The sequence below is a fragment of the Scyliorhinus canicula genome, chromosome 9 (assembly GCF_902713615.1).
Source record: "Scyliorhinus canicula chromosome 9, sScyCan1.1, whole genome shotgun sequence".
Classification (NCBI taxonomy): Eukaryota; Metazoa; Chordata; class Chondrichthyes; order Carcharhiniformes; family Scyliorhinidae; genus Scyliorhinus; species Scyliorhinus canicula.
This window is the reverse complement of record NC_052154.1, coordinates 81,974,139-82,258,554: the sequence shown is the minus strand read 5'-3', so window position 1 is coordinate 82,258,554 and position 284,416 is coordinate 81,974,139. Positions and strand designations below refer to the sequence as shown.

The 284,416-nt window shown below is 48.1% G+C and overlaps 2 protein-coding genes and 2 long non-coding RNA genes across 5 annotated transcripts; 2 read left to right on the top strand and 2 right to left on the bottom strand.

The window, feature by feature from the left end:
• Positions 1 to 43,927: 43,927 nt before the first annotated feature.
• Positions 43,928 to 63,381, bottom strand: tmem208 (transmembrane protein 208). Its single transcript, XM_038807065.1, has 6 exons — positions 63,195 to 63,381; positions 60,266 to 60,364; positions 58,205 to 58,264; positions 56,616 to 56,749; positions 50,033 to 50,117; positions 43,928 to 46,348 (listed from the first exon to the last, which is right to left on the bottom strand). Exons 1-6 carry the CDS (start codon positions 63,198 to 63,200, stop codon positions 46,211 to 46,213), a joined length of 522 nt encoding a protein of 173 aa, XP_038662993.1. The 5' UTR covers positions 63,201 to 63,381; the 3' UTR covers positions 43,928 to 46,210.
• A 52,994-nt stretch (positions 63,382 to 116,375) lies between these two features.
• On the bottom strand, positions 116,376 to 263,666 carry exoc3l1 (exocyst complex component 3-like 1). Its single transcript, XM_038807064.1, has 13 exons — positions 263,421 to 263,666; positions 210,840 to 211,000; positions 206,177 to 206,396; positions 182,924 to 183,596; positions 165,746 to 165,863; positions 157,068 to 157,193; positions 154,062 to 154,162; positions 148,444 to 148,551; positions 143,235 to 143,385; positions 141,403 to 141,525; positions 132,176 to 132,331; positions 129,954 to 130,078; positions 116,376 to 117,491 (listed from the first exon to the last, which is right to left on the bottom strand). Exons 1-13 carry the CDS (start codon positions 263,452 to 263,454, stop codon positions 117,305 to 117,307), a joined length of 2,283 nt encoding a protein of 760 aa, XP_038662992.1. The 5' UTR covers positions 263,455 to 263,666; the 3' UTR covers positions 116,376 to 117,304.
• Positions 165,858 to 183,315, top strand: LOC119971484. The gene is made up of 3 exons (XR_005461846.1): positions 165,858 to 166,034; positions 177,888 to 178,013; positions 183,232 to 183,315. It is a non-coding gene; the product is annotated as an uncharacterized LOC119971484 (long non-coding RNA).
• Positions 183,530 to 188,927, top strand: LOC119971483. Of its 2 annotated transcripts, XR_005461845.1 has the most exons (4): positions 183,532 to 183,615; positions 184,193 to 184,407; positions 184,878 to 185,021; positions 188,581 to 188,927. It is a non-coding gene; the product is annotated as an uncharacterized LOC119971483 (long non-coding RNA). The 2 variants fall into 2 exon arrangements; XR_005461844.1 differs by lacking the exon at positions 184,193 to 184,407 and having other exon boundaries at positions 183,530 to 183,615.
• Positions 263,667 to 284,416: the final 20,750 nt, after the last annotated feature.

Below are 284,416 nucleotides of genomic sequence, written 5' to 3'. Positions count from 1 at the left end.
GCCGTCTTCGGGGCAGCGGAGGGAAAAGAGTGCGTCATTTACAGACGCCGGCCCGACGATCGGTGGGCACCGATCGTGGGCCAGACATCTGATGAGCACGCCCGTGGTGCTCGATCCTCTCTCTGCCCCCCACAGGCCCCACACTTACCAGTCGCACGATGTTCAGGCCGGCAGCGACCAGGTGTGGTTGGCGCCGGCATGAACCAGTTGGGTTCGTCAGGCCGCTTGGCCCATCCGGGCCGGAGAATCGCCAGTCGGCGTGAGAAACGGCGAGCAGCAATTCTCCGAGCGGCGTGTCGCAAAACGCGACACGCCATTTTGGGGGGGGGGGGGGGGGAGAATCGAGGGGGGGTGCCAGGGCGGTGTGTCATGATTCGCCCGGCCCTCCCGCGATTCTCCCACCCGGCATGGGGAGCTGAGAATCGCGCCCAATGTTTCATGTAAATCTTTTCATGAAAGTTAACTGATTTCCATAAGAGATTTAGGGATCCATGTACACAGATCAATTTAGTAGTCATATTTTTTTCTTTTTTATAAATTTAAAGTACCCAATTCATTTTTTTCCAATTATGGGGCAATTTAGCGTGTTCAATCAACCTACCCTGCACATCTTTGGGTTGTGGGGGTGAAACCCACGCAGACACAGGGAGAATGTGCAAACTCCACATGGACAGTGACCCAGAGCCGGGATCGAAACTGGGACGTCAACGCCGTGAGGCAACAGGGCTAACCCACTGAGCCACTGTAGTCAAATTTTAAGTAAATGGAATTTAGCCTCAATTGATTCTGACATAATAGGCAGCACGGTGGCACAGTGGTTAGTATGGCGCTGGTTGCCAACACCGCACACAGGGCATAATACCGGAGGAGGGGGAACTTCACAAAATTTCTTCTCCCACTAGAGGGAGGGGTGACCATTTATCTTTCAGCCCAGGGTGGTGGTAGGGGGCACTGCAACTTGGCTTCAGTTTGTTCCTTATATCATTAAACATAAACTTTACTCATCATATCTTATGTAATTCGGGTTAAGAGTAACTTATTTTGAGGCAGTAATATCAAGGAAGCTCACATATTGTGGACATATTTTCTGATGTGAATAAAAGGAGAGTATTTGTAAAAAGAAGTGAAGCAAGGTAAGGGCGGCACGGTGGGCACAGTGGTTAACACTGCTGCCTTACAGCGCCAGAGACCCGGGATCCATTCCTGCCTTGGGTGACAGTGTGTGTGGAGTCTGCACATTCTCCCCGTGTCTGAGTGTTTTCTCCGAATGCTCCGGTTTCCTCCCACAGTCCAAAGATGTGCAGGTTTGGTGGGGTTATAGGGATAGGGTGCTCTTTTGGAGGGTTGGTGCAGACTCAATGGGCTGAATGGCCTCCTTCTGCACTGTAGGGATTCTACGGATCTGGAAAACATGTCCAAGGAAGATCTTGGATGGTAACGTGGACTGGCCTCTCTATGGGACAGGTAGTGGAGAATAGAAATCAATGGAGAAAAATTATTCTTAGTGCATCCAAAGCTTGGAACTTGTCCCAGCCCTCAGTGTTAATCCTTCAGTCTCTGGAATTTCCTCCGCAATCTCCACTGATTCTCCACCTCTCTCTGTTCAAATGTTCTTTGGCAGTAACAAAAAAAGCTTCAAATCAAAGAGCTTGTACCAGTCAGAGTCCTTCTTCAGTTCTCTGCCTACAGGTAGGCCTGACGCATAGTGCTGGGACCTCCACTATGAGCAATGAGGCAGGTAGTAAATCCAGACCACCCAAAATAATTTCACAAGTATTTAAGGGCGGCTGCAACATTAATCTAGCTTCGACTTGAGGGGAGGAATCTCGTGTAACCCTTCCAATGAAATTTAATGCTGGGATTAGATATTACCCCACTCTGAAAGCCTAAAGGGGAAGGCCAATACAAGTGGATAATATAGAAAATAAAAGCAGGTGGAGGCCATTCGGCCCGTCGAGCCTGCTCCGCCATTCATTATGATCATGGCTGATCAAAGTTCAATACCCTGATCCCTGATCCCCCCCCCCCCCCCCCCCCCCCCCCCCACATCTCTTGATCCCTTCCGCCACAAGAGCTATATCTAATTCCTTCTTGAAATTACACAATGTTTTGGCCACAACTACTTTCTGTGGTAGCAACTCCCACAGATTCACCACTCTCTGGGTGACAAAATTTCTCCTCACCTCTGTCCTGGAAAGTTTATCCCTTATCTTCAAAGTTTTTTGTTTCTTTATAAATTTAGAGTACTCAATTCTTTTTTTCCAACTAAGGGGCAATTCAGCGTGGCCAATTCACCTACCCTGTACATAATTGGATTGAGGGGGTGAGACCCACACAGGCATGGGAAGAATGTGAAAATCCACATGGACAGTGACCCAGGGCCGTGATCGAACCCAGGTCCTCAGGGCCGTGAGGCAGCTGTGCTACCACTGCCCAACATATGTCCTCAAACTATGATCCCTAGCTCTGGACTCCCTCACCGTCGGGAACATTCTTTCTGAATCTACCCTGTCTAATATTAGAATTTTATAAGTTTCTATGCGATCTTCTCTCACTCTTCTAAACTCCAATGAATATAATTCTAACCAATTTAGTCTCTCCTCAATATGGCAGACCTGCCATCCCAGGAATCAGCCTGATCAACCCCCCATAGCAAGAACATCCGACCTCAGATAAGGACACCAAAACTGCAGGCGTGGTCTCACCAATGCCGTATACATTTTCAATAAAATATTTCTATTCCTGCACTCAAATCCTCTCGCTGTGAAGGCCAACATATCATCTGCCTTGTTTACTACCTGCACGCTTACTTTCAGCGACTGATGCACAAGGACACCAAGGTATCGCTGAGTATCCACCTCTCTCAATTTACACCCATTCAAATATTTTTTTTAATAAATTTAGAGTACTCAATTCATTTTTTTCCAATTAAGGGGCAATTTAGCGTGGCCAATCCACCTACCCTGCAATTCTTTTGGGTTGTGGGGGTGAAACCCACGCAAACATATTTTACATAGAATTTACAGTGCAGAAGGAGGCCATTCGGCCCATCGCGTCTGCACCGGCTCTTGGAAAGAGCATCCTACTCAAGGTCAACACCTCCACCCTATCCCCATAAACCAGTAACCCCACCCAACACTAAGGGCAATTTTGGACACTAAGGGCAATTTAGCATAGCCAATCCACCTAACCTGCACATCTTTGGACTGTGGGAGGAAACCGGAGTACCCGGAGGAAACCCATGCACACATGAGGAGAATGTGCAAACTCCACACAGTGACCCAGAGCGGGGATCGAACCTGGGACCTCAGCGACATGAGGCAACCGTGCTAACCACTTGTGCCACCGTGCTGCCCTACACCCGTTCAAATAATAATCTGTCTTCCTATTTTTGCTACTGAAGCAGATAACCTCACATTTAACCACCTTATACTGCATCTGCCGTGCATGTGCACACTCACTCAGCCTGTCCAAATCCCACTGAAGCATCTCTGCATCCTCCTCACAGCTCACCCTCCCACCCAACTTTGTATCATCTGCAAACTTGGATATAATAGATATAGTTCCCTCATCCAAGTCATTAATATATAATGTGAACAGTTGGGGTCCCAGCACAGATCCCTGCGGTACCCCACTAGTCATTACTTGCCAATCAGAAAAAGACCCATTTATTCCAAATTTTTGCTTCCTGTCTGCTAACTAGCTTTCTCTCCATCTCAAGACACCACTGTAATCCCACGCGCTTTAAAATTACATATTAATCTGCTATGTGAGACCTTGTCGAAAGCCTTCTGAAAGTCGAAATAAACCATATCCACCTATTCTCCCTGGTCAACTCTACTAGTTACATCTTCAAAGAATTCTAGTACATTTGTCAAGCATGATTTTGTAACTCCATGCTGACTCTGTCTGATTACACCATTGCTTTCCAAATGCTGTGCTAGAAAACCCTTGATATTGGACTCCAGGGGCAGCATGGCGGCACAGTGGTTAGCACTGCTGCCTCATGGCGCCGAGGATCCAGGTTTGTTTCTGGCCCCGGGTCACTGTCTGTGTGGAGTTTGCACATTCTCCCTGTGTCGGCGTGTGTTTAGCCTCCACAACTCAAAAAGATGTGCAGGGTAGGTGGATTGGCCACACTAAATTGCACCTTAATTGGAAAAGATGAATTGGGTATGCTAAATTTATACTAAAAAAAAATGTTAAATTGCTGATTAATTGGAAAAGAAAGAATTGGGTACTCTTAATTTAAAAAATATATAGTTGCCTGTTTTCTTTCTACCTCCCCTTATGCATAGCGGGGTTACATTCGCTACTCTCCAATCTGTAGGAACCATTCCAGAGTCCAAATAATTTTGGAAAATGACCAGCTTTAGATTGGCGGCACAGTGGTTAGCACTGTAACTTCACAGCTCCAGGGCCCCAGGTTCGATACCTGGCTTGGGTCACTGTTAGTGTGGAGTCAACACGTTATCTCCGTATCTACGTGGGGTTCCTCCGGGTGCTCATGTTTCCTCCCACAGTCCAAAGATGTGCGGGTTAGGTGAATTGGCCATGATAAATTGCCCTTAGTGTGCAAAAAAGTACTGAGTTACGGGGATAGTCGGCTTAAGTATGGTGCTTGTTCCAAGGGCTGTTGCAGATACGATGGGCCGAATGGCCTTTTCTGCAGTGTAAATTCTACGATTCTATGGTTCCAGGAGAATGAAGTTAAGGGACAGTCTAAAGTATCACCCTGGCAAGAGATCTTGGTAGTGCTAAAAGTTAAATTGCCTACAAAACAGTGCGTGATCAATGTCACAGTAAAAGTCTCAGAGTTTGAAATCTTGTCATGTGAGTCAGTGATTGGAATTTTTTTAACTATCAGTCTTTTCAGAGATCATAATATTTTGGCCAAGCTTTTGGTCATCCGATACCTACTTATGTGGCTCAATATCATATTTCCTTTTTAATACTGTGAAGGTCCTTGGGATGTCATTGAAGATGTTTTTGGAGCTTGGTGCATTTTGGCTGGTTTCCATAGCGAGGGTTTCCAATTTTCAATCTGTAACTTTCCTGGATGGGGGCAATGAACTCCAGAATGACCAGCAGACTCAAGCCTGAGTCAATCCTGAAATCAGTTACAACATAATTTATGATGTGGAGATGCCGGTGTTAGACTGGGGTGGGCACAGTAAGAAGCCTTACAACACCAGGTTAAAGTCCAACAGGTCTGTTTCGAATCACTAGCTTTCGGAGCGCAGCTCCTTCCTCAGGTTAATCAATTTATCAATTTTCTCACCATCCATCCTTTAGTTCAGTTCCCTCTGGATAAACATAGTCTTCTAGTCTTCCCGTACCAGCCTCCCCGGACAGGCGCCGGAATGTGGCGACTAGGGGCTTTTCACAATAACTTCATTGAAGCCTACTCGTGACAATAAGCGATTTTCATTTCATTTTTCATTTCATAGCGCAGTGCAGTGGTTAACACTGCTGTCTCACAGCGCCAAGGTCCCAGGTTCAATCCCGATGTTCCGTGCGGGCTCTGCCATATTGCCCGGGGGCCGGCGCGAAGATGGCAACCCACGCGCATGTGCGGATCCTCGTCGGCTGTGGTGCGCATGCGCAGACCTGTGCTGGCCGTGACATGCCGGCTTTCGAGCACCGGAGCAGCTGACACCAGTCCGGTGGCGTCTAGCCCCTAGGAAGGGGTGAATGCCAGGGCCTGGAGGCACTTTGATGACGGTGTCGCTCGCGCCGGTTTTGATGCCGGTGTCAACACTTTGCCGGGATTTCGGAGAATTCAGGCCATAGTCTTCTTCGTTGTCAGCTTGGCTGTGAATTAGGAGGCAGTCGGTTGTAGGTCAGCTCAAGGGCTTGAACATGTTATTGACACTGGTGCTCCATATTGGAAGCAGAGCAGTGTCCCACAGCACTGTTTACACACTAGAGCAGAGGATTTCTCCCGAGTGCCCTGGCAGTCCCTGCATACCTGGGATCGTCCTAGTAAACCTCTTCTGTACTGCTGCCAGTAATAATGTTTCCTTCGTTAAGTAAGGAGACCAAAACAGTCCACAATGTTCAGAGCATGATGCAGACTCGATGGGCCGAACAGCTTCTCTCTGCACTGTAGGGACACTGTGATTCTATGATGTGGCCTCACTAGTACCTTGGAGAGTTGCAGCAACACCTCTTTCCTTTTATACTCCAGCCAACTTGAAATAAACAAAAACAGAATATATTGGACAATTGCAACAGGTCTGGCAGCATCTGTAGAGCTAACATTTCGAGCAGCTGCTTTGACATAGAGTCATCCAGTCATGAAGCATTAGCTCCCTTCTCTCTCCACAGATGCTGTCAGACCTTTTTTGTAAAAATAAGATTTAGAGTACCCAATTAATTTTTTCCAATTAAGGGGCAATTTAGCATGGCCAATCCACCTACCCTGCACACCTTTGGGTTGTAGGGGCGAAACCCATGCAAACACGGGGAGAACGAGCAAACTCCACACGGACAGTGACCCAGAGCCGGGATTGAACCTGGAACCTTGGCGCCATTAGGCAACAGGGCTAACCCACTGCGCCACCCTGCTGCTCTCGATGCTGTCAGACCTGCTGAGATTATCCAGTACGTTCTGTTTTTGTTTGCGATTCCAGCGTCCTCCTTGAAATAAAAGCTGTGGTGGATTCAAGATTGCTTGTGAGGAAACATTAAAACACCGTGAATACACAACATTTCCTCCCCCTTTAAATCAAAGGTCCCTGCCACAATAAACAGTATAACATTACCAATCAATTAGCAACATGAGCAATCAATCAACAGATACAGTCGATACGTCAGATGTTTCGAAGGTCATCGTTCTCTGTGTGATTGTCGGCGAATCTCAGGCATCTGAATTTTAGTACTTGCTGCAACCTCTGGTGTCTGTGACTTGGTGTGAATGTCATCAGAGATTACCTTAACGGGAGCCGATGCTGTGATCTGAGGTTGACTCAGGCTGGATTCGCAATTGAGGTGTTGTTTTCTCCAATTGGCTCGATTAGTGCCAGGTCCTTGGGCGGCATGGTAGCACAGTGGATAGAGCGGCTGTCTCATGACTTACGGAGGCGACCATGGGGTGAGGTGTCACACATTTGGTACTTGCCGCTCAAGGTGGAACATTTTGGTCTTTTCCCTGTCTGAAGGGTGGAATTTTTAGATGGAAAGAGGAGGAGAGTTCTGGGAGATGGTGTAACTCCTCTGGTGTGGCTGGTGGATGGATCCACGAACTAGGAGTGGGTCAAGAAGAAGGGAGCTGTTCGAGCAGGAAAGTCTTTGTGGTGTGCCACAGAATAAAATGGCAGCGGGTACAGGGTAAAGGGCCTGTTCTGCCTGCTGAGTGGTCAACAAAGCAGCTGGTGGACTTTTTATTGATTTATCTTTTATAAATTTAGAGTACCCAATTCATTTTTTCCAATTAAGGGGTAATTTAGCGTGGCCAATCCACCTCCCCTGCACATCTTTGGGTGGTGGGAGCGAAACCCATGCAAACACAGGGGGAATGTGCAAACTCCACACGGACAGTGACCCAGAGCCGGGATTGAACCTGAGACCTCGGCGCCGTGAGCAATGTTAACCACTGCTCCAACGTGCGGCCCGAGCAGCTGGGGGACTTTTTAAATGCTAAGTTCAGTCAGCAGAGGAGGGAGACCCTGGAGGACCTGGCCAAGGTGGTGGAGCCGCTCAAAGCAGGTATTAAGAGAGTATTGAGAGAGCGGAGCAGAGGCTGGAGTCCCAGTGCCGGGCGATCCAGAGAGTGGAGGCAGTGGTAGGGGAGCACGAGGAGCAACTGGCCTCGTTGGTGGCCAAGGTGGGGGTGATGCGGGAGACCCAACAGAGGCTGAAGGAGAAGGTGGAGGACCTGGAGAATAGCTCCAGAAGGCAAAATTTGAAGATTGTGGGGATGCCCAAAGGCATTGAAGCAGCGGACGCCGGCACGTGTGTGGCCAAAATGTTGGAGAAGCTGATGGGGGAGAAGCCTTCGACCAGCCTCTGAAGGTTGACTGAGCGCACAGGGCGCTGATGAGGAGGCCGCAGGCAGGCGAATCACCAAGGCTTCTTGGACAAGGAGAAGACTCTTCGGAGGACGAGTCAGGCGAGGAAGGGCTCCTGGGAAGGGAATGAGCTGCCAAGACCTGGGCGCAGATCTGGCGAAAAGGAGGGCCAGGTTTAATCGGGTCAAGGCTGCCCTCTTCATGAAGGGGGTGAAGTTTGGAGTGATCTACCCGCCCACCCCTGGGTGACTTTCCAGAATCAAGAATATTATGTTGGTGCACCAGAGGAGGCGATGGAAACTTTGAGGGACAATGGACTGGCCGGGGAAGGAGGAAATTGAATGAGTCGCGCCTCTTTGGCTTACACGAGTGCTCTCTCACATTGATCAACCCATTTTCACTTTTTATTTTGACACAGTAGATAGTGCAAGGGTTTTGGAATCGTTGCCAGCTCAGGGACAAACTTTCCGCTTTAATTTAGTAAGCCGAAGAAACAACCTCTGGAGTGTGGCATCTGTCTTGCAGAGATAGTCTTCTCATTCTTCCCAGTAACCAAGATGTCATCCAGGTAACACTGAACTCTGTCTACTCCGCTTAAGAATTGGTCCATGACCCCACAGCCCCACAAGGGGGGCGGGGGGGGGGGGGGGGGGGGGGGGGGGGGGGGGAATAGTTACATGGAAAGTGAGGGGCCTCAACAGGCCAGTGAATGGATCCAGAATACTCGCCCATTTCAAGAGTCTGAGAGTGGATATGCCTTCCTACAAGAAACACACCTAAGGGAGAGGGACCGTCAGTGGATAAGGTAGGGCTGGGGGGGACAATCGATTCACTCATGTTTCAGCACTAGTACAAGGATGGTGGCCATATTAATTAAGAGGACAGTCTAATTTACGGCAACAAGCACAGAGACAGACCCGGATGGGCAGTACATAATGGTCAGCGGGATCCTGGAAGGGGCCCCAATGTTTTTGGGAAATATATTCACCCCGACCTTAGACGATGCAGTTTGTCAGGAGAACGATGGCCTAAATTCCAGACATGTACACCCATTGACTGATCAGGGGGGTAGACTTGAACTATGTACCGGACCTGATATTCGACAGATTGAACCCCGGGACAGGTAAGGTTTCAGGCATGGCACGAGAATTGAACATCTTTATGGTGCAGATGGGGTGGTGTGTGGGGGGGGGGGGGGGGGGGGGGGCATTGGAACTGTGGAGGTTTCAGCACCCAAGTGAAAAATAATTTTCCATCTTCTCCCAAGTGCATAAGGCCTACTCACGGATAGACTTTTTTGTGGTAGGGAAAAGGGTGTTTCCAGGGGTAACAAAGGTGGAATATGCCATGATTGTAATCTCCAACCATGCGCCACAAACATGTAGCTGGAGAAGGGACAGGCCCAATACCCCACTTGGAGGCTGGATGCTGCTCTCCTCACCAATAAGGAATTCAGTACGAAAATTTCCCAAGCCATCCATGATTATAAATCCTGCAACCAGAACAGGGAGGTCTCACCTTCCATGTTCTGAGAGGCACTGAAGGCGAAATCATTGCTCATACTGTGCTTAGGGCCAGGATGGAAAGAGAAGCCAAGCAGCGGCTGATCAACTCCAGACTGATCGGCGGTACTCCACGACCCTAACCGTGGAACTGCTGGTGGAAAGGAAAAAGCTGCAGATGGAATTTGACCTGGTCGCCACATGGAAGGCAGACCACCAGCTGCGCCAGGCACGGGGGACCTTTTATGAACATGGAGACAAGGCCAGCCACATACTGGCACACCAGGTGAGAAAACAGGCAACCGTGAAAGAGATAACTCAAGTTAGAGACAGCAACGGTAGGATGGTAGCGGACCTAAATTAGATCAATAAGTCCGTTACAAACTTTTACCGGAGACTATACACCTCCAAGCCCCAGGAGGAAATCTTGGGGATGGAACAGTTCCTCGACAGGCTGGACATACCGGTTGTGGGGGAGGACAGGAGACAGGTGCTGGAAGTACTGCTTAATCGTGGAGTGCATCACCTCCATGCAATCAGGGAAAGCGTCAGGACCGGATGGCTTTCTGGTAGACTTTTACAAAGCATTATCAGCAGCGCTAGCCCCGCACCTACAGGTGATGTTCATTGACTCACTGTTGAAGGGGACCCTGCCGCCCACGCTGGCCTAGGCCTTTTTGATTCCCGAAAAGGACAAAGACCCGACAGAGTGTGGATTATACAGACCAATGTCGCTCTTAAATACGGATGGGAAAGTCTTATCGAAAGTGCTAGCGAGACTACGGGAGCGTTAACTGCCAGAAATAATTGCAGAACAGCACTGCTGCTTCATGGCACTGAGGACCTGGGTTTGATCCCGGTCCCGGATCACTGTCTGTATGAAGTTGGCACATTCTCCCCGTGTCTGTGTAGGTCTCACTCCCACAACTCTAAGATGTGCAGGGTAGGTGGATTGGCCACACTAAATTGCCCCTTAATCAGAAAAAAAATAGAAAATAATAATAATCTTTTATTGTCACAAGTATGAACTTACTGTGAAAAGCCTCTAGTTGCTACATTCCAGCGCCTGTTTGGGTAAGCTGGTATGGGAATTGAACCCGCACTGCTGGCCTTGTTCTGCATCACAATCCAGCTGTCTAGCCCACTGAGCTAAACCAAGCCCTGGTAAACCTGCCTTCTATCAAGTAGAATGGAGGTACTTCATGGCGTGCCTGAACGATTTGGATTTGGAGCGGGGTTGACCACATGGGTGGAACTCCTGTGCAGCCCCTATGGTGAGCCTATGGCAAATGCAACCAGCTCCAAATACTTGCGGCTGGACGGGGGAACAAGGCAGGTGTGCTAGCTATCCCCGCTCCAGTTTGTGCTGGCAATCGAGATGCTGGCTATCTCCCTGAGATCGGCAGATTGGTGGACGGGCATTCGGAGAGGGGACAGACAGCATAGTGTCTCAATCTGTGCAGATAACCTATGTGTCAAACCCAGTGGCGTCTAAAAATATTGGTTGCCAGGAGACAAAGGGGGCCCATTCACAACTACAATGCTATCATTTAATTTTCATAACGAATAAATAAAATTTTCAAAAAATACATATGGAAAAAAGGGTACAATTAAAATTTTGGGGGAAAAAATGTGTATTTCTTAGTAATTACAGTGTACATGTACTGTACATATTACTGGCAGTAGATACCAAATGTAAATACAGAATGTTATAATTGAAACTTTTCTTAATTTTTTTAAATTTTAAGTAATTGGTTGATATTTTTAAATAGTTTACTGCACAATTTACACATTAACAGATAGTTCAAAAGCACAATAGAGCATTGCATGCAGTCCACTATATTAAGAGCAATCGTTTGTGTTCGCTAGATGATTGTGCGAATCTGCCAATAATTGCTTCTGCACCCAATTCATCTAACAATTCCTTTTCAATGGATAGCAACATGTATGATTCCAAATTCTCCTCAGACAGCGAATTTCTTAACCTTGTCTTTATGATCTTTAGCTTTGAAAATGTCCTCTCACATTGGACTTGAGTAACTGATAGTGTGCAGATGACTTTATAAAGTTCATAAAGGTTATCATATGCCTTGTCATGAAGTCTGTTGGATGCCAGAATTTTTAGTACACACGGTGGACAAGTGCTGCAAATTTTACAATTGTTGCAACTGGAATCCATATTCTCATCATCATTAAGCAATAGCTTTAATACATCAAAGTTTGAAGCAAAAGAAAACAATTCCAATATTACTTGATCTTTGCTGATTTGTGGAAACAGCTTAATAATACCTTCCAATGCTTCATCTTCAAGGCCCTTCTCTGCAATAGTTTTAAACTTTGCTGGGTCCAAGCAGGACAAATCTTTATACAACTGTTTGTGTTGTACAATGCGATCCATTATTAGGTTAAACACATTTACTCGAAAATCAGCTAGAGAATCTGAGGAATTTCTTTCATCATCAATAAGTTCATCTGCCATTCGTTTCTTCTTCCTCTGCTTCTTAACTGGCAATGCTGTTTCCAACGCATCAATTTCCAATGTTTGATTTTCATCCATATTCCTCTGTGAAATCCTGTCATTACATTTATTTACAAATTCCAAAGCCTTGCTGTGAACGTTATCAAATGTTCTTGTCTGTTCCTTCAACTTTGTTGTAGCTGAATCTACCAAACTCCATGCAGTAAACATATCTAAACCACTTGTCTGTAGATAACTTGATAACGGGGTTGTAGTTTCAAATATATACAAGTAAATGCTGTCAATATGGTTTCAAACTTTAGAAGACTTTGAAGTAAAACATTTGCTTCATGTTTTGTTTTTGCATCAAACTTTTCTGAATCTTGTATCATTGATAAGCATGTCAATAGATTTACGAAAGTACTGGCAGCGGCATCATCAAAACGTCCAAATATAGTTGTTGCTGCATTGGATTTTCCTGACCATACTTACATGACAATACTTCTCTGCTTCAGTACTTCTTCTTTTCTTTTAATTAGTGATGCTGCAAAAATTTTATCTAAGGTGCCATCATTAGCCACAGTGATATATTGCTGAGCATTTCTGACATGTGTTGTTGTCGATTCATGTAAAGTCAAGCTCTGGCTAATACGCCTGTAGTCACTAAAGCCACGTACAAAGGGTGATGGATTACAAGTGTTGGGAAACTCAAAGGCTAAGCAATATGAACAATATAAGCATCTATTTTCTTGTTATATGTTAGCCATTTTCTTGGGACTGAGTCATTCATAATTTTCCTCTCATACAAACGAGCATCAAATGGCAGATCATCAAGTGGCTGAAGTGCATGTTCACCAAAAATCTGTTTTAGCTTTGCTCGTGATGGATATTGGAAGATTCCAGTAATTCATCTTTCATTTTCTTGCGTAGGTTCATTTACAGGATGTGCTTCAGAAACCAAGTCATTTATGCTTGAAGGAATATCTGATTCCCTGTCACTAGTTGAAGCTATGTGTTCAGATGTTGCAACTACAGGCAGTACAGATACCGGAACAAGGAAGCCAGAAGAAATATTGGGCCTGGGTTGATTAGTAATGGATGCACTTGTATTTGTCTCCACATTCAAAGTAGCTCTTCTCTGTTCTTGTAACTCACATGTCATTGCATCATCACTATGAGCATTGTTTCTTGCTTCTTGATTATTTGTTGCAGAACTGGATATTGATGTGGATTGTGCTTGTGGTATTATAAACTCTGTAATAGGCCTGCATCGCTTGGCTGATTCCTTCCTTTCTGCTTCTTTTTGTTCTTTGCGTTTTAGTGACCCAGATTTATGCTTTTTCTTTTCCGTGCTGGTAGGGGTAATATTCCTGAAATAAAAAATTAATTAAAAATAGCCCACATTGGGAAAAATGAATATTGATGATTGCAAGAATAACTTGAAGGAACGCCAGATAAACCCCTACTTGATAAAAAATATAAAATAACTTACTTACACTTCAATAGGCTATGTTCATTAGTCAGTACTACTGTGGCCTATGCAGCTTCAGAAGAGGAGACAATCCACTGTCCAGTGTTCACACCAGCAAGCAACTGAGACAACTGTTGAAACTTAGAAGTTTGGTCCGACTATAGTAAGACATTAAGAATGGTCCCACGACCAAAGTTAACATGTCCAGTTTGATACCAGTGTAGTGTTACAAGTCGCAACCCTTTGAGTTTACCGATCATGGCTTATCACTTCAATATCTTTGACCTCATGATTCACGGTCAAAGGTACCGCTTCTCCTTTTCGGTGACCTCACGACCCTATGTACTGCTTGATATCCTTTCAAGTTGCCGACCATCTCAAATCACGAACTGTAACTTTATCTTTAAATTCACACACTCTTGCTGAAAACGTGGATTTCCAACTATGTCCGACCCGGGTGAACCAGCCCTCCTCCCCCCTCCACTCCTTTTCACATCCGTTTAACACTGCTTCGTTCCTTCATACACTGAGTGATTATTTGTTTGTTTCTTTATTGCATTTTTATTTGGTATTGCTCTTTTTAAAAACAATTATATTTTATTAAGTTAGAATACAAATCTCAGGAAAGAAGTTGGAGATTTATTTATCTAATTAATTATAATTTTTAAGGGCCCGTCAGAGATTCACGGGCCCCTTCTTGGCTCTCCGGGCCCCGGACCGATGTACCGGCTGAACCAAGACTACTGCTTGATATCCTTTGAAGTTGCCGACCATCTCAAATCACGAATTGTAACTTTATCTTTAAATTCACACACTCTTGCTGAAAACATGGAATTTCCTTAATTATGCCCGACCCGGGCCCCCCTATTCCACATCCTTCCACTACCTCCCCTGCTTCATGCACTGCTTATTTGTGTCCTGTTCGCTTTTTTTCTTATTCCTTTTTATTGCTAAAACAGTTGTCTGTGTTTGTTTCTTTATTGCATTTTTATTTGCTATAGGGGGCCCACTTCATCAGGGGCCCACTTGCCATCGGGCAAGCTGACACCCTGGCCAGTCCGCCATTGGTCAAACCCCTAGCCAGTATGGGAAAGATAACTGGATTCATTAGGGAGTTCGATGCTTTCTCAGGTTACAACCTCAACCTGGGAAAGAGCAAAATCTTCCTCTTAAACCCTCGAGAGGGAGGAGTGGAGCTTAAAGAACTACTGTTTAAAGTAACCCAAACCAAGTTCTGGGACCTGGGGATCCAGGTGGCCCACACCTGGACAAGGGTCTACAAATGGAACTCTCCAGCCTGGTGGAGGAGTGAAGAGGGACCTGCAAAGATGGATCTCACTCCCTCTTTCGCTGGCCGGAAAGATACAGATGGTCAAAATGAACGTGTTGCCGAGGTTCCTCTTGCATTCAGATAATAATAATAATCTTTATTGTCACAAGTAGACTTATATTAACACTGTAATGAAGTTACTGTGAAAAGCCCTTGGTCGCCACATTACGGCACCTGTTCAGGTACACGGAAGGACAATTCAGAATGTCCAAATTACCTAACAACACGTCTTTCGGAACTTGTGGAAGGAAACTGGAGCACCCGGAGTAAACCCACTCAGACTCGGGGAGAACGTGCAGACTACGCACAGACAGTGACCCAAGCTGGGAATCAAACCTGGGATCCTGGCGCTGTGAAGCAACCGTGCTAATCACTGTACTACCGTGCCGCCCACTCCTCCTGAAGATCACCCCTCATCTTCATCCCAAAATCCTTATTCCCCAGGGTCAACAAGTTAATCATGGCTTCATCTGGGAGGGGTGGGGTGGGAAGAGTTCCTAGAGTACGTCTGTTCTACAGCGAGGGTAGTTTGTGGGATGCTTACCCGACTGAACCTTCTATTCTACCACTGGGTGGCCAATGCAGAGAGGGTGAGGGGGTGGCTAAGCGAGCCAGAGGCATACTGGGTCCGAATGAAGGAGGCCTCGTGCATAGGGACTTCGCTCTGAGCGCTGACCACCACACCACTCCCAGCCCCCCCACACACGCACTCCAGGAGATCAGCGGTAGTAGCCACACAAAGGACATAGAACCAGTTTAGGCTCCACTTTGAACTTGATGAGATGTCCATGGGGGCCCCATCTGCAACAACCACAGGTCTGTACCAGCGAGGATAGACCCTACATTTGGGACATGGAAGCAGGACAGGGGTACGCTGACAGTAGAGGATATGTATGTGGACAACAGACTGGCGACCCTGGGGGAGCTCTCAGAAAGGCTTCAGCTCCTGAAATGGAACAAGCTGAGATACCTGCGGCTGTGTGATTTTCTTCGCAAGGAGACAGAAATGTTCTCCCAGAGACCTGGACACACGTTTCTGGACACAATAATAGGGCTGGACTGTTTCGGAGATGTCAAATGTGACAACATTTACAGACAACTTATAGAAAAGGTCTGGATTCCATTGGACGAGACCAGATGGAAATGGGGGGAGGAGCTGGGCTTGGAGATAGGAGGAGGGCTCTGGATCGAGGCTCTGTACAGCATCAACTTTACCTCCTCCTGCACCGGGCTAAGCCTGATGCAGCTCAAGGTAGCGCACAGAGCACACCTTATTACTACATGCATGAGGGGCAGCACGGTCACGCAGTGGTTAGCACTGCAGTCTCACGGCGCCGAGGTGCCAGGGTCGATCCCGGCTCTGGGTCACTGTACGTGTGGAGTTTGTACATTCTCCCCATGTTTGCGTGGGTTTCGCCCCCACAACCCAAAGATGTGCAAGGTAGGTGGATTGAACACGCTAAACTGTCCCTTAATTGAAAAAAAATGAATTGGGTACTGTAAATTTATATTTTAAGAAAATTAATACATGCATCAGCAGGTTCTTCCCAGAGGTGGAAGACAAGTGCGAGCGGTCTCAGGGGGGGCCCAGCCAACCACACCCACATGCTGTGATCCTGCCCCAGACTCAGGGACCTCTGGATGGCCTTCTTCGAGGCTATGTCCAGGATGGTGGTCGTCGAGATGGAGCTGTGCCCATCTGTGGCAGTCTTTTGGGGTGGGGGTGGGGAATCCAATCTCCCGTGAGAATCCAAATTCAAGAGGGGAACAGAACCTCCCCCCATCGGCAAACAGAGACAACTGACAAGTGAGGGGAAGGATCCCAACAACATCTGTGCATATGTGGGTAAAGCTGGGTGCAACTCTTATTCGGAACCCGTCAAAACACTGTATACCCTGTTATGGCAATTGCTCGGCACAAGACCGTAAGAAACTTCAGAGAGTCATGAACACTGCCCAGTCCAACACGCAAACCCGTCTCCCATCCATTGACTCTGTCTACAGCTCCTGCTGCCTTGGGAAACCAGGCAGCATAATCAAAGACCCCTCCACGTTCATTTGTGACTGAGGCCGGTTTTACTGAAGTGTTGGTCTGCAGCCAACTCAGTGAATAGATCATCAAACAGGGACAGAGGGTACTGCTCTGCACACAGTATAGGATTAATAATGACTTTAAAATTATCACAAATGCGTATGATCAGCCCAATCACTTACTTTAATGGGTTCAAGGATTCCCATTCTAACCAGCTGTTCTAATCCTGACTCCACCTTAGGTCTGATTGTGTACGGCACTTACCCAGCCATTAAGCGTCCTCTATCTTCAGCTTTACCGAGAGTACTTTCTTTCCTCCAGGCTCACCGTTGATGACAATGGCATGTTTCTTCGAGATTTGTGTCAGCCTGATTTGGAATCTGGCATGAGATTTACCTTGGCCCAATTTAATCTGACCTTTTCCTGCCAAGTTCTTCACATTAGTGCTGGATAATTTCCTTTGACTCTGTGCAAGGACAAATCTGCTGCCCGTCCATTTAATTGCACTGTGACATCAATACAGCCCCTCCACACACCTCCAGTGTCGGTTTTTAACACTATCTTCGAGAGTTGCAAAGGAATATGTCAGAGCTTTTTTTGATAAACAGCTTCTGGCACCAGTGAGACAGCTGCCCCAGTGTCCACCTCCATCTTCATCGATGACCGTCTGGTAATGGAGTGACCTAATATCGGTTTGTTGCACCAACAATAGCCAGTACATTTCATGACAAGTTCATCTTCAGAATGTGAATTGTTCCTTCATTTAGCTTGCCATTTGGTTTATTCAGCTCTTGCTTCCTGCAACCTTTGCCTGAAGTTTGCTTCTTTTTCCAGCAAGCGTGTGCAATGTGGTCCTTTGCACGACAATTTCTGCACATGATGTCTTTCCACCAACAATCATTTCCAGCTGTACCAGACTCCTGAGGAGGTTAAATATCCCCCCCGCCCCCTCCATCCCCCAATTATGCTCAAGAATGTTGGGAGAGAAGGGCAGCACGGTGGCCTAGTGGTTAGCACAACCGCCTCACGGCGCTGAGGTCCCAGGTTCGATTCCGGCTCTGGGTCACTGTCCGCGTGGAGTTTGCACATTCTCCCCGTGTCTGCGTGGGTTTCGCCCCTACAACCCAAAAATGTGCAGAGTAGGTGGATTGGCCACGCTAAATTGCCCCTTAATTGGAAAAAATAATTGGGTAACCTAAATTTAAAAAAAAAAAATGTTGGGAGACGGGTAGCACGGTGGCACAGTGGGTTAGCCCTGCTGCCTCAGGGCGCCAATGGTCCCAGGTTTGATCCCGGCTCTGGGTCAATGTTCGTGTGGAGTTTGCACATTCTCCCCGTGTTTGCGTGGGTTCCGCCCCCGCAACCCAAAAAATGTGCAGGGTAGGTGGATTGGCCACGCTAATTGCCCCATAATTGGAAAAAACGAATTGGGTACTTTCAATTTATAATTTTTAAAAAAGAATGTTGGGAGGCTTATATCTGTCGCTATCTTGTTCGCTTGAAGGGCAGCACGGTGGTGCAGTGGGTTAGCCCTGCTGCCTCACGGCGCCAAGGCCCCAGGTTTGATCTCGGCTCTGGGTCACTGTCCGTGTGGAGTTTACACATTCTCCCCGTGTCTACATGGGTTTCCTCCGGGTGCTCCAGTTTCCTCCCACAGTCCAAAGATGTGCAGGTTAGTTGGTGAGTGGGCCTAGGCACCGTGTTCTTTCAGAGGGTTGGCGCAGACCTGATGGGCCAAATGGCCTCCTTCTGCACTTTAGGGATTCTATGGAGTCTATTCTATTCTATTGGTATTGGAGGCGATGCCTTTAAGACAATGGTCAACCAAGGCCCGGCATGCCTGTTGTGGTAGAGGAATCTGCAGCACAATTTACAACAGAGGGTTTCTGGTCAAGAGCCATCCCTCCACTCCAACCAATAAAAACAGATGAACTGAGTGCTGTTCATTTGTGGCACCTTGCTGTGTGCAGCTTGTATTGTAACATTCACCGAGCAGTTTCTATCAAACTCTCAACTGCCTGGAAGGGCAATAGGTGCATGCAAATGTTGTCACTTCAAAGTTGCGCTCAAAGTCACCCAACAACTGGATTTGGACATTTATTACCATCCTTTCATTGTCACTGGGTCAAAATCTGAAACGCACAATGGGCGTACCCTCTCTGTACAGACTGCAGGCGTTTGAGAAGATGACTCATGACCACTTTCTTAAGTACAACTAAATATAGGCATTAAATATCAGACTTGGCAGCCTCACCCTTATCCTGAGAATGACACCAGTGGCCTGCTTTGCCATCCATATTACCCTGACACACGTAGCATTTCATGTCTCTAGCTTGGCAACATCCTTAATATATAGAATCGGGGATATCCACTTCACTCAGGATTTTGGGAGATTGGTGGGCTTTTCTCTCATTTTTTTGATTATATTTCAAAGGCTACCTTGGTCGGAATACTTGCGAAGGCTGTTAAATGTTTCTGAGCTAGTCCACACTTACATTCCCATCTGGCTGTTCTTAGGACCTATTGCTTTTTAATAGCTTTGCTTTTGTTGCCTGCTATATTATCCTCTGAAATGTGAGGTCAGGGTCGAGCTGAATCCTACCCCATGGCCATTAATCTTCAAGGCCAGCTAAAATGTAGTCGTGAATCTTTTCATTTTGCCGTGTGTCGTTTTATTGAAGGTTACATTTCTGTGCACTAGAGCAAGTCTCTAATTCTTTACAAAACTGTCTAATAACTGTCTTCCAGTTTAAACGAGCAGGCTTATAAAAGCTTCCTCCTCTTCCCATGGGTCAATGACTCTCACCACCTTTTAATATATAATGGGAGCTTCCTAGTATCATTTAGGTCTCCTGAAAAAAACTTATGTCAGCTTTTGATGTATATGTGCCTTGTTTTTCTCTCACTCTTGCCATCTCTTGGAAGGTGTACTCTGGTATGCAGACCTGGATGTGCCTCAGTTGTTAGAGCTCTCACTTCATAGTCAGGAGGTGGCAGATTGAAGCCCCACGACAGAGACTTGGTCACAAACTGCTAGTTGGCACTGAAGATCTGAGGGAGAGCTGCACTGTTGACACGCCATTTCTTTGGTGAGATTAAACCGGCATCAGGTGAATGCAAAAGAATACCAAGTTGAATATGAGCAGGGGCGTTATCATGGTCGCTTGGCCACCTTTCACCCTTCAACCAACATTGCTTCAAAACATGTCCAATTATTTATCTGTTTGGGGAATTGTACTGTGAACCGTTTTGCTCCCCTTATCTAAGGGAAAATATGCTGGCATTGCCCTTAGTGTTGGGTGGGGTTACTGGGTTATGGGGATAGGGTGGAGGTGTTGACCTCAGGTAGGGTGCTCTTTCCAAGAACTGGTGCAGACTCGATGGGCCGAGTGGCCTCCTTCTGCACTGTAAATTCTATGATAATCTATGATTAATCTTGGACAAAGGTTCGGCACAACATCGTGGGCCGAAGGGCCTGTTCTTTGCTGTATTTTTCTATGTTCTATTGGAAGCAGTCCAGAGAAAGTTCACTCGGTTGATCCCGGGGATGGAGGGATTTTCTTATGAGGAGAGGTTGAGTGGGTTGGGCGTGTACTCAGTGGCGTTTAGAAGAATGGGGTGAACTTATTGCGACAAATTGGATTCTCAATGAATTTCATAGGGTAGATGCTGAGAGATTGGCTCCCTTTGTGGGAGAGCCTAGGACCAGAGGACATAATCTCAAAGTAAGGGGTCGCCCATTTAATGTGGGCAGCACGGTAGCACAGTGGTTTGCACTATGGCTTCACAGCGCCAGGGTCACCAGGTTCGATTCCCGGCTTGGGTCACTGTTTGTGCGGAGTCTGCACGTTCTCCCCGTGTCTGCATGGGCTTCCTCCGGGTGCTCCGGTTTCCTCCCACAAGTCCTGAAAGATGTGCTATTAGGTAATTTGGACATTCTGAATTCTCCCTCTGTTTGAAAACCCCCTAATCGCCACACTCCGCTGCCTGTTCGGGTACACAGGGGGAGAATACAGAATGTCTAATTCACCTAACAGCATGTCTTTTGGGACCTGTGGGAGGAAACCCACACAGACACGGGGAGAACGTGCAGACTCCGCACAGACAGTGACCCAAGTCAGGAATCGAACTGGGGTCCCTGGTGCGGTGAAGCAAAGTGCCATTTGGCCCATCATGCCTAATGCTGGCCCCTTGAAAGAGCTATTTGACTTATTCCACTCCTCTTGCTTTTCCATGTTGTCCAGGAATATTTCTATTATAGATATTTATCTAATTATCTATTGAAAGTTATTATTGACACTGCTCACACTATTCCATTTCACAACAACCCGTTCTGATGAAAAATTATTTTCATCCATCCTCAGGTTCTTTTGCTGCAAGGAACCTGTTGTTGGGCAATGCCAAACAACAGTGACATAATCTGTTGGCTGAGGGTTAAATATTAGCCAAGACACTCCTGCGCAGAACTCCCAGCTCTGCTTCAGACATTGTCTCAGGATCTTTTACATCCCATTGAGAAGAGAGAAGGGGCCTCATCCAAAAACAGCACATCCAACAGTGCAGCGCTCCTTCAGCACTGTCACAGAGAATCCGCCTGTACTTAGCACTTGTCTTTGAAGTAGAGCTTGAACATTCTGACTCAAGGCTGATACATCAAACTGAGTTAACATCTTGTAAATAATGAAACAAGGGAAATTAATTAACAACACCATGTCCAGGGGCTGGGTTAGCACACTGGGGTAAATTGCTGGCTTTTAAAGCAGACCAAGGCAGGCCAGCAGCATGGTTCAATTTCCGTACCAGCCTCCCCAAACAGGCGCTGGAATGTGGCGACTAGGGGCTTTTCACAGTAACTTCATTGAAGTCTACTCGTGACAATAAGCGATTTTCATTTTTCATTTTTTTCCCCTGCCAACACAAGATGGCCACGCAAGATGGCTGCCAAGACCCCTCTGCGTGTGAAACTGGTCCACGTAGAAAAACAATTTTGTGCAGTAAACCGATTTTTATATTTTATTAAGCCTTCTGAAATTAAATGAAAAATGAAAATCACTTATTGTCACAAGTAGACTTCAAATAAAGTTATTGTGAAAAGCCCCTAGTCATCACATTCCGGCACCTGTTCGAGGAGGCTTGTACGCGAATTGAACCCACTCTGCTGGCCTGCCTGGGTCTGCTTTAAAAGCCAGCTATTTAGCCCTGTGCTAAACCAGCCCCTTCTTCTGAAAAGGTGGTAAAAGAACACACTTGAAGAAAACATCATCACAGCAAGGAGGGGTGCCATGAGAATCAGCAAACAACAGTTGTTATTTAAACTGAGAAGGAGGTCAGTGTGCCCAATTGTCTGTTCTGTTGGAAAAGCTGCCAGGAGCAGTCTTGTTGTTTTGGAGCAATGTCGTTGAGATTATCACACACGTTTTCCAGTGATACATGATAAGAGAATAGAAATTTGTTTCTCCCCTCACTTAATTCTCTCCCCATTTTCATCCTCCTCTGCTGAAGATGCAGCCACTCATCAGACTTTTAAAGAAGGGTGGCACAGTGCTGCAGTAGTTAGCACTGCTGCCTCATGGCTCTGAGAACCCGGGTTTGATCCCGACCCCGGGTCACAGTCCGTGTGAAGTTTGCACATTCTCCCCGTGTCTGCGTGGGTCTCACCCCCACTTGTCTCAGCAAAGCTCCTGACAAGGTTCCACATGGGAAACTGATAAAGAATAACATGGGATCCACTGTAACTTGGCAAGTTAGATATAAAATTAGCTTAGGTGACAGCGGGTGGTGGTACTAGGTAGTTTGTGCGACTGGAGGCCAGTATCCAGTGGGATCAGTACTAGGTCCCTTGTTTATAAATATATAAGTAATATAGATGAGAATGTGGGGGAGAGGGGATGATAAGTAAGTTTGTACATAACACAAAGATTGGCAGAGTGGTTAATAGTGAAGAAGAAGGTCTTAGGATGGCACTGTAGCACAGTGGTTAGCACTGCTGCCTCACAGTGCCAGGGACCTGGGTTCAATTCCGGCCTTGGGTCACCATCTACGTGGAGTTTGTATGCCCTGTAATTGTGGGTTTCCTCCGGGTGCTCCAGTTTCCTCCCACAGTCCAAAGATGTGCGAGTTACATGGATTGGCCATGCTAAATTACCCCTTAGTGTCCAGGGATTTGCAGGTTAGGTTATGGGGTTACAGGGATTGGACGGGGTGGACGGGGAGTGGACATGGGTAGAGTACTCGTTTGAAGGGCTGGTGCAATGGGCTGAATGGCCTCGTTCTGCACTGTAGTGATTCTATGATTCTTAGGCTGCATGAAAATATAGATGGATTGGTCAAATGGGCAGATCAGTGGCAAATGGAGTTTAACCCTGAAAAAGGCAAGATGATGCACTTTGGAAGGAGGAACAAGACAAGGGATTACTAAATGAATAGGAGGACACTAGGAACAGAGGGATCTTAAGGTGCTCATCCACAGATCCCTGAAGGTGGCAGGAAAGTTTAATAGGGTAGTTAAGAAGGCATATAGAACACTTGCCTTTATCAGGCGTGGCATGGATTATAAGATCAGGGAGGTTATCTTAGAGCTGTACAAAACTTTGGTTAGGTCACATCTGGCACACTGTGTGCAGTTCTGGTGTCCTCATTATAAGACGGATGTGACTGCACTGGAGAGGGTGCAGCGGAGATACATTGGAAAGTTGCCTGGGATGGAGTATTTGAGCCATGAAGAGAGGCTGGATAGGCTCAGGCTTTCCTTATAGTAGAGAATCATAGAATTTACAATGCAGAAGGCGGCCATTCGGCCCACTGAGTCTGCACCGGCCTTGGAAAGAGCACCCAACTTAAACCCATGCCTTCACCCTATCCCCATAACCCAATAACCGGACCCAACCTTTCGGACACTAAGGGGCAATTTAGCATGACTAATCCACCTACCCTGCACATCTTTGAACTGTGAGAGGAAACCGGAGCACCTGGAGGAAACCCACGCAGACACGGGGAGAATGTGCAGACTCCACACAGACAGTCACCCGAGACCGGAATTGAACCCGGGACCCTGGAGCTGTGAGGCAGCAGTGCTAACCACTGAGCTACCGTGCCACTCTAGGGGGGACCTGATTGAGGTGTATATGATTATGAGGGGCACTGTCCGTGTGGGGTTTGCACATTCTCCCCGTGTCTGCGTGGGTCTCACCCACAGGACCCAAAGATGTGCAGTGTAGGTGGATTGGCCACGCTAAATTGCCCTGTAATTGGAAAACAAAAAATTGGGATCTCTAAATTAAAAAAAAGATTATGAGGGGTATGGACAGGGTGGATAGAATGCAGCTGTTCCCCTTCGTTGAAGGGTCAATAATGAGGGGGCATAATTATACGGTGAGGGGCTGGAGGTTCAGAGGTGGTTTGAGGAAAAATGTTTTCACCCTGCGGATGGTGGGAATTTGGAAAGCACCGCCTTTAGGGTAATAGAGGCAGCGAACCTCACAACTTTAAAAAAGAGCATGGATGAGCACTTGAAATGGCATAACATTCAAGGCTATGGGCTGGAAAGTGGGATTAGTGCAGATTTAGTGCGGTTTTGTCTATGCAGACTCGATGGGCTGAAGTACTGTGTGATTCTATGACTCTAAAATAATTCACAAGTACGTCACTGATTACAAATGGCATGATTTCAACTCGCGAGTGTTAATCACATGAAGATATCAGTGCCTGTAATGCAGGACTGTGTTTCTTGGTCTCCAAGCTCCTTAACATGCATAATGTATTAGCATCATCAGTAATCTGAATAACTCTATAGCAGTCAGTACAGGAGGGCATGAGCCATACTGCACAATTCAGATAAATTGGCTCCATTCTGCGTTCAGGACTACTGAAATAAGTACTTCTGTTTCATATAGAGAAACATCTCAGGTGATGAGTCGCTAATCTATTTGTTACTTAGTTACACACCAGTGAATACAGCAATGATACTTCAACTGATACAATCTGCTTTTGTGTGAGATGTTGTAGGAGGAAGGTGAGAGACAGCAGGGAAACAAAGGAAATAAAGAAAGGCTCATTAGCTCTTCCAAGAGTGGATCAAACTATGTCAGAACAGTTTCCCCTCCCCCCACCCGCACCTACTTTGTCCAAAAGTATATTGCCACAATGATTAAGATACAGAGCAATCCTGTTGTGCGTTGTTTAATCACACACTCAGCAGGCCATTTATCTACACTTAATAAAAGCAAATTACTGCGGACACTGGAATCTGAAACAAAAACAGAAAATACTGGACAATCTCAGCAGCTGTGACAGCATCTGTGGAGAGAGAACGGAGCTAACGTTTCGAGTCTGGATGATTGTCAAAGCTTTGACTCCTGGGCTTTGACAAAGAGTCACCCAGACTCAAAACGTTAGCTCCGTTCTCTCTCCACAGATGCTGTCAGAGCTGCTGGGATTGTCCAGTATTTTCTGTTTTTGTTTCAGATTCCAGTATCCGCAGTAATTTGCTTTTATTAAATGTAGCTAAATGTAGATAAATGGCCTGCTGAGATTGTCCAGTGTTACTTACTTACTTAGAATTTACAGTGTAGAAGGAGGCCATTCGGCCCATCGAGTCTGCACCGGCTCTTGGAAAGAGCATCCTACCCAAGGTCAACACCTCCACCCTATCCCCATAACCCAGTAACCCCACCCAACACTAAGGGCAATTTTGGACACTAAGGGCAATTTAGTGTGGCCAGTCCACCTAACCTGCACATCTTTGGACTGTGGGAGGAAACCGGAGCACCCGGAGGAAACCCACGCAGACACGGGGAGAACGTGCAGACTCCACACAGACAGTGACCCAACGAGGAATCGAACCTGGGACCCTGGAGCTGTGAAGCGATTGTGCTATCCACAATGCTACCGTGCTGCCCCTGTTTTCTGTTTGTTACACTTAATGTTGCACTTGATGCCTGAATCTCAAGCTTTCTGAGAATTAACTAACTTAAGTATCATTGCACTTACTGCAATGACCATTTTGAAATGTTTGTAATGTTCTTTTGATTGTATTGAAGCACCTCAGGGTGCAGCAAGATCTATGTACTTCTTGTGATGTCCATTTTGAAATGTTTTGTTGTATTCTTTTAGATATTTAATGAATAAAGTCCATATTTGGAATGCTACATTTCCTTGCTTTGTTAACTGGATGTCAGTTTGACCCAGTGCTCATATTCTCAGCTCTAAATGAGCCCTCTCCTGGGCCTTGAGGACTTAATGCAGGCTGGCACTTCAATGTGACACTGAGGGAATGCAGCACGGTTGGAGGCGCCATCTATTGCAGAAGATATTCAATCGAACGTACATCTGTTGTAAGGTGAACACATAAATGCCCCAGGCACCATTTTTAAGAGAGCATGAGATGCTTCCCTTATTGTTCTAACCTGTAAGTAGCCTGCGGGGTGGGAACAATTAACTTCTCTGTGGCTGTTGCAGAATACGAGCTCCCCTGTAAAGAGCGCAGGGTAACTCTAAACACTGTACAGTTGTACCATCTATAAAGCTGGCCAGTTGGGCACCAGCTAGGGAAAGATCCAGTTGGGATCTATCGTGTGTTGTATATGATAGTCATTGTAAATAAAGTTGTTCGGAACTACTCGGTGTGGACTCCTTTATGGCCGTATAAAACTTATTTTGCCTCCCTCGATCAACAAACTAAGAATGAATATAATCGGAAATATTGGAACTACTAAGCCAATCTGACAATATCTGTGGAGAAAGAAAGCAAATTTACGTTTCAGGGCTATGATCTTCCATCAAAATCGGAATAAACTGAGGAGTAATGAGCTTTTAAACAAATACAGAGCTTGTGAGAGTAGGGGAGGGAGATCAAAAGGGAGCATCTGTGAGAGGGTGGAAGACAGGAAAGATTAAATGACAAAAAGGGGGTAGAATGCAGCAAGTAAAGAAACAAAAGATGTGTCTAGAAGAGGTGTAAATGGGAAAGAACTATCATTACTAACAGATACCATCTAAAAAACAAAGGTTAAAAAAAACCAAAATGGGGTCAGAGGTTATGATCTGAAATTGTTGACCCTCCATCAATTAATTCAGCCTATCTGCTACGGGTGAGCACATTTCCTACGGCATTTGCCTGCATAACAGTCGTGCACGTCAAAGAGTAATTTGAGTTTTAACATTTTGGGGTGTCCTGTGTTTGTGATTAGATGCCATCACCTATCACCCCTGTGTTCACTGACTTCCATTGGCACCAGGTCAACCAGACCACCAAATTTAAGTTTCTCATTTTTAAAATTCATTCATGGATGTGTGTGTCACTGGCTAGGTCAGCATTTATTGCCCATCCCTAATTGTCTTTGAGAAGGTTGTGGGTGTGGGGTGCTGCCTTCTTGAACTGCTACAGTCCATGTGGTGTAGGAACACCCACAGTGCTGCTATGTTCCATTCCCTCTATGGCCTCATCCCTACCTGACTCTGTACCCTCCTGCAGCCAAACAGCATAGGGGCTATGATTCTGGTCATGTTTGAGCTGCCCTTGGCAACACTATCACCCTCTGATCATAATAATCTTTATTATTGTCACAAGTAGGCTTCCACTGACATTGCAATGAAGTTACTGTGAAAAGCCCCGAGTCGCCACACGCCGGTGCCTGTTCGCGTACACTGAGGGAGAATTCAGAATGTCCAAATTACCTAACAGCACGTCTTTCAGGACATGTAGGAGGAAACCGGAGCACCCGGAGGAAACCCGTGCAGACACGCGGAGAATGTGCAGACTCCGCACAGACAGTGACCCAAGCCAGGAATCGAACCTGGAACCCTGGCGCTGTGAAGCACAGTGCTAACCACTTTGCTAACATGCCACCCGGACCCTAGGCTCTGGAATTCACAACTTAAACCTCTCTAGCTTTCTACTCTCTCTCTCTCTTTCTTCAAGGTGCTCATTAAAACCTACCATTTTGATCTGTCCTAATGTCCTTCTATCTGGTATTGTGTCAATGTTCTTTATCTGATTATGAGCCTGTGAAGCACTGTGGCTGTTTTGTGATGTTAAAGATGGTTTACAAATGAAAGTTTCTTTAATTTTCTCCCCATGCTGATGAATGCGAATGTTGTTCCCCCATAGAGCTGTCATGGCACCCAGGTGGCCATTCTCCAGATGTGCGTGGGTAGGGTGAGCTAGCAGGGTTGGAATTTTGGAAAGTAGCAGAGTGCCACAGAAGGCTGGCAGCCCAGGAACTGCAGATCATGGATATGTTCCAATGGTTATTCGTTCATTGACACATTGCTTTATTTGGGATCTTGCTGTGCACCACATGACTGGCTCATTTCCTGTATTACAACAGTGGCTATACTTCAAAAGTTGTCAGGTGTTTTGGGGTGTCTTGCAGTCATGAAAGGTGCTATATAAATCCACATTATTTTGATATCATAGAATCCCTACAGATGGAAGCCATTCAGCCCATTGGATCTGCACCAACCCTACGAAAGAACACTCTACCTAAGCCCAATCCCCATAGCCCTTCCTAACCTTTGGACTAAGGGGCAATTTAGCATGGCCAATCCATCTAGCCTGCACATCTTTGAACTGTGGCAGGAAGCCGAAGCAGCTGGTAGAAACCCGCGCAGACCTGGGGAGAAAGCGCAAACTCCACACAGTCATCCAATGCCGGAATCGAACCAGGGTCCCTGACGCTGTGAGACAGAAGTGCTAACCACTGTGCCGCTCGACCCTGGAGTGATGGCAACCCCCTCACTTTCGAATCCCAACACTTCTATAAGCACTCAGTTTAAATTCATTTAGCACAGCAGCGCGGTCGAGATTGAGGGGTAAGTGCCCTTTATCAGCTCGCCCTCCCCTTGGCACTGTGGGCCAGGGAGACCCTTACAGCCAAGGTATATCCATCAGCAGACCTCTCACTCTTGCAAAGAAAAGTTTTACAATGGGATAACATAAATTGCTGTGGGCAACACAGTCATTATTCCCACACACACGCAATACTAGAGACATATTTTCTCTCTTTTTTCCGGTCATAAAATCATCTTGGATCCAGTCCAACTCTATAACACTGGTTGTGGCTGCATGAACTACAGTATCACATTTTGTTTCTGAGTGGGTGCGAGAGAGTTTTGAACCCAGTCAGTTCTGGCTCGCAAAGTAGGTGGCGCAATCTTAATTACAAATTAGATCACAGTTGAGAGCTGTGGTGGGGACATTCAGTCTGCTGCACATCCCTGGAATGAAAGGCCTGACTGACGGATTCTCAGAGGCTCAGGAAGTTTGTGGTCAGGCAGATTTGAACATTCATCTGAAGCAATTTGTTGAAACTATTACTTGAATTTTGGGAATGAACAGGAATGATTGCCCTGGGCCACCATTTGGAAATGCAACCAGTGAAAGGATAATAAAACACTTGAAGATGCTACAGTTCAAGCATGTTTAACTGATGAATTGGTTGGTTTATTTAACGTCTCTTTCATAACTCTTCAGGCTACTGCTTCATTATTTTGTTGGCTTCATCCTTGTGAGAGGGGATGGGGTATCCTCTGTCCTCAAACCCCTCCACCAGCCCAAGTAACGTGGCGGGTGAAGCGTGTAGCGGTTGCTTCAGCTGTGGCTCGTCTGTAGCATTCTCACCTTTGCATCTGAAAGTTGTGGGTTCAAGTCCTGCTCCAGAACCTGAGTACAAAATGGTCAGTGTGGTCCTGTTGTGCTGCTTCTGCCATGATATGTAAAACTGATACACTGCCTGGTCTCTTGGTTGGATGTGAAAGATCAGGTATCATTTTTCCTAAAGAGCAGTGGTATTTTCCTTAGTTTCCTGGCCACTTTTACTGCTTCAACCAACACCATCAAAACAGATAATCTAGTCGTTATCACCTTGCTGTTTGTGGGAACATTTATTCCACTGCAACGTACACTTCAAAAGTACTAATTGAACCATAGAATTATGGAATTCCTACAATGCAGGTCATTCAGCCCATTGAGTCTGCACCATCCCTATTTAGGCCAAATCCCCCAGCCTGTCCCCAACCTAACCTGCACATCCCTAGGCACTAAGGGGCAATTTTTCATGGCCAATCCACCTAACCTTCACGTCTTTGGACTGTGAGAGGAAATTGGATGACATGTAGGAACTCCACACAGACACGGGGAGAAAGTGCAAACTCCACACAGTCACTCAAGGCCTGAATTGAACCTGGGCCCCTGGTGCTGTGAGGCAGCAGTGCTAACCATTGTGCCTCCGTGCCGCCCCAACACACTTCCTTTCTAGTGATGTCATGATGCAATCCCTTAAAGACACATTACACCTTTTATTTTTATTCTTTTGTAGTATTTTTTCGGATTCAATCTGCCCTGTCTGCCTTCCAGAATGTAAAATATCCTTATTCGATTAAGAACCGTGGTCCCTGGTGCCTCAATCCACACCTAAAACAGATTGTCTGGACATGATCACATTGCTACTTGTGGGAGCTTGCTGTGCCCAAACTGGCTGCCACAGTGACTGTAGTTGATAAATGCAAGTCTTTCTTTCAGTGTGGGTTTGTGGGTGGTGATTTGAGAGGAGGCGAAAGGACAGGTCCCCTGCAGTTTGGCATACGTAGGATGGCTGGAAGAGCAAACATAGCCCTTCGGGGAAAACAGAGTTCAGAATATAGAGACTCAGTGGCGGCTGTTAACATATCCTGCTATTTAACCTATATTCTGCTATTAACACCCGTCTTTAAACTATCATTGCCATTCCCTTTGGCTTGTGGTTGTGATATCTTTGTCCTTTAATCATTCCTGAGCTCCACAAATTGTCCCTGACCTTCTAGTTTGCTCCATATGCTCTACCCTTCTCTTAATCACCAGAAAACCCATCATATTTCTACCTCTCTTCAGCACAGAAGGGTCTCATGGACTCAAGACGTTAACTTGTGCTGCCCAATGCATTTTCTTGAATTTTGTTTAATTCCCTTTTCTTCCCATGTACTGAATAATCTGTTGAGCTGCTTGCAGAAAAATACTTTTCACTGTACCTTGGTACACGTGACAATAAACAAATCCAATCCAATCCAATCCAACTCTGTTTCTCCAGCCAACATTTCCTATTTTTATCTCAGTATTGGTATTGTCTTGTGGGAGTTGACAAGGGTGGAGTGAGGATGGTGGAATGGGGTAAGAGCAGAGAAGAGTCCTAAAAACAGGCAAGACCCTGTTCAAGCAACTAGTTGATCACTGTTTAGGGCAAGCTTCAACTGAGGCGAAAGTATCCATCTGGAATTTCTAGTGTGGTATGAGGTATTGGGTGGCACAGTGGTTTGCACTGTTGCATCACAGCACCAAGAACCTGGGTTCTTGGGTGACTGTGCGGAGTTTGCACGTTCTCCCCGTGTCTGTGTGGGTTCCCTCTGGGTACTCCGGTTTCCTCCCACAGTCCAAAGATGTGCAGGTTAAATGGATTGGCCTTTCTAAATTGGTCCTTAGCGTCCAAAGTTTAGGTGGGTTTACGAGGAGAGAGGGCAACAGGAGTGGGCCGAGGCTGGGTGCTTTTTTGGATGGTCGGTACAGAGTCGATGGGCCAAATGGCCTCCTTCTACACTGTAGGGATTCCATGTTTAAGGAAGGCTTTGCATTTCTATAGTATCTTTCATGACCTCAGGACATCCCAAAGCAGTTTACAGCCAATTAAGTACATTTGTAGTGTAGTCACTGTTGTAATGTAACAAATGTAGAGAACAATTTGTGGATAGAAAGGTGTTAATGAACAGATATTCCACTTTAGAGATAGTTGGGTCAAATATCAGCCAGAAAGGGCAGCACGGTAGCACAGTGGTTAGCATTGCTACCTCACGGCACTGAGGTCCCAGGTTCGATCCTGGCTCTGGGTCACTTTCCATGTGGAGTTTGCACATTCTCCCCGTGTTTGCGTGGGTTTCACCCCCAGAACCCAAAGATGTGCAGGGTAGGTGGATTGGCCACGCTAAATTGCCCCTTAATTGGAAAGAATGAATTTATTTTTTAAAATATCGGTCAGGAAACCAGGGAGAACTTCCCTGCTCTTCCTTGAAACGTACCATTCAAAAGAACTGACATAGCCACAGGTTAACGTCTCATCTGATAGACGGCACCTCCAACTGTGCAGGACTCTCTCAGTACAACCCGGGACCATCAGCCTAAACTATGTGTCAATGTCCCTAGCATGGCTTTTGAACTCAATCACCTAATAATAATAATCTTTATTATTGTCACAAGTAGGCTTACATTAAAACTGCAATGAAGTTACTGTGACTCAGAGACTGGCTTGTTATTGATTAGGCTGAAACATTTGCACTGCTGCCTCACAGCACCAGGGACCCTGGTTCAATTCCATCCTTGGATGACTGTGTGGGGTTTGCATGCTCTACCCGTGTTTGCGTGGGTTTCCTCCGGGTGCATTGGTTTCCTCCCACAGTCCAAAGATGTGCAAGTTAGGCGGATTGGCCGTACTGTGTAGGTTAGGTTAAGGGGTTATTGGGATAGGGTGGGAAAGGGGCCTAGGTAGGGTACTCTTTTAAGTGGTTGGTGCGGACTTGATGGGCCGAATGGACTCCTTTTGCACTGTAGGGATTCTATGATTTGGAACAGAGAGGGAGAAATTGATTGTGGGGGAGCGGTAGCAGAGTATTTGGATTCCTTAAAGGGGCCAGGACAGGTAAAGATACACAGTAATTATGGGCAGCACGGTAGCGCAGTGGTTAGCACAGCTGGCTCGGCTTCGATCCCGGCCCCAGGTTACTGTCCGTGTGGAGTTTGCACATTCTCCCCGTGTCTGCGTGAGTGTCACGCCCACAACCCATCTTTGTGCAGGTTAGGTGGATTGGACACGCAAAATTGCCCCTTAATTGGAAAAATCAAAATCAATAAAGGAGTGTGTAGGCTTATAACAGGTATCTGTGGAAAACCCATTACCGGGATTGGAAAAAATCAGATGTTATGGGCTAGATCCTCCTTTGCCAGGCGCTGATTACGTAATTGGCGATCGGGCAGGGAATTGACCGCGACGCCCAAATCATGGCTGGCGGCGGTCAGCCATTCTCCGCCCCCTCGGTAATGGAGTCATTGGCCCACCCTCCCGCAATGCTCTGCCCCCGATGGGCCGAGTTCCCAGCGGCATTGGACATGAGTGGGAACCCGGCGTGGCAGCTGCGGACAGTGTCCAGCGCCGCCACATTCGGCTGGGATCCATGCTGCTGGCCAGGGGCTGGGTGGATGCTGTGGGGTCGCGGATGGCGGGTCAGGTCCACGCACGGCCGGCGCCATGTTGTCAGGCACGACCGCTGCAGGTCGTCAGCCGTGTGCAGCCGTGTACATGCGCGGCCATGGACCCGGCCATTCTCCAGCCGTTTTCGGCGCAGGAGCCGGGAGTTTCAACAGGCGCCGCTGCTAGCCCCTCACTGGTCCCGGAATCGGTGAGGGTTTCACAAAGACATTTTGGCCGTGAAAGACCACACATGCTGTGTTGACGTTAAAACCTGATCTCTGAAATGGAGAATCCATCCCGATATTCTTCACACCTCACCCTGGAGCACAATATGATGTATTTCCACATCAAGGGGCTTGGCTGCTTCATAATCACAAGAAAGAAAGTTAACCAACTTGTATCAACTTCATCTCAACCCCAGAATATCAGCGAACTGGCTGGTAATATTTCTGTTTGTAACCAGTATAAATATCAGTTTAAAAAAAAACTTTCAATTCTTTCATGAACTTCCAGAAGGGTAAATCAGTTAAAACATTTCAAATCCCAGTAGCACTGTCAGTAAAACCGGCCCCAGTCGTACTGGAGTTCCATTCGGAGATGTGCAAGACCAGTTCTGACAAGTTTGAGGGTACCACCCTTCATTTCCAGATTTTGCTGTTTCTTCCTCATGCGACTGTTCATATGTGGCAAGAACAAAGCTCAGAGTGATGACAGTCCAGCCCTATCCTGTTCTCACTCAACGCTGGTCACCAGATTGAGATCAGGAGCAGAGAATCTGGCTGATTATTTCACATCATGTCCCAGGGGGTGCGGTGGTTAGCCAGTAATTCTCCCTCCCAGCAAAAATAGATTGTACAAAATGTTGCTGGGGCTAAAGCATTGCTAACCACACGGAAACTGCAGAATAGAGAACCTAGTGGAGTGGTGCAGCGACAACAATCTATCCCTCAATGCCAGCAAAACTAAAGAGCTGGTCATTGACATCAGGAAGCAAAGTACTGTACACACCCCTGTCAGCATCACGGGGCTGGGGTGGAGATGGTTAACAGCTTCAAATTCCTAGGGGTACGCATCACCAAAAATCTGTCCTGCTCCACCCACATCGACGCTATCACCAAGAAAGCACATCAGCTCCTATACTTCCTCAGGAAACTAAGGAAATTCGGTATGTCCACATTAACCCATACCAACTTTTACAGATGCATCACAGAAAGCATCCTATCTGGCTGCATCACAGCCTGGTATGGCAACTGCTCGGCCCAGGACTGCAAGAAACTTCAGAGAGTCGTGAGCACAGCCCAGTCCATCACACGACCCTGCCTCCCATCCATTGACTCCATCTGGACCTCACTGCCTGGGAAAGCAGGCAGCATAATTAAAGACCCATCCCACCCAGCTTGCTCATTCTTCCAACTTCTTCCATCGGGCAGGAGATACAAAAGTCTGAGAACACGCACAAACAGACTCAAAAACAGCTTCTTCCCCGCTATTACCAGACTCCTAAACGACCCTCCTATGGACTTACCTGATTAACACTACACCTGGTATGCTTCATCCGATGCCGGAGTTATGTAGTTACATTGTGTACCTTGTGTTGCCCTATTATGTATTTGCTTTTATTTCCTTTTCTTTTCATGTACTGAATGATCTGTTGAACTGCTCGCAGAAAAATACTTTTCACTGTACCTCGGTACACATGACAATAAACAAATCCAATCTAAAGAACAGATCTGTACATGCGTAGTAAATGGTGTTTTGGGTTTGCCAACCTCGCACCCTCAGGATTACCTTGAATTTCCAGGAATTGAAGATCAATCTCCAGGACATTGCTGTGTGTGACCCTCATCAAAATCATCAGATCATTAAAAAATATATTTTAAAACCATTTCCTTTGGATATTTCTCTTTATTAGTTTTGTGAGGGCCATGAAGAATCCAGCAGGAGTTGAAGGATAGAAAGAAATAACACTTATTTACAATAATATATATATATACACAACAACAGCAACTTCCCTTGCTGCTCACTCTCCTCTAGCCGGTTCCAAACTGGCCAGCTTTATTTATGCAGGGAATCTGCTAAATGATTTCTCCGCCCCCCTCATTGGAGAAGCTCACACTCCCAAAGGATTGTGGGATTGCCATTAGTCCCCTGCGCAGGCTTTGAGTGCGGCACCAGAGGAAGATTGTGAGGAATACTTTCCACTGCGTCTGGTCTCTCTGGCTGTAGAAATGAACTCTGGGGGCAGGGAATCTTTGGAAGGGATGGTCTTCTGGACCGTGCTTGGTCTACATGCTTGCGCTGGAGACGACCTTGGGCTTGCACCTGGTAAGAGATATGGCCCATTTGGCGAAAGATTACGCCAGGGCCCCACTGGGCACCACCAGCAAAATTCCGAACGAACACTGGGTCACCGGGCACAAACTGCCGAATCGGTCATGCCGAGAAAAACCATGTCCCTGCCGTTCTTGTGTGCGCCGTACTTTTGCGCCAATGTCCGGGAAAACCATGCTAAGGTGGGTGCAAAGTCTCCGGCCCATTAGGAGTTCCGCGGGAGCTACCCCAGTCACCGAATGTGGGGTGGTCCTATATGAAAAAAAAAATGAGCCAGTCTTGTGTCCATCGACCCGGAAGACTGCTTCTTTAGGCCTTGCTTGAATGTCTGCACTGCGCGCTCCGCCAGCCCATTTGAAGCCGGGTGGTGGGGGGCGGTGCGGATATGGCATATGCCGTTCATCTTCATGAACCTCACAAACTCCTCGCTTGTTAACGGAGTGCTGTTGTCCGTGACCAGCACCTCGGGGAGGCCATGCGTATTGAAAGACAAACGCATCTTCTCGATTGTTGCGCAGGACGTTGTGCTTCCCATCTTATGCACCTCTAACCATTTAGACTGGGCGTCGATTAATAGAAGGAACATGGATCCTCGAAAAGGGCCGGCGAAATCCGCATGTAAGTGCGCCCAAGGCTGCCCTGGCCATTCCCAGTGATGTAGAGGCGTGGCCAGCGGACGCTTCTGATGCTCCTGGCAAATGGAGCAGTTTTGGGCCACCTTCTCAATGTTGGTGTTGAGGCCTGGCCACCAAACATAACTCTGGGCCAACATTTTCATTTTGGTCACACCCGGATGCCCATTGTGCAAGTCCCTTAGTATCAGCTCCTGTCCTTTTTCCAGGACAATCACAGGCGTCCCCCACACGAGGATACCATCTTCCACGCTAAATTCTGACAGCTTGGAGGAAAATGCCCGCAACTCGCCTGGGAGCTGTTTATGCTGCCCACCATACAGGACTATGTGCCAAACCTTTGACAGGACTGGCTCCGTCTGGGTCCACTCACGGATCTGTAATGCCGTGACAGGCAAGGTGTCCATAAAATTTAGGGTTGTAACCACCTCACCAGTCGTGAGCATCGACATGGGTCTGGTCGATAAAGGCTCAGTGCGTTGGCATTCCCTATCTGGGTTCCTGGTTTGTGCTCCAGAGAATACTCGTAGACAGCGAGCAACAAAGCCCAGCGCTGGATCCGTGCGGAAGCAATGGGCAGTATTGGCTTATCCTCTCGGAAAAGTCCCAGCAGAGGCTCATGATCAGTCACAATAGTGAAGTGGCAGCTATACACGTATTGGTGGAAGCGTTTCACCGCAAAAACCACCGCCAGGCCCTCTTTCCCGAACTGCACGTAATTAATTTTCCACTGCAGTCAGTCAATGTGCGGGAGGTGAAAGCTATCGGCCGCTCGGCCCTGTTCTCCATCTTGTGAGACAGGACGGCCCCAATACCATATAGGGATGCATCATATGTAATGAGCAAAGGCTTTCCAGGATCATAGTGGGTTAGTAATACCGACGACGACAATTGTTGTTTTACCCGCCGGAAAGCGGTTTCTTGCTGCTGACCCCAAACCCAGGTGTGATTGTTCTTTAGCAGAATGTGTAACGGGGTCAGCAAAGTTGCCAGATTGGGCAGGAACTTCCCGTAATAATTTACGAGGCCGAGAAAAGAATGAAGATGCGAAGTGCCAGTCGGAGCGGGTGCCGGTTGAATCGCGCGCACCTTCTCTGCGACGGGGTGTAAACCTTCGTGGTCCACCTGATAACCCAAGTAGACTACTTCCTTCGCCTGAAAGACGCACTTTGTGCGACATAAACGGACTCCGGCCTCCGAAAAGCGTCTAAGGACAGCCTCCAAATTTTCCAAATGTTCCTGCTCCGACGTCCCTGTAATCAAAACGTCGTCTAAGTAGACAGCGACATGTGGTAAACCTCTCAAAATGCCCTCCATGACGCGTTGCAAAATAGCGCAGGCAGAGGATACCCCAAAGGGCAAACGTGTATATTCATACAGGCCCCGGTGTGTATTAATCGTTACATATGGCCGGGAGGCAGGGTCCAGCTCTAACTGTAGGTAGGCATGACTCATATCTAATTTCGTAAACGAGAGTCCGCCTGTAAGCTTCGTTTAGAGATCCTCTATGCGAGGCACTGAATATTGGTCGAGCCGGGAAGCCGTATTCACGGGAAGTTAATAGTCGCCGCACAAGCGAACTGTGGCATCTGGCTTCATTACAGGTTCAATTGGTGGTGCTGCCCAGTCAGCAAAACTGACGGGCCTGATAATACCCAAAGTCTCCAAACGAGTGAGCTCCCCTTCTACCTTCTCGAGCAAGGCGTAAAGCACCGGGTGCACCCGGAAATAGCGCGGCGTGGCTCCTGGTTCGATTTGGAAACGGGCTACAGCCCCTTTTATTTTGCACAAACCAGGCTGGAATACATCTGTGTATCGTCCTAGCACCTCAGTCAACCCTCCAGAACCTGTTTGGAGGATGTGCTACCACTGCAGCCGCAAATGGCGCAACAAGTCCCGACCCAACAGGCTAGGCCCATGGCCGCGCACCACGATAAGTGGGAAACGCCCCTCCTGGCGTCCATAAACAACAGGGGTCATTGTAGTTCCTGCAGTGTCCAATGGTTCCCCCGTATAGGTGTGTCGGTTAAAGTAAGGATCTGAATACCCTGCTTGATGGCATTGAATGTCCTCTGGACGATCACAGAGACTGCTGCGCCAGTGTCCAACTCCATCTCCAGCGGGTGGCCATTGACCCGTACTGTCGCTTTAATGGGGGCCACACGGGGAGCTGCCACACAATGCAGCTGCAGGCAGTCATCCTCCGTCTCCACGTCCTCGGGAGTAGTCGCCGCAGGTTCATCCAAATGGAAGGTACAGCCCCTGGGCTGGCCCCAGTTTCTGTCGGAATGACGGCGCCTCTGGTGCCCCCAGGACAAGCGGCCGCAGTGGTGACGGCGCCTACAAGTCTGATACGGACATGGCTCCTCATCCATTGGTTCTGGAGAAGGCTCCCTTCGGGCAGGAATGTCCGACGGCCACTAGCGTCGATCCGGACGTCGCCTTGCCCAAGGTACCGCAGGGGTGCGGGGGGATGCTTTCGGACGGGGTTGCGCCCCAAGGCATGCACCTCCATTCCCTGTAGCTCCTGCACTCCTCATTCTGCGCTCTCTCGGGACAATACTATTTCAATGGCCTGCTGAAAAGTCAATGTTGGTTCAGCTAACAACTTTCTCTGGGTGGCCACATTGTTAATACCGCAAATCAAACAGTCGCATAACATTTCTGAGACGGTCTCACCACAGTCACAGTACTCCGCAATCCTGCGTAGCCTGGATAGAAAATCATCAAGGGATTCTCCTGGGGTCCTCTCAGCGGTATTAAGCCGGTAACGTTGGACTATCGTGGACGGGGTTGGGTTAAAATGTTGCCCCACTAAGTTCACAAGTTCATCAACGTTTTGGTGTCCGGCGCAGGTGGGTATATAAGGCTCCTAATCACCCCAAACATATGCGGGCCGCAGGCGGTGAGCAATATGACGTTAATACTGCTCGTTTTCGGTGATATTGTTTGCCCGGAAATAGTAACACATCCGTTGTGTGTACTGGTTCCAGCTTTCCAGCGCAGTGTCAAAAACACCCAAACGTCCATACAGAGGCATTGTGTAATAGGAAACAACTTCCAAACTGTATCCAACAAAAATCCAGGAAGGTGGCTTCAGCAGTGTAAACAGCTATTCACTTTAACCCTCATCGCCAGTTTTGTGAGGGCCACGAAGAATCCAGCACGAGTTGAAGGGTAGAAAGAAATAACATTTATTTACAATAATATATATATGTTACACACACACACACACAACAGCAGCAACTTCCTTGCTGCTCACTCTCCTCTAGCCGGTTCCAAACTGGCCAGCCTTATTGATGCAGGGAATCTGCTAATGATTTCTCCGCCCCCCCCCCTCATTGGGGAAGCTCATACTCCCAAAGGATTGTGGGATTGCCATTAGTCACCAGCCAGTGGTAAGCAGGCAGGTTATAACAATCAGCTATAAAAATACTGATGATGGGAAAATAAAGGCTGCTTCGCTGACAGTCAAGCATCAGAGTAATGACTTTTCTGTTTCCTAATGTCATAAGGATGGATGTGTTGGCCAACAAATGGTTGGAGCGGGGAGGCGGAGGGGCAAGTCATGTGATGAAACCTCCAGGAATATATTTTAAAAATAAATTTAGAGCACCCAATTATTTTTTTCCAATTAAGGGGCAATTTACCGTGGTCAATTCACCTATCCTGCACATCTTTTTGGGTTGTCAGTGAGACCCATACAAACACGGAGAGAATGTGCAAACTCCACACAGACAGTGACCCGGGGCCGGGATCGAATCTGGGTCCTCGGCGCCGTGAGGCAGTAGTGTTACCCACTACGCCACTGTGCTGCCCTCGGAATACATTTAATCCCAGTTGGCAACCGTACTGATGCTGTCAGGGCTTATGAATGATGACAGGTCATCAATCTGAAAAGATAGCACTGTCTGCCAATGCAATATGGCTATACAAGATGGCCACTGATACCCATCTGCGTGCGTGTACAGGTCTGCGCATGTGCAGATATTCAGTGCAGAGATTGTCCCTTTAAGGGCAACACAGTAGAGTCAGGGTCATCTGATCTGGGTGACCAATCAGGACTCACCACCCCAGAGGGAGGAGTTTCTCATCGGCAGAGGTATTCCAGAACTAGCTGCAAACATGTTGCTGCTCCACGACTTGTTGATAAATCCCTTGTTGTTCACTATGTAGTCGATTAAAGCACCTCATTACATCGAGGAGCGGGTTTAGAGAATAGAACATAGAACATACAGTTCAGAAGGAGGCCATTCGGCCCATTCTGCACCAACCCACTTAAGTCCGCACTTAACCCACTAACCCCTCCTAACCTTTTTGGTCACGAAGGGCAATTTTTCTTGGCCAATCCACCTAACCTGCACGTCTTTGGACTGTGGGAGGAAACCGGAGCACCTGGAGGAAATGCACGCAGACACGGGATGAATATGCAAACTCCGTAGTCAGTGACGCAGCGGGGAATCGAACCTGGGACCCTGACTCTGTGAAACCACAGTGCTAATCACTCGTGCTACCATGCTGCCCATTAAGAGGTTGAACGGTTTACTTTAAAAATGGCCTATGTGGAGTCAGTTGGCTCACATTGATTATCATTAGTAAAATATGGATGTATGTGTTGATGAGCAATCAGTGGATTGTGTAGCTTGAACCGCCAATCCACGTGCCTTGGCATTCCACTGAAAGCAATTGAAATAAAAATAGAGAGTAAAACAGGCTTCAGATTCACCATGCCTCGACTGACTCTTTCCCTTCGACCTATAGAATTTGTGGGGGACTGAGGGGCAATTTAGCATGGCCAATCCACCTAACCTGCACATCTTTGGACTGTGGGAGGAAACTGAAGCACCCGGAGGAAACCCATGCAGATATAGGGATGAAACTCCACACAATCACCTGAAACCGAAACCTGGGACCCTGGATCTGTGAGGAAGGAGTGCTAACCACTGTGCCACCCAAAAACTATCCCACAATCTTTGAGAACCAGCTTGAAACAGCGTCCAAGTCAGTCGCTTTTACATTGCGATGGTTGTTAGTTATGCCTCAACTCTGATGCTTGCAATGAAGTGATGGATTAATACACCAGAACTCTCTGTACTGCACTGGCAGCAATCACAGCCATAAGCTAACTGTTCCGCTCCACAGATGCTGCCGGACTTGCTCCATTTTCCCAGCACTGTTCTTTGTACAGCAAACCATAAACAGTTATGAGCAAACCATAAACATTTAGGGCTTGGGGCAACGATTTGTGTTTAGGAAAAACTCTGATGTGAATTCTAATACTTTTTCTAAATATAAATTTAGCGTACCCAATTCATGTTTTTTCCAATTAAGGGGCAATTTAGCGTGTTCAATCCACCTACCTTGCATGTCTTTTTAGGTTGTGGGGGCGAAACCCACGCAAACACAGAACGTGCAAACTCCACAAGGACAGTGACTCAGAGCCGGGTCGAACATGGGACCTCAGCACGGTGAGGCAACAGGGCTAACCCACTGCGCCACCGTGCTGCCCATGAATTCTTATACTTACCAATTAATGGACATGGAACATGGTATTGGATTGGCTTTCTGTTTACACCTTATTGATGGAAATAAAATTCAGGTGGGGTGGATGACAGATTCACACCTCTGATGACCTAGGCTCACGCTGAGTAAAGCTTCCTTTTTGTTCTGTTTTCAAGTTTCTCTCCTGACCCACTCGGTTACAGGAATATGGTAACCACTTCTCCAGATTGGACCCAAGCTTTATATGTCGGGGTGGGGGGGGACCCCAGATAAATAAGTGATTGCTATTGGTGGTCTTTTTCGATCACCCACTGAGGTTCCCATAAGAGGGAACCTCTGCTGCATCTCAAGGCCGTGAGGACTATTTGCTACTGCATTGATATGATGCTGGGGAGGGGAAGGTTCATATGAGGGAGACAGGAAATGAGAGGCTGGTCTTGAGGGAAAGACTTGCAGGTCTATAGCACCATGCCAACAAGAAATGTTTGAAGTGCATTCACTGCAGCTGCCAGTTGAAACATGGGATCTTTTAATCTTACTGCAAGGAGACAAACAGGACTTTGATTTTAAAGTCTCTTACAAAAGATGGCATCTCCAATAGTGCAGTACTCTATTCGTACGCCCCAGAATGTCAGCCCAGATTATGTGACCAAGTCTCTGGAGTTAAGTAAGCCAATGAATGGGGAAAGGTCAAGATGGGCAGGAGTCCAGGATCAGGGACCCTAAAACGACAGGACCATTTTGCCCCAAGTAGAATTCTGCGGAAAGTTGTTTCCAGCTGGCAACCAGATGTGAACAATGCAAGACCTACCCTTTTGACCTCACTTTATGTGCATATATCTGTGATCTGGCTCTCTGGTTAGGGAATTGATACAGAGAATGGTCCAAAGAGAGCAGTCACCACCCAAACAGCCAGTGTTCTGCCAATTGGTGAACTGGAGAATTCCTGCTTCCGCTTGAGGTGTCACCTCTGACAAAGAGTTAAAGGAAACGGTACAGCTGGATTGAACTAGGAAAGCTGAAAAAACAGTTGCAGTATGGTGAGCTGGGTCAGAGGAAGGTCTTTAATGAATGCTGTTTTTAATTTTTTTTCCAATTAAGGGGGAATTTAGCGTGGCCAATCTATCTACCCTGCACATCTTTGGGTTGTGGAGGTGAGACCCACGCAAACACAGGGACAATGTCCAAACTCCACAAAGCCAGTGACCCAGGGTCGGGATTGGACCTTGGTCCTCGGTGCTGTGAGGCAGCAGTGCGAACTGCACCACCCCGAACGCTGCTGTCTGATCCATGAAGATCAACATTTAAAAAGCCCAATTTTATTTTTCCAATTAAGGGGTAGCTTAGCGTGGCCAAACCACCTACCCTGCATGTCTTTTGGGTTGTCGGGGGTGAGACCCACGTAGTCAGAGGGATAATGTGCAAACTCCACACGGACAGTGACCCAGGGCCGGGATCGAACCTGGGTCCTTCGCACCGTGAAATGCTAACCACTGCTCCACCGTGCCACCCTCGGAAGATCAACATATTTACAGGGAGGAGCAGATATTGTAAAATATTCAGGCAGTAGGTGGTTACAATCCACCATCCATCAGTTAGACAGATTTTCGAGCTACATGGGAGCCAAGGGTTAATTTGGGGGGCGGGGGTGCAGCAGTTACTTCAGTGGAGTTAGGGGCTGTAACCGGATGAGCCAGGATCTTATTGAATGGTGAAGCATGCTTGATGGGCCAAATGGCTACTCTTGCTACTAATTCTTATGATCTGAGCCATCTCCCTTGCAATGATCTGCCTTTTCCGGATGAATTAGACAATGAACAGCCAACAGCAGTCCTGGATCTGCCCTCTCCCAAGTGGCCATTTGTTTTGTCTTTATTCTTCCATGGGGTGTGAGCATCACCGGCATGGGCAGCATTTGTGGCCTAACTGCTCTTGAACTGAGTGGCTTGCAGTTGAGTCAGCCACGTTGCTGGGGGGCTGTAGTCATGTGAAGGCCAGACCAGGTAAAGATGGCAGATTTCCGTAGTGAGCAGATGGAATTTGTTTTGCAAGAATCGATGATTGTTGCCATAGTCACCATAACGGAGTTGAGCTTTATATTCCAGATTTAAGAATTGAATTTAAATTTCACCAGCCGTCATGGTAGGATTTCAACACATTAGCCTGGGCCTCTGGATTACGGGCCAATGAGATAACCGCTGTACTGACGTCTTCCTGTAGCGTTAGGCAATTTCTGTGAGGACGTGGGAGTGAGGCAAGTTGATGCCACCCTCCTATGTGTGCTAAACAGTCAGAATCACTTCCCCAGCTTAGTAGGATATTCAAGTAGTTGCTGAGCTATCGGGAAGGGGAAACAGGACAGAAGATTTAAGTATACCTGTGAAGGTCCCTACCCCAGGAGTGACTGCCTGTTGCCATCACCCAAGATATTAAAGCCGGAGGCAGTTACTAGCAGAGTAGCATATCGTACAATATTTATTCAATATCCATTTGATTTGATGTAAACAATTATTGTTTTGTATAGTTCAATAAAACTTTAAATACAATTACTTGTCACTGATGGAATACAGTAAGTCAAGATTGACGTCTTTCAACTGTGACTGCTGATGTATGTGGGCCATCATGCATTTACTGCTTGTTCCCACCCACACCAACCCTCACCTCCTGCAGGCAATGAATTAAGATACTGATACGTTAAGCTGTGAAATTGTTTGGTCCTTCGGGTTAGCCTGGCACCACGAGTGTCCTCTCTTGTGCAAAATCTCGGTACGTGTAAAACGACGCAGGCCCCTGTGCAGCTGCATTGAGAGGATCTTTCCTGGCACTATGCCGTGCAGATTAGCATTTCGCTTCTGGTTCTCTTTACGCCGCGGAGATGGTAAGACTCAACTCACTGGATCGGAGCTCAAATGAATGTCCAATTCATTTAGTACCTTTCATCACCTCCGGACACCCCAACGTGTTGTACTGCCAGTGAAGTACTATTTGAGCTGTAGTCACTGTTGCAATGTAGTCAAATACAGCAGCTAATTCGTATACAATAAGATCTCACAAACAGCAACAATCCGGTAATTGTTTTTTAGTGATATTCGTCATGGTATCAACATGGACCGGGTAACTTTGCACTTCTTCAGTGTTACAGGATACTCTTGCATTCAACCAAAAGGGCAGACAGAGCCTTGGTTTAACGGCTCAAGAAAAACAATGCAGGATTCCCTGGATACTGAGCTGGAGTGGCAGCTTCACTTTTGTGGTCAAGGCTCTGTAATGGGAATGAACTCATGGCCTCCGAACGCGGTGTGTCTACTACTGACGGATCCACGGAATGAGAAACGATCTGAAGACTCTGTTCGGGTACACTTGGCACTGCAGCTCTTCTACACTTCATTTGAATATTACGGTTAGGTTATGAGGAGAGTTAACACAAGTGGAGCAGGAGGGGGGGGAGGGGGGGGAGAATTTTTCCACTGGTTAGGGAGTCTAGGATAAAGGGAGATAACAGTATAAATCTGAACATGACCATTCAGAAGAGAAAACGTGGAATTTTCTCCCACAAAAAGCAGATGCTAGCTTAGTTCATCATTTAAATCCGAGCTCAATAGATTTTCCCTCACCAAGGGATATGGAATCGAGGTGAGTAGGTGGTCTCACTGAATGGTGGGACAGGTGAGGGGATGAATGGCCTCCTCCTGCACACGTGTTCCATTCATCTCCTGATTCAAACACTTTAGAAACTGGAACTGTGAAGTCTCACAGCAGGAGGGAGAACCAGGCCCTGGGCAAACAAAGTAAGGACCCCCTCCCATCGGCCAAATGGGTTTTGTCAACTCTCAGCTGGGATCCTTGGGATGTTCACATTCTCCAGTTTCTTTTGGGACAGGTGCATTCAGACATTGGAGCACCACAGAATGATGGCCCATCACCAACTGGCGTCAACAAAAGTATCGGCGATATCGGCAAACACGCTGAATCACATGCACACATGGGCTCCTCAAACAGTTCCCAAGTCCCAGTCACTGACGTGCACCATCTGTGTTTGATCCCTGATCTATGCCAAATTACTGGAGCTCAGAGAGGACATCCTGAGAAGTGCTCCAAAATGGCTGCCCTGATCCTGTGCTCGGGTTCCTGTGATGGAAAGTGGATGCTAGTGGACACCGGAGAGGACAGGATCCAGCTCAGCCATTGCACTCTTATTTGGTTGAGAATCCCACATCAGCAGTATGGCAGAGGTAACAAAAGATGTCTGATGTTAGAAGAACTATATCCAAGGAAGGGAGACGATGTTTTGAGGAGCGGGTGAGAACAAGCATAGGGAGGGGTCAATTTACACAACATGAGGTAGTGATTCATTGCTAAGCAAGTTTGATTCCTAAAGATTTGAGCAGTTTGGCCCACCCACTGGTTGAGTGGTACCTTGTGTGTGTTGGTAACGGTGATGGGGGAGTGGTGCCTGAAGCCTGAAACATCCAAGCATGGATCTACCTGAGGTGCACACAGACAGCAGAGGATCCACAACAGCTCACTTTAGCCTCGGAATAACGGCAGCATGGGGGTGATGGTTAAGAAGTAGTGAGTGACTTCCCCCAGCGCAGGCAAGGCTCTAACAGGAGGACATTGGTCTAAAGTGCCTGGGAAATCTTGGCGAGGGAGGTGGGGCGACGGCTAAGCAGTCAGCTGATGGCTCTTAGTAATCGATCGGCAAACAAAGATTTGGCACCAGCAGCTCCTGCTACAGCTGTTTTCTCATCTGTCGCCGCTCCTGACGTCTCTGTTTCTTTTCAGATATCTCCGGGTTGGTGGGGGGTTCCGCAGTAAACCAGGGCCCCAGGATGTTCACCCACAGCAGGTAAAGAGCCCTCCCCGGTGCCTGAGGAACAGAACAGCCAGTCAAATAATCAGCACAGACATCGAGTTAAACTGAAATGCTCAAGAGCAATTTTATTGTGAAAAGCACTGTGGGAATGAAGTGCATATTTTTTAATGCAAGAAGTATAACAGGTAAGGCAAATGAACTTAGAGCTTGGATTAGCACTTGGAACTATGATGTTGTTGCCATTACAGAGACCTGGTTGAGGGACGGACAGGATTGGCAGCTAAACATTCCAGGATTTAGATGTTTCAGGGGGGATAGAGGGGGATGTAAAAGGTGTGGCGGAGTTGCGCTACTGGTTAGGGAGAATATCTCAGCTGTACTGCAGGAGGACACCTCAGAGGGCAGCGAGGCTATATGGGTAGAGATCAGGAATAAGAAGGGTGCAGTCACAATGTTGGGGGTATACTACAGGCCTCCCAACAGCCAGTGGGAGATAGAGGAGCAGGAAGGTAGACAGATTTTGGAAAGGAGTAAAAGCAACAGGGTTGTTGTGATGGGAGACTTTAACTTCCCCAATATTGACTGGGACTCACTTAGTGCTGGGGGCTTGGACGGGGCAGAGTTTGTAAGGATCATCCAGGAGGGCTTTTTAAAATAATATGTAGATAGACCAACTAGGGAAAGGGCTGTACTGGACCTGGTATTGGTGAATGAGCCTGGCCAGGTGGTAGAAGTTTCAGTAGGGGAGCATTTCGGGAACAGTGACTATAATTCAGTGTTTTAAAGTGCTGCTGGACAAGGGTAAGAGTGGTCCTTGGGTGAATGTGCTAAATTGGGGGAAGGCTAATTATAACAATATTAGGCGGGAACTGAAGAACCGAGATTGGGGGCAGATGTTTGAGGGTAAATCAACATCTGACATGTGGGAGGCTTTCAAATGTCAGTTGAAAGGAATTCAGGACCGGCATGTTCCTGTGAGGAAGAAGGATAAATATGGCAAATTTCGGGAACCTTGGATAACGAGAGATATTGTAGGCCTCGTCAAAAAGAAAAAGGAGGCATTTGTCAGGGCTAGAAGGCTGGGAACAGACGAAGCCTGTGTGGAATATAAGGCAAGTAGGAAGGAACTTAAGCAAGGAGTCAGGAGGGCTAAAAGGAGTCACGAAAAGTCATTGGCAAACAGGGTTAAGGAAAATTCCAAGGCGTACACGTACATAAAAAGCAAGGGGGTAGCCAGGGAAAGGGTTGGCCCAATGAAGGACCGGCAAGGGAATATATGTGTGGAGCCAGAGGAAATGGGCGAGGTACTAAATGAATACTTTGCATCAGTATTCACCAAAGAGAAGGAATTGGTGGATGTCGAGTCTGGAGAAGGGTGTGTAGATAGCCTGGGTCACATTGATATCCAAAAAGACGAGGTGTTGGGCGTCTTGAAAAATATTAAGGTAGACAAGTCCCCAGGGCCTGATGGGATCTACCCCAGAATACTGAAGGAGGCAAGAGAGGAAATTGCTGAGGCCTTGACAGAAATCTTTGGATCCACACAGTCTTCAGGTGATGTCCCAGAGGACTGGAGAATAGCCAATGTTGTTCCTTTGTTTAAGAAGGGTAGCAAGGATAATTCAGGGAACTACAGGCCGGTGAGCCTTACGTCAGTGGTAGGAAAATTACTGGAGAGAATTCTTCGAGACAGGATTTACTCCCATTTGGAAGCAAGTGGTTGTATTAGCGCGATGCAGTACGGTTTTGTGAAGGGGAGGTTGTGTTTCACTAACTTGATAGAGTTTTTCAAGGAGGTCACAAAGATGATTGATGCAGGTAGTCCTAGTAGGACTTCAGTAAGGCCTTTGACAAGGCCCCTCATGGCAGACTGGTACAAAAGGTGAAGTCACACGAGATCAGAGGTGAGCTGGCAAGATAGATACAGAACTGGTCTGATTAGTAAGTTTGCGAATGACACAAAGGTTGGTGGAATTTCGGATAACGGTGAGAACTGGCAGAGAATACAGCAGGATTTAGATCGTTTGGAGACTTGGGCGGCGAGATGGCAGATGGGAGTTTAATCCGGACAAATGTGAGGTAATGCATTTTGGAAGGTCTAATACAGGTAGGGAATATATAGTGAATGATAGAATCCACAAACGTATTGACAGTCAGAGAGATCTTGGCGTACAAGGTCCACAGGTCACTGAAAGGGGCAACACAGGTGGAGAAGGTAGTCAAGAAGGCATACGGCATGCTTGCCTTCATTGGCCGGGGCATTGAGTATAAAAATTGCAAGTCATGTTGCAGTTGTTTCGAACCTTAATTAGGCCACATTTGGAGTATAGTGTTCAATTCTGGTTACCACTACCAGAAGGATGTGGAGGCTTTAGAGAGGGTGCAGAAGAGATTTACCAGGATGTTGCCTGGTATGGAGGGCATTAGCTTTGAGGAGAGGTTGAATAAACTTGGTTTGTGCTCACTGGAACGAAGGAGGTTGAGGGGCAACCTGATAGAGGTCTAGAAAATTATGAAGGGCATAGAATGAGTGGATAGTCAGAGACTTTTTCCCCAGGGTAGAGGGGTCAATTACTAGGGGGCACAGGTTTAAGGTGCATGGTTTAGAGGAGATGTACGAGTTAAGTTTATTTTACACAAGAGGGTAGTGGGTGCCTGGAACTCGCTGCCGGAGGAGGTGGTGGAAGCAGGGACGATAGTAACGTTTAAGGGTCATCTTGACAAATACATGAATAAGATGGGAATAGAGGGATACGGACCCCGGAAGATTTTAGTTTAGACAGGCAGCATGGTCAGTGCAGGTTTGGAGGGTCGGAGGGCCTGTTCCTGTGCTTTTCTTTGTTCTTTGAATGCGCAATCGCCTTCTTTCCTTTGTGCGGGAGCTGAATTTGTTCGTTGTTCTGGCCGACTGCACAGTTCCACGGATTGCCTCCCCAGCCAGATTAGAAGGTCAAGTCCCACTTTCGAGGCCTGAGCACACAACCCAGGTGATACCGAGGGAGTACCACCTGCTGGAGGTGCTGCCTTTCAGAGGAGACAAACTGAGACCCAGGTGGGCACAGAAGACCTCCACAACACGATTTTGAAGAGTCAGATATCGGTCTCCAGCAGCCTGGCCAATACTTATTCTGCAACCAATATCGAAAACATATTTGCCTTTGCATTTAGCACCACAAGCACACAATCACGACAGTGTATTTGAGAAGCAGACGACAACCATACACTGAGGGATCCCTGGGTAATAACCCGCCCCACAACGGAGGCACAGAGACCAATTTCACTGAATGAGATCACCTCATTCAGAATGAATCCCTGCTTGAATTAGAGACTCATTAATCAGAGCTACACACCAGGGAAAGTGAAACACTGAACATTTAGGTGTGGACTTCAATGACAGAAGCACAAGTTGGCAAGGTTCACGCTGCACTTCCCATGTCTAATTTGGGGGCTATGTAGAGAAGGGAGTAGGCACTTGTGAATCAGTGCAACCCGGTTTTGGCTAACCATGTGCAGAGTCTTCAAACCAAAGTGCCTCTCTGTTGTAATTGAGCAAAAGCTAAACACCTCACCTCATGACAGGAGGGGGATCGGAGTAATTTTCTTTCTGCCCGTGGCTCCCATTACTTGTCTAACTGCCCCGCACTCCTCCTTTTAATCAGTAATTAATATGCAATTAGCAACTCCCTCAGCTAAAGACCCCTTCAGGTTGAAGAGCTGCGTGACGCAGTGAGAACTTACCAGGAGCCACAAGTACCAAAAGTACATGGATATACAACTGATGACCTGTAGAATGGCAGTCAGCAATATCACGTCCTTTAGATGCCTGGAAATAAACAACAGCGGGTTGACGCCAACGGATCGGAATGCTTCCGAATTACACTGAATTTACCAGATGAAATAAAAATAGCACTGTTAAAGTGAAACATCCTGAGAGACTTCACCAGAGTGTTATCAAATCAAATAACAGTAAGCCATATCAGAAGATAGTAGGGTAGAGTGCACAGAGGTTTGAAGAAACATCCTCCCTTAGTTGCCAGAGCACACTCTGTTGGACAGGTTATCGCCAGACGTGTTGGGGGATGGGAAGATTGCTGATATTTATAGGTGGTTGGTGGGCACAGGGAAAGCGGCAATTGAGGAGGTAAAGCAAAGTGGGAGGAGTTGGGAGTCGGAATGGAATTGAGTTGTGTGCGATTATGCACCGGGTCAATGCAACACCACCCTGTGCTAGGATGGCCTTGGTTCAAAGTGGCGCACAGGACTCATATGAGTGGGTTCTCGCCAGAGATAGAGGATAAGTGTGAAAGATATGGAGATGAGTCGGCAAATCATGTCCATTTGGTCATGTCCAAGATTGGCGGGATTTTGGGGACCAACATTTGAAGCATTATCAAAAATCGTAGGGGGTAGAGATGTCGCCGGGCCCTCTGGTGGTGATTTTGGGGTGTGGAGCTGTCCGAGGGGAAGGGGCCCGATGTTGTGGCCTTCACCACACTGACTGCCCGGTGGTAAATTCTACTGGAGTGGAGGTCAGTGGAACCACCAAAGATGCTGGCTGGACTGGGGTATATAGCAGAATTCCTTAAGTTGGAAAATATTACATTCACCTTCAGGGGGTCAGGGTGGTTCTTGGTGAGATGGAGGGCGTTCTTGTACCTGTTTTAGGACTTGTTGTTGCCAGTGGGTAGGAGTGAGGTTGAGGGGAATAAAAGGAAATAAAATGTCAAACTGAGGGGATTGTGTTTTTGAAAGATATGTTTATGTACACTCTGGTTTGAATAAACATACTGCGGGAAAAAAAAAGTCCTAATGGACAAGGGAGAGGTAGAGTGGGTGCAATTCCAGACTTCGGCTACTGAAGGTATGGCCTACAATGGTGCAGCAACGTACGAGACCAGAATTGGAGGAGCAGAGTTATTTTGGAGCATTGTGGGAGGTTAAAAGTGTATTCACAGTCTCAGTTACTATTCCTGTGCAAAGTTATAAATGGGGAAAGAAATAACGTTGAAGCCAGCATGCTTTAACACTATGAGCAGGTAGAGGGGGTGAATATTTGGTACTGGGCCACTCGTTACTTATTTTCTCCCTGGCTTCTCAAAGTGGCTGTGCCTTTAAACACACCTGGTTTACAACAGCTAGCATGATAATAAAGGGGCTGGGTCTTCCTTACCTCTGACTCCCAAGCCCTCGGCCTTGGGAGCCTGCTGCCCTGCACCTTTCCCACCCAGCCCGAGTCGGAAGGCCAGGTGAGAAAGGAGTGGCTTCATTTCAGACAAAGTAACTGGGAGCAGAGTGACAATCTGACTCTGATTAACACTGCCCCATGTCTTCTTTGTTCCTCAATTGCCTTTCCTGCTTCTCGCTGGTTTAAACATCACCTCAGCTGTATTGACAACTTGCTCACATGCCGCCTGATGCTCAAATTCACAACAGAACCGGAACTCAGGCTCACCTCAAAGACACAGCAGCAAACAGCGGTGCTCTTATGGAGCAGGCTTTGGCTGGACAGGAGGCAGGTGGTTGGCAGTGAAGGAAAACAGTTCTACTTTGCCGGATTGCTACTAATATTCACTGCTCCTGCTGTCACTCACTTCTGGGACAAGTCTCTGTTCATTCCCCTTGCAGTGTCCTGTCCTATTGCAGTTCCAGCAAATATCTCCCCTTTCTCCAGGCGATGATGCCTGTCACCTGCTTCTTCTGATAAGCTATCAAGCAGACAGTGATCAGGAGGTTGAAATGTTAGCTGATGAGCCATCACCCCATACTCCCTACACTCCAGAAACGCACAGACTAAGTGAGAGCAATTAGCTCACACAGAAAAGAAAGGAGATTTTACCCTAGTTTATGCAGTGATTTGAATCCAGGGAAAATTAACGTAACAGAAAATTCTGAAAATACTCAGCAGGTCAGGCAGCATCCGTGGAGAAACTTTTATAAGTCTGGTAAACATTGTAAGGTGCTTCTTGCCAATGAAGTACTTTGTGAATCTCCCAGGCTCAGCAATGATTAGGACCAGATAATCTATTTATTTGAGATGTCAACTGAGGGCTAAATATTGAACATAACGACGAGGAGCAGGATTGGACAATTTGGCCCCTCGAGCCTGTTCCACCATTCAATACGATCATGGCTGATTTCATCTCGGCTTCAAATCTACTTTCCCGGGGCGGCTCAGTGGTTAGTACTGCTGCCCAATGCGCCAAGTTCGATCCCACCCCGGGTCACTGTCTATCTGGAGTTTGCACCTTCTCTTCCTGTCTGTGTGCGTGTTTCACCCGCATAATCCAAAGATGTGCAGGGTAGGTGGATTGGCCATGCTAAATTGCCCATTAATTGGAAAAAAATAATTGGATACTCTTAAAAAAAACTCCACTTTCGGGGCAGCACGGTGGCGCAGTGGTTAGCATTGCTGCCTACGGCGCTGAGGACCCGGGTTCAAATACCGGCCCTGGGTCACTATCCGTGTGGAGTTTGTACATTCTCCCCGTTTCTGCGTGGGTTTCGCCCCCACAACCCAAAGATGTGGTTAGGTGGATTGGCCACGCTAAATTGCCCCTTCATTGGAAAAAATAATTGGGTACTCTAAATTTTTTTTTTTTTAAAAATCAATTTTCCTGTTCCTTTCCCATTACCCTTCAACCCATTACTAATTAAAAATCTGTCTATCTCCTCAAATTTACTCAATGACCCGGCATCCTCCGCACTCTCGGGTAGTGAATTCCAGATTCACGACCCTTTGAGAAAAGTAATTTCTTCTCATCTGTTTTAAAATGCAGCTCCTTCTCCTGAGACAACAACATCTTATTCTCGGGCAGCACGGTAGCTTGGTGGTTAGCACTGTGGCTTCACAGCACCAGGGTCCCAGGTTCGATTCCCTGCTGGGTCACTGTCTGTGCGGAGTCTGCACGTTCTCCCCGTGGGTTTCCTCTGGGCGCTCCAGTTTCCTCCCACAGTCCAAAGATGTGCAGGTTAGGTGGATTGGCCATGCTAAATTGCCCTTAGTGTCCAAAAAAGATTCGGAGGGGTTATTGGGATAGGTGGAAGTGAGGGCTTCAGTGGGTTGGTGCAGACATGATGGGCCAAATGGCCTCCTTCTGCACTGTATGTTCTAATTTCCCCTGTTATGGGCCAGGTTGATTCCAGAGATGAGGTTGGTCTTATGAAGAAAGATTGAGCAATTTAGGCCTATGCTCTTTTGCGTTTAGAAGAATGAGAGGCAATATAATTGAGGGATAGAAGATGATAAAAGGTATCAACAAAGTAGATGTAAAAGTGGATGCTTCCTCATGTGGGTGTACTTCCCAAAGTGTATCATGGAGTTCACCTGACCCACAACTTTGGTTATGGGGAGCACACGGGCCTACTTTACCGGTGTGGTGCAACAGAGCTTTACAGTACTTTTAAATTAAAACAATGTTTATTTATGAAACCCATTAACACTTTATAAACCCACAATAAACATCTTAACAACTATCAACACCAATAATTCCCCAAAGATACAATATTCTATAAGTAAACCATCATCTTTCCTTATCATCCATAAGACAAAAGACCCTTTTTAACACAGAGATCAGGTTTAAATTCACTGTTGAGAGCAGTCAGCACTTTGAAATCACCCAACTGATCTGGAGACAGCCTTTAGTTTGCAGAGAGATCCCTATACAGCTCTTTGCTTTGCCTGCAGCTATCCGGCTCTCAAAATGAAACTAACCACACCATGTAGCAAACAGCCTAAAATGAAAGTGAAGCAGACAGATAGCCCAGCTCCACACACACACTCTGACATCACTGATAAAGACCCATTTCTTAAAGATACTTTCATATGACACCCACATGAGGAAGCATCCACATTTACGTCTACTTTGTTGATACCTTTTATCATCTTCTATCCCTCAATTAGATTGCCTCTCATTCTTCTAAACGCAAAAGAGTATAGGCCTAAATTGCTCAATCTTTCTTCATAAGACAAACCTCATTTCTGGAATCAACCTAGTGAACCTCCTCTGAACTGCCTCCAATGCCCCGACATCCCTCTTCAAATAAGGGGGCAAACTGTACACAGTACTCCAGTTTCACCAATGCCATGTACGGATGCAGCAACATTACTTTTATACTCTATTCCTTTAGCAAAAAAGGCTAAAGTTCCACTTGCCTTCTTATTACCTGCTGTACCTGCATACTAGTTTCTCTGACTCATGCATGAGGACACCCAGATCCCTCCACACCAAAGCACTCTGAAGTCTCTCCCCAGTTAGATAATAAGTTGCCTTTCCATTTTTTCGACCAAAATGGATAACCTCACACTTTAAAAAAAAAAAATTCAGTGTCCAATTAATTTTTTCCAATTAAGGGACAATTTAGCGTGCCCAATACACCTAGCCTGCACATCTTTGGGTTGTGGGGGCAAAACCCACACAAACACGGGGAGAATGTGCAAACTCCACACGGACAGTGACCCAGAGCCGGGATCGAACCTGGGACCTCGGTGCCGTGAGGCAGCAGGGCTGACCCACTGTGCCACCGTGCTACCCTGATAACCTCACACTTTTCCACGTTAAACTCCACCTGCCAAATTTGGTCCACTCTTCTAAGCTACCTATATCGATTTGTAAATTTTGTATCTCCTCATTGTAACTTGCGATCACACCTACAATAGAGTCACCTGAAAACTTGGCTGTAGAACCTTCTATTCTTGCATCCAAAGTCCTTAATATAGATTTCAAATAGTTGCAGTCACAGGACAGTACCCTTAGGCACTAGTTACATCTTGCCAACCAGAAAAAGACCATTTATCCCGACTCTCTGCCTTCTGTCGGTTAGCCTGTGTTCTATCCAAGCTAATAAATTACTCCTAACCCCAGATGAAGCTACCTTGTGTATTGACCTTTTGTGGGGCACTTTATGGAAGTCTAGATATACTGCATCCACAAGATCCACATTATCCAGTTGGCTTGTTACATCTTCAAAGAACTCTATCCTTATTAATTTACAATGCCAGATGTTAAACAAACTGGTCCATAGTTTTCTACTTTCTGCCTTCCTTTTTTGAATAAAGGTAGATCAGCATTTTTCCAATCCACTGGAACCTTTTCCACATCCAGGGAATTTTGGAATATTATAACCAATAGATCCACTATCTCCGCTGCCACTTCCTTTAAGATCCTCTGCCTTCAATCCCAATAGTTTGTTTCGTACTTTTCCTTATCAATGATGATTGTTTTAAGTTTTTTCTATTACCTCTGCATTATCTGTTACTATTGGGATGGTACTAGTGTCCTCCACCATGAAAACTGAGACAAAATATTGATTAAAAAAAAAAAATTAGCATACCCAATTATTTTTTTTTCCAATTAAAGGGGAATTTAGCGTGGCCAATCCACCCAACCTGCACACCTTTGGGTTGTGGGGGAGAAACCCACACAGACATGAGGAAAATGTGTCAGCTCCACACAGACAGTGACCCGGGGCCAGGATCGAACTTGGGTCCTCAGCGCCGTAGGCAACAGTGCTAACCACTGTGCCACCGTGCAAAATAATGATTTAACATCTCTGCCATTTCTGTGTTCCCCACTATGAACTCACTGGTCTGATCCTCCAAGGGACCAACATTCGCTTTTACTCTTTTTCCTTTTATTTGCTTATACAAGCTTTTGCTATCAGTTTTAATATTTTGCGCTACTTTTCTTTCATAAATTCCCTTTGCTCTTTTTATTACTTTTTTAGTAACCCTTTTTTGACCTTTAAAAGTTTCCCAATCTTCAAGCCTGCCACTGGCCTTTGCAATGTTGTATACCTTAGTTTTTGTCTTATGTTATCTTTCACCTTCTTGCTTAGCCATGGATGTTTTTCCTCCCTCGTACAATCTCTTTTCCTCTCTTGAATATATTTTAGTTGGGATAAAGTGAATATCTCCACAACAATTGCCACTGCTCATCTTATAGTCTTCCTTCCCAGTCCACTCGGGCCAAATTTGTCCTCATGCCTACGTAATTATCTTTGTTTAACTCCAAAACACTAGTGTGGGACTCCAGTTTCAGAACATTCGGGATAGCTCCCCTGCTCTTCTTCAAAGTGACCCAGAGGTGAGAGTGCTCACAGCGGAGACATGGGTGGGTCACATGTCTGAAACTTTATCTATTTTTCTCTCCACAAATCCTGCTTAACCAGTAGAAATCAGTACCTTCTGTTTACAGACATCTAAACAACTGCATAGCGATTCACCTTTGGCTAAAAACCACAGTACAATCCGAGGAACATGCAGCGGTGACTCAAGATGGCCAGACAGTTCATTGGAACAAGACAGCGACATGTGGACACTCACTCTGCCATACCCTGCTCCATGTTGAGGTCAATGCCTCCATCGAGTAGGGTTCCATCCGAGAATACGGGCTGTGCCATTCCTTGCATCCATCGGTAGCTGAAGCTGTAGACCACAAAGGCAAAAGCTAGCAATCCCTGTCAGCGAGAGAAAAAAGGCTCCATTAAAAAGACAGAAACAAGCCTGGTTCATTTTGTTTCCCATCACTCATTATAAATCCGCCACTGCATCTCACCCAGGTTTCTCACCAAGACACTGTTACTGTTTTCCACCCTCAGCTTCTGCAACGAACATCTTTGCACCCACAATGATTTTAGCCCCATCTCAAGTCTCACTGTTCTTACTGGCCTGTTTTGCTCCCAAAATATTTCTTTCCGTCCATGTGAACTCTCTTACCTACATATGGCCACCCCTTGATCATGGAATCTCAGGTCTTGCTACTCCCATCGTACCTCCCTAAAAAATTTTTTTTTAAATTTGTTCAGGGGAGGTGGGCATCGCTAGCTGTGCCAGGATTTACTGCCCATACCTAATTGCCCTCGAGCGGGAAGTTAAGAGTCAACCACATTGCTGTGGATCTGGAGCAGCCACATGTAGGCCAGACCAGGTAAGGATAACAGATTACCTTCCCTAAAGGACATTAGTGAACCAGATGGGTTTTTATGACAATCAACAATGGTTTCATGGTCAGCATTAGACTTTTCATTCCAGATTTTTATTGAATTCAAATTACACCATCTGCAGGCGGGTACTTACTGCCAGGAAGGCAATCTCCCATCATTTTCCGTATAGCTCTCCAAAACCCTTCCAACTTCACTGTCTGGCTGGAGGGGAGGGGGGGTTTACCACCACCCACTAATCACTTACCTCTGCACTAATTGCCAACTACCTATCCTTTAGTATAACATTTTAGCAACAGCCAATTTAATAAATCACAACTTACCCTGAACCTATATTTAAACTGGTGAATATCCATTTACTGAATTAGGCTGGAAACATTCTGATGGTTCACAATTGTTTGTTGTGATACTATAGTTCAGTAAAAACACTGGCTTCCACTCTACCTGCTAGATCCTCTACCTACCCAGAAACATTCCAACCGTGGGATAAATCTTACTCTGAAGTACGGTCAGGCTTACTCTTAAAGGAACCTGCATTTCTTCTTTAAATTTTTTTTTTAACAATACCCAATTCATTTTTTCCAATTAAGGGGCAATTTAGCGTGGCCAATCCACCTATCCTGCACATTTTGTGGGTTGCGGGGGCGGAACCCACGCAGACACGGGGAGAATGTGCAAACTCCACACGGACAGTGACCCAGAGCCGGGATCGAACCTGGGACCTCGGCGCCGTGAGGCAGCAGCACTAACCACTGTGCCACCGTGCTGCCGGAACCTGCATTTCTAACACTGTCCCCATTAGGACTATGACTCTTCCCCACCTCCCCAACCCTGCCCCTTGGGCTTAAGTAGGTGCTCTGTTTAAGGGCCGGTGCAGACTCAACGGGCCGAATGGCCTCCTCCTGCACTGTAAATTCTATGATTCTATGATCCACAGTGATGAATATAAAGGAAACAACCTTTCAGGCTTACCCAGGTCCAAAACGTGACTGAACTGTAGAAGAAGAAGAGGTTCACAGTCCCGTAAATAGCCTGTAGAAGAGAGAATGCAGCCATTAGAAACAGAATAACAAAACACACAATAAACACCTTATCTCTTGTCAAAGGGGCAGTTTGAGGGTCTATTTTTTTTTATAAATGTTTTTATTCAGTTTTCATATTTTATATTGAACAAATTACAAATTGTTAGGAGAGAAAAAAAAAACACGCAAAAATTAACATACATATTTACAGGTAAGCATCTTCGTAGTAGTAACTGCGCCCCCCCCCCCCCCCCCCCTCAACATGTTTATTTAGTTTGGTTTTGGGCCTTAGCTAGCCATCGAACCCCCGTACCGAACCTGTAGCCCCCCCCCTCCCGCTACCTTCCCCCGACTATTCTTCCTCTTGTACATTGGCCATAAATAGGTCCCGGAACAGTTGCATGAATGGCTCCCACGTTCTGTGGAAGCCGTCGTCCGACCCTCGGATGGCAAATTTGATTTTCTCCATTTGGAGAGATTCCGAGAGGTCGGACAGCCAGTCCGCAGCTCTGGGCGGTGCTGCTGACCGCCAGCCAAACAGGATTCTACGGCGGGCGATCAGGGAGGCAAAGGCAAGGGCGTCCGCCCTCCTCCCCAGGAATAGATCTGGCTGTTCTGAAACCCCGAAGACCGCCACTATCGGGCATGGCTCCACCCTCACTCCCACCACTTTGGACATAGCCTCGAAGAAGGCTGTCCAGTACTCCACAAGTCTGGGGCAAGACCAGAACATGTGGGCGTGGTTGGCCGGGCCTCTCTGGCACCGCTCACATTTGTCCTCCACCTCCGGGAAGAACCTACTCATACGGTTTCTCGTTAAGTGGGCTCTATGTACCACTTTTAGTTGCGTCAGGCTGAGCCTTGCGCACGTGGAGGTGGAGTTGACCCTATGCAGTGCTTCGCTCCAGAGTCCCCACCCTATCTCCATCCCCAGGTCGTCCTCCCATTTCCTTCTTGTTGCGTCCAGTACGGTGTCGTCCCTATCTACCAGTCGGTCATACATGTCACTACAGTTCCCTTTCTGTAGGATACTTGCGTCCAGTAGGTCTTCCAGTAGTGTCCGTCGTGGCGGTTGTGGGTATGTCCTTGTCTCCTTTCGTAGGAAGTTTTTGAGCTGCAGGTACTGTAGCTCGTTCCCCCCAGCTAGCTGAAATTTCTCTGTCAGTTCGTCCAGTGTTGCGATCCTGTCGTCCGTGTATAGGTCCTTGACTGTCAGTGTCCCCCCGTCCTGCCTCCACCTTTTGAAGGTGGCGTCAGTCAGTGCTGGTGTGAACCTATGGTTGTTGCAGATGGGAGCCCTGTTCGACATTTTGGTCAGGCCAAGTTGCTGCCGCAGTTGGTTCCAGGATTGGAGGGTGGCTGTCACCACTGGGCTGCTGGAGTGTTTTTTGGGTGGGGATGGGAGTGCTGCCTTGGCGAGGGCCCGGAGGGAGGTTCCCATGCAGGAGGCCTCCTCCGCACGCACCCACTCAGCTTCTGGCTCCTGGATCCATCCCCTTACTCGCTCAGCTGTTGCTGCCCAGTGGTAGAATTGTAGATTCGGGAGGGCTAGCCCTCCCCTGGTTTTTGTTTTTTGTAAGACCTTCTTTGGGATCCTAGCATTTTTACCCCCCCATACGAACGCCATGATGAGTTTGTCCAGCGCTTTGAAAAAGGCCTTGGGGATGTAGATCGGAATGGATCTAAACAGGAAGAGGAACCTGGGCAGTACGTTCATTTTGATCGTCTGAACTCTCCCCGCGAGGGAGAGCGGGAGTGTTTGAGGGTCTATTAAAGGAAAGATAAATGAGATTATTCAAGGAGGTGGTGGGGTAGAGAGAGAACAGAGGGCGAGCGAAACTGCAAAGGGCAGAGAACATGCAAACCTCATCCAATGAGAAAAGAATGTGTACAAAATTTAACCCGACAGCCGCTGCCTGGGACAGGTAAGTCCCTGCGTACAGTGTTTGCAGTGATGCAGATCTGACTTAAGACACCATTCTCCCAGACATGTGAACACCATTAAACTTACATTAGCTCCCAGAATAATTCTCAGGTAGAAGGTCAACGTCTCCTTGTTCTCCTCAAAAATCTGCTTCTTCCCTTTCGTTCCAACCTTGCCTCCCTTTGGCTGCTCCAACAAGAAAAGAAACCATTTTAGCAGCTTCGGGGACATAAGATGGGATGTTGACTCTGCATTATAAACACAATCAGCATCGGAACTCTTCAGCTCAAACAGCATTAACACAGAAATATGCAACACCCATTGAGAGGCACAATTCAGACTTCCAGTCCATGTCCTTTCACAGAACTTGGGTACTGACTGACTTTATTATGCTCTATTTAACAAATTACCTCCAATTTGCTCCCTGTCACCTTGAGTCATGACTACATGGAGAATGACAAGACTAATTCCAGTGCTCCCTCAGTGACCTCTGTTCCAAGGAAACTCAATGCAAGGTTCAGCAACAGGCATCATCTTATTCTTCTGGCTGGGAAATGCCCTGAACACTGACAGATAAGTTTAGACCACAGCTAAGGCTAAGTGGGAGGTGGAGCTGGGGGAGCAGATTGAGGAGGGGACATGGGCGGACGCCCTGGAGAGGGTGAACTCCTCCTCTTAATATGCGAGGCTTAGCCTCGTCCAGTTCAAGGTGCTGCACCGGGCCCACATGTCCGGGTCTAGGATGAATAGGTTCTTTGGGGGCGAAGACAGGTGTGTCAGGTGTTCGGGGAGTCCAGCGAACCATGCCCATATGTTCTGGGCATGCCCGGCACCGGAGGAGTTCTGGAAGGGGGTGGTGAGGACGGTGTCGAGGGTGGTAGGATCCAGGGTCAAGCCAGGATGGGGACTCGCGATTTTTGGGGTTGGGGTGGAGCCAGGAGTGCAGGAGGCGAAAGAGGCCGATGTTTTGGCCTTTGCGTCCCTAGTAGCCCGGCGGAGGATCTTGCTGCAGTGGAAAGATGCGAGACCTCCGAGCGTGGAGACCTGGATCAATGACATGGCAGGATTCATTAAGCTGGAGAGGATCAAATTCGCCCTGAGGGGGTCGGTACAAGGGTTCTTTAGGAGGTGGCAGCCTTTCCTCGACTTTCTGGCTCAACGATAAGGAACTAGGTCAGCAGCAGCAGCAATTGGGGGGGGGGGGGGGGGTCTTAGGGGGATAGTGTTTAAGTTAATTTGCTTATTGTTAATTTATTTTGTTGTTTATTGGGTTGGGGGGGGGGGGTTTGTTATATGCGTTGTTACGGGTGCCGGGGGGTGTTTACTATTGTTATTATTGTTCTGTTGATATATATTTTTCAACAAATTCCAATAAAAATTATTTTTAAAAAAAAGTTCAGACCACAGCTATACCACTCCCAACCACACAGCAATGGGCATTTGATCATGGGGTGGGACTGTTGGAAGGATGAAATTGGCAGGGGCTATGATGCACCAGGAAAGAGCTTAAGGCCGAGATGCCAACTGTAATGTGGACTGCCCTCTTTTCCTAAGTGGTGGATTCACAGTCTGCTGCTTGCATTTTCTTGGCAGTGAAGAGATGTGCTGTAACTACAGCTCGAGTTCATCCCTCTCTCTATAGTTCCTCGCTTTCTCTGGTGCAGTTTTGTGCACCCTCGGTTTTCTCCCCATTGTTCCATTTACAGCTCTAGTACCTCACAGATGGTCATTCGTATCACCCAATTATATTCTCTTCAGCAGTTACAGGCCTATTGATCAGAGGTGATTGTACAACTACTGATTTTTTCTCCAACCCTTATTGAGGATACCTCAGGCCTGTGTTCTGATTAAGGATCACACTGTAATGACCAGAAACGGAATCCATTTTCTGCTTCAATACTGCCTTGGCAGCATATTGGATACAGCATGTGTAAACATCTGTTGAGGACAATGGTGCAGTCAATCCCACTCACCTATGGTTAACTGAATGACATAATCAAACGACAATCCCCCAAAGCCTGACTGGAAGGTGAGCAGGTGAAAGGGAGAAAACAGGAAACCAAATCGACAGTATAGTAACCCAGTCTGCAATTGAATCACAGGCTAGCAGTTTACCAGCTTCAGTTTCGGGCTGATGCTGTACTACCAGCTCGCTTCCCTGCCAGTGCCACTCCCTTTACCTGTAGCCCTGAAATTTCTCTCCACACAGAAATAGCCCCAGCTTTCTTTTGAAAGCCACGTTTCAATCTTTCCACAATCCATTCTTAGGCAGAGGGATGGGATGTAGGGGGACGGGAAAGTACAAGCACACTCATGTCCTACAGTGTAGTTAGAGCTAGTATCAGCTAACAACCGAGAGAATGGTGAATGAGCCTGGGACGAGGGTGTTTCTCGTGTGAGCCTTATGCCCATCCCCCAGCTCTGTATGGGGAGGGGTTACAACACCCCCACTGACCAACCTCAGGCCTGTGTGAGGGGTACAACAAACCACACCACAACCCCAGATCTTTTGTACAAACCCCCCCCCCCAAACCGTGCCACAGTATGGGAGTACTCCAGCCCCAGCCCGTGTGAGAGTGGGGGGGGGGGGGGGGGGGAGGAGATTCCACAGCCCTAGTGTGGGAGTTAGGTACACCAGCCCCTGCCCCAGTGTGTGTGTGGGGGGGGGGGGGGGGGGGGGGGGGGGAGAGGGGTTGACAAGCCCCTGCCCCAGTGTGGGAGGGGGAGTACGCTAGCTCTGCCCCAGTGTGGGAGGGGGAATACGCCAGCCCCTGCCCCAGTGTGGGAGGGGGAATACGCCAGCCCCTGCCCCACTGTGGGGGGAAGTACGACAACCGCTCCGAGCCCTGTGTTTGGGATACATACATACACACGCCCCCCCCCCCTCCCCTCCCTCCCTCTCTGGGCCAGTGTGTGGGGGGCACAACGTCACCTCCCTCCCGGCCCTGTGTGGGAGGACACCCCGCTCTCTCACCCGGTCCTGGTCCCTATCTGGGATCCACAGCCCAACACTTACCGCCATATCCCCGGGCACATCAATACAAGGCAAGACCCGCTCCCTCTTCCTCTCTCTGGAACTCGCCTGTTAGCCGGCCAGGGGAGGCTGGGTTGGAAATCCGCACCAGGACCACTTCAAACCATCCGGCAGACACTCCAGATGAACAGCTCAGCACTTCCGGCCCACTCCGGCGCATGGTGATGACGCGTAGCAGGTCAGCGGGACGAGCTGACGTCCAGCAACGTGTTGCGCTGACGCATTCGGGCCGGGGCAGGAACGCAGTGACGCACCCTGCGTCCTGTGAGGAATCCGGAGCTCAGGAGGGCAGTGGTTACCTGGGCTCAGGACACAGTGTTTACCTGGGGCTCAGGGGTGGGTGTCTACCTGCGGCTCAGAGGGCAATGTTTACCCTGGGGCACACAAACCTCAACCCTGTATCCCCACCTAATCTTTTTGGACACTAAGGGTCAATCCACCTAACCTGAACATATTTGGGTTGTGGGAGGAATCCGGAGCACCCGGACAAACCTACGCAGACATGTAAAGCAACAGTGCTAACCATTGTGCTGCCATGTCACCCATAGTGGCAGTGGGATGTCACCAGTGCTCTCAGAATGGCTCCCCTACAGGACTCCTCCTCCATCTTGACCCACTCCGCACCCCTAGGTGCCGGAGCACCAACCCCCCTTTCTGCCTCTGCTGGTGTAGCAGGGCTCTCTTTACACTCAGTACCTTCCCCGCCCATATAGACTCCAAAATCAATGTCTCCAATTTCTGGAAGAAAGCCTTTGGGAAAACAATTAGGAGGGTCTGGAAAACAACCTTGGCAGAACATTTATTTATTTATTTATTCAGAGTACCCAATTATTTTTTTTTCCAATTAAGGGATAATTTAGCATGGCCAATCCATTTAACCCAACATTTAACTTTTATCCAGAGAAGGCCCCGAACCGTTCCAATATTCCTTTGATCCTACCCATACTCTCCAATGGGTCCAACATGAATAACAATAGGACGTGGGCAGCATGGTAGCACAGTTGCTTCACAGCTCCAGGGTCTCGGGTTCGATTCCCGGCTTGAGTCACTGTCTATGCGGATCCGGTCTGCACGTTCTCCCTGTGTCTGCGTGGGTTTCCGCCGGGTGCTCCGGTTTCCTCCCACAGTCCAAAGATGTGCAGATTAGGCGGATTGGCTAAACTGCCCATAGTGTCCAAAAGGTTGGGTGGGGTTAAGGGGATAGGATGGAGGCATGGGCTTAAGTAGAGTGCTCTTTCCAAGAGCTGGTGCAGACTTGATAGGGCGAATGGCCTCCTGCACTGTAGATTCTATGATAACAGGTTGTCAATATACAACGTCATCCAGTGGTCTCTGCTCCCCCTCACAATCACTTGCCCCTCCACAGACCCCAGAAGGGCCATCACCAAGAGTTCAGCTGCCAGGGCGAACAACAACGGTGACAGCGGCAACCCCTCTCATTCCCCTGTGCAGCCCAAACTCCGGGACTCATCCCATTTGTTCAAACACTCGCTACCAAGGCTACAGAGAGCAAGCAAACCCATTCCACAAACTTTGGGCCAAACGCAGAACTAGCTAAAGGGGGCAGTGAATACCTGGGGCTCAGGGGGCAATGCTTACCTGGAGCTCAGGGACAGTGGTTACTGGGAGCTCAGGAGGCAGTGTTCACCTGGGCCTCAGGGACAGTGTTTACCTGGAACTCGGGACAGTGCTTACCTGGAGCTCAGGGACAGTGTTTACCTGGAGCTCAGGGGGCAGTGTTCACCTGGGTCTCGGGGACAGTGTTTACCTGGAACTCAGGGGGCAGTGTTTACCTGGAGCTCAGGGACAGTGTTTACCTGGAGCTCAGGGACAGTGTTTACCTGGAGCTCAGGGACAGTGTTCACCTGGGTCTCAGGGACAGTGTTTACCTGGAGCTCAGGGATAGTGTTTACCTGGAGCTCAGGGACAGTGTTTACTGGGTGCTCAGGGGGCAGTGTTTACCTGGAGCTCAGGGGGCAGTGTTTACCTGGGTCTCAGGGGCAGTGTTTACCTGGAACTCTGGGGACAGTGTTTACCTGGCACTCAGGGGGCAGTGTTTACCTGGAGCTCAGGGGGCAGTGTTCATCTGGGTCTCAGGGACAGTGTTTACCTGGAACTCAGGACAGTGCTTACCTGGAGCTCAGGGACAGTGTTCACCTGGGTCCCAGGGACAGTGTTTACCTGGAGCTCAGGGATAGTGTTTACCTGGAGCTCAGGGACAGTGTTTATCTGGAGCTCAGGGATAGTGCTTACCTGGAGCTCAGGGACAGTGTTTACCTGGAGCTCAGGGATAGTGCTGACCTGGAGCTCAGGGAGCAGTATTTACCTGGAGCTCAGGGGGCAGTGTTTACCTGGAGCTCAGGGACAGTGTTTACCTGGTGCTCAGGGATAGTGCTTACCTGGAGCTCAGGGACAGTGTTTAGCTGGGGCTCAGGGGGCAGTGTTTACCTGGAGCTCAGGGGGCAGTGTTTAGCTGGAGCTCAGGGGGCAGTGTTTACCTGGAGCTCAGGGGACCAGTGTTTACCTGGAGCTCAGGGGACCAGTGTTTACCTGGATCTCAGGGGGCAGTGTTTACCTGGATCTCAGGGACAGTGTTCACCTGGGTCCCAGGGACAGTGTTTACCTGGAGCTCAGGGATAGTGTTTACCTGGAGCTCAGGGACAGTGTTTCTCTGGAGCTCAGGGACAGTGTTTATCTGGAGCTCAGGGATAGTGCTTACCTGGAGCTCAGGGACAGTGTTTACCTGGAGCTCAGGGATAGTGCTTACCTGGAGCTCAGGGAGCAGTATTTACCTGGAGCTCAGAGGGTAGTGTTTACCTGGAGCTCAGGGACAGTGTTTACCTGGTGCTCAGGGATAGTGCTTACCTGGAGCTCAGGGACAGTGTTTACCTGGAGCTCAGGGGACCAGTGTTTACCTGGAGCTCAGGGGACCAGTGTTTACCTGGAGCTCAGGGGACCAGTGTTTACCTGGAGCTCAGGGGACCAGTGTTTACCTGGATCCAGGGGCAGTGTTTAGCTGGAGCTCAGGGGGCAGTGTTTACCTGGAGCTCATAGACAGTGTTTACCTGGAGCTCAGGGATAGTGCTTACCTGGAGCTCAGGGATAGTGCTTACCTGGAGCTCAGGGAGCAGTATTTACCTGGAGCTCAGGGGGTAGTGTTTACCTGGAGCTCAGGGACAGTGTTTACCTGGTGCTCAGGGATAGTGCTTACCTGGAGCTCAGGGACAGTGTTTACCTGGAGCTCAGGGGACCAGTGTTTACCTGGAGCTCAGGGGACCAGTGTTTACCTGGAGCTCAGGGGACCAGTGTTTACCTGGAGCTCAGGGGACCAGTGTTTACCTGGATCCAGGGGGCAGTGTTTAGCTGGAGCTCAGGGGGCAGTGTTTACCTGGAGCTCATAGACAGTGTTTACCTGGAGCTCAGGGATGGTGCTTACCTGGAGCTCAGGGATAGTGCTTACCTGGAGCTCAGGGAGCAGTATTTACCTGGAGCTCAGGGGGTAGTGTTTACCTGGAGCTCAGGGACAGTGTTTACCTGGTGCTCAGGGATAGTGCTTACCTGGAGCTCAGGGACAGTGTTTACCTGGTGCTCAGGGCCAGTGTTTACCTGGAGCTCAGGGGACCAGTGTTTACCTGGAGCTCAGGGGACCAGTGTTTACCTGGATCCAGGGGGCAGTGTTTAGCTGGAGCTCAGGGGGCAGTGTTTACCTGGAGCTCATAGACAGTGTTTACCTGGAGCTCAGGGATGGTGCTTACCTGGAGCTCAGGGATAGTGCTTACCTGGAGCTCAGGGAGCAGTATTTACCTGGAGCTCAGGGGATAGTGTTTACCTGGAGCTCAGGGACAGTGTTTACTGGGTGCTCAGGGGGCAGTGTTTACCTGGAGCTCAGGGGGCAGTGTTTACCTGGGTCTCAGGGGCAGTGTTTACCTGGAACTCTGGGGACAGTGTTTACCTGGCACTCAGGGGGCAGTGTTTACCTGGAGCTCAGGGGGCAGTGTTCATCTGGGTCTCAGGGACAGTGTTTACCTGGAACTCAGGACAGTGCTTACCTGGAGCTCAGGGACAGTGTTCACCTGGGTCCCAGGGACAGTGTTTACCTGGAGCTCAGGGATAGTGTTTACCTGGAGCTCAGGGACAGTGTTTATCTGGAGCTCAGGGATAGTGCTTACCTGGAGCTCAGGGACAGTGTTACCTGGAGCTCAGGGATAGTGCTGACCTGGAGCTCAGGGAGCAGTATTTACCTGGAGCTCAGGGGGCAGTGTTTACCTGGAGCTCAGGGACAGTGTTTACCTGGTGCTCAGGGATAGTGCTTACCTGGAGCTCAGGGACAGTGTTTAGCTGGGGCTCAGGGGGCAGTGTTTACCTGGAGCTCAGGGGGCAGTGTTTAGCTGGAGCTCAGGGGGCAGTGTTTACCTGGAGCTCAGGGGACCAGTGTTTACCTGGAGCTCAGGGGACCAGTGTTTACCTGGATCTCAGGGGGCAGTGTTTACCTGGATCTCAGGGACAGTGTTCACCTGGGTCCCAGGGACAGTGTTTACCTGGAGCTCAGGGATAGTGTTTACCTGGAGCTCAGGGACAGTGTTTCTCTGGAGCTCAGGGACAGTGTTTATCTGGAGCTCAGGGATAGTGCTTACCTGGAGCTCAGGGACAGTGTTTACCTGGAGCTCAGGGATAGTGCTTACCTGGAGCTCAGGGAGCAGTATTTACCTGGAGCTCAGAGGGTAGTGTTTACCTGGAGCTCAGGGACAGTGTTTACCTGGTGCTCAGGGATAGTGCTTACCTGGAGCTCAGGGACAGTGTTTACCTGGAGCTCAGGGGACCAGTGTTTACCTGGAGCTCAGGGGACCAGTGTTTACCTGGAGCTCAGGGGACCAGTGTTTACCTGGAGCTCAGGGGACCAGTGTTTTACCTGGATCCAGGGGGCAGTGTTTAGCTGGAGCTCAGGGGGCAGTGTTTACCTGGAGCTCATAGACAGTGTTTACCTGGAGCTCAGGGATAGTGCTTACCTGGAGCTCAGGGATAGTGCTTACCTGGAGCTCAGGGAGCAGTATTTACCTGGAGCTCAGGGGGTAGTGTTTACCTGGAGCTCAGGGACAGTGTTTACCTGGTGCTCAGGGATAGTGCTTACCTGGAGCTCAGGGACAGTGTTTACCTGGAGCTCAGGGGACCAGTGTTTACCTGGAGCTCAGGGGACCAGTGTTTACCTGGAGCTCAGGGGACCAGTGTTTACCTGGAGCTCAGGGGACCAGTGTTTACCTGGATCCAGGGGGCAGTGTTTAGCTGGAGCTCAGGGGGCAGTGTTTACCTGGAGCTCATAGACAGTGTTTACCTGGAGCTCAGGGATGGTGCTTACCTGGAGCTCAGGGATAGTGCTTACCTGGAGCTCAGGGAGCAGTATTTACCTGGAGCTCAGGGGGTAGTGTTTACCTGGAGCTCAGGGACAGTGTTTACCTGGTGCTCAGGGATAGTGCTTACCTGGAGCTCAGGGACAGTGTTTACCTGGTGCTCAGGGCCAGTGTTTACCTGGAGCTCAGGGACAGTGTTTACCCGGTGCTCAGGGGACCAGTGTTTACCTGGAGCTCAGGGGACCAGTGTTTACCTGGAGCTCAGGGGACCAGTGTTTACATGGATCCAGGGGGCAGCCTTTACCTGGAGCTCAGGGACAGTGTTTAGCTGGAGCTCAGGGGGCAGTGTTTACCTGGAGCTCAGGGAGCGGTGTTTACCTGGAGCTCATGGACAGTGTTTACCTGGAGCTCAGGGGACAGTGTTTACCTGGAGCTCAGGGAGCGGTGTTTACCTGGAGCTCAGGGGGCAGTGTTTACCTGGGTCTCAGGGGGCAGTGTTTACCTGGGTCTCAGGGGCAGTGTTTACCTCACACTCAGGGGGCAGCCTTTACCTGGAGCTCAGGGGGCAGTATTTACCTGGAGCTCAGGGGGCAGTGTTTACCTGGAGCTCAGGGGGCAGTGTTTACCTGGAGCTCAGGGGGCAGTGTTTACCTGGAGCTCAGGGGGCAGTGTTTACCTGGGACTCAGGGGCAGTGTTTACCTGGAGCTCAGGGACAGTGTTTACCTGGGTCACAGGGACAGTGTTTACCTGGTGCTCAGGGTTAGTGCTTACCTGGAGTTCAGGGACAGTGGTTACCTGGAGCTCATGGACAGTGTTTACCTGGAGCTCAGGGGACAGTGTTTACCTGGGTCTCAGGGGCAGTGTTTACCTGGAGCTCAGGGGGCAGTGTTTACCTGGGACTCAGGGGCAGTGTTTACCTCGCACTTAGGCGGCAGCCTTTACCTGGAGCTCAGGGGGCAGTGTTTACCTGGAGCTCAGGGGGCAGTGTTTACCTGGGTCTCAGGGGGCAGTGTTTACCTGGGTCTCAGGGGCAGTGTTTACCTCGCACTTAGGCGGCAGCCTTTACCTGGAGCTCAGGGGCGGTGTTTACCTGGGGCTCAGGGGGCAGTGTTTACCTGGAGCTCAGGGGGCAGTATTTACCTGGAGCTCAGGGGGCAGTGTTTACCTGGAGCTCAGGGGGCAGTGTTTACCTGGAGCTCAGGGACAGTGTTTACCTGGGTCTCAGGGAAAGTGTTTACCTGGGGCTCAGGGATAGTGCATACCTGGAGCTCAGGGACAGTGTTTACCTGGAGCTCAGGGATAGTGCATACCTGGAGCTCAGGGACAGTGTTTACCTGGAGCTCAGGGGGCAGTGTTTACCTTGGTCTCAGGGGCAGTGTTTACCTGGAACTTGGGACAGTGCTTACCTGGAGCTCAGGGACAGTGCTTACCTGGAGCTCAGGGGGCAGTGTTCACCTGGAGCTCAGGGGGCAGTGTTTACCTGGAGCTCAGGGACAGTGTTTACCTGGAACTCAGGGGACAGTGTTTACCTGGAGCTCAGGGACAGTTTTCACCTGGTTCCCAGGGACAGTGTTTAGCTGGAGCTCAGGGATAGTGTTTACCTGGAGCTCAGGGACAGTGTTTCTCTGGAGCTCAGGGACAGTGTTTACCTGGAGCTCAGGGATAGTGCTTACCTGGAGCTCAGGGAGCAGTATTTACCTGGAGCTCAGGGGGCAGTGTTTATCTGGAGCTCAGGGACACTGTTTACCTGGGTCACAGGGACAGTGTTTACCTGGTGCTCAGGGATAGTGCATACCTGGAGCTAAGGGGGCAGTGTTTACCTGGAGCTCAGGGGGCAGTGTTTACCTGGTGCTCAGGGGGCAGTGTTTACCTGGAGCTTAGGGGCAGTGTTTAACTGGGGCTCAGGGGGCAGTGTATTACCTGGAGCTCAGGGGGCAGTGTTTACCTGGACCTCTGGGGGCAGTGTTTACCTGGAGCTCAGGGACAGTGTTTACCTGGTGCTCAGGGTCAGTGTTTACCTGGAGCTCAGGGGGCAGTGTTTACCTAGAGCTCAGGGGGCAGTGTTTAGCTAGAGCTCAGGGGGCAGTGTTTACCTGGAGCTCAGGGGACCAGTGTTTACCTGGAGCTCAGGGGACCAGTGTTTACCTGGATTTCAGGGGGCAGTGTTTAGCTGGAGCTCAGGGGGCAGTGTTTACCTGGAGCTCATGGACAGTGTTTACCTGGAGCTCAGGGGACAGTGTTTACCTGGAGCTCAGGGGACCAGTGTTTACCTGGAGCTCAGGGGACCAGTGTTTACCTGGAGCTCAGGGGACCAGTGTTTACCTGGAGCTCAGGGGACCAGTGTTTACCTGGAGCTCAGGGGACCAGTGTTTACCTGGATCCAGGGGGCAGTGTTTAGCTGGAGCTCAGGGGGCAGTGTTTACCTGGAGCTCATAGACAGTGTTTACCTGGAGCTCAGGGATAGTGCTTACCTGGAGCTCAGGGATAGTGCTTACCTGGAGCTCAGGGAGCAGTATTTACCTGGAGCTCAGGGGGTAGTGTTTACCTGGAGCTCAGGGACAGTGTTTACCTGGTGCTCAGGGATAGTGCTTAGCTGGAGCTCAGGGACAGTGTTTACCTGGAGCTCAGGGGACCAGTGTTTACCTGGAGCTCAGGGGACCAGTGTTTACCTGGAGCTCAGGGGACCAGTGTTTACCTGGAGCTCAGGGGACCAGTGTTTACCTGGATCCAGGGGGCAGTGTTTAGCTGGAGCTCAGGGGGCAGTGTTTACCTGGAGCTCATAGACAGTGTTTACCTGGAGCTCAGGGATGGTGCTTACCTGGAGCTCAGGGATAGTGCTTACCTGGAGCTCAGGGAGCAGTATTTACCTGGAGCTCAGGGGGTAGTGTTTACCTGGAGCTCAGGGACAGTGTTTACCTGGTGCTCAGGGATAGTGCTTACCTGGAGCTCAGGGACAGTGTTTACCTGGTGCTCAGGGCCAGTGTTTACCTGGAGCTCAGGGACAGTGTTTACCCGGTGCTCAGGGGACCAGTGTTTACCTGGAGCTCAGGGGACCAGTGTTTACCTGGAGCTCAGGGGACCAGTGTTTACATGGATCCAGGGGGCAGCCTTTACCTGGAGCTCAGGGACAGTGTTTAGCTGGAGCTCAGGGGGCAGTGTTTACCTGGAGCTCAGGGAGCGGTGTTTACCTGGAGCTCATGGACAGTGTTTACCTGGAGCTCAGGGGACAGTGTTTACCTGGAGCTCAGGGAGCGGTGTTTACCTGGAGCTCAGGGGGCAGTGTTTACCTGGGTCTCAGGGGGCAGTGTTTACCTGGGTCTCAGGGGCAGTGTTTACCTCACACTCAGGGGGCAGCCTTTACCTGGAGCTCAGGGGGCAGTATTTACCTGGAGCTCAGGGGGCAGTGTTTACCTGGAGCTCAGGGGGCAGTGTTTACCTGGAGCTCAGGGGGCAGTGTTTACCTGGAGCTCAGGGGGCAGTGTTTACCTGGGACTCAGGGGCAGTGTTTACCTGGAGCTCAGGGACAGTGTTTACCTGGGTCACAGGGACAGTGTTTACCTGGTGCTCAGGGATAGTGCTTACCTGGAGTTCAGGGACAGTGTTTACCTGGAGCTCATGGACAGTGTTTACCTGGAGCTCAGGGGACAGTGTTTACCTGGGTCTCAGGGGCAGTGTTTACCTGGAGCTCAGGGGGCAGTGTTTACCTGGGACTCAGGGGCAGTGTTTACCTCGCACTTAGGCGGCAGCCTTTACCTGGAGCTCAGGGGGCAGTGTTTACCTGGAGCTCAGGGGGCAGTGTTTACCTGGGTCTCAGGGGGCAGTGTTTACCTGGGTCTCAGGGGCAGTGTTTACCTCGCACTTAGGCGGCAGCCTTTACCTGGAGCTCAGGGGCGGTGTTTACCTGGGGCTCAGGGGGCAGTGTTTACCTGGAGCTCAGGGGGCAGTATTTACCTGGAGCTCAGGGGGCAGTGTTTACCTGGAGCTCAGGGGGCAGTGTTTACCTGGAGCTCAGGGACAGTGTTTACCTGGGTCTCAGGGAAAGTGTTTACCTGGGGCTCAGGGATAGTGCATACCTGGAGCTCAGGGACAGTGTTTACCTGGAGCTCAGGGATAGTGCATACCTGGAGCTCAGGGACAGTGTTTACCTGGAGCTCAGGGGGCAGTGTTTACCTTGGTCTCAGGGGCAGTGTTTACCTGGAACTTGGGACAGTGCTTACCTGGAGCTCAGGGACAGTGCTTACCTGGAGCTCAGGGGGCAGTGTTCACCTGGAGCTCAGGGGGCAGTGTTTACCTGGAGCTCAGGGACAGTGTTTACCTGGAACTCAGGGGACAGTGTTTACCTGGAGCTCAGGGACAGTTTTCACCTGGTTCCCAGGGACAGTGTTTAGCTGGAGCTCAGGGATAGTGTTTACCTGGAGCTCAGGGACAGTGTTTCTCTGGAGCTCAGGGACAGTGTTTACCTGGAGCTCAGGGATAGTGCTTACCTGGAGCTCAGGGAGCAGTATTTACCTGGAGCTCAGGGGGCAGTGTTTATCTGGAGCTCAGGGACAGTGTTTACCTGGGTCACAGGGACAGTGTTACCTGGTGCTCAGGGATAGTGCATACCTGGAGCTAAGGGGGCAGTGTTTACCTGGAGCTCAGGGGGCAGTGTTTACCTGGTGCTCAGGGGGCAGTGTTTACCTGGAGCTTAGGGGCAGTGTTTAACTGGGGCTCAGGGGGCAGTGTATTACCTGGAGCTCAGGGGGCAGTGTTTACCTGGACCTCTGGGGGCAGTGTTTACCTGGAGCTCAGGGACAGTGTTTACCTGGTGCTCAGGGTCAGTGTTTACCTGGAGCTCAGGGGGCAGTGTTTACCTAGAGCTCAGGGGGCAGTGTTTAGCTAGAGCTCAGGGGGCAGTGTTTACCTGGAGCTCAGGGGACCAGTGTTTACCTGGAGCTCAGGGGACCAGTGTTTACCTGGATTTCAGGGGGCAGTGTTTAGCTGGAGCTCAGGGGGCAGTGTTTACCTGGAGCTCATGGACAGTGTTTACCTGGAGCTCAGGGGACAGTGTTTACCTGGGTCTCAGGGGCAGTGTTTACCTGGAGCTCAGGGGGCAGTGTTTACCTGGGACTCGGGGGCAGTGTTTACCTTGCACTCAGGGGGCAGCCTTTACCTGGAGCCCAGGGGGCGGTGTTTACCTGGAGCTCAGGGGGCAGTGTTTACCTGGGTCTCAGGGGCACTGTTTACCTGGGTCTCAGGGGGCAGTGTTTACCTGGGTCTCAGGGGCACTGTTTACCTGGAGCTCAGGGGGCAGTGTTTACCGAGAGCTCAGGGGGCAGTCTTTACCTGGGGCTCAGAGGGCAGTGTTTACCTCGCACTCAGGGGGCAGCCTTTACCTGGAGCTCAGGGGGCAGTGTTTACCTGGGACTCAGGGGCAGTTTTTACCTGGAGCTCAGGGACAGTGTTTACCTGGTGCTCAGGGATAGTGCTTACCTGGAGCTCAGGGACAGTGTTTACCTGGAGCTCAGGGGGCAGTGTTTACCTGGAGCTTAGGGGCAGTGTTTACCCGGGGCTCAGGGGGCAGTGTTTACCTGGAGCTCAGGGGGCAGTGTTTACCTGGCGCTCAGGGGGCAGTGTTTACCTGGAGCTCAGGGACAGTGTTTACCTGGTGCTCAGGGTCCGTGTTTACCTGGAGCTCAGGGGGCAGTGTTTACCCGGAGCTCAGGGGGCAGTGTTTAGCTGGAGCTCAGGGGGCAGTGTTTACCTGGAGCTCAGGGACAGTGTTTACCTGGAGCTCAGGGGACAGTGTTTACCTGGAGCTCAGGGGGCAGTGTTTACCTGGAGCTCAGGGGGCAGTGTTTACCTGGGTCTCGGGGGCAGTGTTTACCTCACACTCAGGGGGCAGCCTTTACTTGGAGCTCAGGGGGCGGTGTTTACCTGGAGCTCAGGGGGCAGTGTTTACCTCGCACTCAGGGGGCCGCCTTTACCTGGAGCTCAGGGGGCGGTGTTTACCTGGAGCTCAGGGGGCAGTGTTTACCTGGGTTTCAGGGGCAGTGTTTACCTCGCACTCAAGGGGCAGCCTCTACCTGGAGCTCAGGGGGCAGTGTTTACCTGGAGCTCAGGGGGCAGTGTTTACCTGGAGCTCAGGGACAGTGTTTACCTGGGTCTCAGGGAAAGTGTTTACCTGGTGCTCAGGGATAGTGCATACCTGGAGCTCAGGGACAGTGTTTACCTGGAGCTCAGGGGGCAGTGTTTACCTTGGTCTCAGGGGCAGTGTTTACCTGGAACTTGGGACAGTGCTTACCTGGAGCTCAGGGACAGTGCTTACCTGGAGCTCAGGGGGCAGTGTTTACCTAGAGCTCAGGGGGCAGTGTTTAGCTAGAGCTCAGGGGGCAGTGTTTACCTGGAGCTCAGGGGACCAGTGTTTACCTGGATTTCAGGGGGCAGTGTTTAGCTGGAGCTCAGGGGGCTGTGTTTACCTGGAGCTCAGGGGACAGTGTTTACCTGGGTCTCAGGGGCAGTGTTTACCTGGAGCTCAGGGGGCAGTGTTTACCTGGGACTCGGGGGCAGTGTTTACCTTGCACTCAGGGGGCAGCCTTTACCTGGAGCCCAGGGGGCGGTGTTTACCTGGAGCTCAGGGGGCAGTGTTTACCTGGGTCTCAGGGGCACTGTTTACCTGGGTCTCAGGGGGCAGTGTTTACCTGGAGCTCAGGGGGCAGTGTTTACCGAGAGCTCAGGGGGCAGTCTTTACCTGGGGCTCAGAGGGCAGTGTTTACCTCGCACTCAGGGGGCAGCCTTTACCTGGAGCTCAGGGGGCAGTGTTTACCTGGGACTCAGGGGCAGTTTTTACCTGGAGCTCAGGGACAGTGTTTACCTGGTGCTCAGGGATAGTGCTTACCTGGAGCTCAGGGACAGTGTTTACCTGGAGCTCAGGGGGCAGTGTTTACCTGGAGCTTAGGGGCAGTGTTTACCCGGGGCTCAGGGGGCAGTGTTTACCTGGAGCTCAGGGGGCAGTGTTTACCTGGAGCTCAGGGGGCAGTGTTTACCTGGAGCTCAGGGACAGTGTTTACCTGGTGCTCAGGGTCCGTGTTTACCTGGAGCTCAGGGGGCAGTGTTTACCTGGAGCTCAGGGGGCAGTGTTTAGCTGGAGCTCAGGAGGCAGTGTTTACCTGGAGCTCAGGGACAGTGTTTACCTGGAGCTCAGGGGACAGTGTTTACCTGGAGCTCAGGGGGCAGTGTTTACCTGGAGCTCAGGGGGCAGTGTTTACCTGGGTCTCGGGGGCAGTGTTTACCTCACACTCAGGGGGCAGCCTTTACCTGGAGCTCAGGGGGCGGTGTTTACCTGGAGCTCAGGGGGCAGTGTTTACCTCGCACTCAGGGGGCCGCCTTTACCTGGAGCTCAGGGGGCGGTGTTTACCTGGAGCTCAGGGGGCAGTGTTTACCTGGGTCTCAGGGGCAGTGTTTACCTCGCACTCAAGGGGCAGCCTCTACCTGGAGCTCAGGGGGCAGTGTTTACCTGGAGCTCAGGGGGCAGTGTTTACCTGGAGCTCAGGGGGCAGTGTTTACCTGGAGCTCAGGGGGCATTGTTTACCGAGAGCTCAGGGGGCAGTCTTTACCTGGGGCTCAGAGGGCAGTGTTTACCTCGCACTCAGGGGGCAGCCTTTACCTGGAGCTCAGGGGGCAGTGTTTACCTGGGACTCAGGGGCACTGTTTACCTCGCACTCAGGGGGCAGCCTTTACCTGGAGCTCTGGGGCAGTGTTTACCCAGGGCTCAGGAGGCAGTATTTACCTGGAGCTCAGGGAGCAGTGTTTACCTGGAGCTCAGGGGGCAATTTTTACCTGGAGCTCTGGGGCAGTGTTTACCTGGAGCTTAGGGGGGCAGTGTTTACCTGGGGCTCAGGGATAGTGTTTACCTGGGCTCAGACGGCAGTATTTACCTCTGGTCAGAAACAGTGTTTACCTGGGTGTGGTGATCCAACCACTGTATATATGTGTGCTTGCAATAGGGGATGTATGGCCGTACCTGTATTACAGGTTTCTCCGGTAAGCCCCTGCCGGCTAGCTCCACCCACAGGGAGCTGTATAAATATTCGTACGTTTCACTGAGATGCCATTTTACAGCTGCCGCCAGAGGAATAGCATCTCCCTGTAATAAAGCCTCTCTTGTACTTCACTCGAGCCTTTGTGTACAATTGTTAGCGCCACAATTTATTACAGTGAGATTTTCCTTACACCATGGACATGCAGCTGGATCCGCAGTCGCCCCACGCCAGGGGAGACTTTGTTCACTGGCTTGTAGTTTTCGAGGCCTACATCTCTTCAGCGGACCCTCCACCTTCGGAGGCTCAAATGCGACAGCTTCTTTACTCAAGACTCAGCTCCAGTGTGTTTCCGCTAATTCGAGACGCACCTGACTACGCCCGGGCCATGGAACTGCTCAAAGACAACTATGCAGATTTAAAAAAAAATAAATTTAGATTACCCAATTACTTTTTCCAATTAAGGGGCAATTTAGCGTGTCCAATCCACCTACTCTGCAGATTTTTGGGTTGTGGGGGCGAAACCCACGCAGACACGGGGAGAATGTGCAAACTCCACACGGACAGTGACCCAGAGCCGGGATCGAACCTGGGACCTCAGCGCCGTGAGGCGGTTGTGCTAACCACTAGGCCACCGTGCTGCCCGACAACTGCGCAGAGTTGACGAACACCCTGTTTGCGAGACATCTATTTTCTACTCGCGTCCAACAGCCGGGTGAGTCGATTGAGGACTTTTGGAGGGCCCTTATACCTCTAGTACGAGACTGCGACTGCCAGGCTCTCACGGCCACAGAACATTCCGACTTACTCATGCGGGATGCCTTTGTTATGTGTATTGCATCGGATCCCATCCGGCAACGACTGCTGGAAGGGGCCGTTCTCGATCTCGCGACTACAAAGACTCTGGCGCTATCAATGACGGCCGCCTCCCGTAGTGCGCGATCCTACCCCGCTAGCCACTCGGCCCACCTGTCCTACCCCTTGTGGACCCCGCAAACGCCCCCCCCCCGGCCCACCTGTCCTATCCCTCTTGGACCCCGCAACCGGCCCCCCCAGCAGCCGCCCCCGCGCACTACGCCTGCGCTGCTCGCTGCACCGCGCACCCTGAGGGTCCCTGCTGCTACTTCTGCGTTCAGCAGAAGCATCCCCGCCAGCGCTGCCCGGCCCGCACTGCCACCTGCAAAGCTTATGGCAAGAAAGGCCACTTTGCAGCGGTGTGCCAGTCCCGGACAGTTGCCGCTATCGTGCCCGAATCCCCCCCCTCGCCTCAGCCGACCGCACAATGGACCCCGCCGTCCGCTGCCCCCGATCCCACGTACGATCAGTGGGCGCTGCCCCCGCCATGTGCGCACCATGGGCACCGCCATCTTCACCCTCTGCCTCCATGTGCATTCAATGGGCGCTGCCATCTTGTCCTGCCCCCACAACGTGCACTCCATGGGCGCCGCCATCTTGTCCGCCGCCATCTTTTTCCTCACAGGTACTCCAGACGCCGCTATTTTGTCCTCCCCTCGGGACGGGACCCGGGTCGCTGCCGCTACTCGTCAGACTCGTCGGCCGATCGCATGCTACTCGCCTCCGTGATGCTCGACCAGTCCCGTCCTCACAACCTGGCACCCTCTTCCACGACGGTGCTCGTCAACGGCCACGTGACCTCCTGCCTCATCGACTCCGAGAGCTTCATTTACCCGGACACGGTAAGGCCCTACTCCCTTGCGGTCCATCCCGCCAACGGGCAGATCTCCCTAGCCTCCGGTTCCCACTCTGTCCCGATCCGGTCCGGCTTCTGCCTGGTTAAACTCACTGTACAGGGCATGGAATTCGACCGTTTCCGTCTGTACATTCTCCCCAACCTCTGCGCGTCACTCATACTAGGCCTGGATTTTCAATGCAACCTCCAGAGCCTCACCCTCAAATTCGGCGGACCCCTACCTCCCCTCACCGTTTGCGGCCTCGCAACCCTCAAGGTTGAGCCTCCCTCCCTCTTTGCCAATCTGACCGCAGATTGCAAGCCCGTCGCCACCAGGAGCAGACGGTACAGCACCCAGGACAAGACCTTCATCAGGTCCGAAGTCCAGTGGCTGCTTCGGGGGGATATTATTGAGGCCAGCAATAGCCCCTGGCGAGCCCAGGTGGCAGTGGTTAAAACTGGGGAGAAACACATGATGGTCGTGGACTACAGTCTGACCATCAATCGGTACACGCAGCTCGACGCCTACCCCCTCCCTCGCATTTCTGATATGGTCAATTAGATTGAACAGTACCGGGTCTTCTCTACTATTGACCTGAAATCCGCCTACCACCAGCTCCCCATTCGTAAATCGGACCGTCCCTACACTGCCTTCGAGGTGGACGGTCGACTGTATCAATTTCTTAGGGTTCCCTTCAGCATGACTAACGGGGTCTCGGTATTTCAACGAGAAATGGACCGAATGGTTGACCGGTACGAACTGCAGGCCACGTTTCCGTACTTAGATAATGTCACCATCTGCGGCCATGACCAGCAGGACCATGACGCCAACCTTGCTAAATTTCTCCACACCGCATCTCTCCTTAACCTCACGTATAACAAGGAGAAGTGCATGTTCCGCACAGGCCGTTTGGCCATCCTCGGCTACGTTGTCCAAAACGGACTACTGGGGCCCGATCCCGACCGCATGCGCCCCCTCATGGAGCTTCCCCTCCCCCACTGCCCCAAGGCCCTCAAACGATGCCTGGGGTTCTTTTCTTACTACGCCCAGTGGGTCCCACAATACGTGGACAAGGCCCGCCCACTAATCCAGTCCACACAATTTCCCCTCACAGCCAAGGCACAACAGGCCTTCGCTCGTATTCGCTCTGACATAGCCAATAGATGAGACACTGCCCTTCCAAGTAGAGAGCGACGCTTCAGATGTTGCCCTTGCCGCCACGCTGAACCAGGCAGGCAGACCCGTGGTATTCTTTTCCCGCACCCTCCACGCCTCCGAAATTCGACCTTCGTCTGTTGAAAAGGAGGCCCAGGCAATCGTTGAAGTGGTGCAGCACTGGAGGCATTACCTGGCCGGCAGGAGATTCTCTCTCCTCACTGACCAACGGTCGGTAGCCTTCATGTTCAACAACACGCAGCAGGGCAAGATCAAAAATGATAAAATCTTGCGGTGGAGAATCGAGCTCTCCACCTATAATTACAAGATCTTGTATCACCCCGGCAAGCTCAACGAGCCCCCAGACGCCCTCTCCCGAGGTACATGTGCCAGCGCACAAGTGAACCAGCTCCGTGCCTTGCACGAGAGCCTTTGCCATCCGGGGATCACTTGTTTGTACCACCTAATCAAAGCCTGCAATCTGCCCTACTCCGTCGAGGAAGTACGGACAGTCACCAGAGACTGCCAGGTCTGTGCGGAGTGCAAGCCGCACTTCTACTGGCCAGACCGCGCGCGCCTGGTGAAAGCATCCCGCCCCTTTGAATGCCTTAGCGTAGATTTCAAAGGGCCCCTCCCCTCCACCGACCGCAATATCTACATCCTTAGTGTGGTCGATGAATTCTCTAGGTTCCCCTTCGCCATCCCATGCCCGGATATGACGTCTGCCACCGTCATCAAGGCCCTTGATTCCATCTTCGCTCTGTTCGGTTTCCCCGACTACATCCACAGTGACAGGGGATCCTCATTCATGAGTGATGAGCTGCGTCAGTTCCTGCTCAGCAGGGGTATCGCCTCCAGCAGGATGACCAGCTACAACCCCCGGGGAAACGGGCAGGTAGAGAGGGAGAACGGGACGGTTTGGAGGGCCGTCCAGTTGGCCCTACGGTCCAGGAACCTCCCAGCCACTCGCTGGCAGCAGGTCCTCCCTGACGCGCTCCATTCCATTCGCTCACTACTGTGCAACGCGACTAACCACACACCCTATGAACGTGTTTTTGCCTTCCCTAGGAAGTCTACATCCGGGGTGTCGCTCCCGATTTGGCTCACGACTCCGGGCCCAGTCCTTCTTCGTAGGCATGTCAGGCACCACAAGGCGGAACCCCTGGTGGACAAAGTACGTCTGCTCCACATGAACCCCCAGTATGCCTACGTGGAGTTCCCCGACGGCCGCCAGGACACAGTCTCGCTCCGGGACCTGGCTCCCTCGGGTGCCAATCCCATGCCCACGCCCCTTCCCCCCCCCCCCCCCCCCCCCCCAGCGCCACCCACCTTTTCCCCGGCACCCCCGTATTCGTCCCCATCAGGACCATCCCTCGTTCCCCTGCCCACGCTGGAGCACATGGAAGATTTTGGCTCGCTCCCAGAGTCATCCCGCCACTGGCCAGCACCAACACTGCCAGCACCTGCACCGTCGTCACCAACACCGCCTGTGCCGACGTCGCCACCACAGCTACGTCGCTCGCAACGGAACGTTCGACTGCCGATCCGACTCAACCTGTGACAGGATTGCCTGATGGACTCTTGGTTTTCTTTTGTTTTGCCCTTTTGTAAATAGATCACTTTATGTATTATAGTTCCACGTTGTGGTGAATGTGATTCACACTATATATAGTTGCCAATATCACTCCATGTATATATGTTCGTTATCTACCTGTTGTCAGATCACTGCTGTATATAGTTGCCAATATAACTCCGTGTATATATGTTCACTATCCACCATTGTAAGTGCAGTTGCACTATCCGACCACGAGGGGGAGTCGCTCTGGGAGTACGCGAGAGTTTGTACTGGGCTCCTCCCTTGGCTCCGCCCAGGACTCCTCCCCCTGGCACCGATGTATAAAGATCAGTGCCTTAGAGCCAGCCTGCAGTTCATCTGAAGTTCAACAACGAATAGGCTGGCTCTGTTGTAAATGTATTAAAGCTACTGTTCAGATCCAACTACACGTGTTTGCTGAATTGATGGTTCCATCAATTTAATACACTTAAGAAGCTGCCGAAGTAAAGCATGAAATCCGGGCTAAAACCAGGACGTCTAGAACTCGATCCGCAGGATGCAGCGGCAAAAGAAACCTTCTGCCACTGGCTGAAATGTTTTAAGGCCGACTTGGCCGAGATCAGCACCGCTGAAACTACGGAGGAACAAAAGCTCAGCCTACTGCACGCGAGGGTAAGCCACAGAATCTCCACACAGCTAAATCCAGCCGGTTCCTACACCGCAGCGCTGGCGATTTTGGACAAAATGTATATTAGGCCCATGAACGAGGTCTTTGCCCGCCATGTGTTCACGACTCGCCGACAACGGTCTACTGAAACTTTAGCTCAATTTGCACGCGAGTTAAACAATCTCTCAAATGACTGCAATTACCAGGCTGTAACCGCGGCCGAACATAGGGAGCTTGCTGTGCGAGATATTTTTGTAGCGGGCCTTCGATCTAACTATGTACGCCAGAGACTATTAGAAAATGGGGCCCAGGGATTAGAGACTACCGTAGAGGCTGCTATCACAATGGAAGTTTCCTTCCGCAGCCTCAACTCGTTTCCCGCGGACTCCGCTAACCCCGCATGGGCCCCCGACCTGAGGACCCCAAGCCCGTGCCGCAAGGCCCCCCAGCTATCGCGCTGCCACAGCCGGCCGCCCTACTGTCCCAGTCAACTACTCAAGTTATCCAGCTGCTCCTGATAATTACTCAGCTCCTCCAGCCAGCTACTCAGCTCATCAAACCAGTTATTCATCGGCTCCAGCCTGCCACTATTCAGCTCCCCATCCAGTTACTCAACTGCTCCAGCCTGCCACTTCTGTGGACAAAGCCAGCACCCGCGGCAGCACTGCTCAGCCCGATCCACGACCTGCAGCAGCTGCGGGAAGAAAGGCCACTATGTTAGAGTGTGCCTCAGCAGAAGGGCCCCAGCCCGCAACACCCCAACAGTCCAAAAACATCGCCCCCAGCACCAGCAGGCCCATGGGGCCCGAAACGCTGCGGCCCACACTCAGGCTCCACCCCCTCCCGCCACGTGCGATCCATGGGGGCCGCCATCTTGGCAAACCTCCACCATGCGGCCGGCCACGTGCGATTCACGGGGGCCGCCATCTTGGACACCATCTTCATCACCACCCTCCACGTGCAATCCACGGGCCCTAGCTGCATCCCGAGACTCAAATAGCTTATCGGAGGAGTACGACCTCCCCGGGCAGTCACCACATGGCCCACAACTCAGCGCAGTGTTCCTGCATCAAGCTCGCCAGAACGCAGCGGCATCTACTTGACAGGACGCCTGATTGAAAGAATTCGACTCCCCCGGGCACCCACCACGTGGCCCACAACTCAACACGGTCACCCTCGACCAATCTCGCCCCAAGCATCTGAGAAATTCGATAACGGAGGTCCAGATCAACGGGTACAACACGCTGTGCCACTTCGACTCCGGGAGCACAGAGAGCTTCATACACCCAGAGCTGGTAAGACGCTGTTCCCTCCCTATTTATCCCGTCAACCAAACTATCGCCCTCGCTTTGGGCTCCCATTCCATCCAAATCCAAGGCCGCACTACCGCAACGCTAACGATTCGAGGCGTTAGCTATTCCAAATTTAAACTGTATGTCTTGCCCGACCTCTGCGTGCAACTCCTCTTAGGCTTGGATTTCCAATGTAACCTCAAGAGTCTCACCCTCAGCTTCGGCGGGCCCCTGCCCCCACTCACTATCTTCAGCCTCGCCACGCTGCGCATCGCCCCCCCTCCTCTCTCGCCAACCTCACCCCGGATTGCAAACCGGTAGCCACCTGCAGCAGGCGGTACAGCCTGCAGGATAGGGTATTTATCAGAATGGAGGTCCGAAGGCTGCTCAGTGAGGGGATCATAGAGGCCAGTAACAGTCCCTGGGGGGCTCAGGTGGTGGCCTTCAGCTGCATCAGGGACGACATCGCCAAAGCAGCCATGCGGGCGGTGGATGAATCCACTCCCTTTCAGGTTGGGAGCGACGCCTCAGAGGTAGCGCTAGCAGCCACTTTAAACCAAGCAAGGCGGCCCGTTGCATTTTTCTCCTGTTCCCTATCCGCTTCAGAACTTCGACACTCCTCAGTCGAGAAGGAAGCACAAGCCATCGTGGAGGCTATCCGACACTGGAGGCACTACCTCGCAGGTAGGAGGTTCACCCTCATTACCGACCAACGGTCGGTCGCCTTCATGTTCGACAACTCGCAAAGGGACAAAATTTAAAATGACAAAATTCTTCGGTGGAGGATTGAACTCTCCACCTACAATTACGATATCAAATATCGACCGGGGAAGCTCAATGAGCCCTCAGATGCCCTATCCCACGGGACATGCACCAGCGCGCGAATCAGCTGCCTAAAAGCCATCCACGATGACCTCTGCCACCCAGGGGTCACCCGGCTCGTCCACTACATCAGAGCCCGATACCTGCCTTTCTCCAACGAGGAGGTGAAAGCCATCACCGGGGACTGCCCGAACTGTGCGGAGTGCAAACCGCACTTCTATAGACCAGACAGGGCCCACCTGGTCAAGGCTTCTAGGCCCTTTGAACGCCTTGCAATCGATTTCAAAAGGCCACTCCCCTCAACTAACAAAAACATTTACTTCCTTAACATTATTGACGAGTTCTCCCGATTCCCCTTCGCCATCCCATGCCCCGATATGACCTCCCACACAGTCATTAGGGCCCTGCATAGTGTCTTCACCCTGTTCGGTTTCCCCAACTACGTGCACAGCGACCGGGGTGCGTCCTTTATGAGCGACGAGCTGCGTCAGTACCTGCTCGACAAGGGCATCGCCTTGAGCAGGACTACCAGCTACAACCCCAGGGGGAACGGACAGGTGGAGAGGGAGAATGCGGTGGTCTGGAAGACTGTCCTACTGACCCTCAGGTCCAGAAAGCTCCAAGTTTCCCAATGGCAGGAAGTCCTCCCTGACGCGCTCCACGCAATTAGATCCCTTCTGTGTACAGCTACCAACCAAACCCTCCACGAGCGGCTCTTCATTTTTTCCAGGGGCACTACCACAGGTGTCTCACTTCCGGCGTGGCTGCAGACGCCAGGCCCGGTTCTCCTAAGGAAGCACGTCAGGGCGCACAAGACCGACCCCATTGTTGAAAAGGTGCGCCTGCCACATTCCAACCCACAGTACGCATTTGTTGAGTTCCCGGACGGTCGCCAGGACACAGTATCCCTCCGGGACCTGGCACCCGCTGGATCCAGCCCCCCATCTACCCCCACCGAGGAACTCCTTTCCCCGTTCCCTATGTGGCCGCCCCCTTGCGTCCCCGATTCTGTGAGCTCACCCCACCAGTCCCGAGCGCCAGCACCAGCCCTCCCCCCATTCCCCCAGTCTCCATTCGACCAGGAGGTGTATGAGGCTCGGACAAGACTCGGCCCGGAGCCGGCAACCGCACCCAAACCTCGACGCCCGCCCAGCCACCGCAAGAGGCTGCAACCCCGGTGCTCCGCAGATCAAAACGGACAATTCTTTCACCGGACAGGCTGACTCTTTGTGCCATCACCCCTGCCGGGCTTGATTTTTTTAATAGGGGGTGAATGTGGTGAATGTGATTCACACTATATATAGTTGCCAATATCACTCCATATATATGTTCGTTATCTACCAGTTGTAAGATCAATGCTGTATATAGTTGCCAATATAACTCCGTGTATATATGTTCACTATCCACCATTGTAAGTGCAGTTGCACTATCCGACCATCAGGGGGAGTTGCTCTGGGAGTACGCGAGAGTTTGTACTGGGCTCCTCCCTTGGCTCCGCCCAGAACTCCTCCCCCTGGGACTGATGTATAAAGATCAATGCCTTAGAGCCAGCCTGCAATTCATCTGAAGTTCAATGACGAATAGGCTGGCTCTGTTGTAAGTGTATTAAAGCTTCTGTTCAGATCCAACTACATGTGTTCGCTGAATTGATGGTTCCATCACACGTCACCCCCGCCGGACTCATTTTTTACAGGGAGTGAATGTGGTGATCCAACCACTGTATATATGTGTGCTTGCAGAAAGGGAATGTATGGCCGTACCTGTATTACAGGTTTCTCCGGTAGATTCCTGCCGGCTAGCTCCGTCCACAGGGAGCTGTATAAATATTTGTAAGTTTCACTGAGATGCCATTCTACAGCTGCCGCCGGAGGATTAGCATCACCCTGTAATAAAGCCTCTCTCGTCCTTCACTCGAGTCTCTGTGTACAATTGTTAGCGCCACACTGGGGCTCAGGGACAATGTTTACCTGGGGCTGAGGGCCACTGTTTACCTGGCACGCAGGGGGCAGTGTTTATATCATATATCATATAATTTACAGAGCAGAAGGAGGCCATTCGGCCCATCGAGTCTGCACCGGCTCTTGGAAAGAGCACCCTACCCAAGGTCAACACCTCCACCCTATCCCCATAACCCAGTAACCCCACCTAACACTAAGGGCAATTTTGGACACTAAGGGCAATTTATCATGGCCAATCCACCTAACCTGCACATCTTTGGACTGTGGGAGGAAACCGGAGCAACCGGAGGAAACCCACGCACACACGGGGAGGATGTGCAGACTCTGCACAGACAGTGACCCAAGCCAGAATCGAACCTGGGACCCTGGAGCTGTGAAGCGATTGTGCTATCCACAATGCTACCGTGCTGCCCACAATCTGGGCAGCTATCTGGGGCTCAGGGGACAGTGTTTAGCTGGAGCTCAGGGGGCAGTGTTTACCTGGAGCTCAGGCGGCAGTGTTTACCTGGAACTCAGGGTCAGTGTTTACCTGGAGCTCAGGGGGCAGTGTTTACCTGGAGCTCAGGGGGCAGTATTTACCTGTAGCTCAGGAGGCAGTGTTTACCTGGAGCTCAGGGGGCAGTGTTTATCGGGGGCTCAGAGGGCAGTGTTTTCCGAGAGCTCAGGGGGACAGTGTTTATCTGGGGCTCAGGGGGGGCAGTGTGCTTAACACTCAATTTGGCTCTATTTCTTGTTCTAAGCTCTGGAGTCGCCAGGTGCCGTTAAGCCACCGCCACAAGCTTCAAGGTGCAGCATGGAGTGCTCTCAAAGCTGCCTTTAGGTCAGAGTATTGCCTTTGCAGTGCCTCTACCTGCTTTTCTGACTCTTTTATCAGGACTGCACGCTGCACATCTTGATTTACTTAAATTCTTCCTGTGAATTTGAGAAAGGTTCTCCCACCAAATATGTCCTATACTCCCGGGACCTGTCTCCTCATTCACACAAAACTCATTCCAAAGGGGCCATCCTTTCCCTTTGAGATATTTCCTGAGTTCCAGCTCCCATACGGGACACTGGCCTACTCTGCTGCTGTTGGTCGCCGCGACCACAAACTGCTCTGGGTTCATGAGGCATTCCATTGCCTGCATGGCCATTTCCTCTTTCTCTCTTTAATTTGGAACAGGGGATGATCAGATAATGCTTTTAAATACAGGTACGGCTTTCGCTATGTTCCGATTATAAAACTCCCGACAGTTTGACGCAACAAAAATCTCTCAGTTTAACATTACAACCCTGTTAGTTATGCATGCAAAAACACACTTCCGAATTATCGTTATTGATTTGAACTCCTTGAACACTTGTGGTTTTTCCTTTTTCCCAATTGGATTTCCAATTCAAATTTCTGGGTTCTCTCGGAGTGGGGGGCCACTTCTAATCGAGTCCCATCCGGAGTCTGCCACTAAATGTTGCTCATTCTGGGTGAGTGTGCTTAACACTCACTTTGGCTCTGTTTCTTGTTCTAAACTCTGGAGTCGCCAGGTGCCGTTAAGACACCGCCACAAGCTTCAAGGTGAAGTTCAAAGCAATAAAACCGTACACCAATTAGTAAGTCCAAACAACTAGAGTTTATTAAAATACAATTATAATAACTAACCATGCACACGCTAAAGGATTAAACTTACTCCTACCGCTAAACAACTAATACTTATCTCGAAGGAACTGCGAGGTCAGGGAACAAGGCCTCTTGCTCTGCTCTGGTCTGCAGACTTCAGATTGTTATCAATTGCAAAGGGTGCCAGGAGTGCCTATTTCTGGTAGCGGTCGTCGTTAGGCACTTACTTGTTGGTGGCTGCTGCTCGACGGCTCGAGTAGGAGACAGGAGCCAGGAGACAGGAGACTGAACCATGTGTGGGACCTTTCTTTTATTGGTCCCAGGGGATCCACGCCCCTTTGGGCGGACTCCCTTACCTGCTTGGAATCGATTGGGTCTTTTCCCAATCGATATGTTGAACCCCCCAATCATAGGGCAGTTCCTCGGTCACTGGGGCGGTTCTTGGGGCCTATTGTTTTGGGCTTCTCTGGCGCCACAGGGTCTGGCCTTCCATAGAATGTATCAGTTTGTGCTTAACTTGTGTCCATTGTATCTGGGACTCGGCCGGTATTGCCTCATTAGTATGTTAACTGGTTTCTTTTCACAGTGCTGTCTTGTTTCTGCAACAGTCAAAACTGGTTTCTGCAGTCGTCCCAATATACAATCGCCTTGCAAGCTGCTTGCTTTCCAACATGTCCATTTTCCCTGCATTCCTTGCAATCTTCCATTTTGTGTTGGGCAGTGGTCACCCCAGGTGGCTACACCTGGAGCTCAGGGGGCAGTGTTTATCTGGAGCTCAGGGGCAGTGTTTACCCGGCACTCAGGGAGCAGTGTTTCCCTGGAGCTCAGGGTCAGTGTTTACCTGGAGCTCAGGGACAGTGTTTACCTGGAGCTCAGGGGGCAGCGTTTACCTGGAGCTCAGGGGACAGTGTTTACCGAGAGCTCAGGGGGCAGCGTTTACCTGGGTTTGAGGGGCAGTGTTTACCTGGAGCTCAGGGAGCAGTTTTTACCTGGCACTCAGGAACAGTGTTTACCTGGAGCTCAGGGACAGTGTTTACCTGGAGCACAGGGACAGTGTTTACCTGGAGCTCAGGGACAGTGTTTATCTCGAGCTCAGGGGGCAGTGTTTACCTGGAGCTCAGGGGGCAGTGTTTACCTGGAGCTCAGGGGGCAGTGTTTACCTGGAGCTCAGGGAGCAGTGTTTACCTGGAGCTCAGGGACAGTGTTTATCTGGAGCTCAGGGGGCAGTGTTTACCTGGAGCTCAGGGACAGTGTTTACCTGGAGCTCAGGGACAGTGTTTACCTGGAGCTCAGGGACAGTGTTCACCTGGAGCTCAGGGGGGCAGTGTTTACCTGGAGCTAAGGGGGGCAGTGTTTACCTGGAGCTCAGAAGGCAGTGTTTATCGAGCTCAGGGACAGTGTTTACCTGGGGCTCAGAGGACAGTGTTTACCTGGGGCTCAGGGACAGTGTTTACCTGGAGCTCAGGGGGCAGTGTTTACCTGGGGCTCAGGGACAGTGTTTACCTGGAGCCCAGGGGACAGTGTTTACCTGGGGCTCAGGGGGGCAGTGTTTACCTGGGGCTCAGGGTCAGTGTTTACCTGGAGCCCAGGGGACAGTGTTTACCTGGGGCTCAGGGGGGCAGTGTTTACCTGGGGCTCAGGGGGGCAGTGTTTACCTGGAGCTCAGTGGGCAGTGTTTACCTGGAGCTCAGGGGGCAGTGTTTACCTGGAGCTTAGGGTCAGTTTTTACCTGGAGCTCAGGGGGCAGTGTTTACCTGGAGCTCAGGGGGCAGTGTTTACCTGGAGCTCAGGGGGCAGTGTTTACCTGGAGCTCAGGGGGCAGTGTTTACCTGGAGCTCAGGGAGCAGTGTTTACCTGGAGCTCAGGGACAGTGTTTACCTGGGGCTCAGGGGGCAGTGTTTAGCTGGAGCTCAGGGTCAGTGTTTACCTGGAGCTCAGGGGGCAGTGTTTACCTGGAGCTCAGTGGGCAATGTTTACCTGGAGCTCAGGGGGCAGTGTTTACCTGGAGCTCAGGGTCAGTGTTTACCTGGAGCTCAGGGGCAGTGTTTACCGGGGCCCAGGGGGCACTGTTTACCTGGAGCTCAGCGACAGTGTTTACCTGGAGCTCAGGGGGCAGTGTTTATCTGGGGCTCAGGGGGCAATGTTTTCCTGGAGCTCAGGGGACAGTGTTTATCTGGAGCTCAGGGGGGCGGTGTTTACCTGGAGCTCAGGGGGCAGTGTTTACCTGGGGCTCAGGGGGCAGTGTTTACCTGGAGCTCAGGGGACCAGTGTTTATCTGGAGCTCAGGGGGCAGTGTTTACCTGGAGCTCAGGGACAGTGTTTACCTGGGGCTCAGGGGGCAGTGTTTAGCTGGAGCTCAGGGACAGTGTTTACCTGGAGCTCAGGGACAGTGTTTATCTGGGGCTCAGGGGGCAGTGTTTACCCGGGGCTCAGGGAGCAGTGTTTACCTGGAGCTCTGGGGGGCTGTGCTTACCTGGAGCTCAGGGACAGTGTTTACCTGGAGCTCAGGGGGCAGTGTTTACCTGGAGCTGAGGGACAGTGTTTACCTGGGGCTCAGGGGGCAGTGTTTACCTGGGGCTCAGGGGGCAGTGTTTAGCTGGAGCTCAGGGTCAGTGTTTATCTGGAGCTCAGGGGGCAGTGTTTACCTGGAGCTCAGGGGGCAGTGTTTACCTGGAGCTCAGGGAGCAGTGTTTACCTGGAGCTCAGGGGGCAGTGTTTATCTGGAGCTCAGGGGGCAGTGTTTACCTGGAGTTCAGGGGGCAGTGTTTACCTGGAGCTCAGGGAGCAGTGTTTACCTGGAGCTCAGGGACAGTGTTTACCTGGGGCTCAGGGGGCAGTGTTTAGCTGGAGCTCAGGGTCAGTGTTTACCTGGAGCTCAGGGGGCAGTGTTTACCCGGGGCTCAGGGGGCACTGTTTACCTGGAGCTCAGGGACAGTGTTTAACGAGAGCTCAGGGGGCAGTGTTTACCTGGAGCTCAGGGGCAGTGTTTACCTGGGTCTCAGGGAGCAGTGTTTACCTGGAGCTCAGGGGGGCAGTGTTTACCTGGAGCTCAGGGACAGTGTTTATCTGGGGCTCAGGGGGCACTGTTTACCTGGAGCTCAGGGACAGTGTTTACCTGGAGCTCAGGGGCAGTGTTTACCTGGGTCTCAGGGAGCAGTGTTTACCTGGATCTCAGGGGACAGTGTTTACCTGGAGCTCAGGGTCAGTGTTTACCTGGAGCTCAGGGAGCAGTGTTTACCTGGATCTCAGGGGACAGTGTTTACCTGGAGCACAGGGACAGTGTTTACCTGGAGCTCAGGGGGGCAGTGTTTATCTGGAGCTCAGGGGGCAGTGTTTACCTGGAGCTCAGGGACAGTGTTTAACGAGAGCTCAGGGGGCAGTGTTTACCTGGAGCTCAGGGAGCAGTGTTTACCTGGAGCTCAGGGACAGTGTTTACCTGGGGCTGAGTTGGCAGTGTTTACCTGGTGCTCAGGGAGAGTGCTTATCTAGAGCTCAGGGGGCAGTGTTTACCTGGAGTTCAGGGTCAGTGTTGACCTGGAGCTCAGGGGACAGTGTTTTCCCGGGGCTCAGGGGGCAGTGTTTACCTGGAGCACAGGGACAGTGTTTACCTGGAGCTCAGGGACAGTGTTTATCTGGAGCTCAGGGGGCAGTGTTTACCTGGAGCTCAGGGATCAGTGTTTACCTGGAGCTCAGGGAGCAGTGTTTACCTGGAGCTCAGGGACAGTGTTTATCTGGAGCTCAGGGGGCAGTGTTTACCTGGAGCTCAGGGACAGTGTTTACCTGGAGCTCAGGGACAGTGTTTACCTGGAGCTAAGGGGGGCAGTGTTTACCTGGAGCTCAGGGGGCAGTGTTTATCGAGCTCAGGGACAGTGTTTACCTGGGGCTCAGAGGACAGTGTTTACCTGGGGCTCAGGGACAGTGTTTACCTGGAGCTCAGGGGGCAGTGTTTACCTGGGGCTCAGGGTCAGTGTTTACCTGGAGCCCAGGGGACAGTGTTTACCTGGGGCTCAGGGGGGCAGTGTTTACCTGGAGCTCAGTGGGCAATGTTTACCTGGAGCTCAGGGGGCAGTGTTTACCTGGAGCTTAGGGTCAGTTTTTACCTGGAGCTCAGGGGCAGTGTTTACCGGGGCCCAGGGGGCACTGTTTACCTGGAGCTCAGCGACAGTGTTTACCTGGAGCTCAGGGGGCAGTGTTTACCTGGAGCTCAGGGACAGTGTTTACCTGGAGCTCAGGGGGCAGTGTTTACCTGGAGCTCAGGGTCAGTGTTGACCGGGAGCTCAGGGGCAGTGTTTACCTGGAGCTCAGGGAGCAGTGTTTACCTGGAACTCAGGGGGGCGGTGTTTATCTGGGGCTCAGGGGGCAGTGTTTACCTGGAGCTCAGGGGGGCTGTGCTTACCTGGAGCTCAGGGACAGTGTTTACCTGGAGCTCAGGAGGCAGTGTTTACCTGCAGCTCAGGGACAGTGTTTACCTGGAGCTAAGGGGGGCAGTGTTTACCTGGAGCTGAGGGACCATGTTTACTTGGAGCTCAGGGGCAGTGTTTACCTGGGGCTCAGGGGGCAGTGTTTACCTGGAGCTAAGAGACAGTGTTTACCTGGAGCTGAGGGACCATGTTTACTTGGAGCTCAGGGGCAGTGTTTACCTGGGGCTCAGGGGGCAGTGTTTACCTGGAGCTCAGGGGGCAGTGTTTACCTGGAGCTCAGGGACAGTGTTTACCTGGAGCTCAGGGGGGCAGTGTTTACCTGGGGCTCAGGGGGCAGTGTTTACCTGGGGCTCAGGGGGCAGTGTTTAGCTGGAGCTCAGGGACAGTGTTTACCTGGAGCTCAGGGGGCAGTGTTTACCCGGGGCTCAGGGGGCACTGTTTACCTGGAGCTCAGGGACAGTGTTTACCTGGAGCTCAGGGGCAGTGTTTACCTGGAGCTCAGGGTCAGTGTTTACCTGCAGCTCAGGGGCAGTGTTTAGCTGGAGCTCAGTGACAGTGTTTAGCTGGAGCTCAGGGTCAGTGTTTACCTGGAGCTCAGGGGGCAGTGTTTACCCGGGGCTCAGGGGGCACTGTTTACCTGGAGCTCAGGGACAGTGTTTACCTGGAGCTCAGGGGCAGTGTTTACCTGGAGCTCAGGGTCAGTGTTTACCTGCAGCTCAGGGAGCAGTGTTTACCTGGAGCTCAGGGGGCAGTGTTTAACGAGAGCTCAGGGGGCAGTGTTTACCTGGAGCTCAGGGACATTGTTTAACGAGAGCTCAGGGGGCAGTGTTTACCTGGAGCTCAGGGAGCAGTGTTTACCTGGAGCTCAGGGACAGTGTTTACCTGGGGCTGAGGCGGCAGTGTTTACCTGGTGCTCAGGGAGAGTGCTTATCTAGAGCTCAGGGGGCAGTGTTTACCGAGAGCGCAGGGGGCAGTGTTTACCTGGAGTTCAGGGTCAGTGTTGACCTGGAGCTCAGGGGACAGTGTTTTCCCGGGGCTCAGTGGGCAGTGTTTACCTGGAGCTCAGGGGGCAGCATTTACCTGGAGCTCAGGGGGCAGCGTTTACCTGGAGCTCAGGGGGCAGTGTTTACCGAGAGCTCAGGGGGCAGTGTTTACCTGGGTTTTGAGGGGCAGTGTTTACCTGGAGCTCAGGGAGCAGTTTTTACCTGGCACTCAGGGACAGTGTTTACCTGGAGCTCAGCGGCAGTGTTTACTTGGAGCTCAGGGGGCAGTGTTTACCTGGAGCTCAAGGGACAGTGTTTACCTGGAGCTCAGGGAGCAGTGTTCACCTGGAGCTCTGGGGCAGTGTTTACCTGGCACTCACGGACAGTGTTTACCTGGAGCTCAGGGGGACAGTGTTTACCCGGGGCTCAGGGGGCAGTGTTTACCTGGGTCTCAGTGACAATGTTTACCTGGAGCTCAGGGACAGTGTTTACCTGGCACTCTGGGAGCAGTGTTTACCTGGGGCTCAGGGGGCAGTGTTTACCTGGAGTTCAGGGAGCAGTGTTTGCCTGGGGCTCAGGGAGCAGTGTTTAACTGGGGCTCAGGGGGCAGTGTTTACCTGGAGCTCAGGGGCAGTGTTTACCTGGAGCTCAGGGGACAGTGTTTACCTGGAGCTCAGGGGCAGTGTTTACCTGGAGCTCAGGGGACAGTGTTTACCTGGAGATCAGGGGGCAGTGTTTACCTGGAGCTCAGGGGGCAGTGTTTACCTGGAGCTCAGGGGGGCGGTGTTTACCTGGAGCTCAGGGGACCAGTGTTTACCTGGAGCTCAGGGGACCAGTGTTTACTTGGCAAGTGGCACTGATAGGAAAGCAAAGTACTAAATTCTGAATGCTGGAGATGTGCAAAGAAGACCCATAAATGCTGGAAATTTGCAGTTGGTTTGGTTGCATCTGTGGAGGGAGCAAGCGAATTAAAGTTTCAGCTTGGTATTCTTCACCATCAGGTGATGGTACAAGACGGAATGCAGATTATAATGTGTAATACAGGGGGCAGCACGGTTGCGCACTGGTTAGCAATGCAGCCATACGCCGCTGAGGCCCCAGGTTCGATCCCGGCTCTGGGTCACTGTCCGTGTAGAGTTTGCACATTCTCCCTGTGTTTGCGTGGGTTTGGGTTCAAAATTATGCAATCTAGTTGGATTGGCCACGCTAAATTGCTCCTTGAATTGGGTACTTTAAATTTTAAAAAATAATATGTAATACTGCTGACGTGATGCAATATTAGGTGTTCCTACAACAGGTAATGGATGATTTTATGCACAATTGGCACAATCAATGATTATTGAAAATAGATTAGATTACCTATTTTGACATTATTTACTGGTTCACAATTTTGGAATAGTAATGTAGATGTACAATTCGGTAAAACTGTCGTATTAATAGAATGATGAAAATAACAAGAAATTTTGGCAACGTCTACATGTAAGTACATATCTGTGGATGTCTTTCATTAGATTCTAAACCTAATGCAGCACGGTAGCATTGTGGATAGCACAATCGCTTCACAGCTCCAGGGTCCCAGGTTCGATTCCGGCTTGGGTCACTGTCTGTGCGGAGTCTGCACATCCTCCCCGTGTGTGCGTGGGTTTCCTCCGGGTGCTCCGGTTTCCTCCCACAGACCAAAAATGTGCAGGTTAGGTGGATTGGCCATGATAAATTGCCCTTAGAGTCCAAAATTGCCCTTAATGTTGGGTGGGGTTACTGGGTTATGGGGATAGGGTGGAGTTGTTGACCTTGGGTAGGGTGCTCTTTCCGAGAGCCGGTGCAGACTCGATGGGCTGAATGGCTTCCTTCTGCATTGTAAATTCTATTAAAAAATTCTATGAAATTCTTTCATTCCCACTGCTGGACCTTGTCTTTATTTATTCAGTTTCATTAATAATTCATTCCGTTTTTTGCCACCCCACCCCTAAATTTTGCAATGCTAGATGACCACCTGGTTTGCACAGTGTTCATCACTGAGCCGAAACAGAAAGCTTTAGAAAAGAGATCGATAGGTATTTGATTAATAATCTTTATTGTCACAAGTAGGCTTACATTTCTTATTTGTCAGGGTTTAAAAACTTCAAAGTATATTATGGATTTCACCTGACCTGTAACGTTTTGTTGAATTTGGCTAGGATGGCGGGGTGGGGTGTGGCAGGGCGAAAGCGCGGGCTTTCCTCTGTTTTCCCGCGCGCGGGGCAGAGGAGGGGGGAGGGGAGGAGTGCGGGGCGTGGCTAGCAATGGCGACCTGTCCCGCGTTGGAGCGGGGCCAGGGAGGAGGGGCAAGGGGGGGAGGGCCCCCCCCCCCCCCCCCCCCGAGCCGGGAGGAGTCGGAGTGTGGCAGGAGCAGCCGGGTCAGCGTAAACCAGCTGACTTACGGGAGTACGATGGAGGGTACATCGCGGCTAGGAGGGGTCCTAGCCTGGGGGGGGGGGGGGGGGGGGGGGGGGAGGGGGGTTAGGGAGGGACACCGGGTTGCTGCTGGAAAGACCAGAAACGGGAAGTGGAGGACTGGAGAGGTGGGGGGAGGGGGCCATCGCCATGGGGAGCGGGTCAGAAGGGGAGGGTCGACCCGGGGCGAGCAGGGAACAGGACATGGCTAATCGGCAGGGGAAGGGGGCGGATCGTCCCGCGACCCGGCTGATCACTTGGAACGTGAGGGGGCTGAATGGGCCGGTCAAGAGATCAAGGGTATTCTCACACCTGAAGGGACTGAAGGCTGATGTAGCAATGTTACAGGAGACCCATTTGAAGGTAGTGGACCAGGTTCGCCTGAGAAGGGGGTGGGTGGGACAGGTGTTCCACTCTGGATTGGACGCAAAGAACCGGGGGGTGGCGATTCTGGTGGGAAAGAGGGTGTCGTTCGTGGCGGAGGAGGTGGTGGCGGATAAGGAGGGTAGGTATGTGATGGTGAAGGGTAAGCTGCAGGGGGAGAAAGTGGTGATGGTCAACGTATATGCCCCAAACTGGGATGACGCGGGTTTTATGAGGCGCCTATTGGGCCTCATTCCGGGACTGGAGGCAGGGGGCTTGATCATGGGGGGGGGGGACTTTAACACAGTGCTGGACCCCGGGCTAGACAGATCGAGCTCAAGGACCAATAGGAGGCCGGCAGCGGCAGAAGTGCTGAGGGGGTACATGGAGCAGATGGGAGGAGTAGACCCATGGAGGTTTGGTAGGCCGAGGGCGAGGGAGTATTCCTTTTTCTCCCACGTCCATAGAGTGTACTCCAGAATCGATTTCTTCGTGTTGAGCAGGGGGCTGATCCCGAGGGTACGGGAAGCTGAGTACTCGGCCATTGCGATCTCTGATCATGCACCACATTGGGTGGATGTGGAAATGGGGGAGGCGCGGGACCAGCGCCCGCTGTGGCGGCTGGATGTGGGGCTGTTAGCGGACGACGAGGTGTGTAAAAGGGTCCGGAAGAGCATTGAGAGCTATCTGGACTTGAATGACACGGGTGAGGTGCAGGTGGGGATGGTCTGGGAGGCCCTGAAGGCAGTGATCAGGGGAGAGCTGATCTCCATAAGGGCACACAGAGAAAGAAAGGAGAGGCAGGAGAGGGAGAGGCTGGTGGGGGAGATATTGGAAGTGGATAGGAGATATGCGGAGGCACCAGAGGAGGGGCTGCTGGGAGAACGGCGCAGCCTGCAGGTCAAGTTCGACCTGCTGACCACCAGGAAGGCAGAGACGCAGTGGAGAAGGGCACAGGGCGCGGTCTATGAGTATGGGGAAAAGGCGAGCAGGATGCTGGCACACCAGCTTCGCAAACGAGATGCGGCTAGGGAGATTGGGGGAGTGAAGGAGAGGGGCGGGAAGGTAGTGCAGAAGGGGCAAGAAGTGAATGGGGTCTTTAGGGATTTTTACAAGGAGTTGTATCGGTCTGAGCCGCCGACGAGGAGAGGGGGAATGGAGGACTTCCTAAACAAATTGAGGTTCCCAAGGGTCCAGGAGGGGCTGGTAGAAGGGCTGGGGGCGCCAATAGGGCTAGAGGAGCTAGTCAAGGGAATAGGTCAGATGCAAGCGGGGAAGGCGCCGGGGCCAGATGGGTTCCCGGTGGAATTCTATAAGAAAAATGTGGACTTGGTGGGACCGGTACTGGTACGAGCCTTTAATGAGGCGCGAGAGGGGGGGGTTCTGCCCCCGACAATGTCGCAGGCTCTGATCTCCCTGATATTGAAGCGGGATAAAGACCCCGTGCAGTGCGGGTCCTACAGGCCTATCTCGCTTCTGAACGTGGATGCCAAGTTGCTGGCAAAGATCCTGGCAGCTAGAATAGAGGATTGTGTGCCAGGGGTAATCCATGAGGACCAGACGGGGTTCGTGAAGGGGCGGCAGCTCAACACGAACGTGCGGAGATTGCTGAATGTAATTATGATGCCGGCAGTGGAGGGGGAGGCTGAGATAGTGGTAGCGCTGGACGCGGAGAAGGCATTCGATAGAGTGGAGTGGGAGTACCTGTGGGAGACGTTGGAACGGTTTGGGTTTGGGGAAGGGTTTATTGAGTGGGTGAAGTTGCTCTACTCGGCCCCGACGGCGAGTGTAGTGACAAACGGGAGGAGGTCGGAGTATTTCAGGCTCCACCGAGGGACCAGGCAGGGATGTCCCCTATCCCCCCTACTTTTCGCACTGGCGATTGAACCGCTGGCGATGGCACTGAGGGGTTCAGGGGGGTGGAGAGGACTGACTAGGGGAGGGGAGGAACATTGAGTATCGCTGTATGCAGATGATCTACTGCTGTACGTGGCAGACCCAGAAGGGGGAATGCCGGAGATAATGGAACTATTAGCAGAGTTTGGGGACTTTTCGGGGTACAAACTAAATTTGGGCAAAAGCGAGGTTTTTGTGATACACCCGGGGGACCAGGGAGAGGGTATTGGGAGACTCCCCTTCAAGCGAGCAGGAAAGAGCTTTAGGTACTTAGGGGTGCAGGTGGCAAGGAACTGGGGGACCCTCCACAAGTTGAACTTTTCCAGGCTGGTGGAACAGATGGAGGAGGAATTTAAGAGGTGGGACATGGTACCGTTGTCGCTGGCGGGGAGGGTGCAGTCAATCAAAATGACGGTCCTCCCAAGGTTCTTGTTTTTATTTCAGTGCTTGCCCATCTTCCTCCCTAGGGCCTTCTTCAAAAAGGTGACGAGTAGCATCATGAGCTACGTGTGGGCGCATGGCACCCCAAGGGTGAGGAGGGTCTTTTTGGAGCGGAGTAGGGACAGTGGAGGGCTGGCACTACCCAATCTCTCGGGGTACTACTGGGCGACAAATGTGTCAATGGTGCGCAAGTGGATGATGGAAGGGGAGGGGGCAGCTTGGAAACGAATGGAGAGGGCGTCCTGTGGCAACACAAGCCTGGGGGCCCTAGTAACGGCACCATGGCCGCTCCCCCCCACGAGGTACACCACGAGCTCGGTGGTGGCGGCCACCCTCAAGATATGGGGGCAGTGGAGGCGACACAGGGGGGAAATGGGAGGTCTGTTGGCGGCGCCAATAAGAGGGAACCATAGATTTATCCCGGGGAACATCGACGGGGGATTTCAGAGCTGGTACAGGGTGGGCATACGGCAGCTGAAGGACCTGTTTATAGAGGGGAGGTTTGCGAGCCTGGGAGGGCTGGAGGAGAAGTTTGAGCTCCCCCCGGGAAACATGTTCAGATATTTACAAGTGAAGGCATTTGCTAGGCGGCAGGTGGAGGGGTTTCCCCTGCTCCCCAGTAAGGGGGCGAGTGATAGGGTGCTCTCGGGGGTCTGGGTCGGAGGGGGGAAGATATCAGACATCTACAAGATAATGCAGGAGGCGGAAGAAGCATCAGGGGAGGAGCTGAAAGCCAAGTGGGAAGGGGAGCTGGGAGAGCAGATAGAAGACGGGACGTGGGCGGATGCACTGGAGAAGGTCAATTCTTCCTCCTCGTGTGCGAGGCTGAGCCTCATTCAATTTAAGGTGCTGCATAGAGCCCACATGACGGGGACAAGGATGAGCCGGTTCTTTGGGGGTGAGGACAGGTGTGTCAGATGTCTGGGAAGCCCAGCGAACCATGTGCATATGTTCTGGGCATGTCCGGTGCTGGAAGGGTTCTGGAAGGGGGTGGCAAGGACGGTGTCGAAGGTGGTGGGGTCCAGGGTCAAACCAGGATGGGGGCTTGCGATCTTTGGGGTCGGGGTAGAACCGGGGGTACAGGAGGCTAGGGAGGCCGGAATACTGGCCTTTGCGTCCCTAGTGGCTCGACGAAGGATATTAATTCAATGGAAGGACGCGAGGCCTCCAAGCGTTGAAACTTGGATTAACGATATGGCTAGCTATATTCAGCTAGAAAGGATCAAATTTGCCCTGAGAGGGTCGGTACAGGGATTCTCCAGGCGGTGGCAACCTTTCCTTGACTTTTTAGATCAGAGATAGACGTTCGGGGTCGTGGCAGCAGCAACCCGGGGGGGGGGGAGGGGAGGGAGGGGGGGGGAGGGGAGGGAGGGAGGGGGAGGGAGGGAGGGGGGGAGGGGAGGGAGGGGGAGGGGGGGGGAGGGAGGGGGGGGAGGGGACGGGGGGGAGGGGAGGGAGGGGGAGGGGAGGGAGGGGGAGGGGGGTAGGGGAGGGAGGGGGGAGGGAGGGGGGGGCAGCAAGGGTCGTGGGGGGACATGCACGACTGTAACGCGGGCAAGTCTGCTCGCTGCTCATGTCTGAAACTGTAGGCTGCCTTGTTTGTTAAGTTGTTGCCTGGGGGGGGGGGGGGGAGGACTGGTGCGCGCGAGAGGGCGGGCGAGGGAGGGATATTTGCCTAGAGGGATTGTGTTGTAAATAATTTAAAAATTAGTAGGGGTAAATGTTTGTATGGAAAAACTCTTTCAATAAAAATTATTTAAAAAAAAGAATTTGGCTAGGATGAGCACAAGAGCTGACCTTTCAGGTGTTATTCAACAGTCTCCCTGGACACTTTAATTAAAAACAAGCTTTATTCTAACAATTAAGTTAACATTTGTATAAACACACATATCAAGAATTTGTATCAATTACAAACATAAAGACCCCACACAGCTACAGTAATCTATCTATAACCCTTAATGAATTTCCCCTTACCTGTTCCAATTCAAAAACAAAATTGCATAAACGAGAAACCCCTATTTAAGGGCGTGGCCCTGCACTCTGCATTCTCACTTGAATAAGACTGTTTTTTCCTGAGATTCTGACCCTGTCTCATCAGCAGGGTCCAGAAAGCAAACTATATATTTTTAAGTTATCAAAACAGTAGGTAGCTATAATCAATGGTTTTTTTCTTGGAACAATTCTTTAAAATTGAAACGGAGAGACGGGCCATAACACTTCTGTTCTCTGTCGGGGTCCACAGCAGCCAAATGTGAAAGCGCACCCAAAAAAAGCTCACAGAGCCACAGCCCAGCTCCACCCACACAATGACATCACTGAAGCCATGTGATAAGACAAAAACCTTTCTTAAAGGGGCACTCACATGACACATTAACACTGCAATGAAGTTACCATGAAAAGCCCCTAGTCGCCACATACCGGCTCTGGTTCGGGTACACAGAGGGAGAATTTAGAATGTCCAATTCACTGAACAGCATGTCTTTCGGGACTTGTGGGAGGAAACCGGAGCACCCGGAGGAAACCCACACAGATACAGAGGGAACGTCCAGACTCCGCACAGACAGTGACCCAAGACGGGAATCAAACCTGGAACCCTGGTGTTGTGAAGCAACAGTGCTACCCACTGTGCTGCCGTGCCACCCTTATTAATAAGGGGATCAGAGGTTACATGGAGAAGGCAGGACAATGGGGATGAGAAACATATCAGCCATGATCGAATGGCGGAGCAGACGCGATGGCCCGAATTCTGCTCCTATATCTTATGGTCTAAAAGATAGATTTGTGTTTCACTGGAGAGGTTGACAACCTCCAATGTCCCAAAGCACTTTACAGCCAACAAAGTACTTTTGAGGTTATGTTACTGTTGTAATGCAGGAAACAGAGCACAGTAAGACCCCACAACAGCAATGTCATAATGACAAGATAATCTGTTTTTGACTTTGTTAATTGAGAGATTAATATTGGCCAGGACCCTGGGGATGGTTCTCTTGCTCCTCTTCAAAATACTGCCTTGGGAACCAGCAAGGGGGGGCAGCACTATAGGGGCTGCCGTTCAAACAAGCCCGACATAAATTCCGCTACCTGGGGATCCAAATAGCCCATGACTGGAAAGGGATCCACAAATGGAACCTCACCAGCCTGGCGGAGGAAGTAAAAAAGGACCTGCAAAGATGGAACACACTCCCACTCTCCCGCGCGGGGAGAGTCCAGATGATCAAAATGAATGTATTGCCCAGGTTCCTCTTCCTGTTTAGATCCATTCCGATCTACATCCCCAAGGCCTTCTTCAAAGTGCTGGACAAACTTATCATGGCGTTCGTATGGGGGGGTAAAAATGCTAGGATCCCAAAGAAGGTCCTACAAAAAACAAATGGAGAAAATCAAATTAGCCATCCGAGGGTCGGACAACGGCTTCCACAGAACGTGGGAGCCATTCATGCAATTGTTCCGGGACCTGTCTGTGGCCAACGAACAAGAGGAAGAATAGTCGGGCGGCCAAGAATCAGGGGAAAATGGATGGGAATCGGGGGAAGGTTGCGGGGGGGAGGGGAGGGGGGGGGGGGGGGCTACGGGTTCGTTATGGGGGTTTGATGGTAAGCTAAGGCCCAAAACCAAACTGTAAATAAATGCCAATAAACATGTGCCTCGGCCATATTGGGGAATGTAAAATATGTATGCCGGCTAAAGGGGGGGAGGCCACAGTTATTATTACGAAGATGCTTACGTGTAAATATATATGTTAATTTTTGCGTGTTCTTTTTTTTCTCTCTCTCTAACAATTTGTAATTTGTTCAATATAAAACATGAAAACTGAATAAAAAACATTTATAAAAAAAAAAATACTGCCTTGGGATCCTTTACCTCCTCTAGCAAGAGCAGATAGAGCCTTGGTTTAACATCTCGGGCATGATTCTCCTGTCGCGTTGCACTCAAGCGAGAACACAATGCAGTTGGAGAATTCTGGGAGAATCATCCAGTGAGCCCCCCCCCCCCCCCCCCCCCCCCCCGGACAGCCTTCACCAAAGTCCCGCAAGACGTCGGAGTCGGAACTCCGCCCCAAATGGGTGTGACCAAACGCCGCTTCCAGAAGTAGGCCATAAACCAACTTATCACCTACCTGCCCGGGATCCACCAGCCTCTGTCAATTCTCCGGCCTCCCAGGGAGGCTGCAGCTGGGCGCCGATCAGTGCTGGTCCACACATACGTATGGTATGGTACCCAGGGAGTCTCTCGGACCATCAGGGACCCCTGGGTGGTCAGGGTAAGTGCAGAGTGTACTCTTGCAGACCGCCATCCTTGAGACCGCCACCGTGCTGCCCTCAAAACAATTCCAAGTGTGGGCTAAACCGGTGAGAAACTGTGTCATTGAATAGCAGTTGGGAGCTCGCCAGCAGAGCCGGCGGGAAACTCCCTGAAAAACAAATTAACTTAGAAACTTTTGGGGTGAATCGCGCCCCGTATCTGAAAGACAGTGAGTGGGACTTTCCGTCCCGCCACACCTCGTTTCTAGTGCGGCACATCCCCTCCAGCAGCGGGATCCTCCATCCCGCCAGCCGGCCAATGAGGTTTCCCATTGTGAGCACCATACGCCATCGGGAAATCCGTAGGGGTGAGTGCGCTGCCGGTGAAACATAGGAACCCGCCGATGGAGAATCCAACAGTGTTCCTCTGGCAGTGCAACATTCCTCCAGTATTGCATTGGAGTGCCGGCCTCCATTTTGATGTCGGTCCTGGAGGAGATTTGAATTTAAACCCACAACCTCCTGACTCAGACGTGAGAGTGCTACCAACTGAACCACGACTGTCAGGGAAAGTGCCCAAGGGCAAATACAATCAATAAACAATAAAAACATATTTGGCTGCTGCATTTCCTGCATTACTGCAGTGTTTAAATCGGCTCTGTATGAATGTCATTTTTTCCTTGTGTCCTTGTTTTAATTGCAGTTTTCCTCAGTTACAGCACAAATGGTTTAGAAGAGGTCAGTTATCACCAGGCACAGAAGCAAAGCCCGCTAACCCATTTGGTTACAATGAGCTGGCCTAAAAACTGAAACCTCTGCTGCTGCACACCCCTGTACACACGGTCTGCAAGCTCTACAACCCAGGGTAAGAGGCATCACCTGCCAGAAGGACAAGGACCTGGGCTGCGGGTTGCTTCATGACTTTAAAATATCGTTCAAGAGTGAGTCAGCTTTTTCCCCCACAAAGTGCACTTCATTCATAAAATTTATTGTGGTGATATGTGTGGGAGCACTGCCATTGGTGCAGAGCATTGGTTTCCCATTGGCTCTGGCTGGTCATGTGCCGCTCGTCTGATTGGCTGGGGCTGGTCATGTGACTGCTCACCAATTGGTCGAGCCGGGTTCCGCCTCGGAGGCGGGGTATAAGTACCCAGGTTTCCTGGCGGTTGGCCTTTCTCTGTAGTTGACCACCGGGCTAACAACTAGCTGATTAAAGCCACAGTTTGGATCTTCATCGTGTCTCACGTCCAATTACATTACAAAATATTTCAACTTTAAAATGACAGAAAATTCCATAAAACTCAACTTGGCTTCATACAGTGTGTATGCATCTTAGGTGTCTGTATACAATGATGATTCTTTTGATATTTAGAATATACATTCCATGTCGGACAGCCTGGGGGCAAAACTTTTCAAATTGAAAAATTATAAAAAATATAATCAAATTAAATTCTCCTTCATACATTATGTGCCTCTCCGAGGTTTCTCCATACAGTTTCATTTTTGTTGTGTTCGTATTTAATTGTCTGACACACAGCCCAAAAATTTCAAAAAATCTTCCAGCCCCTCAGTGTCCTTTGGCTGAAAGGTCTTACACAGTGGCATTCCACCATTACGCCTCCACGACAGCTGCCCCAAGCTTTAGTGCATCCCTGCGCAGGTAGTGCTGGACTCTCGAAGGTGCCAGTCAGCAACACTCAATTGGGGACATCACCTTCCACACGAAGACCAGCCTGTTTTGGGCAGACCAAAGAGCGTCTTTCACTGAGTTGCTGTCCGTTCAGGCACTTGTTTGTTTCAGTGTGCATCCCTGAGAATAGCCTGTGGAGCAGAGAGTCCTGCGTCACAGTGGTGCTCGAGATGAACCTCGACAAAAACTATTGCATCTCTTTCCAGGGCTTCTGTGCGAAGGCAGATTCCAGAAGGAGGTGAACAAAGGTGACCACAGTCACCTTTATGGGTAGGAAGGATCTCATGGGGAAGGGGGTCCTTTCCCACCACCAGCCAACCTTTTACATTGTACACTGTGTGTCACACCAATCCTTTTGTGTCACATGTTATGCGGTGTGACTGAAGTCACAAGCAACCTGTTCAGCATTGCTACCCCTCTCTAACGTGTCGGGGTGTCTCTGACTCAAACTCCTGCTCAATGACTCCGAGTCGGAGAGATCAGAGATGGAGACATCTCCTCCAGTTGCAATCTTGCTGTCCACAAACTCCTAGACATAGAATCATAGAATCCCTATTGTGCAGAAGGAGGCCATTCGGCCCAGTAAGTAGCATCGACTCTCTGAAAGAGCACCCTACCCAGGCGCACCCATCCTCGTAATCCCACTAACTTGGACGCTAAAGGATAATTTTTATCATGACCAAACTACCTAACCTGCACATCTTTGGACTGTGGAAGGAAACCAGAGCACCCGGAAGAAACCCAACCAGACACGGGGAGAAAATGCAAACTCCACACAGACAATGGCCCAAGGCTGGAATTGAACTCAGATCCCTGGTGCTGCGAGGCAGCAGTGCTAACCTCTGTGTCACCGTGTCACAATGCAAGGTACTCTGCCATTTCTTTTCCTGGATTAGTTACATGTTAATTGAGGGTTCGATCCTCTGGCCACTCTGCACCGGAAAAGCAGCTCGCCGTGGTACAGCATGGCCACTAAAAGCCGGGAGGCCACGCTCCCGCGTTTTACCCAGCTCGCCATGCTTTGTGAGATTCAACGCAATCTCGCTAGACGTTGCAAGGTGAATCCTGTCTACAATGGGCGGGATCACCTTTTGGCAGATCAACATATTAGAGCGAGACAGCTAGCCTTACTCTAACGTGCAGATTTCCAATGTACCTGACGCTTTGGGATTTAACCCTTTCCTCGGGGACCTCGGGCGAGTGGCATTTGGTACTGGGGACCAGAGGGAACGGCACTCATCGGGGTCTCCAAGGGGATTGGAGGCCCTTTGGGGAGGGTGGTGCCCTGGAACTACTGGTGTCAACCTGCCTCCGCAAGGTGCCCAGGTGATGTTGGCAGGGGCACTGCCAGGTTGGCACTGGTGTGGTGCCATACTGGCTTTGTGTGTGTGTGCCTGATTGGGCTGGGGTTGCCTGGGGAGAGGGGTCCGGGGACCCTCCCATATGGATGGCACAGTAGCATAGTAGTTAGCACTGTTGTTTCTCAGCGCCAGGGGCCCAGGTTCAATTCCCGGCTTGGGTCACTGTGTGGAGTCTGCATGTTCTCCTTGTGTCTGCATGGGTTTCCTCCGGATGCTCCGGTTTCCTACCATAAGTCTCGAAAGACGTGCTGTTCGGTGAATCGGACATTCTGAATTCTCCCTCAGAGTACCTGAACAGGCGCCAGAATGTGGCGACTAAGAGATTTGCATATAACTTCATTGCAGTATTAATCTAAACCTACTTGTGACACGAACAAAGATTATTATTATTCATGTGATTGTCTTCATAATTTTCTCCTAACCTCTCGCACTTTTATTTTGGTTATGATTGCATTCATTTCTGCTAGTGACTGCCTCACGAACTAATAGATTGAAAATAAAATTTAGAGTACCCAATTCTTTTTTCCCAATTAAGTGGCAATTTAGCGTGGCCGATCCACCTACCCTGCATTTCTTTTTTTGGGTTGTGGGGGTGAGACCTATGGAGACACAGGGAGAATGTGCAAATGCCACACAGACTGTGACCCGGGATTGAATCCGGGTCCTCGGTGCCGTGAGGCAGCAGTACTAACTACTGCGCCGCATTGCTGCCCCATCATGGACTGATAGATATACTGCAGCTCGAATTATAGTTTGTAGGTAATCAAATAAATAACATGAACAACCACACCCGATTCTACTGGGGTGAAAACCTTGGCCAGTACTTTACTTTTAATACTTAAAAACTTTTTATTGTTTAGAAAACCTCTGGCAAACCGCCCTGTCTGATGAGAAAGCCCAATTTTCAAAGTCTTTCTCCATAAATATAACCCTCTCATCTTTTTTAAAATAAATTTAGAATACTCAATTATTTTTCCAATTAAGGGGCAATTTAGCGTGGCCAATCCACCTAACTTGCACATCTTTGGGTTGTGGGGGTGAAACCCATGCAAACACAGGGAGAATGTGCAAACTCCACACGGACAGTGACCCAGGGCCGGGATTCGAACACAGGTCCTCAGCGTCGTAGGCAGCAATGCTAACCACTGGGCCACCGTGCTGCCATAACCCTATCATCTTATTGATTACACTCCTGTGATTGTTGGGATATTTTACTATATTAAAGGTGCTATATCAATAGCACCATTGTTGTTATGAGGCAAATTCAGTATTGTTCCTCCAAAGTGCAATGCCGGTAAGTCTATTTAAGCAGCCTCTTTTATTGTGGTCTGCCTCCACCGGTATTTGACAAGTCGGCCATAAACGGGTGCAGTTGAACATAATGACTATCAACCGGAATAGAATGGTCTTTTTATTCCACACTCAATTCTGCTGAAAGTGGATTCCAAACAAGATCATTTTTAAAATGATCTTTCATTTACGTTTGGAGTGTGAGTGATGAGGTAGCAGAAGGGTAGCTGAAGGAAGGTCAGGCGATGAAGAGTAAAGGGCTTGTCGATTATGAGTGTTGGGAGGCTGAAGACCAAGGGAGGAAGACAGCAAGACACAGAAGACTGAGCCACAGAACTGTCAACCTTTAATTAAAGGGATGCCCGATTTTTTGTCTTTGTTGATTTATCATTCTGAAAAGAATTAAAGGGTAGCATTTTTAAAATAGGTTTTGAAGTTCAATGGATTAATGCATGCCAAAGGAGACAAATTACACTTTAATTTCTAGAGTTAAGAAGAACTGGTAATGGAATAATTATATGGAATAATAACAATGTTGTAATTGGCTTTGCAGACTTTAATTCCTGAAGCCAAATACTGGTAATGGAATGCTTATATTGTACAAAGGCATGATCACAATGTAAATATGTTTAATGTTGGATTAATCTAGTAAATCATTCTTCGAACAAACTTACCCAATCTTGTCTGCTGTCCGAAGCATACTGGGGACTGGTTAATAATTGAATGGGACACTCCCTGGGAATACCAGCGTCTCACAGGAGAGACTTCTCACTGTTCTGGCTGCTGCCTTCAATTGGCAGTCTGTCTGCTGACCAGTCATTCATGCACTCTTTCTCTTTCCTCCACTGCATTACTTTCCTTTGATCTTTCTCTTGTCGTTCCCTCTCCCTCGCTTACGCTCTTTCTTGTTCTCGCTCGGTCTCGCTTGTTCTTTTCCGCTCACTGACTTGGGTCATCCCCCTCTCTTTTACTAACTCTTGTATTCTCCCTTACTCTCAGTCTCTCTCTGTTTCTCTCTTTGTAGAATCATAGAATCCCTACAGTGTGGAAGGAGGCCTTTTGGCCCATCAAGTGTGCACCAACCCTCTGCCTAGGCCCACAGTTGCCCTATCCCTGTAGCTCCACTATTGAGTTCACAGAAGGAACCGCACAGGAAGCATTGGGAATGAAAGGGATTCGAAAAGACTGTGAGCGCGATTCTCCCAAAAGAGAACAAAGTCCCCTAGCGAGTGTGTTTAGCTGCATGTTTCCCAGCACTTGCCCGAGTTCTCTGAGGTGAAGAGGTTGAATGCCAAAGCCTAGGGTCCCTTGGGAATCTGCACATTATAATGAGGCTTAGCGCCTTGCTCGAAATGCAGATTTGCTTAAAAGTGATCCCGCCCATTGTGGGTGGGATTTACATCACAGCGTGTTGAATCTGTCGAGGTGTTGTGAGCCGGGTAGATCCCAGGAGTGGGATCTCCCGGTTTTCATCAGCCATGCTGTGAGCTGCTTTTCCAGCGTGGCGTGGCTGTTGGATCATACTCTATCTACACAGGTCTCAGTAGGGACTACTCACCTGGCTCACACTTGGGCTGGGTTTCTTTTTTATAATTTTTTTCCTCTCCCGCTAATAAGGGGGATCTGCCCCTCAGCGGGGAAGCTCATACTCCACAAGACGCATGAGGAGCCTAATCAGCCCGGCCCCATGGGGGTTACAACACCCATTTAACCTGCTCATTTTTGGACACTAACGGCCAATTTTAGAATGGCCAATCCACCTAACCTGCACATCTTTGACCTTTCTTAGGAATGTAGGAACAGGAGAAGGCCATGCAGCCTGTCGAGACTGGTCTGCCATTCAATGCAATCATGGCTGATGTGACACTTCAATAACTTTTACACCCACTGTCCCCATAACCCTTTACGTTAATCAGAAATCTATGCATCCCTACCTTAAACACACTCAATGTCTGAGTTTCCACAGCCCTCTGGGTTAGAGAATTCCAAAGATTCACAATCCTCTCTAAAAAGAAATTTCTCCTCATCTTGGTCTTAAATTTCGGGCCTCTTATTTTGAAATTGTGCCCCCTGGTTTAAGACATCCCACCCAAGGGAAATATCTTACTGCATCCACCTTGTCTATTCTTTTAACATTTGTAAGTTTCAATGAGATCACCTCTCATTCTTCGAAACTCTGAAGAATACAGGCCCTGAAGAATACAGGCCCGGTTTGCCCAGTCTGCCTTCACAAGACAGTCCCGTCATCCCTGGATGGACCCCGGATGGTCATTCCTTCCATCTCTTGCTCATCCTCTGTTTCCCCTGCTCTATCACTCTTTCATCTTCCCTCTCTCACCCCCTTTCCCTCTCTCCTTTCCCCTCTTTCCCAAAAAAGAAAAAAACATTTTGGATCATTATTCTTATTGCCCCGTCTTACTATTTTTTGTGCTCGGTCTCTCTCTCTCTTGCTCCCTCCGTCTCTCTCCCACCTCCTCCTCTCTCTCTGCTAAACTCTCTCCCTCCTTTTCCCTCTCATCCTCCCTCCCTCCCCTTCTCCTCCTCCCTCCATTCCGCTATCCCATCCATTCAAAGGGCACCTTTTATCCACGTGGGGAAAGGCCCGCGTCTTCTTGTGGCGTCAGATGGGTCAAGGTGACTTGCATGTGAACTTAAGCCTTTTGTAAGCAGTGGGAACTGGATGAGGATAAAATTAGGGTGCTCCATGTTTTGCATTTTGAAATATCTTGCAGCAAGCCATTGCCAACTCAGGCTGGATGTATTCCTGGAGGTTTCATCACATGAGCTCCCACTTCTAACTACCTTACCAGTTAAACAGCCTTATTTATCCTTCTCCAATATTTTTATAGCTTATAAAATATAAACTATTCATAATTTTTAAATTCCCTTATGATTTTTTTCATGATTAATGATTTTCAACATGATGAATGGTCAATTCCTGAAAACTCCAGCTTGGGAGGGTTAGTTATCGTAAGTTCAAACAATCAGTACTTGGCAGCTCTACAATGAATGGTGAGGAAATAGTTCACAAGTGGCCACATCTCCCTGGACACTAATCAGTGTTTAACCTCAACAACTTGATCAGTGGCCCAACCAGCCCCCATCCCATCCACCCTTATCCATTGAACTGAACTTGTTCTCACCTTCAACAGCTCTTTTATCTGCTCTCACTTCCCCTAGATAAGAAGCGTTGCTGTGGGAACCTGTCTGGGTGTCAGCTGCATGTATTGTAGTTTTGTTAGATAAGGTGAAACACTCTCCATTCTTATGTAGCTCTGCTGCCCCACCCCACTTCCTTTGTTAATGTTGATAATTGTGTTCAGTTTCCTCCTGTTTGTTGACTTGCAGAACTTAATAGACTGAACTTCCAACTCTCTCAGCCATCTATCACCTTCCTATTGTCGATATGAATGTATGAGTTAGGAGCAGGAATAGGCCACTTGGCCCCTCGAGCCTGTTCCGCCATTAAATTGGTTGACAACTTCGGCAGGTGAGTAACTTGCTGCAGGATGCCCAACCTCTGTCCTGACCCCATAGAAGCAGCCACTTCCACAGCTATTTCCATTCTGCTTCTTCCCATCCCGCCCCCTGGACCACTTGGATGAGGCAAAAGACCCTCCACCCTACCCATCCACTTTAACTTGCTTGCCACGGCACACCCATCAGAATGAGTGGGTAAAATCTGGACCATTTCCCAGTGTTGAAGTGAAAGTTCAGCCTACACACACACACACACACTTGCTCATGCAGACAGACACACACAGGCAAATTATGCAGATGCAGATGTACACGCAGACACACAAACTCAGACGTACAGACAGACAAAAAACAGTTGCAATCAGACAGAGAAACGGACACTAACTCACAACAAGGTTTACTCAACGACACTTTAGTAGAGAAGTGGAATATCCTTGAAGGTTTATTGGTGAGCTTCTAAAATGATGCACATTCCCAAAATCAACACGGTCCGACTAAACAAATGTGACACTAAATTGAGAACTGAACCATTTTTGGAGCTGTATCTGGAGCTTTGATATGATTTAAATAGTGTCAATATACATTTGTAACCTGAATAAAAATCCGGCCATTACAAATTGCAACAAATGTTTTATCGATTATATGAAGTGTTTGATGAACCAGCAGAGCATGTTCCTTTCGACTTGTTATTTGAGAAGAAAGCCACCACACTCTCTGCATCCCGGTCAATTGTGCTTTTATTTTAGACAGTAATAAACATGAGTTGGAATGCAGCAAAAGAGCCTCTGAACCAAAAACTTCCGTCAATTTCCCCGGGAAACCACAACAGTCCTGGGATGGTGGAGGAGTTGGATGAGGAAGCCAGCCAGTCAGGATTGTTTCCTGTGGGTATTGGCGGTTTTCTGTTCAGCATCTTTCTGAGTGGGGACAAATTCTATCAGCTGCTATTAAACTTGGCACTAACTTAGTATGGATTCTTGGGGACTGAAAATAAAAACCTGGGAACGTGATTCTTCCATGAAGATAAATATGGCTGGTAAAGAATTGATGGGCCAAATGGGCTCTTGCTGTGATGCAATGACTCAATGAATGAGTAGAACACAGGAACCTGGTTCACTGGTACTAGACTGGGAGTCCAACAAGCACCTGTATAAAAGAGGCTTTGGAGAACTTTCCTCCTGGTGGGTTCAAACCGGGGGACTTTAGTTCATGGTAAGTTAGATTGTACACGCTCTGTGGAAAAGGTGGCACTAATGCACAGAAAAAACAGATTTTGGTTTTGAGTTTTCATGTATGACATATTTAATGTCATTCAGATGCCCAACAACTGCAAATCTTAGGTTCAGCAATGCCTTTTGGAACAGAATTAACCTTGCAAAGGTGGAGCGACAACGATTCATCGTGGACTATGTCAGCCATAGCTTGCTGGCAACCTCTAATCACAGGGTCATGGATTCAAGGCCCACCTCTGAGACTTGAGCACAAAATCCATGCTGACATCCCAGTGCAGTGCTGAGGGAGTGCTGCAGTGTTGAAAGTGCCACTTTTGTTTTGTTTTTTAAAATTTAGAGTACCTAATTCATTTTTTTCCAATTAAGGGGCAATTTAGAGTAGCCAATCCATCTAGCCTGCACATCTTTGGGTTGTGGGGGCGAAAACCAAGCATACACGGGAGAATGTGCAAACTTCACACGGGCAGTGACCCACAGCCGAGATCGAACCTGGGACCTCCACGTCATGAGGGAGCAGGGCTAACCCACTGCGCCACCGTGCTGTCCGGTGCCACTTTTGTATGGAGAGTTAAACCCAGCGTCCATCACAAGGTGCAAACGTTCCCACGGAACTAATTTAAAGAGTCGGGGAGTTCGCTCCTGTGCGTTGGCCAGTATTAATCTTTTCATTAAAGCAGATTATCTATCACATTGCTGTTTGTGGGAGCTTGCAGTGTGAAATTGACTACATTTCCTACATTCCAACAGTGACTACACTTCATAGGAGTGCTTCATTGATTGTAAAGCACTTTGGAACACACTGAGATTGAGAAATGTGTTATATGAATACCAGTGCTTCTTTATGGACTGATTGTCATTTTATATGGGATGTTGCACCCTGGTTTCCTACATGCAAATTGTCAGTGTTAATAAATACTATCCACCATACATGGGACCTGGCATCAATCGCTGCCAACACTGAGTCGACAGCAGTCATATGCCTTCACTGTGCCAGCGCAGCCTTCAGGCACCTGAGGAAGAGAGTGTTTGAAGACCAGCATTCAGACCAAGGCACCAAGCTCATGATGCAGAGCAGTACCACCCTCCTATGTGGCTCAGAGATGTGCATTTTGTAGACACCTCAAAACCATGGAAAAGTATCACCAGTGCTTCCTCTGCAAGACCCTGCAAATCCATTGGCAGGATAGTCACATTAACGTCAGTGTTCTTGCTCAGACGAATGCCTCCAGCAGCGAAGCAGTGACCATACTAGATCAACCCCGTTGGGTAGTCCACAGTGTCCACATGCCTGACACGAGACTCCCGAAACAAACACTCTACTCAGAGCTTTGACATGGCTTGCAAGTCCCGGGGGAGGGGCAGAGGAAATGCTCTGCGATACCCTCAATCACGACACAGGAGAGAAGATAGATGATTCAAAGGCTTTAATCATCTGAGAACTGTACAGCAGCCGAGAAGTGTGCTCATCACATGTTGCCTGAGTGGGCCTTATCTTATATACCATTTCCTGGGGGCGGAGCCAGAGGCGGAGTCCCCCAGAGTTCCAAGCCCGGTCTTAAAGGGCCAATGCATTAAAGGCAAGGTACCATTATATCAGCTACTGATAACATTCATCACATGCTCCAAGGACACCCTCAAAGCCTCCTTGAAAATGGGCAACATTCCCACCGACACCTGGGACTCCCTGGCCGAAGATGGCCCGAAGTGGAGGAAAACCTCCAGGAAGGAGCTGAATACCTTGTGCTTCATGACCGAGAGCCAGCTGAAGCCAAGCATCAAGAGCGAAAGGAGCGTGTGGCAGCCTGGACACTCCACTCACTCACTCCTCCAACCGCAATATGCCCCACCTGTGATTGAGATTAGTTCGTGCATTGAACTCCTCAGTCACCGGAGAAAACATTTTCAATGTGAAAGCAAGTCATCTTCGATTCCAAGGGAATGCCTAAGAGAGAGTTTTAAAAAATAAATTTAGAGTACCCAATTCTTTTTTTTTCCCGATTAAGGGGCAATTTAACGTGGCTAATCCACCTAGTCTGCAGATCTTTGGGTTATGGGAGTGAGACCCACACAAACACGTAGAATGTGCAAATTCGTGGCGGCACGGCGGCACAGTGGTTAGTATTGCTGCCTACGGCGCTGAGGACCTGGGTTCGAATCCCGGCCCTGGGACACTGTCCGTGTGGAGTTTGCACATTCTCCCCGTGTCTGCGTGGGTTTCACCCCCACAACCCAAAGATGTGCATGATAGGCAGATTGGACACGCTAAATTTCCCCTTAATTGGAAAAAATTATTGGGTACTCTAAATTTATTTAAAAAAAGAATGTGCAAACTCCACATGGACTGTGACCCAGGGCCGGGGTCAAACCCAAATGAAATGAAATGAGTAGGCTTCAAATGAAGTTACTGTGAAAGGCCCCTAGTCGCCACATTCCGGCGCCTGTTCGGGGAGGCTGTTACGAGAATCGAACCGTGCTGCTGGCCTGCTTTCAAAGCCAGCGAGTTAGTCCTGTGCTAAACAGCCCCTAGACAAACAGCCCCTAAACAAATCCTCAGCGTTGTGAGGCAGCAGTGCCACCGTGCCGTCCCAAGCAACAATTCTGCTTCAAAGTAGACAGTTCCTCCTGCTGGGCTAGTCGGTTTACTGCTAAATCTCTTGGCATCGTCAAAGAGAAGTGTTCTTGTTCCTTCTGTACTAATCTCCCAAGGATCACAACCTCACACAATTCAACAATCTGGTCAGGGGCAAGTGTCAGTAGAAATGAGATGGTCAGGGATGGAGAAGGGCAATGCTGTGGCAAATGTGTGGGAGGGGTCCCTGGGTTTGTGTTAAAGGACTATTAATTATAGAGGAGCCAACAGGAAACTGAATTTGCTGGGGTAAGGTTCGGGAAGAAGTGACAAGTGCACTCTGACTGCAGCACTCGATTCTTCAGTGGGCAATGGGTTTGCTACAGAGGACATAAACCTATGTGTGGCATACATGAAGTGGTTCTCTAACTAAAGTCCTGCTCTCACACTTTAAAAAAAATAAAATTAGTGTACCCCATTCATTTTTTCCAATTAAGGGGCAATTTAGCTTGACGAATCCACCTACCCTGCACATTTCTGGGTTGCCAGGGCAAAACCCACGCAAACATGGGGAAAATGTGCAAACTCCACACGTACAGGGTCCCAGAGCCGGGATCGAACCTGGGACGTCGGCGCCGTGAGGCAGCAATGCTTGAACTGTGCCACCGTGCTGCCCTCCCTGTTCTCACACTTGAAATCAGGAGTGTGTGAGCAAGTTTCAGCAATAATGTGAAAACATTTCATCAGGGAAGTAGATGACTGTTCAGGAGAAGGGGTTTAATGAGGGGTCTATCCAACGCCACTTGCTCAGTAGCACAGAGATTGGGTCCCACTTTGAACGAACATTGAAGCCAAAAATGGCCAATGAAATTATTTCAATTTTAAGAGCAGAACTGGTTTTTGGGAAGCCTTTTCCGAATTGACATTTTGTTTGTTGCATGCCTGCGTCATTAACTTGACCAATTTGAAAGCCTGAGCTCAGGTGGTCACTTATTTATCTCTATGAGAGGGAGGCTGACAGCCGATACCAAACAAAGCCGCCAATATAAACCCGTTAGGTGCAGTTCAGAGAAGGTTCACACAACTAATACTTGGGCTCAAGGGATTATCTTACGAGGAAAGGTTAGGCTGGCTAGGTCTGTATCCATTGAAGTTTAGAAGAATGAGAGGGGATCTTAATGAAATATGCAAGGTTTTGAAGGGATTTTGAAAGGATCTGTCGGAGGGTCTAGAACTTGGGGGACAAAGTATAAAAATAAGGGATCTCTCATTTAAAACGGAGTTGGGGAGTAATGTTTTCTCTCAGAAGGTCATTAGTCTTTGGAACTCTCTTCCCCACAGATCGTTGGAGGCAGGGTTATTGAATATTTTAAGACTGAAGTAGATAGATTCCTGACTAATGGTTATCGGGACTAGTTAGAATGTGGGGTTGAGGCCACAATGAAATCAGCCACAATCTTATTGAATGGCAGAGCAGGCTCAAGAGGTCAAATGGCCTACCCCCTCTCCCAATTAGCATGTTTGTATGTATGAGAGTTAACCGCCCGAGATATTCAATCATCATCAGAATCACAATTAACTCTCTGGGCCCCGAGGCGGCACGGTGGTTAGCACTACTGCCTCACGTCGCTGAGTACCCAGCAGCACGGTAGGATAGTGGTTAGCACAATTGCTTCACAGCTCCAGGGTACCAGGTTCGATTCCCGGCTGGGTCACTGTCTGTGCGGAGTCTGCACGTTCTCCCCGTGTGTGCGTGGGTTTCCTCCGGGTGCTCCGGTTTCCTCCCACAGTCCAAAGATGTGCAGGTTAGGTGGATTGGCCATGCTAAATTGCCCTTCGTGACCAAAATTCACCTTAGTGTTGGGTGGGGTTGCTGGGTTATGGGGATAGGGTGGAGGTGTGGACTTGGGTAGGGCGCTCTTTCCAAGAGCCGGTGCAGACTCGATGGGCTGAATCGCCTCCTTCTGCGCTGTAAATTCTATGATTCGATCCCGGCCCCAGGTCACTGTCCGTGGAGTTTGCACATTCTCCCCGTGTCTGCGTGGGTTTCACCCCCACCTCCCAGAGTTATGGAGGTTAGATGGATTGGCCATGCTAAATTGCCCCTTAATTGGGAAAAAAATAATTGGTTACTCTAAATTAAAAAAAAACCTCTTGAGCCCCCAAATCAGCAAGGTACCAGTTTCTTTAAAAAAAAATGTTTTTTTAATTTAGAGTGTCCAATTCACTTTTTCCAATTCAGGGGCAATTTAGCGTGGCCAGTCCCCCTACCCTGCACATCTTTGGGTTGTGGGGTCGAACCCCACGAAAACACGGGGAGAATGTGCAAACTCCACAGGAAAGTGACCCAGACCCAGAGACCAAGTGAACCTGGGACCTCGGCGCCGTGAGGCAGCAGTGCTATAGGTACCAGTTTCAATGCTGGGTGGTTGATCAGAGGGAGGGCACTGGCAGCTATCAGAGAGCATTCACGACTTGGGCTCCCCAAAATCTTGACAATGAGCTGCACTCCCCAAATGCAGACTTCCTACAGCAACTTGCCACCTCTGGGTAGGGGGCAATAATAGACACCAAGACATGAGGTGGAAAAATGGAGGGTAGGGGGCCCATGGAGGAAATGCACTGCCCCCCCCCCCCCCCCCCCCCCCCCCCTCCCCCCCACTCCCCAACCTCCCAACCCATCCCTACAGCTCACGTCTGCAGAGGGACTTAAGGCTGTAACATGGATGGTTTATTTTTGAAGCAGCAACCATGTTTCACTCATGTTTCCCCAAAATTCAGATTGGGTTGCTGACCCCAGTCATCCGAGGGAAGCCCATTTGAAAATGGCAGCTGCTGGCATTGAGGTGAATCCACCAACACCATTTTTTGGCTGGGTGAGAATTGAACCTCCAGGACTCTCCTTGGACAGGAAGTCCCAGCTTTGATGGTGAACAGGGAAATGCTTGACGTGACATTCCCGAGCTTTACTTAGTTGTGTAAATGTTTCTGCCTCTTCCTAAAGTTGTTGATTCATGTGAGGGCCTGGTATCATGGGGACCAATGGTGCTCTCGTGTTCACTCTTCACAAGGACCCCTTGACAGGGAACACTGGCAGGATATTCAACTGCGGGGCCATCACAGTCAAGCCTGGCTTTCTCTCTGAGATGATATTCACACACCTTCCTCTTTCCTTTGGAGAGCACAGTGGCTAACGATCATCAGCAGCACCCATGATACCAGAGACTTTCTGCCTGTATGGGAGAGCCACATGTCGGCTTTATCAGCTGTGCCATGGAGGGAGGATCTCTCCTATGGCCTTTAACGTGCTTTATAAATGTGACAGACTGTTGTATGCCTTGGGGGATGAGGGTTGGGAGCAGGAGGAGGGACGAATCTAATGAATGAACACCAGTGCCTCACTGACCTTTACAGCTATATTGCCTGCCTACTCAATTTGGACGCCTTTTCCCCAGTTAGGACTCCAGTATCCACGGCACACATTGGATGCATGTCCCACGGAAGCTCTGTCACGCACTGATGGTATATGGCTGCAATCGTCAGGCGGCCTCTTTCTCTGTGCCAGGGTCCTTTCACAAGTCCACAATGCGGCGCATGGACCTAGCCACATTTGACAGCAGGCAGGCAGAAGGGCAGAGTGGGGGCAGGCACCAGGATATCAGAGAAGATGGGCTGATAGTCTTCGGGTGGTGGTTGGGTATTCTGCTCCAACATCTCCAACACAGTCCCACGAACGTCTTTGGACACATCCCCCCTGATATCCAGTAGGACCGAAACATGCTCATCACTGGGAAAAGAAAATTGGGGAAAATGTTTTGTTATGAATGAACAAAAATAGTCTAGCAGAAGTCAGGTCATATACTTGTCTAGATTTGTTCATTATCATTCACGACTACTGTGCACAACATATCTACACAGAAGCATTAAACCTCTGTTCCACTAGATCAGGTTGGTTTCTCGCTATGTCAAGTGTACGCTGCTGTCCGCAGCCTCAATCAACAGGATATCTGCAAGCAGTAATGTTCAATCAACCTCCAGTCATTCTTAATCATCGTTAAATTTATTATAATCAGCCCAAATTTACATAAACCTGGGCCAATCTGGTTGTTTCAAATAAAAAATCAACACCATTTTAGGCGCAAGGATAATTTAAACAGTGAAACTTGGGATCATGGGCAGAATCTACCAGTTGCTTTGCAGCGGATGGTGCTGGCAGGGGCACTACCAGGGTGCCAACCTGGTATTTATTACATGGTGGTGATCAGGCTGGGGAGGGGTGCCCTGTGCGGGTGTGGAGGGAGGCCTGGGGAACTCCTTATAGTGAGTTGGTGCTTGGGGGGATTCGGGGGTCAAGTCGGGGGTAAAAGACATCAGGATACCATTTAAAAATGGCAGAAAATGGGGCTAAGTTGGCCTTGTCGGCGGGATTCCTGCTGAGGCCCCCGATCTACCTGGATGGGCGTTAGATTGCAGGGTGTTTCTCAGCGCCCCGAGCACTGGGAAACACCCAGCTAATCATGCGCTACGGGACTCTGTCCCCATTTGGTTAGATTGCGTCCAATATCTACTTTCCAGCAGCTACCCATGGATCGTTCCCTTACAGGAAATTGTGGCGTAGGTTTCAGTTCCCTCTCTTCAACAAAAGGTTCATCCCAAAACATCTCCAACAACGTAAATGGCCTATCAACCAAACAGTGCCAGGGTTCTCCAGAGCTGGAAGTGAACCCACCATTTGTGCACCTTGCAGCCATAAAGCCGGATTATCTTCTATAAGGTATAATACTCTCCTTTATAGAAGCACTTGACTTCCGAGGCATTGCCACATGAGATTCACAAGTAATATACTGAAAATGGCGGTGGTGAAACTTAACTTTAATTTAGGGGAAGAAGAGCAGAATGGGTGGTAGTGAGTCAGCAGCCTGATGACGATGACCTCAGCCATTTGGCACAAGCTCCTACAATTAATTTCACACCTTCTTTCCCTCCCTCCCTCCCTCCTCCCCCGTCTCCTCACACTTCCTGTTTGCCATGTTTTGTTCATCTCACCTCCTGGGCCGTCTCCTGCCATTGGGTGCTGACATTGGGCTCTGCTCAGAGTGAATCATCAATGAATCAGAACTGAGGGGCATATGGAAAGCAGGGAATTGTCCGGAAAACCTAACCCTAAACCTTTAAAATGAATGAAGAATCAATCACATTTGCTCAGAATATTTCTTAGACATTTTCTCTGAAGAGATTTCTCCCCCGAGTTGACTAAGTGACTTCAAAATAAGGGACCCTCACAGCACAGCGTATGAGCAGGTGAGCATGAGCCCCACAGACAAAGTGGAGTCATGAGCAGCCCACAGTTAGTCAGCGTGTGGGGAACGAGCCATTGGGAAGTGATTCATTTTTGCGGCAGAAAGCAGATTGACAATATAAACGGTAGCATGGTGGTTAGCATCAATGCTTCACAGCTCCAGGGTCCCAGGTTCGATTCCCGGCTGGGTCACTGTCTGTGTGGAGTCTGCACGTCCTCCCCGTGTGTGCGTGGGTTTCCTCCGGGTGCTCCGGTTTCCTCCCACAGTCCAAAGATGTGCAGGTTAGGTGGATTGGCCATGCTAAATTGCCCGTAGTGTAAGGTTAATGGGGGGATTGTTGGGATATGGGTTACGTGGGTTTAAGTAGGGTGATCATTGTTCGGCACAACATCGAGGGCCGAAGGGCCTGTTCTGTGCTGTACTGTTCTATGTTCTATGTTCTAAAGGGTACAATTCTAAAGGAGGTGCAGGAACAGAGGGGCCTGGGTGAATATGTCCCCAAGTCATTGAAGGTGGCAGGGCATGTTGAGAGTGCGGTTAATAAAACATACAGTATCCTGGGCTTTATTGATAGGGGCACAGAGTACAAGAGTAAGGAGGTTATGTTAACCTTTCATAGAACACTGTTCCAATCTCAACTGGAGTATTGTGTCCAGTTCTGGGCACTGCATTTTAGGAGAGATGTGAAGGCAATGGAAAGAGAATTTGGAATGATTCCGGGGATGAGGAGCTTCAGTGGGGAAGTTCAGATTGTTTTCCATAGAATAGAATCCATAGAATCCCTACAGTGCGGAAGGTAGTAATTTGGCCTATTGAGTCTGCACCGACCCACTGAAAGAGCACCCTGCCTAAGCCCATTCCCCTGCCCTACTCCTGTAACCCCACCAAACCTCCACATCTTTGGACATTAAGGGCGGGATTCTCCGACACTCCGCCGAGTCAGAGGATCCCTGGGGGGAGACGTGAATCCCACCCTGCCGCTCCGACGCCGGCTGCCCTATTCTCCGGCACTGTTTTTCGGGCAGTGGCGGGATTCCTGCCACGATGATCGGGAGCCGTTAACAGCCCCCCCCCCCCCCCCCCCCCCCCCCCGGGGATTCTCCAGGGCCCCAATGGGCTGAGTGGCCATCCATTTTTGGCCAGTCTTGCCGGCGTGAATCACTCAACTCACGCACCGGCAGGACCTGGCAGGTGACTATGCGGGGGCGGTCCTCGGGGGGGGGGGGCACGGTGGCCTGGCCCGCGATTGGGGCCCAACAATCTGCTGACGGGCTTGTTCCTTGGGGGCACTTCTTTCTTCTGCGCCAGGCACCTGTAGGGCTCCGCCATATTGCCCGGGGGCCAGCACGGAGCAGAGAAATCCACGCATGCGCGAAAATATGCTGGCCGGTCTGCGCATGCGCGAGATCACGCCGGCTGTTCTGCGCATGCGCGAATTCGCGCTAGCCCTTCGCGCCAGCAGGAGCGGCACCAATGTCTCCGACGTTCACCTAACCCCCAGAAATGACAAGTGGCTCAAAAGCCAAAGAGGAGGTGAGTAATTTTTGTACACCGCAATTTGTTGAGATCCGGAATGCGGTGTCTGAATGGGTGGTGGAAGCAGATTCAAAAGGAAGTTTCAAAAGGGAATTGGAGAACTACTTTATTTGGGTTTTGGAAATGCAATGCTGTACTAACTAACTGGCTTGCCATTGTCATGTGACTCTGCTCTGAAGGCTCTGCCTCTGGAGGCAAACATGTTAAGATCGGTTCAATAAAAGTCTCTCACAAAAACACGCTAATGAAGACTGCTGTCCTTATACTTGCAACATGGTATCAGAGAGTGGCAAAAAATAGATTTTGCAAACCTATAAAAGGAGCAGGGAGGGCAGCGAGAACCCAGGAACACTGAAGGTTCAACATCTGTGAATAGCTGCTGAAATGAACCAAGGAAAACAGACAAAGGCTGCAAGTGAGACAACTCAGAAAAGCACACACAGGCTGCAAGTGAAACTACTCACCAGAGAAAAGGACAAGAAAAGCACACACAGGCTGCAAGTGAAGTCACTGGCTGCAGAGAAAAAGGAAACACAGCCAAAGACTGCAAGTAATCTACTGAGTGAGTAAAAATGGCTGCATGACAATGTAAACTTTCCAATCCAATCTTCAGGCCAAATAAAAAAATGGTGCATGACAAAACTGGCAGTTTTTCCAATTACAATGGAAAAACTATGAGTTTGCAACAGACTTAATTAACTGAAGTGATAAGGTTGGTCACACTGTTAACAATCCTGACGAGGGACTGCTACAAATTGTATACCACCTTAAATCTAACAGATGAGCAAATAAAAAAGACAACAGAGATATTGAAAGCCTTGAATGCATATTTTGAACACCGAATAAATGTTATACATGAACGATATGTATTCAACACTGAAGTTCAGAGTAAAAAATGAACAGAACATCGTGGCAGCAATTTAGCTAGCAGAATCATGTAAATTTGGACAGCTAAAAGATGATCTGATTAAAGATAGATTGGTCCTACGTGTGTGAGAGCTTGGTGGGAGCAAGTCTACTAAAAGTTGAGAAACTAAAGCTGAAGAATGTGATAGATATGTGTCAAAATGTGGAAGTTGCGTAACAACTGCTAGAGCATATGTATGGCAGAGCAGACCAGAAGATACATTATGCTGAGAGACAGTCCGAGCTGAAAGAGCAGGGCAATCACAGACAAAGGGCAGGATACAAATACTGCAGAGTGCAGCAAGCACTGGAAAAGAAGAACTGCCCAGCATGGTAAAAGCTGTGATTTAACTGTGAGAAGCAGAACCATTTCGCTCACAAGTGCTTGGCAAAACAAATAGCAGAACCAACCGATACAGATGGCCACTGCCGAAATTTCAGCAGACGGGTCTGATGAAGAACTATACACAGTACAACAGGCTGGATCATTTAAGTCTGTATGTGACAAACTGTTTGTGACTATCGCCATCAGGACCACAGAAGAAAAGTATGAAGTGGACAAGAAGTGTCAGATAGACACAGGTGTGTCATGCAAGATAATGACATGACGATCCAAAAATGAGGTCCTTGAAAGTAAGACTGATGCTATATGATGGCACAGGACTCCTACAGAGAGGATGAATTAGTTTGACAGCCCAATGCAATGCAAGAAGGAGGATCACAAGTGCGGTACGGTAGTGCAGTCGTTAGCACTGCTGCCTCACGGTGTTGAGGACCCGGGTTCGATCAGGCCCCGGATCACTGTCTGTGAGGAGTTTGCACATTCTCCCCATGTCTGCGTGGGTCTCACCCCCACACCCCAAAGATGTGCAGGGTAGGTAAACTGGGCTCGCTAAATTGCCCCTTAATTGGAAAAAAGAATTGGTACTCTAACTTTATATAAAGAAAAGGAGGATCTCAAGTTCCAGATCATAGATAGCATACAACGGCCGCTCATCTCAGCTGGAGCGAGTCTAAAGTTTTGACTGGTAACTCTGAATGTGCCAAAAAAGAGAGGGTTGAAAAAGACCCCAGAGGAAGGGAAAGAAAAGTGTCCAGAGAGAGGGATGACAGAAGATGCTAGAGAGAGGGAGACAATGTTCAAGTAAATCACAAGATGACTGCCGACCATGTCAGTACAATGAAATGCACAAGCCACAGGTAGATGTTCTATAGGAAAATATTCAGATCAGAGCTGAACTGGAAGATTCCAGCCGAGTATATACATTGAAAACACACAATAAATCAAACCCTTCAATGAGCCAAGCTGTATGAGAGCTGGCCGAAGAAATTTCGGAAATGACACAAAGGGACCAGCATTAAAAAATGACACTCAATTCCACAGTTTTTAAAAAATAAATTTAGAGTACCCAATTATTTAGTTTTTCCAATTAAGGGGCAATTTCACATGGCCAATTCATTTACTCTGCAACCCTTGGGTTGTGGGGGTGAAACCCATGCAGACACGGGGGGAGTGGTCAAACTCCACATGGACAGTGACCCAGGGCCGGTATTCAAACCCAGTTCCTCAGCGTCGCAGCTCAATTCCACAGTTTGCAATTCAAAGTGGGTGTTGAAAAATCTTAACCAGATATTCAGGAGCAACTGCAGGCGTCTACACTCAACTGGCAAAGCTGTTCTTTCACTGCAATCGGCCAGTCAGGGAGAAGGAATATCTTCAGCCATACTGAATACTGAACTACCATTAAAGTTAGAGGTCCACAATTCCACAATAACCACAATGAAACAACAATTAATGAGGCAACAAGGCGACGGGGACGACACTCTCCAGACAAACAACATCACCCGAAGAACAATCAAGTCAACAATCATGCATTCCATTGAGAGACCTGCATGATTTAATTACTATGGGTGGGATTCTCCCATGTCCACATCAGTGGGGGGGGGGAGGGGGGGGGGAGGAGAAGGCCAAAATATCATTTTTACACTGGTGTGAAATGATAGCATGATGTTCTGACTCCCACTGGAGGCTGGCATGAAACAGATTTGCATCCCGCTAATGGAATGCAGATGAAGGGCCAATTGGAATCTCCTCCCCCCCCCACGCCTGAGTTTCCGTGATGCCAGTGAAAAAACATGATAGACCAGAATACATCTGGACAAATATGATGTGCAAATGGCAGGACTTGCATGAAGGTCTGGGGCTACCTCTGGAATCTGGGATGAAGGCCAGAGACCCTGGACCCTGGAACACCGCAGGAGTGGGTGGGGCGAGCATCCTCCAGCTTCAATGTGTTTGAGAATGTCCATCTTCTTTCTTCAATGGTGAGTCAGTGATGTTGAATGCCTTTTTAATATGGCACCCAGGTATGATGGTGGGATGCGTGCCATCAAGCCCACCCTGCCACGGAAGACAGCACAAAACCCCTGGATGCATAATTAATTACACCCGGAATGGGAGATAGGGTATGGTTTCCCATTGGCCTTTGCAGCGGGAAACACTCCCCCATCCCTGTCGTCTGGCGCTGTTGGGAGTCTATGAGTGGAACTATTTGGTAACTCAAAGAGTTCGAACAGGCGTGATTGGCCTCCTTCTGTGCTGTACAGTTCTATAAGATTCTGAATCAACCGGAACAGAAGTGGATTCACTTCTTGCTCGTTCTTTGCTGCACCACCCCCTCCCCACACTGATTCCTGGCTCTCTATTGGCTGAAATTTTTTTACATCTTTAACCATTTGGCCTGTCATATCTGTACTGGCTTTTCTCCTTAACCCTGCAAATTTTATTTTTCAGGGAATAATCTAATTCCCCTTTGAACGCCTCAACTGAACCTGCCCCCACCACACTCTCAGACAGCGCATTCCAGATCCTAACCACTCGTTGTGAGAATAGTTATTCCTCATGATGCCATTGCTTCGTTTTTGCTGTTGTGGCAGTCATTATCACCCTAATGTGAATGGACTCTTAAAGGGTGGTCGTGGTTCCACACATATAACTACTCCCAACACAGATTTGTGGTCACCGAGAGCTAGTTGGGGAATCACTGACCCACAGTGTCTGCTTTTCTGTCCAGTTAATTGAATGGACAGAAAACCATTTGTTACAGAGCTGCAGATCCCAGTGAGTGACAGCCAACTATAGAGTCTGACCTTCAATAGAATTCAGACAATGGCAGGCCCGCTCACCCATGGTGCTCAATCATGCCATTCGGCCGAGCTTTGCGCTGCAATATCTCCTTCTGTGCATTGCAACAGCCACGTGGCAGAGGTTGAATACTCTTCTTGTACACAAGAGGGCAGTAGATGCAGCGAACTAACACCAACAACAACAACTTTTTTTTAATAAATTTAGATTACCCAATTATTTTTTCCAATTAAGGGGCAATTTAGCGTGGCCAATCCACCTACTCCGCACATTTTTTGGGTTGTGGGGGCGAAACCCACGCAGACACGGGGAGAATGTGCAAACTCCACACGGACAGTGACCCAGAGCCGGGATCGAACCTGGGACCTCAGCGCCGTGAGGCGGTTGTGCTAACCACTAGGCCACCGTGCTGCCCCGCAACAACAACAACTTAAAATTACATCACGCATTTAATGAAATAAATAGCTCCATGGTGCTTCCCAGAAGCATTGCAGGACAATGTATAACACTGAGCCACATAAAATAATATTAGATAAAAGCAAATTACTGCAGATGCTGGAATCTGAAACAAAAACAGAAAATACTGGACAATCTCGCAAGGCTGACGGCAACTGTGGAGAGAAAAGGGAGCTAATGATTCCAGTCTGGATGACTCTTTTTGTCAAAGATGATAATTAGATACAATGACCAAAAGTTTGGTCAAAGAATGGTTTAAAGAGGGAAAGTGAAATAGAGAGGAGGAGAGGTGTGGGGAGGGTATTCCAGAGCTTGGGGCCGAGGCAAATGGAAGCAGGGCCACCAAATGATGGAAAGATTACAATTTGGGATGCACAAGAGGCTAGGATTAGAAGAGCACAGATACCTCGGCGGTTTGTGGGGCTGGAGGAGGGGACAGAGCGAGGGAAGAGCGGGGTGAGACCACAGCGGGATGTGAAAACAAGGATGGGAATTTTAAAAATGAAGAGATTGCTCGATCAGGAGTCGATGTCAGTCCGTGAGTACAGGGGTGATAGTGGAACGGGACTTGCTGGGATGTTAAGACATGGGCAGCAGAGTTTTGGACAACCTCATGTTTACGAAGGGTAGAATGTGGGAGACCAGTCGGGTTATAGAACAAAGAACATACAGTGCAGAAGGAGACAATTCGGCCCATCAAGTCTGCATCGACCCACTTAAGCTCTCACTTCCACCCCATCCCCGTAACCCGATAACCCCTCCCAACCTTTTTGGACACTAAGGGCAATTTACCATGGCCAATCCACCTCACCTGAACGTCTTTGGACTGTGGGAAGAAACCAGAGCACCCGAAAGAAACGTACGCAGACACGGGGAGAACGTGCAGACAGTGACCCAGTGGGGAATCAAACCCGGGACCCTGGCACTGTGAAACTACAGTACTAGCCACCTGTGCTACCATGCTGTATTATGGAATAGTCAAGTCTAGAAGTCATGAACGAGGGTTTCAGCAGCAGATGAACTGAGACAGGCGAGGCTGGGCCATGTTGTGGAGGTGGAAACAAGCTGTCTAAATGATGGCACAAGTATGAGGTTGGATGGGCGGCATGGTGACGCAGTGGCTAGCACTTCTGCCTCACGGCGCCGAGGACCCGGGTTTAATCCTGGCCCCGGGTCACTGCCCATGTCAAGTTTGCACATTCTCCCAATGTCTGTGTGGGTCTCACTCCCACAACCCAAAGCTTGGCAGGACAGGTGGATTGGCCACACTAAATTCCCCCTTAATTGAGAAAAAAAAGAATTGGGTACTCTAAATTTATTTTTAAAAACAAGTTTGAGGTTGGAAGCTGATTTCGGGATCAAATGGGACACCAAGGTTGTAAACAGACTGGCTTAATCTCAGGTTGCTGCCCCGAAGAGAGATGGAGTTGATAGCTAGGGAATGATGTTTGGTATGGGGACAGAAAACAGGAGCTGTAGTCTTCCCAATATTTAATTGGAGGAAATTTCTGCTCATGAAGAACTGGATGACAGATAAACTGTGGATAATTTAACAACAGTGGAGGAGTTGCGGGATGTGGGAGTGAGGTTGAGCTCAGTGTCGTCGGTTTATATGTGGAAACTAACTCTTGTGCTTCTGGGTGATGTAGGATGTGGGGTGGCGGAGGTGCAAGGATAGGTCCTTGGGGGACACCAGAGGGAACGGTCTGAGAGTAGGAAGAGAAACCATTGCAAGTGCTTCTCCGGCTGCCATTACATAAATAAGAGCAGAGGCAGGTGAGAGCAGTCCCACCCAGCTGGATGACAGTGGGGAGGCGCTAGAGGAGGATGGTGTGGTCAACTGTCTCAAAGAGAGGTCGGGAAGATGAGGAGGGAATGTTTAGAAGTGTCATAGTCACCCAGGATGTCAATTGTGACTTGAGCTATTTTAGTACAGTGGGAGGGGCAGAAAGCTGACTGGTTTTAAGTTGGCCCCAAGTTACATGGCAGCATTTCAACCGTGATCCTGTAGAGAATAAACAGACTGGTTGGCTAGTTGCCTCGTTGCTGTATTGTAATTGTCATGCGATTCTGTGAAATACGGAGAAGAACATGAGGAATTGGAGCTGGTGTGGTGCATTCAGCCCCCTGAGCCTGTTCTGCCGTTTAATATGATCATAGATGAGCTTCAACCTCGATCCCACCTTCCGGCACTATCTCTCTATCGTTAATTCCCTCAGTATATAAATCTATTGTCAGCCTTCCATATGCTCAGTGACTGACCATTAACAGCCCTCTGCAATCGAGAATCCCAATGATCTCCAATACGTAGAGCAGAGAAATTTCTTCTCATGTCCATTCTAAATGGCCGATGTTTTTATCTGAGACTGTGATCCATTAGTTCCAGACTCTCCAGCCAGGGAACCATCGACCCTGTCAAGATCCTGAAAAGCTGCAAGTGTTTCATTGAAATCAACTCTCATTCTTCTAAACTTTGGAGAGTAGAGGCCTAGCCTACTCAAATCTCTCCGCAACACACAATCCCGGCATCCCAGGAATCAGTGCCATTTGGGAGATGGTAGCATATTAGTAATGTCACTGGACTCATAATCCAGAGGCTCAGGCTAACTCTCGGGGGACATGGATTTGAATCCCGCCATGTAAATTGGTGGAATTGAAATTCAATTAGTAAATCTGGAATTGAAACCATTGTCGATTGTCATAAAAACCCATCTGATTCACTAATGTCCTTTAGGAAAGGAATTCTGCCATCCTTACCCAGTTTGGCTTACTTGTGACTCCAGATCCTGAGCAATGTGGGGTGACTCGTAATTGCCCCCTGAAATGACCTCGCACGTGACACAGTGGTTAGCACTGGGACTATGCCACTGCGGCCCTGGGTGCGAATCCCGGCCCTGGGTCACAGTCCGTGTGCAATTTGCATTACATCACATTCTCCTGTAATGCACGGCCTTCCTACACCAATGAGAGTGAATAATGGTCAGGGTCAGGCTGGACTGAAATGTCCACCGTACTCAAATAGACTCCTAACTTACCCTCACTGTTCCAAGTCAAAACTGAGGGCAGCACGGTGACACAGTGGTTAGCACTGCTGCCTCACGGCGCCGAAGTCCCAGGTTTGATTCCGGCTCTGGGTCACTGTTCATGTGGAGTTTGCACATTCTCCCTGTGTTTGCAAGGGTTTTGCCCCCACAACTCTGAGATGGTCTGAGAACATGCACGAACAGACTCAAAGACAGCTTCTTCCCCGCTGTTACCAGACTCCTAAATTACCCTCTTATGGACTGACCTCATTAACACTACACCCCTGTATGCTTCATCCAATGCCAGAGTTATGTAGTTACCTTGCGTTGCCCTATTATGTATTTTCTTTTATTTCCTTTTCTTTTCATGTACTTAATGATCTGTTGAGCTGCTCGCGCGAAAAATATTTTCACTGTACCTCGGTACATGTGACAATAAACAAATCCAATACAATCCAATGTGAAAAGTAGGTGGATTGGCCACGCTAAACTGTCCCTTAATTGGAAAAATGAATCGGGTACTCTAAATTTATTTTAAAAAAAGAAGAAACAAATATAAACTGGCCATATGGTTTATGTATTGGAGCATTGCGGAGCTGTGTTGCTTGTATACTTGAGTACCACACTGGGTGGTAAACCAAGCCATGAGCCACATGGATTGGGCATTGTGTAGTTCAAACAGTGCAGACATCCAAATCTTCACATTAACGTCACTGGTCCTGGTTCCCCTGTTGGAGGTGTGATATATATTGCCATGTGAGAGTACCTTTAAGAAATGGACGTTTAAGCAATGTACCTTTTAAAAAAAATTTAGAGTACCCAATACATTTCTCCAATTAAGGGCCAATTTAGCGTAGCCAATCTACCTAGCCTACATATCTTTGGGCTGTGGGGGTGAAACCCACGCAAACACGGGGAGAATGTTCAAACTCCACATGGACAGTGACCTAGAGCCGGGATCGAACCTGGGACCTCGGTGCCGTGAGGCAGCAGGGCAAACCCACTGCGCCACCGTGTTGCAGCAATGTACCTTTAAGAAATGGAGCCGCTCATATTATTGTAGTGATGTCAGAGGGTGGGGGGAGCTGAGCTCACTTCTGCTTGTAGTTTCAGTTTAAGAGAGCAGCTGAAAAGTGCCTGGCTGGTTTGCTGAGAGCTGCATGAAGGAAAAGAGCTTGGGTGTGTCTGTGTTTGCAGTGAGCAGGATTCTGCTGTGATCTCTGCCAGGAAAGACTATCTTTAAATCATTTGGGTGATTTAAACTCATAATAGTAATGTCTTTAACCGGATGTGTTTCTGTTTAAAGGTGTTAAGTCTTTTGGAGGTTTGATGGAACATTTTGAGGGATTATTTAGCGTTGTATTATTTTCGGGGTTATCTTTTTTTAAAACTTTATCTGAGTTACAAAGCCAGGACTCAGAGTGTGGATCAGAGACGAACCCCTAATCAAGTTCCTTGCCTGCTCCAAAAACCAATTCAAATTGAATCCAATTCATGGTCCCACAAGAGAGACATACCAGATCTGAGCCAAAAGGCTCAATCTACGTTCGATCTTAGCCAAAAGGCCGAGAAGCGATATTTTCGGGGTTATCTTTGAAGTAAGGGGTGGTAAGTGATCCAATGTTTATTTAAAAAAGTTAAGTTGAATTCATGGAATAAACATTGTTTTGTGTTTAAAAACCCACGTGTCCATAATTGTAATACCACACCTGGAGACCAAGCCGTGTGCTTCAAAAGCAACAATCCATTAAAGGGAGAGGTTGGTTGAACTCCATGATACATTTTGGGGTTCTGAAAATGCTGCTCCCATAACAATATATAAAATAAATAGAATATATATATTATATATATCTATATGAAATACATCCTGGGGAAGAATTTACCTGATGTCAGGATAATTGGTCACAAGGCCGGAGACTTCCAGGCTGAGCAGGGAGGTGTCCCTCAGTTTGATGAGCTCTGACACAGAAGAAATCACATTAGTTAGACGATCGGGTTCTTCCAATCCCTGCAAGGGGAACAAAAGACAGGAGTTCACAGGACATTGCGGGATCAAGCTTCCTCCCCAGGTAAAATCCTCTGCTGCAATCAGAGGAAGAATGAACCCTTTTACCGTGGATGTGTGGGTGTGTGATCAGTGTGTCCATATGTCTGTGTATGTGTAAATGTGTATGGGTAGTTATGGGTTTGTGTGTCTGCTTGCTTGTGTGTGCTCGTATCTGTGTATGTATGTGCATCTGTATGTAGGTGTCTGAATGTCTCTTTGTCTACATATACAGTGCATACATTTGTATGCCTCTGTGTGTGCCTCCATGTGTCTGTGTGTTTATATGTCTCTATGCATGTATGCTTATGTCTGTGTATACATCTATGAGCATGACTGGGGCGGCAGGGTGGCACAGTGGTTAGCACTGCTGCCTCACAGCGCCGGGGACTCGGGTTCAATTCTGGCCTTGGGTCACTGTCTGTGTGGAGTTTGCACATTGTCCCCCTGTCTCCGTGGGTTTTCTGTGGGTGCTCCGGTTTCCTCCCTCAGTCCAAAGATGTGCAGGTTAGGTGGATTGGCCATGCTAAGTTGCCCCTTAGTGTCCAAAAAGATGTGTAGGTTAGATTAAGGGGTTAATGGGATAGAGCGGGGGACTGAGCTTGGGTGAACTACTCTTTCAGAGGGTCAGGGCAAACGTGATGGGCTGAATGAGCTCCTTCTGCACTGTTGGGATTGTATGATTCTATGACTGTGTATTTGCATGTATATGTCTGTATATGTATGTATGTTATAAAAATACTGACTTGGGTTCACATTACTTTTGTTTCTAACAAAGACAAAATGTGTAGGTTTCAAGCAGAAAGTCTGTCATTGATGCTGATAATGTTAGTAAAGGATGAATTTCAGGATCAGGAATATTCCACTGTACAGACAGGAACAGATAAACAAGCTAGGTGGGGAAATAGAGGTTAAAGGAGTATTAAAATTAAAATGGAAGGCGCAGTGGGTTAGCCCTGTTGCCTCACAGCGCTGAGGTCCCAGGTTCAATCCTGGCGCTGGGTCACTGTCTGTGTGGAGTTTGCACATTCTCCCCGTGTTTGCGTGGGTTTCGCCCCCACAACCCAAAAATGTGCAGGCTAGGTGGATTGGTCCCTTAATTGGAAAAAAATGAATTGGGTACTCTAAATTTATTTTTTAAAAATTGAAATGGAACACAGGCTTTTCATCGCAGCAGGGGGCAGCATGAGGCCAGGGGTCTGCAAAGTTCTAGATTGGCGGAAAGGCAGTGATTGGAACTATCAGAACGCTGTGAGAAAATCATAGAACCTCTTAACTCTGTTCGACAATCAGTTCAAACAACTGTTTGTGGTTACAGTGTAAATATCAGATTGGTGTTGCATCCATCAGGAATGGGGCCAGAAAAGAACACGTTACAAGTGCCTTTGCTCAGTTAGAAAAGACAGAGGCCGTAGCTCCCTTTGAGAGCTGGTGGGGGGGGGGAATAGACTTGGAGAAGGCACCTTCACAGCAGCTCACCAATATTCCCTCTAAGCTGCTGGGCAGGGAACGACAGGCTGAGCGCCAGCTGCAGTCCCTTTCACGTGAGCACATGTACGGCCGTGCAACAACCTTAAAGGGACTGCGCTTGCAAAAAACGGGCTGCGTATAATGAATGGAGGAAACATTGGTCCTCATTAGGGTTGCCAACTGTGATTAAATGTATTCCTGGAGATTTCATCACATGACTTGCCCCCACCCTCCAGCCATTATTCAGTCAATTTACCCATCCTTGTGATGCACGGCCTTCCTACACCAATAGGAAGCAAAGACTCATTACCCAATTGAATTAAACTTGACTGTCGGCCAAACAAAGTCCACCCCTCTACCCCCTCCCCAACCACAGTCAATATTTTAACATCTGGTAAAGGGAAATGTTCAAAGAAAATGACAAAAAAAAATCCTTTTTTTAATGTCGCTGTGATTTTTCTCCAGGCCTGGATGTTATCCATCCTCATTGAGTTTGGACGCAGTGTAATGGGTGTTATTACGTATGGGTCGGTTAGGGTGTGTTTTCGAAGGAATTTAATGATCGAACTATTAATGCTTGAGCTCACTCACTAGATTACAGAAGAGTTCCTGCAGTCTCTCTGCATCATGAGACATTCTGTCCGATAACCTCTCTCGATCCGCAGGATTTTTGCAGACAATTTTCTTCAGCATCAGTGTGTGGACATACTCGATGATCACCAGACGGAGGCCTTCAAACAGCATGAACTGTGGAGTCAGCACATCATAGAGGCATTAAACTTTGTGCCCATGCACCTTCCCTAATCACATCAAGTCGGCTTCACATCTGCAGGGATTATTCTGCCTTTTTTAGCATTTAGTTTCCCTTTACTAAATGTTGCCTCTTCCCTCCCTCTTATCCCTCCTGCACTATCAGGAAATCCTTTATGCAAAACAAATAAAGAAGCTCGGAATAGTTGAGCGCTAAATGGCGCCAATGCTCAATGTGGACTCCAAGCTGAGCTACTTCCACTCAGTGGGAATACTGCATTGAGCCTCAGTGCACCTGGACTACAGGTGAATGAATAACATACAAGCATTCTTTAAAATTAACCCGTTTCCTGCTACTGATTCAAGTCAAGCAATCATGGAGATATCTGTGTGTGTAATTGGGTATGCAAGTGTCTATAAGTACATGTACCTTTCTGTGCAAATGGCTGTTTGTGAGTGTGCATACAAGTGTGTGCATGCGATAGTGTATACGCTGGCATACTGGTGAGGCATGGTGGCGCAGTGATTAGCACTGTTGCCTCACACCACCAGGGACACGTGTTAAATTCTAGCCTTGGGTGACTGTGTAGAGTTTGTACATTCTCCCGTGTCTGCATGAGTTTCCTCCGGGTGCTCCGGTTTCTTCCCCCAGTCCAAAGATATGCAGGTTAGGTGGATTTGCCATGATAAATTGCCTATTAATAGTAGGGTTACAGTGATCGGGCGGGGTTTCGGCTTGGCTGTGGTGCTCTTTCGGCTGGTCAGTGCAGACTCGATGGACCGAATGGCCTCCTTCTGCACTGTAGGGGTTCTATAACTCTATGAAAATGTGCTCCCAAATTGTACGTTTCTTTTTTTTAAAATTTAGAGTACCCAATTATTTTTTTTCCCCAATTAAGGGGCAATTTAACATGGCCAATCCACCTAACCTGCACATCTTTGGGTTGTGAGGGTGAAACCCACGCAGACATGGGGAGAATGTGCAAACTCCACACGGTGTCATGTGAGAGTACATTTAAGAAATGGGTGTTTATTTCCCGAGCATGAGGGCGTTGGAGGAGAAATTTGGGCTGGCGAGAGGGAATGAGTTCAGTTACTTGCAGGTGCGGGCCTTTCTACGCAGAAGTTTCCATCTTTCCCACGCCTGCCACTTAGGGGGATCCAGGACAGGGTCGTGTCCAGTGGATGGATGGGGGAGGGGAGGGTCTTGGATATATATAAAGAACTTATGGGAGCAGAGGAGACGCAGATCGAGGAGCTGAAGCTTAAGTGGGAAGAGGTTGGGGGTGAGATGGAAGAGGGCTTATAGACGGAGGCGTTGAGTAGGGTAAACGCGACCGCAACATGCGCTAGGCTCAGCCTGATTCAATTAGAAGTCGTCCACCGGACTCACGTGACAGTGGCCCGGATGAGTAAATTCTTTGGATTGGAGACAGGTGCGGCAGATGTTCGGGAGACTGGCGAACCATGTCCACATGTTCTGGGCTTGTCCAAATCTCAGGGGGTACTGGCAGGGATTCGCGGACGTTATGGCCCAGGTACTGAAAACAAGGGTGGTGATGAGTCCAGAGGTGGCTATTTTTGGGGTTTCGGAGGACCCGGGAGTCCAGGAGGAGAGAGAGGCTGACATTTTGGCCTTTGCTTCCCTGGTAGCACGGCGACGAATTCTGTTGGCATGGAGTGACTCAAAACCTCCGAAGTCAGAGGCCTGGCTATCGGATATGACAAGCTTTCTCGGTCTGGAGAAAATTAAGTTCGCTTTGAGAGGGTCACTGTTGAGGTTCGCCAGGGGGTGGGGGTGGGGGGGTCGATCCTGGTGATTTAAAACTAATAACAGTAGTGACTTTAACCTGAAGTGCTTCTGTTAAAGATTTTGTTTTTAAGTTGTATGGATGTTAAAAGGAAAGCTTAAAGGATTACTTAGGGGTTGTATTTGAATTAATGGTTGCTAAGATGTTTACTGTATGTTTTAAAAAGGTTAACTTGAGTTCATAGAATAAACATTGTTTTGCTTTTAAAAAATACTTTTCCATTTCTGCTGTACCACACCTGTAGAGTGGGCCGTGTGCTCCCCATACCACAATCTATTAAAAGTTGTAGGTCAGGGGAACTCCATGATACACTTTGGCCCATAATATCGGACAGTGACCCCTGAGGGCAAGGATTTGAACCCGAGTCCTCAGCACCGCAGTCCCAGTGCTATCCACTTCGCCACATGCCGCACTCTCAAATTGTACGTTTTTAACTATGTGGATATGTTGGAATATTCTTGGCCAGGACAGGGTGACCAACTCTGTTGTGTATTCCTGTTTGTTCCTAGTTGGAACAAGGCCACTTTAGAGTCCGATCATGTGACATATTGATGACGTCATTGGCCGTTTGCACAAGCAAATGGGCAGTCAGTCTATCCTCACAGCCTGTAGAGTAAATACATTTCCAATAAATCTCTTGTTTGTTTGTACCTTTTGAGGCCTGAAACTGTCGACGAGGTGGTTGGAACCACATTGGCAGACTCGCAAAGATGAAATCACCGAGCGCTGGAGATCATGCATTGAAAGATTTGAATACTTTGTCCAGGCAAGCAAAAGGAACCTTCAGCCTCCTACAACGTCTGGTGAAGCCAGAACTACCAGGCTCGAAAACCTATGATGACGTTGTGGCGATATTGTAAGGCTACTTCTCACCTAAACCTCTAGCCATTTACAAGATGTTCAGGTTCCATAAACGTAACCAACAATTAAGTTTGAGCATTAAAATCCATTACATATCAGCTGAGACTCGAACACAGACACAGGTTCGAAATTGCCATCCCTCCCACCCGGCTTACTCACTTTTCCAACTTCTTCCATCGGGCAGGAGATTCAGAAGTCTGAGAACATGCACGAACAGACTCAAAAACAGCTTCTTCCCCACTGTCACCAGACTCCTAAATGACCCTCTTATGGACTGACCTCATTAACACTACACCCGTGTATGCTTCATCCGATGCCAATGCTTATGTAGTTACATTGTATATATTGTGTTGCCCTATTATATATTCTCATGTATTTTCTTGTATTTTCTTGAATTCTGTTTAATTCCCTTTTCTTCCCATGTACTGAATGATCTGTTGAGCTGCTTGCAGAAAAATACTTTTCACTGTACCTCGGTACACGTGACAATAAACAAATCCAATCCAATCCAATCAATGTGCAAAAGCTGGTCGGACACCAGCAGACTGCTGGTGCAAAGATGTAAAATGCAGGAATTGTGGTAAAAGTCACATCAAACGTGCATGTTGGGAAAAGAAACAACAAGAACTACAAAAAGCAAGGACCAAGTGTATAAAATGGAAAATCGAATAGAGGGAAAAGGTCCATTTGATACAAACAAAGGTGAGAAAATGGACCAGAGTCACAGTCAGACAATGAACTGTTGTTGAACGTATTGGCCATTGAGGGCGCGACGCATGGTTGCGGGGTCACTTCTTCACCGGTACTGAGAACCAGCAGAAATGGAGCTGGACACTGGCACAGCTGTTTCATTGGTACCAGAAACTGTTTACCAAGAGAAACTATGGCATGTCGTCTTCTGTGTGGAGTCTGCGTGTTTTTCTGCATGGATTTTTCTGGGCGCTCCGGATTCCTCCCACAAATCCCGAAAGACGTGCTTGTTAGATGAATTGAACATTCTGAATTTTCCCTCAGTGTACAAACAGGCGCCGGAGTGTGGTGACTAGGGGCTTTTCACAGTAACTTTGTTGCATGGTTAATGTAAGCCTACATGTGACACTAATAAAGATTATTATTATAAATCCCTCAAACATAACACTTAAAACTTATACCGGAGAAGTAGTGCGGTTGAGCGGCCGTATCGATGTAAATGTGCAGCTAAATGGACAGACCGCAGACTTGTCCTGGATGTCATTCAAGGTAACTGTCCAGCCCTAATGGGGAAGAGAATCAAGCTAAACTGGGCCGAGGTGAATATCATGCCAGAATTTGAAGCAGGAATACAGAAGATTTTAAAGAAATATGCCTTTGTCTTTCATGGAGTGTTGGGAAACATGAATTAGATCTCAGTAAGCAAAGGATTAAAGACGAAAGCCAAGCAAAAAGGTCAATGCCATATGTCATCATTAAGTTCGAGGCAGAATTAGAGAGGCCAGTCAAGATGGAGGGTCCTCAAACTTGTAAATGTAAGTGATTGGGCTATGCCCATTGAACCCGTGATGAAGAAAGATGGTTTGGTACATATGTGATGATTCTAAAGTCACTATCAGTCTGGTACTGTGTGCAGAGCAGCACCCTCTGCCTTTAATTGATGATTTATTTGCTGGGTTGGCTGGAGGCCAGCATTTCAATAAAGCTGACCCGAGTGAAGCTTATCTCCAGATAAATGTAGATCCAGATTCGAAGCAATATTTGACAATCGTGACACATAAAGGACTACAGTATTCAGATATAGAAGACTTTCATTTGGCATCATGTCCACACCTGGGTTATTGCAGTGTGTCATGGATCAAATTCTAAGCGGACTAGAAGGAGTCCAGTGCTACTTAGATGATTTCTTACAGTTATGGGAAAAAATGAAGATGACCTTCTTCAAAATTTAGAGACTGAAAGATTACGGATTATGAGTATGGTTGGATAAATGTGAATTCTTCAGTAGAAAATTTGAATCCCTGGGGGAGGTCACAGATGCAAAAGACAAATCACCTTCAAAAGTAAAAGTCATAACTGAGGCACCTGCACCTAAAAACTCAACTCAACTTCATTCGAATTTGGGTTTATTAAGCTATGATGGAATGTTTTTCCCTAATCTAGCAACTGTTCTCAAGCCGTTACGAAATTTATTGTGTCAAAACAAGAAATTGAAGTGGGTGGATCAGTGTGAGAAGGCCTTCAAACAAGCTAAGGAAGCATTACTAAAGTCAGAAGTCCTGACACACTTTGACCTAAGTTACCATTGCAACTGGCTTGTGACATATCACCTGATGAGGTGGGAGCAGTGGTATCTCACACAATGCCCAACGGTGAAGGGAAGCCAATAGTGTTTGCATCAAGATCCTTGAACAAAGCAGAAATGAGCTATGCACAAATAGAGAAGGAAGCACTCGGCATCAGTTTTGAAATCCGATGATTTAACCAATGCCGATATGGATGGAAATGTACTTTACTAACAGATCATCGATCACTGATAACGATACTGGGGCCGCACACTGGTATTCCATCCCTTGTAGTGAGCTGGATGCAGAGATGGACGTTGCTGTTTTCAGTACATACATACGCAGTAAAATATAGTAAATCTAATCTCCATGGAAAAGTTGATGGACTCTCTAGATTACTTTTACCTAATGAGCTGTCAATGAATAGTGTGAGTGATAATATTTTCTGTTTTGAAGAAGTTGATAACACTCCTGTAATCACAGGACAAGTTTGGAAGTATACCAGAGATAATCCACTAGTGTCAGAATTTATGGACATGGTACTTCATGGCAAGACTGTGGGAGTAAACCTGGAGTTGAGGCCATATGTTACCCAAAGATTTGAACTATCCATACAGGCTGGTTGTCTTCTTTGGGGAATGAGGGTTACCATTCCACCATTGTGAAACCCACGCAGACACGGGGAGAATGTGCAAACTCCACACAGACAGTGACCCAGGGCCGGGATTGAGGCCGGGTCCTCAGCGCCTCGGCAGCAGTGCTAACCACTGTGCCACGTGCCGCCCAAGAAGTCTACATGATGAAGACTACATCCTCGGAGAGAACAATGGAAAGACTGGGTGACATTTTTGCAGGAACAGCTTGTTAGTGACAATGGATTGCAACGGAATCCAACATATCTGATCCGCTCCTTATTATCCTGCTACAAATGGGCTGGCGGAAAGGTTTGTTCAGACAATAAAGGATTCATTGAAGGTAATTTGTGAGCAAGGATCATTGTCTAAACTGGTTTGGCACAGGGGCTGGTTTAGCACAGTGGGCTACATCACTGGCTTGTAATGCAGAACAATGCCAGCAGCGTGGGTTCAATTCCCGTTCCAGCCTCCCTGAACAGGCGCCGAAATGTGGCGACTAGGGACTTTTCACAGTAACTTCATTCAAGCCTACTTGTGACAATAAGCAATTATTATTATTAAACGGCTGCACCAATTCCTGATGACATACAGGAATACAACACATTTGACAACTCAAAGTTCTCAGGTAAAACATCAGTTACACCCAGGGTTTAATTTGCTGAAGCCACCCAAGACAAGAGAAATTGTGGAGAGGAAGCAGCAAAGTCAGATTTGTGATGTGAGAACAGGGCTAAACACTTGTTTTTCAGAAAGGAAGTATTGGCAAGGAACTATCACCATTGAGAAGTGGATACATGCCATCATCTTAGCATAGACAGGAGAGGTCCCTTGCACCATTCAAACTCTGGACGATGTTTATGAAGGAGACATGCTTACCAACATTTAGCAATTAGAACTAGTTTGCCAGAGACAGAGTCAACCGAGAGTCGGCAACAAACAGTGCCAACGATGCTTCATCCGATGCCGGTGCTTACGTAGTTACATTATATATCTTGTGTTGCCCTATTATGTATTTTCTTTTATTCCCTTTTCTTCCCATGTACTTAATGATATGTTGAGCTGCTCGCAGAAAAATACTTTTCACTGTACCTCGGTACACGTGACAATAAACAAATCCAATCCAATCCAATCCAAGTGAAGACCTAAACATTCCTGAAACCCGGACACCAGATACAAACTGGAAGACAGTACCCCAGTTGAGGACACTCCAAGACCAAATGAGCCTCTGAGCATGACGCCGACTTTGGTTGCGAAAACTACGGACAACATCCAAATTAAACCAAAAACACCAGAGGTTGCAGTCAACACGAAAAAGCAGACTCCTGAGGTTCGCCGACAATCATACATGATGTGGCGTTGCCGCCATTGGACTGGGGTGAGCACAGTAAGAAGTCTTACAACACCAGGTTAAAATCCAACAGGTTTGTTTCAAATCACTAGCATTCGGAGCACTGCTCCTTGAAGGAGCAGTGCTCCGAAAGCTAGCGATTCAAAACAAGCCTGTTGGGCTTTAACCTGGTGCGACAATCATACAGAAATTGATGTCCTCTGAAATGTGTAACTTATTGACTGAAACGTTTATTAATTGGTCCTATTGTAAACTTTGATTGTTGATGTTGTATTGTGTAATATAAAAGGGGAGGAAAGTGTGGTGTATTCATGTTGTTCCTATTTAGATATAGGTCACTTTAAGAGTTCGATCAAGTGGCATATAGATGATGTCATCAGCTGTTTGCACAGATAAACGGGCAGTTTATCCTAACAGCTTGTACAGTAAACACCTTTCCAATAAAGCTTTGTTTGTTTGTTCCTTTGTGGTCTGCAAGCCTATCCTTTAAAAATAACACAAACAGCCCAGCCAAAGATTCACGGGACACTTTGACTTGAGGCAAATATGAAAGACTGGATGGGGTTCCGACAGAGTTGCAAGAACTTGGGGGTTCTTCTAAGCAGAGGTCTTTAAGTGGATAGAGTGGAGGTCAGACAGCATAGCACAGTGCACGTGCTGCACAAGCAAATGTCACCTTTACAGACCACGATGCAGATGACCTGGGACGTGGGACAACCACCCCGAATATGGGACAACCAAAAGCATAAAACCTTGGACCATTGGTCAACCTGGTACAGGGTGCAGGAACTACAGTAGTGCCATGAGAGCATTCCCCAATAAAATTGTTGAGTGCAAGTCAGAAAACTATATTAGTGAGGAAATAATCTGACTTCCACATACATTTCTCCTTTCCCTCTACCCGTACCATTTTGGACTTGCTAACTTATCTTAACTAACTAGATAGAAAAGGAATTTGGGTTAATCTTTCAACTGTTCATTTTTTTAAAGAGGTACTGACGATGATACTTTCTCTATACGTGTTGCTACGCCTTAAAGAAACAAGAAACAAAAGAGAAAAAATTAAATCATGATGTAATATCGCATCTCTGCCATCAGGTGCTTATGTTGCACTGTTGGTGATGATGGTTATGTTAGCGTTTACTCAGGGAGTCCAGGTTACTGTAGCAACATAAACGTTTGTATGTTGTATGTGGCATGGTAGCACTGTAGTTAGCAATGTTGCTTCACAGCACCATCATCCCAGGTTCGCTTCCCGGCTTGGGACACTGTCTGTGCAGAGTCTGCACATTCTCCCCGTGTCTGCGTGGGTTTCCTCTGGGTGCTCTGTTTTCCTCCCACAAGTCCTGAAAGACATGCTTGTTAGATGAATTGTACATTCTGAATTCTCCCTCTGTGTACCCCAACAGGTGCCGGAATGTGGCGACGAGGGGCTTTTCACAGTAACTTCATTCTAGTGTTAATATAAGCCTACAGGTGACAAGAATAAAGATTATTATTATATCATTATCTGAAGCTATGAATAGTGATGGTGGAGGCTCCAATTTCCTTTCCATCATATGGCTGAGCAGGAATCTCTCCCACTTTTATCGTCTATTTAAAAAAAATATAACACTAACCCTAATTTTTTTCCAAATAAGCGGCAACTTAGCATGGCCAATGCACCTACCCTGCACATCTTGAGTTGTGGGGGAAAAACCCACACAACCACGGGGAGAATGTGCAAACTCCACACAGACAATGACCCAGAGCCGGGATCAAACCTGGGACCTTGGCGCCGTGAGACAGCAGTGCTCATCACTGCGCCACCGTGCTGCCCTCTTTTCGTGTACTGTTGGCCTGTGTTGGAAGAATTTGCAAGTTGATGCTAAACCTGTTTGGCTCCATTATGAACATATCTTTCTTGCCATCAAGTCCAGGGGTGGGACTCGAACTCAGGGCTTCGGGATCAGAGATAGGGGTGCCATCCACTGTGCCACAAGACCTCCATGTTACAATAGGTAGAAGAATAAGATATTGGCCTGCATAGTTGGATGGCATCTTTGCCATGGGCCCTACTTCTAATCTCCTAAATGGGGCTTGATATTTTCTTGTTTATTTACATTAGGGATAGTAGAGGAGGAAGGGCAGTGAGTGAAATAAGGAGCTGGTCTCTCACCTGAAAGACAGGCTCCTTGATGCGGGTGAAATAGTTGCAGTACCTGTCCGTGACAGTACAGATGGTATCGATAAAATCAGAGCCACTGAGCCAAGAGCCAGACAGTAGCTGAGGGAAATGAGGCTAGAGAGAAGATTCACAGTGAATTTAATATTTAACATTGTACAAGATGGTTACATAAGCTCTATGGGATGAATGATCTTAAAATTGGATATAAAACATTTTCCCATTTTCTGTAAACACTGTCCCTGTCAAACACTCCCAGGGTAGGTGCAGCACAGGATTAGAAACAGAGTAAAGCTCCCTCTACACTGTCCCATCAAACACTCCCAGGACAGGTACAGCACAGGGTTAGAAACAGAGTAAAGCTCCCTCTACACTGTCCTCATCAAACACTCCTAGGGCATGTACAGCACGAGGTTAGAAACAGAGTAAAGTTCACTCTACACTGTCCCCATCAAACACTCCCAGCACATGTACAGCATAGGGTTAGATACAGAGCATAGTTCCCTCAACACTGTCCCCTTCAAAAACTCCCAAGACAGGTACAACACAGGGTTAGATACATTGTAAAGCTCCGTCAGCACTGTCCCCATCAAACACTCCCAGGACAGGTACAACACAGGGTTAGATACATTGTAAAGCTCCCTCAGCACTGTCCCCATCAAACACTCCCAGGACAGGTACAGCACAGAGTTAGATACAGAGTAAAGCTCCCTCTATATTGTCCCCATCAAACACTCCCGACACAGGTACAGCATGGGTTAGATGCAGAGCAAAGCTCCCTCTACACTGTCCCCATCAAACATTCCCAGGACAGGTACAGCACAGGGGTTAGATACAGAGTAAAGCATCGTTTACACTGTCCCCATCAAATACTCCCAGGACAGGTACAGCACGGGGGTTAGATACGGAGTAAAGCTTCCTCTATACTGTCCCCATCAAACACTCCCAGGACAGATAGAGCACAGGGTTAGACAGAGAAAAGGTCCCGTCAGGTTGCACCAACTAAGTTCCTTAGCACCAATCCCAGAAGAACATTCCTCCATGGCAGATACTCCAGTTCCTACACTGTCAATTCTTAGGGCTCTCTCAGTGCCATTTGGTTTTGTGCTACTCAGTGGAATGTTTTCTCATTGGGCACTCGACTCAATCAGCCACGAACAGATCTCCTGACAGATCCAGGCCGGGGGAGGGGGGGGGTGTATGTCATGAATAATTATAGCGAAAGGACCAATGATGTAATAACACACCCTTCCCCGCAGTCTCCAGGATTGAATACAAACTCAACATTCAGACAGCTAATTCATTCTGATTCTTTTTAAGCATCATACTCACAGTGAGGGGTGTGGGATGATTATTACGCTGCTGTAGAAATGATTGACCGTTGGAAAAAAATTATTTCTCAGGATCTGGGCTTCGTAAGCCAGGTGGGCATTTATTGCTCAACCCGAGCTGACAAGTTTGATACAATTGAAAAGCTCGCTAGGCTCTTCAGAGGTCAGTCAACATTGATCTGAGACTGGGGTCATAGACTGGGTAAGGATAGCAGGTTTCCTTCCCTCAAGGATACGAGCAAACCAGTTGTTTATTATGTCAATCTGCTTTGGTCAGCCACTTTTATTGATGTCAATTTTTCAAACTTGGCAGCTCAAGTTCTCAAATTGCTACGGTATAATTTGAACACACAGTTCTCTGGGTTATTCACCCAGGCCTCTGGATGATTAATCCTGTACTATAAGCATCATGTTACTGTACCCAGAAAACACTGGTCTCTTAGCTCTCGGAAGGGAACCACACCAATTCTCTCCGTTATTTCTATGCTATAGTACCTGTAGTTCTGTAAACATCTCATCTATTAGCAGTCTGCAGCCTTTCTTCATAGCTCGGTCCACAGCGGTGTCAATGGAGTGAGGCAATTTACTGCAGCAGTCGCCATGGGAACCCTGGCCACACTGTTGTTGCAGCCATTGGACAGTTCTCCTGCAACACAAAAAGGATGGTGTTAATATTAACTTAATGTTGCAGTGCCTGTCCAGCTGGAAAGAGGTTATCCCTATTCCTTCCTACATAGAGCAACAGCTCCCAGCTTCAAATTTCTGCCTTTAAAAAAAAAATCCTTTTATTGGCATTTCTCATATTTATAAACAGTTGTTTATATACATTACATTTATCTTGCCAGCGCTAATTTACTTTATTGTACAGAGAGGTGTATTTTGTCCTTCATTTAATTGACCCAATGTCCATTTCGCTGCCCTCTGGATCGGTCTACAGTTCCCCCCTCCTTCCCCGTTGTCACCCCCTCCTCCCTCCTTTGGTTCCTCATCTATCTTGTTTTTTTATTCTTAGCTTACTCCTCGTTGCTGGCCTCGAACAGGTTTTGGAACAGGCTGACAAACTGCCCCCAAGTATCCAGGAAGCCTTCCTCTGATCCTCGGATGGCGTACATAATCTTCTCCAGGCGGAGAGATTCCGAGAGGTCAGCGAGCCTGTCTGCAACCGAGCAGGATTCTCTGGCATGCGATTAGGGCAGCGAAAGCAAGGGTGTTAGCCCCCTTCCCCATGTGTAGTTCTGGCTGCTCCGATACTCCAAAGATTGCCACTACCAGGCATGGCTTCACCCTCACCCACAACCTTGGACATTGCCTCGGAGAAGGCTTTCCAGAACCCAGCAAGTTTGAGAGAAGCCCAAAACATTTGGGTGTGGTTGGCTGGGCCCCTCTGGCACCGTTCACATTTGTCCTCCACCTCCGGAACAAATTTCTGTCTTTCATGCGTAAACATTAACAGAGTCAGTTCGTCATTGAGCCAACATACTGGTTCTTCACTTGATGATGGGTAATATGAGCATATCAGCTGCTGCCTGTGGTGATATGCATCACTGAAAATACACAAGGGGTTCATGTAAATACATGTAGACTAGATAGACACTAGAGGGAGCACCAGAGACATGACACACAGACATTCAACCAATAGGTCAGTAAGATAGGACACGACCAATGGGCATTCACGATACACACAGCAGTGACACTACCACAGGAGGGCATTACACCAACCAATATATAAAGGACACAGCACACATGATCTTCCTCTTTCCAGTGGAGACACTCAGTGTGTACACAGGGTTGATTGAACACATCACACCCACCACCTGGATTGTAGCAGACTGGTTCGTCAGTCTGAGTAGCTATAGCAGGATTAACGGGAGAGTCAAATCTAAGTAGGAAAATTGTTAACAGTTTAAATAAACGTGTTAAAGCTACCTCCAAGTCTGAACCTTCCTTTGTCAGAGAGTGTACATCAAGGAAGCAGCTTATGCTACGTCAAGAGCATAACAAAACATGGTACACAGGAGTGACCGTTTAAATCCATATAGTTACAACTCAGCAAACAGTGACAACCAGCAACAACAGCCAGGCAAGACGATGTTCGGGATTCCGGTTCCACAGCAGCTCAGGTACCAAGGCAATCTCAGTGAAAACTGCCGTTGGTTCAGGCAGAGATTCGAGATCTACCTGGTAGCGTCTGACCTAAATGGCATGGCAGATGCAGAGAAAATAAAGCTTCTACTTACCATCGCGGGTCCAGAAGCAACTGAAATCTTCGAGACCTTCAAGTACTCAAAGGGGCAAAACAAGAGGGACTTCCAGGCAGTCCTGGACAAATTCCAAGAATTCTGCGAGGAATGTACAAGGAAAAACGGTAAAAGAGGCGCCAAAACTCACCACGAGGTAGGCTTGCAGCAGAAAACTGCAGATTTGAATTGCAGCCATCTTGGTAAAGGTGCTGCACATGCGCAGTGGAGAAAAAGACCCCAAGTAAAGGAACAGCGATCTGAGCATGCCCAATCACTTTCTACGACCTACGTCACATGCTTCATGACATCAGAGGCCCAAGTCCACGCCCACTTAAAGAGGAATTGTCCCAAAACACGAAAACAAATTTAACGCCATAAAACCTGGTTCTTTCACTTGGAACGACAGCACAATGCCTGAAATTCGACCAGTAGCTGAAAGTAACCTCCGCAGAACCCTGCAACAAGCAGTTAGCACCGCCCAAAGAGATGATACAGTCCTTGAAGACTATGACTCAGACCTTGAATTCTTCTTTGGACATCATGAGCCCAATGCTAGTTCCGACACAAAACGTGATGATATGGTCTTGGAAGACAACGACTCAGATGAAGATTTCACCTTGGAAGGTGGCTACCCCAGTACCAAATCCGAACCGCAACTAGACATGTTGTACATTGACGACCCCGACGACGAGTTCTTCGGATTTGAGGATCTTCAGCCCAGCATATATGACATCCCAACTCGTGAGTGCAGGATTATGCTGCGGCCTGACGCCAAGAGACAGAGAGCGGTACAAGCCCACAGAGAGCAGCCTGCTGCCACACAGAGAGTGGTCCACACAGAGAGTGGTCCACGCACCGCAAAGAGTCCCCGACTCTACACAGAGAGTGGTCCACGCACCACGAAGGGTCCCAGCCTCCACACAGAAAGACTACACAGCGAGCTCGTGGACAGCCTCCATGATAGAAGCAACGCAAGACTCCAGAGCGCAGTCCTTGCATGAACAAGAAGTGATTCGAGTGACACAAGTCTCCACAGCAAGCTCATGGACAGCCACCCACGACAGAAGCAACGCAAGACTCCGAAGCACAGTCCTTGCATGAGCAAGACCATGAGGGTCTAGCAACCTCCTCTGAGCAACCAGCAGCAGATGATGCAGGTCTGCCATGCCCAAGTGCACAGCAAGAAGACTATGACAGTCTATCACGCTCCAGTGAACAACAAAGCGTCTATGACAGTCCACCCAGATTGTTTGAGCCACCAGAAGAAGACTCTGACGGTCTGCCCAGCTCATGTGAATGACGAGAAGCTACTGAGGCTCTACCCACTGTATGTGAGACAAATGACGACGGCATCCCACTTCCCATACCAGATGTGCAATGTGACAGACCTCAGCTAGTGTGTACAGAGGCACTCGACAATCACAGTGAGACTACTGGTGACTCCGGTGACACCACGTTACTTCAAACCTCATTTGCTCAAGCCTCTCCACAAGCAAATGCATTCCTGAATGTTTTGACTCCGGACGTGGAGCATCAAGAAACCTCAGCTGACTCAAGTGAACAGACCAGACTCCAGACGGGGAGCAACCACAAGCCAAAGCTGATTCAAGTAAGCCGGAATGACTCCAGATGGGGAGCGCCGCAAACTCAGTGACGGATAAGGGGCGGCCATTTTAGATTGAGATGAGGAGAAATTTCTTCACTCAATGATTGTGAATCTTGGGAATTCTCTACTCCAGACGGTTGTAGATGCTCAGTTGTTTTTCATGATTTTTTATAAATTTAGAGTACCCAATTATTTTTTTCCAATTAAGGGGCAATTTGGGGTGGCCAATCCACCTATCCTGCACATCTTTGGGTTGTGGGGGCGAAACCCACACAAACAGAGATGCTCAGTTGTTGATCATGTTCAAGACTGAGGTCAATAGGTTTTTGGAAACTAAGGGATGTGGGGATAGTGCAGAGAATGGAGTTCAGGTCGAAGGTCAGCCATGATCTACTAGAATGGTAGAGCAGGCTCAAAGGGCTGAATGGCACACTTGCTATTTCTTATGTCCTTATACCTTCATATGCACTTTGCAGCAGTGGTTACTGGACAGGAGGACCCTCCCCTGCCTCTTTGTCTTTCAACTTCTAATCCCAGGGGCATTAGGTACTATTGTGGTCCAATCTGCATTTCCATGGCATGAGTCGTGGTGCTTTTGATCTGTGAGACTCAGTATCAGACTGGAAGGAGGGCAAAAGCAATGATATACATTCTTGAGGATCAAAGTACTGGCATTTATGCAGAACCTTTCACAACTTTACAATGTCCCAAAGCATTTGAGAGCCAATGAAGTAAGTTAGAGAAGTGTTCAAATGTCAGAAACGTTAAACTTTAAGCTTTTAATTTACAACAGAATCACTCCCTGATGATTCCATATCTTTCAGGTTAAAATCAAGTGGGGTTGCATTACATAATTGACCATTCTTCTTGTGTCTGACAAAATGTTAGGTTTTGGTGTCCTATTTGACCACAGTTAGTATCCTGTGTTCACCCCAACACCTGCACACTTACATGATCCAACTGGGGTCATGGGTAGTGACCACGAGCTGGAAATTTACGGGATTATTCATCCCATTTTGCGGCAGGCTTGAAGTTCACAGAACCTGAGTGAGATCAGCAACACACTCAGTGAGGCCTAGGTGTGAGGCTTTCAGTAAATTTTATGGTGACTTTATCAAGAAAGCCTTGGGTGGGGAAGGGGAGGAGTGCAAGACCTAATCTTACCCTCCTGCCGCCCATGTTTCACATTAGGTTGTGTCTCATTAAGGGCAATGGTTAGCACTGCTGCCTCATGGCGCCGAGGTCCCAATTTCAATCCAGGCTCTGGGTCACTGTCCATGTGGAGTTTGCACATTCTCCCCATGCTTGTGTGGGTTTCACCCCCACTACCCAAAGATGTGCAGGTTAGGTAGATTGGCCACGCTAAATTGCCCCTTAATTGGAAGAAATGGGTACTCTAAATTTATAAAAAATAATGTTGCGTCTCATTGAGCTGCGGCATTTGACTGATGTAACTGTCGAGACAATTTGTGACTCAGTTGACAGTACTCTTCTGGGTTCTGATCCCACTACTCCAGGGCTTGAGCACAAAGGAAACGAATCAAGACTAACCCTGTAGTTGGGGAGTGCTGCTCAATTGGAGGTGCTGTCTTTTCAGGTGATGATAAACTGAGGCCTGCTCAGATGGGCATAAAAGGTCAATAGCACTGCTCCAAAGAAAAGTAGGGGAGTGATCACCAGTGGCCTGGCCAATATTTATCTTTCAATTGACATCACAAAAAAACAGAATTTCTGGACATTTGTTGCTTGTGGGGGCTTGCTGTGCACGAATAGGCTGCCACATTGTCTTCATTACAAAACGTACTTCACTGGCTGTAAAGTTAATTGAAACATCAGCAGCCATGTTCAGGCTGTGTACCTGAAAGCTATACAGTTGTTGACGGCAGCCAGCAGGTACAGCAGGTAATACTTGGGTTGGGATTCCTTCTGTCGTTCCTTTCCATAACTGATGACAGCCTTCCGGAACCTATATAGAAAGGCACATGAGGAACAGAAAGATAAACATGGAAGAGGTTCAGGAAAATTCTCCACCACTTACACCGTCTCCACTTCTTAAACACCCAACTAGTAAGGCAAATGGTATGTTGGCCTCATCCGGAAGGGGATTTGAATACAGCAGTAAAGATGTCTTGCTGCAATAGAGCTTTGGTAAGACTGCATGTGGAATATTGTGTACAGTTTTAGTCTCCTTATCTAAGGAAGGATATACTTGTCATAGAGGGATGTTCACCAGATTGATCCCTGGGATGGTGGGATTGTCACATGAGAAGAGATTGAGGAACTTGGGCCTGTATTCTCTTTCTCTAGAGATTCGAAGAGTGAGAGGTGATCTCAATGAAATGTACAAAATTCATAGAGTGCTCGACAGGTGAGACGTAGATGGGATGTTCCCTCTGGCTAGTGAATCTAGAACCAGAGGACACAGTCTCGGAATAAGGGGCAGGCATTTGGGACTGAGATGAGGAATTTCTTCACTCAGTGGGTGGTAAATCTTTTGATCCGTGAGGCTCAGTATCAGACTGGAAGGAGGGCAAAAGCAATGATATACATACTTAAGGATCAAAGTACTGGCATTTATGCAGAGCCTTTCACAACTTTACAATGTCCCAAAGCACATGAGAGCCAATGAAGTAAGTTAGAGAAGTGTTCAAATGTCAGAAACTTTAAACTTTAAGCTTTTAATTTACAACAGGATCACTTCCTGATGATTCCAGATCTTTCAGATTAAATTCAAGTGAGGTTGCATTACACAATTGGCCATTCTTCTTGTGTTCTTGAGGACTGTGGAAGCTCAATCATTGGGAATACCCAAGACTGAGATTGATAGACTTCTGAATACTAATGACATCCAGGGGGTGACATCAGGGACATTCGGGAGGTGGCACGGGGGCGCAGTGGTTAGCACTGCTGCCTCACAGCGCAAGGGACGCAGGTTCGATTCTGACCTCGGGTGACTGATTTGTTTGAATGGTAAAGCTGGTTTGATGGGCTGATTGGCCTACTTCTGCTCCTATTTCCTAGGTTCCTATGTTTTTTTTTTTTTTTTAATTTTTTTATTGGAATTTTTTGCAGAAAATATAACAAAAAGTATAGCAAAAAGCAGTAATATGCAACTAACAGCCCCATAACACCCACAATTCCCCCCATACCGTAACATCACATGTATCACATTCCCCCCCCCCCCCCCCCCAAACAAGAGAACTTAACCATAAATTAAAATTAGATAAATCAAATTTAAATAAAATAAGCTAACATAATCAACCCCCCCCCCGGGTTGCTGCTGCTACTGTCCCAGTACCCTATCGTTGAGCCAGAAAGTCGAGGAAAGGTTGCCACCGTTTAAAGAACCCTTGCACCGATCCTCTCAGGGCGAATTTAACCTTCTCAAGCTTAATAAATCCCGCCATGTCATTGATCCAGGTCTCCACGCTTGGGGGCCTCGCGTCCTTCCACTGTAGCAAAATCCTTCGCCGGGCTACTAGGGACGCAAAGGCCAGCACACCGGCCTCTTTCGCCTCCTACACTCCCGGCTCTACCCCAACCCCAAAGATCGCGAGTCCCCATCCTGGCTTGACCCTGGATCCCACCACCCTTGACACCGTCCTCGCCACCCCCTTCCAGAACTCCTCCAATGCCGGGCATGCCCAGAACATATGGGCATGGTTCGCTGGACTCCCCGAGCACCTGGCACACCTATCTTCACCCCCAAAGAACCTATTCATCCTCGTCCCAGTCATGTGGGCCCTATGCAGCACCTTGAATTGGATGAGGCTAAGCCGCGCACACGAGGAGGAAGAATTTACCCTCTCCAGGGCATCAGCCCATGTCCCGTCTTCGATCTGTTCCCCCAGTTCCCCCTCCCACTTCGTTTTCAGCTCCCTAGGTTCCTATGTTAACATGGACAGATGCCTGATGCTGGCATAAAATCAGAGAATGCTGGAAATACTCAGCAGAGTTAACATTTCAGGTCGATGCCCAAACATTAACCATGACATTACAAAGGCATTGTTTATAACATATTCAAAGACCCAGCAATTTGAGGCTTGCGTTTTGCACATTTCAATGACCTAAACAGACTGGAGAGAGGGAGGTAATGTAATTAGCCATACTCCATGAGGGACCATCAGCATCACTCTCTATCAGAGAGAGACATAATGAGTTATAGAGTTTGAGGGGCACCACTCTGCAACATGCATGGTGGAGGCGTGAGGCCGGACCCAAGACAACCTCAGCCAGAATAGAATTCAACCTGCGATATTGGCATTACTCTGGACCGCATGCTAGACTGGAGATAAAGAGAGGAAAATGCTAATGAACATTCCCTTTTCCATTGCATTATTCTGGACCACATGCTAGACTGGAGATAAACAGAGGAAAATGTTAATAAACATTGTTTTTTACATTGCATGTTTCAAAGGTTAGAATTCCTATGCTCAAGCAAAATATTAACATTCAAAAAATATAATGAAGAAGCATTTTTAATTATAAGGTATTTCATCACTTGACTCCGTAATATGCTCCTCTCACTGTTTCCCATCCTGGGCAAGCTGCATTAATAGGAACACTCTGCTATAGGCGATGGGGACTAGGACCACAGAAGGAGGGAGACATGTGGTTATGGAGCTTGAGGGCTACCACTCTACACCAAGCATGGTCAAGGTAAGGAGGCAGGCCTGCATGAACTACCACAGCCGGAACAGGGATGGACCCCAAGCCATTGGCATTATTCTGCTGTACACTTGAGCCATCGAGCTAACAGAGCCAATCGAACCCTACAATAGACCGCCACATTAGAAACATCACTCGGCGTTGGAGTGAGGAATCGTCAAGGATTTTTTTTGGGAATTTAAAAAAATAAATTTTGTGCACCCAATTCATTTTTTCCAATTAAGGGGCAATTTAGCGTAGCCCAGGACCCCGGAGCCCGCCCGCACCGCCAGGTCCCGCCTGTAAAGGAGCTAGTCTGATCCACGCTGGCAGGACCGGCAGAAAAACCAGCGGGACTTCGGCCCATCGCGGGCCTGAGAAGTCGGGCAGCCCCAGGGCCCATTGAGTCGCGGTGGTCCCCGCCATTCTTCGAGGCAGGTGGCGTGACTCACGCCTCGCCGACTTTTGGAGGGCCGGAGAATTCGGAGGATGGCGAGGGCGGGATTCACGCTGACCCCTAGTGATTCTCTGACCCGGCGGATGGGTCGGAGAATCCCGCCCATTCAAACCCAAGTTTTTAATCCTTACTTCACCAGATACTTATAATACAATGTATCTGAAATTCCTACATTCATCACAACTGCTGATTAAAAACAGCCCATTGTTCCTGGATGGGTATATGCATCTTTTTTAAAAAATCATTCTTCGGATTTGGGTGTCGCTGGCAGGGACAGCATTTATTGCCCATGCCTAAATGACCTTTGACAAGGTTGTGGTGGTATGATTTGCATAGCTGTCTGCCATTGGTGCAGAACACCAGCTTACCATTGGCCCTGGTCGGTCATGTGCCTCTCGACCGATTGGTTGAGACCAGTCATGTGACGGCTCTCCGATTGGTCGAGAGGCTGAGTTAACCACGCCTCCATACCGAGTCAGAGCGCCCGGCGGTCGTCCATTTTATTGTAGTCGACCGCAGGGCTAAGTTCTAGCTTATTAAAGCCTAACTTTTGTATAGCAACTCGTCTCTCGTGCAATTGATGGCTCATCAAAGGTGTGGATTGTCCTCATGTGTAATCAAGGTCCAAAGATTCAGGCTTGCCTGGGTTGAGTTAGCTGACCTCAGCTATAGCAATGAGCGAACTGCAATTATTGTCAACATTCCTAGGCTGTGAGAAATCAGCCTGACTCCTATTCCTTGCATATGTGTGTGCGTGTCTGAGTGGGTGTGGCCGAACATTCGATGATGATAGTTGAGAAGCTTCCCCTACCCTAACCCCATGGTGAATACCCTGCTATTAGTTCTGTTGTGATGTGGAAATGCCGGCGTTGGACTGGGGTGAGCACAGTAAGAGGTCTTACAACACCAGGTTAAAGTCCAACAGGTTTGTTTCAAACACGAGCTTTCGGAGCACTGCTCCTTCCTCAGGTGAATTAGTTCTGTTGACCTGTGCAGTCGTATCCTGGCAAGGCGGCAGAACCTTATTTGAAGCGCGGTGGGGTAGTTTCTGCAGGCTGAGGAAAATAGAGTGAAATCGAAAAAAAAAAACAGAATTTGCAGATTTGAATTTTTCACTAAGCCTGTCCAACAGATTGTGATGAATAGAGGCTGTTTGCTGTCTGTGATGCACAGCAGAGGAGATACTGTGGGAACAGACTTCTGCAAAAGTCCCTCTTTTCTGAAGATCTGTGGTGTCCAGCTTCCAGCAGCGCTACGTATGAGGGTTTGCGAAGCATATATGAAGTTGATATTGTAGTTGTGATAGATTGTTGGCAAGCGGATGAAGGAGGTGAGGTGAACAAAGCAACGTGGGAAGCCAATGGTGCAGTTGGTAGGATACATACAGCATGTATAAGGTTACACTTACTGACCTTGATCACTCATGTCAGGTCATTGAACCTCTTGTGGCACTCCATCCAGATCCTTAGTGTCAGGCCGGTGGCATTGATCACCACTGCCTTCTCAGAACCTGACTCAAGGGTCTCCTGGCCCCCTCAGGCAAGAGAATCTCTCTCCTCCAGTCCATCATCTGCACCAGCAACTCCAGTGCAGCATTTGAAAACCCCAGGGGAATGGGGTGGCCGGGGTGAAGGGGGGGGGGGGGGGGGGGGGGGGGGGGGGGTTATATCCTCTCGCCTGATGCACCATTTTCTGTCCTGCCTGAAAGTTTTCAAATGTTTCCCTACACAGCTCCAGCCCCTGCTACAGCCAGAATGTGCCTCACCTTTCAGAGGTAGGTTGGTGTTAGTCTTGCACAGACCTGGGCTCCCAGCTGAGGTGTGCTGTCATTCAGCAGTGCGTTCAGTGCTGTGCTGCTCACCACAATCATGCAAATGAGCAGGTTTTGTATGGATTTTTTTTTGCCAAATAATTCCTGAAAATCCAAAATAAATCAAAGTTGCTCAAATAAACGTAGGTGAATGGGTCAACATTTGGCAGGCGGAGTTTAACGTGGATAAGTGTGAGATAATCCATTTTGGTCAGAAAAATGGAAAGGCAACTTATTAAAATCTAAATGGAGAGAAACCTTTGAGTGCTTCGGTGCAGAGGGACCTTGGTGTCATTATGCATGAAAACTAGTATGCAGGTAAAGCAGGCAAATGTTATTTTGGCATTTATAGCTAAAGGAATAGAATATAAAAGTAGGGAAGTGTTGCTACAATTGAACAACGTCTTTCTTGCCTGGTTCAGTTCAAGAGATTTATTTGTTAGGTCGGGAAATTATAACGGTTTCTCTCAAATAAACAGCATTATTTTAAGGTCACGGTATGAGTGTGAGCCATGCCTGTTATTGAAAGTATTTCCAATAACAGTATTAATGCATAGATTACCTGTAGAGGAAAGACTCCAGTTCCTGTAGGGCCATTGCCACCATCTTGTCTCTGAGAGAGTCACTGATCACCATCGCCACCTGGACATTCTCTTCCAGCATCTAGATCAAAAAGGGTAAAGTTTGAAGGTCGAGGTAACTGTGCACAATGCACAACATGAGGTATAACTTAACCCTTGTCAGGAAGGTCCAATTGACTGCAGATAGCTGCTCATCTTCATTAAAATTCCAGTTGTTATTCATTTTACTATTGAATTAGTTATACAGAAACTACTGGAACGGCACTATTGAGTTGATTTTCTTACTGGTCAATTTTGTACACTGCAGTCTCTCACATCCATCTAAAAGCTGCGTGTCGGCGTGTAGCACAGGTTGACATTAAGGACCCATACTAATTAGACAATCACCATCTCCATTCTAAATTCATTCTTTGTTGTGTGGCATCGCTGGCTCGCTCATCATTTGTTGCCCATCCCTAATTACCCTTGAGAATGTGGTGGTGAGCCTTCTCAAACCACTGCAGTCCCTGAGGTGTAGGTGCGACCCAGAGTGTCGCTAAGGAGATAATTCCTGGATTCTGACCCATGACAGTGAAGGAACGGCTGATATATTTCCAAGTCAGGATGGTGAGTGATTTGGAGGGGAACTTCCAGGTGATGGTGTTCCCATGCTTCTGCTGCCTTTGTCCTTCTAGATGATAGAGGTTGTGGGTTTGGATGGTTCTATTCACCAGTTCACTGATCTCAGTTGGGATATTGGTGAGGAACATAGAGACAGTTTTGAAATTTTCTTTTGACCATAGGTTTTTGCAGGGAGAGAGTTCCAGATGTCCACTACCTTTTGAGTGAAAAAAAAAAAGGATCTGCATCCCTTATTCTAGACTCTTACACCAGAGAAATATTTTCTCTCAATCTGCCCTACATAATCCTCTCATCACCTGAAACACCATTGCTTGGACTGGACTGGACCTCTGGTGGTAGGTTGGGAGTTGGGAGGGAGAGGGTTAAAATAGTGGGGGGCCGTGTCAACCATGCTATGGGGTATTTTCCCAGCAGCCAGCTAAGTTGCAAACAGCCCCAGTTAGGTGGGATACTTTACAGGGCCATTGACATTTTGCTGACAGGTTCCCCTACCTCTCCTCCCAAATGCAGGCAACCTCCCTTTGGTATCCCAGGAGGGACGAAAGGGGGGACTGCAAGCAGGGAACTCAGGCCCCTCTAATCTCCCCAGAGGAGTGACCTCTCAGATCCCCAGTCCTTAAATTGTGTAGTTTTGGAAAGTACCTGCTGTAGGCCGTCAATCAACCAGTGCTTAAGGCTAGCTGCCCTTTGATTGGGCCGGCAGCTTCAGGAGCCTGTCCACTGCCCGAAGTTGGATGAAAGGCCCAGAGGTGGCCAATTAGGAGACTTCCTGTGGCAAAATTACCAAGGAGATCCCACTTGTGTGTAAGTGTGGACTTGGGACCCACTTTCTACCCTGACACCCTGATCCCCAGTAAAACTTTCAGGCCTATGTGGCTGCCACAATTGCTATGCATGTCCCTTAAGAGTGGGAAAAGATATCAGGCGGTGTTCCTGCTCCTGAACCTAGTCCAGTAATCCTGAATTATGGTGGATATTTGGTGAGGATAGGGCAGGTTCAGCTGTGCTTCCCAACATGGTCAAATTGCCTATTCACACCGTCAACCCCAACCATTCGAAATTGGGCGCCAGGCACTAATGGGGTTTGGGCACAGGTAAGTCAGCAGCTGAAAATAATACAAGAAAGGAAAGGATTTTCACAACTGTCAGATGTCACAAAGAGGGCTGCATGGTGGCACGATGGTTAGGCTGATGCCTCACAGCACCAGGGAACCGGGTTCAATTCCGGCCTTGGGTCACTGTCTGTGTGGAGTTTGCACTTTCTCCCCGTGTCTGCGTGGGTTTCCTGGGGTGCTCCGGTTTCCTCCTACAGTCCAAAGATACGCAGATTAGGTGGATTGGCCATGCTAAATTGCCTTTTAGTGTCCAAAGAGGTGCAGGTTAAGGTGGGGTTACCAGGGTAGGGTGGGAGGTCGGGCCTAGGTAGGATGCTCTTTTGGTGGGTCGGAGCAAACTCTATAGGCCGAATGGCCTCCTTCTGCACTGTGTGAATTCTATGCTTCTCATTTTTAAAAAAGATGTAACAAAGCACTTTACAGCCAATAAAATATTTTTGAGACGTAGCCACTGTTGTAATGTAGGAAATGTAGCAGCCAGTTTGAGCACAGCAAGATCCCACAAACAGCAAAGTGATGATAGCCCGATAAACCTTATTTAGCGATTCATAGTTGAGATATAAATATTGGTCAGGGCACTAAGGGATAACTTCCCTGCTCTGCTTTAAGTTAGTACCATGGGATTTGTTTTCTATTCACTTGAGAGAGAACCGTTATTGAATATCTCATCCAATATCTCATCCAAAAGAGGGCCACCCCCCCCCTCCTCCAATACGGCACTGATGTACTAGCCAAGAGTATATGATCAAGTTTCTGGAACGGCATTTAAACCACAATTTTCTGACTGAGGGGTGATGGTGCTGGCAGTGAACGTCAGAGCCCCCAGTTTAAGGGACAAATTGGTACCTTCACCTCATGTTATCAGGGCAGTCTCTGATCAGGCTGATTTACTCCCTAATATGACTGACTGTGCTGGCAATCTCTGTGCAAAGGTCTAATGAAAGACTCAGGTTTTATTTCAGTTAGAGGGCCTCACCATGGCAACAAACGAGCCTCAGGGAGGCCCAGGGGAGAAGGGAGAATCTGCCCTTCTGCAGAGAATAGGTTCATCCTTCCTTGTTGCTGTTTTCATTTTAAATATCAAGCAGACATGAGACCATCCACACACTGTATAAAATAAAACAGAAATGTCATGAATAGCAACTGGCTGCTGGTATGCCCCGTGGTACTCACAGCTGATCACGCACTGTCCATGACACTGAACAATCTAAAAGCACTGGGTTCACATTATAGTGTTGGCCTTTCACTAACCTGGGTCACAATCACCGGCAGGCTGGAGTGGCAGTAACCTTCGTGGTCAGACTCGGGTTCTTCCTCCCTGTACCAGTCGTTTACCTCAGCTTCCAGTGCTTTCTGCATCCAGTCTGACACAGCCAGCTGTAATGAAGAAATAATGAAAATAAAGGGCTTGGTTAATTTTAAATAGTTTGGACTCTTTTGACAATCCTGGCTTTTTCTTTTATTCGTTCATGGGATGTGGGCGTCGCAGGCTATGCCAGCATTTATTACCCATCCCTAATTGCCCTTTAGGGGACAGTTAAGAATCAACTACATTGCTGTGGGTCCGGAGTCACATGTAGGCAAGACCAGGTAAGGACGGCAGATTTCCTTCCCTAAGGGACGTTAGTGAGCCAGATGGGTTTTTACGACAATCGACAATGTTTTCATTGTCATCATTAGATTTTAATTCCAGATTTTTATTGAATTCAAATTTCACCAGCTGCAGTGGCGGGATTTGAACCTGGGTCCTCTGAGCATTACTCTGAGTCTCTGGTTTACTAGTCCAGTAACAATACCACCACACCACCGCCTCCCAGTTTAAGCAACAGACTCTGAGCAACTCCACTAGACAGGGCAAGGAACCTGGCCCACCCACGCCTCTCATTAGGGCTTCCACCAAGAATAGTTACGTGACCAGCTGAATCGCTGGCTAGTTGTACCCTCACCCTCTCGGCTGTGGCTGCCCACTGGTAGTATCGCAGGTTCTGGAGGGCCATGTTTTTCCTCCTTTGCAGTGTAGCCTTGGGGATCCTTGGGTTCTTCCCCCCCGACACACAAACGGCATAATAATTTTGTCTATCCTTTGGAAAAAGGCCTTGGGGATGAAGATCGTATTCATCTGAACAGGAAGAGGAACCTTGGTAGCATGTTCATCTTGATCGTCTGCACCCTCCCCACCAGGGAAAGCGGGAGTGCATCCCATCTCTGTAGGTACTTTTTTAAAAATAAATTTAGATTACCCAATTATTTTTTCCAATTAAGGGGCAATTTAGCGTGGCCAATCCACCTACTTTTTAACTTCCTCCACCAGATTGGCCAGGTTCAATTTGGATTGGATTTTCTTTATTTTCACGAGTACCGAGGTACAGTGAAAAGTATTTTTCTGCGAGCAGCTCAACAGATCATAAAGTACATTAAGATCATTTATGGATCTGTGCCCAGTTGTGGGCTATCTGGATCCCCAGGTAGCGGAATTTGTTGAGGGCTGGTTTGAATGGTAGACCCCCGCTCTATCCTTCCCCCTTTCGGATTCACCGGGAATGCCTCGCTGTTGCCCAGGTTGAATTTGTAGCCCAAGATGGCCCTGAACTCTTCCAGGAGCTTCATGATTACTTTCAGGCCATTCTGTTGGTCCAAAATGTAGAGGAGCAGGTCCTCCGCATAGATGCCCTTCCAGTCTTTTGCATCTTGCAGAGCGATTGCCAGGGATTCGATTGCTAGGGAGAACAGGAACAGGGACAGTGGGCAACACTGCCTTGTGCCTCTTGCAGCTGGAAGCATTCAGAGCTGCTGGTTCGAATGCTCGCTTTGGGGGAATTGTACAGGAGTTTCACCCAGGAGGTGAACCCCGTCCATAGCCCAAACCGTTCCAGTACCTCGAGGAGGTACTTCCACTCAACTCTGTTGAAGGCCATTTCTGCTTCCAGGGAAACGATCACCTCTGGTGTTCTCTCCCCAGATGGGGTCATTGTTACATTCAGCACCTGCCTGATGTTTGCAGTTTGCTGTCTACCCTTGGCAAAGCTCATCTGGTCCTCTGTGACCATTACTGGTACGCAGTTTTCCAGTCCTTTAGCCAGGACTTTTGCGAGTATCTTTGCGTCTACTTTGAGCAGCGAAATGGGTCGATATGATCCACATTCTGTCGGGTCTTTCGTCTTTTTTGGGTATCAGCAATATCATGGGTTGTGTTAGTGTTGGAGGCAGGGTGCCCCTCATTAGCAAATCTGTGAACATTTCCTGTAGGTGTGGGACCAGGGTTGGTGCGAATGTTTTGTAGAAAACCGCCGGGAACTCATCAGTTCCCGGTGCGTTCCCTGCCTGCATGGAACTGAAACTCTCCATGATCTCTCACTTTACGGGGCCTCACGGTAGCATGGTGGTTAGCATCAATGCTTCACAGCTCCAGGGTCCCAGGTTCGATTCCCGGCTGGGTCACTGTCTGTGTGGAGTCTGCACGTCCTCCCCGTGTGTGCGTGGGTTTCCTCCGGGTGCTCCGGTTTCCTCCCACAGTCCAAAGATGTGCGGGTTAGGTGGATTGGCCATGCTAAATTGCCCGTAGTGTAAGGTTAATGGGGGGATTGTTGGGTTACGGGTATACGGGTTACGTGGGTTTAAGTAGGGTGATCATTGCTCGGCACAACATCGAGGGCCGAAGGGCCTGTTCTGTGCTGTACTGTTCTATGTTCTATTGGTGCTTCCAGTCTCTCCCCCCCCCCCCCCCCCCCACCTATTGTCCCCCATGACTGGCATGTCCAATCCATCAAGGAACCGTTTCATTCCCGCGTCCCCGTCGGGGGGTTCAGAGGTGTACAGTCCCCGGAAAAAGGCCTCAAATGCTTGGCTGACCCTTTTTGGTTCGGCTACCAGCTCACCTCTGCTATCCTTCAGCGATGCTATCTCCCTCGTGGCTGCCTGCTTTCACAGCTGATGAGCCAGCAGGCGGCTAGCCTTCTCTCCGTGTTTGTAGAAGGTCCCCTGTGTCTGGTGGAGTTGGTGCACTGCCTCCCTGGTGGATAGCAGATTAAAGTCCATTTGCAGCTTTCTCCTCTCTGTCAGAAGCTCTACAGTCGGGGCTTTGGAATATTTTATGTCGACTTGCAGGATGGAGTCGATCAGTTGCCGCCTAGCCGCCCTCTCTTCCCTGTCCCTACGTGACTTTTAGGCTATAATCTCTCCCCAATCACTGCCTTCAGTGCCTCCCAGAAGGTGGAAGGAGAGACATCCCTGTTCTAGTTACAGTATTAGTAACGTACTCGGCTACGGCCTGTGATATTTTCTGGCAGAAGATCTTTTGGGCCAAAAGGTCCATGTCCAACCTCCATGCAAGCGTTGGGCAGGGCCCGTCTCCAACCTCGCATCCAAGAAGTTTGGAGTGCGGTCGGAGTATTCCGCTCTTATTATTCCTGGAAGCACCGATTTCCCCACTGCAAAAAGTCAATACGTGTGTATACTTTGTAGACCGGCAAAAAGATCAAAAATTCCATCTCACCGGGATATAGGAACTGCCATGGGTCCACTTAGACATAGACATAGGGCATACAGTGCAGAAGGAGGCCATTCGGCCCATCGAGTCTGCACCAACCCACTTAAGCCCTCACTTCCACCCTATCCCCATAACCCAATTACCCCTCCTAACCTTTTGGTCACTTAGGGCAATTTATCAGGGCAACTTCTCCCATCTGTTCCATGAAAGATGCCAGTTCCCTCTCCATGCCTGTCTTTTTCTCTGTTTTGGGGTTTGCACACACCATACTTAAGAATAATGCCCCCATTTTCCCAATTAGTAACAACTGCTCCCACTTAAATTAGAGTATGCACTTCATTGTGACAGGATTGCAACAATAACTCTCTCCTCCCTCTCCCAATTCTTCTTCTCTCTTCTCTCTCTCCCTGCCGAGGCTGCACTTAGATTCATTTCCTGCACTAACGAGCTAAGCTCACCTGTGCAGGAAGAGATCGAGGCGCCATTTTTAAAAGATGCCCTGATATCTCGATCCCACACTGCGGTCTCCCCCTCCCCCCCCCCCCCCCCCCCCCCCCCCAACGCCCAAATGTACCAATCAGGGAGTCCTTGAGGCCCATCCCCCTGTACCCTATCTCATAAGGGCAGGGTCTGATACCCAGCATGGGCAAGATATCACCCATGCACCTTGGCACTACCAGCCTGGCAATGCACCTTTTAGCCTGGCAGTCCCACCTGGGCACCCAGGTGCTACCCTGGTACCCGCGATGCCACCCAGATGGCACTGCCATGGTGCCTGGCTGGCAATGCCAGGGTGCCCAGGTGGCATTGGGGTACCAGGGTACCACTCTGCCCAGAGACCAACCACCCAGGGATCCTGATCGCTTGGGAGTCCCCCTCTACCACCAAGTGCCATTATGCCTGGCTCATGTTAGTGACTACCAGCTCTAAATGGCGCCTGGTTGAAGTTTCCGAGGCAAGGCCGTTGAATCCCGCGCGTTAGGTAACTCAGGCGCAAAAATATTTAAGTGAGCTTAACTGTAACAAACAGAGGTCGGATTTCTGGCAGACTATCAAAACGACAATCTTCTATTTCCACCATCGTGTAACAATAGCAAGAGACCAATGGGTTGGACAAGCAGATAGCAAGCTACTTACAGGGGTGTGGTGGTATGCTGAGGTGAGTTAGTGGGTCTCAGCAGTTTGTGAAATAACTCTATACTGAGTGGACTTTCAGACTCTAAGAAATTGTTGCCGCCAATGCTCTCTGCCGCCAATGCTCTCTGTCGCCAATGCTCTCTGCCGCCAATGCTCTCTGCCGCCAATGCTCTCTGTCGTCAATGCTCTGTCGCCAATGCTCTCTGCCGCCAATGCTCTCTGCCGCCAATGCTCTCTGTCGCCAATGCTCTCTGTCGCCAATGCTCTCTGCTCCTCCTGACTCTTGCTGTGTTCTGGCTCCGAGGGAGACCCCAGTACCTCACCCATCCATCGTATGTACAATTTGATTTGTATTTATTGAATTCATTGAATACATTCGGCGAATTTAATTGGATTTTTTTCATTTTAATGAGTGGAATAATTTTTTTGTCCCAGGTGTTTTATACAGAGTCTCATTGAAGACACCAATCGGCAAGGTCACTGATTTATAATTTTCATGGAAAAACAGATTGTAGCATAGAGTATAATTCCCTGAGCAAAATTCATACAGTTCATGCAGAATTTGACTTATTCATTCATGGTGAATGCTCATCTGAATTGTCTCTGGAACCCACAGTCATGCACGTGTCTAGCAGATTTTGGCAAGATTTCAGCATTGCAAAGAGAAAACAGAGTTTAAAAAAAAAATATTCCAATTTAAGGGGCAATTTCGCAAGGCTAATTCATCTACACTGCACACCTTTGGGTTGTGGAGGCGAGACCCACGCAGACATGGGGAGAATGTGCAAACTCCACACAGACAGTGACCCAGGGCCAGGATCAAATGGGGATCCTTGGTACCATGAGGCAGCAGTGCTAACCACTGCACCTCCGTGCTGTCCTGAGAAAACAGAGTTGTATCATAATTGACTCCCATCCTCACTTGATGTCCACACACACACAGTACAGTCCAACCTTGTTTGCATCTGATATTCACCTACATACCAGTGTGACACAGTCCTGTGGTTAACTGTAATACCATCCCATATTTACCAGCATGGTGTTGTTGCTTGGTTATCAGTGTGACATCACCCCGCAGTTTCCAATGGCTACTAGTGTGACATCGCCCCATGGTTACCAGTGGTTACCAGTGTGACATCACCCCATGGTTACCAGTGGTTACCAGTGTCACATCACCCCATGGTTACCGATGGTTACCAGTGTGACATCACCCCATGGTTACCAGTGGGTTTTCTTTTATTCACTCAGTGGACATGGGCATCAGTGGCTAAGCCAGTTTTGCCCATACCGTATTGCCCTTGAGTTAATGGTGGTGAGCTGCCTTCTTGAATCACTACAGTCCTGAGGTTTAGGTACACCCACAGTGCTCTTAGGGAAGGATTCCAGGATTTTGACAGCGACAGTGAAGGAATGGTGATATATTTCCAGGTCAGGATGGTACGTGACTTGGAGGTGAACTTCCAGGTGGTGGTGTTCCTAGGTATCTGCTATACTTGTAGATGGTAGTGGTTCGTGGGTTTGGAAGGTGCTGCCTAAAAAACCTTTGCTGAGTTCCTGCAGTGCATCTTGTTTATGTTACACACATTGCTACTGTGCGTCGGTGGTGGAGAAAGTGAATATTTATGGAAGGGGTAGCAATCAAGTGGACTACTTTGTCCTGAATGGTACTGAGTTTCTTGAGTGTTGTTGGAGTTGTGCTCATCCAGGTAAGTGGAGAGTATTCCATGATGTTCCTGACTTGTTCCTTGTTGGCGGTGGATAGCTTTGGGGAGTCAGGAAGTGGGTTACTCTCTGCAGGATTCCTAGCCTCTGACCTGTTCTTGTCGCCACCTTACTGGGGGTTGGTTACCTGTATGACATGATGTGACATCCCTTCATGGTAGCCGGTGGACACTCCCCCATGGTTTCCAGCGGATACCAGTGTGACATCGTCCCTTGGTTACCAGTGGATACCAGTGCGACATCACCTCATGGTTACTGGTGGATACCAGTGTGACATCACCCCATGGTTACCTGTGGATACCAGTGTGACATCGCCCCTTGGTTACCAGTGGATACCAGTGCAACATCACCTCATGGACTGGTGGATACCAGTGTGACATCGCCCCATGGTTACTGGTAGATACCAATGTGACATCACCCCATGGTTACTAGTGGATACCAGTGTGACATCACCCAGGGTTACCGGTGGTTACCATTGTGCTACCATTATAAAGTGGGATGAAGTGTACAACCATTTCGCAAGCTACAGGGTACCAGGACAATATGAACAGGGTAGTTAGTGGAAGCCATTTGGGTCTCCAATTCAGTTGTCAGAGTTCTCCCTGATTAAACAAACAACTGGTGAGGGAGCTTATAGTTCTAGATTCAGGACAAACTGTCAGACTTTCGTTTGCAACAGTTGTGCCGTTAGGTTGCCATTGTTTGATGAAACTTAACACGAAAGGAGGACAAGCATGCTGACCCTGAAGGTAGTGATGCAGGGGAGGGAAGAGTAGCCATTGCAGCTGATTCCCTAGCTATGACTGGATCACTAAAAATGGAAGCAGGTGAAGGCAGCACCACACAGCTCCCCCAGGAAGAAGGCACCTTGGAAAATGATGGCGAGAGTCAGCTGTGCCAGTGGATACATACAGGTTACAAATGATGAGTTAGGATAGTTTTCCACAGTACCAGCTCCAGGATGTAATTGATAAAAACACGTTTAGTGCTGTGGTAGTGGAAGAATCCTAATTGGAGTCGTTCAAATATGGAACTGAAGGAAAGGTAGGCTTGGATTTGGGAGTTGACAACATATCCAAGGACTTTGGAGTGGAAAGGAAGGGTAGAAATAGGTAGGTGGTTTGCAAGGATGGAGTGATTGAGGATGGGTTTTTTGAGGATGTGGGTGATTACAGAAAATTTGAAAGGGAGGATGGCAGGTACCTGAGAAGAGGGGAATTGCTGACAATATTCGCTAGCATGGGGTCAGAAAGGCATGTTTTACGGTCAGCGGTTTAGTGAGAACACAGGAGAAGGCAGTGGCTTGGATGGATAAGAATGCAGGAGGCATAACAGGAGAAAAACCCAGAGTAAAATGTGAGCCTTGGGGCTGGGACAAATTGGGAATGTTGGGGGAATTTTTGGCTGGTGGGCTGGGAGGATGCGGCAGCTGAACAGATGGTAATATGGCTTATCAAAAAAGAAGTTCACAAGCTTCTCCCACTTCCTGAGGTTGAAGATAGAGGAGGAAATGGAAGAGAGGTTTAAGGAGATGGTTGTTATCGATAAAATGACACCAGGAGGGGGAGCTGCCTTTACATTCCAGCATGACCCTGGAGTAGTGGGCAGTGTTGGAGGAGGAGGAGAGCTGGCTCTGGTTGTGTTTGATGAGATCCAGTCAGATCCAGCCAAGTCAGATGCATACATCTGTATGATTACCACGGCGATATCATCCATGGCTACTACTGGTTGGAAGAGTATACAATATGAACACAACTAGGCAAAATACTATATTTGAAATTCAGGACAGAGAGGAGACTTATCTCAGATGATTTGTAGGTTATGAATTGCACCATGGGTAATTGGAGCTGAGATCATGTCAATATATAAGAGGTTAAATAGATTGCTGAAGGAATGAAGGATAAAAGTATACAGGAACCAGGCAGGGGAACAGGGTAAGGACTGCTGCTCATGGTTGGATAAACACCATCTCGAACTGGGTGGGCTGAAGGGTTGTTCATTTGTTGCAATTCCTATGATATGGCAGTGGAGCTGTCAACGCAATATTATCAAAGAATCATAGATTCCCTACAACGCAGAAGGAGGCCATTCGGCCCATCGGGTCTACATCGATCCTTCGAAAAGGCCACCCTAGATGGGGACTTTTGTTTGAAACTCCTCTTCACGGGCGGCAAGGTGGCACAGTTCTTAGCACTGCTGCCTCACGGCGCTGAGGAACCGGGTTTGATCTCAGCCCTGGGTCACTGTCCATGTATAGTTTGCACATTCTCCCCTGTCTGCGTGGGTCTCAGTCCCACAACCCAAAGATGTGCTAGGTAGGTGGATTGGCCACGCTAAATTGCCCTTTAAAAAAAAAGAAATTCCTCTTCACACTTTGAAGCTCTTGAATTCAATGATGGCTCAGGTGAGATTATTAGCACAGGCTGAGGATTGTATCTTGGGCTTGTATAGCTCAGAAACGCACACTGTTTTGCCTGAAAAGTATTCATTAATTTTTTTCTACTTTATTTGCACAGGGAATCCAACAAATGCGAGCTCCAGGGAGTCCTCCCAAGTTTAAACTTATTTAAAGGTCTCAACTCACCCGGATAGCATTAACATATTTATCCTCCAGCTGCTCCAGTGCACCTTGGGAAATCAACGGGCCCGGTGAGGTAATGTCTACATCAGGAGAGAGATCAGGGTGATCTACCATTTCTGGACTGCGAGGGGAAGAGACAAAAAGGAAAACAGGAAGCAAGGTTGTGATAACACCATTACAGGAAAAGCATCACAAATGATTAACATTCCAAGGCAATCTCTCGGCGTACTTGCAATGGCTTCTTCTGAGGTGGAGCACTTTCCCCTCAACAGTTGGAGGCTTCCTGCCAACGGTCAGTAAGATTCTTTGATGGTGCGAAGGGCATGTTATTCATGTTTGTGAGAGAGAGGATGACTTAAATCATTGGATCTGAAGGGCAGCACGGTGGCACAGTGGGTTAGCCCTGCTGCCTCACGACAGAGAGGTCCCAGGTTTGATCCCGATCCTGGGTCACTCCGTATGGAGTTTGCACATTCTCCCCGTGCTTACGTGGATTTCGCCCCCACAACCTAAAGATGTGCATGGTAGGTGGATCGGCCACGCTAAATTGCCCCTTAATTGGACAAAATGAATTGGGTACTCTAAAATAAATGTTTAAAATCATTGGATCTTTCAGCCTAGGAGGATGCCATTCAGCCCATCGTGTTAGTGCTCGCTAGCTGAAAGGGCTTGCCCAATGAGCCCCGCTTGCCTGCGCTTTTTCCTGTTGACACATTCCCTCAACAATTTACTCACTCTTTAACTGATCCTCAGCTGAATCACCATGGTTTTATGAAAAGTAAATTGTGTTTGACTAATTCGCTAGAGTTCTTCGAAGATGTAACAAGCTAAGTGGATATGGGGATCCTGTAGATGTAGTATATCTGGATTTCCAGAAGGTGTTTGAAAAGGTGCCGAACAGAAGGTTAATTCACAAAATTAGATCACATGGGTTGGGGTAATTTATTCACTTGGATAAAAGACTGGCAAACGACAGAAGGCAGAGAGTCGGGATAAATGGGGCTTTTTCTGGTTGGCAAGATTTGACTCGTGGGATGCCACAGGGTTCTGTCTTCGGGCCCCAACTATTTATAATCTAAATTAATGACTTGGATGCAGGGATAGAAGGTACTTGGCAAATTTATAGATGACACTAAAATAGGTGGGGTAGTAAGTTGCAATGAGGAAATAAGGAATTTACAAATAGGTATCGAGAGGTTTAGATGAGAGTGCCAAATTTGGCAGATGGAGTTTAACGTGGATAAGTTTGAGGTTATCCATTTTTGGTCAGAAAACTGGAAAGGGAATTTATGATCTAAATGGAGAAAAACTTCTGAGTGCTTTGGTGAGGAGGGATCTTGATGTCCTCAGGCATGAATCTCAGAAAACTAGTATCCAGGTACAGCAGGCAATAAGGAAAGCAAATGGAATTTTGGTCTTTATAGCTAAAGGGATAGAGTATAAAAGTAGGGAAGTGTTGCTGCAACTGTACAAGGCATTGGTCAGACCGCACCTGGAGTACTATTCACAGTTTTTATCCCTTCATTTGAGAAGGGATGTAGTTGTATTAGAGGCAATTCAGAGGAGGTTAACTGGATTGATTCCAGAGATGACGGGTGGTACGGTGGCACAGTGGCTAGCACTGCTGTCTCACAAAGCCAGGGACCCGGGTTCAATTCCAACCTCGGGTGATTGTCTGAGTGGAGTTTGCACGTTCTCCCAGTGTCTGGGTGGGTTTCCTTCCGGTGCTCCAGTTCCCTCCCCTGGCTCAAAGATGTGCAGGTTGGTGGATTGGCCATGCTAAATTGCTGCTTAGTGTCCAAAGGTGAGGTGGAGTTACAGGGATAGGGCAGGAGAGTGGACTTGGGCCGGGTGCTCTTTCAGAGGGTGGGTGCAGACTTGATGGGCCAAATGGCCGCCTTCTGCATTGTAGGGATTCTATGATTCTGTGAGGGCTGTGTCTTATGAAGAGAGATTGATTAGTTTAGGCGAAACTCTTGAGTTTAGACGAATTAGAGGAGATCTAATTGTATAAAATGTATCGACAACGTTGACGTAGAGCGGATTCTTCCTCTTGTGGGGCAATCTAAAATGAGAGATCATTGTTTTAGGATAAGAGGTGGCAGATTTAAAACAGAGATGAGGAGAAACTACTTCTTTCAACGGGTTGTGAATCTGGAATTTACTGCCCCAGAGTGCAGCAGATCATAGAATCCTTACACTGCAGAAGGAGGCCATTCGGTCCATCGAGTCTGCGCCAACCCTCGGAATGAGCATTCAACCCATGTCCACTCCCCTGTCCCCATAACCCCACACCCGTAAACACAATTCTTCATGGCCAACCCACCTAACACACACTTTGGACTGTGGGAGGAAATCTGAGCACCCAGAGGAAACCAACGCAGACACGAGGAGAACGTACAAACTCCATACAGACAGTATCCCAAGGCCGGAATTGAACCCCAGTCCATGGCACTATGTGATAGCATTGCTAACCACTGTGCCACCGTGCCTTGATATTGGGGCATTGATTACATTTAAGGAGGAGATGGACAGATTTTGAATTAGTAATGGGTTGAAGGGTTATGGACAACGGGCAGGAAAGTGGAGTTGAGGCTGAGATGAGATCAGCCACGATGGTGAGATCAGGCTCGAAGGCTGAATTGCCTAATCTTGCTCCTAGTTCTTATGTTTTTATCAATCTGAAAGTAAGCTTGTTCAGTGCCATCTGGCAATATGCCTACTTGGACGTCCTTTGAACAATCAAAACCCAGCGCCGAACTTTCTGAATGCTGGTTGATGCCAGATGGACTCAAAATTGATCTTGTGTGCTACAGATTGTTAAAGGAACTGTATCTGCCACAAGATGTGGACCAGGGTCAGCTCAAGAATGACCAAGATTGATTCATCTCAATTCAGGAAGACCTTTGGGTTCAGTGCAGGGGGACATCTACAACAGGGCACAAAGACTCAGACTGAGAAGGGAGTGTTTGCAAGAACAATATTTTAGAAATGATAACACAACTCCTGACATCCTGGAAACGGAATGGTGTTTAACAAATAAACCATTTATTTTTTGCTGTCACACAAAGCAGCTGGAGCTGACCTCCCTGGTGACTGCCAATAACCTGGTTTAGCCAAACCAAACAGCAGAATGCAAGCCACGTTCCCCATCAATCACTGGACTTTTCACTGACAGGCTACCAGTGTAAACAACCCTCGCTTTTTCTCAACATCTACATGTAATATTGCCAAGTTTGCGGCGAACACAAAATAGGCGGGAAGGCAAAGAGATGGAGAATGACACAAAAACGTCTACAGATGGATATAGACATGTTAAGTGAGTGGGCAAAAACTTGGCAGATAGCTGTCCGTGTGGAGTTTGCACATTCTCCCTGTGTTTGTGTGGGTTTCGCCCCCACAACCCAAAGATGTGCAGGCTAAGTGGATTGGCCACGCTAGATTGCCCCTTAATTGGAAAAAATTAATTGGGTACTCTAAATTTTTTTTAAAACTTGACAGATAGAATATAATGTACGAAAATGTGAAGGTATGCATTTTGGTAGGAAGAATAAATGAGCTGAATGTTATTTAAATGGAAAAAGACTGCAGAAAGCTGCAGCTCAGAGGGTTTTCTGGGTCCTCATGCATAAATCACAAAAAACTAGCATGGATGTTCAGCAGGAAAGAAGGAAGGCAAATGAAATGGCCTTATTTCAAAGAGAATGGAGTATAAAAATAGAGAAGTCTTGCTAAAACTATACAAGGCACTAGTTAGACCACACCTGGAATAATGTGAACAGTTTTAGTCCCCTTATCGAAGGAAAGATATAGTGACATTGGAGACAGCCCAGAGACAGTTCACCAGGTTGATCCCAGGTATGGAGGAATTTTCTTATGCGGATTGGTTGAGTACGTGGGCCTGTACCCATTGGAGTTTGGAAGAATGGGAGGAAAATTTATTGAGGATTCTAAGGGAGCTTGACATGGTAGATGCTGAGAGGGAGTTTCCTCTTGTGGGAGGGTCTAGGACAAGAGGGCATAATCTCAGAGCAAGGGTTCATAGATCATAGATTTTACAGTGCATAAGGAGGCCATTCTGCCCATCGAGTCTGCACCAGCCCATGGAAAAATCACCCTACCTATGCCCATGACTCCATCCTATCCCCATACCCCAGTAATCCAATCTAACCTTTTAGACATGAAGGGCAATTTAGCATGGCCAATCCACCTAACCTGCACATCTTTGGACTGTGGGAGGAAACCGGAGCACCCGGAGGAAGTCCATGCAGACACAGGGAGAACGTGCAAACTCTGCACAGACAGTGACCCAAGCCGGGAATTGAGCCTGGGATCCTGGAGCTGTGAAGCGACTGTGCTAACCACTGTGCTACCGTGATGCCCATTTAAGATAGGGATGAGAAGGCATGTCTTCTCTGAGAGTGAATCTGGCGAATTCTTTACCTCAGTGGGCTGTGGAGGCTGGGTCGGGCCGTTACATATGTTCAAGGCTGAGATAGACTTATTTTTAATCGGTAAATGATTCAAAGGTTGTGGGGAAAAGGCAGGAAAGTGGAGTTGAGGTTTATCATTTCAGATCAGTCATGAACTCATGAATGGTGGAGCAGACCAGATACGCTGAATGGCCTACATCTGCTTCTACATCTTATGGTCTTAGGAGGATTCCAATTCAAACCAAGAGAGGGCTGTAAACCTAACGGGTTGGACCAGACAGTTCTTGATTAACATGGACCATCCCCCTCAGCATCTATGACATCCAATGGGAAAGTACACAAGAATAGGTGCTGGTCATGGAGGCCATTGTGCCTAACAAACCAATCCATTCAAAGAAATGTCTCCCTTTGTGTTGTGACTATTGTATTGTTCTAATATTCCCACTGACATAGGCTTTGGATATTGATCAAACCAGCCCGTTCCAGAAGGTCTGGCCTACTGGAATAAGACTGGAGTCACATAGAGGTGCAATCAAGAAATATAATTTTACAACTATCTGATAGCTGTGCAGTCACTTTCTTTTCACTGAAATTATCTTACTTCCAAAGTTTATCTTAACGGAATTAAAATTCTCAAACTGGCATGGTGGAATTTGAACTCATCCTCTCTGGATTACTCAACCTGCAGTATAACCTCTCCGTGACTGTATAAGGGACTGCCATTATACATCCCTTCAGTGACCTTAATTGACACCAACAAATGCAGCACAGCCTACAAGTCAAATCTAGGCCCCGGTTTTCACCATGTGAAAGGTCCCTGAAGATGGCATTTTTGATTTTTGTGGGGGTGAAACTTGATTCAGGCTAGGGTTCTCATATCTGCAGTTTACAGATGCAGTTGGCCAGTTAAATCATCAGCTATCTCCGGTGCTCTGAGATGTTTGTAGCCCAGAAGTGTGAAACAAGGCGTGTGCAAATTAGACCTGGTAAGAGTTGGTCTGAACTTGGTGGAATTTTTTAGATAGCCAGGATACCCCTTTGGAGTGGTGTGGTCCTGGTACATATTGGGTGAGATAAGGGCACCCTTTGGGAGCTTAATAAAGTACAGAAGATTGTGCATGGAAAGTGCATAAACATATTGTCACTGTCAAGGAACTGTCAAAGCAACCAAAGAACTGCAAAAGCTATAAGAGTATTGTCAAGCTGTCAAAGAACTGTCAAAACTGTCCAAGTACTGTCAGAACTCATTAGAACTATAAAAGCTGCCAATGGATTTAACTCTGCTAAGTTTTAAATTGAAAAACGTCTGGAGTTCAAAAAAAACCTGCTTGATAATTAATTCTGTCTGTTGATATAAAGATGATGGTTGTCATTATAGGGTCTGCGCTGGAGTGATTTATTTTACAAACTAAAGTTACCACACTGGGTGTCTGTTAGTAAGCAGTTTGACTGCTCCAAGTGGATATAGAATAGAAATGTTTGTTTAGGTGAAATTTCTATGTATTGAATGTTTTTAAAAATCAATTAGTGTTTTTGTTTAAAACAGTCATGTCATCAATTGACACATAACTTTATTTTATGTCAGCATTGCACCTGAGGTTTGCACATGGTGGATCCTAGGTGAGTTGGCATATTGGGTGTAAGACAAAAGGGTGGTGGGTGGAGGGCATGGGTTGCCTCATGAGTTGGCACTAAGTTGACATAGGGGTCTAAAAGGGACATTGGGGTGTGGGGGGTATCAAGATATGAGGAGGATGGGATGGCATAGGGTTAAAGAGCAGCAATGGGGGTAGATGGGAGCATGAGGTGGCCGGGTTGGCATGGAGAGCAGGTGAGGGGGTGAAGGCTGTTTCTCTTTTTAATTATTTTTAAAATTAAATTCAACAAGGTGCCAGAATGCAGACACAGGCCTTCCACCCAAGCCTGCCTCCAGGCAGTCTTGGCATGTATTCTGGGATGGAGGGCCAACTTCTAATCCAGCCTGCCCCTCTGGAATGAAAATCAGAATTGTGGTCTGCCATACTTGAAGGTTGGATCCACAGAGCCGGGAATTCTCCCACCTCTGCGCACCCGACTCAGACGTAGAAATCTGGCTCCTGCGGTCTGCTTGTGTTTTCCATCAAACCAAAAACTTCAAGCTCCCTATTTTAAGCCTGTGAACTATTGGCTGACCTCACATAGGGTGGAAATCGGGATAGCGGGATTGGTCTCAGGGTTCTGTATCAATCCTTTTTGCCAAACAACTGTCTAAATCTCTTTCTAAAGAATTTAATCTCTCAAGATGAATTGCAAGAAGGATGGTTTTCTGACTTCTGATTGAGGTTTTTTTAATAAATTAATGGGATGAGAGTTTCTTTGCCAAAACCAGTGTTTGTTGCCCATCCCTAATTGCCCTGGGGAAGAGAGTGGTAAGTCATCCTCCTGAATGACTGCAGTGCTTGTGCTGTTAGGGACAGAATTCCAAGATTTTGATCCAACAATGATGGAATATTGGGGATACAGTTCCAAGTCAGGATACCTTGTGGCTTGGAGGGGAGCTTGTAAGTCGTGATGTTGCCATGCATCTACTACCCTTGTCCTTCTGGATGGTAGAGATCAGGGGTTCGGAAGCTGCTATCAAAGTAGCCTTGGTGAGTTGCTGCAGTGCATCTTGTACATGGTACACAAGGCTGCCTCTGTGTGTCGGTGATGGAAGGAGTGAATGTTTAAGGTGGTGGATGAGGTGTCAGTCAAAAGGTTGCTTTGCCCTTGATGGTGTTGAGCCTTTTGAGTGCTGTTGGAGCTGCAAGTGGCAGTGTATTCAATCACACTCCTAACTTGTGCCTTGTTGGTGATGGACAAGCTTTGGGGAGTCAGGAGATGAGTTGCTTGGTACATGATTCCCAGCTTCTGACCTTGCTCTTGTAGCCACAGTATTTATATGGCTGGTCCAGTTCAGTTTTTGGTCAATGGTAATCCCCAGGATGTTGGGGGATTCGGCAATAGTTTTGCCTTTGCATGACAAAGGGAGGGTTAGACTCTCTTGTTGGTGGGGGAGTGTGGGTATTCATTGCCTGGCAGTTTTGTGGCATGAGAATTATTTGCCATTGATCAGCCCAAGCCTGGATGCTGCCTTTGGACATGGGCTGCCTCAGTATCTGAGGGGTATTAAAAGAAGTAAATACTTCAAAATCATCAATGAACATCGCCATTTCTGACCTTTGATGAAGGGAGCATCATTGATGAAGCAGCTGAAGGCACTACCCTGAGGAACTCCTGCAGTGATGTCCTGGAACTGAGATGATTGACCTCCAATAACCGCAACCATCTTCCTTTGTGCCAGGTATGACTCCAGCCAGTGGAGAGTTCTCCCCTGATTCTCATTGACTTCAATTTTGCTAAGCACCTTGATGCCATGATAGGTCAAATGCTGCCTTGATGTCAAGGGCAGTCACTCTCGACTCATCTCTGGAATTCACTTCTTCTGCCTTTGTTTGGATCACGGCTGTAATGAGGTCAGGAGCTGAGAGACCCCGGCAGAACCAAACTGAGTACCAGGGACCAGCTAATTCTAAGCAAGTGTCACTTGATAAAACTATCGATGACCTATTCAGTCGCTTTACTGATGATCAAGAGTAGACTGATGTAATTGGCTGGGTTGGATTTGTCATGCTCTTTGAGGACAGGACATAACTGAGCAATTTTCCACATTGCCGGTTAGATGCCAGTGTTGTCGATTTAGTGGAACAGCTTGGCTAGGGGTGCGGCAAGTTCTGGAACACAAGTCTTCAGTACTATAGCCAGGATCCATAGCCTTTTCTGCAGCGGAATCAAGCATTTTGTGATAGCACATGGAGTGAATTGAACTGGATGAAGACTGGCATCTGTGATGCTGGGGTCCTCTGGAGGAGGCCTGGATTCATCATCATTCACTTGGCAATTCCGGTTGAAGATGGCTGCAAATACTTCAGCCTTGTCTTTCATGCTGATCTGTTTGGCAACCCCATCATTTTTTTTTTTTTTATAAATTTAGAATACCCAATTCATTTTCCAATTAAGGGGCAATTTTTTTAGCGTGGCCAATCCACCTACTCTGCACATCTTTGGGTTGTGGGGGCGAAACCCACGCAAACACGGGGAGAATGTGCAAACTCCACACAGACAGTGACCCAGAGCCGGGATTCAAACCTGGGACCTCGGCGCCGTGAGGCAACAGGGCTAACCCACTGCGCCACCGTGCTGCCCTGGCAACCCCATCATTGACAATGGGGATATTTGTGGTTCATTATGCTGTTGTTTAAATGCCCATCACCTGGATATGGCAGGACCAAAGACCTTTGACCTGATCCGTTGGTTGCGGGATCGATTCGCCCTGTCTAATTCATGCTACTTCTGCTTTTATAACTTCACCAGTTTGGCATCTGATTCTTCGGTATGCCTGGTGCTGTTCCTAGGATGCCCTCCTACACTGTTCATTGAACCAGAGTTGATCTCCTGGCTTGATTGTTATGGTAGAGTGAGGGATATGTCATGTCATGAGGTTATAACTTGTGGTTGAGGAGAATTCTGCTGCTGCTGATGGCCCTCAGTGAATGTGGGGCCCAGATTTGATCTGGCAGATCTGCAAAGAATCCTATTTAGCATGCATACTACACAACACAATGGAGGGTATCCTCAGTATGAAGACAGGGTGATGTCTACAGGTGGTGGTCAATTCTACATCTGCTGTCATGGACAGTTGCATCTGCAACAGTTAGATTGGTGAGGATGGGGCAGCACGGTGGCGCAGTGGGTTAGCCCTGTTCCCTCACCGCGCCAAGGTCCCAGGTTCGATCCTAGCTCTGGATCACTGTCCGTGTTGAGTTTGCACATTCTCCCCGTGTTTTTGTGGGTTTCACCCCCACAACCCAAAGATGTGCAGGGTAGGTGGATTGACCATGCTAAATTGCTCCTTAATTGGAAAAAAAAATTAATTGGATACACTAAATTTATTTTAAAAAAAGATTGGTGAGGACAAAGTTAAGTACGTTTTACCCTCTTGCTGATTCCCTCACCACCTGCCAAAGACCCAGTCTAGCAGCTATGTCATTGAGGCCTTGGCCAGCTTGGTCAGTAGTGGTGCTACCGAGTCACTCCTGGTGATGGACCGAGAGTACACGCTGTGCCCTTGCACCCCGAAAGCTTCTTTCAAAAGGTGTTCAACATGAGGAGCACTGATTCATCAATCAGCAAGAGAGTTCCTTGGGCATGTTTGACCCAATGTCATGAGACTTCATGGTTCTGCAGCAAAGGTTGGGAACCCCACAGGGTCACTATCTCCAGGCTGTATGCACTCTCCTGCCATTTTGATGAGTCTGACCTGTCGGTGGGACAGGACTGCTGGAGGAGGAGTCTGAAGAGTTGTTTCAACATTATGGTTCAGTGAGCATGACCAGTCTGTGGAACAGCTCTCCCAATTTCACAAGTCCCAAGATTCTGGTGAGGAAATCAATTGTCCTGGATGTGCTCTTGTCATGTCTGGGTCAGAGTCAAGTGGTCCATCTGGTTTTATTCTTATTATACCTTTCTACAGCTGCTTTACACAGCAGAATGCTTTTGAGACTATCTCACAGAAGCAGTTAAGAGCTATTTTGGGGTCACAGAGTGGGACTGAAGTCACATATTATTCAGACTGTGTAAGTATGGCAGATTTTCTTTCATGAAGGATATTAGTCAACCAGATGTGTTTCCACGGCAATCTGGTAATTTAATTATCATAATTGTTGGCACTAGCTTTTATTGCATATTGATTTATGAAACAGAATTTAAATTTCCTAGCTGCCTTGGAGAGATTTGAGCTCATGTCTCTGGATCATTAGCCCAGACCCTTAATCATAATCATCTTAATTTTGCGTACTTTTGATACAATTCCAGAGACCAGTAGAAACAGCCCAGCACTATTCATAACAGAGGTCTTGTGAAGCAGTGTGTAGAGTCCCAGCCTCTGAGCCTGAGGTTCTGTGTTCAAGTCCCACCCCAGGACTTGTTGCCCAAGGAAGGTGTTTTAATAACACGGTCAAACAGATTGAATGTGTCAACATGTAAATCCTTCTAAATATGCCCATAGCTGGCAGTAAGAACAGGAGAGATGCTTGATGTGAAGTAACGCCCATAAAGTACAAACTATGGTGACAGACGAGCGATTTGTTCCGGGAATTCCTAGCTCTGGAAGCAGACTAAAGTCTGTCTTAGTGCACCACTAGATGCGGGAAGAGTATCGGAATTGGAATGATTCATAGCTCACCACCATCAGAAAATACTCCATCAGGGCACTCCTTGATTTCCATAACAGGAATGAAAAAGGGCAGCGTGGTGGCGCAGTGTTAGCACTGCTGCCTCATGGCGCTGAGGATCCGGCTTCGATTCCGGTCCCGGGTCACTGTCCGTGTGAGGTTAGCACATTCTCCCTGTGTCTGCGTAGGTCTCACCCCCACAATCCAAAGATGTGCAGTGCAGGTGGAATGGCCATGCTAAATTTCCCCTTAACTGGAAAAAAAATAATTGGGTACTCTTTATTTAAAAAAAACAAAATGAAAACGTGTCACTCTTCACAATAACTCTACATCCATAGTAACAGCCTGGTGAATGCATCTTCTCTATGTCCTTCCTGTAAAGGGGTGCTCCTATCTCCCACGACATTCCAAAGAAGATATTGGACATGTTCAGCATTCCATCGCTTAGGTACTGGATTTGAGAAATTGATTCTGGCTTCTCCAGATTAATGTTTCCCCAGTCTTCTAAACCGTGTTCAATATTGTAGACTTTGGAACTTCACCTATAATAGGTTTGACACCAGCTGTTTTTTAATGTCCTGTCCCTGTAGTGGTGCAGAGGTGGTTGGGGAGTGGAGTGGGGGGATGGGGGTGTCATCTGCCAATCTGAGTTGGATGCGCTATTGTCATGTCTGTCGCCTGAGCCAGTCTGCTTCAAGTTTCTTTTCTGAGCATTCTTTGGAAAATAACAGCTAAGAGCCAATGCCATTTGTTCCATAGCTTCCTTCCAAGGTTCTGGGAAATAATCACCTGGTCACAGTGACTTGTCTATGTTAATTTTCAGTCACTTCTTCAGTACTTTCCCCTTCTGAAGACTAATCACCACTCACTGTTTGCCACTCTCCTGTACCTCTTTCACATGGGGAATGATCTTCTGGACAAGGCGCCATGGAATTGCTGCATGAGAATTTAAAAGTGGTGTATTCAAATTGGGCAAAATGGATAGCGCCTTTACCCACACCAAGCCATTATTCCCCTCGATGTGCCTGACATGACAGCCTTTATTAGATTAATATCATGGACATAGCATTCAATTTGGATACCAATAGAGGGCTGCTAAGGGCGGCATGGCGGCAGAGTGGTTAGCACTGCTGCCTCAGGGCGCCAAGGACCTGCGTTCGATTCTGGCCCCAGGTCACTGTCCAAATGGAGTTTGCACATTCTCCCCCACAACCTAAAAAGATGTACAGGCTACGTGGATTGGCCACACCTTAATTGGAAAGAAAAGAATTGGGTACTATAAATTTATAAAAAACAAAAAAATTATTTTAAAAAACCAATAGAGAGCTGCTACTTTAAAGCATATGATAAGATTGACCCGATTAAACTGTCAGTTGTCTTCGATTAGCCATCACCTTGAATTAACAACTCTAAGCTCAATATCAGATTTATTTTTATCATATTTGATTGTGTTAACGGCAGACTAATTCTGAGAGAGAAACAGGAACCAAATACCAGGAACTGGCAGATACTACGAGCCAAGAAAGGGGTCAAATCTAAAGAAAGATGGAAACTGGAAACACCATGGATAAGATTCCTGAAACAGTGGTAAGATATACAATGTAGGAAGGATGTGGCAGAGTCTGGTCATGGATACGTTGTACTGGGATATGTACAGTGTTCGAAGAAATTTACTTCAATAGAAATTGGGGTGGAATTCTTCAGATAAGTTAGCATCATAGAATCCCTACAGTGCAGAAGGAGGCCATTCAGCTCATCGAGTCTGCACCAAACCTCAGAAAGGGCACTTTACCAAGGCCCACTACCCTGCCCTACCCCCTTAACCTCGTAACTTAATCTACAGATCTTTCGACACTAAGGGACAATTTATCATGGCCAATCTACCTAACCTGCACATCTTTGGACTATGGGAGGAAACTGGAGCACCTGGAGGAAACCCACTCAGACATGGTGAGAACAAGGGCTGCACATGGCACAATGGTTAGCATCGCTGCCTTCGGCTCTCAGGACCCGTGTTTGAATCCCAGCCCTGGGTCACTGTCCGTGTGGAGTTTGCACATTCTCCCCATGTCTGCGTGGGTTTCACCCCCACACCTAAAGATGTGCATGGTAGGTGGATTGGCCACGCTAAATTGTTCCTTAATTGGAAAACAAAATAATTGGGTACTCTGAATTTATTTAAAAAAAGACATGCAAACTTCACACAGTCACTCGAGGCCGGAATTGAACCCGGGTCCCTGGCACTGTGAGGCAGCAGTGCTAACCACTGCACCACCCCAAATGAAAGTGGAGAATGTGGGCATCGATCCCACTACCTGTCCAAGTGAGCACTCTACCCCTTGAGCTAATACCTCCAAATGGGGTTACAGCAAATAAATCTCTGAGGTAGATGATATTGATTCCAAATTGTTACAAGACAAGAGAAATATTTGTGAGGCAGAGAATTGCATGAGGAAATAGTGAATACACCAGATATCCAGTGGATGACATATTTTTTAAAAATAAATTTTGCAGTACCCAATTATTATTTTTTTTCCAATTAAAGGCAATTTAGCGTGCCCAATCTACTTAACCTGCTGATTGAAGGTAAGAGGTAGATGACTGAGAGGGGAGGTGAGGAGAAAGTTTTCACTTAGAGGGTGATGGGGGTCTGGATCTCACTGCCTGAGAAGGTGGCTGAGGCAGAAACTCTTGTCACATTTAAGAAGCATTTAGATATTCACTGGCACTGCCTCTAGGTCCCTGGACCAAGCGCTGGAAAATGGGATTAGTGTAGTCAGATCTTTGTTGACCAGCATGAACACAATGGGCTAAATGGCCTCCTTCTGCGCTGTAAACATCTATGGGCCTATGATGTACCTCACCTTCCAAAAAATCTTCAACAAAGCACCATGCAAAATATTATTCATTCAAATCAACACAGTTGGCAGAGTAGGGTACTGGGTCCATTTCAGTTTCTAATTTGTATCAATGACTTGTATTCAAGAGCTCAGTGTAAATGTGTCAAATTTGCAGATGAGATTACAGCAGAGAAGGTGGCCTTTTGGCCTGTTGCATCCCTGCCAACTCTTTGCAAGAGAACTCAGCTAACTCCCATTCGCCTGTCCTTTCCACATAGCCCTGCAAATTCTCTCTTCAGGTGCTTATCCAATTCTGTTGTGAAAGCCGGATTGAATCTGCCTCTGCCACACTCGCAGGCAGCTCATTCCAGACCCTAACCCACTCGAGCATAAAGCTTTTTCCTCATGTTCCCATTGGTTTTTTTGCCAATCACCTTAAATCAGTGTCCTCTGGTTCTCAACCCATCTTCCAATGGAAACAGTCTCTATCTCCACTGATCGGATCTCTCATAATTTTGAACACTTCTATGAAATCTCCTCTCAAACTTCTCTCCAGGAATAACAAGCCCAGCTTCTCCAATCTATCCGAATAACTGGAATCATCCTCATAAACCTCTCCTGCACTTTCTCCAAAGCCTTCATATTTTCTCAAAGTGCAGTGTTCAGGATTTTGTATTCCTCTTAAACAACTTTCTCAGCCTACCCTGCCACTTTCAACAATTTATGCACATATATACCACCAGGTTCCTCTGTTCCTGCACCCCTTTTAACTGTCCAGCAGAGGGCAGCAGAGCAGAGCCTCTGATTGGCTGCTGTGGGGAAAATTTGCATCAGTGCATTGTGGTCACTGTATCCAGAAGGTGTACCTGAGCAAAACACCCTCCATGTTCAAGTGAAGGCAGGCATCCAGCAGAGAGTAGCAGAGTGGAGTCACTGATTGCTTGTTGCAGGGAAAATTTACATCAGTGCATTGCGGTGTGGAATGTCATCCCAATTGAATGTAAGAAAGTCAAGTGAATATGTAACTTTGATGGAAATGTACAGTCACAACAATTCAAAATATTCTGTAATGTTTATTAGAAATTTTATGAATAAAGTATCTTTTTTGGAAAAAAAAAGTTGCAGGGAAAATTTGCATCAGTGCATTGCGGTCACTGTATCCAGGTGGTTTGTGGAGGAGCTGTTGTCAAGTGATATACATAAATGATCTGGAGGAAGGTATAGGTGGTCTGATTAGCAAGGTTGCAGATGACAGTAAGATTGGTGGAGTAGCAGATAGTGAAGTGCTGTCAGAGAATACAGCAAAATATAGATAGATTGGAGAGTTGGACGGAGAAATGGCAGATGGAGTTCAATCTGGGCAAATGCGAGGTGATACATTTTGGAAGATACAATTCAAGAGCGAACTATACGGTAAATTAAAAAGCCCTGGGGAAAATTGATGCACAGAGCGATCTGGGTGTGCAGGTCCATTGTACCCAGAAGGTGGCTGTGCAGGTCGATAGAGTGGTCAAGAAGGCATATGGCATGCTTTCCTTCATCGGAAGGGTTATTGAGTACAATACTCAATGTATTGAGTAGGTCACGTTACAGTTGTATAAGACTTTGGTTCGGCCACATTTGGAATACTGCGTACAGTTCTGGTTGCCACATTACCAAAAGGATTTGGATGCTTTGGAGAAGGTGCAGAGGAGGTTCACCAGGATGTTGCCTGGTATGGAGGGCGCTAGCTATGAAGAGAGGTTGAGTAGATTAAGATTATTTTCATTAGAAAGACGGAGGTTGAGGGGGGACGTCATTGAGGTCTCCAAAATCATGAGAGGTATAGACAGGGTGGATAGCAAGAAGCTTTCTCCCAGGGTGGGGGACTCAATTACTAGGGGTCACGAGTTCAAGGTGAGAGGGGAAAAGTTTAAAGGAGATATGCGTGGAAAGTTCTTTACGCAGAGGGTGGTGGGTGCCTGGAACGCATTGCCGGCGGAGGTGGTAGAGGCGGGCACGATAGCATCATTTAAGATGTATCTAGACAGATACATGAATGGGCAGGGAGCAGAGGGATACAGATCCTTAGAAAATGGGCGACAGTTTTAGATAGAGGATCTGGATCGGCGCAGGCTTGGAGGGCTGAAGGGTCTGTTCCTGTTCTGTAATTTTTCTTTGTTCTTTGTGGTCAGGATTCTCCATTCTGGAGACTAAGTGCTCCCACCAGCAGAGAATTGGGACAGGTCTCTGCTGTTGCTGGGAATGAGCCCCAGGTGTGAGCCTTCTTAACCATACAAATATTTGCATGCTGGAGAGTTCGCCCGATTCCGTCGGAATCCTGATATTGGGCCGCCATTTTGAGTGGACAGCCTGATCCTCCTTCCTAGGCCTGCCTCCCTCCCACAGTGCTAATCGTGCACCACCCCATGTTCGCACCCACCCCTACTTTTGGCAATGAGGAGCACCCTCCCCCACCACAGGAATAGCGGGCCACCCCCTCACAACATGCACGCACCGCTCCCCCCTACTCCCACCCCCTCCCCACCCCGGTTCCCATCAAACCTCTCTTTAAACATGGCACCCCAATCTCTTGAAAGCCGAGGGTTTTGGTGGGGCAGGCTCTTAGGCTGACGTCACAAGACCCGCTGCCAGGATTTTGTTTTGACTCAGTGTCAAAAGATATGTTGGGAAAAACCAGCAGTGGAGCTGGCGAGCTACACACCCCTTTTCCCGCCAGAGTTGACACTTAGTCAAATAATTATAAAATTCTGCCCAAATCGCTTCCCACGTCTCTGCATTAAATTTCATCAACGCTCTGCTGGCCCATTCCAGCAGCTTCTCCATGCTTTCTGGAAGTCTATCACTATCCTACTCACAGTTCACAATAGTTTCAAGTTTTATGTTATCTGAAAAGTTTGACCCAAGACTAGGTCATTAAAATATTTCAAGAAATGCAGTGGGTCTAATACCGATATCAAGGTTAAAGTAGATAGCAGAAGTTGGACAAAAAGTGAAAGGGGCAGAAGAGTGCCAGATGAAATGTAACACAAACAGTACAAATGAAGGACAGAGGAACAGATGGAACTGTTGAAGGAGACCTCATCATCGTAATTCTCAACATGTGCCCCCAATACGGAGCAGCAACCAACAAAGCTACTGGATGATGGATCTCATTGGGAAACAAAAAAATGTAAGTCAGAGAAAGTCATTATCAGATTGCACAGTGCTTTCGTTAGACCATGACTTCAGTATTGCATCCAGTTAGGTCACTGAGATTTAAGAAAGCCAAGCACTGGAGGTGATACTGAGAAGAGCCACAAAGCTGTTTCCCATATGAGACAGCAGGAACATTGCCATTCACTCCAGACACATGGACCCATATATGATATCCCTCAAGGTCAACATTATTAGACTGAAGCCAAATCAAGTGAGGCCCTGATACCGAAACCTCTCAGATCCCGAGGCCCTCAGGCAACACTGCATCTCAAACAAATAACCTCTATCAGAAATATTACTGACCACAGTGACATTATAATAACTCAAATAGAGCTTATCTTCCTGCTAACAATACAACATTGTTGCTCAAACTAGCCATTCTGGAACACTTCCAAATGCCATTCTAATTCAGGTCAGACAGCCGTGCACTTATGCCACCCCCTGTACTCTGCCACCTACCTGTGGTAGATTTGGCGTATCCAATTCAGCACCGTATAGATCTCACTCTTCTCCAGGTCCCAAGAGATAATATCCTGCAGATGTCCTGAAAGATAACTGTGATGTAGCAATATATAGGTCTGAAGAATATTATAGTGGGGAGGGCAACACTGCACCATTAAGTGTTTTACTACTTTCAAATCATTGAGAATATTGTTCTGCAAGGCTGCTAGATGATTGGCCAGTCCCGGTCCCTTTGTGTCAGTTTGCCGCGCTCTGAACTGTGTTGCAGTCGACTGCTCAATAACTTTAAAAAACATTTGCCGCAGATTTTTAGGTCGTCCGGGAGGGAAAAACATGTGATGGTTTTGGCCATCCAAAGCCACTTGGTCAATCTTCTCTTCTCGCTCGATTATACGAATCGCTGCGACAAACAGGGACGGGTCCTGTTTAACCAGGGTTAGACCACAGCTTACAACATCCCAGAGCTCCTTGGCAAGATCTTCATTCAGCTGCCTGACAGCGCTAAAGTATGACAAGACGATCTGCTCCCCTTCTGTGTCCTGTCTCCCAGCTCGGTACAGCTGGCACAGAATGTCGTCGCGCCAGCTCTCCATCGCCATCAGCTTGCTGTGGGCCTCCAGCAGCTTGCGGTCCTCTATCAGTTGCCGTGTCTCAGTCACAACCTCAGGGACTGTAATCAAATAGATCAGGTCAGTCAGTTCTTTATCACTTTGCATTCTGAACAGTGAGTTTTTGTTTTACTTAAAGTCCCCCCCAAAATGTTTTTAAGTACCCGATTCATTTTTTTTTCCAATTAGGGAGCAATTTAGCCTGACCAATCCACAGCAGGAATCTTACAGCAGAGAAGGAGGCCATTTGGCGCCTTGGTATCTGTGCTACAAAAAGCTATCCAATTAGTCCGAATTCCCTGCACTTTTCCCATAGGCCTACAATAGTCTGAGAGCACATGATCCAGGTTGGCACTTTAAACATGCCTGTGCAATACCAGGAGCGTGCTGCATTGCCAGACGTGCCACTTTCAGATGAGATATTAATTCAAGATCCGGTCTGCTTGAATGGAAGTCCACGGCCAACTTCACTAAAACAGAATTATTGGTCATTCATCTCACTCGCTGCTTGTGCAATATTGCTGTGTGTAAATTGGCTGTTGCTTTCCCCATTTTATAACAGTAGCTACTTTTCAAAAACAATCTAATGGCCATACTTTCGGACCACTCGAGGGCTTGATAAGGCAATGTATAAATAAAACTTCTCTCTTTAATGCAGTATTGCCCAAGATTTGAATGAAAATTCATTAGTGGCCTGAGTTCATTGAACTGGCACAAGCTCTCATATGTTCTCTATCTTTGGATAATGGTACAATAAACATTGGCTCAGACCATGTGATCGAGGCTGGAACCAATGAAGCAGTTTTATTGGAAACAAAGATGTAAACAGCAGCAGCAACAGGATGTCAAAGCAGTACATTGGACTACTGTGAGGTGATTATGAGCCTCTTGACTTAACTGTAGCAGGTAAACTTAGAGAGACCACAGACAAAACATCAGGGGAGCTGCAAGTGGTTGTGTGTGCATTTTCACTGGGTTTCAATTCAGCGTTGCGTGTCAAAACTATGGTAAGAAACTCGGAGCAATCCCACAAAATTTGAGAGCCACAATTCCTAACCTGTACTTCCACAAACAAAAATAACAAGATGCTTTTTCACCCAATTGTTGGGCTGGTTTCCTGGTCTATTTTGTTACTTTAAGCACAGTTATCAGTTATAAACTGCAGAATCAGAGCCTTATCTTCAATGAGGTCATGTTATACAATCCCACATGACTAATTAGTCAAATCATACAACACAGTTCCATATTATATGATTATTGTCAAGAACTCAGTTGTCACTTCACAATTCCAGCATGAATACAGCAGTGGTTTATACAAAACACTTGTACCATTTCTACCCTAGGATTTCTACATTCTGTCACTGCACCTGGTTTAGTGCACAGTCCGTTCCAGCCCCACTTGACCTGGAGTCGCAACACAGGTGAAATGAGATTTTATTTGAAATACCCAAGGTTCTTAGTTGAGCCCAATAAACTACAGTCACCAGGTTTGTAACTTTAACATTTTTTTTCTTTAAAAAAAATAAATTTAGAGTACCCAATTCATTTTTTCCAATTAAGGGGCAACTTAGCGTGGCCAATTCACCTACCCTGCACACCTTTGGGTTGTGGGGGCGAAACCCACGCAAACATGGGAGAATGTGCAAACTCCACACGGATGGTGACCCAGAGCCGGGATCGAACCTGGGACCTCGGCGCCATGAGGCAGCAATGCTAACCACTGCACCTGTAACTTTAACATGAGTAACCTTTTATTATGTCCAGTGTAATAATTAAACTGACAGAACAATGTAACTGACGATCTCATCATACCCCTTTCCTAACTCCCCCTTCTAACTACCCCCAGTCTCTATATATACACACACTGCACAGGGAAAGGGTGGTGGAAAGGCAAAAAAAAATTAATAAAACAAAGGATAAGGATCTTTGATGCAGAGGGATGATTTCCAGTCAATGTCTTTCTGAAATTTAGGCTTTTGTTTGGTATTTCGTGCTTCTAGGGTTGAGTTGGTTTTCTGTGGAAAGGTCTACTTTCAGTATCATTTCCGGTTCACAGCAAAGAGTGTGATGGGACCCACTGCTTTCAGAACAATAGAGTAGTCATTTCACTCCACCAAGCAGGAGAGAGAGAGACAGAGAGAGAGAGTCCCTTCTACTTCCAAGGTCTAAACACTTCTGCCAAGCTCTCCCATAAAGCATCACACAGGGACCAATCACTGACTGTTATCAGGCAGAACACTGTCCCTGGCCAACCCACTAGTTGCCAGTTAGCCAAACAAACCAACTTCCTCCAAAGCTAGTTCCTAAGATTCACTCATCGCCAAAGAGTCTGGCCTCTCCTCTCCAAACATAAAACTTTATAATAATAATCTTTATTATGGTCACAAGTAGGCTTACATTAACACTGCAATGAAGTTATTGTGAAAAGCCCCTAGTCACCACACTCTGGCGCCCGTTTGGGTACACAGAGGGAGAATTCAGAATGTCCAATTCACCTAATGAGCGCGTCTTTTGGGATTTGTGGAAGGAAACCGGAGCACCCGGAGGAAACCCACGCAGACACGGGAGAACGTGCAGATTCTGCACAGACAGTGACCCAAGCGGGAATTGAACCCAGGCCCCTGGCACTGTGAAGCAACAGTGCTAGCCACTGAGCTAATACAATGTCCTGAGAAGCAGGCTACTTCAGCTTGAGTTTTCTCCTTAAAGGCATATTCCAATTATGGGTCCACGGGCCAAAAATAATAAAAGAAAAGAAATGGGAACAAAGGAAGTGACAGGAAAGACTCCACACATACTAACACTAAATTAAAACACATGAAAAGACGCAGTGTAGACTTCAGATTACATGTTGCCAAGAATATACCCTCATGGTCATCTCAATCTCTGCCAGCAATTCAAATCCCATGGTTATCTGGTCCATTCAAGTTCTTCAGTAAGATTATTCCCATAAACAGTGACAAAACCAACTCTCACAACATGAAATGAGTGACCTTCCTTCAACTAGGCCTACAACATCTGCTGACTTCACAAACAATGAGTTCCATGGGCAATGTGAACCTACACTGTGTAACAACATTAAACTTGGACCAGTGTCTAATGTTAAATTAGTGAAAGAGAAACATTCATTTAAAGCCTCTCACAACGTCAGTATATCACACCCAATTAAGTAGCTTTGAAGTGCACTTACTGTTGTACTATAGGAAACAAAGCTGCCAATTTATTCACAACAAAGCCCCAGAAACAGTGATGAAACAAATAACCAGATCATCAGCTTTTCCTCTTGTCCAAGCGATAAATGTTTCCTAGGGCACAAGATTGAATCCTGCTGTTCTTTTCTGAATAGCGTGCCAAATCTTTTTCTCTTCATTTCGGAGAGAAGGCAGGACCTCAGTTCAATGTCTTGTCCACCTCCAACAGTGTAGTATCCCCTAAGTACTGGACTAGAATGCCAGCCTAGAATATGTGTTCAGTCTCTGAAGTTCTGGTAAGGTTTCATCCACTCACTTCAATGACTTTAGGTATTTGTCTGTATCATGATGATTCGAGTTGAATTGACTACCTGCTGTCTATTTTATACATTAGAACCATAGCTTCCAGCTATTGAGCTGTCTATTAAGTGACTCTGAAAGAATCAGGGTCATCCCTGCACAAAAATGGATCAATACAGGCAGAGCACGTGGCTCAGTGGTTAGCACTGCAGTCTCAAGGCACCGAGGTCCCAGGTTCGATTCCCGGCTGTGGGTCACTGTCCATGTGGATTTGCACATTCTCCCCGTGTTTGCGTGGGTTTCACTCCAAAACACAAAGATGTGCAAGGTAGGTGGATTGAACACACTAAATTGCCCGTTAATTGGAAAAAATGTATTGGGTACTCTAAATTGAAAAAAAAATTAATAAAAAAATTAAAAATGGATCAATACTATGATAGTGCGGTCCCTTTAAAGAGTGTACCCTCACAGCCCATGTGGCTGGCTCGGGGCCTATCATGCAGGAGCATGCAAACTCCAACCAATGAGGCCCTGGGAGTGGAGATCTGGTCAGAGTGAACCTGGGAGCCAGAGTAATAACACCTGTATAAAGACTCTGAGCCTATATACAGGTTATCCTCATTATTTGCCAATAAACACATTTTGTCCTTCAGTGCTGCCATCTACCTGGTATTGTCTCGAGCCATTACAAATACCTCCAATTGCCTTTATTATAGAGAGTGAACTGAGGTAAAGGATATCACAGGTATGAGGGAATGAGTTGCATCGAGGGTAACAGTTTGCCTTGTTTTGGAATGTTTGACGATTGGCTTTGAAGGGATTATTGACCGACTTACATTAAGAGGGCTATTAAGTTGGATTCAGCTCCCCACAGCATTAGCTGCTTCTGGGAATGTAAATTACCTCCCGCTGAAATATCTGTCCCAAGGATTTTCCTGTATACCAAAACAGCTCAAGACTGTTCAGATATTCCAGTGACGTGCACATCGAATCATCATCGTCATCATCTTCAGGATTTCATTCTTCAATAGAATAGCTGCCAGCAGCTCATACCTGAGAGAGCAATAGCAAGTCGAATTGATAACTCAACTTGCCAATTCCTGGGCACAGGATGACCGGGGTAGAATCACAAGTCGCGTTTCTGTTCAACTAAAGGAAAAGTGAAATATATAGTGGATACATTCTCTCGGGGAACTGCGAGAGAGAGAGAGAGAGAGAGAGAGAGAGGGGGGGGGGGGGGGGGGGGGGGGGGGGGGTGAGGTTGCTGATGAGTTTCGATAAATGCCAGTTTGTCAAGTAAGTTTTGCTCACTCACAGGGATAGTGTGGTACTTATGTGATTCAGTATATATATATATAATATATATCCTAATTTACTGAGAGATATATATACAAACGTAGATTCTGCTCAATGTATGCAGTATGTAATGTTGTTCATGACTTTGTAGAAGGACAAAAATAATTCAATAACCGTCCTAGTTTCTCTCGCTTACAATGTCGCCTTACAACTAAGACAATCTGCTCCAGGAAAATATTTGTTTCTTTATTTTAAACAGGAAAGGGAAAGGAAGCACTGTCTACAATGGCAACAGATTAACTTTCGGCAATGGATCAAATGGGTCAGACATGGGAAGAAACAACGGTTAAAAGTCAAAATCCCAGAGAAAAACAGAAACTGTGGAAATACTCAGGTGGTCAGGCACCATGTGTGGCGAGAGAAACAGAGTAAATGGGCAGAATTCTCCCAAGCAGCCAGCGGCAGGTTTGGTGTCGAGTGGATGTGGTGAATCTAACGGGAGTCAAAAAGTCAGAAACCCACCTATGGGGAATCCTTCATCTTGGTGGCAGGTGGTGCAAACGCCATTTTCATCACATGAATGCTCATTAAAACAGCTGCCCACTCGTATTCCATCAGGCCTTTCAATCCTGCATCACGCCAGCTGGAATTTGTCAGTCTAAAATCAGATTGCGTGCAGAAGGCGGTCCTTAGTTTGCAAAGAGACTTTGGGTGAGTGTAGCATCTTTTGTGCCAAAGTACTGTGCTGCTCCTGATGCGCTGTTCACCCCTCTGCTGGGGCAGACTGGTTCCTGCCTCCATCACTGAGCTGGTCTTCATGGACAGCACTGTGCTGCTGAACCCTGGGCTTTCCTGTCTCACCATCTTGGATCAGTACTACACCTGGGGTTGGGGGGTACAGGGGTCCCTTTGCCCCTGATGCCACACAGCAGTGTTTAGCTGGACAGCCCTGTGCTGCATGGCTCATGCTGCCACCGCAACAAAGTTTGACCAGGGATGGGGTGAGCCTGGAGATGTGAGGGGAGTGTGGCCTAACAAAGACAAGGGGGAAATGTGGAAGGAGGGTGGCGCAACTGGGGGTTGGCTGGAAAGTGGGGGGGGGAGAGAGCGAGGGGTCACAATAACTGGCAGAGGGGCAAGGAAGTGAATGGAGAACATGAACAATGGAAGGCAGAGGGGAGGGAAGCTGGATCCCGACAAGGCTGCATGAAAAGCTCACAAACCAAGGGATCAAAGGGATACCACATCATTTACTGGAATGCAATGGGTGAAGACTCCAGATGCAGTGGGTAGAGATCCAAGCTGAGCATGGACACCTCACAGGCAATGGGATCAGTTGAATCAAGGAGTAGACATCTCCTTGAGGCTGCTCGCCTTTCCTCCCCGGTATTGCTGACATCCTGCACAGTCTGCTGAAGACAGGCGAGCTGGAGAGAGTGATACGAGTGTGCTGAACTGGTGTTTAAATATGGCGAAATGACCTTTGAACCTGTCAGCTGAGGGCGGGAAGATGAATCATGTGCCGGCCCGCCAGGAGAGTCAGAAGCGAACCCGTTTGTGGATAATCAATGAGCTTCGTATCTGGCACAAGATCCTACTTTTCTAGTTGGTGGGGCAAGTGTGCCTACCATAACAGTGAGCCTCAAAATGGAAGAATTCCACCCAATGTTTCAGCTCAATGACCTTTCATTGAACTAGAAGAAGTTATTAAACAATTATAGAGGCAGGGATATGTTGATGGCAAATTCTCATTTACACTTCATCTGGACCCATCCTTTGTTTCTTTGTCCCATTGCCAACCTTTATTGCTGCTTGCATTAACACGGCCTTCAAAAGTGGGAGGGGCCATCTTGTCTCCCTGGTCAGCCTTCACTCACTTCAAGTTGGCTGGCCACAATCGGTAAAGTGCTGACCCTCTACGATGCATCTGTTTCAATGGGCGCTTGGAGTTCAGAGTGTCTGTTCGTCAAGTGGACGGAATCCATTGCACTTGACAACCAAATTAAAGAAAGAATGTGCCAACGTTTGGAGTGTATGAAACCTAACCAGAACTTCAGAAAGTGACAGAGGCATCATGCTGGTTGTGCACAAAGGTGTTTATTGTGTTTGACAATTCCCCACCCTCCCAATGGTGCTGACCCTCCCCCCACCACCAGCCCCATCATCCCCAACTACCCCACCCCCGTGCCCTCCTTCCTCCCCCGGTGCCCTCAATGATCCTCAATGTGCTTTGCCCTCCTAGCTCTACTGCTACACCTAGGGGTCTCCCCAGGATGCACATCAGAGATGGAGGCAGCCAGCGGCTTACCTCACCCCGTGGCCTTTGATGGACCTGGCGGGTGTCCTCTGAGGGCTCTGGGGTTGGATGGCGCTGGCTCACTTATCGGCGTCTCGTGCACAGCCGTGTTTCCCTTTCCTGTGTACTGACTGTGAGACGTGGTCTCATCAGAGGGATAGAACTCAGAGGAGCTGGTGGCCATTGTCGCCACTCCATGGCTCGGTCCAGGTTGGCACTCAGTGCCCCCTTTTCCTGCTCATGCCCATAGAGCCCTGCGGTTCACCTTGGGATGGAGGGACAGCTGGCTCGAGCCCCGGCTGTCCCTGCATCATCTGATTCTGCCATCCCTGACGGTTTCCCATGGTCTGCACCATCGTGTTGCCGCCCTCGGCGATGCTCCTCAGTGACTGGGACATGCTCTGCAGCACCTTGGCAATACCCACCTGCGACTGGGTCAAGCTCCGCAGTGCCTCGGCCATTCCCATCTGAGAGCAGGACAGATCCCGCAGAACCTCATCAAGGTCAGCCTGGTACTGGGTCACGACCCCACCGAGGCAGACATTCTGTCGAGACCTTCAGCCATGGCCATTGCCGACTATGCGACGCCTTGGACACCTTCACTAATGGTGCCGACATTATGTACCAGGCTCTCCACTGCAGTCACCACCCTAGCATTGTTGGCCTTGGTGACACGCATTGCCGCCGACATCTCCCCAAGCCCATAGCCTCTAGAACGCCTCCAAGTGACTATGGACCTGCTAGAGTGATACTGACAACTCCCTCTGAATGTCCTGGACGCTCCCTACTGTCTCCATCAGCTCCGGGTAACTGTTCCACAGGCTCAGCATCAGACTCGGACCCAGCTGGGTCCTGGGATCCAGCAGCCCTCCAACTGCTGTCTCGTCCGGGTGTTCCTGCCTCTACCTGATGTACATCATGAGCAGTGTGGTGTGTACCAGATTGTGCCCCAAAAGCCTGACTACTAACATTTCCCAACGAGGTGTGTGCGCTGGTGGAGGGTGTGAATGACAGCTGTGCTGTGACTATTATGGTGGCATCCACGGAGTTCTCATCTGAGGTGGTCTCCTGGGAGGCTGGAGAGGGGGTCACTTGGGATGGGCCAGTATCATCAGCTGGAGGACCTGCGGGGAAATGGACATGTGGTCAGTGGGAGGGATGGCAGTCAGTCAGTAAGACAATAACAGCTCATGTTTGACAGATCCTCTGGTGGAGCCCGGTGGTTCCTCACGTCTGCGGCGTCCGCCAGCCTCCGCGTTGGTGACCGCTCTATCCTCGGCCACACCGGTCATCTCCAGAGCCTGCTCCTCGAAGGTGGTGAGGATTCTTTGCCGGGATTCTCCTTTCTGGGGACTAAGTCCCCATGGCGGCGGGAAGGCGTCAACGGGCCCCCAAGGTGAGGAATTCTCACCTGTCTCGGGGGCTAGGTGGATGCCAGAGGGGTTGGCAGCACTCCAGCCGGCGCCTTAGGGACTGCCGAGTTCACACATGCGCCAAAGGGCTGGCATGACATGCATGGAACTGTCGGTTTATTTGGCGCATGTGTGGGGGGGGGGGGGGGGTTCTCTTCTCTGCGCTGGCCATGCGGTACCGGACAGGGGCCGGCGCGGAAGGAAGAGGTGCCCCCACGACACAGGCCCGCTTGCAAACCGGTGGGCCCCGATCGCGGGCCTGGCCACCATGCCCCCCCCCCCCCCTTCCCAGGGTCGGCCCCCCCCCCCCCCCCCCCCCCCCCCGAGGACCGCCCCAGCCGACTTACATGCCAGGTCCCACTGTGTGAGACTCTGTGTAACCCATGCCGTCAGAACTGGCCTAAAACGGACTGCCGCTCGGCCCATCGGGCCCAGAAAATTACCAGGTGGGGCCGCTGCCAATGACCCCTGACCATCGTGGCGTGAACCCCGCCCGATAGACGGCGCCGGAGAATACGGCAGCTGGCGTCGGGATGGGATTCGCGCCCCCCCCCCCCCCCCCAGGGATTCTCTGACCCGCCGGGGGGGGGGGGGGGGGGTGGAGGTGGGGGGGGAGGGTGGGGGTTTGGAGAATCCCGCCACTTATGTCCGGCATGCCACCAGCAGTCTGGGTCTCTCCGATGGTTGTGGGAGGGTTTTTCCTGAGGAGACACAGAGAGCATCGTTAGCCACATGCGTGGTTCACAGTGATGGGAGGGGGAGGTGTGTGAAGGAGGAGTTGGGGGGATTAAAGGATGAGAGGTAGAGGAATGGTTGGAGGGTTTGGAGGGAGAGGGAGGTAGACACTCCTGTGGGGTGGGGGGGGGAATAGTTCTCGGGGTGGGGGGAGGTGGGGTGGTGGCTATGGTGTCTACTCACTCGTGCTGCCCGGTTTAGGTCATTGACCTTCTTCCTGCACTGGAGGCCAGTCCTCCTGGTCACATTCCCAGCGCTCACAGCTGCTGCTACCTTGTCCCTGGCAGCACTGGTTGCCCTCTGGCTGACCGTCCTGGACTCTCAGGGGGAACAAGACATCCTTCCTGGCCTCCACAGTGTCCAGCAGCCTTCTCAGGTCAGCAACGCCAAATCTTGGGATTGGTCTCCGCAGTGCCATTGTTGTAAGCTTACTGGGGTTGGCTGAGCAAGTGTTGCTTAAGTGCTGCTGGACCTTGTTAGCGGGGGAGCTGGCGAGCGTGGTGCTGGCGAATCAGCTGGCGAGCCTTAATTTGCGGCAAGAAGACCGTGAGGCCTTGTTAGGTGGACCAATTAAAGTTCAGTAGTGTTGTCGGCCTTGCTGGGCTGAGTTCCAGGAAGGTCGCGACAATTCCCACTTCTTACAACACGTAGAAATCTTTCTGGAGAATCTCACCCATAGTATCTCTACTTTCCCACAGCATCACAACAAGATGTGGAGATGACAGCATTGGACTGGGGTGGGCACGGTAAAAGAAGTCTGGTTTTTTTTCTATATGCGTGATCTTCTTGGAGATCCTCTCCACTTTGAGCCGGCGGTTTGCGGTGTCGATGGTAGCCATGACATGGAGATGCCAGTGTTGGACTAGGGTGGGCACAGTAAGAAGCCTATGGGTAGGCGTTCTCCAAGGCGGCTTTCAGGACACGCGACAATGCAGAATCGCTGAGCAGAAACCGATAGCCAAGTTCCACACGCATGTGTACAGCCTCAACCGGGACCTTGGATTTATGTTGCATTACATTCACCCCCCACCATCTTGTAAAATCCAACCAACTGTCCTGGCTTGAGATAATTCACACCTCTTTAACCTGGAATTATCCCTCTCTCCAGTCACACCATCTGGACCTGTAAAGACTTTATTACTTGCAAAGACTCGCATTCAAAGTATCATCTTGAATCATTGAATTTGGCTATATATGTGTTTCTGGAACCCACCCCTTCATTCACCTGATGAAAGAGCTGTCCTCCGAAAGTTATTGCTTCAAAACAAACCTGTTGGATTTTAACCTGGCGCTGTAAGACTTCTTACTATCCCAACAAGAAACCAGACTCACCAGGAGTGGGTCACTGACAGCAAACTTTACACATTCATCTGGCAGGGAAAGAGCTCAGCCAAACCACGTGAGCAAGGTGTAGACTTTGCTGTAAGGAACTCGCTACTCCCGATGTTGGACCCTCCACAAATGTTTCAGAATCCGCCACTCAACGTAAACAGGGCCTGAGTATCTGTGCTCCAACACTGCTCCATTACAGAGGCAAAAGGCCAGTTCTATGTGGAGCTTGGCACTGCTATCAGCAGAATCCCTAAGCCAGAACATTTTTACCTCCTGGGACATTACAACAAAAGAGCAGGCCAGAAGGCAAGGCCTTCCTGACTCGGACATCATAGCCAGGGAAAGATAAATGAGAATGAACAGAGACACTTGAACTTTGCTGCTCCCATAAGCATTGTGCAACTAACACCTTCTTTCAGAACAAACAATGACACAAGATTTCTTGGAGAGACTCCAGATCCAGGCATTAGCACCAGTTGGATCTGACCATCACCAGGCGTGACTCCTTGAACAGCATTCTCAACACACGCAGCTGCTACAATGCTGACTGTGATGCAGATCACTCCCTGGCGTGCACCAGGGTTAGGCGGCAAACCTCAAAGTTTATTTCATTCAAAGCATAAATGCCATCCTCGCATCAACATACGGCCAACCTAGATAAAATCATTCCGCGACTTGACTGAACAGACACTCTCCGGCATTCCCACACAGAGTGCAGAAATGAAATGAAAATACTTTGAGGCACTATCTACAATACTGCACTCGCAACATGTGGGAAACTAAGGTGTAAATATGCATCTGGGTTCGAGGTAACATCACTGATTAAGCCTAATATTGAAGCCCAGTGGTCTGCTCTTATTAATTATGAGGGAGATCAGAGCGAGAAAGCACCAAGAGCTGAGCAAAGTGAAGTCCAAGAAATTGCTAGACGCTGTGCCAATGACTACTGTTTATAACTCTGCCAGAATATCCAGATGTTCTTCAACACATGAAATGCTGGGGGCAGTATGAAGGGATCAAAAAGGCAACATCCATCAGCAAAGAAAACAGTTCCATTGAAAACAAAGGCCATCACCAACTGAAATAAAGTCAAAGACCTGGATTGAACACTACCTTGACTTACACCCAAGGGGAATACTGTCAGTGAGGAAGCTCCAGAACCAGAGAAAACTATCTGTCACTGCAGAGCTGGATATTGAACCCACGGTGGAGGAGCTGAGCAAAGCTAATGACTGGTTTACCCTGGGCAAAACTCCAGATGCTGATGGCACACTGCTTGAACTGATCATGCACAGGAATCCTGCAATCCTACAGCAGCTACACAAACCTCTCTATCTGTGCTGGAGGGAGCGCATAGTGCTCCAGGATTTGTGTGATGCACAGATTGTGATTCTTTACAAGACCACGAGTGACCACAACGATTACAACTATCGAGAAACCCCCCTTCTGAGAATTGTGGGAAAAGGATTTGCTGCGTTGCTCTCGTCAGACTGCAGATCCTGGCCGAACACATCTATCCCAAATCTCAGTGCGGCTTCAGAACTGGAAGATCTACAGTTGACATGATCATCTCAGTCTAGAAGCTGCAACAGAAATTCCGTGAACAAAGGAGACTATTATATATTTTCATGATCGATCACGCCAAGGCGTTTGATCATGTGAGCTGTGACCGTCTATTTAAACTGCTGGAGACAATTGGCTGCCCACTGAAGCTGCTCCATGTGATCTCCTCTTTCCAGGATAACATGGTGAGTCAGGTCAGCAATGACAGAGCAGCACTGAATCCCTTTGAGATCCACAGTGGGGTCAAACAGGGTTGTGTTCTGGCACAGACACTCTTTGACATATTATTTTCTTTGCTGCTGTTGTAAGCCTTCAGGTCATTCACTGAGGAGTCTACATACATATCTGAACTGACAGAAAGCTGTTCAACCTCACTAGCCTGAGATCTAAGACAAAGGTGTGCCAAGTCCTCCTCAGAGAGTTGCTCTGCACTGACAATGCCACACTAATAATCCATACAGAGGAACACCTTCAGCAACAAATGGACAGACTCTCTCAAACCTATAAAGAGTTTGGTTTGACCATCAGTATTAGGAATCCCAGATCCAGGATGTTGCCTTAATGCAATCTATCAGCATTGACAATGTGATACTGGAGGTTGATGATAGCTTCAGCAATCACCAAAGGCTCCAGAAACACCAGCAATCTGTCACTTGATGCTGAATTCAGCACATGCATCACAAAAGCAGCAGCTGCTATGCCCAAGGTGAGGATTATGCAGAACAACAGCAACCTGACTGAGAAACAGCAAACTGTGAGTCGGCCAAGCCTGTGTCCTCAGTGCGCTCCTCTACAATGGTGAGATCTGGATAACATATTCTCGGCAGGAGAAAAGGCTGAACAGTTTCCACCTTCTCTGTCTCAGACATATCCTTGGTATCACTTGGCAGGACAAGCTTACTAAGTCAGAGTGATCTCACTAATTCGGTCAGCATTCACTAGTTGCCAAGCCAACCATGTCTGTGCTAAGTTCATCGGATGAATGAGGACTGTATACCCAAAATATTCTGTATCAAACTGTCCATTAGGTCATGATTGTGATGGTATCTATAAGCAATCATGTATACAGTGATAGCCAAGACCTCCAACCAGCAGGTGGTAGTAGAGAACAACCACATGATACTGCTGCCTCAGAGAGTCTCGGGATAGTCTTTGTTGTGGATAGTCACAATTTGTAGTAGCTCTGAGATAGTTTAGAATAGTTAGTAGATTTTGATAATTTTCTTGTGGTTATCTAACCTAGATTATTGTTGAACAATAAAACATTAAACTCATCACGAACTAGACGTTCTATACTGCACTTATTCTGAGCGGTCAAGCACCAGAACGTAATATGGTACCAGAAATAGCTCTGCAGATCTACGAAGATCAAAGAACAAAGGTAACCAGAGAAGAAAGCAGAACAAAAATCTGTACTAACCACAAGAGTACTGACAAATATCACTCAATGCACTGCAAGGCATCAAAGTGCATGATGAAGGTCTGAAGACACCACACCAGCTTTGAGTCACTGGTAATGTAGATGCGAATTGGCGTTCTTTTAAAAAACAATTCACACTCTACATAGCAGCTCTAGATCTTCAGGCACAGCCTGATGAACGGAGAATCGCGTTGCTGCTCACTGTAGCAAGTCCACAGGCGATAAAAATCTTTATAATTTAACATTTGATAACGAAGCAGATAAAAATAACTTTGATGAAGTTGTAAAATAATTTGATCGGCACTGCATACCCAAGAAAAATGAAATGTTCGAGTGGTATGATTTTGCACGCGTACACAGCAGGCAGGTAAATTGTTTCTACAACTTTTTAAACAGACTTCAGGTTAAAGGCGCAGACATGTAATTTTGCAAGCGTCGATGATCCGCGATCAAATTGTGTTCGGGATTAACAATGGCAAGAGTCGGAAGAGATTGGTGAGGGAGAGTGAACTCCAGCTCGACTATGCCATTAGTATTTGTCATGTCAGCTAGCTAGCTGCACAGCAGATTAGCACTTGGAGAGGCAGCTGGCGCCATTAGTGTTGTAACACGTCCCAAGACAAAACGTGGTCCTAGCAGAGGCAGCCGTTTTAAGCGAGTAATCAAAACCATAATTTTGTGCAAGCAATGCAACAACAAGCATTTGCAAAGGCAATGTCCAGCATTTGGAAAGGTCTGTTCAAAGTGCAAACGTAAAACTCACTTCGCTAAACAATATTTTTAGAATAAAAAGTCAGAAATCACAAAATCAATCAACATGATTGATGAAGTAAATCTCAAAGTCACATTTTTCATAGATATGGGGCTGAATTCTCCGTAGCCCGATGCCAAAATCGAGATCGGCAATCGGGCGGAGAATGGTTCCGACACTGGAATCGGGGCAGGTGCCGGTTTGGCGCGGGTTCGCAATGCTCCGCCCACTCCGAATCGGCATCATTGGGACGTGCGCCACACGCAGTCCCTACACTGTCGGCCCGTCATCAGCCAGCCCACCCGTGATTCTCCCCCATGGGCTGAGATTCCGATGGCGCGGGCCACGTGTGGTCTCAGTTGTCGGGAACTTGGTGTGCCGGTTGCGGACAGTTTCCAGCGCCGCCACACACAGCCGGGATCTGTGCCATTGGCCGAGGGGCTTCTGCTAGGTCTGGGGAGGAGTGGTGGGTGGTAGCCAGGGGGTGGGCTGTGGGGTCGGGGTGGGCGGGAATGCGGTCCAGCAAGGCCGGCGCAATGTTTTCCAGTGTGACCTGTGCGGCTGGTTAGCCCTGCGCATGTGCGGCCCGGGACCCAGTGATTCTCCGGCCGTTTCCCATGCGATCTGCACTGGTGCTAGCCCCTCACCGATACCGGGATCGGTAAGTGGTTTGCGCCAATTTTCTCCTCATGAAACACCCATGGATCCTTCGTTGATGCTGACACTTAGCCTCAGGAATGGAGAATTCCGCCCATGATATCTAGTGAAGATCAGCATTGTAACGGCATGCAAGAAGGCAAGGCTTCAAAGCAAATTTGTTATATAGCAATCATTCAAAAAGATAACTGGACAGTTCCCTCTGATGATTAATAAAATCTTAATCAATGTCAAACTTGACACGGGAGCAAAGCCAATCTTATAAGTTTATCCGATATGCAAGAAATGAAAATGAAACTGCACATTTTAAACAAAACAGTACCTTTAAAGGATGCCAGAATGCGAACTAGAAGTCTCTGTAAAGAATAAAGTTACGTTTTCCATTATAGAATTGGAGCTTGAATCATTACTGGGAGTGGAAGCATGTGAAGCACTCGAACTAGTAAAAAGAGTCTACAGTGCAGACTGTGCTGTAACTATGCAACATATATCAGTGAATGCAATCCTGGAAGAATTTCCTGACATTTTTCAAGGATTCGGAGTGTTAATATTCACTTATCATATTCACTTATCATAAAGTTAAAAGAGAATGCACAACAAGTCGTACTCATACGCACACCAAGACGTGTACCAGCTCCATTAAAGGAATGACTTAAGAAGGAACTGGAGAGAATGACAAATCTGGGGACGATAAAACGTATTGAAGAACCAATAGATTGGGTGAACTCCATGGTCTACGTGGAGAAACAAAATAATGACCTGAGAATCTGTATGGATCCCAATGATCCCAATTTGAACATAAAGTGAGCATTATCCTATTCTGAAAATAGAAGTAATCATGTGTGAGATGTCAGGAGCAACATGCTTTAGCAAACTAGATGCACCACAAGGATTTTGGCAACTCAAGTTGGATGAGGAGAGTACAAAGTTGTGCACCATCAACACTCCACTTGAGCGATACTATTTTCTCAAAATGATGCTTGGTATATTATTTCAGCATGTGAAATTTTCCAGGGGGCAATGGAACACGTCTTAGAAGACATTCCAGGGGTCAGAGTATACGTTGACGACAATATCGTTTGGGCTTAACAAGTGAAGAGCGCGATGAAAGGCTTATCAAAGTGCTAAGAAGCATCAAAAAGCATGGTTTGAAACTAAATAAAGCCAAATGCCAGTTTGGTGTCAAACAAATCTCATTCTTTGGAAACAAACTTTCTGCTAAAGGTATACAACCTGACCAAGAAAAGATAAAGGTGATTTTAAACATGCCATGTCCAACAGACAAAAAAGGAATCCTCCAGATGTTGGCATGATAAATTTTGTAGGATATTTGTAGTAGCTCTTAGATAGTTTATAATAGTTGGTAGATTTTGATCATTTTGTTCTGCTTTGTAGCCCACATTATTGTTGAACATTAAAACATTTAACTAGCCACGAACTAGCTGTTCTACAGGGCACTTATTCCAACCGACCAAGCACTAGAACGCAGCAATGATCACCTGGAAGTCCATACCATACTCTGCTACAAGGACATTTGCAAGTGGGATATTAAGAGGGGACATTGCTACTGACAACTGGGAGATATTCTCTAATGGCCATGACCTCTTGAAGCTGATTGTTCAGAATGGCATCAGGAGAGGATTAAGAGAAAACAAGCCAATGAATCGTGCACCTTCTCAGTCCACTAGTCCTCAGCACCAAATGCAACAGAGGCAGGCATGCCTGAGTGGAGCTCTGGAGCCACAGCTGGCAATGATAACGCAGAGTTGACCACATGCCGCAAAGCATTGTCTTACGAGATGGAAGGCTGCCACCAATCATCCCTTTTGTCATTTAATCTCTCCGGACCTCCACCCCTATGCCCGGCCTCCTCTATAAGTCTCTCCTCCCAGTCAACCTCCGACATGCCTTGCTTGAAACCTCTGAAATCTCGAACTCTTTCCAGTTCTGATGAAAGGCCAGTCTGAAAGGTTAACTCTGTTTCTCTCTTCACAGTTTCTACTAGGCATGCTGTGTATGCCGAACATTTTCAATTTTTATTTCAGATTTCCAGCACAGTTTTTTGCTTCTGCAGAATCCTGTCATCACCTTGTTTTATAGCTGTAACCATGCAGGGGAAAGCTGTAGAAAATATATTCATACCCTGAGGCTTTACTCGGCATGAGAGATGTCCTACTCTCAAAAGGCTAATGATGAAATTGCTGTTGTACATAATTAAAGTCATCATCACCTTCTTGAACCGTTGAAGTCCTTGTGGTGTAGGTTGACCCAGTGCTGTTAGGGAGGATGTAGCGAATTTTGACCTAGTGACAGTGAAGGAACAGGGATATATCTCCTAGTCAGGATGGTGAGTGACGGGGCGGCACTGTGGCGCAGTGGTTAGCACTGCTGCCTCACGGCACTGAGGACTCGGGTTTGATCTCGGCCCCGGGTCACTATCCGTGTGGAGTTTGTACAGTCTCCCCTTGTCTGCGTGGGTTTTACCCCCACAACCCAAAGATGTGCAGGGTAGGCGGATTGGCCACCCTAAATTGCCCCTCAATTGGAAAAAAAATAATTGGGCGCTCTAAATTTATTTTTGAAAAATGATGCTGAGTGACTTAGTGAGCAACTTCCAGATGGTGGTGTTTCCAGGTACCTTCCACTCTTGTCCTTCTAGATAGTAGTGGTCGTGAGTTTGGTGGTGGTTGCCGAAGGAGCCTTGGTGAGTTCCTGGAGTGCATCTTGCAGATGGTACACACGGCTGTTACTGTTTGTCAGTGCTGGAGGGAGTGAATGGCTGTGGAAGGGATACCAATCAAGTGGACTGCTTTGGCTTGAATAGTGTTGAACTTCTTGGGTGTTGTTGGAGTTGCCCTCATCCGGACAAATGGTGAGTATTCTGTCGCACTCCTGACTTGTGCCTTGTAGAAGGTGGACAGGCTTTGGGAGTCAGGAGGTGAGTTACTGTGGTATCTTGGCTCCACCGGTTAGGTACAAACAACAAACATTTATTTACACAACACGCTATAAACATGGTACAGCCTTGACGCTACCAGTCTGCCTCCTGGATTCAACTGAACAAAAGCCCGCGCTCCTGCTCAGCAATTCTGCATGCTAGCCACTGATTGGACAAGGTCATATGACCCTTCAGAAATACACCCCTTAGAAGGGCCAGCTACTACATCTCTCCCTCTAAGTTCCTTACTACAAGAATGATAGTTAACTTACAGATTTCCCCATAATCTTTGAGGAAGTGACAAGGGGTGATGAAGGGTAGTGCAGTGAATGTTCTGTACATTGACGTTTAGCAAGGCATTTGACAAGGTGCCACATGGCAGGTTGGTCAAAAAAGTAAAAGCCTCTGAGGACAGTGGAGGAGGTACAATAAGGTGGTGGGTCTGGACCCCGATATGCAACACCCATAGGTTTGTCCCGGATAGGATGGATAGTGGGTTCCAGAGCTGGCAGAGGGCAGGCATCAGAAGGATGGGAGATCTGTTCATAGACGGAAGCTTTCCCAGTTTGAAGGCGCTAGAGGACAAATTTAATCTGCCGCCAGGAAACGCCTTTAAATATCTGCAAGTACGAGCCTTCCTGAAAAAACAGGCCACGCAGACGCTGCCACCACTGAGAATACAGGACCACTGAGGATACAGGACAGGGTGGTCTCCAGCACCTGGGTGGGGAAGGGGAAGGTGTCGGATACCTACCAGGAACTACAGGAGGCGGAGGAAACCCCGGTGGAGGAGCTCAAGGGCAAGTGGGAAGAGGAGCTAGGTGAGTTGGAAGCGGGTCTGTGGGCAGAGGTCCTGGGCAGGGTTAATTCCTCCTCATCATGTGCCAGGCTCAGTCTAATTCAATTTAAGGTGTTCCACCAGGCACAAATGACAGCAGCGAGAATGCGCAAGGTGTTTGGGGTAGAAGACAGTTGTATGAGGTGCAAGGGCAGCCCTGCAACCCATGTCCACATGTTTTGGGCATGCCCGGAGCTTAGAGAGTTCTGGCAAGGGTTCGCGAGGGCAATGTCCAAGGTGCTAGGTACACGGGTGGTGCCGAGTCCAGAGATAGCGATCTTTGGAGTGTCAGAAGACCCGGGAGTTCAGGGCCGACGAAGGAGGCCAACGTCTTGGCCTTTGCCTCCCTAGTAGCCCGGAGACGGATTTTATTAATGTGGAGGGACTCGAAGCCCCCGGGTGTAGAGACTTGGATCCCCGACATGGCTGTGTTTCTCAGCCTAGAGAAAATAAAGTTTGCCTTAAGAGGGTCTACGCTAGGGTTCTCTCGGAGGTGGCAGCCGTTCGTCGACTTTCTCGGGGAAAATTAAAATGTCAGCAGCAGCAGCAATCCATGGGGGGGGGGGGGGGGGAGGTGGTGAGTGCTTCATTGGGATGGTGTGGGAAGACTGGGTCGCGTAGAGTAATGTCTACTTAATTGTTATTGTGTATTCTCTTTTTGCACTATGTTAATATTCACTCTAGTGTGTTTTGTTATTATTGTTACTATTACTTTATTATGAAAAATTCTGCAAAACCTTAATAAAAATACTTTTTAAAAAAAGTAAAAGCCCATGGGATGTGGGCAATGTGGCAAACTGGATAAAAGTTGGCTTTGTCACAGGAAACAAAGTGTAATGGTCGATGGCTGCTCTTGCAATGAAAAGTTGTAAAGTTGTTTCCAATGGTGTTCCACAGAGCTTGGTGTTGGGACCCTTACTGTTTGTTTTTTAAAATAAATTTTGAGTACCCAATTCATTTTTTCCAATTAAGGGGCAATTTAGCGTGGCCAATCCACTTAACCAGCACATCTTTGGGTTGTGGGGGTGAAACCCACGCAAACACGGGGAGAATGTGCAAACACCACATGGACAGTGACCCGGGGCCAGGATTGAACCCAGGTCCTCAGCGCCGTAGGCAGCAATGTGAACCACAGCGCCACCGTGCTGCCCTTACTGTTTGTCTAATACATAACGATTTGGACATGAACATGAGGGGCGCGATTGGGAATTCTGCATACGACACAAAGATTGGCCAAGTGGAGGACAGTGTAGAGGACAGTTATAATCTCCAAAATTATATAGGCGGGTTGATGGAGTGGGCAATAAAGCGGCAGATGGAATTTAACACAGAGAAGTGTGACTTCATGCATTTAGGGAGGTCAAACAGTTGTAGGGAGTACAGAATGCCCCTAAGGGGTAGATGAAGTGAGAGATTTTGGCGTACAAGTCCCGAAAGGCAGCAGTTCAAGTAGACAAGGTTGTTATTAAGAAAGCATATGGAATGCTCTCCTTCAATGGCAGAGGTATAGAATATAAAAAGTAAAGATATAATGTTGGAATTGTATAAAACACTGGTCAGGCAACAACTGGAGTACTGTGTGCAGTTCTGGTCACCACATTACCGACCCACCAAACCCTCACTTCCACCCTATCCCCGTAACCATATAACCCCATCTAACCTTTTTGGTCACTAAGGGCAATTTATCATTGCCAATCCACCTAACCTGCACATCTTTGGACTGTGGGAGGAAACCGGAGCACCTGGAGGAAACCCACGCAGACATGGGGAGAACATGCAAACTCCGCACAGACAGTGACCCAAGCAGGAATCGAACCTGGGACCTGGGCGCTGTGAAACCATAGTGCTACCCGCTATGCTACCTTGCTGCCCCCTGACACTAGCAAAGTGTTGAGGAAGATCATTAGCATCATGATCTCTTGCAGTACTGGGGGTGGTGGTGTACTCTCTGACAGTGGAAGGTGACTAAGGGCATCAGCGTTGGCTATTTGTGTCCATGGTCACTGTATTCATAAGATCAATGCCAATGCTGAATCTTGGCCAATGCAATCGGTAGAATAGCCTCCTTCTATCTATTAAAGTAGGAGATGCTCCTGTCTTAATGGCCTGCCACTAACCAATAACACCATTGTAATTGAGGCTACCTTGCCTGTCTTCACATTATTCATCAGAAGAATTTTCCAGTCACTTGCAGAAAAATCTTCAACACTATGTACTGATGCTAACCTGTTCACTCTATTTCTACTGAGCAGGTTCTGCTTACTCCTGCATCTGTGCCTTAAATGGCCCTTCCGGTGGCGTGCAAAGCATTCCACTCCTTTGAATCTGCAAATCTCTGGGGAGTTATTTCCCCCACACCTAAAACATTCTTTACCAAGCCTAGTTGTTGATCCATTCTTCTGAATTGTCTAACTCTACCAGCTTCTGTAATGGTTTCTCAGTTTAAACTGGTCTCTTTGCTTTTGGCACCACTGCCATCTGCGGTTTTCGACCCCAACGGGTGGACTGCACCATTTTACACACTCTGAAGTTCCTGGGCATCTTTCGCAGTGCTCTCCATTGTTAATGCTATTTCCAACACTTAAAAATTTTTTTATCTCAGTTTCTGCCAGGAACCTCTTCTGTATGGCCTCATCATTGACTCCATATGGTCACTGTCCGTGTGGAGTTTGCACATTCTCCCCGTGTTTGCGTGGGTTTCACCCCCCACAACCCAAAGATGTGCAGATTAGGTTAATTGGCCATGCTAAATTGCCCCTTAATTGGAAAAGAAAAATTAGGTACTCTAAATTTATTTTTAAAAATCAAAAAATCATTGACTCCACAAACCAAGCGATCCCTCAACATATCATTTAGAAGTCACAGTGTTGTGCAATTTTCCTCAGCCTTGCTACTTAGATTGCAATGGTCTTCCCTGGGGCTCTCTTAATGGAATTGAATTTGAGTCATTGCAAAATCATAGCTTTGTGTGGTAGTGCCCTTTACGAAATTCATGATCTTTATTTATTTATTTTTAAAATTTAGAGTACCCAATTTTTTTCCAACTAAGGGGAAATTTAGCTTGACAAATCCATCTACCCTGCACATTCTTTGGGGTTGTGGGAGTAAGACCTACGCAGACATGGGGAGAATATGCAAACTCCATACAGACAGTGGCCTGGGGCTGGGATCAAACCCGGGTCCTCAGCGCTGTTAACACTGCACCACCATACTACACCTTAAATTCACAATCTTTATAAACGAGCTTGCATCAGGCACGTTTGGGGACGCAAGGCTATAGATTAAACGATAAGCTTGGGTCCTGCACACTCTTAACAATATTGCCTCCTTCTTCCTCTCCTCTTCATATCTGTTTGCTCTGAAGAAATACTCTCATCGCTCAACATACGGCAACCAATCTTCAGCAGAGGCATCAAAGGGATCCACTCCACCAGAGACAAGCATATCTGCAGCTATCTTCTACTTCACAAGCTTGACTTCACTGGACCAGATTCTGAGCTGATGATCTTGCAAGCGCACTTGCTGTTTTCTTTTACATATCGCCAAATGTAGTAACTTGGCTCCACCAGTTAGGTACAAACAAACATTTATTTACACAACATGCTATTTACAGAATAGTCCAACCTCAATGCTGCCAGTCTGCCTCTTGGATCGAACTGAGCAAAAGTCCTCTCACCTGCTTGGTGATTCCGCATGTTAACTACCGATTGGATGAGCAGGTCACATGACCCTTCAGAAGAAGGGACCAGCTACTACAGTTAATCACTGCAGAATTCCTAGTCTCCGACCTTCTCGTCAGCCTTGGGCAGTGGGACTGCTCATTTGAATTCAACCCATCAGAGGAAAATTGTATGAGAATTAATTAGACAGTAATAGGGACATTGTATACAGTCCAGACCACAGGCCTCCTTACCTGAGAACACTTGTTGTAGATTGTGCACCGCATTGGCCAACTGAACATGATCAGAAACCAGGCTGCTCAGCTGCCCCAGGCCTTCAAATCCATTGACTTTGCTCTGCCAGTCTTCACAGACATCAACCAGTGTGTGGCGCACGTTTCTGACATCATCAAGAGATGCCCTGAGCTGTCCAAGGCCTGTTCCAACCCCTTCCAGATAGGACTGAACAGCAGACTGCAGAGAGAGAAAGAAACTTTTACCTCAGTCTTCATTTAGACTTATAGATGAAAAGGCTGAGGATTCATCTGCTGTTAGAAGCCAATGTCCAATGTTACTGTACTCAATCAGCTGAACTACCTGGTCACCAACTAGAGAAAAACGTTTAAATATGGAAATAAAAGAAGCAAAGGCAGTCTAAGCTATGAGCGCTCTCAGGCTATGTGGCATCCACACATCAAGCCCCTCCCCAATGTCATTGATTCTTACAGCACACAAAGAAGCCATTCTGCCCAGCATGTCTATTCTGGCTCTTGAGCAATGCAATTAGTCCCACTTCCCTGCTCTTTCCCCATAATAGTGCAAATGTTTCTTTGTCAAGAATATATATATATATATATATATATATGTACACAATTCCCTTTTGAAAGTTATTATGGAATCTACGCAGAGTAGTCCAGATCATAACAACATGTTAAAAAATAAATTCTTCTCCCCACTTTTGCCGATTATCCTAAGTCTATGTCTCTCCTGCCAGTGGAAAGTTTCTGACTATCTTGTCTACCTATATCCCTCAATGTTGAACAAATGTTAAGTTTCTCCTTAACCTTCTTGGCTTTAAGAAGAACAATCACAGTTTCTCCAGTCTCTCCACATAAAAGTTCCTCATTCCATTCCTCTCAGTAATTTTCCTCTGCCCTCTCTACAAGGCCTTCATATCCTTCCTAATGTGGTGAAGTCTTTAGAGCCTTGCTCATGGAGGTTGGATTGATATCAATGAGAATAGACCAATGATGGCTAATTGCAGCAACTTTCTGGATTCCTGCTTTATAAACATAGTTAACTAATGACTAGTTTCAGAGCAAGCTTGAGGGGTTGAATGGCCTACTCCTGCTCCTAACTCATATGTATGTTCGTATGTTGACATTGTGAAGATTTGAATTCCTTTTTTCACTGCATAGCCAGGTGGTGTGGATGTGGATTGCTGAAATATCCTTTCTGTGAAAATCAAGGCTTCTTTTTGCAGAATAGATTTATCTTATTAATATAGTCGTGAAAACCTGGATTCCAGCTGTACAATTGCCAGCAAACCAGGTCACAGGTTGGAGATCGCAATGTGAGGGCACAGACACAGCATTCCTCAAGCTGTTGCTGGTCTGAACATTGGGATTTCAGACCAGCTTCTTCGCCCCATGATACTCAAGGGACTAAAGCAATCATACAATAACGGCTTTCTCTCTTAATTGGAATATTAACACACCTTTGAAGCAATTATCTTCCCTTCTCCCAAATGCACTGATCCCTCACGGGGTTCCAGTACTTGACCCAGCTTTCATGCTTACTCGTTAATACAGAACTGTGCCTATCCTTGAGATGGTTCAAAAGAGATTTATCAAAATGCCTCCCGGGATAGGCAGGGAGGGGGGTGGGGGTTGGGTGGGGAGGTCATGGTGTTACAAGGTTAGACTGGATTGTGTTGTTCTCTACCTTGCCCCAACCAGGTGGCTTTAATGTGTAGTGTTGATCAGAGAACGCGTCTTGTAAACTAACTAAACTATTTAACACTACAATTGGATTTGACACTTATCCCTAAGAACTAACAGTTGATTAAACACAAACTATATTCATGTAGCATCTAACTCACAAACTCATTAATTATTCTCTTGCACTCTCACTCTCTTCAGTACGCCTAACGCTCCTGCTCCTGCTCCTACCTCCTACTCCAACCTTCTGTCCCACAAGGTTCAGTGTCATCTCTTATATATCTTTAGGATTAACTCCCTCTAGTGGCTGTCTGTACACATTTCATTAACCCTTATATTACCTTCATGTATGTTAATACCAGATGGATAAGTTGGGGGTTAACATAAAGGAGATTGAGGGGCGATTTGATGGATCTTTAAAAGGTTCTGAATGGTTTGGACAATGTGGACAAGGGCCCAGGTAATCTGGCCCCACCCATCATCAGGATATTCCGGACCTGCCAAAAGTCAATGGCTGACCCGCTGCAACCCACATGGTGGTCCTGCTATGGTGGGCCTGGAAAATCCCAACCAAGGGTAAGCTGCTCCCATTAGCTGAGGGTTACAGAACTGGGGAGGGAGGGGGTGCACAGATATAAGGTTCTGGGCAATACTGGGGAGGGGGTGCGAGGAAGAATGTTTTTACTCAGCGAGTGGTAAAACCCTGATACCCTGCAACCCGCTGTCTATGAAGTGGAAGCAGAAATATTGAATGATTTTAAAAGGAAATTGGATCTGCACTTGGAGGAAATAAACTTGCAGAACTAGTGTTGGGGGGGGGGGGGGGGGGGTGTGGAGGTCGGGGTGTGGGATTGCTTCACAAAGAGCCTACATAGACTGGATAGGTTAAATTGTCTCCTTCTAGGCAGTAAATGGCTCTGTGACTCTGTAACTGCTCTTTCTTTCATGACAAGTTTTGGGAGCTGAATTCTTGCTCCACCTTTCCTATCCCTGACCCATGCTCGCTGAGCCCCATCACCATATTGGATGAAAACAGCTAATTAGATACAGAGAATTTACAGTGCAGAAGGATCCCATTCGGCCCATTGAGTCTACACCGGCCCTTACAAAGAGCACCTACTGAAGCCCACAAAGCTACCCTATCCCCATAACCCAGTAACCCCCACATAACAGTTTTTGGACACTAAGGACAATTTAGCATGGCCAATCCACCTAACCCGCACATCTTTGGACTGTGGGAGGAAACTGGAGCACCCGGAGGAAACCAACGCAGACAAGGGGAGAACGTGCAGACTCCGCACAGACAGTGACCCAGCCGAGAATCGAACCTGGGATCCTGGAGCTGTGAAGCAACTGTGCTAACCACTATGCTACCGTGCTGCCCAGAGAAGCAATTGGGCTTGAGTCCTCCCTGTATGAACTGCCATGTTCCACCAATCTAAGGCTGCTAGGGTGGCTTACTACTCAGTTGGGACTGAAGATGACAGGAGTACTTAACCTGTTGCTCATTGTGAAATATTAATTGTTTTAAATGTTTCCATTGATTTCCATCAGTGAGCCATTAATCATGTGTGAGCTTAGCTATTGGGGCGCCTTCAGTCAATTTGTTCATTGGAGCATCAGAGCCTAGTCCAATTCTGTGTTCAGTTACTTACAGACACACTCACACTCACATTCGACCCAGGGCCATCAGATCAAGATCAAATATTAAATGTTCTTTACTTTGGAAGAAGGAAAAGTCACAAAGTACGAAGAGAATATTTTTGGAATACAAACTAATTGATGAGATAAGAGCTAGGAGCCATCTGGCCATCTGGCCCCTCGAGCCTGCTCCGCCATTCAATGCAATCATGGCTGATCTTTTGTGGACTCAGTTCCACTTTCCGGCCCGAACACCATAACCCTTTATTCCTTTATTCTTCAAAAAACTATCTATCTTTATCTTGAAAACATTTAATGAAGGAGCCTCAACTGCTTCACTGGGCAGGGAATTCCATAGATTCACAACCCTTTGGGTGAAGAAGTTCCTCCTAAACTCAGTCCTAAATCTATTTCCCCTTATTTTGAGGCTATGCCCCCTAGTTCTGCTTTCACCCGCCAGCGGAAACAACCTGCCCACATCTATCCTATCTATTCCCTTCATAATTTTATATATTTCTATAAGATCCCCCCGCATCCTTCTAAATTCCAACGAGTACAATCCTAGTCTACTCAACCTCTCCTCGTAATCCAACCCCCTCAACTCTGGGATTAACCTAGTGAATCTCCTCTGCACACCCTCCAGCGCCAGGACGTCCTTTCTCAGGTAAGGAGACCAAAACTGAATACAATACTCCAGGTGTGGCTCACTAACACCTTATACAGTTGCAACATAACCTCCCTAGTCTTAAACTGCATCCCTCTGGCAATGAAGGACAAAACTCCATTTGCCTTCTTAATCACCTGTTGCACCTGTAAACCAACTTTTTGTGACTCATGCACTAGGACACCAAGGTCCCTCTGCACAGCAGCATGTTTTAATATTTTATCATTTAAATAATAATCCCTTTTGCGTTATTCCTACCAAAATGGATAACCTCACATTTGTCAACATTGTATTCCATCTGCCAGACCCTAGCCCATTCACTTAAACTATCCAAATCTGAAAACTTGGACACATTGCACTTGGTCCCCAACGACAAATCATCTATGTAAATTGTGAACAATTGTGGGCCAACATTGATCCCTGAGGGACATCACAGATGGATATGCTTTGGGGATCTCCACGATAAAGAAGAAAAAGATTTTAAAGCCCGGAGCACAAACAAAGCTTAGCACAAAGACTCAATGTTTGTGCTTGTAGCCAGCAACATAGACTTCACTGTCAGCACATTCAGTAAACACTTACTCTTTAAAAGAATCAGAATGGGGTTAATTCCTAAATTGTCCGAGATTTCAGCTGACCCGACACTCTCTCACAACCCTGTTACACACTTGCCTTTAATCTGGACTGAACAGAGGATGTTCTTTGCGTCTCCCTCTTGCGATACTGGCCCAGTCTCTCCAGTTGATCCGGGTGGTAAAAGATTCCCGATGCCCATTTTAAAGCAGCTCCTCGGGCCAACTTTTCAGCTTTCTCGAATTCTGGCCACATAGCATCTGAGAAATCAGAGCGGATAGCTGTTTCAAAAATATCCTTCCTTTCTAAATATAGAAATATCTCTTTTACATTTTAAATACCCTAATGATTATTCTGATTAGCCAGGACCAGCAGACAAAGCAAGTCTTTCTTTCATGCAAAAAGCAGAACAAATATATCATCAGTTTCCAAGGTCACTAAAAGCCAAGCAGTAACATTTAGCCAGTATTCCATTGTACCAAGTGCTCAGAACCTTATGCACCAAAAATATAACAAAGTAACCAAAAGACAATTTTGGAATTTTCCTTTAGCCTCTGTACAGCTTGGGACCCTTAAGTTCTGCCAGCTGATTCTATTTTGATTCTATTACGTGTCCAAGGGTATTATCAAAAGTGACACCTGGGGTGTGGAATGGACTGCCTGCTGTGATAGTGGAGTCGGACACTTTAGGAACTTTCAAGCGGTTATTGGATTGGCACGTGGAGCACACCAGAATGACAGGGAGTGGGATAGCTTGATCTAGGTTTCGGACGCATCTCGGCACAACATCGAGGGCCGAAGGGCCTGTTCTGTGCTGTACTGTTCTATGTTTTATGTTCGACTTGACTCAGGCTCAGTTTGGCTTCTACCAGGACCACTGAGCTATAGCCCCCATTTCAACTTGATCTAGGACAGTGCTGCCCAAATCTTTTCCGAGTGTGAGACCCCATTTTAATGCTTCCAACTATGTGTAACAATTTGCAGGGAGAGGAGAAGGGGGTACATGAGCTGATGAGTTGGGGGTAGGAGGAGGTGAGGCTTCAGTTGTTGAGCAAGGGGGGGGATTTAGTCCCTTCCTGGGAAGACCTGGGGGGGGGGGGTTGGCGAATCCTGGCCGCGCACATGGTGGGACGGTTGATCACAAGGCAGGTAGTTTCCAAAAAGAATAAAACAGGCCTAATGCTTTTTTTTGACCAGGTGATAAGGTTAATTGGCTCCCCTGTATTCAACTTCCTCGGCTGGTCATAACAAAGGCTTAAGTTTCTTTTTCTTATACGCCTTTTCCAAATCAGACTGTATTTAACTATTTAAATTGTGAGCTACAAGAAGCCAATCAGACCAGGTTTTCCCGAGTCAAAGAAAGAGTAAATTTATTAACCACTAAACCAAAGAAAAATAATAAAAATGTGACTCAAGCATTTAGCCCTCATGTCATCATTTATGCCCACACATGTCAGAAATAAGGAGAGTTAGAGTCCAATATTAAAACGTTGAAAAAAATATATGGTTAAGTGTCTTTTAATTTTCCTTCAGATATGGATTTTAAACATTGTGGCTGATTTAGGTGTGCTGGTTTCTTGGATGCGGTCTGATGTACAGGATTGTGTAATTATCACAGGTCTCATGTTCGTTGCAAGTTTCTGGTAGAGTTGGTTGCTCCCTCTGGGCAACAAACTTGTTCCAAAAGAGAGAGAGGGAGAAGGGGTGGCCCTGTGGCACAGTGGTTAGCACTACTGCCTCATGGTGCCGAGGACCCGGGTTCGATCCCAGTCCCGGGTCACTGTCCGTGTGGAGTTTGCATTCTCCCCGTGTCTGCATGGGTCTCACCCCCACAACCCGAACATGTACAGGGTAGGTGAATTGGCCACGCTAAAATTGGCCTTTAATTGGAAAAAACTAATTGGTACTCTAAAAATTTTAAAAAGAAAGCCAGGGAGTGAGAGAGAAAGAGAGAGAGACTAGCCTTTAGCCTGTTTCTTCTACAGAAGACTTTCTTGACATCGCCTGTGTCTTTTGCAATCTCCCTCAAGAGGCTGGGCTGGCTTGTCTTGAAATACTTCACATATTGTGTGTTTCCAAGAGGTTTTGGGTACGCCTATGTGTACCAGCCATTGTCTCAATCTTCAATACTTTGTTTTTTTTAATGTCTCTGCTTTAGACAATTAAAAGTTTTGATGTTTCTGGATTATAAGAAATTTCTCTCCCTTCACACTCCCCTGAGTGTGTAGCGTTCCCTCAGTACTGACTCTCCGACAATGCAGTGCTCCCTCAGTGTTGACTGAAAATGCAGTGCTCCCTCAGGACTGGCTATTGCAACAGTGCAGTGTTCCCTCAGCACTGACTCTCTGACAGTGCAGTATTCCCTCAGTGTTGACTGACAATGCAGTGCTCCCTCAGGACTGGCTCTCGCAACAGTGCAGTGTTCCCATAGGATGGACTCTCCGACAATGTAGTGTTCCCTCAGGATGGACTCTCCGACAGTGCAGTGTTCCCTCAGGATGGACTCTCTGACAGTGCAGTGTTCCCTCAGGATGGACTTTTGCAACAGTGCAGTAAGTTGTGGTACTACCTTGGTATTGAGGTGTCAGTCTTCAGTCTGCATTAACTTACAACCTTCTGACCCAGAGCTGAGAGTACTAGCCACTGAGACGTGACTAAAGTCAAGGAAAGATAGATCAATGCATTTCCTAAATGGCGAGAATCTAGGAACTGTGACTGAGCAGAGAGATTCAGGGATGATATGATCGAGGGAGGTGGACAAGATTTAGATGAGGTCGACCAAGAAAGGCCGTACCAGCCTCCCTGGACAGGCGCTGGAATGTGGCGACTAGGTGCTTTTCACAGTAACTTCATTGAAGCCTACTCGTGACAATAAGCGATTTTCATTCAAAAGCTGTTCCTATTAGCCAATCGCAGAAGTACGAGGGAACACAGACTAAGGTTTGTGCATGAGAAGCGGGGATTGGAAGGGTGATAAGTATTTTTATGCAGCGAGTGAATAAAACTTTCTCGCTGACTACAAGTATGTTGGAAGTGAAGACAATCAACAATTTCAAAATTAAACTGGGAGGTACTAGGGGGAATTAAACTCAGGGTTGTAGGGAGAGGGTAGGGGATTGGGACTGACTGTACTGGCCTACAGAGAGCTGGCATGATCCCGATGGGCAGAATGAACTCCTGTGCTGTAATAGCTCTATAACCTTTCTGTGTTACCTGAACTTTACCATTCACCCGAGAAGCAGACAGGCAGGGCCATGATTTAATGCCTTGTCTGAATGACGGACCCTTCTGAAAATGCAGTATTCCCTCAGTAAGTGTCAACCTCGATGTGGTATACACCAGATGCTCGAGATCTCATCTTGTTGCTGAAATCTTCCAGAGGTGGAAGGCCTACTGGGACAAGGTCAGTTGTCAAGACCTCTGCCGTGGGAATCCCCAGTCGCAGCAATGTCCTCTGGCCTGATAACAAGCTATGAGTTAAAATATGATTAATGAAAACATTTTTTTTTATTTTTAAATTTGGAGGACCCAATTATATATTTTTCCAATTAAGGGGCAAGTTAGCATGGCAATCCACCTATTCTGCACATCTTGGGTTGTGGGGGTAAGACCCACGCAGACATGGGGAGAATGTGCAAACTCCACATGGACAGTAACCAGGGGCCTGGATCGAACCAGGGTCCTCAGCATCGTGAGGCAGCAGTGCTAATCACTGTGCCACCGTGCTGCCTTAATGTAAAAATTTTAACAGCTTTGGGAAGCCTAAGTCCTGAACACAGGAACATCTGAAGATTTACTTTGAAATAGTGAATAAAAGCCTTGAAGAGTGATAGGAACAATAGATTACAATCCACAGTTACCTTAGCGAAGAAATCATATCTGGGCTTTTCAAAACCCAGTTTAAAAATAGTTCTGAATAACTTACCATCCTCTCATTTTTGCCTTTTTTTGTGCACGCATCTGGACTTGTTTCTTTTAATTTCCCTACAATTATTTCTCTGGTTTCCACCCTTCCTGAACGCGCTGACTCATTTTCCCACTGTATTAAATCAATGTGAAGGGTCAAGGCCTTTTAAAAAATAAATTTAGACTACCCAATTCTTTATTTCCCAATTAAGGGGCAATTTAGCATGGTCACCTACCCTGCACATCTTGGGATTGTGGGGGTGAGACCCACCCAAACACGGGGAGAATGTGTGAACTCTAGGGGCAGCACGGTAGGGGCAGCACGGTAGCATGGTGGTTAGCATAAATGCTTCACAGCTCCAGGGTCCCAGGTTCGATTCCCGGCTGGGTCACTGTCTGTGTGGAGTCTGCACGTCCTCCCCCTGTGTGTGTGGGTTTCCTCCGGGTGCTCCGGTTTCCTCCCACAGTCCAAAGATGCGCGGGTTAGGTGGATTGGCCATGCTAAATTGCCCGTAGTGTCCTAAAAAGTAAGGTTAAGGGGGGTTGGGTTACGGGTATAGGGTGGATACGTGGGTTTGAGTAGGGTGATCATGGCTCGGCACAACATCGAGGGCCGAAGGGCCTGTTCTGTGCTGTACTGTTCTATGTTCTATGTTCTAGACAGACAGTGACTCAGGGCCGAGATCAAACCCAGGTCCCCGGCGCTGTGAGGCAGCAGTGCTAACCACTGCACCACCTTACTGCCCTTAGGGTTAAGGCCCTTATCGTAGGTCGAAGCAGGCAAGGTTGAAAGGGAAAGAGAGAGGAGGAGACCAATCCAGAAGAGGTGGCCAGATGATGACACCAAGTATGAGTTTCAACATCGGAGGAAAACTGATGTCTATTTATAATGTGTTTGCTCAAACAGTGGTGCGGACTATTTGGCCACAGAAGGAAGCACAACAGAGCCTGATATGCACTTACCAGCAGGTACCACTCCAGAGGTTCCAGGTGCAGGAACCCCGGCTGTGTTTCGCCCCCACGGATCTGGCGTGATGAGGTTCATTATCATCCCCGCCCTCCTCCACCCTCCCCCACCCCATGGCGCAAGCCAAGGCTCAGCACAGATGAAAGCATCAAAATGTTCCTGCCTGTGTAGCTCCGCAGTTCCACTGACTGTCAGAGCCATTGAGCGAGGGGGATGGGAACCTCTGGTACCCATGCCGCACATCCAAACCCATAGCCGACACATGGCTGTTGGCACAAAACCAAAGCATTCAGCCTTGTTTCCTGTTGCTCTGTAATCTGGCTGAAGTTGAAACAATGACAGCCGTACGATAGGTCAGCTGTGGAGGAGGGTAGGCGGGAACTAGAGAAGAATAAACAGGCCCCATTAAACAATGGGAGAACGTGATAGAGAAACACACCAGGAAACAATGTTACCACCAAGCACAACTGCGGAGGTCAGTGCAAAGAGTGCAAGGAGGTCAGCTCATTTTTCCGATAGTCCAAAAAGATCAATCAGCCACAAAATAACATTCTGTCATGTAAGATCCTATTTCACTGAGTCTCACTCCTCATGCTCGAAGGTGCTGACGCTCCTGTGGGAGTGAGGAGTAGGCTTCAATGTCGGTGGCCAATCAACATTGCAGCCGAATGACCATGCTTTTGATGTGAATTTAGCAAATGGATGTCAGGAGGCTACCTAACTATAGGGGCATCATAGCCAAGCCTATTCCCCCACTCAGCTCAATTCTGGCCAGGTACTTGCATGGTCGCACTTTTCGGCATGAGTAGTAGCCTTTTGTTGTCTTTGTAGCAATTGGATACAACTGAGTGGCTTGCTAGGTTATTTCAGAGGTTATTTAAAAGTTATTAGTGAACCAGATGTGTTTTCAACGACAATCATTGTCATCATTCATTCCAGATTTTTATTGAACTCGAATTCTACCAGTTGCCATGGTGAGTATTGAACACGGGTCCCCAGAATATTGTGCTGGGTTTCTGGATTACTAGTCCAGTTTTAATACCACTGCGCCACCAAAACCAGATGATTCTGCTATTCCCCTTTACACCTCCCCTTTTGTTTCTTTACTTGTAATGTTAAGATATCCTTTTGCCTTGCACCATTGCCTCCTTTGTCATTTAATCTCTCCTCCCTTTGTCCCTATCACAGACCTTCCTCCTTTACCTGCATTGCCTACATCTTTTTTCAGTATTTCCAATTAAGGAGCAATTTAGTGTGGCCAATCCACCTACCCTGCACATCTTTTTGGGCTGTGGGGGTGACACCCATGCAGACACGGGGAGAATGTGCAAACTCCATATGGACAGTGATCCGGGGCTGGGATCGAACCTCAGTCCTCGGCGCCGTGAGACAGCAGTGCTAACCACTGCACCGCCATGTCACCCCGCATTACCTACATCTTGAAATATTTCCAATTCTATCAAAAGCTCATCGAACTAAAACATTAACTCCATTTCTCCATCCACAGAGGCTGCCTGACCTGCTGAGCATTTCTGTTTTATTTCACATTCCCAGCATAGTCACAATTTTGCTTTTATAATGATTTCCCCCTGTTCTTTCCTTGATCTTAGAACTGAGCTTTGATGTCGCAGATTCACGTCAAATTGGTATTTGATGCTGAAAATATATTGTAGCTCAGGGTCTGGGCGGTAATTCAACACGTTTAATGATAAGAGCTGAAGGATAGAGGGCAAGAGCACCACAGGTAACATTCGCTCTGGAGACTCTGTAGCAGCAGTGCGAGCAACATCCTGGAATAATATATTTATAGAAGATGGAAGCTCTGGAACAAACAAGCTCACATTACCTTACAATCAGAGGCACCTCATCAATCTTCTGAGCACTCAGTCCTGTCACTTAACAGCAAGCTCCATTATCAATACACCGCAAGACAAAGCAAACACATTCACTCTAAGATATACGCACCAAAATCATTACTTAGCACTCCAAGCATAACCACCAAGAATAAATAGATGACACAAATTCTCTTTGCAACCCATTCTCCCACCTCGTACTCTTATTCCACGTCAATATTATTTTAATATGTTGCACGAGTCTATGTTGGTAAATTAATGTTAGCATCAAGCAGATCCCAGGTCAGGTCTAGCATGAGTTAGATCCCTTAACAATAAGTAATAACTTGTAGCTCTAACCTCTGAACGGATTCCCATCGATGATATTTTTATTTCCTGCAACCCGGAATGAATTTTTTGTGGCCCTGTGATTCGTCATGGAGGGTGTGTGTGTGTGTGTGTGTGTGTGCAAGATAACAAGGGGGAGGAGCCGTATCAGAATGACTTCCCAATGCATTCCCATTGCCGAACAAGTTTCCCATGGGTAGAGAGGGACCCGGATTGGATGCCTACTCTACAGAGGTGGGTAGCCTATTATGAGCAAAACTACATCAGATTTCTTTGGCCGCACCAGCATATTACCATGAGTAGAGTTTTCCAGCTTAATAGAGGCAGTTTCCCTGCGGCAGGCCTAGTGACCTATGGAACCGGAGGCCTCAGGCTCCAAAGAGGAGTCAGAGGGCAGAAAATGACGCCCCCCTCCCCCATTCAGGTTTCACCTCTGCTCCACTGACAACTTTGGTCCTAAATATTTTACCATTAACTATCCTCCATGATGAGGCCCCTGCTTACGGTCCCTGACTTACCTCAGGAGCACCCACCTCTCCCAGGGGTACTGCTGAGGCTTCAGACTTTCTGGCCCTATGATTGGGCCTGCAGCATTGAGAGCCTACCTGAGAGTCTTTAATGTTGTTATTGAACTTGGAGATGCCCAATTAGGAGGCCATCTCTGGGAGAATGCGCAAGCAGATGTGCTGCCAGTAAGTGTCCATCCAGGACGCTAAAAGATTTGTTTCTTCGGGGTCAATTTGCAGGATTGAGGGAGCTGGAAGCGAAGTATGGGCTGCAGCAAGGAGAAGTGTTTAGATATATGCAGCGTCGGGACTTTGTCAGGAAGGAGATACAGAGCTTCCCAGAGGAACTGGCTTCCACATTGCTGGAGGAGGTGCTGACGTCAAGGGGACTGGAGAAGGGGGCAGTGTCAGCGGTGTACGGAGCTATGTTGGAAAAGGATAAGGCACCACTGGAAGGGATCAAAGCAAAGTGGGAGGAAGAGTTGGGAGAGGTTATAAAAGAGGAGGTCTGGTGTGAGGTGCTCCGGAGAGTGAATGCCTCCACCTCATGTGTGAGGTCCACTGGGCACACATGATGATGGCCCAGATGAGCAAGTTTTTGGGGTGGAGGACAGGTGTGCGAGGTGCATGGGAGGTCCAGCAAATCTTGTCCACATGTTTTGGGCATGCCCGAATCTTCGAGGGTTTCGGCAGGGTTTTGCAAAGGCAATGTCCACGATACTTAAAACACGGGTGGTGCTGAGTCCAGAGGTGGCAATCTTTGGAGTGGCAGAAGAGCCAGGAGTCCAGGGGCTGAAAGAGGCTGACGTTTTGGCCTATACCTCCCTGGTAGCCCGGAGATGGATTTTATTAATGTGGAGGGACTCGAAGCCCCTGAAATGAGAGACCTGGGTTAGTGACATGGCTGGGTTTCTCAGTCTTGAGAAAATAAAGTTCGCCCTAAGAGGGTCAATGTTAGGGTTCGTCCGGAGGTGGCAGCCGTTCATTGACTTTCTCAGAGAAAATTAAATGTCAGCAGAGGCAGAAATCTAGAGTTTGGGGGAGGGGGGGGGGGGGTGAGGTGTGAGAGGTGAGGGGTTAGGCTATTGTTTCATTGTTGGGGGTGCAAAGAACAAAAGAGGGATGGAAATGTTTTAAGTACTGTTGCTCGTTCTGGGTGAGTGTGCTTAACACTCAATTTGGCTCTGTTTCGTTACTTAGCTTTGGAGTCGCCAAGTATTGTTAAGATACCGCCACAAGTTTCAAGGTCAAGTTCAAAGCAATAAAACCATACACCAATTAGTAAGTTCAAACAAATGAGTTTATTATAATACAATTATAAACTACTCATGCACACGCTAAGATGACTAAACTATTCCTACCACTAAATAGACCAATACTTATCTGAATAAGGAACTGCCGGATCAGGGGACAAGGGCCTCTTGCTCTGCACTGGGTCCGCAGACTTCAGGTTGGTACGGGTTAAAAGGGGTCAGGAGTGTCTATCTCTGGTAGCGATCGTTGTGAGACACTTAATTGCTGGCGGCTGCTGTCCGAACCTCTCCTCTCTCTCGGTCAAGGTCTTCTTCAGTAAAGGCTGGTCGAGAAGGCTGGTCAAGAGAGGAGGGCTGGTCAAGAAGAACAAACTAAGTTTGGGACCTGTCTTTTATAAGTCCCAGGGCTTCGCGCCCTTTTGGGCGGGCCCTCTATCTGCTGGGGGTCGATTGGGTCTCTTCCCAATCGATTTGTTTGAATCCCCTCAATACTGAGGCTGTCCCTCGGCTACTGGGCGGGCCTTCAGGTGCTTTGTCTTCGAACCCCGCTGGTGCCGGGGTGTCTGGCTTCCCATACAATGTTGCAATCACTTCCCTATTTGTGTCCTTTGTCCCTGGGATCGTTCCATTGCTATGCTAACTGTCCCGGAGATTGCCTCATTAGTATGCAGAATGTTCGTTTCAGTGCTGTCTGCTCTCTTAGCAGACAGAATACACAGTGGCTTGTTGCAGCCTGCTTGTGCTGCAAACTTTGTCCATTTTACCCTGCAAGCTTTGCGTTCCTCTATTTTGTATTGAGGGAATGGCCAACTTCGGTGGCTACAGTACCATGTTTATGTTGCTGTTATCGTTATTATTATAAAAACTACAAATACCCTAATAAAATGTATTTTTTTTAAAAACAGTGCACAAAGCCTAGATTGGATTGAGGTCCACATGGACCATGGGCAGTTGCATGAGTTTTGAAGGACGCGAGCAACTGCAGGGATGGAAGCTTGGGGATAAGGGATACCCACTGAAACACTGGCTGATAATTCTGGTACGTCACCCTCACAGTTGTGCCGAGGGGAGGTATTGCTCACAACTCCACACACGCCCTTCTCGAGCTGACTATAGGCCTTCTGAAGATGTGCTTCAGATGCTTAGACTGCTCAGGTGGCTCACTGCAATACACTCCAGATAGAGTTTCTTGCATGTTCAAAATGTGTTGCGCCCTTCACAATCTGGCTATGTAAAAACATAAGAGGGTGAACTGGAGGAAGATGAAGAGGAGGGGGTCTAGGAAGCTCGGGAGCTACTGAGCGACAGTATGAGCATGTTGATGCCATGGAGGGAGCAAGATGTGCCCATAATATTTTAATAGCTGACAGATTCCAGGAGGAGTTAAGTGAAGTGAAGTCATATAGCCACATCCCTCCTAGCTCGCAAAGCCATTCCTTGGCATCTCAGGGATATCCAACCAATCGCTGAGAGAATGAGTCCTGCATTTACACTTGGGTGTTCTGAGCTCATGACTCTCGAGGACAAGATCTCAGCTTTGGTCAGCGATGACCCGCTGATGTTCTCATTGCCCGGAATTTTCTCGCCGTTCCTGCCGGTGGGATCTTCCGGTTCCCCACTCCGGGTTCCTCGACGCCAGCAGGTCACCACTAAACTTCTTTCTGCAAAATGTGTGATGCCTTTGCCCCATCCGACAATGAGATCACACCAAGTTGAAATCCAACTCCACAGAGAATCCCGTTAATCCAAATAAAATTGCATTAGCCCAAGACTTTTACAATGGTTTAATTGCACCCCTGGGTACCAAAATATACTTGCCTTTCAAACTAGGATTTCTTTTAAAACATGATTGCTTCAGTCACACACAAACTAACCCAGGTTTTTAATCCTGACTGCACCAAATACCTATAATAATGTGAAGTTCCTCCATTCATCACACCTACCCTGAATACAAATGAACCAGCAATACAAAAAGATGGCTTCATTTTTCCAAAGCCTATTAACTCTGAACTTTTCTCATTATTAAACACAACTAATACTCTATAAGATACGTATCATGTTACGTTTTAAACATGCAAATGTAAACATGAGTTTAGTCCATTTCAGTTTTTCTTTTCCACCTTCAAATGTTCCAGTCTTCTCACACTTCAAGTTGTGATAAAGCATCGGCAATCACATTTTCTTTTCCCGTGATATGTATCATTTTAAAGTTAAATGGTTGTAACAATAAACTCCAGCTGAATAGTCTTGCATTTCAATCCTTAAATCTTTACAATAAATGAATGAAATGAAAATCGCTTATTGTCACGAGTAGGCTTCAATGAAGTTACTGTGAAAAGCCCCTAGTCGCCACATTCCGGCGCCTGTCCAGGGAGGCTGGTACGGGAATTGAACCATGCTGCTGGCCTGCTTGGTCTGCTTTAAAAGCCAGCGATTTAGCCGAGTGAGCTAAACCAGGCCATTAATAACAATGGATTATGGCCTGTTGGTCTGCATATACAATTGTATCCGATGAATTGTTTGCAAAAGCAAAACCTAATACCAAATTAATTCTCCTTCCTGATGGTCTAATATTTCTTTTAATGAATATTTAGTTTCTGCGAAAAACATCCAACAGGCTTTTCAATTCTTATGTCCTCTTTCTATAGCAGTACTATACCAATACCCACATTACTGGCACTGATTGCATCATAAATGGTTTGGTATATTAAGTGTCATCAACACTGGTGCAGTGGTTAACAGTTTTCAAATTATCAAATGTCTCCTGACATTCCGACGTCCACTGAAATTTCCTGTGCTTTTTCAGATGTTCAGTCAATGAAGCAACCACACTGCCGAAATTTGGCATGAATTTCTGGTAGAAACCACTCATACCCAGAAAACACAGAACTTCTCTCCTCGTTGGTGGTATTGGAAACTCCCCAATGGGGCAGCACTGTAGCATTGTGGATAGCACAACTGCTTCACAGCTCCAGGGTCCCAGGTTCGATTCCGGCTTGGGTCACTGTCTGTGCGGAGTCTGCACATCCTCCCCGTGTGTGCGTGGGTTTCCTCCGGGTGCTCCGGTTTCCTCCCACAGTCCAAAGATGTGCAGGTTAGGTGGATTGGCCATGCTAAATTGCCCTTAGTGTCCAAAATTGCCCTTAGTGTTGGGTGGGGTTACTGGGTTATGGGGATAGGGTGGCGGTGTTGATCTTGGGTAGGGTGCTCTTTCCAAGAGCTGGTGCAGACTCGATGGGCAGAATGGCCTCCTTCTGCACTGTAAATTCTATGAAATGTTTTTGATTTCACATTCCATGGGGCCATCTCTCCATTTTCAATTAAATAGCCTCAGAATGTGACTTCAGCTTTCACAAATTTATGTTTAGCCAAGTTTACCATCAATCCAGCCTCCTGTAGTCAATTGAATAATTATTTTATAAGTTCCAAATGCTCCTTCCACGTTTGACTGTACACAAAATCATCAATGTGCACTTGTCTTTTCTATTATCCACACAGAATCTTTGTGTTTCATCTGGTTTTGGTACCATCACAATAGGTGAGCTCCAATCACTGCAATTCCCTTCGATAATATAATTCTTAAGCATGCTGTCAATTTCCTTTTCTGGCTGTGCTGACCTGAGCCCGTGTGGATATTGTTTTAATTGGTATAGCATTTCCTACATCTACATCATGCATAATTACTTTTGTACTTCCCAGTTTATTCCCAGATCTATGTGATTGTAATAACTCTTACGTCATTTTGATTTTCCTCGAGAAGGTAATTCAGTAATTTGTCACCTCATTTGCTTCTTCATTGTCCAATCTAATTTGGGGAATGTCAAATTAAGAACCATCTGGTTTCATCTCTTCTCCCTGAGTTACAATAACTAACACTTCCTCCTTCTCTACCAAAATACCTTTTGAGCATATTAATATGACACATCTTCCTTCTATCTGCCATTCTTATTTCCACTCAATTTCCTTTCAATTTGATAAGGCCCACTAAATCTTGCTATTAATGGTTCACCTACCATTGGTAACAGTCCCCAACAAAACAAATTATTGATTTCATATATGCCTCTTTTTTCAATCACATTTTCTTGTTCTTTATCAACCAAACAATCAAAACATGGTTTCTGACAACAGAACTTCAGCCTCCTTATCATTACTCCTCCAGTTCTCTTCCTCCGATCTTAACCTATGGCTTTGTGATCTTGTCACCACACAGTCAGGAAACACCCCAAGATATGCTTCTTGCAATACCTCAGTTGTTTGACTTTCCACTGGCTTTGTAACCACAGAAGGCATCACTCCCACCTGTGATCCAGCTATATCATCACCTGGGATAAATTCTGCCACCATCTTTTCTGGCAATGCTCCTTCCATGCTACACAGCTCCTTAACTTGGACCATTAAAGATTGACTTGCTCCTTTATCCCTTCAGATCTTAATTTCCTCACCTACTCTACCTTTAAACCTTACCCCCACCCCCACAACTAAAATCTTTAAAATGTTCTGGCACCTGCTTATCCACCATGCTCTGAACACGCTGTACACTCTGTTGCACCTCTTTCATTGGAACAATGTTTTTTATTCCCACTTTAATAAACCCCACTGGCTTGCCTTGATTTCCCAAGTCTGTCTTCCCTGTACTTAAGCTACTAACACTGTGACTTCACGTGTCCAACTTTATTACAATTAAAATATCTAATCTGAAAATGAAAATAGCTTATTGTCACAAGTAGGCTTCAAATGAAGTTACTGTGAAAAGCCCCTAGTCTCCACATTCCGGCGCCTGTTCGGGGAGGCTGGTACGGGAATTGAATTCACGCTGCTGTCCTGCCTTGGTCTGCTTTAAAAGCCAGCTATTTAGCCCACTGTGCTAAACCTCTTCCACTATCAAAGATTTCCTCCTTACTCTGAGGCAGACTCTCCTTAATATCACTAATAAACCTCCTTTGCCTTGACCACCCGTGAATTTCTCATTTCCCCAGTTTCTATCCTTCACAGATTGAAATAGATGATGTTGAAAACCAGACTTTGCTTTGTGAAACAATTCAAAATCATCTGCCATTTCTGCTGCCAGTCTAGTAGTTTTAAATGTTTGTTCTTCCACTCTCATTCCTGTGGGAAATTAATCTTTAAATTCCTCCAAAATAATAGTTTCACGGAGAGCATCATACATGTTTAATGCTCTTGTCCGCCTATCAAAATTATTTTGTTTAATTCTTCAAAATTCTATCTATGTCTGTCCTGATTCTTTCCTTTGATTTCTAAACTTCTGTCTCTAGGCGTCTGGCATTAGTTCATTTGCACTTAATATCTCACCTCATCATAATCTCTAGATACCTCCTCTGATAGTGGTGCAAACACTTCACTAGCTCTACCTACCAACTTTGTTTGAACCAACACTACCCACATGGTCTTTGGTTAATTCAATTGTTTAGGCACTTCCTCAAATGAGATGAAAAAGGCTTCCACATCTTTCTCAGCAAACCTTGGCAGTGCTTGAATATATTTAAACATATCCGCACTAAACCTTTGACAAGGAAGGTTTTCTCCTTCCTCTAAATCTTCCTCAACTGCTACCTTTAACTCCAACATTTATTGATATTCACGTTTCCTTTCCAACTTCCTCTTATTAATTTCCATTTCGTGAAGCTCAAATTCTCTTTTCCCTTTCCTTCCTTCTGCCATTGCCACTGCCCTGACTGCAGCAAATACCATGATGAAGGACCTGTGAGATGACTTACCCAAGATCATTCATTCTCTTCCTGCACTGGATGGCACTTATGACGCAGTGGTGAACCTCACTGACTTCCCAGGCCAATAGCCTCCCAGGCGGAGAGGTGAGGTTGGTGTGCTTCTTGGAGCCATCCTTTGGGTAAAGGACATATCTTTGCATTAGACACCTCGAATCAACGTATCGAGTGCCTGGGAATGGAATTGTGATGCAGCCTTTTTCTCGATGCTGCTAGCCTTTTGATTCTTCATTGGTGTCAACTATAACGGTCTATACAGGTGGGCTACAGACTGAGAGATAGAAATATAGAAATAGGAGCAGGAGGAGCCCCATCGATCCGATGAGCCTGCTCCATCATTCATGATCATGTTTGATCATTCAATTCAATGGCCTGATCCCGCCTTCCCCATATATCCTTTGGTCCCTTTCATTCCAAGAGCTATATCTAACTACTTCTTGAAAATGTACAATATTTTGGCCTCAAATACTTTGTGGTAGCAAATGTCACAGGCTCACCATTCTGGTGAAGACATTTCTCCTCATCTCAGTCCTAAATGGTCGATCCCATATTCTCAGACTGTGACCCCTACTTCTGGACTCCCCCACCATCAGGAACATCCTTCCTGCATCTACCATGCCCAGTCCTGTTAGAATTTTATAGCTTTCTATGAGATCCCCCTCATTCTTCAAAACCCCAGTGAAGAGAATCCTCATTGACTCATATACGTCAGTCCCATCAACACAGGAATCAGTGGGTGGACAATTCAGCTCTTGAGCCACCAGGTGATTTGAACGATGCTCATCTGTGCATAATTAGCTTCCAAACGCAGATTCGGGGATGAATTCTTGCCATTCCAGCCAGGGGTGAGGGCGCTGCAGGAACTGCGCACCATCGCACAGACAAATAAATGAAAAATTCCACTGTGACTGCTGCAATCATTGAGCCTACAATCGGACTCTTAAATTAATTGTTGGGACATTGATTTTTGGCCACCATAAATAAATGGGGGATGAACAAAAAGGGGAGAATTGTTGTAGGGGTTGTCGGGCGAGAGGAGGTTACAGAGATAGAGTTGATAACTTAGGGACAATTGTTCACCATGAGCTCATATAAAAGGGCATAACCTCAGCCAGCATACTGAAGACACCCTTTCACCCTAAACACTAAATGGAGTAAGTCAGACCCATAACAGAAACTTGTATCTCCATCAGTGTGAACTGGATGTAAGTACAGCTCATGGAGCTGAACAGCCAAGGCCAAACCAACTGGGCTGGATTCTCCGATTTTGAGGCTATGTCCAGAGGAAGTGTTTGGTTTTACTCCGAAAAGGTTAGTGCCACCCCGCACTGATGCTCTGACCGGTGAGGGGATAGCAGCCACGCCACGTAAAATGCACAGCCTTCCCAATATAAATGCCTGGAGAATTGCCGGGTCTGTGGACGCACATGCACACGGCGACGACTTGCAACGGTCGCGCTGTACAACATGGAGCCGGCCACGCACGGACCCGACCTGTCGGACACCCCTTGGACACCCCCTGGCCACGCCCCAGCCACCCCCAACCAGTGTCCCGAGTCCTCGCCGAAGCCCCCCCCCCCCCAGCCAGCAGCACGGCTCCCACCCGACCGTGGTGGCGCTCAACACAATCCGCAGCCGTCACGCTGGGTTCACGAGAACTGAGAACATATGTCAGATAACATCCTGAGGCCGTCCCAACGCCGTGCTCCTCGATGACACCATTTTGGAGGGGGCAGAGCATCTGAAAACAGGCACCATCCCCGATTCAGTCGTAAATAGGGATCTCTGCCCGATCGCTGACTACGATATCGGCGTCGGGTAATGGAGAATCCCGCCCATTGTGTCCCATGGTCCGCACAGAAACTCACCGGATACAAACCGAGGCGGAGAGCAGTCATAATAATAACCTTTGTCGGTGTCACAAGTTGGCTTACATTAACACTGTAATTAAGTTACTGTGAAATATCCTAGTCACCACACTCCGGTGTCTGTTCGGGTACACAGAAGGAGAATTCAGAATGTCCAATTCACCTAACAAGCACATCTTTCGGGGCTTGGGGGAGGAAACCGGAGCGCCCAGAGGAAACCCACACAGACACGCGCAGTCTCCGCACAGACAGTGACCCAAGCCGGGAAACGAGCCCATGTCCCTGATGCTGTGAAGCAACAGTGCTAATCACTGTGTTACCATGCTGTCCATGCATTCACATCAGTAATAAACAGTTTAATCTCTTTCACATTCAGCAGGTGAAGCAACTCTGGCAGCACGCTGTAAGTAATGCATCACTCAGTGCAAATGAAATCATCCTGTGCTGAAATAATTCGCCAGCAAAGATGGATATCAAGCAGAAGGACCACAAAAGTTCAGTGATGACAGTCTAGTAATGTATTAAAGGAAATGGATTATATACAATCACGGAATTAATCTTCTACCTTTGAGAATCACCAAAAGACTTTCATTCTGACTATCCATACTTAAAGTGACACAATATCCATGAAAAAGGAGTGATGGTAGTTGTGCAGACATGTCAGTGGACTAGTAATCCAGGGATCCAGGCTAATGCTGTTGGAGGCAAGTGTTCAAATCCCATCAAGGCAGCTGGTCTCCATGACGGTGACCACAAAACTATCATTGATTGTTGTAAAAACCCATCTAGTTCACTGATGTTCTTTAGGGAAGGAAATCTGCCATCCTTACCTGGTCTGTATGTGACTCCAGACCCACAGTAATAAATGCCCTTCTGAAATGGCCCAGCAAGTCTCTCAGTTCAAGGGCCATTAGGGATGGGGAACGCACGCTGCCCGAAAGAAAAAAGTGAGAATGTGTTTGGAATTGGCTGTATGGGGGATTTTGACATAAGGACTTGAATCAGGAATAGGAAATTCAGCCGCTCAAGTCTGCTCTGCCATTCAACTCCAATCCTGGCTGATCTCATAGTGGCTTCTTCTCCAGAAGCATTTGAACATAGTTGGCACTCACATTAGGGGGGCACATTTAGATCTTAGCTTTGCACACTGGAATGAGTGTTTGGGTGTCCACAGTAACTGTCTTATTTTTAATTATAAATTTAGAGTAGCCAATTATTTTTTTCCAATTAAGGGGCAATTTAGCGTGGCCAATCCACCTACCCTGCACATCTTTGGGTTGGGTGAGACCAACAGAGACACAAGGAGAATATGCAAACTCCACACAGACAGTGACTGGGGCCGGGATCGAACCCGGGTCCTCGGCGACGTAAGGCAGCAGTGCTAACCTTTGCGCCACCGTGCTGCCCCCCACATTAACTGTCCTTTATTCATTTGCAGGATGTGAGCACCACTGGTTAGGTCAGCATTAATTGGCCATCCCTACCTGCCCTTCAGAAGGTGGAGGTGAGCTGCCTTCTTGAAACTGAGATGTATGTACATTCATGGTGCTATTAGGGAAGGAGTTCCAGGATTTTTCCCCAGTGATAGTGAAGGAACGGCAATATATTTCCAAGTCAGGATGGTGAGTGACTTGAAGGAGAACCTCCCCTTCAAGGGGAACCTCCCCTGGGGATCCCAAGTAGCTGCTGCTCTTTTCCTTCTAGATGATAATGCTTGGGGGTTTGGGAGGTGCTGTCTAAGGAATCTTGGTGAGTTCCTGCAGTGTATCTTGTAGATGATTCAAACGGTTGCCACTGTTGGTCGGTGGTGGAGGGACTGAATGTTTTTGGAAGGGGGAGCAGTAAAGTGGGCCTGCTTTGTCTTGGATGTTGTCAAGCCTCTTATGTTGTTGGAGCTGCCCTCATCCAGGCAAATGGAGGGTATTCCATCACACTCCTGACTTATCCCTTGTAGATGGTGGGCAGGATTTGGTGAGTCAGATGGTGGATTACTTGCCGCAGAATTGCCAGCCTTTGATATCCTCTGGTAGCCACAATATTTATATGGTTAGTCCAGTTCAGTTTCTGGTCAATAGTAACCCACAGGATGTTGATGGTGGGGGGATCAGTAATGGAATTGAATGCCAAGGGGCAATGCTTAGATCAGCTCTTGGAGATGGTCATTGCCTGGCATTTGTATGGCATGAATGTGACTTGCCATTTGTTAGCCCAAGCCTGGATATTGTCCAGAACTTGCTGCATTTGGATATAGAATTCAGTATCTGAGGAATTGTGAAGGGTGCTGAACAGCAATCCCCCGTCAATTCCCACTGACTAGTTTTGCTAGGTTTCCTTGATGCCATACTCGGGCAAATGCTGCCTGGATGTCAAGGGCAGTTACTCTCACCTCACCAGAGTTCAAACATGGACAACAGAGCTGAACGTAAGGCTGCAATGAGGTCAGGAGCTGATTGACCCTGGCGGAACACAAACTGGGCGTCGTGAGCAAGTTGTTGCTAAACAAGTGTTACTGCTGAGTAGGTGCCACTTAATAGCACTGTTGGTTATGATAGGGTGTGGATCGATGGGGCGGCAACTGACCTGATTGGACTTATCCTGTTCCTTGTGTACAGGACATACCTGGGCAATTATCCACATTGCTAGGTAGGTGCGTTATAGCTGAACTGGAACAGCTTGGCTAGGGGCGCAGCAAGTTCTGGAGCACAATGCTTCAGCACTATCGCCGGAGTATTGCCAGGGCCCATAACCTTTGCAGTATCCAGTGCTTTCAGCCGTTTTTTGATAGCACATGGAGTAAATCGAATTGGATGAATACTGACATCTGAGATGCTGGAGATCCTGGAGGTGGTTGAGATGAAATGAAATGAAATGAAAATCGCTTATTGGATCATCCACTCAGCATTTCTGGCTGAAGACAGTTGCAAAAGCTTCAGCCTTACCTTTTGCACTGATGTACTGGGCCCCTTCCTCATTGAGGATGGGGATATTTGTGGAGCCTCTTCCAAGGCGCTGCTTAATTGTCCACCACCATTCACAACTGGATATGGGCAGTACTGCAGAGCTTAAGTCTGATCCATTGGTTGTGGAATTGCTTAGCTCTGTCTATTACTTGCTGCTTATGCTGTTTGATATGCAAGTAATCCTGTGTTATAGCTTCACCAGGTTGCCATCTCATTTTTCATTATGCCTGGTGTGCTCCTGGCATGTCCTCCTGCACTCTTCATTGAACCAGGGTTGATCCTCTGACTTGGTGGTAATGGTAGAGTGTGGGATATGTCAGGCCATGAGGTTGCAGATTGTGGCCAAGTACAATTCCGCTAGGGCAGCACGGTGGCTCAGTGATTAGCATTGCTGCTTCATGGCACTGAGGTCCCAGGTTCGATCCCGGGTCTGGGTCACTGTCCGTGTGGAGTTTGCACATTCTCCTCGTGTTTGTGTGGGTTTCTCTCCAAAACCCAAAAGATGTGCAGGGCAGGTGGATTGGCCATGCTCAATTGACCCTTTAAAAAAGTTCAGTTCTGCTGCTGCTTATATCCCACACTTCCTCACAGATGCTCAGTCTTATGTTGCTAGATCTGTTCAACGTCTCTCCCATTTATCACGATGGTAGTTAATGGATAGAAAATTGAGACTGTGCCCAAATTTCCGCTGTGTGTTCACATCTTGTAAAGAGGTGTTGGAAATACTTCAAATTAATACTTACTCCCATTCCAGAGACTTGGGCACAAAAGTCTAGGCTGACATTCAGCAATGAACGCTGCATTGTTGGAACTGCTGACTTTCAGATGAGACTTAAAATTAATTAGGGAGAGAGAAGGAAGCAAGAACAAGAGTGGTTGTGAAAGAGGGGAAAGAGAAAAAAAGGTGGTCAAAGTGGAATGGAAAGAAAGAATTCAGGGAGAAAGAATGAATGTGAGTGACAACATAAGAAAAAGAGCGAGAGAATGTGAAAAGACGATAAAGGATCAGAACAGAAATAGAGAAAGAGAGAATGGTAGAAAATGAGACCTTGGACAGAATAAGGGAGAGAAACAATTTGATAGTGAAAATTGCAGTATGATAGAGGTACAGATGGCAGTAGCCTTTGGCAAAGTCATCCAATATTCTCTAGTCAGCGGGCATTTGAGACATCCTGTGCTGTCTGGCACTGCTGTTGTGAACATTCCAATGTCATTAATTACCAGCCCCTCCTCTCTTGAGGGTGCTGGCTTACACTAGGTCTGAGTTCCATAGATGTCAGTCATTCTTCGACCATCATTCATAGTTTACATTTCAGGAGCAATTGTTTTAAAAAAAATAAATTTAGAGTACCCAATTCATTTTTTCCAATTAAGGGGCAATTTAGTGTAGCCAATCCACCTACCCTGCACATCTTTGGGTTGTGGGGGCGAAAACCACACAAGCACGGGGAGAATGTGCAAACTCCACACAGGCAGTGACCCAGAGCCGGGATCGAACCTGGGACCTCGGCGCCGTGAGGTATTAGGGCTAACCCACTGTGCCACCGTGCTGCCCCTCAGGAGCAATTGTGAGCAGAACATTCAACTGTGTGGGGCATCACAGTCAAGCCTGCTCCTGTAATCAGCTAACATCCAAATATGCAGAATATTCTCACTGGAGTCAATGGAGCGAAAACCTCCCTTTCCTATTTCTCATTTCAGGGATATTGGGGCCAACTAAGCCTTCCTCACCCAGATTGAAAACAAACTCAAAAACTGGAATCTTCCCCGTCTACATCAATCTCACCTGGTGGTGTACAAAACTTTTCCAGCCATCATTCATGCTTATGACACATGTGCCTGTTTTATCACCACATATCAGAGCAGTAAACATGGAATCTTATCTTTTAAAAATCAAAATTGTGTTCGCCGATCGGGCGGAGAATGGGCTCAGACCCCGAAATCGGGGCCAGCACTGGTTTGACGCCGGTCAGCCATGCTCTGCCTCCTCTGAAATAGCATCACCATGACGCGCCATGTGCAGTCGCAATGCCATTGGCGCCTCATCGGCCGGCCCATCCGCGATGCTCCGCCCCTGATGGGCCGAGTCCCGCCAGCGCGGGACACGTGCGCTCCCACAAATCGTGAACCCGGCATGGCGGCTGCAGACTGTGTCCAGCGCCGCCGCACTCGGCCGGGATCCGTGCTGCTGGCTGGGGGGCTTCTGCGAGGGCAGGGGGGGATTGGTAGGTGGTGGCCAGGGGGTTGGGTCCACACGTCAGCATGCGCGACCCGGAACCCGGCCATTCTTCGGCCATTTTCAGTGCCGGAGGCTGGAGTTTCAGCGATGGTGCTGGCCCCTCACCGGTATTGGACTCGGTGAGGGGATCGCACCAATTATTTTCACGTAAACCTCCCATGGATTCTCCGATCGAGCCGGCACTTAGCCGCAGGAATGGAGAATCCAGTCCCAAAAGCTTTAAATTTAAATGAAGCTAGCTTTGAAGGGAGATAGGAATTGGCCACAGTAGACAGTGCAGAACTATTAATAAAGAAAACAATAGATGAAAATGGAAGTGGTGAGAAAAAGGTCTGGTAGAAAACAAGACCCGTACATACCCTAAAATGGGGAAGTGGTCTCGCCGTTCTTGTCCAATCAAACACCTTTAGTCAGCAAGAGGAGTGAGAGATCGTATAAAACAAAACAAACAGGTTTTCACAGAGACAAGGAATGTTACCAATTCTGCGGATTGGAAAAGATAGAAACAGCAAAGAGAGTAAAAACAGCAGTCAGAGCTGCAAAATGGAATACTAGAAAAGACATGTGAGGCCATCAAGGCCATTAAGCGAATGAGAATGTCTGAAGATGTGATCCATAAAGACAAAGGGCGCGATTCTCCGACCCCACACCGGGTGGGAGAATCGCGGGAGTGCCAGGCGAATCACGCTATGCCACCCCGGCACCCCCACGCGATTCTCCCACCCACCCCAAAATGGCGTGTCACGTTTTGCGACAGGCCGCTCGGAGAATCGCCACTCGCCGTTTCTAACGGCGACCGGCGATTCTCCGGCGAGTGGCCTGCCAAACCCGACCGGTTCACGCCGGCGCCAACCACACCTGGTCGCTGCCGGCGTGAACATCGCGCGACAGCTGCATGTGGGGCCTGTGGGGGGCGGAGGGAAGATCAAGCACCACGGGCGTGCTCAGGAGGGTCTGGCCCGCGATCGGTGCCCACCGATCGTCGGGCCGGCATCTTTAAAAGACGCACTCTTTTCCCTCCGCCGCCCCGCAAGATCAAGCCGCCATGTCTTGCTGGGCAGCGGAGGGGAAAGCGGCAACCGCGCATGCGCGGGTTGGCGCCGGCCAACCTGCGCATGCGCGGCTGACGTCACTTAGGCGCCGCCGGCCTCGTCATTCCGGGCGCGCCGCTTTGACGCAAGCGTCAAGGCCCGGCGCACGAAATTCACGCGCCGCCGCTCCTAGCCCCCTGGGGGGGGGGGGGGGGGGGGGGGGAAGAATAGGGGGCGAGGAGCGGCCTCCAACGCCGGATTGAAACACTCCAGGTTTCATTCCGCCGTCGGCTGTCTCCCTTTGGGAGAATGGCGCCCAAGGTGCTGGTGATATTATAACTTGAAACTAGCCAATGGCAGGTTTACTAAACAGCTACTTTGTGGGTCTTTACAGGAGAGGAGGAGAGTAAAATACCAATGATGCGAGTAAAACCCAAAATAAACCAAGGGCTGGAACTAATTGGATTGAATGTAAATAAAGTAGTGATTGAGCAATTAATTAAGTTAAAGCTGGAAAAATCTCTAGGACCTCCTGTGAGACAGTAGGTGAACCGCTAGTCATCATTTTCCAAAACTTTCTCAATTCAGAAATTGCCTGTTCTCGGAAGTGAATGCCCATTTTCTGAATTAAACAGAATATATTCTGATGATTCATAACTGTTTTATTGTAATACTACAGTTCTGTGCAAATAATAGTTTACACCCTTTCTTTCAGGATCCTCTCCCTGTCCGGAAGCAACTCCCCAACTATTTTGATCAACATAAATAATCAAATAAACGACATCAAAATAACTGAGGGACAAATTAAAGGTACAGTCCCAAATGGAAACTACCATAAACAGGAAATGACTCACAAAGGAAACTTGAAGACATTAACTCAAAATGTGATTAATGGGGCCGATAAGGCACCCCAGCCCCCCCCCCCCCCCGGGGGGGGGGGGGGGGGGGGGGGGGGGGGGGGGGGGGGGGACATCACTTGCTCTCAATTCACTCCGATGCAAGAACTTGTTTAGTCTTAAAGGGAAATAGAACACTGTATAAAAGAGACAAGTTAACAACAGGGTGCATCAAACTGGAGGCAACCTATTCATAGAATCATAGAATTTACAGTGCAGAAGGAGGCCATTTGGCCCAACGGGTCCGCACCAGCCCTCGGAAAGAGCACCCTACTTAAACCCACACCTCCACCCTATCCCCGTAACCCAGTGACCCCACCTAACATTTTTATTTTGGACAGTAACGGCAATTTTATCATGGCCAATCCACCCAACATGCATATCTTTGGACCGTGGGAGGAAACCAGAGCACCCGGAGGAAACCCACACAGACACGGGAAGAATGTGCAGACTCCGCACAGACAGTGACTCAAGCCAGGAATTGAACCTGGGACCCTGGAGCTGTGAAGCAGCAGTGCCAGCCATTGTGCTACCATACCGCCCCATTTTGGTGGAATAGTGAACTGATTCAGAGGGAGAAGACAGAGGGTGTGCGGAGATGGTGGCATAAAATATAGGAGCAGAATTAAGCCATTCGGCCCATCGAGTCTGCTCCGCCATTAGGTCATGGCTGATATGTTATGTTACAGTTATTTTATTTTTTTTCCCTCTTTTCTTTTAAAATTTAGAGTACCCAATTATTTTTTCCAATTAAGGGGCAATTTAGCGAGGCCAATCCACCTATCCTGCACATCTTTTGGGTTGTAGGGGTGAAACCCACGCAGACACGGGGAGAATGTGCAAACTCCACACGGGCAGTGACCCAGGGCCGGGATTCGAACCCGGGTCCTCAGCGCCGTAGGCAGCAATGCTAACCATTGTGCCACCGTGCTGCCCTATGTTACAGTTATATAGGTCATGTTACAGTTGTATAGGACTTTGGTTAGGCCACATTTGGAATACTGCGTGTGGTTCTGGTCGCCAAATGACCAGAAGGATGTGGATGCTTTAGAGAGGGTGCAGAGGAGGTTCACCAGGATGTTGCCTGGTATGGAGGGTGCTAGCTATGAAGAAAGGTTGAGTAGATTAGGGTTGTTTTCGTTGGAAAGGCGGAGGTTGAGGGGGGACCTGATTGAGGTCTACAAAATTATGGGAGGTATGGGCAGGGTGGATAGCAACAAGCTTTTCCCAAGATTGGGGGTGTCAATTACAAGGGGTCACGATTTCAAGGTGAGAGGGGGAAAGTTTAAGGGTGATGTGCGTGGAAAGTTTTTTACGTAGAGGGTGGTGGGTGCCTGGAATGCTTTGCCAGCGGAGGTGGTAGAGGCGGGCACGATAGCATCATTTAAGATGCATCTAGACAGATATATGAATGGGCGGAGAACAGAGGGAAGTAGATCCTTGGAAAATAGGTGACAGGTTTAGATAAAGGATCTGGATCGGCGCAGGCTGGGAGAGCCGAAGGGCCTGTTCCTATACTGTAATTTTCTTTGTTCTTTGTTCTTGTTCTTGATATGTTATCCTTTTATTAATCAAGAATACCAGATTTATGCTTGAGGTGCTGTTACCTACAAGGCTACAGACCAAGAGCTGGAAGGTGGAATTAAACAGAATAGTTCTTTCTTAGAACATAAGAATGTAATAACAAGGAGCAGGAGTGGGCACTTTAGCCTCTCAAACCTACTCCACTGTTCAATACGATCACGGACGATTTCATCATGGTCCCAACTCCATCGTCCTGCCTCTTCTCCGTAACCCCTCAACCCATTACTAATTAAAAACCTGTCTAACTCCTCCTTAAATGTACTCACTGTCCCAGCCTCCACCGCACTCTGGGGTAGCGAATTCCACAGATTCACGACCCTTTGGGAGATGTAATTTTTTCCCTCATCTTTGTTTTAAATTTTCTACCCCTTATGCTGAGATTTTGACCTCTCGTTCTAGAATATCCCACAAGAGGAAGCATCCACTCCACGTCTACTTTATCCATACCTTTTATTATCTTATATACCTCAAGTCGATCTTCCCTCATTCTTCTAAACTGTAGAGAATGTTGGTCTAAACTGCTCAATCTCTCTTCATGAGACAAACTCATCTCTGGAATCAATCTAGTGAACCTCCTCTGAACTGTCTCCAATGCAACTACAAACAAGAGGACTAAAACTGTGCACAATACTCCAGGTGTGGACTCACCAATGCCTTGTATTGTTGCAACAACACTTCCTTACCTTCATAGTCTTTCTGTAGGTATAAATGCCAACATTCCATTCACTTTCTGTATTATCTGCATGCTAGGTTTCTGCGACTCATGCACGAGGACACTCCAAGGTCTCTCCTCATTTAGATTATAAATTGTCTTTCCATTTTTATGACGAAAATAGATGACCTCACACTTATCCATGTTAAACTCCATCTGCCACATTTCCACCCACTCACCTAACATATCTATATCCATTTGTAAGGTTCTTATTTACTCATTGCAACTTACTGTCCAACCTATGTCTGTCATTTGCAAATTTAGTTATCAAAACTTCTATCCCTGTATCCAAGTTGTTAATATAGATTGTAAATAGTTGGGGCCCAAGGACTGAACCTTGTGACACCCCACGAGTTACATCCTGCCATTCAGAAAAAGACCCATTTATCCCAACTCTCTGTCTTCTGTCCGTCAGCAAGTCTTCTATCCAAGTGAATAAATTACTCCTAATGCCATGTGATCTAAACTTGTGTATTGTGGGCAGCAGGGTAGCACAGTGGTTAGCACTGTTGCTTTACAGCGCCAGGGTCCCAGGTTCAATTCCTGGCTTGGGTCACTGTCTGTGCGGAGTCTGCATGTTCTCCCTGTATCTGCGTGGGTTTCCTCCAGGGGCTCCGCTTTCCTCCCACAAGTCCCGAAAGGCGTGCTGTCAGGTAATTTGAATATTCTGAATTCTCCCTACATGTACTGGAATGTGGCGACTAGGGGTTTTCACAGTAACTACATTGCAGTGTTGATGTAAGCCTATTTGTGACAGTAAAGATGATTTTTATTAATGTAATTTATTACACAACACTTCCTCATAGCTACTAACCCACAGGAAGCTCTCACACCAAAATATTCCAAATATTTTAATAACATAAAACAACTAAGTGAACAAGATCAAATTAACTGAGGGATAAATTAAAGAGACAGTCCCAAATGGTAACTGCCATGAACGAAAGGTGAATCATAAAGGAAACTTCAATCAAGGTGTGATTAATCATTTCTGTAACTTGTTTACGTGGAGGGTATCCTTACATCAGTTAACATTGAAATTACAGCAACCGTACTTGGTAAGTAGATTGTGCAATTCTTAGCCATGTGCAAGTGAACAGATTGAATCATCTAATAGTCCTATACAATTAAGGAGTAGCAATTCGAGTTGGCATAGGCACCTGCAGAACCCGAACGGGAGAGACACCAGGAAAACATGGTAGGGTAGAAATGAACGACTGGTTTATTACGGTATACACAGAAATAACAAAACTACTACACCTCTCCACGAAGGGCCACCGTCCTGAACTGCACCCAGGTCAGGGATTTGATACAGAGTAGGTTCCCATTATTGGTTAAACCCTGCCCCCAATTACTGGGGAAGTTCATACTCCTTGCCCCCCCCCCCAAGGGGGTCGTAACAACAACGGGATAAAGGCACAGATTAGTGCTGGATACGTCTGAACTCTCCAGTTCCACATTGCCCGGGCCCCTGCATACAACTTCCTCAATAGCTTTATACATTGCCAGCCACCAGATATACCTGCAAAGCAGCATCTTCATCTTTGTTTGCCCATATGGGCGCTATGTAGTTCTTATAAGAGGGGTTCTCTCGCTGGGGTGGAACGACGACTCAAGTGTCCCAAAGTATTACTCCATCTTCGCTGACCTGTAGGTTAAGAAGGGCCTCAACTATTCAGGCTTCTCATGTCCCAACCTGCTTGCAACATCTGTTTCACCTTGCATAATACTGGATCTCGCTAAGCCCAATTCCGTATGTGTCCGGACAACACTGGCAAGGTGTCCAAGAAGCTCAGCACCAAGATGATTTTCTGGGATATCGGCAGTGGTGCCACCTGCTTTGCCATGTTGAGTTGACTCAATGTGACCACATTAGAGATTTGGGTGCCTGGCCTGTGTTGGAAGGTGTAATTGTAGGCCGCTAGCAGCAAGGTCTACATTCTGCTACAGGTAGCAAATTGCTTAGACTGTGGCCCCTGGGTTTGGACTCCCCCACTATCGGGAACATCCTTCTTACATCTACCCTGTCTAGGCCTGTTAGAATTTTATAAATTTCTATGAAGTCCACCCTCATTCTTCTGAACCCCAGCAAATACAGTCCTAACTGACTCAATCTCTCCTCATATGTCAGTCCTGCTTTCCCAGGAATCAGTCTGGTAAATCTTTGCTGCACTCTCTCTAGCGCAAAACATCCTTCCTCAGGTAAGGAGACCAAAATTGCACACAACATTCCAGGTGTGGCCTCACCAAGACCCTATATAACTGCAGCACGACATCCCCACCTCTGTACTCAATAGGTCTCGCAATGAAGGCCAACATACCAGTTGCCTTCTTTATTGCCTGCTGTACCTGCATGTTTACCTTCAGTGAATGGTGTTCAAGGACACTCAAGTCGCGTTGCATATTCCCCTCTCTCAATTTATAACCATTCAGACAATAATCTGCCTTCCTGTTTTTGATACCAAAGTATCAAATTTTATCAAGGATAGCCTTGTGTTAATTATACTGCATCTGCCATACACCTGCTCACTCACTCAACTTGTCCAAATCACACCGTGCAACTCTGCATCCTCCTCCCAGTTCACCCTCCCACCCAGCGTTGTACCATCTGCAAATCTGGAGATATTACATTTAGTTTGTGATGCAGAGCGAGGCCAACAGTGCGAGTTCAATTCCCATACCAGCTGAGGTTATTCATGAAGGTCCTGCCTTCTCAACTTTGCCCCTCGCCTGAGGTTTGGTGATCCTCAGGTTAAATTGTCACCAGTCAGCTCTCCCCTTCGTAGGGTAAAGCAGCCTATGGTCCTCAGGGACTATGGCAACTTTATATGTTGTGAATAGCTGGGGTCCCAGCACCGATCCCTGCGGTACCTCACCAGACACTCTTTGCCATTCGTAAAAAGACCCATTTATTCCTACTCTTTGTTTCCTGTCTGCCAACCAGTTTTTGGTCCATCTGAACACACGACCCCAACCCCATGCACTCTTATGTGGGATCTTTCGAAAACCTTTTGCAATCCCAAATAAATCAGGTTCACTGGCTCCCCTTTATCAGCACCGCTAGTTACATAATCAAAGCACTCCAGTAGATTTCTCAAACATAGGGCGCAATTCTCCCAAAGGGGGACAAACAGCCGACGCTGGAGTGAAACCTGGAGTGTTTCACTCTGGCGTCGGAGGCCGCTCCTCGCCCCCTATTCTCCCCCCCCCCCCACCGGGGGGGGGCTAGGAGCTGCGGCGGTGCGTCAAAGCGGCGCGCCGGGAATAACGCAGCCGGCGGCGCCGAAGTGACGTCTACCGCGCATGCGCAGGTTGGCCGGTGCCAACCCGCGCACGCGCGGTTGCCGTCTTCCCCTCCGCTGCCCCACAAGACATGGCGGCTTGATCTTACGGGGCGGAGGAGGGAAAAGAGTGCGTCTTTTAGAGACGCCGGCCCGACGATCGGTGGGCACCGATCGCGGGCCAGACCTCTGCTGAGCACGCCCGTGGTGCTCGATCCTCCCTCGGCCCCCACAGGTCCCACACTCACTGGTTGTGCGCTGTTCACGCCGGCAGCGACCAGGTGTGGTTGGCGCCGGTGTGAACCGGTCGTGTTCGGCGGGCCGCTCGTCCCATCCGGGCCAGAGAATCGCCGGTCCCCGGTCGCCATGAGAAACGGCGAGCGGTGATTCTCCGAGCGGCCTGTCGCAAAACGCGACACGCCATTTTAGGGCGGTGGGAGAATCTCCCACCCGGCGTGGGGCGTGGAGAATCGCGCCTATGATTTCCCTTTCATGAGTCCATGCTGCCTCTGTCCGACTCTTTTCCAAATCCTCTGCTATTAAATCTTTTATAGGGGCAGCACGGTAGCATTGTGGATAGCACAATCGCTTCACAGCTCCAGGGTCCCAGGTTCGATTCCGGCTTGGGTCACTGTCTGTGCGGAGTCTGCACATCCTCCCCGTGTGTGCGTGGGTTTCCTCCGGGTGCTCCAGTTTCCTCCCACAGTCCAAAGATGTGTGGGTTAGGTGGATTGGCCATGATAAATTGCCCTTAGTGTCCAAAATTGCCCTTAGTGTTGGGTGGGGTTACTGGGTTATGGGGATAGGGTGGAGTTGTTGACCTTGGGTAGGGTGCTCTTTCCAGGAGCCGGTGCAGACTCGATGGGCTGAATGGCCTCCTTCTGCACTGTAAATTCTATGATTCTATGATTCTATGATAATGGACTCCAGAATATTCCCCATTACCGACATCAGGTGATTGGTCCATAATTCCCTGTTTTCTCTCGACCTCTCTTGAAATATCAAAGTTACATTAGCTACCCTCCTATCAGCAGGAACTGTTCCAGTCTGTAGAATATTGTAAGAAGATCACCAATGCATCCACTATTTCTAGGGCTACTTCCTCAAGTACTCTGGGATGTAGATTATCAGGCCCTGGGGATTTATCAGCCTTCAATCCCATCAAATTCCTCAACACCATTTCCCTCCTAATATTGATTTCTTGCAGTTCCTTCTTCTCACTAAACCCTGTGTTTCCCAACATTTGTGGTACATTATCTGTGTCCTGCTTTGTGAAAACAGAACCAAAGTTCCGTGATGAGACAGCCAAGGACGCCCTCTTGCAGCGCATCATCTACAATCTCACCAATGGCTGGCAGAAAGGGCAGTGCCCACAATTTTACAATGTGAAGGACAACCTGACGGTGATTGATGGTATCCTCCTCAAGCTGGACAGGATTGTCATTCCGCTCAGTCTCCAGAGCTTGGTGCTGCGCCAGATTCATGAGGGACACCCGAGCGTCGAGAAGTGCAGACGCAGAGCCCGACAAGCTGCCTACTGGCCCGGAATCAGCCAGGACATCACAGACATGGTCCTGAACTGTGCGACCTGTCAGAGGTTCCAGCCAGCGCAGAGCAAGGAGATGCTCCAACAGCATGACAGAGACCTCTCCGTGGTCCAAGTTTGGCATCGACCTCTTTCATGCGAATGGTTGCGACTACGTATTGCTAGTCGACTATTTCACGAATTACCCTGAGGTGCTGAAGCTCCCGGACCTCACCTCTCGGACTGTCATCAAAGCCTGTAAGGAGACATTCTCAAGGCATGGCATCCCAATCACCGTCATGAGCGACAATGGCCCGTGCTTTAACAGTCGAGAATGGTCCACGTTTGCCAGGTCATACAATTTCCAGCTTGTCACCTCCAGTCCGCACTATCCGCAGTCCAATGGAAAAGTCGAGAAAGGGGTGTACATTGTGAAACAGCTCACCTGCAAGACCGCGGACTCTGCTTCCGACATACACCCGGTGACTCCACTGTCCACTGGCATGTCGCCGGCTCAACTCCTGATGAACAGGGACCTGCGGACAACGCTTCCAGCCATACACCTGCCCAACCTGGATTGTCTCCCGGTGCTGCAGAAGATGCAGCAGCACAGAGACCATCAAAAGCAGGGCTATGATGCCCATGCCACTGATCTGGCCGTGCTATCCCCGGCAGACACTGTCAGGATCCAGATACTGGATGGTGAGTGATTTGCCCTGGCTGTCGTTGTTCGACAGGCCTGGCCCTGCTCTTGTGCTGTATGTATGACTGATGGCTCCATCATACGAAGGAATCGACGGGCACTGCGCAAAGTTGCCTGTCCGCAACCACTTTCTCCTCCATTTCCATATGTTGAATTGCCACGTCCTGATACCTTGCAACACGAGGGCACCAGTCAGGCCCCTCCGCCACCTCTCCGGCGGTCGACAAGTATCAGACGCAAGCCTCAGCGACTGGACTTGTGAACATTTGTTTTGTTTGCTCTGTTCCGTTATCCTCCATCAGTCATGTTAGACAGACTCATTCACATGTAAATACATTCACATACGCCAACAAAACATAAAAAAGGGGAGATGAGATGATATGCAAACATGCAGCTAATGAACACATAGTATAGGACACGACCAATGAGTAATCAGGACACTCAGGGGTGGTATCTCACTCTAAAAGGGATGAGGCACTCACACCCTGTTTCCACAGACCAACATCTACAGAGTGAGACAGGGTGTATCCTCAGCATCACACCCCAACATGTGGCTTAGAGCAAGGCTGGTTCAGTTAGACTAAGTTACTACATTTAGACTAGCAGAGAGTCGAACTCACTGAGAACTGTGCTAATACTTCAATAAAACACATTGAACTCACTTCAAAGTCTGGAGCATCTTTTACTCAAAACTGCATCAAGTGGCAGCTTGCCTTATTCCAAATTACGTAGCACAACAACAGTAACTACATTGTAGTGTTGATATAAGCCTACTTGTGACAATAAAGATTATTTTTAATAACCTTCTGTGCTGTACCTTATCAAACGCATTCTGGAAGTCCTGATATACTACATCTATAGGATCCCCATTATCCACTTGACTTGTTACATCTTCGAGGAACTTAGCAAATTAGTGAAATATGATTTACTCTTCATAAAAACATGCTGGCTCTGATGAATTGCGTTTTGACTCTCCAAATATCCTGATATTACTTCCTTAATAATGGATTCTAATAATTTCCCAACAATGGATGTTAAAATTGGACATTCTGAATTCTCCCTCAGTGTACACAAATAGGTACTGTCGTGTGGCGACTAGGGGATTTTCACAGTAACTTCATTGCAGTGTTGATAGAAGCCTACTCCTGCCAAAAATGAAGATTATTATTATGAAACTAACTGGTCTGTAATTTCCTGCATTCCGCTTCCCTCCCTTTTTCAATAAAGGTGTTACATTAACATTTTCCAATCCACTGAAACCTTTCCCATGTTGAGGAAATTTTGGAATATTATAACTAATGGATCCACTATCTACTTTTGCCACTTCCTTTAACACACTAGGATGTAGGTCATCAGACACTGGGGACTTGTCTACCTTCAATCCCAATAGTTTGTGAGTACCGTTTCTCTATTGATGCTGATTCTTCTAAGTTCAACCTTTTCTATTACTTCTGAATGCCCCATTCCTACAGGGGTGGTACTGGTGTCCTCCATCATGAAAACGGAGTCAAAATATTGATTTAGCATCTCCGCCATTTCTGTGTTCTCCACTCTCCGGTTGTATCTTCCAAGGGACCAATATTCATTTTAGAAATTCTCTTCCCTTTTTATATACTTACAGAAGTTTTTGCTATACTTTGATATTTTGTGCTAGCTTTCTTTTGTAATTTACCGCAGGTCTTTTATTACTTTTTTAGTAACCCTTTGTTTATGTTGAAAGTTTCCCAATCTTCCAGCCTGCCACTGGCCTTTGCAACATTGTATACCTTAATTTTTGTCTTTATATTGCCCTTAACCTCCATGCTTAGCCATGGATGTTTGTTTTTTTTTACCTCTCTTACCGTCTTTCTTCCTTTCTGGAATATATTTTAGTTGTGAGGAATTGGGTATCTCCTTAAACAACTGCCATTGACCATCAGCTGCCCTACTTTTTAGCCTTATTGGGTCAAATCTGTCCTCATGCCTATGTAATTATCTTTGTTTACTTCCAGAACACTAACGCGGGACCTACTTTATCATTGCCAAACTGAATTCCATCATACTATGGTCACTCTTCCCAAGAATCCTTGACTATCAGGTCATCAATGAATCCCTCCTCATTACACAATAGCAAAACCAGAGGAGTCTGTTCCCTGATTGGTTCCAAAACATATTGTTCCCAGAAACAATCTCTAATACATTTAAAGAATTCTCCCTCGAGGCTACCCTGACAGTTTGATTAATTCAGACTATGTGCATATTAAAATCATCCATGATTTTTGCGATACCTTTCTTACAAGTCCCCAGTATTTCCTGCTTATACTGTGCGTTACTGTTGAACTACTGTTTGAGTACCTATAGATTACTCCAACCAGGGACTTCTTCCTTTTGCTATTTCCTATTTATTTTAATAATTTAGAGTACCCAATTATTTTTTCTAATTAAGGACAATTTAGCCTGGCCAATCCACCTAACCTGAACATCTTTTTGTGTTATGTGGGTGAGACCCACGCAGACACGGGGAGAATGTGCAAACTCCACACAGACAGTAACCCAGGGCCGGGGTCGAACCCGGGTCCTCGGTGCCATGAGGCCGGTCCATCATCTACAAGGCACAAGTCTGGAATCTCATGGAATGCTCTCCACTTGTCTGGATGAGTTTAGCTCCAACAACACGCAAGAAGCTCACCACCATCCAGGACAAAACAGCCCGCTTGATTGCACCCCCTTCCACAAACATTCAAATACTCCACTACCGATGAACAGTGGCAACCGTGTGTACCATCTACAGGATGCACTACAGCAACTCACCAAGGTTCCTTAAACAACACCTTCCAAACCCATGGCCACAACCACCTAGAAGGACAAGAGCAGCAGATACCTGGGAAGCCCACTACCTGGACGTTCCCCTCCAAGTCACTCACCACCCTGACTTGGGAATATATCGCCGCTCCTTCACTGTTGCTGGGGCAACATCCTGGAACTCTCTCTCCCAAACATAATGGGTATACCAGCACCTCAAGGACTGCAGCAGTTCAAGAAGACAACTCACCACCACCTTCTGAAGGGCAACTAGGGATGGGCGATAAAATGCTGGCCTAGTCAGCAACTCCCACATTCGGTAAATGAATTTTTAAAAAAATACAAATTTGTCCTATTGTCTAATTTCCCTACTCTTTTATAATTCCTTGTTGCAAAAAGGCATTCACCCATTCTGTCCCTCACCTGTATTTTCTGGTAACCATCCGCCACATCATTAACCTGCACTCATACATACTCCTTTAATGTTGGTTTTCTAATTTTCCCAGCAATTGAACCCTCCCCATTCAGTTTAAAGCCATATCTACAGCCCTAGTTATGCGGTTCACCAGTGGCATGTGGTATTGTCAGTAATCCAGAGACCCAGGGTAATACTCTGGGGATTCAAATCCCACCACAGCAGATGGTGGAATTTGAATTCAATAAAATATATCATTAATAGTCTAATGAAGACCATGAAGCCACGTTGTTTGTTATAAAAACCCATCTGGAAAGAAACCTGCTGTCCGCACCTGATCTGGCCGACCCTACATGTGTGATTCCAGATCCACAGTAATGTGGTTGACTCTTCAAATAGTCGAACAAACCTCAGTTCAAGGCCAATTAGAGATATGCAACAAATGCTGGCTCAGCCAACGGCACCCACATCCCATGGAGGAATAACCTATACAGAGTGCAATAATAGCTATGTACTGATGGTGTCATCCAGGGACACGCACCGGCGCCTCACATTTCACTACCTTTACAGATGACTTGCATGAAGCGCACATACATCCTGGCAACAATTAAAAGTGGCAGAGGAAGTAGTGTCAATGGGAACAAAACATTGAATAATTAAGCAGATGGACAAAATTGTGGCAGGTCGACTTCAAGGTGGGAAAATGTGAAGTCACTCACTTCCAACCACAACAAAATGGAGCAGAGAGTTTTCCAAAAGGTGAAAAGTGAGGAGCTATTGATGAACAGAAAGATTCAAGGTCCAAGCACAATAATCATTAACAACTGATGGACAGATACAAAAAATAAAAATTGAATGAAATATTAGTCTTTAACACACATTGACTGGAATATAATAGGGTGGAAGTTATATTAAGGAAGTACAGAGTTCTGGTCAGAGAATATATTGGCCATTGATCGGGGATAGCACAGATTTACCAGTTTGTTATGGAGGCTAACTGGATAATTAGGAGATCAAGTTACACATGCTTGTATTCATTTAAATATAGACAAGATTGAGGGTGATTTAATTGAGGTGTTGAAGATGAATAAATGATTTGATAGGAACAATGGAACAAAACTATTTCCTCCACTTGATGAGTCCAGATATAACCATAATATTACAGCTAGACCTTAGAGGAAAGATTTTAGCACAGCAGGCAGTGGAAATCTGGAACTATCTCATTCCAAAAAGCTGTTCAGGTGAAGTCAATTGGATACTCCATCAGTAAATGCAAGACTCAGATAATCGATCAGTAAGTAATGTACACTCCGATATTCCAGTAGTACAATAGGCTCTGATACTGTAACAGTAAGAACGGAAGTCCCTGAATACCATAGGCTGCTCTCCCCATTTTGAGAGAGAGTGATTGGTGGTGATTTAAACTGACGGTCACTACACCTCTGGCGAGGGCAAGGTAGAGAAGGTAGGGACTTCATGGAGAATCTCATCCAGTGGTGGGAATTGACCCACGCTATTGGCATCGCTGTCAACATGAACTAGCTGTCCAGCCAACCGAGCTAACCAACCCCAGTAAGCATCATAGGCTTCGATACTCCCTCTGAGCAAGCATCGTAGGCTTTGATACTCCCTCTCAGCAAGCACCATAGGTCCCGATACACCAGGGGTGGGCAAACTTTTCCGTGCAAGGGCCACATTCAGATATTCACAATTTTAAAGGGCCGCATAGTATATTAAGTAAAATAATTACTTCACCCGGTTATGATTCTGGGCGCCTCATATAGAACACAGAACATAGAACAGTACAGCACAGAACAGGCCCTTCGGCCCTCGATGTTGTGCCGAGCAATGATCACCCTACTCAAGTCAACGTATCCACCCTATACCAGTAACTAACCCAACATCCCCCCCAATTAACCTTAAAAAAAAAAAAAATTTTTTTAAATAAAATAAAATATAAAAATTTTTTTTAATGACTTGGTGGGCCGCATAAAGACCTTTGGCGGGCCGCATGTGGCCCGCGGGCCGTAGTTTGCCCACCCCTGCGCTACTCCCTCTTAGCAAGCATCATAGGTCCCGATACTCCCTCTTAGCAAGCATCATAGGCTTCGATACTCCCTCTCAGCAAGCATCATAGGTCCCGATACTCCCTCTTAGCAAGCATCATAGGCTTCGATACTCCCTCTCAGCAAGCACCATAGGCTTTGATACTCCCTCTCAGCAAGCACCATAGGTCCCGATACTCCCTCTTAGGATGCACCATAGGTTCTGATACTCCCACTTAGCATGCACCATAGGTTCTGATACTGCCTCTTAGCAAGTACCAAAGGTCCCGATACTCCCTCTTAGCATGCACCATAGGTTCTGATACTCCCTCTTAGCAAGTACCAAAGGTCTCGATACTCCCTCTTAGCATGAATCATAGGCTGCGATACTCCCTCTTAGCATGCATCATAGGTCACGATACTCCCTCTTAGCATGCATCATAGGCTGCGATACTCCCTCTCAGCATGTACCATAGGACCCGATACTCCCTGTCAGCAAGCACGATAGGTCCCAATACTCCCTCTCAGCATGCATCATAGGTCCCGATACTGCCTCTTAGCATGCATCATAGGCTCTGATACTCCCTCTTAGCATGCATCATAGGCTTCAATACTCCCTCTCAGAAAGCACCATAGGTTCTGATACTCCCTCTTAGCAAGCATCATAGGTTCTGATACTCCCTCTCAGCAAGGACCATTTGTACCGATACTCCCTCTTAGCAAGCATCATAGGTTCTGATACTCCCTCTTAGCATGCATCATAGGCTCTGATACTCCCTCTCAGCAAGCACCATAGGACCCGATACTCCCTCTTAGCATGCATCATAGGCTCTGATACTCCCTCTTAGCAAGCACCATAGGACCCGATACTCCCTCTTAGCATGCATCATAGGCTCTGGTACTCCCTCTTAGCATGCACCATAGGACCCGATACTCCCTCTTAGCATGCACCATAGGTTCTGATACTCCCTCTTAGCAAGCACCATAGGTTCTGATACTCCCTCTTAGCATGCATCATAGGTCCCGATACTCCCTCTCAGCAAGCACCATAGGCTTCGATACTCCCTCTCAGCAAGCACCATAGGTCCCGATACTCCCTCTTAGCAAGCATCATAGGCTCTGATACTCCCTCTTAGCAAGCACCATAGGTCCCGATACTCCCTCTTAGCAAGCACCATAGGCTTCGATACTCCCTCTCAACAAGCACCATAGGACCTGATACTCCCTCTTAGCAAACACCTTAGCACCCGATACTCCCTCTTAGCAAGCACCATAGGTTCTGATACTCCCTCTTAGCAAGTACCATAGGTCCCAATACTCCCTCTTAGCATGCATCATAGGCTTCGATACTCCCTCTTAGCAAGCACCATAGGTCCCGATACTCCCTCTTAGCAAGCACCATAGGCTTCGATACTCCCTCTCAGCAAGCACCATAGGTTCTGATACTCCCTCTTAGCATGCATCATAGGCTCTGGTACTCCCTCTTAGCATGCACCATAGGACCCGATACTCCCTCTTAGCATGCACCATAGGTTCTGATACTCCCTCTTAGCAAGCACCATAGGTTCTGATACTCCCTCTTAGCATGCATCATAGGTCCCGATACTCCCTCTCAGCATGCACCATAGGCTTCGATACTCCCTCTCAGCAAGCACCATAGGTCCCGATACTCCCTCTTAGCAAGCATCATAGGCTCTGATACTCCCTCTTAGCAAGCACCATAGGTCCCGATACTCCCTCTTAGCAAGCACCATAGGCTTCGATACTCCCTCTCAACAAGCACCATAGGACCTGATACTCCCTCTTAGCAAACACCTTAGCACCCGATACTCCCTCTTAGCAAGCACCATAGGTTCTGATACTCCCTCTTAGCAAGTACCATAGGTCCCAATACTCCCTCTTAGCATGCATCATAGGCTTCGATACTCCCTCTTAGCAAGCACCATAGGTCCCGATATTCCCTCTTAGCAAGCACCATAGGCTTCGATACTCCCTCTCAGCAAGCACCATAGGTTCTGATACTCCCTCTTAGCAAGCACCATAGGCTCTGATACTCCCTCTCAGCATGCACCATAGGACCCGATACTCCCTCTTAGCAAGCACCATAGGTTCTGATACTCCCTCTCAGCAAGCACCATAGTTTCTGATACTCCCTCTCAGCAAGCATCGTAGGTCCCGATACTCCCTCTTAGCAAGTATCATAGGCTTTGATACTCCCTCCCAGCAACTACCATAGGTTCTGATACTCCCTCTTAGCAAGCACCATAGGCTCTGATACTCCCTCTCAACAAGCACCATAGGTCCCGATACTCCCTCTTAGCATGCACCATAGGCTTCTATACTCCCTCTTAGCAAGCACCATAGGTTCTGATACTCCCTCTTAGCATGCATCATAGGTCCCGATACTCCCCCTTAGCAAGCACCATAGGCTTCGATACTCCCTCTCAGCAAGCACCATAGGTTCTGATATTCCCTCTTAGCAAGCATCATAGGCTTCGATACTCCCTCTCAGCAAGCACCATAGGTCCCAATACTCCCTCTTAGCAAGCATCATAGGCTTCGATACTCCCTCTCAGCAAACACTATAGGTTCTGATACTCCCTCTTAGCATGCACCATTTGTAGCGATACTCCCCCTTAGCATGCATCATGGGCTTCGATACTCCCTCTCACCAAGCACCATAGATTCTGATATTCCCTCTTAGCAAAAACCATAGGACCCGATACTCCCTCTCAGCATGCACCATAGGTCCCAATACTCCCTCTTAGCATGCATCATAGGTCCCGATACTCCCTCTTAGCAAGCACCATAGGTCCCGATACTCCCTCCTAGCAAGCACCATAGGTTCTGATACTCCCTCTTAGCAAGTACCATAGGTCCCAATACTCCCTCTTAGCATGCATCATAGGCTTCGATACTCCCTCTTAGCAAGGACCATAGGTCCCGATACTCCCTCTTAGCAAGCACCATAGGCTTCGATACTCCCTCTCAACAAGCACCATAGGACCTGATACTCCCTCTTAGCAAACACCTTAGCACCCGATACTCCCTCTTAGCAAGCATCATAGGCTTCGATACTCCCTCTCAGCAAGCACCATAGGTTCTGATACTCCCTCTTAGCAAGCACCATAGGCTCTGATACTCCCTCTCAGCATGCACCATAGGACCCGATACTCCCTCTTAGCAAGCACCATAGGTTCTGATACTCCCTCTCAGCAAGCACCATAGTTTCTGATACTCCCTCTCAGCAAGCATCATAGGTCCCGATACTCCCTCTTAGCAAGTACCATAGGCTTTGATACTCCCTCCCAGCAACTACCATAGGTTCTGATACTCCCTCTTAGCAAGCACCATAGGCTCTGATACTCCCTCTCAACAAGCACCATAGGCTCTGATACTCCCTCTCAGCAAGCACCATAGGTCCCGATACTCCCTCTTAGCATGCACCATAGGCTTCTATACTCACTCTCAGCAAGCACCATAGGCTTCGATACTCCCTCTCAGCAAGCACCATAGGTTCTGATACTCCCTCTTAGCATGCATCATAGGCTTCGATACTCCCTCTCAGCAAGCACCATAGGTCCCAATACTCCCTCTTAGCATGCATCATAGGTCCCGATACTCCCTCTTAGCATGCACCATAGGCTTCGATACTCCCTCTCAGCAAGCACTATAGGTTCTGATACTCCCTCTTAGCATGCACCATTTGTACCGATACTCCCCCTTAGCATGCATCATAGGCTTCGATACTCCCTCTCAGCAAGCACCATAGATTCTGATATTCCCTCTTAGCAAAAACCATAGGACCCGATACTCCGTCTCAGCATGCACCATAGGTCCCAATACTCCTTCTTAGCATGCATCATAGGTCCCGATACTCCCTCTTAGCAAGCATCATAGGCTTCGATACTCCCTCTCAGCAAGCACCATAGGTTCTGATACTCCCTCTTAGCATGCATCATAGGTCCCGATACTCCCTCTTAGCAAGCATCATAGGCTTCGATACTCCCTCTCAGCAAGCACCATAGGTCCCAATACTCCCTCTTAGCAAGCATCATAGGTCCCGATACTCCCTCTCAGCAAGCACCATAGGACCCAATACTCTCTCTCAGCAAGCATCATAGGCATCGATACTCCCTCTCAGCAAGCACCATAGGTCCCAATACCCGCTCTTAGCATGCATCATAGGTCCCGATACTCCCTCTTAGTAAGCATCATAGGCTTCGATACTCCCTCTCAGCAAGCACCATAGGTTCTGATACTCCCTCTTAGCAAGCACCATAGGTCCCAATACTCCCTCTTAGCATGCATCATAGGTCCCGATACTCCCTCTTAGCAAGCATCATAGGTCCCGATACTCCCTCTTAGCAAGCAACATAGGCTTCGATACTCCCTCTTAGCAAGCACCATAGGTCCCAATACTCCCTCTTGGCAAGCATCATAGGTCCCGATACTCCCTCTTAGCAAGCATCATAGGACCCAATACTCTCTCTCAGCAAGCATCATAGGCATCGATACTCCCTCTCAGCAAGCACCATAGGCTTCGATACTCCCTCTCAGAAAGCACCATAGGTCCCGATACTCCCTCTTAGCATGCATCATAGGCTTCGATACTCCCTCTCAGCAAGCACCATAGGTCCCGATACTCCCTCTTAGCAAGCACCATAGGCTTCGATACTCCCTCTTAGCATGCACCATAGGACCCGATAATCCCTCTTAGCATGCACCATAGGACCCGATAATCCCTCTCAGCAAGCACCATAGGACCCGATACTCCCTCTTAGCATGCACCATAGGACCCGATACTCCCTCTTAGCAAGCACCATACGTACCAATACTCCCTCTCAGCAAGCTCAAATAATGTACCATTAGGTATAATAGATTCAGATACTCCATTAATAAGGCCTACAGGTTCAGTTACTGCATCCATAAGTATTATAAGTTACTACAACCGGGGCTACGAAGGAAGAATCAATGCACTCTGGTCTTTTATGTTCAAGATGATTTATTGTATGACACTTCCTCATAGCTACTAACCCACTGGAAGCTCTCATACCAAAATATTCCAACTATTTTAATAACACAAAACAACTAAGTGAACAAGATCATATTAACTGAGAGATAAATTAAAGCGACAGTCCCAAATGGTAACTGCCATGAACGAAAGGTGAATCATAAAGGAAACTTCAATCAAGGTGTGATTACTCATTTCTGTAATTTGTTTACGTGGAGGGTATCCTTACATCAGTTAACATTGAAATTACAGCAATCATACTTGGTAAGTAGCTTGTGCAATTCTTAGTGGTGTGCAAGTGAACCGGTTGAATCATCTAATAGTCCTATACAATTAAGGAGTAGCAATTCTAGTAGGCAAACTGTAGAACCCGAATGGGAGAGACACCAGGAAAACATGGTAGGGTAGAAATGAATGACTGGTTTATTACGGTATACACAGAAATAACAAAACTACTACACCTCTCCACGAAGGGCCACGGTCCTGAACTGCACCCAGGTCAGGGATTTTATACAGAGTAGTTTCCCATTGTTGGTTAAACCCTGCCCCCAATTACTGGGGATGTTCATGCTCAGCTCTGTAATGAGGAAATCGAATGGAGCACAGTCCTTGCCCCCCCCCCCCCCTCCCCCAGGGGGTCATAACAACAACGATATAAAGGCACAGATTAGTGTTAGATATGTCTGAACTCTCCAGCTCCACATTGCCCGGGCCCCTGCATACAACTTCCTCAATAGCTTTATACATTCCCAGACACCAGATGTAACTGCAAAGCAGCATCTTCATCTTTGTTTGGCCGTATGGGCGCGTGGTGGTATGATTAGCATAGCTGCCTGCCATTGGTGCAGAACACCGGCTTACCATTGGCCCTGGTCGGTCATGTGCCCCTCGACTGGTTGGTTGAGACCTGTCATGTGACAGCTGTCCGATTGGTCGAGAGGCTGAGTTAACCCCGCCTCCAGGGCGAGGTATAAATGCCCAGTACTCCCGGCGGTTGTCCTTCTACTGTAATCGACCGCAGGGCTAACATCTAGCAGATGAAAGCCATACTTTTGTTCAGCAACTCGTCTCGCGTTCAATTGATGGTACATCAATTTAATCTGCTAGAAATTTGAAGGTGGAGCTCCGGATCAAGCCCGAATGCCTCCGCATCAGCCTGCAAACTCCGAACGCATCGGAAGTCTTCAAGCATTGGCTGGCGTGTTTCGATGGCTACCTGCCGACCGCAAGCAGCCCCCCCACCATGGCACAGAAGCTTCATATTCTCCATTCCAGCGTGGGCATGGCGGCCTACGCGATGATAGGGGAAGAAAAAGAATATGACGTGGCCATGGACAAGCTAAAAGGACAATTTCTTAAGCCGGTAAACCGAGTGTTCGCCCGACATCTGCTGTTTACCAGACAACAGTTCCCCGGTGAGTCCTTAGACGATTTTTACCGGGCCCTCGCTGTCCTGGGGAGGAATTGTGCCTGCCTCGACGTTTCAGCCACTGAGCACATGGAACCTTTGATTAGAGATGCTTACATGGCTGGGATGCAGTCCGCCGCTATCAGCCAGCGGATGCTGGAAAAAGACGACCTCAGCCTAACTGAGGCACGGACTCTCTCCACCTCCCTGGAGGTCGCCGACTTAAACGCCCGCACCTATGTCCCCAGCCGCGCTGCAGCGCCCTGGGCCTCCTGGCACGCTTCCCCACCGCCATCTGCCGCTCCCGACCCCCCTCAGGCCTGCGCTGCGGGACTCCCCGACAGGTGGGCGGGGCCCCGCCGCAATTTCTGTGGGCTTGCCAAACACCCCCGCCCGGGCTGCCCGGCCCGTTCCGCCCTTTGTAAGAGCTGTGGGAAGAAGGGCCATTTTTCGTCGGTCTGCCAGGCCAAATCGGTCGCTGTTGTGCCGCGCAGCGACCGGGGATCCCCTCCTCCGGGCCCTTCTGGGCCTTTCCAGCGCACCGCACCAATCTCCCCCCCCCCCGCCCCTAGGCCCCTGCGCCCGGCCTGCGCGCCTCTCTGCCCCCGCTCTCAGCCGCTCCGATAGGCCCGCCGGCACCGCTAACCCCGCCCCCAGCAACCACGAGGGCCCTGCGGGCGCCACCATCTTGGGGCCCCGACTCCACGTGCGGGTCTTGGGCGCTGCCATCTTGGGGCACCGGCCCCACGTGCGGGTCCTGGGCGCCGCCATCTTGATGCCCCGACTCCACGTGCGGGTCCTGGGCGCCGCCATCTTGCGGGCCCTGACTCCACGTGCGGGTCCTGGGAGCCACCATCTTGGGGCCCCGACTCCACGTGCGGGTCCTGGGCGCCGCCATCCTGGACTGGCACATAAGGTCCTGCCAGCACCCACTCGGCCGCCGACGATGACGACTACGGATCTTCTCCACGGCTCGCGGCCATTCAGCTCGACCAGTCACGTCAACACACGCTCTGCAAGACGACGACGCAAATACACCTCAACGGGCTGCCTGCTGGACTCCGGGAGCACGGAACGCTTCGTACACCCTGACACGGTAAGACGCCGCGTGCTCCCTGTCCATCCTGTAAAACACAAAATAGGGTTAGCCTCAGGTTCGCACTCCGTCCGCATCACCAGGTGCTGCATCGCGGACCTCACGGTTCAGGGGAAGGTTTTTAAAAATTATAAACTCCTTATCCTCCCCGACCTTTGCGCACCGGCACTCCTAGGACTGGACTTCCAGTGCAACCTGCAGAGCTTGACCTTCCAATTCGGCGGCCCTATACCCCCCTCACTGTCTGCAGTCTCGCCTCCCTCAAAGTGGACACCCCTCCTTGTTTGCTAATCTCACCCCCGATTGCAAACCCGTCGCGACCCGGAGCAGACGGTACAGCGCTCAGGACCGGACCTTCATCGGGTCCAAGGTCCATAGGTTGCTGAAGGAAGGGGTCATCGAGGCCAGCAACAGTCCCTGGCGAGCCCAAGTGCTGGCGGTCCGGACTGGGGGGAAAAACCGGATGGTCATCGACTGCAGCCAGACCATCAACCGGTTTACGCAACTGGACGCGTATCCTCTCCCCCGTATTTCCGCCACGGTAAACGAAATAGCGAAATACAAAGTCTTCTCCATGGTGGACCTCAAGTCCGCTTATCACCAGCTCCCCATCCGCGCGAGTGACCGCAAGTACACCGCGTTCGAGGCAAACGCTGCCTGGGTTTCTTCGCTTACTACGCCCAATGGGTTCCCAATTACGCCGACAAGGCCCGTCCCCTCATTCAGTCCACGACCTTCCTGCCGTCGTCAGAGGCCTGCCAGGCCTTTAGCCGCATCAAAGCGGACATCGCAAAGGCCACGATGCGCGCCATCGACGAGTCCCTCCCCTTCCAGGTCGAGAGCGACGCATCAGAAGTAGCTCTGGCGGCCACCCTGAACCAAGCGGGCCGACCCGTGGCCTTCTTCTCCAGAACCCTCCAGGCTTCCGAACTCCGCCACGCCACAGCGGAAAAGGAAGCCCAGGCCATAGTCGAAGCTGTGCGACATTGGAGGCACTATTTGGCCGACAGGAAGTTTACCCTTCTCACAGACCAACGTTCAGTAGCCTTCATGTTCGATAATGCACGGAGGGACAAGATTAAGTACGACAAGATCTTACGGTGGCGGATCGGGTTGTCCACGTACAACTACGATATCTTGTATCGTCCTGGGAAGCTCAATGAGCCTCCTGATGCCCTGTCCCGCGGTACCTGCACCAGCGCGCAGATAGACCGCCTCCGCTCTCTCCACGCGGACCTCTGCCATCCAGGGGTGACCCGTTTCTATCATTTCATAAAGACCCGCAACCTGCCCTACTCCATCACGAAAGTCAGGACAGTAACCCGTGACTGCCACATCTGCGCCGAGTGCAAACCGCACTTCTACTGCCCCGAGCGCGCGCATCTGATCAAAGCATCCCGCCCCTTCGAATGTCTTAGCATTGACTTCAAGGGGTCCCTTCCCTCTAGCAGCCGCAACATTTACTTCCTGACGGTGATCGATGAATACTCCCGCTTCCCCTTCGCCATTCCCTGCCCCGACATGACCACATCGACCGTCATTAAGGCCCTCCTCTCCATCTTCTCCCTGTTCGGCTACATACACAGCAATCGGGGGTCCTCCTTTATGAGCGACGAGCTGCATCAATTCCTGCTCAGCAGGGGCATTGCCTCTAGCAGGACGACCAGCTATAACCCCCGGGGTAACGGACAGGTCGAGCGGGGGAATGGTACCATCTGGAAGACCATCCTACTGGCCCTCCGGTCCAGAGATCTCCCTATTTCCCGATGGCAAGAGGTTATCCCCGATGTCCTACATTCTATCCGTTCCCTCCTCTGTACCACAACTAATCAGACACCTCATGAACGCATTCTTGTTTTCCCCAGGAAGTCGTCCTCCGGATCCCCTCTCCCGACGTGGCTGGCCGCCCCCGGACCCATCTTGCTCCGGAAGCATGTGCGGGTGCACAAGTCCGACCCATTGGTGGAACAAGTCCAGTTACTCCACGCTAACCCGCAGTATGCGTACGTGGAGTACCCAGACGGTCGGCAGGACACGGTCTCCCTCCGGGACCTGGCACCCGCCGGCGTGCGGCCCTCCCCCCCTTCACCACAGACCCCGCCCCCTGTCCTTTTTCCCCCAGCGCCCCACCCAGGCCACCCCTCCCCCATCCATGGCGTCTCCCCCACCAGCCCGGGGTACGGAGACAGTTCAAGGACCATCGCTCCCGGAGTCCAGGACATCAGCTGAACCACCACCATCGGCTGAACCAACGTCACCAAATCCCCTGCGGCGGTCTGCCAGGACGTCACGGGCAACGAAAAGGCTGATGGAGTCATTTGACTTCAACACCACCATGGACCTTGTATGGGCACTATGTACTGTTGCTAAATGTCTGGGCCAGTGGGAAGCCAAGGATGCATTTTTTTTCCTTCTCTCCTTACTACTCATACCACCAGTTCTTCCCCCCCCCGCCCCCCCCAGCTCTCGTTGACTCCACCCCCCCTCCCCCCCCGGCTTCTTTCTCCGCAAGGGGTGAATGTGGTGGTATGATTAGCATAGCTGCCTGCCATTGGTGCAGAACACCGGCTTACCATTGGCGGGGTATAAATACCCAGTACTCCCGGCGGTCATCCTTCTACTGTAATCGACCGCAGGGCTAACATCTAGCAGATTAAAGCCATACTTTTGTCCAGCAACTCGTCTTACATTCAATTGATGGTACATCAGGGCGCTATGTAATTCTTATAAGAGGGATCCTCTCGCTGGGGTGGAACGACGATTCAAGTGTCCAAAGTATTACTCCAACTTCGCTGACCTGCAGGTTAAGAAGGGCCTCAACTAATCAGGCTTCTCATGTGCCACCCACAGCCCAGGCTGTGATGCAGCTGGATAGGATGCTCTCTATGGCACATCTGTAGACGTTTCTGAGAGTCGATGCAGATATGCCAAATTTCTTTAGCTTCCGTAGGACGTAGAGACATTGTTGGCTTTCTTGACTGTTGCATCAACGTGAGTGGACCAGGACAGACTGTTGGTGACGGTAACCTCCAGGAACTTAAAGCTGTCGACCATCTCCACTTCGCAGCCATTGATGCAGACAGGAGTGTGTGTCATGCTATGCTTCCTGAAGTCGATGATCAGTTGCTTGGTCTTACCAACATTTAAAGAGAGGTTGTTTTCGGTACACCATGCAACCAAGTGATTTATCTCCCTCTTGTAGTCTGATTCGTCTTTGTTTGAGATACGGCCCATCACAGTCGTATTATCCGCAAATTTATAGATTGAGTTGGAGTTAAATCTTACCACACAGTCATGTGTGTATAGGGAGTACAGTAGAGGACTGAGCATACATCCTTGCGGAGCCCCGCTGTTGAGGACTATTGTGGAGGAGGAGCTGTTCCCTATCCTGACAGATTGCAGTCTGTTTGTGAGGAAGTCAAGGATCCAGCTGCACAGGGAGGGGTCAAGTCCAAGATTGCAGAGTTTGGTTATTAGTCTTGTTGGGATAATGGTGTTGAAGGTGGCGCTGTAGTCGATGAACGGTTCAGATGCTACATCTGGAAGTACTATAGATACAGATACTGCTTCAGTAAGTACTATAGACTCAGATGCCCATCAGCAAGCACTAGAGACACAGATTCTCCATCAGTAAATACAAAAGGCTCAGATACTCCAACAGTAAGTACTATAGGTTCAAATACTACATCAGTAAGTATGATAGGTTCAGACACTGCATTAGTAAACATTCTTGGTTCAGACACTCCACATGAAATACTCCGGGCAGAGATACTCGATCAGTAAGTACTATAGATTCAGATAGTCCATCAGTTCATACTATAGACACAGTTACTGTGTTAGTAAGTACTATAGGCTCACATATTCAATCAATATGCACTATAGGCTCAGATACTCAATCAGAAAGCAATGTCGGTTCAGATACTCCATCAGTAATGCAATAGGTCCAGATACTCAATCAGTAAGTACTATAGACTAAGATGCTCCTTTAGTAAGTACTACAGGCACAGACACCCGATCAGTAAGTCTCAGTTACTCCATCAGTAAGTAAGATAGGCTCAGATATTCCATGAGTAGGTATAATAAACTCACATACTGCATCGGTAAGCAATATAGGTTCAGGTATCCCATCAGTATGTACAATAGGTTCAGATACCCCTCAGTAAGTACTATTGTGGAAGTGGATTACATTTATTGTCTTGTTTTAACCTTGCTGTCTGTATGTAATATTAAGGTTCTGAAATGTATCTGTGAAAAAGATGTTAAAGGGTTGAGGGAATGAAATGAGAGCAGATCTCTGTATCTGTTAGTGCAGAGACAGCAAAGATGAGTGTGTAAAACCTTGTCAACTGAGACAACGGGCATTGGAATGTGAAAGAGCTGACTCAGGAGCACGAGAGGGAAGGAGATAAGGAAGTTGGACCTGATGGACAGATAGGATAAGAAAACCGTTAGCAGCAGCAGTATTAGTGATGTCATAGTCACCACCCTACCTCAGGAAAAACAACTCCATATAAGTACATGTTCTGGATCCTTGCCAAATCATTGGTGTATCTAGGAATTTAAGGGGACCACCTCTAAGCTGTGATTGTATAAAGGGACAGTCCATACTCTGGGACTTTGGCACTTCTCGAAGGTGGTTCCCCGACTACTTAGAGATTTGTCCCGGCCGTGAATAAACGAATATTCGTTACGAACGTGTTCGAGTGTTTTACTTCTGGACTGACGAACGGCTATGTGAAAGCGCAATTCACACTATAGGCTCAGATACCCTATCATTAAGAGCTATAGGCGCAGATACTCCCTCAATAAGTACTACAGGTTTAAATGTTCCATCTGTAAGTACTATATGCTCAAATATTCCTTCAGTAAGTACTTTTGGCTCAATATTCCATCAATAAGTACTATTGTCTCAGATACTCCATCAGAAAGTAAGATAAGCTCAGATACTTCATCAATAAGTACTATAGGTTCAGCTGCTCCATCAGTAAATACTACAGACTCACAACTCCATCAGTAAGCAATATAGGTTCAGGTATAGGTTCAGGACACCACCCCAGTCCAAAGATGTGCGGGTTAGGTGGATTGGCCATGCTAAATTGCCCGTAGTGTCCTAAAATGTAAGGTTAAGGGGGGGAGGGTTGTTGGGTTACGGGTATAGGGTGGATATGTGGGTTTGAGTGGGGTGATCATTGCTCGGCACAACATCGAGGGCCGAAGGGCCTGTTCTGTGCTGTACTGTTCTATGACTTCTATGTCTATGACTGTATCCCATCAGTACTATAGTTTCAGATACCCCATCAGTAAGCACTATAGGCTCAGATAGACCCTCAGTTATTACTATGTGACATGGTAGCACAGTGGTTAGCACTGTTGCTTTGCAGTTCCAGGGTTCCAGGTTCGATTCTCAGCTTGGGTCACTGTCTGTCCAGAGTCTGCGCATTCTCCCCGAGTCTACGTGGGTTTCTTCTGCTTGCTCCGGTTTCGTTCACTGTCCAAAGATGTGCAAGTTAGGTGGATTGGCCATGTTAAATTGTCCTTAGTGTCCAAAAAAAAGGTTAGGTGGGGTTATTGCGTTGCGGGATATGGTAGCGGTGTGGGTTTAACTAGGGTGCTCTTTACAAGGGCTGGTGCAGACTCAATGGGATGCATGGCCTCCTTCTTCACTGTAAATTCTATGATTCTATGGTACAGGTTCAGATATTCCATCAGTAAGTCTATAGACTCATATAATAAAATACTCTTTATTGTCACAAGTACGCTTACATTGATACTGCAATGAAGTTACAATGAAAAGCCCCTAGTCGCCACATTCCGGCACCTGTTCGGGTACACGGAGGGAGAATTCAGAATGTCCAAATTACCTAACAGCACGTCTTTCAGGACTTGTGGGAGGAAACCAGAGCTCCTGGTGGAAAACGACACAGACACGGGGAGAACGTGCAAACTCCACACGGACAGTGATCAAGCCGGGAATCGACCCTGGGACCCTGGCACTGTGAAGCAACCGTGCAAACCACTGTGCTACCGTGCCGTCAATCATATACTTCATCAGTAAGCATTACAGGCTCAGATACCTCCTCATTACATGCTATAAGCTCAGATACTCCGGCACCATCGGAACTCTGGCCCTGGCACCCCTCTCTTCTACCAGTGGTACCATTGGCTATCGCTGTCCATGCCAGAGGTATGCTCCGCAGACCTGCCCAGCAACCCATAGGGGTTACTGTGGGAGTTGCCCTGTGATTCCCCCACCAGTGGGTGACGGCCAGCAGCCAGGGGGATGGTATGATGGAAGGTGAGATGCGGGGGTGGTGTGGTGTAGGGGCTGGGGCTGTGTGTGGGGGGGGGGGGGGGGGTGGCACCCATATGGCAGTATCACTCTGCAGAATCAGGGACCAAGGTGGGTGGTCAGTGGGTGTGCAGCAAGATGGCTGCCTGGACGGCCATGCCAAGCGCGATCTATGCCTGGACACCACCCCAGTTCTGTGGAAAGTCACACAGCCACTCAGCCCGTTCCCCCCGTCACCACCACCCCTGCCCTGGCAGGCCCCCCACCCCCACCCCGAACCCCAGCCAGCTCGGCCAGTGTCCGGCCAGCAGCCCACAGTTGCTCCTCTGTGTGTCCTACCTCTCCTCTCTCCCTCTTCAGCCACAACGCCGGTTTCACAATTTTTAAAAGCATAAGTGAACCGCGCCATTGGGAATTCTGTTCATCAGAGGGGGAGAATAGCAGTGACCCCGGAGAATACCGGGTCGGTTCGCTAATGATATGCCAACAGTGTCGACGGAGAATTGCGATTTGGCGTCAAATCGGCGGTCGCAGTGGTTTCGGCATCAGAATCAATTCTTCCCCCAATTGCATTTCCCGATTTCGACATTGGCCAATAGTGAATCCCCTCTCTATCCCTATAACAGTAAGTATGTATAATGAGGTACTCCAGCCATAGACACCACTGTTTGGGTCTTCCAACTGTCACATGGGTTGGAAGACTCTAAGAATTAATAAAAGCAAATTACTGCGAATGCTGGAATCTGAAACGAAAGAGAAAATGCTGGAAAATCTCAGCAGGTCTGGCAGCATCTGTAGGGAGAGAAAAGAGCCAACGTTTCGAGTCCGATGACTCTTTGTCAAAGCTCTTAAGAGTTAATATTGTGTTTTTGGCTACCCACTGAGTAACTATAATGAATTTGGATTCTCCATTCATTAGAATTGTTCATTGACGTGTTTCACCAACAGGTGCTGCAATTTGGCTGCTGAATCACCATGTTGTCGAAATTTGGTTCTCTATTAATAAGTATTCAGCACTGATGTGAGCCTTCAATGTGTACAATACATTGGAGTCTTCAATTAGTAAATACTGTGCATCTGGGCGCTCCTTCTCTTCTCTGTTTGAATGAAAGTGCGCATATAAAATGTGCATGTCTGCCTTCTGGCGCTTCTTAATGCTTTTCACTTCCAAATGATTTCGGATTTTTACGTTTCATTGTTTGCTGAGTAATATTAACTAATGGCCCGTGATGACAGTACTTAAAAGATACTGAAGTCAACTCCAAATGGGAAGGAATCTAATCCTGGCCAACCCTTACGGAAGCCATTCTCTTTCCTCGATAATACAATGCTTGCATTTCCGCCAAGGCTCTTGTCTATCTTTAGAAAATAGCAGTCTGTCTCACTTTGTCTCCTTTGGCGCGGGCTCCTTCCGTATCTCACTGCAGGACACACACAGCATGTAATCTTCATTGGAGCTACAGCAGGAGTTGCTATAGTGCCGCAGCGCACTGCCACTGGGACCAGAGATGATTCAGGAGATGCGAAAGATCGAATTTAATATTTTTACCAACATTTCTCCCGTAGGCATCACGTCTCAAAAAACACACCACTTGCCGTTTATGTGAAACGACTCCAGTACTTGCATTTCAGGAGAAAAAAACTGCCTGTAAATGTCGGAAAGTGACGCTTGGAAAGTGTTGTATGAATGAATACAAGTTCATTACAGATTTGACTGTTTCCACAAACAGTTAGGCTAAAGTTGAGTAAAACCCCACATCCCCCCCCCCCCCCCCCAACAACTAGCCCCTGTTGGCATCAAACTGTCTTCTCTACTAATCCACAGATAATGTATTATTCCAGAAGGGCGTCAGTCTTTTGAGTTTAAGGTCTATACAACAGAAAGATGTTTGGAAACTGCGAGGGGGGAGGTAAAAACGAGGGAAATGGGGGACGGGAATCTACTACAAGTAGCTGGTAAAGTATTTTAAAGATTTTTAAATCAAGAATTCCCCATCTAAACGCATGGGTGGGGTGAGCCACACACAACACAGGGATGTCACATTTACAGACACAATCCAAATGTTATTTAATCAGTCACACACGTCAACATTTCTATATCTTTTTTTTTCCTGTAACCTCTTTAATACTCTTTTTCACAGCGGATTGATGGCCCGGCGCGGTGTGTTAGAACATTTCAGACTCTATGGGCGGATTTACCGGCATCCCCAGATCGGAGCCCCTGGAATAAACTAGCCGAGGATGATCGGAATCGCTGATGCTAGTTCAGTCTGTTCTTACCTTGTCTCTTCACATTGCTATCCTCTGCAGACATGCCCTGCTTTACCGCAGATAGGCTCTCGGTGTCAATGAATGGTCATTAACAGGCTGGCACTGTCTGTGCTGACAATAGTTGGGGAAGAGCAGGAGGACGGGGACCAAGGGATGGTCTTTCTTGCTGTGCCTGTTTGTACGGTGGTGGCAGAGGGAGCGAGCGATCCGTCAGAGTGCGGGCTGCCAGTCCCGGAGTGGACATCCTCTGACACACTGAGAGAGGTGAGTCAGCCGCAAGCCGCCAGCAAAGGCGCCCAACTCACTCTCATTATACAGCAGGTTGGTCCTGCCGCAGCTCCACATCGATTCCATTCAAAACCCAGCAACGGCCTTGAACTAGCAATGCTGTCACCGAACTGTGCATTTACAACACCTCCCCTACCTCACCTCCCCCCAAACTGTCCACTCACAATCCTTCCCAAACTGTCACAGAATTTACAGTGCAAATGGAGGCCATTCAGCCCATCGAGTCTGCACCGCCCTTGGAAAGAGCACTCCACCTAAGCCCACACCTCCACCTTATCCTCGTAACCCAATAACAACCCAACATTTTTGGTCACTAAGGACAATTTAGCATGGCCAATCCAACTAACCTGCACATTTTGGACTGTGGGAGGAAACCAGAGCACCCAGAAGAAACGCACGCAGACACGGGGAGAACGATTCCCAATCCCATTCCCAATCACCCCCAAACTGTCCATTCCCAATCCCCCAAACTGTCCATTCCCAATCCCCCCAAACTGTCCACCCCCAATCCCCCCAAACTGTCCACTCCCAATCCCCCCCAAACTGTCCATTCCCAATCCTCCCCAAAAATGTCCATTCCCAATCCCCCCAAACTGTCCACCCCAATCCCCCCAAAATGTCAATTCCCAATCCCCCCAAAATGTTCACTCCCAATCCTCAAAAATGTCCATTCCCAAGCCTCCCGAAACTGTCCATTCCCAATCCCCAAAAATGTCCATTCCCAATGCCCCCAAACTGTCCAATCCCAATCCTCCCCAAACTGTCCATTCCCAATCCCCAAAAATGTCCATTCCCAATGCCCCCAAACTGTCCAATCCCAATCACCCCCAAACTGTCCACTCATAATCCTCCCCAAACTGTCCATTCCCAATCCCCCCAAACTGTCGACTTCGAATCCCCCCAAACTGTCCATTCCCAATACCCCCCAAACTGTCCATTTCCAATTCCCACAAACTGTCCAATCCCAATCCCCCCAAACTGTCCATTCCCAATCCCCCAAACTGTCCATTCCCAATCCGCCAAACTGTCCAGTCCCAATCACCCCCAAACTGTCCATTCCCAATCCCCCCAAACTGTCCACTCCCAATCCCCTCAAACTGTCCACTCCCAATCCCCTCAAACTGTCCATTCCCAATCACCTCCAAACTGTCCATTCTCAATCCCCCCCAAACTGTCCACTCCCAATCCCCCCAAACTGTCCATTCCTAATCCCCTAAAACTGTCCACTCCCAATCCCCCCAAACTGTCTACTCCCAATCCCCAAACTGTCCACTCCCAATCCCCCCAAACTGTCTACTCCCAATCCCCAAACTGTCCATTCCCAATCCCCCCAAACTGTCCATTCCCAATCCCCCCCAAACTGTCCACTGCCAATCCTTCCCAAACTGTCCACTCCCAATCCCCTCAAACTGTCCACTCCCAATCCCCCCAAACTGCCCATTCCTAATGCCCCAAAACTGTCCATTCCCAATCCCCAAACAGTCCACTCCCAATCCTTCCCAAACTGTCCACTCCCAATCCCACAAACTGTCCAGTCTCAATCCCCCCAAACTGTCCACTCCCAACCCCCCCAAACTGTCCACTCCCAATCCTTCCCAAACTGTCCACTCCCAATCCCACAAACTGTCCACTCCTAATCCTCTCAAACTGTCCACTCCCAACCCCCCCAAACTGTCCATTCCCAATCCCACAAACTGTCCATTCCCAATCACACAAACTGTCCAGTCCCAATCCCTTCAAACTGTCCACTCCCAATCCCCCCAAACTGTCCATTCCCAATCCCCCAAACTGTCCATTCCCAGTCCCCAAACAGTCCACTCCCAATCCTTCCCAAACCGTCCACTCCCAATCCCACAAACTGTCCAGTCCCAATCCCCCCAAACTGTCCATTCCCAATCCCCCCCAAACTGTCGACTCCGAATCCCCCCAAACTGTCCATTCCCAATCCCCCCAAACTGTCCATTCCCAATCCCCCCCAAACTGTCGACTCCGAATCCCCCCAAACTGTCCATTCCCAATCCCCCCAAACTGTCCACTCCCAATCCCCACAAACTGTCCACTCCCAATCCCCAAATTGTCCATTCCCAATCCCCCCCTACATTGCACTCTAAAAGGAACATGTTGGCCTGCACTTTCGCCAATTCCATTGAGTACGCCCCCTACACTTCTTCTGTAGTTTACTTAAAAGTAGCTGTTTGTAGTCTACTTTGGCCAGATGCTGCCTTGCGTCAAAAGAATCAGGCTTCCGCCAATCCAAAAACCTTTTTTTTTTGCAGATCCTCTTTTTTCTTTTCCATAACAAATTTGATTTGTACCATGTTGAGGTTGCTAACACTAAAATGCTCCCCCACTGCTCCCTCAAACACCTGCCTGGCTTCGTTCCCCAGAATCAGGTCCAGTCCTGCACCATCCCTTGTTGATATAAAAAAGCTCTCTTGTATACATTTGAATGAATCTGTTTTCTCTAAACCCTTTGCAATATGGCAATCCCAGTTAATGTTGGGGAATTTAAAGTCCCCTAATATATTTACTCTATTATTGTTTTTACACACCTCAGTGAATTGTCCACATATCTGCTTCTCTATTGCCCACTCACTATTTGGTGGTCTATAATACACTCCCAGCAGTGTGACTGCTCCCTTTTTATTCCTAAACTCTACCCACAAAACCTCATTGGAAGATGCTTCCAAGATATCATTCCTCCTTACTGCAGTAACAGAACCTTAAATAGTATTAGAACACCACCTCCTCATTTACACCCTTCCCTGTCCTGTCTGAAGATCCTATACCCTGGTATGTTGAGCTGCCAGCCCTGCCCCTCCCTCAACCACGTCTCTGTGCTGGCAACAACATCACAATTCCACGCATCAATACATGCTCTTAACTCATCTGTCGTACCTATGATACTCCTAGCATTAAAGTATATACCATCCAACCTCGCTGTACTCCCTTGAAATTCAACATGCTGTGTCCCTATTGTATAACTGTGGGGGACTTCCAGTGGTGACATGAAGGTGGAGGTCGCAGGTTGGGTGGCTCCCACCAGAGTTCTCGTTCATAAACACTGTTGCTTCACAGTGCCAGGGTCCCAGATTCGATTCCCCGCTGGGTCACTGTCTGTGCGGAGTCTGCACGTTCTCCCCGTGTCTGTGTGGATTTCCTCCGGGTGCTCTAGTTTCCTCCCACAAGTCTCGAATGGCGGTGAACACTTACGGTGAACACCCTGGCCAAGGTGATGATGGTGGAGTTTGAGCGATGTTTGCTAAGCATTTTGAGTGGCATGGGAAGGAGATGATGGGAAACATCAAACAGTTGGTGGAAGATACTCCGGCCCCGATAAAGGAGGCTCTTGGAAAGACGGAGACGGTGCGGGAGCATGGTGAGGTGTTGAAAGGGGTGGAGGAGGCATTGACATGGAACAGCGACCAGCTCTCACCTCACTGAAGAGGAGGTGCTAAAGGTGGAGGAAAGTGATAAAGGGCTGAGAGTCAAAGTAAAAGACCTGGAGAACAGGTCATGGTGGCAGAATTTGTGGTTTGTGGGACTGCCTGAGGGGCTGAGGGGCCTGAGGCCGATGGAGCACTTTTCAGAGATATTCACCAAATTGTTGGGGGAGGAAGAGGTCACCTCCCTCTTTGTGCTGGATAGGGCTCATCTTTATCATCATTGTCACAAGTAGACTTACATTAACATTGCAATGAAGCTACTGTGAAAAGCCCCTAGTCGCCACATTCCAGTGCCTGTTCGGGTAAAAGGAGGGAGAATGCAGTGTCCAAGATAACTAACAAGCACATCTTTCGGGACTTGTGGGAGGAAACCGGAACACCCAGAGGAAACACATGCAGGCACGGGGAGAATGTGCAGACTCCGCACAGACAGTGACCCAAGCCGGGAATGGAACCCAGGTCTCTGGAGCTGTGAAGCAACGGTGTTAACCACTGTGCTACCATGTCACCCCAATCAGTTGCTCCGGCCAAAGCCAAAGGCGAATGATCCACCAAGAACTATGATGGGCCAAGCAGAACCTGGAGGTGAGGTTGGAGGCAGTGGTATTTGTGTATTGGTTTGGGATTGCGTGAGTATGGGGAGAAGAAGGCAAATGGAATTTTGTCCTTCATTGCTAGAGGGATGGAGTTTAAGACTAGGGAGGTTATGTTGCAATTGTATAAGGTGTTAGTGCGGCCACACCTGGAGTATTGTGTTCAGTTTTGGTCTCCTTACTTGAGAAAGGACGTACTGGCGCTGGAGGGTGTGCAGTGGAGATTCACTAGGTTAATCCCAGAGCTGAAGGGGTTGGATTATGAGGAGAGGTTGAGTAGACTGGGACTGTACTCGTTGGAATTTAGAAGGATGAGGGGGGATCTTATAGAAACATTTAAAATTATGAAGGGAATAGATAGGATAGATGCGGGCAGGTTGTTTCCACTGGCGGGTGACAGCAGAACTAGGGGACATAGCCTCAAATAAGGGGAAGTAGATTTAGGACTGAGTTTAGGAGGAACGTCTTCACCCAAAGGGTTGTGAATCTATGGAATTCCTTGCCCAGTGAAGCAGTTGAGGCTCCTTCATTACATGTTTTTAAGGTAAAGATAGATAGTTTTTTGAAGAATAAAGGGATTAAGGGTTATGGTGTTCGGGCCGGAAAGTGGAGCTGAGTCCACAAAAGATCAGCCATGATCTAATTGAATGGCGGAGCAGGCTCGAGGGGCCAGATGGCCTACTCCTGCTCCTAGTTCTTATGTTCTTAAGACCAGTCGCTTGCTGGTGGGACAGCTCCGCTGATAGGCGGCCTCCTGGGAGATTTTTCAGGTCTGTGATTGGGTGCGGGGGATGGTGACTGCGCCAGAGCAGGTAAATAGGGCATTTGAGGAGTTTTATCAGAGATTGTATCGGTCGCAGCGATAGGGAAAATGCAAATGGGTAAAGCTCCAGGGCCGGATGGGTTCCTGATGGAATTTTATAACAGTTTTCGGACAGGCTGGCGTCGCTGTTGGTGGAGATTGTTGAGGATGCGGTAACGACGGTCACTTCCGGAGACGATGGACAGGCATCTATTTCGCTTTTGTTACAAAAGGGTAAGGACCTAGTGGAGTGTGGGTCATATTGGCCAATATTTCTGTTGAATGTGGATGCCAAGATTCTTGCCAAAGTGTTGTCGCTTAGGCTGGAGGAGTACCTCTGCAGGTGGTTGGGGAGGATCAGACAGGTTTGTAAAGGGGAGGCAGTTATCCTAGAATGTATGCGCTTATTTAATGTGGTGCTCATTAGAAAGGGGAACAGGAGGTGGTAGGAGTGCTGGATGCGGAGAAGGCATTTGATCGAGTGGAGAAGAGTTATTTGTTTATGGTGTTGGAGTGGTTTGGGAATAGGCCTAAGTTTGTGGCGTTGGCCAAATTGTTGTATAAGGAACCAAAGGCGAGTGTTCACATGAATGTGGTGAACTCAGGATATATTCAGCTGCATAGGGGAACAAGACAGGGGTGTCCCATGTCCCCTATTTTGTTTGCGCTGGCAATAGAGCTCTTGGCTATTGCACTGAGGAGCTTGGATAAGTGGGGGGGGGGGGGGGGGGGGATAGTGAGTGGGGGTAGAGCATAGGGTGTCCCTGTATGCCAATTACCTTTTGTTGTATATTTCCAACCTGTTTCTCATGGTGGGGGATATAATGGTGCTGCTTAAGCGTTTTGGGGCTTTTCGGGATATAAATTGAATTTGGAGAACATATATATATATAACATTACAGCGCCGTACAGGCCCTTCGGCCCACGATGTTGCGCCGACATGTGAAACCCTTCTAAAGTCCCTCTACACTATTCCCTTATCGTCCATATGCCTATCCAATGACCATTTGAATGCATTTAGTGTTGGCGAGTCCACTACTGTTGCAGGCAGGGCATTCCACGCCCTTACTACTCTCTGAGTAAAGAACCTACCTCTGACATCTGTCCTATATCTATCTCCCCTCAATTTAAAGCTATGTCCCCTCGTGCTGGACATCACCATCCGAGGAAAAAGGCTCTCGATGTCCACCCTATCTAATCCTCTGATCATCTTGTATGCCTCTATTAAGTCCCCTCTTAACCTTCTTCTCTCTAACGAAAACAGCCTCAAGTCCTTCAGCCTTTCCTCATATGATCTTCCCTCCATACCAGGCAACATTCTTGTAAATCTCCTCTTTACCCTTTCCAATGCTTCCACATCCTTCCTATAATGTGGCGACCAGAACTGCACACAATACTCCAAATACAGTTAATGCTTTCTGATTCCCCCGCTGGGGTTGGGAGTTGGCCTGGGGGGATTTGCCGTTTCGGTGACTACTCACTTCAGGTACCTGGGGGTGCGGGTGGTTTGAGATTGGACCTGGCTCCATAAATTGAATTTTATGAGCCTGGTGGGAAGGGCCAAGGCGGATCGTTTGAGGTAGGATTGCCTCCCCCTAACATTGGTAGGCCGGGTACAGGCAGTAAAGTTGAATGTTTTGCCATTTTTATTCTTATTCCACTGTTTACCAGTCTTCCTGCCAAATGCATTTTTTACGGGATGGAATGGTTGATTTTGCCATTTGACTGGGCAGTTACGGTAGCGAGGATTCTGAAGATGATGCTTCAGAGAGGGCGAAAATCAAGGGGTTTGGCACTGCCGAACCTGATGTATTATTATTGGGCGGCGAATGCCGAGAAGGTGTGGGGCTGGGATAGGAAGCTGGAGGCAATGTGGGTGAGGATGGAGGCAGGCGGTTGTAGGGGGCTAGGGTTTGGGCACTGGCAACAGTATATAATGGTGCTGCCCCAGCGAAATATTCTGGTAGTCTGGTGGTGGTGGCCACACTGATGATATGGAGGCAATTTTGGCAGCATTTTAAGTTGGGGCGGGGTTGAAGCTGATTCTTAGCTGAGAGAATCATGTATTTGAGCCGGCGAGGTTGGATGCTAGGTTTTGGGGCTGGGAGGAGGCGGGGTGGTGGAAATGAAGGATGTATTTCTGGAAGAGCGGTTTGCGAGCTTGCCAGAGTTGACAGAGAAGTTTGGGATTTTGCAGGGGGAAGCCTTTAGGTATAATGCAGAATTTTGCAAGGAGAGTTTCCCCGATGTTTCCGGTGACACTCCTCCTCGTTATTGGTGAGGGTGTGATCGGTGTTGGGATTGGTGGGGGGAGGGGGGGTCATCTCGGCGATTTCTGGGAGTCTTCTGGAGGAGGATACGGTGTCATTGGAGGGGGTCAAGGTCGTGTGGGAGGAGGAGTTGGGTGTGGCGTTGGAGTAGGGGTTTTGGTGTGAGGTGTTGTGGAGGGTGAATGCCTCAACTTTGTGTGCGAGGCTGGGGTTAATACAGTTAAAGGTGATGCACAGGGCACACCTGACAAGGTCGCGGATGAGCCGGTTGTTTGAGGTGGTGGAGGGCACTTGCGAGAAGTGTGGGAGGGGCCTGGCCAACCATGTACATGTGTTCTGATCCTGCCAGAAGTCGGAAAAATTTTTGAGATCTCTTTTCAGCACCATGTCGACGATCCTGCACTTGGATTTGGAGCCCAGTCCCTAGGGGGCCATATTTGGGGTGTCGAACCTGTCGAATATGTGTGTTGGTTGGCAGAGCGTGTGGAGGGTTCTTCTGTTATTCTGTTTTGTGTTTTTTATTTATGTGTAAAACTCTATTATGTTCAGAAAACACATAAAAAAATATATTTTTAAAAAACTGTCTGTGTCCCCCTCCCCCTGCCGAACAAATATTAATCTCTCCCAACAGCACTAGCGAATCCACCCACAGGGATGTTCATACCATTCTGGTTCAGGTAATAATAATTCTTTATTCTTGTCACAAGTAGGTTTACATTAACACTGCAATGAAGTTACTGTGAAAATCCCCTCGTCACCACATTCCGGTGCCTGATTGGGTACACTGAGGGAGAATTCAGAATGTCCACTTCATCTAACAGCATGTCATTCGAGACTTGTGGGAGGAAACCGGAGCACCCGGAGGAAACCCACGCAGGCACGGGGAGAACGTGCAGACTCCGCACAGACAGTGGCCCAAGCAGGAATCAAACCTGGGACCCTGGCACTGTGAAGCAACAGTGCTTATGAAGAGAGGTTGAGCAGTTTATGCCAATACTGTCTTCAGTTTAGATGGATGAGTGGAGATCTAATTGAGATACATAAGATGATAAAAGGTACTGACAAAGTAGACATAAAGCAGATGTTGCCTCTTGTGGGGCAATCTAGAATGAGAGGTAGGATAAGGGGTAACAGAATTAAAACAAATATGAGGAGAAATTACTTCTCTCAAAAGGTAGTGAATCTATGGAATTCACTGCCCCAGAATGCGGATGCAGGGACATTGAGTAAATTTAAGGAGGAGATAAATAGATTTGAAATTTGTAATGGGTTGAAGGGTTATGGAGAACGGGCAGGAAAGTGGTGTTGAGACCGAGATGAGATCAGCCATGATCGTATTGAGCGGCCTCAAGGGGCTGAATTGCCTAATCCTGCTCCTAGTCCTTCTGTTCTTATATAACTTAAACAGTGTCATTTCCTCAGTGAGTGAGTGAACACAGTGCATGTAGTATCAGGTGAATGGATAACTGCTTTTACCTTCTCATTACAGGTCCAGTCTATAAAAGCATCATTACAGCAGATTTATAGGGAATGGTCCAGGAATGACGACAAGAAAACTGCTGTCCCAGTTTTGTACGATTAATGCAAAACAATGTAACTCAACAAGCAAGTGTCTCAAGTTGGCACAAATTAGATTCTGGTTCCAGCGGGAAATGTTTTGTTCTATTTCTCTCCCCCCTGAAGGCAGTGATTGGTTGTTGATTATGGATTGAAAGTTGTAGCAGGTCCCTGACGCTCTGGTCAAATGGCCATTCCTTGTGTGTGTAGACAGGCAATAAGCTTTGGCAAACTGCTTCCCTGTGCGGTGGCCATTCAAACAACAACAAAAATTTGCATTTAGAGAGCATGTTTTACATAGTAAAATGTCCCTAGGGTGCTTCACAGGGGAATTATCAAATAGAATTTGACATCTATATCTGGAAAAGAGAATCTGACACCAAGCCATGTAAGGAGCGACTAAGCAGAGTCACAGAAGGAGGTTGGAAGGAGCATCTGAAAAAAGAGAAACCGAGAGTTCAGAGAAGGGAATTCCTGAGCGTAGGTCTGAGGCAGCTGTAACTGATCCTCGCCTGCTGTATACATGGAACACAACTCATTATCACACACACGGACACTCCATATACACATTTGTGTATACACACATAATAGGGTTGCCAACCCTCCAGGATTGGGCAGCACGGTAGCACAGTAGTTAGCACTGTTGCTTCACAGCACCAGGGTCCCAGGTTCGATTCCCGGCTTGGGTCAATGTCAGTGCGGAGTCTGCACGTTCTCCCCGTGTCTGCATAGGTTTCCTCCCGGTGCTCCGGTTTCCTCCCACAAGTCCCAAAAGTTAGGTAATTTGGACATTCTGAGTTTTCCCTCCGTGTCCCCGAACAGGCGCCAGAATGTGGCAACTAGGGGATTTTCACAGTAACTTCATTGCAGTGTTGATGTAAAACTACTTGTGACAATAAAGATTATTTTTACTGTTATTATTATGTTATATTATTATTCGCCTGGAGTCTCTAGGACTTGAAGATTAATCTCCAGGTCACTGGTGTATTCAACCCTGGAGAAAAATGTTCAGGACAATAAAAAAAAAGTTTAAAAATTATTTATGTGAACATTTCTCTTTACCAGACATAGAAATATTGAAAATGTTGGGGGGGGGGGAGGAAGTGTGGGAAGGGTGTTTGGCTGACAGTCAAGCATCATCTAATTGGGTAATGAGACTTTTGGCTTTCCAAAACAGCGTTAGGATCAGAAGGGAGCCATGACCAGAAAAGGAGAGTGGAGGGAAAGTATGAAGGGTGGGAGGGGTGAAGGGTGGGAGTGCTAGAAGGGGGAGGCCCGAGAGGGGGTGTGGGATGGCATGAAAAGAGGGAACCCTCAGAGATCGCATAATGGGAAGTCATCACTTGGGGGGTAGTGCCCAAATGTGTGCTGGGTGACATTTTGGCCAATCTGCATATTGGAGCGAGACTGTTACTCTCACTATAAAATGCAATTGCCTCAGGAATCGAGGCGTTGGTATCTAACCCCTTCGCCTCTGAGACGTCGAGTGAGCACCGTTCAGTGCTGGTCCCCACAAACGGGGACTAGACAGAGTGGCACTCATGGTGGCTTCCCAGGGGATTGGAAGCCCTAGGTGCATGCCCCCTGGGCAGGATGGTACCCCTGGCACTGTTGGTGCCAGAAACACTGACAGTGCCAGCCTGGCACCCTGGTAGTGCCAACCTGACATCCTGGCAGTGCCACTGAAGTGCCAAGGTTCCCACATAGCATTGCTAGCTGGCAGGGGTACTGCCAGGATACCAGGCTGGCACTGCCAACATGTAAAGCTGGAATTATTTTACTAACTGGGATCAGGTATGGGGGTGCCATATTATCGTGAGGTGGGGTGGGGTGGGGGATGGGAGGGCACCCCTTATAGATGAGTTAGGGGCTTTGGAGGTGTTCAGGTGTCGCGTCGGGGGGGGGTCAGGAGATTGGGACGTCATTTAAAAATGACATACCGATCTCTCCATGCACTGAGGAGTTCCAACGAGCGGGTCTCCTCAGTGCAGGAAACGGGACTAAGTGTGGCCTTGCCTACATGTTCCCCACTGAGGCCCCGTATCTAACCGGTGTCGGGTTTGATGTGTTTCTCAGTGCTGCGAGCACCGGGAAACACGCAGCTAAATGCACTCGCTGTGGGACTCTCTTCCATTTGGTTAGATTGGGCCCTAAGTGTGGGCTAAACCAGTGAGAAATCTCAAGGGCCAAATGAAGTGACCAAGTGTCATTAAATAGTGGTGGGTACTAGTCGGCAGAGCTCAAAACCCGCCACAAACAACACTTACAAACCTTTCCATTAGATTCTGTTCTAAGTGTGGGCTTGACCAGGAAGAAACACCTCAGGGCCCGAAAGGGTGACTAAGTGTGATTCGATAGCAGTGGGGAACTTGCCGATAGAGCCATTGGGAAACTCCCAACAAAACCTGCCACAAACGGCACTTAGAAACTTTTCCATTAGATCGCGCCCATCATTTACAATGAAACCTGGATTTCTAAACAAATTCTGTGACACAAGTCCAGACAGGCTAGAAATGAATGTAGTGCTTGCGGATAAATTGTGCAGCCTTCACAATTACTCTCTGAAAAGGAAACTTGTGTCACCCCTGTTTACTCACAATTTATAAGCATCTGTTTCCTGTTGGCCTCATTGTAAAAACTCTTCGCAATGTCCCCAGTGGAAATGAGCAGTATTCTTCAGATTACTTGCCTTGGGTTAGTGCTGCTGTCGGCAGAAGGGTGATTTATACTGTTCTCTGTGTGAGCCACAGTTGGTTTACACCTGCGTCTGTTTTACAAAGTTGTCTGCAACTCCAGCCAATTGAGCACTTAGTAAAATTCCCACTGAAAGATCAGATGGAGCATTATCACATCATCTCCGTTTAATATTTAATGGATGTGGAATCGTCAACAAACCAGCAAAACTAGAATCTCTGCATTCATTGCAAAACTATAATAGATCCCCTATCAATTCAGGGCCAGAGAGATTGCCTGTACCCCGATGGAACATCTTCCTTTCTTGGAAAGTGAAGAGGGTTGTCGTGGCCCTGAGAGTGTGGCAGAAGAAAGGCCAATGGTCCATCGGGTACAGGAAATCTCTCTCTGGCCCTGAATTGACAAAATTTACATTGTATGGGAAGGGGGCTTCTGATTGACACACAGGGGATCTAGGAAGGACACATCCTGCCCATCCTACACTGACCAGCAGCCCACAGGCTTAAACCTGCAAGGCTCTAAATTGGGTGCAGGCCTCTCTTGTCACTGCTATATTGGAGCACCAGCAGGATTAGGCCCTAAATTGAGTATTAAATGCCCACGTCAGCGCCACAAGTGGGTGCCCAGATGCCTGTAAAATCACGGAGGGGCTGGGGCAGGTGGATCAGCAGTGAGCCTTCCCCCAATGGCATGGCACCTCAATTTACAGGCCCAGCTGCCTGTCACCCCACCCACACATGGCCTGTGAAATTCAGCCTATTGTTTCTACAGATTAGTTTTGAATTGATCTCTTCTGGGTCTACCATTCTGGACAAATCTTGCTGTGTACAGCATTATCTAGATTTACCTATTGTACCCATTTGATATTGTAGAGTGCAGTTATCCATTTTATCCATTTGATAGGGTATAGTGGACACCCCCATACTTTATAAAAAATAAATTTGGAGTACATAATTTTTTTTTTCCAATTAAGGGCAATTTAGCATGGCCAATCCACATACCCTACACATCTTTGGCTTGTGGGGGGGGGGGGGGGGGGGGGGGGGGGGGGGGTGAGACCCACGCAGCCACGGGGAGAATGTGAAAACTCCACCCAGACAGTGACCCAGGTCCTCGGCGGGTGAGGCAGCAGTGTTAACCACGATGCCACCATGCAGTCCAACCGCCATACTAAACCTTATAAAAATCCCAATCTGTTCAGGTAAATTGAAGTTATGTTGGTGGTTCCTCTAGCTTCAGTTACATTAAAGAGCATTATTTTCTCTATGAGTGGACGAGAGGTATCAGATAACAATGTTCACTGGCCCCATTAATAATTTTAATAATCTTGATTGTCACAATTAGGCTTACATTAACACTGCAATGATGTTACTGTGAAAATCCCCCAGTCGCCACACTCAAGGGCCTGTTCTGGTACACAGAGGGAGAATTCAGAATGTCCAATTCACCTAACAGCATGTCTTTTGGGACATGTGGGAGGAAACCAGAGCGCCTGGTGGAAAACCATGCAGACACGGGGAGAATGTGCAGAGTCCGCACTGTCGGGAGTCGAACCTGGGACCCTGGACCTGTGAAGCAATAGTGCTACCCACTGTGCTACCATGCTGCCCATTACTATTTGCAAGGCTTTGGAATTATCCATAATTTCCCTTACATCCAGGTCTTATGGTTAATGGATAAAAAATATTAGATAAGCTTATACTTGCATGAGATAATACTAGAGTTTCAGTTGCATGGTTTTCTGCCCACACCTGGTACCAGTAATTTCACATTGTAGACAGATTTCAAGATGGAAAGTTACAAGGGACGAACGAGAGTCTCTTCCACCAACAGCGTACCAAAATTTTGGATTGTAAAGAGCTAGGACAAATGGCCTCCTTCTGTGTTTGTAACCATTCTATGATTTAACCTCACTCAGTAACTTTGAAGAGATGGAGGGAATGCTCAGAGGGGCAGACACGCTTGGGTGGAGCGTTCAAGCAAGCAGATACAGAGGACACATCTGCAGTCCTAGAAAAGGCTATGTGCCCAGTCATCAAACCAAGTAGATTCTGAATAGGTGATGAAGAACAAAGTTAAGAATCCTATGAAACAAGTAATATAAATGAATAATGAAAGTCTGATATTGTATTTTGGTTGTACAGGTTAACGGTATATAATCAATATTTATCTGGCAATTACATCAACAGGCTGCAACACTCTGTAAAAGATCATTTGTAGCCTTTAATTATTAATGATATGTGACTTTTGGAACTGGAGAAAGATCAATTGTAAGGTCGCTAGCTACAGACTTTGTGGAACCAGAGACTGTGAGGGAATTGTTCGCTGCTAATATTAGCACATACAATACTGGCGCTGCTCTACAATTGCATTGATGATGACATTATTTTCCCAGTTGATGTTTCTTGTGAACTCTGTCTGACATTCCCTTCTAAATAACCAGGATCATCAGATCAAATTAGATGAGCTTGCCTGGTATTGTGGCTAGCTGGGCTCCTTGTCCATTTCACAAAGGAACAATCCATGAAGACAAAAGACAATCGCCTGTCTCCAGACGAGGGAATGATTGGCAGGTTGGTCCAAGGCTTTTTTGTTACATATGGTTCATTGACTGAGACATGGCGGCAGATTTTCAGTTGGCTCTCCTGATGTAAGATTGGTGATGAAGTCCGTTGAAATCTATTGACCGGCAATGGAGCTGTAAAGGTCGCATTCAGAAAGGTTCTGGGGGTTCTGAGACTTCAGTGCCATGAACAACTCTTTCCATAGTTCCGGCCACTCAAAATTCAGACAGGACCAATCAGAAGCGACTTCCGATCCCGGGTCAGGAAGTACGGGTAATTTTAAATGCATACCGCCTCATGCTTATTCCAACCATTCTAAGTATTGGATGCAAAAAGCAGCACCTCATTCCCACCCTTTGCCCATTTCCCAACTTTCTACCTGTTTATGATGTACAGAGTTACCACAGGCCAGCATGCTCAGCACAAGAACCAAGAATCCAATCATCTGATGTTACAGCATAAATGAGATTGTTCCTTAAGTAAGATAGTGATTAGAACGAGGTCTTTGATAAGAAGCTAGTGAGTAATTCCTGGTGTACCCTTGCACATGACTTACAGCCATGGGGAAACACAGAAGGGGGTGGCGCATTTGAAAAAAAAAACTTCATTATTGCCACAATTAGGCTTACATTAACACTGCAATGAAGTTACTGTGAAAAGCCCCTAGTTGCCACATTCCGGCGCCTGTTCGGGTACACAGAGGGAGCATTCAGAATGTCCAATTCACATAACAGCACGTCTTTTGGGACATGTGGGAGGAAACCGGAGCACCCAGAGGAAACCCATGCAGACACAGGGAGAACGTGCAGACTCTGCACATACAGTGACCCAAGCCGGGAAACGAACCTGGAACCCAGGTGCTGAAAAGCAACAGTGCTAACCACTGTGCTACCTTGGGGGTGGCGCTTTTTAATGGTACATAAGAACGAGATGTTAAAACAGAGGCCCTGTCTGCTCTCTCAGCTGGACACAAATGTTGCCACTATTCCAAATGGAGCAGGGGAATTGGCCTCGGTGTCCTGTCATTACTTATCCCTAAATAAACAGCATTAAAAAAGATTAGAGAGAAAATGCTGGAAAATCTCAGCAGGTCTGGCAGCATCTGTAGGGAGAGAAAAGAGCTAAAGTTTCATGACAGTAGTGTTAGGGCCAGTAAGGCCAGAAAGTTAGACACAAGTTAGGTGCAGGGCACAGTTCAGTTATAGAGGTTAGGGCACAATAAACACCCGTTAACACCTTTAAACCCAGCCTCGGTATTCTGTCTGATGGGTGTGGAGATAGGCTGGTTCCCCCCCTCCCCCCGTGCCCTGACCATCCCCAGTACCCCCAGCCCAGGAATTCGACAGAACCATTGTGATGGCCTGGCCAGCTCACATGCAGGGATCGCCCAGGTTAGAAGGGCTATAATGGAGTGCAGACAGGCAGTGATTGACACACAGGATGACCAGTAAGCACACAGAACAGAGCAGCCAATCACCAGACAGGACCACTATAAAGCCAGAGGGCACCAGTTTTCCCGCTCTCTCTGGACCCAGCCTCTGAGACAGTCAGAGTTCGTGAGCTAGCCAGTGCAAACACCATGTGGTAGCTAGTAAGTCTGGTCAGGCTAGTACTAGGTCTCCAGTCAAGTCAGCATAGTGTCAGCCCACAGTTGAACATGTATGGTAGTTAAGACTTTAAATAAAATCGTTTTACATCTTATCAAGTGTTGGAGGTCTGTCTCTTGCTACACTGCATCAAGTGCAGTCCACATCAACCCAGCCAGCCCAACACATCATGGTACCAGTGAGTGATACTGAAATTTGACGGACCCACCTTGAGTGAATCAGCGTTGACCAGCAAACAGCTATCCGGTGACATGGAAAACTTCCGCCCTCCTCCGCATCGCCGGCAACCTCGGTGCAAATTGGAAGATCTTCAAACAATGGTTCCAACTCTATCTCGAAGCCACATCGGACGCCAGGAAGATCGCACTATTCCTCTCCACAGTCGGGGATCAAGCCATCCACATCTACAACTCCCTTACATTCGCTGAAGGCGAAGACAAGACGAAATTTAAAATAATCCTGCTGAAGTTCGACAGCCACTGCGACATTGAGGTGAATGAGAGCTTTGAACTATACGTTTTCCAGCAGAGGCTTCAGGGTAAGGATGAGCCTTTTCAGTCCTTTTTGACCCATCTCTACATCCTCGCACAGTCATGTAACTATGACTCCACAACTGATTCCATGATCCGGGATCAGATCGTTTTTGGGGTCCACTCCGATTCCCTTCACCAGCAGCTCCTGAAAGTCAAGCAGCTCACCCTCACCATCGCCATCGAAACGTGACTTGTCCACGAACATACTAACAATCGGTACTCCCACATCAGGGCGGCAGAGAATGCAAAGCTAGCCTCCCACGAGACGGAACGGTGCAGGCTATCACACAAATGCAGGGCCTAAGTATCGACGAGAGTGGCCAATTCGCGTGCTTTTACCGGGCCACTGCACATGCGCGCCATGATCGAGAGGATGGCGAGACAGATGACCAGACTGCGCGGATGCGTATGTCGTTCGACCGCACTGCACATGCGTGATGGCACACGGAAAGCGCTGACGTTGGCGTGATGAAGTGTCCGAATTGTGGCTCCGCCCATTTAAAGCGGCAATGTCTGGCAAAATCACAACAGTATCTACAGTGTGGCAAGCTTGGCCACTACGCAGCCCTTTGCAGATCTGCTCCACTGCCCAGCAGCCAGCGATCCCAGCCACGGTGCGGAAGCGTTCGTTCAATACAGCAGGCCATGTCAGATTCCGATCCCGACAGCCCAACAGATCCTGATGCTGAGTGCCTCATATCCCCATACCGGGTGGGCACCATTACGAAGCATGCGCTGCCTTTCCCCAAGATAGTGAAGCACCTCCCGATCCTCAGCTTGGATCCCGATGACGAGTGGTGTGCTGTCCTCACAGTTAACAAGGCTCGCACCCGGTTCAAATTGGACACTGGCGCATAGGCGAACCTCATCTTGAAATCCGATCTCGACACCATCCGCATCAGACCAAGTATTCTTCCACCGGCCTGCCAGCTCCTTGACTACAATGGCAATGCCATAGCTGCCAGTGGCTCGTGCCAACTCAGAGTGTCCAATAAGTCAATTAAAGCGACGCTGCGGTTTGAGATCGTAGGACCTGACAGAGCATCCCTGCTCGGTCTCGGGCCTGCAAACTCCTGAACCTGGTTCAGCAAGTCCACACCATGTCATCGTCACAGGCAACGTCCTCACCTGATGAAAACTTCCAGGCTGAAATTGATGACATCATCACGCAGTACCACAGCGTATTCGATGGAATGGGCACGCTCCCGTACCGATACAAAATCCTGCTCAAACCGTACGCCACCCCTGTAATTCACGCACCACGTCGGGTGCCGGCACCCCTCAAGGATCGCCTCAAGCAGCAATTACAGGAACTCCAGGACCAGGGCATCATATCAAAGGTCACAGAACCCACGGACTGGGTCAGCTCCATGGTCTGCGTCAAGAAGCCGTCAGGGGAGCTTCGGATCTACATCGACCCCAAGGATCTAAACCGCAACATCATGCGGTAGCATTACCCGATACCAAAACGAGAAGATTTGACCAGCGAGATGGCTCATGCCAAATTCTTTACGAAGCTGGACGCCTCCAACGGGTTCTGGCAAATACAGCTGGGCGCGTCCAGTCGCAAACTGTGCACATTCAATACCCTGTTCGGTCACTACTGCTACAACCGGATGCCTTTTGGCATCATCTCTGCCTCAGAGGTATTTCACCGCATTATTGAACAGATGATGGAGGGTATCGGGGGGGTGCGAGTGTATGTTGACGATGTCATAGTCTGGTCCACAACTCCCGAAGAACACATCGTTCGCCTCAAGCAGGTATTCCACAGAATCCATGAGCATGGTCTCCAGCTCAACAGGGCCAAGTGTTCATTCGGTCAATCAGATATCAAATTCTTTGGTGACCACATCTCGCAGCAAGGCGTGCGGCCAGATGCTGACAAGGTTTTGGCGATCAGCGCCATGAATACCCCAGAGGACAAGAAGGCGGTCCTCCGCTTTCTAGGGATGGTCAACTTCCTCGGGAAGTTCATTCCCAATATGGCGTCCCACACCACAGCCCTCCGCCATCCCATCAAAAAAACGACGGAATTCCAGTGGCTGCCCGTTCATGAAAAAGAATGGCGTGAGCTGAGGGCAAAGCTCACCACAGCCCCGGTTCTGGCATTCTTCAACTCAACCAAGGAGACCTAGATATCCACTGACGCAAGTAGGACGGCATTGGGGCGGTGCACCTCCAACGGGATGACTTCTCTTCCTGGGCTCCAGTTACGTATGCCTCCAGAGCCATGACGCCCACTGAGCAATGGTACGCTCAGATTGAGAAGGAATGCCTGGGCCTCCTAACGGGAATCGACAAGTTTCACAACTATGTTTATGGCCTCACAAAAGTCACAGTAGAGTCGGACCACAGGCCACTAGTCCACATAATCCAGAAGGATTTAAATGGCATGACGCCTCGGTTACAGTGAATCCTTCTCAAGCTACGACGCTATTTTGAACTTGTCTACACGCCAGGCAAAGAACTCATTGTTGCAGATGCCCTCTCCAGGTCTATTACTATACTGTGTGAAAAAACTGACTTCATCTGCCACATCGACGCACAGGTGCACTGTGTGCCACCAACCTTCCGCCCTCTGATGAGAGGGTCATCCAAATTCGTGAGGAAACGACCAAGGATCCTCTGCTACAGCGAGTGATGCAGCACTTCATGAATGGCTGGCAGATGGGACAGTGTCCCCAGTTCTACAACGTCAAAGACGACCTGACGGTGGTGGACGTCATCCTCATGAAGCTCGACAGGATCGTGATTCCGCAGAGCATGCGAGCTATGGTGCTCGGCCAGCTCCATGAGGGTCACCTGGGGGTCGGGAAATGCCGACGCAGAGCTTGGAAGGCAGTCTATTGGCTGGGCATCAGCCAATACGTTGCCAACACGGTCCTCAACTGCCCTACATGTCAAAAATTTCAGCCAGCTCAACCCAAAGAAACGTTGCAGCAACATGAGATAGTGACCTCTCCATGGTCCAAAGTCAGTGTTGACCTTTTCCACGCCAAGGGGCGTGACTATGTCCTCCTGGTTGAGTATTTCTCTAGTTACCCAGAAGTGGTGAAACTGTCCGACCTCACGTCGAAGGCAGTGATTAAAGCCTGCAAAGATACATGGGATACCGCTCACGGTGATGAGTGACAACGGTCCCTGTTTTTACAGCCAGGAATGGTCTGATTTTATGTTCGTCACGTAACCTCCAGCTCCCACTACCCGCAGTCAAATGGGAAGGCTGAGAAAGGGGTCCATATTGTTAAGAGGTTGCTATGCAAGGCTGCAGACTCAGGCTCCGACTTCAACCTGGCGCTGCTGGCATACAGGGCAACCCCGCTGTCCACTGGGTTGTTTCCAGCGCAGATGCTCATGAATTGCACTCTGAGGACCATGGTTCCAGCCATCCATGTTCCAGACCTTGACCACCTCACGGTCGTACAGAAAATGCAGCAGTCTCGGGCCCAACAGAAATCAGCATATGACGCTCATGCCACGGATCTCCCCGAGCTGGCCCCAACTGATCATGTTCGTGTACAGTTGCCTGACAGCAGCTGGTCAGCCACAGCTGTGGTGGTCCAGCAAGTGGCCTCAAGATCGTTCCTCGTCTGCATGGCTGATGGCTCCTTGCTACGACGCAACAGAAGGGCACTGCATAGAGTTCCACGCCCGCTACCTGACCGAAGTGCCCCGCCACCCACACTGCTTCCTCCAGACGTACCCTACCATGAGGCCACCGATCTACCAGCAATCCTGCCGACCCCTGCGACCACCGCATTGGCAGCGGTCCCGCCTATCCAAGTGTAGGTGGCCCCTGATCCACCCTTGCGGCGATCAACCAGAATTCACCGCCCGCCACAAATACTAAATTTATAGACTGAACTTTTGTATATCTTGATAGCTCATCGTTTTGACCTCTGTAAATATCGTTTTACCATTTCATCTGCCCTATACCTGCACTAGTGACACCTTCCTATCTATATAAGCTCATTTTAGCACATTCTGTATATAGTCAGGCACATATACAAGTCCACACGCACACGCACCTTAATATTTATTATCTTTAAAAAAAGGGGAGGGGGAGATGCCATAATATACATCTATGTATATAATGGAGTGCAGATAGGCAGTGATTGACACACATGATGACCAGTAAGCACACAGAACAGAGCAGCCAATCACCACACAGGACACTACCACTATAAAGCCAGAGGGCTCTAGGTTTCCCGCTCTCTCGGGACCCAGCCACTGAGACAGTCAGAGTTTGTGAGCTAGACAGTGCAAACACCATGCGGTAGCTAGTAAGTCTGGTCAGGCTAGTACTAGGTCTCCAGTCAAGTCAGTACAGTGTCAACATGTGTAGTAGTCGAGACGTTAAATAAAATCGTGTTGCATCTTATCAAGTGTTGGAGGTCTGTCTCTCGCTACACTGCATCAAGTGCAGTCCATGTCGACCCAGCCTGCCTAACACATCAGGGGAGAATGTGCAAACTCCACACGGACAGTGATCCAGAGCCGGGATCAAACCTGGGACCTCGGCGCCGTGAGACAGCAGGGCTAACCCACTGCGCCACCGTGCTGCCCTACACAATACAAAACTGAAGGTTGCATCCTAGAGGCTAGTCATGGCCAGTTGCGTGAATCCGGAAAATGAATTGTTCAAAAT

Excerpts from the sequence above, each read along its gene's own strand:
- tmem208 (XM_038807065.1), bottom strand. Across the intron at positions 56,750-58,204 it reads CAGTCACGTTTTGGACCTGG|GGATTGCTAGCTTTTGCCTT; the intron begins GTAAGCCTGAAA and ends TCTCGCTGACAG. Across the intron at positions 50,118-56,615 it reads ATGGAGCAGGGTATGGCAGA|GCATCTAAAGGACGTGATAT; the intron begins GTGAGTGTCCAC and ends GTTTATTTCCAG.
- exoc3l1 (XM_038807064.1), bottom strand. The coding sequence starts at position 263,454 with ATGTCTGCAGAGGATAGCAATGTGAAGAGACAAG. Across the intron at positions 165,864-182,923 it reads ATACGCCAAATCTACCACAG|TCCAGAAATGGTAGATCACC; the intron begins GTAGGTGGCAGA and ends TTCCCCTCGCAG. Across the intron at positions 154,163-157,067 it reads TGCCGGTGATTGTGACCCAG|ATGCTGGAAGAGAATGTCCA; the intron begins GTTAGTGAAAGG and ends TTTTTGATCTAG.